The 288,358-nt window shown below is 37.5% G+C and overlaps 1 protein-coding gene and 1 pseudogene across 3 annotated transcripts; one reads left to right on the forward strand and one right to left on the reverse strand.

The window, feature by feature from the left end:
• Window positions 1-10,883: 10,883 nt before the first annotated feature.
• Window positions 10,884-12,385, reverse strand: LOC124964106 (elongation factor 1-alpha 1-like; annotated as a pseudogene).
• Window positions 12,386-85,502: 73,117 nt separating this feature from the next.
• Window positions 85,503-213,474, forward strand: Elavl2 (ELAV like RNA binding protein 2). 3 transcript variants are annotated; one of them, XM_047524739.1, is made up of 8 exons: window positions 85,503-85,971; window positions 143,320-143,410; window positions 146,243-146,486; window positions 175,115-175,218; window positions 199,839-199,992; window positions 202,981-203,206; window positions 210,332-210,370; window positions 210,961-213,474. In XM_047524739.1, exons 2-8 carry the CDS (start codon window positions 143,339-143,341, stop codon window positions 211,289-211,291), a joined length of 1,170 nt encoding a protein of 389 aa, XP_047380695.1. In that variant the 5' UTR covers window positions 85,503-85,971; window positions 143,320-143,338; the 3' UTR covers window positions 211,292-213,474. The 3 variants fall into 3 exon arrangements, with proteins under 3 accessions (XP_047380695.1, XP_047380696.1, XP_047380697.1); XM_047524740.1 differs by having other exon boundaries at window positions 210,964-213,474; XM_047524741.1 differs by lacking the exon at window positions 143,320-143,410.
• The last annotated feature ends 74,884 nt before the right edge of the window (window positions 213,475-288,358 follow it).

Consider the following 288,358-nt stretch of genomic DNA (forward strand, 5'->3'; position numbering starts at 1 on the left):
TTATCATACTTATCAAAGCGTCTCATATATAAGTGAATTGAAGTCCTCTATAATGGCTTCACTAAATAAAGATGATAAAAATGATTATTTTCGTTGTTAGAATCAAATAAGTCTCACAATATACTGTTAATATCAGATTCTCCTAGAAAAGAAAATAGCATAAACGTGATTACAAGAAGTCAAATATTTTATTGGGGCATTTTTTATTTCAAATTCTTTTATATGCAACACTGAGTGCCCATGCTAATCCCCAAATATTTACAAATATATGGGTCAATGGCATCATACATTCAACACCTCTAATTTAAGAATTAATGTTTTTAATATTCATCATTTTGTGAAAGCAACTTTCTTGTATTCTACTGAGATCATTCAAAAATTAAATTTGTAACACTATGTATTTTGATAGCAAATTGAGTAGTTTTAACATTTGATCCCAATATCTTGGAAAAAGACACTCTTAATGAGTAACAGTGGTCCTGTCAAGAATTTTGCCAGTCTAGTCCGATTTCCAAGACTTGCCAAGTTCTAAGTGTAGTAGAATAAACACAGACATAGCTTCATAGAGAAAGAGTGCCAATTTTTAATCATCCCTTTAATCACCTCCAACATCTGCCAGCTTTCCTCATTCTGAAAGTGCTGCCACTTTAAGCATAACCCCCAAGAGGCAGATGCAATATACAAAAAACACAGTGTACTGCTTTCCAATTGATTCCCTCTTGGCTTTCAAGTCAATAATGTCCCATCCTGGTTTGGCCGGGATCAGATAAGCAAGACTCCACCCCCACCATCCAATATGACAACACCACAGGGGTACAAGAGTCCTCACAGGCTTTCTAGCAGTTCCTAAAAAAAAAATAACATAAAGGAGAACCATCTGGAAAGGAGGGTCAAAACTCGGAAGAATAAAACTGGTGGGAGGGAGGTAGACACTATATATATATATGAACAATATATACAAATCACAGAAACTGTACAAAATTCATCAGCATATCAGATGCCCCTCTTTAAAACAGCAATTCTGATTGTAAATGAACTGTGTAGGATGAAGTATTGGAGACAGTTTACAAATCAGATAGATTCAAAGAGTGCTCCTACTGGGGCTTGGCTTAGAATAAATCCTGCCTGAGTACCCTGAAATTCCGAGTTTAAATAATCAATTGTTATTGATTTTTCACTTTTGTTCTGCCAACATTTGGTTATTCCCCAGGTCACGCAGCCTTGCCATTTGAGTCAAAGTCAATAAAGAATTTATTTATTCATTAGAATCTATAGAGGTGGAACGTAATGCTGAAAACTTACATTTAAGATTTTCTACAGTAACTATCAAACATTTCATGTGGGATTTAATGCGTATGACAAATCTGCGTTAAGGACATCAGCAAGATAAACTTATACCTTGTAAGGGACTGTTTTGACTAATTGAATCGCATTACTACAGGAGAAAAGTAACTTAAAAAGAATCCAACAAAAATATATTTTTATATCCTTGTAGCAGAATTGTGAATATTAATTTGCTCACATGTTAAGAATCATAAAGTATCATTATATTTTCTTGGAAGCACAGTACAGCGTTGCTATCTGACCTCTACTGGTCAAGTTCATTGCATGATAAACTGCTGGTAAATAGAGTAGCAATATCAAAGTTAATAGTTCTCAGGTCATCTAATCATTGCAATTAGTGCTTATGAAAACATTTCAATTACATAGAAAAACTTCATTCATTTTTTTCTTAGTATGTTTGCTCTAAGTAGTCTCTTTAATTTTTATGCAAAAACACCAAAATGCCCTACAGTGCTTTTAGGTAACCAGAAATCTCTATCAATTGCTTCCAATAGTAATACAAAATTTTTTTTTAAGCATATAAAAATTGTAAATGTTACTCAGACTATTCTGGTAAATTAATAAGATTTTGTTTAAGCATATCCTTTAACAATTTTTTTTCTAATATGTCAGAAGATTTCTTTTTAGAATCATTTTTAATTTGTCTGGAAATATCTCTGAAGGTAATCACTGGTGTACAATCTTAACCACATTCTTAATTCTTTCCATTATTTAGTGTGTGATTGTCCCAAAGTTATGATCATAGAAACTTCCTGGACCTTATATATTTATTTGTGCTATGAGGTCTTTGTGTAGTGCTTTTATAGGCCCAGAAAATTTCTCATCATTTTCCTATGCTATCTTCATACCATTTATTTCCTATTTTACTCATGAGAAAATGGTTACAAAAAGATAAAGTGAAACCATTAGTATTGGAGAATCAAGATTAAAACCCTGGACTGGGGTGGTAGTCCAGTGGAAAGCACTTGCCAAGCATGCACAAACCTGGGTTTGATCCCCAGTACCAACACCCTCCCAAACCACACACACAATTTGAATTCTGTGCTTTCCCCACTATATTGCAGTTCTGTTCTCCTGCTTGAGTTAATCTTTAAGTATAATTAACCCCATAAGTACAATAGTTTCAACAATATAAGTTCAATGGCATTTTAGTTACATAATTTCATTTTGGGACAATGAAGGAAAGTACCATCAAACTCAAAATTAATTTATATATATGAATTTCTAAAATTAACAAAATACTAGATCATATAAACATGATTTCTTATTCCCAAATAAGCTGATATACTCATGTAATTGAATGTAAATGTAAAAAATTATAATTTTAAAGAACTGTAAGTTGGGAGAGAGTCTTGAGGAAATTAGATAAAATAATTATTTGCCTTAAGTTTCTTTTCATTGGCATTCTTTAGAATTCAACATGTAGGTTTTCAAAAACCCATGTCCCATCATTCCAAAACACATATTTTTAAACAAGTCTTCAGATTCTTATGGATTTTTGTTCTTTTTCATACCAACTAATTCATTTCTATATTAAGACTGACATTTTGAATCATGAGATATTTTTATCAAATAAAAAATTAAATGATTGAATATCTCAACATTTTCACTTTACAAATACAAAATGCAGATTTCAAAGATAGATTCAACAGTGTTTTTTGTGACTCTAAATGGTATTTTCTTTCTGCTTTTTCAAAACAGGCAAAAAAAAATTAAGTGAGGGTTTGTGTGGCATACAAGTGAACACAATTAAGGAAACCCTCATTGTTGTCTTCTGAATAGACTTGTCACATTACTATTCACAGCTTTGTCTAGTGACAGTGAAATATCAAAAAGATACTGAATAATATAGCAAAAATCTATTGTGCCACTGAGATCTAATCTTTGTCTGAATGTAATTGCCTTATTAAAAGATTTGCAAGCTTACTCTTTCTGTGATTCTAAAATAAGCCAAGAAAAACCATGCTGTAAAACTGCAACTGTAGTCCCCATGATATGACAACAGCATGTAAGTCAAACTGAAAATTAAAACCCCATTCCACTGTTCCCCAGCAATGGCATGGATGCTTCTAGTACCGCAATTATCCCTGGTGGTATGAATGGCATTTGGAAGACTTTCTTCCCATGAACTTAGCCTAGAGTGCCTGAGGAACTGCTTATGTAAATATGAATATCTCATTTAGATTGTAATTTATGTTATGTGGCAGTGTCTGCCTCTTAGTATCTGTTCATTATAGCTCAGAGATTCAGGATAAGCTCCTTTGTCTTTTCTTCCCCCATCCCCCTTCACCCTGAGACACCTTGCTCTAAGCCTTCCTAAAGGGAGAACAGTTTCACCATGTAATGGAAGTAAAGAAATAATTGTACATACTGATGCCAGTACCCATTATAAACCGTCAACTTTAGTAAATAGTATAAAATGTATGAGCCTTCTCCTCCTTGTTTTTCTTTAAGTCTCTTCCTTTTTTACATATTTTAATGTTTTATGATTTTGTGAAAGGCATTGCTTCTCAATCCCCTACTCTCTTCTTGCAGACATAACAATAAGACATAATACAAAGCATTAACTAAATTCAGGGGTGGACTTCAAGTTCTCAGTAGAAAAATGAACAATTTCATTGTCATGTAGTATAATTTATAATATAATTATCTTACTTAGGAAATAGTAGCCAATTTAATACAACTCCTCAATGAGAGCACTTTGGGGTAGAAAAAGATAGTAGGGGTCACTAACAGATTCATATATATTTCAGTAATGTTAAGTTAAAGAAATTTTTTGTTATTCATTCAGCCTTGATGGATTTTTGACATGTATCAGATATGTATAAAATATTATGTATAGAAATTAGACAAAGGTTTTCTTCAAGTATTTTCTTTTCACTTTAATAGCATGGGAACATCCTATTCACATAAATATGAATTTATAATGACTGTTAGTCAAATGAAAAACCAAAGTTAAATCTGATCATAAACTATGACTCATAAAAATGACCACCACAAAACTTGAATTTAATGCCAAAAAATTACTTTGGATCTCATCATGAAAAAACAAAAATTTGGAATATCAACTATGTAAAATGGTATGTATTAACTTATTAGCAAAATCCCAATAATGGAAGCTTGTTTATAATACTAAGCTTCACCATATAAAAATCCAGATTTGGATTTGCTGTTATAGAATATTAGGACTACATCATTATCTCTAAAGGGACTATTTTATTCAAAGGATAGATATATGAATTAATATGGCCAAATACATTTGCAAATAATTTTCATCATGTGCCAATTTATCTGTTGCTTCACTTCTAAGTAGTAACTTCATTTATACACAATTATTGCTTTCCAGAAGAAGACTGTTTCTTGACATATTTTTCACTTCTTTCCTCTTCAACTCCTTACCAGATCTTGTAAGTTTACAGTTTATATTTTAAGTTAGAAGATAGAAACAGAAGAATAAAAAGAAACAGAAGACTAAAATACATTAAAAGTCTTACATTAAGCAAATGCCCAATTATTAGTGTCCCTGAGCAAGAATGAGACAAATGCTGCCTTATAATAAGATTAACTAAAGCCTGTCAAATGTGTAATATACAATAGCCCAATGAAAGCAAAATTAATGAGAAAAAACATTGGGTCTCTAACTTTTTGCAATTCTGGTAAGGACATTCATTTTCCCCCTGCCAAAGTTACCTGGATTAGCTAGAAGAAAAAGGGAACGTCCATTCTACCTTGTCCCATTTCTACTCCATCTTACCCCATGAGCACAATTTAATCAAATGAATCATTCAGTGCCTTGGAGTATTCAAACGAAGATGGACCCATTCTGAGAATGAAAGGAGGAACTACTAACAATTATACCAAGACAACAACTGTAAGCAAAAGGATCTTATAAATACTAGGAAGTTCAGGTGCCTTTTCTCGTAATCTCACAGATCTGTTTCTATGGCACCATACACTTTCTTAGGACAGAAAAAGTGGGCAACAGATGTGATGTCTATGATCTAACTCAGATTGGCTGTTCCTGGAGATATCCCTGCATAGTCAAATGAGTGATCTGTAAAACATTGGCATCTTAAAATTTTTATCTGAAGAGTGAAGATGTTGGAATGGATAATATCCAATATATTTTCCTGTTGTAATATTCTAGGATTTCTCCCATACACCTGCAGATCTGAATAAGGAAGGGGAAAATAGCAAATGTTTTACTCTTTGATTTAAAAATGTTAGCCATACATTAAAAATAAGAAAATTCCACTTTGTCTTCTCTTAAATGTGAAATCTTTGAGGATCTTTTAGAGACATTACGTGAGGTTGGGCTTTAACTTCCTAAGGGAAGAAAACATTTCTTTTACTAACATCTTAGTATAAATAAAAATGGAAAAAGTGAATCATGATATATTGTCCTAAAGCTATCAAGTTTTTAATATTTTAGAAAACTATAACTGATAAAATAATTATATATGATTATTTTTTAGTATCTACAAAATGTTAACATCCCTCCTTTTCTGAGTTTATCTTCTTATAACCTCCTGCACCTTCACTAAATACTATTTTCTGTATCCATTTCTGAATCAAATTATCCTTGAGATACTGAATATTCATTTATTTCTTACCAGACGGGAATTTTTCTTTAGTAATATATAGGTTCCTTAAAAGCAAAATCAGTTGTATTAGTTTGATTTGAAGGCAACAACTTGAAGTAGATATGGATGCATTATAAAATAAATCACTGAAAAACATCAGTACAATCTCATGGGCATCCATTCTAAGTTTTTTCCACTTGATGACATTTCTTCACCTTTTGTTCTTAATTCTACCTTATGTAATAAGGGTTAGCCTAAATGTCTTTAAAATTTGTGCAGAAGATAGAAAATGCCTCATAACTCTATGAAGTATTTAGATTATTTTAGAATCTATTTTCTGAATCTGTTGATTTTAATTTTCATGTAAACAGTTATTGTAAACCACATTTTCATCCCTGTGATATGTATAGAGTCATTATCACATATCATACTCTTGTCTGGTTTTTAAATTGCAAGACACCCTTCTTAACATTTTCATTATTGTCAAAGTCAATGAAATGATAGGTAGCCCACTGAAAAACTCTGATTCTCATCTAATATATGAAATGTGTCCATAACAAATGTAGATTTTTTTAAAAATTTGAATTTCTATAAAATGTAAGTTATTAACTAAAATGTCTAGAAAACAGTGTACTCTTTGAAATTCCTGGAATCTGACCTTTTTTAATTCTGTTTTTATACTATACTGTAATTCACACTTAATTTGCCTTTGTTTTACCAGAAGTAAGTCTTTTAAATTCAATGCTATATTGGCTACAATGCATATCAGAGAAAAAGTGCTATTTAAGTTTACTCTAGGCATCATATATTCTCTGACAGATTTTATATTGTATGTTGGTGTTGCCATAAAAGATCTAATAATTTTATGTCTTCAGAAATCAATTTGGATTTAATATGAATACCACCTACACATTTCTTAATTAACCTGCTGATACTTAAAATGATATTTTTAATTTGATGGTGTTTTAAATGAAAGCTATGTACAGGCTTTAACTAAAATCATTTTTACTATAGCTTTTTCTTTTAATTTTTTTCTTCTACCACTTTTATCATAATGTTAACATAATTATTGCCTAAAATTTGTAAAGCAGAAAACAGTGAAGGAACAAAAAATAGCCACTGTCTCAACATCTAAAGACAGTCTTTATTACCCTTTTGGTAATTTTCCTACCAGTCTTTATTCCATAGATCTTTTTTTAAGTTGGTTCAAATTACACTATGTAAAACTGTATATCCTGAAATTTACATTTAATATCATATAATGTTTCTCACAGAAAAATAAACTATTCATGAAAGTCAATTTAAAAGATGCTATAAGAATTATATTAGGCAGACAAAGGACTTAGAAGAGTTCACAAAGCATAGTCACTATGTGTTAGCATATGTCAGCTACTATCTTCATCATTATATTTACTATTATATGTAACCAATCATAAAGTTCTACCATAACAGATATGAATATCTGAATATTAAAAGATACTTAGGTTCCCTACATTTTTAGCTTTCTAAACAAATAATGCTGGATTTGATATATTTTATACGTAAAGCTATTTCAATGCTTATATTATATCCTTAGAAGAGGCTTCCAGAAATGAATGAACCAAATTGAATGGAAAGCACATTATCCAAGACTTACTATGTATTATCAAATGTTTTATAGAGAGTTGTCTCAACTTTTGTTCCCACTCACAGTGGGATTGGCCCTGAGATCCTCACTGACTTTCAATATTCTCCATGTTTTTTTTTTTTTTCCTGGTACATACTTGTATACTCTAATCATGTTCTTAGTATATCTGTCTCTAATACCATATCATCTTTTCTGTTTTGAAGAATGTATAATTTTTCATAATTTAAGAGTAACAGAAAAACCACATGAATAATATAAAGAATTCCCATTACCCTTTACCAGATTACCTGAAGGTTAGTGTTTTATTACATTTGCCTTATCTCTTTCTTTCTCTGTAGACATAGACATATTTTTTTCTGAAATGTTTAAGTTGCAAAGTGACACTATTGTATTTCACACACTGAAATACACCACATGCTGTATTTCGTGGCACTGACAATTTAAAACCCTCTTTATTTTAAATCTCAGCTAATTTGGTACGTGAAATATGATTTCTTGCCTTAATTTACATTTCTCTGTTGACTTAAGATGAACAAGTTTCTATATATTAACTATATTTAATTTAAATAACTTATGTATTTTAATTTTAATTTATATATTTATTCTTTTGTTACTCATCTGTTGATAATGTCTTCCTATTATATATTACTTTTACTTACATACATATTTGCTCACCTCCCACATGAGAACAAGATACAAATCACTCCTCAAGAGCAGGAATGATCAATTTCCTGTTCACAATAAACTTATAACCTACTTTAAGAGTAAAGATGGAAGACAATAACTTTGTTTAAAAAAAAAAAAGCTTAACCATGGAGACTATCTGTAGATGAAAATGTACATTCAAGTACAATGAAAGAAAAAAAAAAGCAGGTTCTCCAGGAGAAGCAATGATGGAAGATTCAGATCCCATTGGCTTCCCTCCCCTTTTCCTCTCAGCTGCCTAGTGTCACAGAACTCCAGCTGATGCCCCACAGGAGTTGTATAAAAGCTATCATCAGAGGTGGGCTTCCAAGATTTTTTACATCATTTTTACAAAATATAAATGTATAATTATATACCAAAAAGTAATTATGTAAGTTTTTTTTTTTTTTTCCTAATGTATATTTTTGACTTGTTTTGTCCAGATCTGCCTGTGAATGAAGTTTATGTTTAATGCAGACTTCTGTGAGAGCACTCAAAAACATGGCTGTCGTGCTCAGGCCAGCATGAGAGCAGGTACTCTACCACTGTGCTGCACTCCCAGGTCAGGAAGGCAAAGATTCTTAAAGAGAACAAAAAAATCACTAACTGTAGATGAAAAGAAGTGATAAATTGGATTTCATCAAAATTACAAGTTTTGCCCATTTCAAGAAAATACGCTGGAGTCATTGACTCCACTGTCAAGAAGTCACTGTCAAGAAGTCGTCATCAGCCAAGGCACGCAGAGCTTCTTCAAACATACCTTTGGTAAATGCTACGTCAGTTTCTTCCCAAATATCTTTAGAAAGTTGCTGATATTTTAGAGCTAGAGTTTTGCTCCTGGATAAACTAAGTTTTTTCGGTGCTTCAGCTAATTCTTCTTTCTGTTTACTAGAGGTGGCATTCATTCCTGTAGTAAAAATAGATATGTCCATAACGTCACTCTGAGGTTCACTTGCAGACTGTTTCAGAGCTTCCCAGTGAAAATGTTTTGCTTCAATTTTGCTTGAAAAATCATACTTAGGGATGGGCTTCTGCTAAGCAAATCAATGACTCCAGCTGTATTGTCTTTTAATGGGCAAAACTTTTAATTTTGATGAAATCCAATTTATCACTTCTTCTTTTCATCTATGCTTAGTGATTTTTTGTTCTCTCTAAGAATCTTTGCCTTCCTGGCCTGGGAACGTACCACAGTGGTAGAGTGCCTGCCTATCATCTAGAAGGCTCTGAGTTCAAACCCTGGTGCCATAAAATGAACAAACAAAATTCACAAAGATATTCTCCTACATTCTTTTCTAGAAATTTTATCTTTTACACTTATGTCTTTCATCCATCTGAAATTAATTTGGGGTACAGGATAAACTTGGGGGTTATCCAGTCACTCTGGCATCATTTGTTGAAAAGGATTTTCTTTCCCCTGACAGCCTCCAGATACACCATCGGTTAATCCACCTTCCAAGTCAGAAAAAAGGAAATGTCCACAGATCAAGTTAACTTAAGATGCTTGAAACACGAGGTCTAAAGAATCAGCATAAAACAGAGAGATGCAAGAGGAAAGAGATGAGTATGTTATCACACCAAGGATATAGATTCAAGAAGAACCAAAGGACCACACTGCCTGAATCTTGGTTTAGCTGTGTGTATACATTCTATATCCCATGTCTCAGTTTCATCAGACTTTTCTGCTGATGGTATGACTTCAATTTAGAAAGAGCACTCAGAACCAAGTGCAGTGGTACACGCCTTATAATCCCAGTGGCTTGGGAGGCTGAGGCAAGAGAATCGAGAGTTCAAAGTCAGCCTCAGCAAAAGCGAGGCACTAAGCAACTCAGTGAGACCCTGTCTCTAAATGAAATACAAAATAGAGTTGAGGATGTGGCTCAGTGGTCAAGTGCCCTGGAGTTCAATGCCCAAGTACCCAAAAACAAAAAAAGTACTCTGGAGATAGAAGGAGGGTGGAGTCAGTCATATACCCAGTTTCACAAGCAGAGAGACTCTGGGGAAAATACAACTTACCACAGTCACAGCTTGCCAGTTGGTACAATGAGCAGCAATAACTTTCTTGTGTTTCTTGGATAAGGCCACTGAAGCTAGAATGAATGTCATCAGTGAATAGCCTACTTAAATCCTCATGACTATTGGGATTTTTTTTTTTGAAACTTAAAAATGGAACATTATTATTCAGTATTAATGGAGCTACACAATTCCAGAAGCAACAGCCTTTAATATTACAGGATTTGGCCCTGTAAATTACAAAGTTATTTCTCTACCCTAACCAAGTGTTGTAATCAATAAGCCCTCCCAGATATCTACTAGGTTCTTGAAACAAGATCCCTCCCAGTTTTCCTTCCAAACTAAAATTCCCAACCAGAAAACTTAATTATACTCATGAAGTTAACAGATTATCAACACCAGAAATAGGTTGAGGAACTTCTTGCTTAACATTTGTATAGAAGTTCAGGTTGACCAAAAGAAGACACAGATTTCTCATTAAACTTTTGTTTTAATGGGTCTCAAAATTCTGTGACAAGTTTTTGGTCAAGTTGTTTCCATTAAAAAGTACTGATTTTAAAAACCAATAACTTAAAACTACCAAACACACGCACAAAAACAAATGGTCCACGAAACATTCTCTCTTTCTGAAGGTTTTACGATGCATGGTTAACATTAACCAGTCTTTTCCTATTAAACTTAAATGGCCAATTGAGACAAACAGTTCTGAGACCTGTTCTTCCACCACTGATTAAGACAGGGGTGGCAGGTGTTAGGGGTAATATTCTTTTAGCCTTCTGAGCTTTCTGGGCAGACTTGGTGACCTTGCCAGCTCCAGCAGCCTTCTTGACCACTGCTTTGATGACATCCACAGCAACTGTCTGCCTCATATCACAAACAGCAAAACTACCCAGAGGAAGATAGTCAGAGAAGCTCTCAGCACACATGGGCTTTCCTGGAACCATGTCAACAATGGCAGCATCACCAGACTTCAAGAACTTAGGACCGTCTTCCAGCTTCTTACCAGAACGGCGACCAATCTTTTCTTTCAGCTCAGCAAACTTGCAAGTAATGTGAGCTGTGTGATAATCCAGTACAGGGGCATAGCCAGCACTGATTTGGCCTGGATGGTTCCAGATAATCACCTGAGCAATGAAACCAGCTGCTTCCATTGGTGTCACCAGCAACATTGCCACGACGAACATATTTGACAGACACGTTCTTGACATTGAAGCCCACATTACCTCCAGGAAGAGCTTCACTCAGAGCTTCATGGTGCATTTCAACAGACTTTACTTCAGTTGTGATGTTGACTGGAGCAAAAGTGACCACCATGCCAGGCTTGAGAACTCCAGTCTCCACTCGGCCCACAGGGACAGTACCAATACCACTAATTTCGTAGACATCCTGGAGGGGCAGACGCAAAGGCTTGTCAGTTGGACGAGTTGGTGGCAGGATGCAATCTAAAACTTCAAGCAGTGTGGTTCCACTCGCACTGACATATTTACGGGTGACTTTCCATCCCTTGAACCAAGGCATATTAGCACTTGGTTCCAACATGTTGTCACCATTCCAACCAGAAATTGGCACAAATGCTACTGTGTCAGGGTTGTAGTCAATTTTCTTAATGTAGGTACCAATTTCCTTAATGATTTTCTCGTATCTTCTGACTATGGGGTGGTTCAGTGGAATCCATTTTGTTAACAACAGCAATTAGTTGTTTCACACCCACTGTGTAAGCCAGAAGGGCATGCTCACAGGTCTGCCCATTCTTGGAGATACCAGCTTCAAATTCACCAACACCAGCAGTGACAATCAGGACAGCACAGTCAGCCTGAGATGTGCCTGTGATCATGTTTTTGATAAAGTCTCTGTGTCCTGGGGCATCAATGATAGTCACATGATACTTGCTGGTCTCAAATTTCCACAGGAAGATGTCAATGGTGATACCACGCTCACGCTCAACTTTCAGTTTATCCAAGACCCAGGCATACTTGAATGAGCCCTTTCGCATCTCAGCAGCTTCCTTCTCAAATTTTTCAATGGTTCTTTTGTCGATCCCACCACATTTGTAGATCAGATGACCAGTAGTGGTAGACTTGCCCAAATCTACATGTCCGATGACAATGATGTTGATATGAGTCTTTTCCTTTCCCATTTTGGCTTTGATTTAGCGGTGGTTTTCATGGACACCTGCATTCTGGTGGCAAACCCACTGTGAAAAAAGCCTATTGGGATATTTATGTGGATTGTGTAGAAGTCGTGTTATAACTTTTTAGGCTTTTTGAGCTTTCATCAGTAAGTTACACAATCACTGGTTCCATTTTTTTCCCCCAGTATGACACACACATGTTCCAGTTCACTTACTTGGTGTTAACATGTCTCACAAGACACTTGCTTCTATATTTAGTTTCAGCCATTCACTATATTTTTCTTATGTTCAACAGCAGGGACCAGCAAACTGTGACCTGTAAGCCCACTCTTTTTGTAAACAATGTTTTATTATAATCCAGTCACAATCATTCATTCATACATTATCTACAACTGCATTCATGCTATGGAAACTGAGTTGAAAGTTTTCAACAGACAGTATACCCTGCAAGCCTGAAATATTTTCCACATGGCACTTGAAGAAAGCTTCCTAGGCCCTGTTCTTTACACAATTGAATAATGAGTAAACACACCTCACCATGTTTTTGTTGAAAATCAACAGTTATGTATATGAATCTATTTTTGGACTTCCTATTTTATTCTGTTAATCTACATATCTGTTATTATGCTAATACTGTATTGGCTTGGTTACTACCTTTTTGAAGTAAATTGTTAAGTCAAATGCTGTGAATCTCCACCTTTGTTTTCTTTTACAAAATTGTTTTGGTCATCCCAGATCATTTGCATTTTAATATAAATATTAGAATCAACTTGTCAACTTCTCAAAAAAGTTCTTGGAATTTTGGTTGGGATGGCATTAAACCTATGGATAATTGTGTAGAAATGTCATTTTAAACAATAGTAAGCCTTTCATCTATTAATTTAGGTCTTTTTCTCAGCAATGTTTCTTAAGTCGTCAGCTTAAAAGTTTTAAACATATTTTACTAAATTTGATCCTAAATAGTCTGTTTTCTACTGCTTTTATAAAAGAATAGATCTTATTTATCTTTTCTAAATAGTTTATGCTAAATGCAGAGATACAATTGATTGCTTTATGTTGAACTCACACACCATGACTGCTTATTCACTTGTATTAGTTACTGTGCACAGGGTGTCTATGGGTTTGCTCAAGTTCTAGCACTGCAGACTAGGAAAAGTCCTCAGAAGAAACACCATAAAGATGTGACTCTCACACAATTCAGTTCCCTCCTTTCAAGAATCAGTTTTTTCAGGTTTCATTGTTGTTATTTCTGTCTCTGATTAAGTTCTATGCCTTTTTTTTTTCAAATTCTAAATTTTTATTTCATCTTAACATACTCATTGTTGCAAGTCATTCTAGAAGATATCTGTGTTCAGATAATATTGAAAAATATATGTGAAATTTGTCAACATCTATAAATAATATAATAACTATTTCAGCAAACTTTGGAAAGCCCACACATGTTCAGTGAAATCTGAAATATAAAACTTCAACAAAGTGCATGAGTATTTTGAATCTGTCAATGTATAAATTCTGCAATTGTATGTCATAGATGGCATTATTTCAAGTTTTAAAATAATACTGATAATGATGTAAAAACATTAAAGAAGGGGACAGTGAAATAAGAAACATAAATTTATATTTACCTGTGAAATCTCATTTCTAACATCTTTTTACTAAATCTAACTGAAATAGAAAAGGCAACAGCCCATGAGGCACATTTTCAATCATCTTGAAATGCCCTTTACCCTAGTAATTTGCTTTCCAGCTCTACATGCATTTTATTTATTTATTTTTTATTTTTAATATTTTTTTGTTTTTTTATTTTATTTTTGATTCATTGTACACAAATGGAGTACAAATTTTCATTTCTCTGGTTGTACATGAAGTAGAGTCACACTGTTTGTGTAATCATGCATGTACATAGGGTAATGATGTTTGTCTCATTCCATTATCTTTCCTTCCCCCCACACACCCCATTTCCCTCTACACAATCCATTGTCCCTCCAGTCTAGTTTTATGCCTTTAAATGTGTGTGTGATTTTAAATTAATCTACAATTTATAATTGTTATATGCAGAATAATCATTCCAATACAAGATCCTTGGCAATTACTAGAGTCGGAATTCAGTGATTTTGCAGATTTCCATCAATCTCTAACACATTTTGATTGATTGGGATATCATTAAATCTATGGATAATTTGTACAGAAATGTCATTTTAACAATATAACATCTTTCATCTATTAATTTAGGTCTTTTTTACTTTTATTTTTATTCAGCAATGTTTCCTAAGTTGTCAACATAGAAGTCTTAAACATATTTTATTAGATTTGTTCCTAACACATTTCCAAAAATCTATTCTGTTGAACACAAGTTGTTCCTTAAAATGAACAATTAAGAGGATTTGTTATGTGGTTCAATATTTAGGAAGTCTACTTAATCTTTCATCCATGATTCCTCCTAGATACTTACAACTCTTGGCATACTGAAGGACAGTTCAAGACTTATGGTAAATAAAACTATTAAACTGTAACAGTATTGATTTAATAAACATTTATTAACATTTTAGCATTTTTTCCAGAAATATTTCATGTGGAACTCATTTTTTAGCACTTTTTATATTTCACAGTCTAGTGTTCTATGCAATATTTAAAGAAATACTGCATTAAAAATATGCCCTTTTGGGGCTTGTGGCTCAGTGGTGGAGCACTTGCCTAGCATGTGTGGGGCACTGGGTTCTATCCTCAGCACCAAAAATAAATAAACAAATAGAATAAAAAGTATTGTGTCCATCTACAACTAATTTTTTTTAAATATGATCTTTATCTAGGATTTTAATTTCCTCCCTCAGAACTTCATTTAAAAAATTTTCTGCTCCAGAAAACTGGCATAGCACCCCTCTGAAAATATAGGAAATAATAAACTCAGTTTCTTCTACTATATTCTTACAACACATAACATTTCTGTGTCCCCAGATGTATAGGAGTTTTTCTCTACAAAATACCAGTTCTACAGATTATTCTCCAGTGGAATAGCTGAGTGTCCTCTAATTCAATTCAATTCTATCTGCCTGGATTGCATGATTTCACAGGTTGCAGACTCAGTTCCAGAAGACCACCTCCCCGACTTCCAATGACAACCATAAGCCCAAGTAGTTGTACTTATGCCTCTGACCAACTATATATGAGTCAGAGTTCCTGGGACACCCTTCTTAAAGTCAACTAATTTGCTAGAGTGCCTCACAGAATTCAGGGAAGCAAATTTGTTAGCTTATTATAAAGGATATTACAAAGGATACAGATGAACAGACAGACAGCAGAAGGGGCAAGGAGATCCCATGCCTTTTCCAGGTGTACCACCCTCTGAGAACCTCCATATCCTAGATATCCTCAGATATCTAGAAGTCCTCCAAACTCTGTCCTTTTAGGTTTTATGGAGATGTTGCATAGGCATGATTGATTATCTCACTGGTCACTGATGATTAACTTCACTTTCGACCTCTCTGCTACTTGGAGGCTAGGGGTGGAACAGAAAGTTTCAAGCCTCTAATCACAGAGTTCGATCCCCTGGCAACCAACTCCCATCCTGAAACTATCTAGGGGGCCACCAAGAATTACCTCATTACAAAAAAAGATGCTCCTAGCACCCCTATCATTCAGGAAATTACAAGGGTTTTATGAGCTCTGTGCCAGTGACTGATGGCAGAGATCAATATGTATATTTCTTATTATTTCACAACCCATAAACATATCTTATTTGTTTTCTACCTCCATTATTTTACTTAGGGCAATTATATTAATCAATATATTTATTCCCTAACTAGTTAATTTATATTTCCCAATTATTTTACCGTAGAGGCCAATCCTATTTTATTGCTAATACTCAAACTAGAATCCCACTAAATATCTAGGACAGTCCATAAAAATGTTTCCCATAGGTATAGCACATTATCAGAGAGCACACAGAATAACAATGAGGGCAGAATGATAGCACATAAAGCAAGATGTCATTTGTTTGATTATCTATTACTGTGAAACAAACTATCTTAAAACTTAGTGCCTAAATCAATAATGCCACATCTCACAACTTAGTGGATCAGAAATTCAGGCAAGCTTTGGCTGACTATCTCTTCTCTTCCACATGGCATCAATAGGACTTACTCGGGAATACTCAGAGAATTTGGGACTGGTGGAAAGTTAAGTTAGCTTCACTTATTTCCCTTGTACCTTAAAGGTATGGCTGGAAGACTGGGCTCTACAGGATCCCTCTTCATCTCCTACAACCTCAGAACTTCTCCATGTGATGTCTTCTGCCAAGGAGTCAGATTTTTCTCCATGGTGTCTCAGGGTTCCAAGAGATAAAGGTAGAAGTTGTCATTCCTCTTGAAACAATGTCCAGAAAAAAATGTCAGGTGCCCCTTCTGCCCTACACTCTTTATCAATACAGTCAATGCCCACTCCAGATTCAAGACAAGGGAAACCAGACCCCACACTCTATAGGAGAAATATCAAATAATTTGTGTTCATCCTTAATACACTACAGCATTCTCAGGGTAAAAGGCAGTGGATATTTTGCTGAAAGTGGCATGAAAGGGGACTTACATAGATAGGGGCAATAAGTTAGTAGAAATTGACAGTGTCAAGGACAAAATGATTAGAGATGATGCAGGGACCAAAAATATGAGTATATTATAAACAACTTCATGCCAAAATATTTGAAAATTTGGATGAAAATGAAAAAAATCTAGCAAAGTACAATTTATTCTAAAAATTTAAGGCAAAAATAGAACTACCTAGGTAGTCCTACACTATTGCAGAAACTTAATCAGAAATAAAAAATCTTGCCACATGGAAAACTCTATGCCCAAATGACATAGTGAATGAAGATTTCCAAACATTCAAAGAATAAACTATTCCCATAATACCCAAGTCTTCCAGAGAGCAGGAATAGAGGGTAGGAAGCTAGCAAAATCTCATGTGAGACATGCTTGTTGGAAAGGTAGGTCTATAATTGCCCTTCTTGTGATATCTCTGCACATTAATGACCCCATTTTATTGGTATCCTGCTTAAAATATGGCCTTTAGTATGTATTCAATGTTAATATAATATCAAACACTAATTGAACATTACCCCATGTTAATGCATGATGATCAGACCCTTAAGAAACTTAAATAAACAGATAATTAGGTTCTAGGTGATCTTTTTGCTTTTAAGACTTTCTGGGTATGACAAAGAAAAAAGATTTTTAATGTGAGAGCATACCGTTTTTTCCTTTTCTCTCTATCTCCACTAAAGATAATTTTGTCATTGCCCATTTAGATTCTCTCCCTTCCTTTTTTTTTTTTTTTTTTTTCTTTTTGGCAGCAGGCATTGAACTGAGCAGAGCTCAATCCCTGAGCCACATCCCTAGCCCATTTTTCTCTATTTTTTATTTTTTTTATTTTGAGACAGGGTCTCGCTAAATTGCTGAGACTGACTTTGAACTCATGATCCTCCCGCCTCACCCTTCTGAGCCACTAGAATTACAGGCATGTGCCACCTTGCTGGCTTCTGTTCCTGTTTTCTGAAGAGAAGTCCTTCTTTGCTGGAGCCATTCCTTAATGATGCAAAAGTATAAAAAGGAGAGAGTGGAGAAAGGGATGATGGAGTCTTTAGTCATGTCTATTTACATAAAAAAGACCTGGGAGAGGGGACAAAAGGATTGAAATATCTGGGTGTCAGGAGAGTTTGGAGAGGTTTCTCAGTAAAATACCTCAGAGAGATTATGAAGCTATCTTAGAAAGTATAGTTTGGAAACATAAATTTGATTCTTATTTTTTATCTGTAAATTCAAATAAAGATTAAAATTACTTTCTAGATGACTTATAGTAGTGGTAACTAATAGCATCAGCCTTTGCTAATGTATGACACCTTCAAAAAATGAGCAACATGAATGACTACAACAAGCATATTTATTCTTATAATAAAATGAAAAAAATTACTTATTTAACTAGGTTATAAGCTGGAGTTTCCTGCCTTGTGAACTACACAAACTTTAGTTGATCTAATTTCCAAAATATGAAACTTTCCCAAATATTACAACAAAACCCAAAGGAATTCATGTTCTCTAGAACCTCTTTTGCCACCTTGGTTCTTGCTGCCATGTATGTGCAGTGTCTATGATATGTAACCTGAACCTAGATATGAAACTCAACCCTCTCTCCAATGTACACAGATACATACACAACATTATACATTTATGAGTCTGGTGGACTTTGCTGGCATTAGAGAGGGACAGGGGAAACAGGCTAATATATCCAAACAACTACTAATGGAATATTGAATCAATGCCTTTCTGCTACTATAGTATAGTCCCAGGTTTTTCCCAACTCTCTAGAAGCCCCTGCCCTCTTTCTCTTTCTTTGTCTTAGTGCAGAACATCTTTCCATCTTCTGATGGTGAAAATAATAATAGCTAATCTTTTTTAGCATTTCATGTTTCAGATCCTATGCTTAATGATTTACATGTATTATGACAATTACTCCTCACAAAAATCCTATAATAACTACTAACATTATTTTCCTTTTTACAGATGAAGAAAGTGAAGAATCTAATAATTTTTCCATGTTAACATAGCTAATGGCATGACTAATAACTGAACCAACACAGTCTGATTCTAGAGTGTCCTTTGAACCACTATACCATACTGCCTCCAACTGTGATATATGACTTTGGCAACTGCCACAACCTTTGTCACTGTAGGGGAGTCTAAAGAGGTTGCAAAGAACAGAGATGACTTCTACTCAGAACCTTCAGTTCTTCACCATGTCACAGAAAAGAATTTAAGGACACATCAGTTATGAGTAGCAGAGCAAGAGATTTACTGTAGAGGGACAGTACACACTCAAGAATGGGAGTATGGGAGAGCTGAGAGAAAAGTAAGTCACCCCTTCCTGGTTAGTGGTTTAACTTTTATCTCAGAGGAACAGTCGCTAGGGCGCTGGATGAGAGGTGGAGTCAGGGCAGGGTTATGCAGTTTTACACCAGTTGTTTTTCTTCCATTTGAAAATTTCCCTCAAATGCTCTAATTTTGATACTTCCTTCATTGCATGTTACATTAGCATCTTAAAGCTCCACCCAAGTGTATGCATCTTACTATTTCAATGAGGCAAGGGTCATTTCTCAGTCACTGAAGTCTTGAAAGTATATGCTCCCTAAAGGATAGTTCCTCCAGATGCCTTGTAGTTTTGTTGCTTTTACAGACAATTTTCAAGTTGTGGGCAAGGACAAGGACACAAGAACACAGGCTGGGTTGCTCAGGAGTTGTTTGTTTTGCATTTGTATAGTTTAGATATGAGGTATCCCCCAAAGACGTCTATTGATGCAGAGATATTCAGAGGTGAAATGATTAGATCTGTGATAGGCAGAATCTAATCAGTTTGAATGAACTGACTTATAACTGAATACAAGTGGGTCATGGCTGGAGGAGGTGGGTCATTGGGGTGTACCTTGAAAAAGTGCATATTCCATGTGGCCCCATCCCTCCTCTCTCTCTGCTTCCTGACCCAGCCATGAGCTAAGCAGCTCCCTCCACTGGGCCCTTCCCCCCACCCAATGATACACTGCATCATCTTAGAGTCAGAGTCATGGAGTCAACCATCTGTGGACTGAGACCTCTGAAAATATGAGCCCCAAATAAACTTTTTCTCCTCTAAGTTATTTTTGTCAGGTATTTTGGTCATAGTGATTAAAAAGCTAATTAAAATAGCATTCTAACAGTTTGGGGGCTGGGTTCTTTTTGAGATTCAGTGCTTTCTTTGTATCCCTAAATTCCTATCTCATTTTGACACAAAGTAACATTTATCCCAAATGAGCTTTCTACTCAAAAATGCTTCTTACCATAAAAGCACTTCTGAGTTCAATCCTTAACGTGGCAACAACTTTTTTCACCTCATCATGCATATTTTTTTAAAGCTTGAGACAAAAATTTGATATAAAACAAAGGAACAAAAATATTACTTGAGGACTGGGCTTGTAGCTCAGTGGTAGAATGCAGGACTAGAATGTGTGAGGCACGGGGTTCAATCCTCAGCACCACATATAAATAATAAATAAATAAATAAAGTCCATCAACAACCTAAAAAATATTATTTGATCACATATTTGTAATGAAAACTCAAGTTATGGGACTTAAAGCATGTGATCTGCTTGGGAAAGCAGGAAAAGACAAGAGGAAAGAGGAGTGGTCAGGAAGGATCTGAAATGACATGCCTACCTTAAAACAAGGTAGGTCCTCAGGAAACTGCCTTGGTTGCAAAGGTTGAGGCATGTAAATAATGTTGCATCCTACCTGTGCAGCTCTGATATTTGCAGCCTCTTCAGTGGAGATCAGAAATGGGAAACAGAAGCAAACAGTAAATAGGAATAAAAGGAGCTGGTAGCAGGAAGGTAGAAGTCACTGTACAATATAAGACTTTCTACTGGAGGCCCATTGAGGGCAGGCAGCCAGTAATGAAGATTCAAGGCAGAAGTCTGCCTCATGACTATATAAACCTGTTATGGGGGAGATGCATAAAAGGTCCTGAGAACATGAATCCCTAAAAATGGAAGTTGTAGAGGCATCTGAAGGTATTTATACCTGTCAGAGTTCTCCAGAAAAACATAATGAACAGAATATGAAAAGAGGGAGGAAGAGAGGGAGGGAGAAAGAGAGGAAAAAAGCATATATAAGCAGAGAGAAAAAGAGAAGGTGCGGGGGTGGAGTTTAAGGAATGTCCTTACCCCATATAAGGGTCTGGAGCTTTTGAAATTTGAAACCTGTAGGACAAGTTGACAGACTGGAAACTCAAGTGTGATTTTTACATCGTAGTCTTGAGGCAGAATTCCTTCTTCTCTGAGAAGCCTTAGTTTTTGCTCTTAAATTACTTGACTAAAGGAGGTCCTCTCACATAATCCAGAGCAATGCCGTTATGTAAAGTCAAGAGATGGTAATGTTGATCACTTGTACAAAATATCTTCACAGCAGTATCTAATATTCCACCAAACAACCAGACACCATAGTCTAGCCACATTGAGGTGTAAATTTTAACAAAGTATTCTTTTGAAATATTACATTCTAAATCCAATTATCAGGGGGAAATGGTCATCAAGCAACAAAGGGGGTTTGCCAACAGAAAAGAAAGATTTGGGATGAAACCAGGAGCCAGGCTAGTGTAAGAATAGTGGATATTTCTTTGAGAAGCTAGTGAAATTCTTTGAGATGATACAGAATTAGAGGATTGTGTTAGTAAGTGTTGAATAAAATAAGAATCACCTGGGAAATGTGTTTAAAATGCAGATCACTGAATTTTTGATTCTGTAAGTTTAGGGAGGAATCTTCATTTTAACCCAAATGATGTTGATGCTGATGCAGGTCACACTAAGATGACAACTGAGAAAAAACTGAAGTTAATGGCCAACATTCCTCCCAGGGCTAAAGAGAAAGTAAATTTCTCAACATAATACAATCTCAATGAGGATGAGCTTCCCACTTAAATGACGGAATGACCAGCTAGGCCTGAATCATGGTATCCCACAGAAGGAAAATAAGCATCATAAAACACAAGGAAATGATAGCCTAGATATGCCAAGTAAATTTAATTTCAGAATAGTCATTTTGAATGTACAAATGGAATCAGAACTAATCACAATTGAAAGCCAATTCAGGATGTGACCCGTACCCCACTTCCTATTCCTATGCCTTTCATTTGTTTGCAGTAATGAAATTAGAGCACATGGCAGAGAAACAGAACAAAGTAACTGCAATGCTAAGTGAACGGTTTGTTCTCTGTACCCAGTTTTCCAAACTGCTGTTTATGGGGGGAAAAAAAAAAGTCTGCATTCTTTGTGCCAAATGAGATGCTTGCAGTTTGCATGACTTATATAGGGTATAGTATTGGAATGCAAGCATACCAAGGACAAAACTGCTGAGAGAAGATGGCTGGGAGCAAAGTTTAACTGAATTACTGTTGATAACAAAGAATGGAGAGTGAATCAAACTTTCATCTTATAAGACAAAGCATTATAACTACCATGTGTTTGAAATAGCTCACAGAGTCATGCAAGCAGATCACATACTTTTGAACGTGATCTAATTCATGATTACATCCAAGGACCTCTACCAGTTTCCTTTCACTTAGAATCATGGGCTTCTAGAATGTTCCATTTATAAGTGCCCCTGATATTAAATCCAAATATCAAAATTCCCTGTACAAAAGACTGGCCAAATGTACAAACAGAGAAACAACATGTATCCCATTTGCTTACAATAAAAAAAAAAAAAAAAATAGACTGGCCAAAGTTCTTCCAGCCTCTATTTTAAAGCTCTTGACAGGGAGAGTGTTACCTGAGAAGCAGCCTTGGACACATGGAAACACTAATTTAAAAATTACTCCTTTTGATATATTCCGTTTTCCTCTCCCAACATTTCCAGTATAACACTCACCTGCACTTGATCCTACCCCTTATCTTCCCACAAGCAGAAATACACACACACACACACACACACACACACACACACACACACAAACACACACACCCTTTTCATCAAGCACCACACACACTCCAACCCCCTAGGGACCTTTACAAACACTGACTGTGACTAGGAAGCAGACAAGCAGATCTAAAAAACATTTGATTCCCCTGAGGAATAATATGGATTCCCCACGGTAATCATTTATTAAGTCTATAATAGTAATATGTTATTTAACACACAGGAAGTCGCTGACTTTCAATTTACTAGCCATCTCAATCTTTCATCAGAAAAGAAACTAGAACTGTAACTATATAAGTATTTCCAAGCATTAAAAATTGTTCCTTCCAAAATGTTTGCTTCATTCTTCACATTGAAGGCATCTAAGAAGGTGGGAAGAATGAAATATACTTTGGTATCAGGTAGATAAGTAGATAAGGTAGAAGATAAGTAGCAGTGCAATTCCAAAACAGCCAAAATTTCATGACCCCTCATTACAGCACAAAACATTTTACAACAAAATCTTTAATGGTTTCTTTCTTTAAAAATGAATGTTCTGACCCTCTACATTGTTAACGCCATATAAAATGTGATCTAGCAGTGAGTTAAGGTTCTTAGTATCTTCTGTGTGTCTCACACCCCAACACACCACAATAGATAAGTAAATTCAGATAAAATTTAATTCATTATTTTTAAATTTTGGTACCTATATTTTAAAGACATTAATTTATAAAGATAGTTTCCTAAAACTATTTAAAATTTTTTTAATTTAATATAAAAATTTTCAAAATTCCTTAAGTCTCTTTTTACAAATACTAATGGAAAGGATATTAAATATTCACAAAATCACACCTCATGAAGTCGGTAATACAGCATTATTTACTGACATTTCTTTAAAAATTTACTAGAAGTTAACATAACTATATCATTAAGTTCATAACTGTACTTGTACATAATCTATAGCAAATGTAAAACGAGTTCACTTTGTATGAAAACTTGAAGAAAAATAAACCTTACCTCCACTACTCCCCAGCTGTGTGATAATCAAAAAAATATTTTATCTCTCTTATCTCTCTTTGTTCATTTGTAATGTAGGCATAAATTATCATTCATTTTTATTTGTATTAAACTTCTTACAGCAGTGATATTTACACATATTTTAGGTGAAATACCGAACACAGTACTTGGTATATAGTAAGGCTCACTAAATCATAACAGTAGCCATTGTTTAGTTGCTTTGAGTGACCAAATGTCAAAAAAATTCAAAACAAACTAGAACCTGGGTGCAGTTGCATGTGTCTGTAGTCCCAGCTTCTTGGGAAGCTCAGACAGAAGAATCATTTGGGTCTACAGGTTGGAAACCAGAGTATGACCCTGTCTCATAAGAAAAGGAAAAAATAAACAGAAATTCTTCTAGTCTGGGAGTGTAGCTCAGTGATGGAGTACTGGCCCACTGTGCTCCAGAGCATGGGTTTCAGTCATAGCATCACAAAAAGACTTTTGGCGGGTAGGGGGCAGTTACTGGGGCTTGAACCCAGGGGCACTTGACCACTGAGACACATTCCCAGTCCTTTATTATTTTTTATTTTGAGTCAGGGTCACACTGAGTTGCTTAGGCCCTTGCTAAGTTGCTGAGGCTGGCTTTGAACTTGTGATCTTCCTACCTAAGCCTCCTGAACTACTGGAATTACAGGTATGTGCCACCATGCCCAGCATAAAATGATTTTTTAAAAGAGGTTTTTCTAATTTCTATGGTGTTTATATAATTCTTTTGATTTTACAACTTACAACTATTGAAGTATCATTGATACAAAAATTCTAGTACTTATTCTTGTACTTCTTTTTTCTATGGAAAAAAAGTGTTCATAACATACTATATTAAAATAAACACACAGAAAAGAACAGTACTTGTCACCACAGGCTTTAGAAAAGGAAATTGGTTTTCAGAGAAGTTGCCATTGCTCAGAATCACACAATTAGTGCATAGGAAAAATCAGAACCTGAGGCAAGGTCTGAGACAACTTTTAGCACTTAGAGTGATAAAATTATTAGGAAAATCAGAGCAAAAAATATTAATTTTCCATTAAATTGGATTGGTACAATATCAGAACACTGAACCAAGAGTTTATAAGCACAGGTATTCAAATTACTGGATTCATCCATAACCCAAGTAAAAAAAAAAAATCATCTCTGCCAATTGATTCTTTGTTCATTAAATAACAAAATCAAATGTAGGATCTGTTAAGACATCACCTTGAATTTTTCCATTATTATGTATTTAAAATTAATATGCAATTATTATTACTGTGAAATAATAATATATTTATATGTTTAATATGACAAGCATAGAAAAGTAGGTTGAAGTAAGGGTGAGAAAGCAATGTCTGGACTTGCCTTAAGATACACTAGCAAATGTATATACAACAGAAATGCATAAACATGGTTATCAAAAGACATGCACAAGAATGCTAATGGCAGCACTGTTTCTAATTCTAAAGAGTGAAAATAGCCCAAATGTTCAACAGATTTAAAATGAATACATAGTAGCCTATTCATACTGCTGAATACTGTACATCAACAAATGAACAAACTACAACAAAGTGCTGCAAGGTGGATGGATCAAACCTGAGCAAGGACAGACAAATACAAAAGTTCATGTTATAGTATTTCTTTTTTTTTTAATTTATTTTTATTGTAAACAAATGGGATACATTTTGTTTCTGTTTGTACATGGAGTAACAGCACACCAATTGTGTAATCATACATTTACATAGGGTAACGGTGTTTGATTCATTCTGTTATATTTTCCTCCCCCCCACCCCTCCCACCCCTCTTTTCCCTCTGTACAGTTCCTCCTTCCTCCATTCTTGCCCCCCTCGCACCCCCCATTATGTGTCATCATCCGCTTATCAGCGAGATAATTCATCCTTTGGTTTTTTGAGATTGGCTTATCTCACTTAGCATGATATTCTCCAATTTCATCCATTTGCCTGCAAATGCCATAATTTTATCATTCTTTATGGCTCAGTAATATTCCATTGTATATATATACCACAGTTTCTTTATCCAGTCATCAATTGAAGGACATCTAGGTTGGCTCCACAATCTGGATATTGTGAATTGAGCAGGTGTGAACATTGTTGTGGTTGTATCTCTGTAGTATGCTGATTTTAAGTCCTTTGGGTATAGGCCAAGGAGTGGGATAGCTGGGTCAAATAGTGGGTCCCTTCCAAGTTTTCTAAGGAATCTCCACACTGCTTTCCAGAGTGGCTGCACTAATTTGCAGCCCCACCAGCAATGTATGAGTGTATCTTTTTCCCCACATCCTGTCCAACACCTATTGTTTCTTGTATTCTTGATAATCGCCATTCTAATCGAGGTGAGATGGAATCCTATGGTGGTTTTGATTTTCATTTCTCTTATTACTAGAGATGTTGAACATTTTTTCATATGTCTGTTGATTTTTTGTAGATCTTCTGTGAAGTGTCTGTTCATTTCCTTAGCCCATTTGTTGATTGGGTTATTTGTATTCTTGGTGTAGAGTTTTTTGAGTTCTTTATAGATTCTGGAGATTAGTGCTCTATCTGAAGTATGATTGGCAAAGGTTTTCTCACACTCTGTAGGCTCTTTCTTCCCATTGCTCATAGTTTCCTTTGCTGAGAGAAAGCTTTTTAGTTTGAATCTATCCCAGTTATTGATTCTTGCTTTTATTTCTTGTGCTATGGGAGTCCTGTTGAGGAAGTCTGGTCCTAAGCCAACATGTTGAAGATTTGGACCTACTTTTTCTTCTATAAGATGCAGGGTCTCTGGTCTGATTCCGAGGTCCATGGCCATTTTGAGTTGATTTTTGTGCAGGGTGAGAGATAGAGGTTTAGTTTCATTCTGCTGCATATGGATTTCCAGTTTGCCCAGCACCATTTGTTGAAGAGGCTATCTTTTCTCCATTGCATATTTTTGGCACCTTTGTCTAGTATGAGAAAATTGTATTTATTTGGGTTTATGTCCATGTCCTCCATTCTGTACCATTGATCTACCTGTCTATTTTGGTACCAATACCATGCTGTTTTTGTTACTATTGCTTTGTAGTAGAGTTGAAGTTCAGATATTGTGATACCCCCTGCTTCATTCTTTCTGCTAAGGATTGCTTTAGCTATTCTGGGTTTCTTATTCTTCCAGATGAATTTCATGATTGCTTGCTCTATTTCTGTGAGATACATCATTGGGATTTTAATTGGAATTGCATTGAATCTATTTCTCATTTTTGGTAGTATGACCATTTTGACAATATTAATTCTTCCTATCCAAGAACATGGGAGATCTTTCCATCTTCTAAGGTCTTCCTCAATTTCTTTCTTCAATGTTTTGTAGTTTTCATTGTAGAGCTCTTTTACCTGTTTGGTTAGATTGATTCCCTAGTATTTTTCTTTTTTTGAGGCTATTGCAAATGGAGTTGTTTTCCTCATTTCCCTTTCAGCTGTTTTGTCGCTTTCGTATAAAAATGCTTTAGATTTATGCATGTTGATTTTATAGCCTGCTATTTTGCTGAATTCATTGATGAAGTCTAGAAGTTTTCTGGAGCAGGTTTTTGGATCCTCTAAATATAGAATCATGTCATCCGCAAATAGTGACAGCTTAAGTTCCTCTTTTCCTATTTGTATCCCTTTAATTTCTTTAGTCTGCCTAATTGCTCTGGCTAGAGTTTTGAAGACAATGTTGAATAGAAGTGGTGAAAGAGGACATTCCTGTCTTGTTCCCATTTTTAAAGGGAATGGTTTCAGTTTTTCTCCATTAAGAATGATGTTGGCCATGGGCTTAGCATAAATAGCCTTTACAATGTTCAGGTATGTTCCTACTATCCCTATTTTTTCTAGTGTTTTGAGCATGAAGGGGTGTTGTATTTTGTCGAACGCTTTTTCTGCATCAATTGAAATAACCATATGATTCTTATCCTTAAGTCTATTGACATGATGGATTACGTTTATTGATTTATGGATGTTAAACCATCCTTGCATTCCAGTGATGAACCCCACTTGATCGTGGTGCACCGTTTTCTTAATATGTTTTTGGATACGGTTTGCCAATATTTTGTTAAGGATCTTTGCATCTATATTCATCAAGGATATTGGTCTAAAATTTTCTTTCCTTGATGTGTCTTTTCCTGGTTTGGGTATGAGGGTGATATTAGCTTCATAGAATGAGTTTGGTAAGGTACCCTCTTTTTCTATTTCCTGGAATACTTTGAGAAGTATTGGAATGAGATCTTTTTTTGAAGGTCTTGTAGAACTCGGCTGAGAAACATCTGGTCCTGGGCTTTTCTTGGATGGTAGATTTTTAATGGCTTCTTCTATTTCATTGCTTGATATTGATCTGTTTAAATTGTGTATGTGCTCCTGGTTCAGTTTGGAAGGAGCATATGTCTCTAGAAATTTGTCAATGTCTTCGGTAGATTCTATTTTGTTGGAATACAGATTTTCAAAGTAGCTTCTAATTATGTTCTGTATCTCAGTGGTGTCTGTCGTGATATTTCCTTTTTCATCATGAATTTAGTAATTTGAGTTTTCTCTCTCCTTCTCTCTGTTAGTGTGGCTAAGGGTTTGTCTATTTTGTTTACTTTTTCAAAGAACTAACTTTTTGTTTTGTCAATTTTTTGAATTGTTTCTTTTGTTTCAATTTCATTGATTTCAGCTCTGATCTTAATTGTTTCCTGTCTTCTACTACTTTTGCTGTTATTCTGTTCTTCTTTTTCTAGGCTTTAAGCTGTAATGTTAGGTCATTTAGTTGTTGACTTTTCATTCTTTTCTGGAATGCACTCCATGAAATGAATTTTCCTCTTAGTACCGCTTTCATAGTGTCCCAGAGATTTGATATGTTGTATCATCATTCTCATTGACCTCTAAGAATTTTTTTATCTCCTCCCTTATCTTTTCTGTTATCCATGTTTCATTCAATAGCATATTATTTAGTCTCCAGGTGTTGGAGTAATTTCTGTTTTTCATTTTGTCATTGATTTCTACTCTCAGTCCATTATGATCTGATAGAACACAAGGCAGTATCTCTATTTTTTTGCATTTCCTAAGGGCTGCTTTGTGGCATAACATATGGTCTGTTTTCAAGAAGGTTCTAAATGCTGCTGAGAAGAAAGTGTATCCACTCGTTGATGGATGGAATATTCTATATGACTATTAAGTCTAGGTTATTGATTATGTTATTGAGTTCTATGGTTTCTTTGGTTGGTTTTTGTTTGGAAGATCTATCTAGTGGTGACAGCAGTGTGTTAAAGTCACCCAGAATTATTGTGTTGTGGTCTATTTGATTCCTAAAATTGAGAAGGATTTGTTTGATGTATAGGGATACACCATTGTTTGGGGCAAAATATTTACTCTCGTTATGTCTTCCTGATTTATGGTTCCCTTAAGCAGTATGAAATGTCCTTCTTTATCCCTTCTGACTAACTTTGGCTTGAAGTCCACTTTATCTGATATAAGGATGGAAACATCCACTTTTTTACTGAGTCCATGTGCATGGTTTGTTTTTTCCCATCTTTTCACCTTTAGTCTGTTGATGTCTTTTTCTATGAGATGATTCTCTTGCAGGCAGCATATCGTTGGGTCTTTCTATTTAATCCATTCTGCCAGTCTATGTCTTTTGATTGATGAGTTTAGGCCATTAATGTTCAGGGTTATTATTGAGATATGATTTGTATTCCCAGTCATTTGGCTTATTTTTGGTTTTTAAGTTGGCTTGTTTTCTCCTTCAAGTGGTTTTTCTCTAAGGTAGTTCCTCCCTTTGCTGACCTCCATTGTTGTTTTTCATTTCCTCTTCATGGAATATTTTGTTGAGAACATTCTGTAGCGCAGACTTTCTATTTGTAAATTCTTTTAACTTTTGTTTATCATGGAAGAATTTTATTTCATCTTCAAATCTGAAGGTTAGTTTTGCTGGCTATAGGATTCTTGGTTGGCAACCATGTTCTTTCAGAGCTTGAAATATGTTGTTCCAGGCCCTTCTAGCTTTTAGAGTCTGGGTTGAGAAGTCGGCTGCTATCCGTATTGGTCTCCCCTATATGTAATCTGATGCTTTTCTCTCATGGCCTTCAAAATTCTATCTTTATTTTGAATGTTAGGCATTTTCATTATAATGTGCCTTGGTGTGGACCTGTTGTGATTTTGTGCATTTGGTGTTCTATAAGCCTCTTGTATTTATTTTCCATTTCATTCTTCAGGTTTGGGAAATTTTCTGAGAGTATTTCATTGAATAGGTTGTTCATTCCTTTGGTTTGTATCTCTGTGCCTTCCTCAATCCCAATAATTCTTAAATTTGGTGTTTTCATGATGTCCCATAGTTCTTGGAGATTCTGTTCATGATTTCTTACCATCTTCTCTGTTTGGGCAACTTTACTTTCAAGATTAAATATTTTGTCTTCATTGTCTGAGCTTTTGTCTTCCAAGTGGTCTCGTCGTTTGGTGATGCTTTCCATTGAGTTTTTTATTTGGTTTATTTTTTCCTTCATTTCAAGGATTTCCATTTGGTTTTTTTTTTTTTGAGAGTCTCTATCTCTTTGTAGAAATGATCTTTTGCTTCCTTCAGTTGCTCTTTCAACTGTTTATTGGTATTATCATTCATTGCCTGCATTTGCTCTCTTATCTCATCCTTTGCTTAGTAAATCATCTTAATCATGTATAATCTGAAGTCCTTTTCTGACATTTCTTCTAACATATAGAATCTAGATTTGTTTGGATCGTTTTCTTCCCTTGTTTTTTCATGTTGTTCATGTATTTTCCCCTCTAGCAGTGCAGATCTTGCGTATTGCAGATTTCCCCCTATAGGCTTATAGTGGCCCTACAGTTTTCCAAAACCTTTTCTTTATGGGGAGATCAATATTAGCAGTGCCCAATTCAGACACTGTGCAATCCTAAACCAAATAGCCCCTATGAGGAAAATAACAAAATTGTCATAATAAACAGAATGAGTTCAAATATTTTCTTCAGTATAACAAACAGATTTGCAATAAGGTCTGCAGTTTCTAATGGAGGACAAAGAGGAATGTAGAATGTGGCTGTTAATGGGATAAGAAAAGAATATACAGAAGTTCTAGATAATAGAAAGGGTGAGAATGTAATCAAAAGAAGTTGGATGTTAGCATGCAAAAAACAGAGAGAGACTCTGAGGGAAGAGGTAAACAAAAAAAAAAAAAAAAAGAGAGAGAAAGAAAGAGAGAGCCAAAAAAGTAAAGAAATAAAAACTTAAAATTCTTCAATAAGGAGAAGAAAGAAAATCTACACTATAACAGTCATATAGTAATGAAACCTCCCAGTCTTCAGTAGCCTGATGCATGAGAGGTACCTGACAATGAGTTTCAAGTCTCCAGCGGGTGTCTCAGGATGGATTTTGCCCAACCTAAAGATCGGAGCTATGGCTTCCAGGATTATCCAAGATGGCCGCTTTGGCTTCCAAATGTGTTGGCAAATGGGGAGCTGCTGCTCAGGTGTGGACGTGGTTGGCTGGATTTCCTGGAGGTGGGGTGTGGTTGGTCAGGCAGGGGTCCTGGAGGTTGGGTGTGTTTGGTGTGGTTGCGGGATCCCGGAGGCCAGGTGCGATCAGTCGGTCTGGGGTCCCGGTGATAGGATGCAGTCAGTTGGTCTGGGGGTCCTGGTGGCAGGGAGCAGTTGATGTGAGGGCCCTGGAGGCAGGGAGTGATTGGTCAGGCTGAGGGATCCTGGAGACGGGGCTCAGTCAGACTGGCCAGGGGTCCTAGGGGTCCTGGCTGTTGTCTCAAAATGGCGGCAGCCACGTGTAACCAAACCTGCAGGTACCGTGACAGAGAACTTCCAGGCAACAGCAGGCAGCTGGCACTCCACTGGCAGTCTGTGGTCAGTCTGCTGGCAGCTGTCGGATAGTCAGGAGGTGAACCTCAGGTGGTGGGTGATAGGTAAGTGAAAGACAGGCAATGGACAGGAAAGAGGCAGGCAAATGGTGGATGATAGGCACCTGACAGTGAGCAATCTGCACTCAAAAAAGGCGTCCATATGCTGGCAGACTGCAGGTGATCACAGTAGACAAATGGGGTAAACAGCAGGGGATTGATAAGCAGCAAAAACTGCCTCACCAAGAGACAGATATCCTCTGCTTGAAACCGGAGTTACAGAGAAGACAAGGAACGCAGCCTCCCTCTAGTCTGCCATCTTGGATCTCCCCTATAGGATTTCATTTACAAAAAACAGGGAAAATCTATGATTATAGTGGTCATAATACTAGTTATCCTTGAAGAGGAGTGGGGACAGGAAGGGGACAACAGAATAGGGCTTTCTGCTAATGTTGTACTTAATATGTTTGCTACAGGGTTATATTCTTTTAGTTTGTGCACCTTTTCTTTAGTTTGTTATACTTCCAAAAAAAAAAAAAAAGTGATATGGAATAGTTCTACAAAGTAAAGTTATGAAGAAATCTTGGACATATGAGGATTTTTTTTTTGTCTGTTTGAAATTTTCATATAAAAATTATAAAAGTAATCTGAAAATGCTATCTCATTAAGGACCTTAGAATTTAAAATTTAGAAATCCTTGGGGGCTGGGTATGTAGCACAAGAGTAGAGTACTTGTTTAGATGCACAAAACCTGGGTTCCACCCCTAACTTAAAAAAAAGAGAGGGAGAGAGAAGACTTAGAGGCTTCTGAATAGTGGTTGAAGGTCTAAAATTTATGAACTCTTTAGAGATACAGACTCAGAAATAATTTAAGGTGTAAGTTTATATAAATATTTATTATCAAAGGCATTTATCACCTTGAATCTTTTAAAAATAAGATTCTATCCCAAAAGTTCTTCTCCTACATACATACCAGTTTATTGTTAAATTAAATTGAGCTATCCACCTTAGAGAGATTACCAGGCTAACACAAATATAATCACATTAGATTTCAACATTTCCTTATTAAAGAGCTCAAAGAAGTTAAACCAATCACCAACACTGGAGAAAGATGGACATTGTCCCCGACACCTGAACAAAAAAAGGTATGCCTTTGTGGTTCTTATTAGTATTTATCATTTGAACTCTAGAGATGAATTCTAAAAGATATGGTTGAGTATAGGAAGGAAAGAAAAGGAGAAGGTGAATAGCATCAGCAGTCCATCTACAATTTTCAGCAAAGCCAACTGCAGATTTAGATGCAGGCAGAGTTAGTATTGCTTTAAGGAGGTAAAGAAAAATTTTGCCTACAAGGAACAGTACAATATATTTCATTATGTTAACATTAGCCTCAAGAGATTGCTGAGGGGCTGGGGTTGTAGCTCACTGGTAGAGTGCTTGCCCTTCACATGTGAGGCACTGGGTTCGGTCCTCAGCACCATATAAAAATAAATAAAGATATTGTGTTCATTTAGAACTAAAAAATATATTTTTTAAAAAAGAGATTGCTGAGTAGAACCTACTAGGTATATACTCAACACATTATCTTTCAGATGAGGACATTTTTAGACCCACTATAAAGAGTGTTCTTTCTGAGTGTTATTAGTCAAGTTTGCAAACTTAAATAGGTATTCTCATGATATGGAGAAATAATTGATTTCCCCCTCCTCTTTGATTCACTTCTATGAATATACTTTTTACATTATATACAATCAGAAAACTTGATGTCTGAGGTAAGGCTGAAAATTAACAGTTCTAAGTATGTATTAATTTTTTTTTTCATTTTGAAACCATTTCCTAGATTATTCCTACTTCTTTTTGTCTAAATTGAGAAAAAAAATTTACAGCAGCCACTTAAAACAGAAGTCAGTTTCTTTTTAGGCATACTAGTGCTGCTTGTTACTTTTAATGTTAAAGCTCAAAAGGAATTCATACCTAGTCACAGGGTATACGAATTGTAGTTCATAAACCATTACTCTCTGTGAACATTGTGATTCTGGGTTCTACTATTATATATTTCTTAAATTAAAAATTTTAAAAATCTTTCTTCATTCAGTATAAATAAAATAGGCTTAACAGTAAGTAATTGCTGATCATTTTTGCCAGATATTTTTATTAAAATTGCATGGTAACCATTAAAATGGGCTTGCATTTGCTTTGGGAACATTAATTTTCGGATTAAATAAAATACATGGTCTTATTTTAAATCAGGCTCATTTTATACAATAGACCAATTTTTTAAATGAGGTACCCTACACTTAATGTCATTAGTAAACAATGCATTTAGTCACAGAGGAATACTAGGCTCATACATTTAAAACACTTCAGCATCTTGTTATGCCAGCTGAACCCCTACACAGGATGCAACTTAACAATAGCTACTTATAAAATTGAATGGATATAGAAGTACAAATTCTCCAGCACAGATGTTGCCTCTTGTCTAGTCTTTATAAGACAAAGTCAAAATAGCAATCATTATTTTCATATGTTAAGTTTATTTGTCAGTTTTCTGGAAAGAATGAAAAAATATTTTTATCCATATCTTTTTACAGAATTCCATAGACAGTCTACCAAATGGGTTTTTATGTTTTTTTTTTTTTTTTTTTTTTTTTTTTCTGGAAATAGCTCCGAGTTCTTGAGCTTTATTAAGGTATGTCATTTGGCCTATCATGGGGTATATCTGTCTTTTATGGAGGTTAAGATTCTACAATGTTAACTATTATGTCATTAATAGCTAGTGAGTACATTTACAAAGCAATGTACTAAATCTTTCATATGCTTGATCTCATTAATTACAAAAACCTTACAATAGATTCTACTTCATCATTTTTATTTCTCTTTTTTACAGGTAAAGAAACTTAAATTGAAAAAGGGATTTAAAAATAAGCTAACAATTATACAGCCAAAAAACAGTGAACTCAGTATTCAAACTAAGTCTAAATTACACTAAAGAGAAAATCACCAAAGCCAACTTGTTAGCTTTTTACAATGGTGAGTCTTATTAGTGTTTTTTAAATTTTATGTTTTCTATTCTTCTGTAAAACTAAAGTCCCATCTTTTTCTGGTAAATTGAAAGTTTTGACCCTGACTTTAACACAAAACAAATCTATTTAAGTTATTCAAAAAAAGTCAAATTTCTATATTTTAAACAAGCTTCAAATTATACAACCTCCATAAAAGATAAATAAAAATTGGTAGGTACTCAAATATTTAGAAAAGATCAATTTCCTAATTACCATCAATTATCATAAAGACAGTAGAGATTCAAAAAATAATTATAATATAGGCTTATAAATAAAGGAGGGATTTAACAATATTTGAATCACAGGCTGTGGAACAGAAATCATTTGGTCTGCTGGGTAAGGTGGCGCATGCCTGTAATCCCAGCGGCTCGGGAGGCTGAGACTGGAGGATCTCAAGTTCAAAGCCAGCCTCGGCAATGGCAAGGCACTAAGTAACTCAGTGAGATCCTGTCTCTAAATAAAATACAAAATAGGGCTGGGGTCCTGGTTCAGTGGTAGCGTGCCCCTGAGTTCAATCTGCAGTATAAAAAAAGAAAAAGAAAAGAAAGAAATCCTCTGGTCCCCTTCTTCCATACCACACTCAGCTTTAATCCACTGCTTTAATGCACATACATGTATGCCCATTGGATGCTTCAGTACCCTCCAATAGGGTTACCACAAGTGGAGATTCCATCTCTGCTTAATTACTCACTGACTTAGTCTGTTTTATGCTGCCATAACAAAATACCTGAGATGGTGTACTTTCTTTTAGAAAGGGGTTTATTTTGCTCACTCTGGAGGCTAGGTGGTCCAATAGCATGGCACCAGCATCCTGGCAAAGCCTGCCTAGCAGTGTCACAACATGACAGACAAACAGCCAAGGAACCAGATGCCTGCCAAAGGGTCAAGAATATGACCTTGCTTTATAACAGCCTGCTCTCAGGAGACAGCATTAATCCATTAATGAGGCGGAGCCACCATTACTTAATTACTTTCCTCTAGACTCCACCACTTAAAGATTCCACCACCTCAGCATCACCACATGGGGCATCAATATTCCAGCATGTGAACCTTTGGGAGACAAACCACATCCAAGCTATAGCACTCAACAAAGATGGGACACCATCTATCTCATAAAGAAGACTTATTGTATTTTTCAGGAAGTTCCAGTTGCTTATATTCCTGTAAAACTGATGCTTGTCTCCCAGTCTCACTAAGATAAAAGTTCAAAGCAAAAATTGGTCAGAATAACATTTGAAATATTAATGAATAAGTCATCTTTCCTCACATTCTGTTTTTCCTTGTGAATTTAATTCTCTTTAACTCCGTCAATGAATTTAATGTAATCTTAGGACAGAGCACAGATTAATTTATTTTTTTCAATGGGTATATTTAAATGGGAGTTTCTCAAATGTTTTCACCTTGATAGCTTTCTCACGACAGGTCTGTTGTGATTTATGCACTCTCAGGAGTTGTTTGTTTTTGTTGTACTAGGGTTTGAACCCAGGGGTGCTCTACCACTGAGCTACATCCCCAACCTTACTTCTTTATTTATTTACTTACAGACAAGGACTGACTAAGTTCCCAGGCTTGTCTCAAACTTGAGATTCTCCTGCCTCAGCCTCCTGAGTCACTGTGATTATAGGCCTGCATTATTGCTCTCAGCTCAGGAGATTTAACTAGAAATCAAATAGTGTATAAATTTTTTACATTAAATACTTTGCCTTACAGAATACTCAGATAGACATATTTGAATATATGCATTGATTTTCACACACAATTATGACACTTCAGTTTATACAGAGTGAAGAATTATTTTGCTTCAGGAGAATGAGTAAAAGGAAAAACAATCCTTTGTTCATAATTTTTACAAATAACAATTTAAATTGTATAGATATTCAATAGAAAACAATTTGGCTTATAGATTAATATAACAGCTCACTATAAAAGAAATTAGAGATAATTTTACCCATGCTAAAACATCAAAATCAATCCACCAATAGGAGCAACATCTAAACCTAACTCCTAAGAAAGAAGCTTGTTGCTTTCACATTTCAAAATTTAATCTTATAAAAAATGATTGCTTTGTTATTTACTTCTGAGTATTCTGCAGATATGAGGATGGCAAATAATTGTGCTTGTTTTTGAAACACACCTCACACTTTTAAGTGACAGATGAATGCAAATACCATTGCTCTGAAAGTCATTTGATATTCAATAGAGAATTAATTTTCTTATCTTTGTTCATTTGAAATATTAGAGACTCTTCACTGCATAGTGCCTACAGGTTAAACTTGAAAACAAATCCAATTTAATTATTTCAAAACCTGGAGCCAACCACAGCTAGCAATCTTCTGTCCATTCACAGCAGAAAATGATTCCACAAAGTTTTGTCACAGAGACCTCTGATTTTTAAATTTAAAAAATTGCAAAGGTATTAGTACAATAGGTTAAAATACTTGTATATAGTATAAAGTTTATATTTAAATTGAGATTAATGGACGAGGGATGTAAGTCAATGGTAGAGTATATGCCAGGCCTTGGAGTAAGCCCTCATACCTCGAAAAATAAAATAGAATAAAATAAATTTACCCTAGCACACCAAATTATTCCTGTGGCTAAATGACATCAGTACTAAAAATTATCAAAAAACAAGGATATTTGAAGTTAATGCCACTCAAATTTTAACAAAAGTAGTTCAAAATACGTATTTTCAGTTTAAAATTTCAATGAAGAATAATGTAAAACACCCCTCCAAAGGAATAATTCATTATATGAATTATACCTTTAAATATCTAATTATATTCATGTTAACAAAATACATTTGTTTTCTAAATTTCTCTAACATTTCTACATCAAATATATTCTTTTTTTTATTGTAAACAAATGGGATACATGTTGTTTCTCTGTTTGTACATGGAGTCAAGGCATACCATTTGTGTAATCATAAATTTACATAGGGTAATGTTGTTTGATTCATTTTGTTATTTTTTCCCTTCCCTCCCACCCCTCCCACCCCTCTTTTCCCTCTATACAGTCCTTCCTTCCTTCATTCTTGCTCCCCTCCCTAACCCTAACTCTAACCCTAACACTAATCCCTCCCACCCCCCACTATGTGTCATCATCCACTTATTAGCGATATCATTCGTCCTTTGATTTTTTGAGATTGGCTTATCTCACTTAACATGATATTCTCCAATTTCATCCATTTGCCCGCAAATGCCTTAATTTTATCATTCTTTATGGCTGAGTAATACTCCATTGTATATATATACCACAGTTTCTTTATCCATTCATCAGTTGAAGGACATCTAGGTTGGTTCCACCTTTCTATTTGGTACCAATACCATGCCATTTTTGTTACTATTGCTTTGTAGTAGAGTTGAAGATCTGGTATTGTGATACCCCCTGCTTCACTCTTTCTGCCAAGGATTGCTTTAGCTATTCTGGGTTATTTATTCTTCCAGATGAATTTCATAATTGTTTGCTCTATTTCTGTAAGGTACATCATTGGGATTTTAATTGGAATTGCATTGAATCTGTATAGCACTTTTGGTAGTATAGCCATTTTGACAATATTAATTCTTCCTATACAAGAACATGGGAGATCTTTCCATCTTCTAAGATTTTCTTTAATTTCTTTCTTTAGTGTTCTGTAGTTCTCATTTTAGAGGTCTTTCACCTCTTTTGTGAGATTGATTCCCAAGTATTTTATTTTTTTCAATGCTATTGTGAATGGGGTAGTTTTCCTAATTTCTCTTTCTGAAGATTCATCACTTATGTATAAACATGCATTGGATTTATGAGCATTGATCTTGTAACCTGCTACTTTACTGAATTCACTTATGAGTTCTAAAAGTTTTCTGGTGGAATTTCCTGGTTCCTTAAGTATATGATCATATCATCAGCAAATAGGGATAGTTTGAGTTCTTCTTTTCCTATTCATATCCCTTTAATTTCTTTGGTCTGTCTAATTGCTCTGGCTAGAGTTTCAAGGATGATATTGAATAGAAGTGGTGAAAGAGGGCATCCCTGCCTTGTTCCAGTTTTTAGGGGGAATGCTTTCAGTTTTTCACCATTTAGAATGATATTAGCCATGGGCTTAGCATAGATGGCCTTTACAGTGTTAAGGAATGTTCCCACTCTCCCTATTTTTTCTAGTGTTTTGAGCATGAAGGGGTACTGTATTTTATCAAATGCTTTTTCTGCATCTATTGAAATAATCATGTGATTCTTGACTTTAAGTCTATTGATATGGTGAATTACTCAAATATATTCTTAATTTAATAATTCAGTAGACACATTTGGAACTCTGAAGAATGATGCTACAGAGAATTAACTCAAGTCTCTGAAACATAGTCTTAGAAACACTATAAGATGTTTCTGTGAACATTAAAAAGATTAAAGATCTCAAATAAACCACCTAATGCTATTATAAGTAAGGAAATAGAAAAAGAAGAACTAAATTCAAAGTTACCAGAAAGAAATAATAAATATTGAATTAGAAATAATGAAATAGATATTAGAAAAACAGGAGGCAAAAATCAATAAAATGATCAATAAAAAGAGTTGTTTTTTTTTTTAGAAAGAAATACAACCAAAGCATCCTTAGCTAAACTACTAAGAAAAAATAGAAGATATGCAAAATTAACAATAGATATTACAATAGATGGTTCCAAAATAAAAAAAAAATCATAAAAGATTGTTATATGCCAGAAAATTTGGAAAACTTAGAAGAAATGAATAAATTATAGATATATACAATCCTTTATCAAAATTCTAATGGCATTTTCACAAAAATAGAAAAAAATCCTAAAATTCACATGAAAACATAAAATCCTTAAACACCAAGAGCAACCTTTATCAAGAAGAAATTAGCTAGGGGTGTCACACTCCCTGATTCCAAAAATATATTACAAAGCTATAGTAATCAAAACAGTATGGTACTGGCATAAAAACAGACAGCAAATGAGCAGAAAAACAAAAACAAAAGATCAAAGGAAAACCCATACAATTATGATTAACTGAACTTTGACCAGGGTACCAGGAAGTCACAATATAGAAAAGATTTTCTATAATAAGTGATTTTTGGACAGTCACAAAAGAATAAAATTTCACACTGTATACCAAAATCAACTCAAAATGGGCTAAAGAGATAAATGTAAGACCTAGGAGAAAACATAGGGGAAAAATTTCTTAACATTGATTCTAACAAGGATTATTTGGATATGACCATAAAAGCACAGGAAAAAAACGCAAAATTAGACAAGTGTAATTACAATAAATTAAAAAGCTTCTGTTGAGCAAAAATAATCATCCTCATCCTCATCAACAACGACAAAAGTGGAAATGCAGCCACAGACTGGGAGAAAATATTGGAAAGTCAAATATTAAATAAGGCTTTAATATCCAAAGTATTTAAGGAATTCATTAAATTCAATAGCAAAAAAACAAAGAACCAAATTTAAAAATGGGCAAACGACCTGAACAGGGCTGTTTTCCAAGAAGACAAATGGTCTGCAGTTATAAGAAAAAAATACTCAAAATCACTAATCATCAGAGAGATGCAAATCAAAACCACAATGTATATTATTTCACATGTGATCAAATTACAATCATCAAAAAGACAAAAGATAGGGCTGGGGATGTAGCTCAGTTGGTAGAGTGCCTGCCTCGCAAGCCCAAGGCCCTGGGTTCAATCTCCAGCACCGCAAAAAAAAAAAAAAAAAAGACAAAAGATAACAAGTTTTGGTGAAGATGTGAAAAAAGCATCCAATATATATTGTCAGCAAGAAAGTAAACTGGTATTGCCATTATGGGTAAAGAGTATGGATTTTCCTTTAAAAATTTAAAATTGAACATCTGGTATAGTTTGGATCTAAAATGTTGCTAAGAGTACAATGTGTTCAAAGCTACTCTGCATCCTGGCACTACCAAGAAGTGGTAAAAATTTTTTGAGATAGAACCTAACAGGATATCTGGGCTTTGGGGGCATGTCCTTGAAGGAGATTGCATGGCCCTGGTCTCTTCCTCTATTTTTTTCCCAGTCATGAGGAGCACAGGCTGTTCTACCATGTGCTCCCACTATAAACCCAAAAAAATAAAGTCAAAAAATCATGAACCAAAACTGTGAACCAACATGAACCTTTCTTCTTTTTAAATTGATTGCCTCAAGGTTTTTGTTTTTGTTTTGCTATCAGAAGGAAATGAAATCAGTATCTTGAAGAGATATCTGCAATCCTGTATTCACTGCAGCATTATTCACAATATTCAAGATAGAATATTATTTGGCCTTAAAAAGAAAGGAAATCCTGCCATTTGTGGCAACATGAAGGAACATAGAAGACATTGCACTAAGTAAAAGATGCCAGACACAAAAAGGAAGTCTTCTTGATCTCATTTTTATGTAGAATCTAAAATAGACTCAGAAGAAGAGAGTAGAATGGTGGTTTCCAGGGTTTGCAGGGGTGGGGAGAGGATGAGGCAATGTTGGTCAAAGGGTAAACAGTTTTAGTTACGCATGATCTACCAAGTCTAGATATCGAACATACAACATGGTTGTTATAGTTAACAATACCATTTTGGATACTTGAAATTTGGTAGGAGGGCAGATCTTAAGTGTTCTTGCCACATAAATTAATAAAATAATTAATAAATTAATAAATGGAAGTAAAAAATGATAACTATGTGAGGTAATGAATAATGCTAATTAAATTGCTGAGATTTCACAATGTATACATGTATTAAAACATCAAGCTATATCCCTCAAATATGTACAATTCCTATTTGCCAATTATACCTCAATAATGATGAAAAAAATTTAGAAAGCATGAAATTTTGGTCTATGAATATGCATATGTGTACATACATATATACCTACATAATTCATACAATATACTAATGAAACATTAATAGACCTAAATACATGTGGGAATAGAACCAATGATAAAGAAAGCATTTATATAGTAAACAAGAAAAAGATTGCCTTATTCATTAAACAGTGTGGAGATAAGTTGCTAGAAACAATTTTGGATCTGTATTGTATAGTTCATATTGAAGTAAATTCTAGATGGATCAAAAATATACTGTGAAAAATGGAAAGCCATGAAAGTTCTCAGAGTGGGGAAAGTGTGATTTTTCAAAAAGATGCAACTAAATATGTGAATTAACTATGTATACTCAGATATTTTGCAATCAACATTATAAACTAAGTGAATAGTATAAAAATTAAAGAAAAATATTTATTTACCAGTCATCTTACAATTAGTTGACTTCATTAATATATAAAGAAATCTTAATTTTTGAAAAAGTCTCCAAAAATGTGCAAAAAACAGACACTTCGTAGAAAAGTAGAGCCAAATGGTCCTTGAATTATTAAATTATTTTATTATCTTATAATAAGAGAAATGCATATAAAAATGACACTTAGAAAAAACTATTTATTAGATAAGCAAATCAGGAAGATAAATTACATATCATAGTGTACTGTCCTGGGTATCAGAAAATAGGGATTTTCATAATTTTCTGGTGGTAGTATAAATTGATATGTTATCAAAATGTTGAAAGCATAAATCATGTTACTCCACATTTCCACTTCTAGGCATTTTTCCTGCAGATGCTCTTGCAGGAATGAAAAATGACACATGTAAAGGAAGTACACAACTGCTGATAATAGAAAAAACTGGAAAAAATCTTCAATGCTTATCAATAAGGAACCAATTAAACAAATATCACAGATGTTAAAATTGAAGTTTCCACCAAGATGTATATAAAGTTCCAAGGACAGGGGATGTAGAATTTACAAAGTACATTTTTTAAAAAATGACTCTATCAAACTTAAAATGTACTTAAAATTTTTAGTACATCAAAGAACAAAATCAACAGTGAAAAGGCATCCTACAGAATGGGAGAAAAAAACTTGTGAATTATGTATCAGATAAGGTGTTAACATCCAAAATACACATAGAACTCCTACAATACAACAATACAGAACCTGTATAAAAAGAAGCAAAGAACGCAGACATTTCTCCAAAGTTGATGCACAAATGACCCACAAGCTTATGAAATGATGCTCAACACCACTACTCACAAGAAAAATACAAATCAAAACCACACTGAATTATCTTCTCATGTCTGTCAGGATGGCTACCATCAAAAAACATAAACTAAGTGGTGATGGAGAGGTAGACAAGTTGGAACCTTGCACATTGCTGGTGGGATTGTAAAATGGTGCAATGGCTATGGTAAACAGCATGGCAGTTCCTAAAAAATATTTTTTTTAAATAAAACTCCCATATGATCCAGCAATCCCACTCTGGGTATATATCCAAAAGATTTGAAAGGAGGGTCCCAAAGAGATATTTTCACACTGTTCATGTTTCTAGCACCACTATTTACAATAGCCAACAGGTGGAAGCAATTCAAATGCCCAATGACAGATGAATGCATAACAAATTGTGGTATCTACCCACAATAGAATATCTGTGGCCTTAGAAAGGAAGGAAATTCTGCCACATGATAAAATATGGATAAACCTTAAGAAAATTATGCGAAGTGTAATAAGCCAGTCACAGAAGGACAAATGCTACCTGAGCCCATAAAGTCCATTTATATGAGTTATCTAAATTAGTCAGATTCATAGACAGAGAAAATAGAATGTTGGTTATCAAAGAATGGGGAAAAGGGGCTAAGGAACATGACATATTTAACTTTTTGAGTATTTGGCATTACTTATGAGGATTTGATATAAATTGATTCATTTAAATCTTACAACAACTCCTTGAGAATATAATGCTATTATTCAGTTTTGCAAAAGAGAAAACTAAAGTTCAGAGAGTTTAAGCAACTTTACTTGTAACTCAACCAGTAGTTTATTTCTAAAATGTGTGCTTCAAAATGCTAACCTATACTACTTCTTCATTACTGACTTAAAACCAATTTGTGGACGAATGTATATTTCAGGTGAATCAAGGCTATAAAAATAGCTCAGAGTATGGAAAGAGAGAGAGGATCCTGTGAAGTAAGCAAATTCCTAGAAAATAGCATTACATGTACCTTAAGGGAGAAGAATGATGTTCCCTCTTTCAGTCTAGGAAAGAAGCAGGTACAAATGAAAAATTGAAGGGGACCGTCTTTGACTACGATGAACGATGCTGCTATGTAAATTCAAATGGACATTTTGTGTGGGCATATGTTTTAATTTCTTTTGGGTACATCAATAGCAACAGAAAATAGATTAGTGGTTGTCTAGGCCTAGGTACTGGAGTTGGGGAAAGGGGGAATGATTGCTGATATGTTTTGTAGAGGGTAATTAAAATTTTCTGAAATCCTATTGGTTGAAAATTCTCAGAATATTCAGAAAACCCCTCTCAATTGTATACTTTTATTAGATAAATTCAATAATGTGCAGATTATATCTCAGGCATTTGTTTAAAAAATGTTAAGGATGTATCCAAAACACAAGTAAGATAATTGCTTAATGCAAGATTTGTGAAAACCAAAAATAATGCAGAAATAATATAGGTGGAACTAAAGATCAAAAATTTAAATAAAAATGGGTTGTTATTGCTTGCTTGTTTTACAACTTTGACTTATTATGCAATGGAAGAGTCATTTCCATAGAATCCTGATTCCAGGGCAGAACAGCAATGTGTCCTTCCCACTGGGCATGTTAACAGGATTGACAAAGGCATGCCAATAGATTATAAAACAGCGAGGTTTTCATATAGCCATTTGGTGTGGGTGTGTTTGGGTGTAGGGAGAGTTTTTACCTGTTTTTCACCTTTCAAAATATAGAAGCATATTTTGATAAGTGCATGTAGGAATGCACATTTTTTCTTTTGTCTCAGGTACCAATGTGGCTCAGCAAGGTACAAGAAGGAGCTTCCGCTGTGGTCAGTGAGAGAGTTTGAGATGTGTTCTTTGCAGGGGACCCTATAGTCTAGGAGCTGAGAGTTTTAGATGGTGAAAACCAAGGCTACCTAACCACTTGACAGCTGTTTTAGTCAGCTTTTTATTGTTCTGACCACTACCCAACAAGAACAACTTAGAGGAGAAAAAGATTATTTGGGATCAAGATTTCAGAGGTTAAGGCAGAATACTACGGTGGAAGGGCATGGTGGGAGGAAAAGCTGCTTAGCAGAGAGAAGGAGAATAAGGAATCAGGGACTAAATATAATCCCCTAGGACATGCCCCCAGTGACCTACTTTTTGCAGCCTTAACCCACCTGCCTAGAGTTACCACCATTCAAATTCATAATCTATCAAATGGTTTAATCCACCCACTAGGTTACAGTTCTCATAATCTAACCATTTTACCTCTAAATATTCCTGCATTAAGTCACACATGAGCTTTTAGGGACACCTCATATCCAAACCATAACCGTGCTGAAGTCAAAAGAATTCTGTTCTGTTGAGAGTCCCAAAAATGTCAGGAGAAATGACTGACTACAGACAGGAGAAAAAGAACTATGTTGAGACCATGTTGAGGTCATCTGACCTGAATGAGCTGCTGGAAACTAGCAAAGGATGAGAAGACTCATCACTAAGCTACTCTGTAGAGTAGACTGCCAGAGAAATGTTAAGTTGAAGGAAAATAGAAAGGAGACTGATGAAGGATAAGATGAATGATCCATGTAAAAGGGTTATGGTCAGTAGGACCAAGCAAAGGAGCTCCAAGAAGTTCACCAGGGAGAGTCTAAACATATGCCAGGTATAGAAGACATGAATGCATAAATCAAAGGCATGCAACTAAAAAGGGACCAGTTTAAATGTCTTGTCCTTCCCCATTCTCCCTGTTCTGACCCTGAAGGGCTTAGGGACTAGCAAATTTGGAGAGGTGGGAAGAGAAATTGGAATGGTTTCAGAAGGCAGTGGAGTTTGACCTCAGAATGATTCTTTTTCCCTTTTCCCTTGACTGAATTCCTACATGAAGCTTAATTGTAGAGAAGATTGTGTCAAATCAATTTTGAATTGCTAATCTCTAAATTTTTAGTAATACATAGCATGGACATTCTGATTTCTAATTTCAGTCTATTTTTATGACAAAGTGTCTATGGGACTCTTTTTCCTAAGAGGGAATAGAAAAGTCCTAAGAGTATGCCCAAATTTCCACCTAGGGGCAGGAAAGGATTATGTCCACAGAATAAATTTTAAACAAGAAGAGGAGACATCTCATGAGACTGAGTTATGAAATTATATATGGACATAAAATGAAATATATACAATTAAAGAGTACAGTAGTTGAATATGTTTTATATGCAATTACTTTAAAGGCATAAGATTTTTAAAAATATAAAACTATGTGTTGCATGTTATCATTTGTATCAAAAATAAAAAAAGGGTTGGGGCTATAATTCCATGGTTAAGCATTTGTCCAACATGTACAAAGTCCTGGCTTTAATCCACAGTACCACACCAAACAAAACAAACAAAACAAAACCTCTATAAAAAAAAGTGTGTGTGAACACACCACACACACACACACACACATTTCCAGAAATAATTTCTTGAGATTTATATTAGAAATTGGCAACAGTCATTGCCTCTAAAGAGCAAATATATATTGACAGCAGACAGAAATGAGTAGGATACTTACTTTTCACTGTATGTATATTTGTATCTTTTTCATTTTATATTATATATTGCCTATTCAAAAAAATTAAATAATTTTTACAAACTGAACTCAGCTTTACATTTAAAAGTGACCAAATTAAGAGAAAATTACAGAATTGACTACAAAAAATAGTGAAAATCAGTTTTTAAAAATCCCACATTAAAGAAAAAGGTACAGATCAAGACCATTTAAAGGAAAAAAAAGGCAAAGAATTAAGTAGAGACACCTAGAAACAGCCTGATGAATTCCTCTACATCAACCTCCAACCCAATCTACCCCCACCTAAACTGTGCTCTTGGGGTCTCTGAAGGGACCTCTCTGGCCTCCCTATATTCAGAAAGGGAACTAGGAAAAAAAAAAACACTAGGTATGGGTGTGTAGGAGATAAAAACGTTACATTTCTAACTTTTTTTTTCAATTCTGAGAAATATTTTATGAACACAATGTTTCAGAGAAGACATGTATACCTTGAAAGAGAAAGGTTTCCAAATTCTGCAAGATTTAATTTGACTTCAATTGACTATATTCACAGACAAAGGAAAAAATGTGTGCATTCAAAAGTGAGTTGGTCAGCCATTGAAAGACTTTTCTAAAGAAACAGTCACAAAAACACATATTGGTAGAACTTTCCAACTATGCCTATGGGAGGTCAATACCTAGCCAAAGTTTTGGAACTACCTGTTCCTGGTGAAATGGGATATATCAACCTAAATCAATTTGCTGTTTGATTCATCTGATGCCTCTGCTTATTTGAGGCTCACCAAATGCACTTCTGTTAACACATTCAATAGAAATAGATGGACATTAGGTCTGACTTTGATGATGCAAGACCGGGAGGTAGCTAAGGCACGACACCAGGATCATACACAAAGGAGAACCTGGTCTAGACCTGATGTACCTTGCTCTATTCTTGCCTAAGAATTTCGTTAGTACTCTAGACAGAAAGACTATCATAAGATATTCACCAGCTGTAACTGTATATGTGTTAGTTCAATATACCTGAATATGTATATAAATTTAAATATTATTACCTCTTTGTAAAGTGGCATAATTTAATTTACATTCTAAGATGGACTTGATTCATGATAAAAGCAAATAAGTGAATAAATTTAAGATATTTGTAAGTATTGTGCAACAAAGAATGAAGTACTATAAAAGAACAATGGAAAAAGGAGCTTACTTTAGGATCAGGAAAAACCTGGAAGTGCTTGTTAGGCTAAGCTCTATATGATCTCAGAGAAAGACCAGAAAGAAAAGGTGTCAAAGCAGGATAGATGTAAAAAGTTTCAAAAGCAGGGAAAAACTCAACCCATTCAAGGAGCTGAGTGAGACCATGAGGGAACTGAAAGACCACCAGGGCAGGTGGGGTGTTGTCCAAGGGAAACATTTCTAACTTTTAAGGGGCTAAACTGGTGACAGAGTTCAGAGTAAAAGTAAAATGGGCCACCAACTAAACCTAGAACAGAATGATTTACCCACCAGGTCAGAGTCAATATTATCCATCAGAGAAGCAACTGTATCTTCTCCCCCAGCATTAAGAGAGTTAAGGAATGGGTACCATAATAAAATGTTAATAGATTTCCCTTAAGAATGTAATGGTGGAGGTTCTCCAGGGAAACTAGTACAACAAATATACATACAAATCATATATATATTCTATATAATTCCACATATATACATATACACATCCATGTGTATATATACATACATGTGTCAACTATATGATATATATGTATATATATGATATATGTATACCCATAGTTGACTTAAGCAATTATGATCTGCCATCCATAAACTAAATGTCCAGGGAAGCCAGTGGTATAGTTCCATCTGAGTCTAAAGACTTGAAAAACAGAGGGCCAGTGGTCCCACTCCAAGAGCAGAAAACCAATGTTTTAAGCCAAACGGGACAGAAAGTGATTTCATTTCCTCCACATTTTTGTTTTATTTAGACCCATGATAGGTCAGATGATGCCCACTCACATTGGGGAAGGCAATACACTTTACTCATTCTATTGATTCAAAAACTAATCTTACCTATAAACACTCTCACAGAGACACGCAGAAATAATACTCAGCCAGTTAACAGGGAAACCTGGGATCCTGTCACGTTGACACATGAAATTAACCACCATATGTAGGAAAGGTACCATCAGAAGTTGGCAACAACATTACCTTTTTAAATATTTTTCTTCTGACTGGGGAGTACTAGAAGTGGTCACCAATGAGAAGATGGAGCCAAGAAAGTGGAAAATGGTGTGAGTTCTCTCTTTGAGGGATGTAAGATCTACATTCAGAACAAAAACTCCCACTCTAATTTCAAGTATATCCCAAGTGGGAGTGAGCTAAAATACTGTTGTCCAGGTAGGCACATCGAACACTGGTAGAAAACCTTTCACAAAATATGCAAGGTGAGAGCAGAACCCAGGTTTTTACACCATCTTGAACATTCACTCCTCATTCCCCAGTTTGCTCTAATGAGTCAGAGGGAAAAATGATCTAAAATACTAAATTCCCAGTCCTTAAACTTGATAAACAGAAAACAAAACCATCTTAGTTAAGATGGAAAGATTGTCACAATATCCCATTCATTACAAGAAAATAAATGCAGTTCTGGACAGATCCATAAGCATAAGCAAGGTGAAAAGAAATAACATGGCAATTAAGCAAGCAAATTAGGAAGAGAGGAAGAATGTTGGAAAGACCAATTTTGAAATATGTCTAGGAAAAACAATACAACAAAGTACATCAATTTCTCTGAAAATATTGTGCCATTTAAAGTAACTTTAAAAATTAAAAAGGATTCAAAGATGAGTTGAAAAAGAAAAGACAGAAATAAACCTAAGGAAATAGAGTACTGAAAGAATATCATTAAAGAACTAATAATAAACTTCGAATGCAAGAATGACTTGAGATAATCATAGTAAATGCAGATTTTAAAAAAAAGAAGAAGAAATTAAACAATCAGTAAGTAGCTCATAGAACAGGAGAACTGACAAATTATGTGCAACATAGCAACATTTTGGTAGAAAGCCCCGAGGAACACAGCAAAGTATATACAAAGGCATATGTTTTTTTAAATGAAGAAACTTCCTCTGAAATGAAGCAAGAATTTAGTCTGCAGATTGAAAAGGAACATGAGCTCCAAGGTAATTTTATTACACTCATCCCTGAGATAATTATGTCCTCAGTGGGTCTCATGTTATTCCACAGCAACATTCAGTGTCAGAAGTCATTGGAAAACACCTAAGTAATTCTAAAGGAAAAGAAATATGATCCAACATTATAAACCTACAAAGCATCCAAACGAAGTGTACAAACCTTGTATACAACATATACAACTCCAATGGAACCTGTAGACGTCTTCAAGCTCAAAGAAGCCTGAAGAAAACAACACTCATGCATCCTTCTTCACTAAAGCCAAACCAGACCAAAATAAGAACCAGACAGGTACACATTATGTACTGAGTAATGAATTCCAGATACTCAAGAAATGAATGAAAAGGAAAGAAACAGATGCATAAAAAGTGTTAGGTTAATACTGAATCAATGTTAAATACATATAATAATTATGAAACAATACAAATGTATAAAACTTGGTAATACATAAATAATACAATGAATAAAAAGATCAAGAGGTAGAAGGGAAAAGGAGGAAAGTGATATCTTCATTGTTCACTTGATGCCATCTACAATTGAAATATGTAGATCATAAAGTTATGATCTCAACTTCTTAATGTTTTTAATAATCTTCTTTTAATAGTTAAAGGGTATCTTAGGAAATAAAATATCCTGTTCTGAATACAACATTTGTTTGAAGTTTAGCAATCCATTCCAATTCATTTCAGCTTCATTTGGCTTCTTTCTACTTTAATACTTATTTATAAAAATAGCATTGTATTATACATTAATAATGGTAAAAAGGATTTGGGGTGATTGTTTTTTAAAACTTGCTTTTTACTTTTCTGCATGACTTGAACTCATTATAATGAGCAAGTGTTATATTTACAAAAATCAATAAAGTAATTTTTCTTTTAAAAGTGAACAGGAAAGATAAAAACAAGGAGACATTTAATTTTTTTCAACAAAATGATTTTGAGCTCAATAAACACCATGTTGTAATTTAATTATTTCTCGGACTTAAATTTTTCTCCGTACTTGGATAGATCTCATCTCCAAATTCCAGATAAGCACTTCCTTTTTAAAAATCCTTTGATTCTGTAAACAGAATTTAGCATGCAGAATAAGTTCTATCATTTAAATTACTGACTTGGCTGCTAAATAAACAGCATAGAAAGGATTCAAGGTTGGAGCCAGAGGAAATGATGAAGACTTAAGACTGAAAATTATTGCATTATTGTAAGAATGCAAAAAAAAAAAAAAAACACCTTGTTTTTACTTTTATAAAGCCATCTTTTGTTCTGGTTCTTCTGACTACACCTATAGCCATTTCATTTTGGTTGAGCCCCATTTTTTAAGGGTATTGGGTGCTGGTTTTGAATAAATGCTTTCCTTGTATACATACGTTCCACTATGTGGAACTATAGTGCCACATATGCTTCTAAAAAGATACATTCACACAGGCCATTGCATAGCAATTCCCTTCTGGATTTCCTCAGAATTTTCTGAATATTACATGAATCCCCTAAGAGCAAAGAGTCTGGCACATTTTTATTTACATTTTGTCTTCAGAATCTTAAGGAATGGATGTTATTACAGATATTCACTTACCATGAGAAATTATTTCCTTGCTATGCAGATGTAGTAGACAGAATAATGCCCCGCCCAGAAATGTCTATTTCCTAATCCCCAGAGTGTGTACATATATTGTATGACAAAGATAAATTAATGTTGTAGATGGAATTAAGGTTGCTAATCAGATGATCTGGCGATGAGGAGATTATTCTGCATTATCAGGGTGGACTCAGTGTAACCATAAGTGTCCTTGGAAGTGGGAGAGAAGGGCAGGAGTCAGTGTCCAGAGCTGCAGTATGCAAAAGCTTCAACCCCTATTTCTGGCTTTGAAGATGTGGGAAATGGGCCATGAGCCAAGGACTGTCACTGCCCTCTAAGAGCTGGAATAGGCAAGGAAACAGAGTCTTCTTTAGAGCCGCCAGCAGGATTTTAGCTCAAAAAGCCTCAATTTCTGAACTTCAAATGTTTGTGCTATTGTGTTAAGTCAGTAAGTTTGTGGCAGTTTGTTACAGCAGTAATAGATAATTAATCCAGTAAATTTAAAAAGTGAAAATGTGGTATAGCTCTCTTCCCTGGACCATGCTTCTGAACATCCAATAATACAGGATTGACCTTAGGCAAAACTTAAAGTAGCCATCTTGGGCAGCTTGCTCCCTTTCAGCACCTTATTGCTCCTTCTGGGTGGATTGCCTTCATGGAAAACACAGATTCTCAAAAATGAAAGACACCCCCCTTAGGATACCTGTACTACACTATCCTCCCAGAACCAGATAGGTAACACACACCTCAGTCATTTTCCTCCCTCAGAGGCCTGAGTGATGGGTGAGATAACTGCAATGAGAAAGGTTGTAATGTGCAAGAAGGATTGGCTAGCTGAACATAGAAACCAGGCAAGCAGTTAATATTGAAAGGGCATTCCGGGAAAGCATTCATCTTTTTTCATTAAAGGTGGGGAGGACATAAGAGTGCTCAGGGAGACGAGTAGATAAGATGCAAACACAGTCAGCAAGTAAATCCTATAGCAAAAAATCAGCAGTTATTCAGGCAAGGTAGATGACTGTTTAATATCATGAAAGTGGAAAGAGAGGTATCAAGCACTCAGACAGGGTGATGAGTAAGATCTGTACATGGGCATACCAATCAGTTAATTGTACAAGGATCTAATACTCATTTGCAAAGAAAAAGGAGAGCAAGGCAAGAGTACTAGAAAATGATAGTAAGAGTAGATAAACTTTTAGCCTGAATCAATGCTAAGCTAAAAATTTCTAACGTGGAGATTTGTATATTACCTTTACTCAGAGGTGTCATCTATGTGTATGTTGAAGTTAAATGCCCCCATCAGGGAATGACATAAAACTATATGAGTAGGATCCAAGCTCACCATTAGGTGCTTACTGGTGTTCAAACACAGTACTCTGAGTCCTTTTCTCACTCAAACCTTTATTTATTAGATTTTACCAGGTGAGAGTAAATTTAACCACATAAATTAATTGAGGCTGCATAACACAGTACAGTTGGACTTCCCCACCTTCACTGCTTCTGCTGCTATTTTGTTTTTGTTGTTTTTAACCCCTGAACTACTCGGGGTTGGAAAAGATACCATAAATCCATCAGTAACAGTAGTTAACTAGGGCAAGTGTTCTCATTTGGAATCTCTCTGGAAAGGATTTGTCAGGTCATCAATGATGGAATATTACTCAGCCATAAAGAAGAATAAAATTATGACATTTGCTGGTAAATGGATGGAGTTGGAGAATATCATGCTAAGTGAAATAAGTCAAGCCAAAAAAATCAAAGGCTGAATGTTTTCTCTGATAAGTGGATGATGATACATAAAGAGGGGGGCTGGCAAGGGGGCAAGAGAAAAATGGAGAAACTTTGGATTGTGTGGAGGGAAATGAGGTGGGAGAGGGTGGGGGAAGGAAAGATAGTATACTGAGACAGATATTATTACCCTATGTACATGTATGATTACATGAAAGGTGTGAATCTACATCATGTACAACCATAGAAATGAAAAGTTGTACCCTATTTGTGTACAATGAATCAAAATGCAATCTGTAAAAATAAAAATTTTAAAAAGGGGGAAAAATAAACTAAAATAAATATGAAAAAAAGAAATGGTTTAGAAAAGCCTCTTGGGTTGATTCTGTTATATGTTACCTCCTGTCCAAACTGTGTCACAAGAATCCATCACACCACTCTGGAAAAATCACTAGTAGTTCCAACTCATAATCAGAAGGCTAGGATTTGAGTTGGCTCCATGACTAATTTGACTTAGACATTCCAGACTAATTCATAACCCACATGCAGCAGAATCACCTTTTAAGTTCATTTAAAAATGAAGATTCCACTACCCAGGTCAAAACACTCTGAGGTTGTTTCTCAAAGTCTCTTTTTGCAATCAGAGGGGAGTATTTGGCATTATAAAGATTGGAAATTTTAATGATAAATGGCTTTAACCAAGTTGTTTCATGGCTTTGGTTTTTTTACATAACAAAAAAGAGGTTTGCACTGGAAGGTATTTGTAGACCTTCTGGAACCTACTGTGTGGCACAGTGAAAAGAAAAGGATTTTGGAACCAAAAGGTATGGGTCCCAATATCAACTCCACCACTTGCTGTCTGACATTGAGTGAATAATTCAAACTCTACTACTCTCAAATTTTTCATCTGGAAAGTGAGACTAATAATAATATCCACTCTGTAAGACTGCTGTTAAGAATTAACAATGGTGTACATAGATTGTTTAGCAATCCTTTAAGATGATCTTTATAAAATATTCCATGGTAGCAAATCTTATCATCCACATATAACATGATGACTTAGCCTCCTTAAAAAGTTGTTTGGCTTTTATAAGTATAAATATTATAAAGGAGCTTGAAGAATGAAATTCCTGTTCTTCATGTGGGATAGTGTCTTAATCACATATTGCCAAATAATACATCGCACTAGAACTTACAGGCCTAAAACAATAAGCATTTACAATTGCTCCTGGATCTCTGAGTCAGCAGGGCAGTTCTTCTACTCTTGGTTAGTCTTTTTCATGCATCCATTGTAGGTCCTGTGTACAGGTCTCCTGACCTTGGCTGGATTCTCTTATGCATTTAAGAATGGGCTGGCTGTCCGCTGATCTGAATGTCCTCAGCTGGAATCAGTGGGCTCTCCTCCATGTGACCTCTTAGGCTTTACTAGGCTACTCTAGGACTGTTTACATGGTGGTGCCAGGCAACCAAGACAAAGGAAAAGTGAAGGCTAAGGTTCAGAACTGGCATGCTGTCTCTACAAAGCACTTCACAAAATCAGCCCAGACTCCAAGGAGAAACAGCAAACTCATACTACAAAGGACATAACCCCTTGCTTAAGTCTAGAGCAGTAGTTCTCCAAATTTAGCCTATATCAAAATCTCCTAGAAGGCTTAAATAGAGGTCCTGGGGTTCATCTGAGTTTCTGATACAGTAAGTGTGGAATGAGGCCCAATAATTTATATTCCTAACAGTTTCACAGGTGATGCTGCGCTGACTTTGGATCACTCTTTGGATCACTCACTCCTCTATGGAAAAAAATACTTAAAATTATATATATATATATATGTAATTTTACTTCCAAGTAAATGTTATTTCCTGAACAGCATAATGTGTATTACTCATGATATATTTCTCTCTTAGCAAAGTATGATATCTTAAAAATATAAATATTTTAGAGGGTTTTGATTTACTCACCTTCCTGAAAATAAATGTCTTTTTTGAGATCCCACTCTTAGTAATTCATACTAAACTCTAATCAATCAAAAACCATTGAAAGATTTTACTCCATCTCTCTCTTTGTCTACCCCTTCTACATTCTATTCCCTGCCATGCCAAATACGGTTAGGTCAATGAGGTGATGGTCTTGTTGAGTCAGATGAGAAAAACTTTCTTTTTATATTTTGTAAAAATTAACTAGAAACAATTCATACTCCATTTACTCATTGTGTCAGGGAAGTGATAGACTGGAGGAGTTGAGTAACTTGCTTCCAAACTCCACTTTTTAAAATCACCTCTGCTTGATACATTATAAACACATGATTTAGATCCACAGTCATCTATGTTCTGCATTCATCTTAGTTCTCCAAGTAATAAAATACCATGGAACATCTTTTATAAACTCCAATTTAATTGTAATTTCCTGGTTCTTAGACAATGCAAAATGTAAAGAGTTTTCAACTCTTTATTAACAGGGAGGACAAGAGTAATTACCATGTTCTTTCCTTTTTTTTTTTTTTTTTTTTAGAATATTTCCCTGGGAAGACAAGCATTAGTCACTTTCACTATGGAAAATCAAACTTAGGCTAAGAGATTTGCCTACAAATACATACTGGAACCAGAACTGGTTTATTTAGAATTAAACTGCTTTTTTCTACATCAAACAAAATATTAAATATCCAGATCAGTTCATGTTAACTAACCAGAACTAACTCATAATTAGTTAAATTATTTTTAGAGTTGCAGTTCTTGGTAGCAACACCTATAAACAGTCTAATATTCTTTACACTTTAAATATTTCAAAGACTTCACTATTTGCCTATCATGGTACTATTATAAGTAATATATGACATGCAAAGCATTATACAGAAACCCCCTATTTAATATCCTACTTAATATTCATGACAATTCTCTAAGATAGGTACTATTTTTAATCTTCATTTTTTACAGATATAAAAACAGGCTTAAATGATTAAATAACCACTCAAATCACACAGCTAATAAGTAGTAAGGTTGGAACTCAAATGAAATTCTGTTTGATTCAAAATCTTACTATCTTATCCATGGCACTATTCTGTCTTGTTGCTTGTACTTTTTAAAAATCCACTATTGTAAAGTGATAGTACTAAAAAATGGCTTTGAATCAATTGAACACAGCATGCTTCAGAATAAGAAATTTATGGCAGAATGGAAGGGGAAAGGTGAAAAGGAAACATCTGGTTTGTTCAAAGAAATTGTAACTGAAAGTAGCTATGAGACTGACATGTTTAGCTAACACATGTGACCAAGTGTGTGGGCCTCTAAAGCAGTCACCTTGGGAAGACATATGCTTATTTGAACAATGCCCTCATTGCTGCGACACATTTTCAGATCTGCTGTTAAGTTTCATTACTCTGTGTACATATATAATTGGGGTTTTGTTTTGTTTTTAGCAAATCAAGAAAAACAACAAAAATACCCCAAAATACCCCACTCTATATTATCTAACTTTTAAGTGATTACACACTTAACTTACTAAAATTGACTCTGAACAACTTTTTGGATACTTTCCTAAATCAAATCCAATCTTCACAGAACATATTTGTTAACACTGCTCTATTGCTGCCATTTTCTACAATTGTGATTCAGATTCTGAACATAATTCCTAAAGGGGACATTTAAAAGTATTTGGAGCTATGACAGAACAAAAGTCATCAATGAAATAAATATTTATAATCCTCCAAGGTGAATATTTCGATATGAATACATTTAAAAAGTGAATACATTCTAATATTTTTATTTGAAAACAAAGGCAGTCCAAGCTTGGTGGTGCAAGCCTGTAATCCCAGGTACTTGTAGACTAAGGTAGGGGGATAGTAAATTCATTTGAGGCCAGTCTAGGCAACTTAGTGAGACCCTGTCTCAAAATAAAAAATTAAAAGGGCTGGGTATAGCTCAATGATAGTGCACCCCTTTCAATCCCCAGTATCTATCACTCTTTCATTCTCTCTCTCCCTCTCATATGCACCACACACACACTCACACAAATGATCCTTACAAACTTGGTTCAATAATTTGAGCAGATTATCCAACCCAATACTAGAGACGTGGTTATGAGTGGAATCTCAGAGAAATCTTTTATCTGGAATTCTTCAACATAGGCTGACATTCAGGGTCACATAAAAAAAAAAAATCAAGACAGATTTCATTTACAAGTGGAAAAACCACAACTGAACCCATGTGTCATTTAAGAAAGCTTCAAGTTATAGAATAATAAGCTAAATATAGCTTCAATAAAGAGCAGTTAATTTCTTCATACATGACAAGAAGTCTAAAGGTAGGCAGTCCTAGATTAACTGAGTGGCTTAAGTATGCCATCAGGAGCCCAGATCCTCCCCATCTTTCAGAGACTGGCCTTCAGCTCATTCAAATTGCTTCATAAATGCATGATGGCTGCTCCACCTTTAGATGTCAGATGATATTCCAGGTAGGAAGAAGGGAGTAGAGCAAAGGAGCAAGAGGAGGGTGCAGCTGTCTCTATTCCTTTTTCATGAGGAAAGCAAGTATTTCTAAAAGATCCCTCAGCAAATATGTATTTAATTTGCCAGAACTGTGTCAAACAGCCATTACTAGCTGCGAAGAAAACTGGGAAATTAAATATTCAATTTTCCAGTCTCTAAATCCAAGTAAGACAAGGAAGGAGGAGGTTGAGAAGTCATGTTGAGTGAGCCAAATTACAATGTCTGTCTCAAAGGGCTGGCATTTTATTACACAGTGTGTTTTCACACTTTATATCATTAAATCATCACAACTGTGGGAGTTGGTTTTTGTTCTTTTAATTTTACTAAAGAGGGAAGTATAATCTAGAGTGGTTAAGAAAATTGTCCAAGTTGCCCTGTTTATAAGCATTGAAACCAATTTCTGTATGACTCCAGAAACCCTGCCCTGTAACATGGGTAAAGAACCCTTGAGAACATGTAAACAAATGCTTTTCCAGAGCTTGAGTATTGAACTTGCTCTTAAAATGTAGCCTATAGAAGAATCATTAAAAATCCTTATTGGATACCAGCACAATGCTCTTTTTCTTACGTGTAACAGAACTTGTTGAGAAATCTCTAAAAGGAGAGAGCCAAGGTCACTCGGGATTAACCACTATATTCCATTAGTCACTGAAGCCTGCACATGACTCCCAACATTTACCCATTGGTGGGAGATTTATAGATGGTGAATTACTTATTTAATACCTATCTTATATATTTTCCAGACTTGGTTTTGCTTTTATTGATTATAATGTAGTCCTTGATGGATGCCAAAGAAAGCATTTTGCCCTCTATTTTTCCCTGCCATAGATAGAGCAGGGCCTGAAATAAGTCAAGCCTATAATCACATTAATAAAAATAGAAAATAAAACATTCCTTTGTTCAGGTATTAAATATCCTCTTTTCAAAGTTGTACTAACACTCTCATAGAGGTTATTATGGAATAGACAAGAAACTTTTGGTAGGATAAACATTTTTGCAGGATAGGATTTTTAAAATTTACTTATAAGTTTTTCTTTGGACTTGATATAGCTTTACCGCCTAGAAAAATTTCAATTTACACTTAGGTGTATAATTCTTGCAAAATCAGTGCATTTTTATTCCACACTACCTAGGCTCAAGTTCTCCTCATTAATGCTGAGTGAGTTGATATATCTTAATAATCTCCAACTGTGTTAACTTCTCCCAGGTGCAACCTTATGTTACATAAAAGTAATACATTTAATATATATACTAACTGGGGTTGTTTTTATCACATCTTAAAATTCTCATTTGTTAAAAGATCCAATCTCTAAATTCATTGTTCATTTCTTTAGTCTGCTTTGCAAAGTGTCAAGGAAAATTTCTTCCATTAGTTAGGATTCCCCTTTCTTCCATTTTTTCCTGTCCTAATAACCAAAGTTCTAGGTTAAAGAAGCAGAAGGGAGATCAGATAAATGTGAGCTTAGTAAAGTGGATATTTTTCAGGATGTCTTCAAAATTGTTGAAAGTCAATTGCAAAATGAACAAACAAAATACTTGGCCCAGTCAGCTAATGAGCTTTTTTCCAAAAATGTCCTTATAGTTTTCAATCAGGAAAATGTGTTGAGAGAAAACTATTTAGTATTTTGCCCAAATACGTCTTGAGCAAATGGAGACATTTAATAGCAAATCTTTATCATATGTTTATGATTAATAACATACTGCAAATCCATTCCCTATCTCTACTCCCAACTACTTTATAAAATTATGCAAATTATCAGTAAAGCATTGTGAAAGGAAATGTCCAAAAAGTTTTTAGATGCCCTTATAGAGAGCAATTTTATATAAGCAATTATTTGTAAATTATAGAATTTACAAGAATTATATATAATTCTTATGCTTAATCTTTAGGGTGTATCTCTAATAATTTCTTCTAAACATTCTTTATTAAGTTAGTGTGTTAATTAATTAGATGATTAATTTATATTTTATAATTTATATTTATATTATAATTTATAATTTATATTTCTCAGTATTTCCCCTCCCTCCACATTATATTTAATTCTAGGAAATATGTGAACAGAAGTCTGGCACTGACCTTCAAAACACAGAATTGGAAAATTGTTTGAAATGTAACAGGTCTAAAAAAGGGGATAAGACCTGTAAGCTTGAAGGTTAGGAACTGAAAGAACCAAAAAAGGTCAACACTACACCCTTCCTTCCCTTTGCTGAAAGTCTGCCGCCAAGTTCTGCCTTTCCCATCTATTAAAGGGTTTCTTATTAGAAGCAATTAAGAGCTGCTGGCTCCTTTACCTTCCTGAGGATCAGAGGTTCTTTGAGGAGTGGCATAGAATCTTCTTCAGTGCTTTCCCAGGGCCTAGAACAGACTGCAAAACCTATACGGAAAAATTTTAAGTGATTAATAAATAGCTGACATAAAAGGGAGAGATGCTTCATTAGACATAAATGCCCTGTTTTCTGTTTCTTGCTCTCTCTTAGCTGCTATAAGACATCAATGATAAAAACATAGAAGTCAATTATATAGTGTCAGAGGAGTGGTGCTCCATAAACTCTAATAAACATGAATAAATATCATCTATGCGGTTCTGGAAAAATGGCTCAGAGTGTTTGGAATGTGCTTTGTGGCCACATCAAGAGGGTGCAGCCTCATAGTAAGTTGGAAATGTAAAGTTGAGTGTAGAAGAACCGTACATTTATCAACGTAGGGAAATAAAGTATCCTGTAAGTTTTCCTGTAAATGACAAGCCTGTGCCCTCTGGACTGAGTACTTTGGATCATTAAGAAAATTAAAAGGAAAAAAAAAAAAAGTAGCCAGAGATGTTTTCAACGGGGTGGGGGCAAAGGGGAGGCAACAAATCAAAGGTCCAAGACTCCCCACAAAGGGAACGAGGGGAGAGACGTTTTTGTTTTCTGCTTCATGGGGCAGGCCGGTCAGCCTGGGATAGACCACAGAGGTAGATTCCGCGAGTCCGCGTCAGGTCTGGAGGAGTTGGGGGAGCGCAAGCATGGGTGGAGTACTGCACGTGGTGACTTCGCTGTGTACCTGAAGGGATGGCGCGGTGAAGAGGAGTGGGGAGGGGGTTAGTCTAAGAGAACCCGACCGCCAACCCGACCGCCATCTCCTGATCCGACCTCCTCAGACCCCAGGATTCACTCCAGCACTCTGGCCGCACTCCTGTGGCCCCACCGGAGGGCCGGGCTTTAAATCCCAGCGCAGTGCTCCTCCCGCGCGGGAAGAGCGCGGTCTAGGTGCGTGGCACCCTCCTGCAGTTTCCGCCCGGACGGGGGCCTCGGATGGTGGTTTTATTTGCCTCTGGTCAACCTGCTGCCCTCCCTTCAGGTGGCCCCCAGGCCCTGGGAGGAACGCGGTGCGCGGGGCAGCGCTGTTCAGCGCCTCCCCGAGGCGCGCTGAGTTCCTGGTGCGTGTTGAAGGACAGTTGCAAACTATTGGCCAGTTAACGTCCCGCTCACTCCTCACCCAGCACCACCCCGCTCTCCTCGCCCCTTCCGCCTTCATTTTTCGATTTTAGGATCTTCTCCTTAAGTTTGGGTAAATTCGCTGTTCCTAATCTGTTTCGTTGGAAATGACCCGATGGCTTTCCTACTTATTTGAACGCTAATGCATAAAATGCCACAGTGAGGTGTGAGGTGGAGAAAGAGGGAGGAGTATGTATGTGTGTGTGTGTGTGTGATGCGGGGGGAGGGAGAGAAAGAACAAGAGCGAGTGCGAGAGACCAACCTAGGGGGAGGGCTGGGGGCTTCCCTCTCTTGGAGGACAGACAGAATGATACATACTGTCATTAACAGTTTTGACCCACCCAGACCCCACCCTTCGGTTGCATCCATCACACAGTCATTACAAAGGGGCAGCGCTGTCACACTGCTTGCCCTGCTCCTGGGGCTCGCGGGCTGGTTTAATGAAGTGCACCCAGCCGGGGCTATTGTGCAGCGCGAAGGAGGCAGGAACCAGACAACAACGATCTTAGCAGCTGCTCGCAGCAGTCCCGGCTGCTGCAGCCCTGCAGCAGCAGCTAAGCCCAGACCTCAAGTGGATGGATGCCTCTGGAAGTGTTTTCCTGAAGGAACCCATCAGGCAGTGGAAGACTGTGGCAGGGCTAGTGAACTTAGATGGGGCTTTCCTTTCCTGCAGTTGAGCTGGCTGGAGGCAAGTGCAGTCACTCGGGTAATCGTGGGGGTGCTGGGGGCGGGGGTGGTAGTGGTGGCGGTGGTTTTAAGCCGGTCCTTGGTCAAAAGGCGCCTTGTAACAATTTCCCCTCCAACCACGCAACTCTCCCTTTTACCTTTTGTTTTGTTAGCTTGGCTTTTTCCACAACCTCCCCCTCCCTGTTATGGTCTGAACCCTGCGTCTTGCTCTGGGCTTTGATTGTGCATTTAAATGTAATTCTGATTGGTGAATGTTCTCTTCTTTTTGTTGTGATTACTAGAGATACTTTAGTCCTGCCTTCCCAGTTCTGCGCCTTGCACAAGCAGTTTTGAAAAATTAAGTGCAAAAAGCATGACAAAGCAATATGAGGTTGCCCTGGTAAGTGAACTTTTAAACCAAAAATTACCATTTCTTCTCGTATGCTCGATTTGTGGGTGGCTTGTAGGGGGAGTCCTCACACACAAAGGGTTGGGGGCTGGGATGAAGGGTGATATAAGAAACAAACAAAAAACAGTACTTCTAATTTTGTTTTTCTCCTGTGGTCATTAAACAAGTTCTGTGTTTATTTGATATTATTGGGATGGTAATGGACTTGATGCATTTAAAGTGGGGGAGAGTTGCCAGTCAGCAGGGGAGAGGTGCAGGGGAGGGAGAGGAAGGGAACTAGGTTATTGTCTGGTTTCAAAAGAACCGTGGAGCTCTGACTCTCTGAACTTGGCACAGTAGCCAGGTCATTCCTGCTGGAAATCCTAGAGGAGAAAAGGAACAATGGGGTCACCCTCCATTAGTACAACTATCTCTGTGTCCTCACCTGCACTGGAAGACCTTCCCTTTTCTTCTTCATACTTCCTCAGGTAGCAACATTAGAAGCCATCCTTCTTAGAAAAATTTTTAAATGCTGAATAATGACCAAATAATACGTTTGGAAATTCACTGTGGTCTTAAAAGGTTTGAGACAGGAATTGCTTATTACCCTCCTTACCACTGCTTATTTCTCTTCCTATCCCCTTTAAAACTAAAGTGTGCAGGTTACTTTAAGCATGCTTCTTCAGCATCCTCTCTGAATCCTTTTTGTTTTAAAAAAGGAGGTATATTCCTTTATAATCCTTTAAAGGATTTCTGAGTTCTGCTCCTTTATCTCATTCATTTTCTGAGGATAGCTATTTGATGCAATATTTGTGGCAAAGTTAACAATTCCAAGTCTGATGAAAGGCCCAACTTTTGCTTTGGAGAATTCTAAATTGTTTGGATAGATCTGCACTTTTAAAGAAGAATTAATAGTGCTCAATGTCCTAAAACTTTTTCTTTCTGTGGATCTGGTTGACTTTCAACTTATCTGGGACTGTTGCCATGGAGATACCTAGGATGCTCTATATTGGAATGAACCTGCACAAGTCTCTGATGAGGCAAGGCCATCCAAGTTTTCAAATTTGAAGGATAGGATGGAAAGAAAAATGCCCCCTAAAAGGAATTTATTTTGTCAAGTCCATTCTTAACATTAATTTTTATGTGTGTAGATATGATTGCGTATGCCTGTGGTTCTCAATACCTATTCTGAAATATTTTTAATAATCATGAACTTCTATGGTCATAGGAAACAAAAAATAACATTTAGACTGTATCACAATAAAAATTAATGTATTTCAACTTATTTTGACAACTTAATTCTCGTCTATTCTACTAGAAGTTACTGTCACTAGTAAATAGCACAGAAAAATGATGCCTTATAAAGTCAGTTTTCAGAAGTTATCAAAATTGCTTTTAGTCTTGCTATTTTCAATTACCATCCTTAACAGTGTTTTCAGTTTGGAGTTTCACAACCAAATGCCCAGCTAATCTATTGGTACAAGAGGAATCAATTCAGTGAAACTTGTGGGGGAAAAAAAAGTCTCAAAAGTGTTTGAATTAGAATATTTGGATTTTATATATTTGTAGTAGCAATGATTTTAGACCACAGATAGTAAACTACTTAAACCATACTACTTAACTATCATAGCTATTTAATTTTGTAATTAATCTTGAACTATTTTAGCACTATTTGGGGATTTTTAAATAAACCTCTTGAACTGTATTTATGTATACAATATTAAAAATAAGAATTCATTATTATTGCCTTATCAGTAAATATATGCCAGGTACATGTGTAAAATTAGATTATTTGAACACTTTGAGAAAGTATCTTTAGTCAGTTATTCAATCATACTCAATCTCAAATAAGCACTCAACTTTAGGTTTTTACCTACATACTGAAAATATTGTTCCAATTGAAGATGCTCATTAAAGATAATTATTTAAAATAAGTTTGATAACAAAGTTATCTTCTAAGTTATACTTAACAGTTCATGTAGTTTATTCCTTTAAAGAACTTAAACTATTGAATGTCATACATTCCTGATTCTTTCCCTCACTAATATGATTCTATGCCAATTTTAGGGTTGCTAAATATTCTCAATATGAGAAGTTCTTCGTATCAGTTTATAATATCATAATCTATATTTTAGATCTATTTTTCTAGAAAATATAAATATCCTAATATGACTTTTATACAGAATAAATGTTTTATTTAGATTTTTGGCACATTAAAAATATAGTGAACATGTCCTGATATTTTCCCTAAAATGCAGTCCATTACAGTAAACTTTACAAATAGCAGAAAACTTATAGTGTTCATGATAACAGAAATCTAAGTGTTTTGAACTAAGTAGTAATCTCCTAGAAATATTCATTGTTTCCTATAGCACTGACTTCTTTTGAATAAATGGGTGTTCATATCCAAAGGAGAAAAGTAGTGAGATGTGGGTAGGGCAGCCAGGTTATATAATGTTATAGTACAGGTTTGACCCCTTGAACCATATATAGGCCTTGAGATGTACCTGTGAGCAGAGGCAAAAAAGAAATGACTGAAGTAAAATTATCATTTAAAAAATGCAAATGTAACATGCATTTATTTCTTCTAATTAGTAAATTTAATGTATATTTTATATATAAAATACATAATCTAAAATAGCAGAGAAGTTAACTTTAATAGTTAACATTTGTCAGGATGTTACCTGTCAGAATTCAGTCATATAGGTAACTACTTAACATATATATAATCTCAGTTAATCTTCAAAACACTACAACATGTTTACTTCACTTAGAAACTGATTAGTTAAGATCAGACAGCTTATAAAGCATGAAGAAAGGATTTGAATCAAATCTGACTCCAAACTTGGGTCCAAAGTCAAACAAATTGAGAATCACAAAAGAGAAAAACATAATATTGTTTGCTAGATTAAAAAAAAAAAAAAGCAACCCTCACTGAAAACCCACATAATTTCCACAAATTCTGATTTTCTATTAATCTTGATACTTTGTATGATAAAATATTTTTTGAAGAAAAAATAATTCACAGAAATATTCCTAACTATATCCCAAAATTGGGTTTGGATACATTAGCCTGGGTTGACTGGTTATTTCTCTTTTGGAACATTAATTGTGGAGAATTCATTACATTCTCCATCCCACCCCAAAAACAAAAGAAGAGGAATATTAACTCAATTATAATGACAAAAGTATTTTAAAATAAATACCAACAATGCTCATTTAATGAAAGAAAAATCTAACTGCAAATTCAGTTTTCCTTAAAAAGGAACTTAAAATCAATTAAGCAGAGTGATTGTTAAAAATTCTACCAATTTAAATGAGATGTAATTTTTATCTTAAAGACTCAAATTTTTGAATATGCAAACATCTGCAAAGGTAGTAAAATGCTACATGATTTTATAGGTAGCAAATCATTTGATGAGTTTTTGCCATAATACTTTCTAAGTTAGAATTTTCCTTGTTGAACTTATAATCAATTACTCTCTGCCCTAACAACTCAGTATTAAGGACTCTCCATTTTTTAAACTCCTCATTTGATTAATTAAAAGAAATATAAATATGGAAGGTGATACAGAAAGTTAAAAGGTTCACATGAAGCCCCACTATATCATTCCTCTTTAAACACTGATGATGACAGATTCCAATAAATACTGGAGAAACAGCCTTTCCTGTTAAAATGCTTTATTTATTTACTTATTTGCTCATTCATTCATTCATTTACAAAATCTTTGGACCTGGAAGATTGGGACACAGATATTCCATCTGCTCTGGTTTGTTTATTTATTAGCTTAGATCTGCAAAAGTAGAGATGTTAGGATTTAATTAAAATAAGTCCTTCTAAGTACCAATAAAAAAATGTTTAAGGACAGCATTTACATTCAATAGAAAACTACTCAGTATTTCACTTTCACCTGAGGAGAAATGAAAGCACTCAGAATAACTGTCTGTGTTTTATGCAATAAATGGGCTCCTGACTTGTTTTGTGTAAATCTTTTTTTTCCCTTGATTGGATTACTTTTTTTAGACTTACTGAGAGTTTATGCATTTAAAAAAGTATTGCATTAATGATATTGTTAAGTGAAGAACTTTTTAAAAATTGATTATTCCATTTTTAAGAGTTAGATTTTCTGAAGTAAAATCATTCAGATCCACATATTTACCACATTACTACGAAAGTACCAATAGATGTGTTTTTTCTTAAGTCAGATAATTTTGAACTTTTAAATACCATGGTATAGAAATGTGAAGCTGAGTGTTAAGTCCCACAATGTTCTAGTGGTAGATTATATATAACAAATCTATTTCACTTTGACCTTGGAAAGAACACCTGAATTTTACCCCCAATAAACTAATTTTAGTTGCTGGTTCATTAAAAATGAAATTCAAGTTCAGTTTTAAGTCACAGTTTATAAAATGTTTATATAATTTTCTATTTTATTCTTGATTTGGAATTTTATATTATGTTATATACTAAAATCAAATGACTGTATCTAGCCAGTTTTCCTGCCCATTCAGATTTGTCCAAAGTACATAAATCTGTCTTTATAAATAATAAACACATATAAATATACATATAAAAAGTTAAGGTTATATCAGTATGAAACAAAAGAGAAAGTTATTAAAGCAGTTTTTTAGTTTTAAACATGGAATAATTAATGCCACAAAACTGAATTTTAACTGATAAAAATATTAACTATATTTATTATTAGCTAAAAAATACAGGAATACTTTAAGATAGATCTGTAGAGCCTATTTTCTTCTACCTCTCCATTGTTTCTTTCTCATAACTTCATACAAAATTATAACTGAATAGGAAAAATGTGAACCATGTTTAAGTTAGGGGGGGAAACCCCCCAAAGGACTTCAAGAGGTCCTATATAGGTCCTGGAATCCAATTCAAGCTATTCACTTCATTATCCCTGTAAATTCTTTTGAACATGAAATCATTGTATTTTGTGTTCAAAGTAAAGTGTTGTGGACTTTCATAGCTTCTCAGAGCATGAAGGGTTACAGGAAAGGGTAGCCTAATACCAACTAGAAACCACTATACTTGACATTGACAATGATTGAGAAGGGATTATGAAGTTAGTAAAATCTGAGGTCATTACCATTAAGTACTAAAACTTCAGCTTTTTGAGTATTTATGTAAAAATAGTAACAAAAATGTGTAGAATGATTAACATTATACATTTTTAATAAAATCTAAAAAATTACCACTCTCCCTTGTTAAGGATAATAAGAACTAAGATTGTTATAGAAATAAGTTGCAGAGAGTGGTACTTAATATACAAGTTTGATTCTTACCATGAGTACAATAACATTTTGGTGTTTCTTGGAATACCGATGAAGAATTTACTTCATTCAACAAATGTCATATGATTATATTTTTAGGTTAGGAAGGATGCTAGAGCCTGGAAATGCCCTGCTCAAAAATGGTTGTGTTGCCAAGTAATGTGCAGGTTGTATATGAGATAGACATGTCAACAAAGGTTATATGCAGTGAGATAGTCAGTATCAGAAGTATTATGTTTTTGGAAAACAGAGGAAGTTGTCATCAATTTGCCTGTAATTGGTGTTCATGTAGAATTCAGGTAGGCTTCTTAGTGGAGGTGAATTTTTCCATACTGGCATTGTTTTTATCATTTTTTTAAAAATGTAGTAGTAGATCTTCAGATAATATCCAGAAAGATGAAGTCTGCATTTTTTTCTCATTTTTACATATTGATATATACTTATGATGAGGAAGGACAGGTTTTCCATGTAGGATGCTGGGTTTTAAAGATTCATTAGTGTAATTTCTCAGATGCACTGTGTTTGACAAATGTGCACAGCCGGGAAAGCCTTTAATATATTGATTATGTTAGTGTTTTGTTGCTAGTAGCAAAATGGATAAAGCCAAGGCTCCATTTTTATTCTTCTACGCACTACCAAAGGGGGGAAAAAAAAAACAAAAAAAAAACACCACACACACCTACCTATCCTGTATACTGTAAAGTATACAAAAGCAAAAGTAATTAAACCCTGTAAATGCTGAGGGAGATTGCCCGTGAACTGGGCTAAAATGAGAAAGGGGTGTGATAAAGAGGTTATTTGAGAGGAAATGATGTGAAAATGTTTTAGAATAGGAAAGAGAGTTCTGCTTCATAACAACAGGATATCATCTAAAATGATTTCACCTTTGTATTACTTTCACATTTGCAATGTGTATAACTTTCACATTTACATCTGAAGTGTTCCTTATTTATGATCAATTTCATAATTATTTCCTTACACCCCCAAATGTATGTAGTTTTACTGTGAAAGCTCTTCACTTCGGAGTGATTAGAACTTAGTGTGAATATCATTATGTATTTTGTTCTCTGATAACTGTGGCAATACAGTTTAACCCATTCTTGCTGGGATTCTCTCTTGGCAACAATTTTTTTATTTCCCTGTGTTCATTTTTAGGAAAATCCTCTCAACATTGTTATATGTATTATTTTATAGGAAGGAAGTATGTAAAATACTCTTGAACTCGTTTTACTTGTGAATTTGAATAGCATTCAGATTAGAATGATTTCCCAGAATTTTGTAGGCTTGCCCAATCCAGCTGTATATTTTATATGCTAATGTAAATTCTATTTTTGTTCCCCTTGGGGGTTTAAGTGATTATAATTGTTGCTCTTCAAAAGCCAAACAGATGATGATTGCTGCTTCAGGAGTATACCAAAAGAAACTGGCTTTCATTAAACCTGCTCATCCACTTCATAATTATCTCCATTTTATCTAGCTAAGAAGCAGGAAAAAATGGCAAGTACAGTTCATTGAAGCCAGCTCAGTTATTTAAACATCGCTTTATTGAACTAGCAGGAGGTGTTAAAGTAGGGGGAATGTTTTCATTCTAATACTGATATGTAGCTACTGGCCCAACTCAAGAGTTAGTTGAGCATCAAATGCCAGAGGCCACAGAAAATGAAAGGGGAGATATTTTGAGCTATTCTGAGAAGAGTCCTCTAGTGGATACAATAAATAGTACTGCAGTGACAGCTATTCTAAAATATTCTTTTTGCTTGTTCTTCTTCCCGTAAGTTCAAAATGGAGTTATCAATTTAGTATCCACTAAGAAGGACTCAGAAATACACGCTAAATCAAAGTGAGATTTCCTATAGAATGTGGGAAAAAAAGGGATATTGATAAATTCTACAAGAAGGTAAAATCCTGAGACTAAGATCAAGAGTCCTTCAAGGAGTCCTTGTGAGCACGTGAGTCTTGTGATCCAACCACGGGTCAGAAAGCAAATTCTCATGGAGGTTGGTTTTCCTCAATATCTCCCCTAAGTGGGTGACACAGTGGCTCTGAGTTATCTGTTCCCTAGCCTTGGGGTGGCTTTGGAGTTGGGTTGTACTAAAATGTGTTTTTGACCACATATTCTGCTGGCTGTCCTCCAGATAGGACAGACAAGGTCCTTGAACTCTCTCCCAGGGGAACAGAAAAGTGTCAGAACCAACAGCTGTTCAAACTCCCAGCTGTGAGAATGTAACTCTGCTGGTTGAATAAAACTCTGAAAGGGCTCTCTCCTCTCTAAAATTTCGAAAGAGTCATATTTTAGAAACCAACTCTCTTAGCTAAAACATTATATTCATAAACAACAAAAAGCAAAGAAAATGGAAGGTTTCATTTTGGCTATAGATTTTCATTTTTATGTTCTGTGATCATTTTGCAAGTTTCAGACAATTTCACTTGCATTTTAACGTAGGGTTGTAATCTTACAACTTGATTTAAAAACTTTTGGAAACTCACATCAAAAAGAAAAACTTTTCTTCATAATAAATAATCTTTTAACAAAGGAAATACTTTCCCGACAACATTTTGGGTAATTTATTAGAGAGTTGTAGACACTAAAAAATTTTTTTTCTCTCTCTCTCAATTCTCTCAACAATAAAATTTTTTCAGGATTTATATATGTATTTTTATTTTGGCTTCACAATAGTCCCAGGAAGTAAGAAAAGCAAATGCTGTCATTCTTTATATATCTAAAATAATAGAAATTCGATTTTAAAACCAGAATCTGGGAATATCAACCCCTTTCATCAGCATCTTAATCAACATCTCCTTGACTCTATCCATGGTTTGCCAATACATGATTTTGAATTATATCTAGACTGCAAAGTCTTTTCTAAATCCTGAAGGTAGATTGTTCCCAAGGAATATTTATTTTCCCTGTGAGCTCATAGGTAATCTGTGAAATTTGCATTTTTCCATCCAGGGCAACAGAATACCAATCACTTGTTCTCTAGAAATTCTACACTAAGAGCTACCTGGTGGTGTGGTAGCTTTGGAATTCCTATGTAGAGATTTGCTGGTGTATATATCACTCTAATTTCCTACCAACAAGTCCTACAAAAGCCTTAAGTCTGAGACTGTACCTGCTGAACCTAGACCTATCCTAAGCAAAAACAGTGAAAATTAACTGATTTTTCTTGCTCACCATCACTTTTTTATCATACATCTAGGACCTAACTCTCCTTTGTTCCCCTAAGCTTGTGTTGCCCCTGTTACTGACATTGCTAAAATCGAGGTCTGCTAGGACAGTATCTCTTTCCCTTCCAAGGTGACAGGTTGTTAATCTAATACATTAATTTCCACTAATGGAAAAATATTAAGGAGAGTCCTGGTTGTGGTTAATTAAAAGTTGTTCCCAGGGAAAATGCCATCATTTTTGTAAGAAAATCCTGGAGAGTAACTTGTGGTGTGGTCATGTCAGGCCAACATATTTATTTTTCTGGTAGTTTCTTAACTGTGTGGCATGTCTTGAGTTCTATTACTGAAGGGACTGCTTACTTCTCTTGAAGTAGGATAATTAAAAACAAACCAATAAGAAAATATAACTCAGAAAAATTTGATTTGGTAGTATTGAATAATCTTTCCATTGATTAAGTAGAAGTAAAAGCTATAAGTAGAACACACCAAAATCTATCTTCCTCAGTGGAATGACTCTGTAATTTCCCAGGATTATCTCACATATCTTTTGTTTCATTTTACTAACTGGAAATTGTGGAAAAATCACAGCAGTGACCTCACAGCAGTGTAAATGTAAATAAAATCTTAAGGTATTCCAGTTAAATTTCTTTCAGAATTACACAAAGTACAAATTTGGAAACTATTTGAATTATTCTGCTCAACAGAGAAAGCTGACTTGAAATAGTTTCAGCCACAGTTTACTTTAACTCCATGTTAACTGAGCAATCTGTCCTGAAAAATCAGTAGTTTTTTGTTTACCTTATATTATTTTTGCATCAGAATCATCTTTGGAGTTTTTATAAGCACATGTACTTAGATCTTTCACCTCAGAATTACTGACTGGAATATCCCAGGGTAGACACCAGGCATTCATACTTGAAAGGAGAAAGACCTCCATGGGCAGATAGAGGCATGGATGCACAGCTATGTGTGAAAACCCTAAGCTTCCTTCTCACCGGTTCTATCATTCACTGAAGAGTCGCTCTGTGGCGGGCACTCTCCTGAGCACTTGACAAATACTTTTCCACTTAATGCTCACAGGATCCCAAAAGGTAACTGTTATTTGTAATGCCCATTTCATCAAATGGAAAGCTGAGACTTAGAAAAAGACTGGACAAAATGCCTAAAGTTGTATGTATATCAAGGACATGGGAGAGGCAGAACCAGAATTCAGGTCTGCTTGAATACTTTTAACTGCAACAACCCTGATCTTGAAAGCCTTTTTAATATACAGATAGAAAATGTATGGCTGTATTTTATAGCTGTAATTTCCCACCTAGAAGCTTCAATTCTGCTGCTTTGATTACCATAAGAATATCCGGAGCGTACAGGGATTGTTTCATTTTATAGCCTTAAAAGAGAGCCACTATTTTCATGTGAAAAGAGACATGGTCTAATAGGTAAATGATACTTTAAAATTATAAGTAAAATGTTTGCTTTCTTTGTATAAAGGTCACTTTCTACCTCAGTTCTTAATTCACAACTCAAGGAATTGCCATAATTTCATTGCAAAAATTATTCAGATATGTGACAAGGTTGGAAGGACATGATTTTCCTTCCAGGTTAGTTTCTTACAAAAATATTAACACGTCTAAAATCGTTGCTGATAAATGCAGTTTCCAGAGTAGACTATGCAATTTTAAGATTTGTTCTTTCTGATTTAGGACTGACACCAATATTTAGAATAGTGATGACTCATGTCTAGGGCTGAAATTTGTTTTTCATGGGTTTATACATTTTTCCCCTTGAATTGCACCAAAAATGGTTTTTTAATTGGCTTTAACTCATGCCCAATAAATTGGATGAAAATTGATTGCCACAGTCATGTTCAGTTTAAAATTATTCAAGACTGCACCATGAGTCAAATGAGTGCATGAGTGGAGGCAGCAGCACTTTATGTCCTCTGTTTATGACAAATAGGGTTTTTTCAAAATGGTCACAATTCATATATAAAAATTAATGTCTTCAGTTCTTAAAGCTTAAAATATAGTAACAGAGCACATTAAACACATCTTATTTTAAAGGTTTCTCTTCTTCACTATTGTTTCTTAGTACTTTCTTTACCAGTTCTACCAACACCACAAGTTTAATTATAATATACCTTTAAGATAGATAATACCTGCATGTAGCTCTTATTAAACTCCTGACCATAATATTAGAGTATTTGTAAATAGTTAAATAAAATAAATGAAAATGTTTAGTGACTGCACCATACTATAGAGTTGAGACAGTGTGCCAGTTTCCCATTCTCTGTAAAGTGATTTTAAAGACAAGAATTAAGTGATATGAAAATTGAATTAACTCAGGTGACTGTTTAGGGCACTGAAATAACAATTCACTAAATGCTGCCTGTCAGGAAGCCAGTTTCTGTTCTAACTCATTATAATTATTTACTGCACTATGGTTTTCATTTACTTATATGCCATAGAAATATAAGCAAATCACTTTAAGGACTTCTCTGGTTGGTAAGGGAGGTTCGTTTTATGGAATTTTTGAGTGAGGGAAAGGATGTAATAGGGAAAAATAATCAATTAATTTAAAAAATAATATTCCATTACCATAATATGTACTGTCAGTAAATGAAGGAAATAGTTGATGCTCTTATATTCAATTAATATTAGGTGTTTCTAATTAGATAGGGTAATTATTTCTGATATTGGTAGATCAATTTCTGAGATTTTTGTCATATTGCTCTGTCATGTTTAGTTTTCATGTGTATTAAATCTCAAGGATTGTTTTTGTAAGTGAATATTATTTTGTTTGTAAAACCTAAAGCTCCATGGCTATGAATCTGACCCCAGTCTGAATCTAAGTCATCTTTTAGGAGGTCATTGGCCCTAGCCACCCAGCATCTAGCTATTGCTCCCACCTGGTGGCTGTAAGGGCCCGAAGCTTCAGCTATAAAGATTTTTTTCCTGTCAAACACAAACCTACATGTTTTGCTGATTTGTAAGGAAAAATGTACGCTCAAAATTTTCACAAATGTGATCATTTATAAAATATAAAAGAAAAAGTAACTATGAATTTCATAACACCAATTACTTCAAAATAGCCACTGTTTAATGTTCTAGCAAACACCCCCTAACTGAGGTTAAATAAGCTCAATAATATTTCATGAAAGTCTTCACATGTCATTAAATAATAAGTATACTATCCTTTTAAATGTCTTTATAAATGTTTACTGTATGGTAACGGAGATGACCTCTTAAAATACTTAAAAACTAAATAATTAAATCTCTTTAAACCCAAACCAATATTACCTGATGGTTGAACATCCTAGGACATCTCATATTTCTCAAAATCCTAGTGTGTTTGATCTGAATCATTTTTAAAAAGCAGCTATCAATTTTATATCTTTTCCATTTGTCAAGATAAGTGGCATGGCAAGACATAAGTATGATTATTTTTGATATAAAAGGAATTTTGTCTCTTTATGTTAACTGTCAAATCTATTTTCTTTATGGTTTTGTTCTCTTTTACTTGTTATATCATCTGCTGTGTATCTTTAAAGTTACTGAATTTTACATCTGAAAGGTACCTTAGTGGTAATCTAATAACTAGTGGTTAAGGACTTGGGCTCTGGAGACAAACTGCTTCAAATCAAATCCCAACTTTTTCCATTTCTAGTTGTGTGATCATGAGCAAATTACAGTGTCCTCAGTTTCTTCATCTGTGAAATGACAGGAATATTGTGAGGGTTAACTGACTTGGTACATGTAGAGAGTTCAGGTGCTGCCTAGCACATAGCTCACATCACCCTTTATCATTGTGATTATTAATCTAAGCTTCTGAAAATCATGATATTCAGTCAGAGTGCTTGCTGAAGAGAATCAGCTAGTTAGTTAGTGGTAGAAATAATGCTAGGATTCACCTCTCCTTTATCCAAACCTAGGGATCTTTGCTTAATTACACTATGTCTTTTCACAGCAGTGTTTAAGACCTCCTTAGGCACAAAGGTATGTTGGAGGCACACCACAGCTAAGCAGGAACCCTGTCCAATAGTCTCTGGTTCCCTGTTCCTCTCCCTCACAGCGCTGGACTTGTTGACACGAAACTATTATTTGATTAGAACCTTGTCACTTCTGTAGTGTCTGATATTTGTATTTTGACCATCAGAACACTTGCATTATTATTGAAGTCATGTACCCCTCTTCCATAGCTGCCAATCTCTCCTCCATCACTATTATTCTATGATCTTGCCCTCTCATTCCAAGAGGACTTGAGTTTCAGACAAAAGCTCCTCAACTCCGTTCATGTCTTGGATCTGACTCCTATACCTTTGAGTCTCTTCCTGCTTGGCACTTCAAAAATTCACAGTTGTCAATGGGTGTAACCTGTGTCTGGTACCTTTGCATCTGAACTTCCCTCTGCTGACTTTCAAAGCCAGCACATGACTCCATTACCAACCTGATACCTTCTGCTGTCTATTCTCCATTTTCTCCACTGTTGCCAGCCTAGTCTCCTGTATCAAAACCCTTCAGTTTTCACCTCTGAACGTCCTTTCATTTGCTCTAAACTCACTCTCCTAATCCAGCAGAGATACTTATGTGAAGACCCTTTAAAACCAAGCACTGAACACTGTAATGTGTATATATGTATATATACACATACATATGTATGTATATATTAATATTTTTCTCTTGTATACAGACCTTATAAAGAGGTTCAAACTTTCATTTATCCTTTTGTTATGACTAATATGGAGCCAGACCTCTTTTAGTATTCCTTTTACATCTAGAAAATATTAATATTCTGAAAAAAATCAGTGCTCTATGAGTTAAATAATGAGTACCGACATTAAAGAAAGGTTTTTCTTTTTATTGTCTGTACAAGGAATCTAGAAATATCAGCAAGAGAAAAAAAGAAATTTCACAGTAAATTGTGTCAAAATAATTCAAGGAAATGTCTATTTGTTACTCAAACAGCTTAAACAGTCTGTAACACCATTCATTTATGTTACAACTTTCAACTTGTGTTTACAGAAGCTGACATTTCAAACAACCATATTCTCTAATTTCTTATGCTAGAATGACAGTGACCAAAGGAATAGAATATTATTTCTACTACAACAGTATCCTCAGCCTCAAAATGCACATATATATGCTCCATCAGAGAGATAGATTTTCCACTTAATCATATCAACAAGAAGAGGTAAGAGGAATTGGTGTGAAATGGCAATCAACAAGAGCATTGGCTATTTTGTGTGTTTGCATAAGTGGCTATTCCTGGGGCTAATTTTACTTCCTCATAGAAATCTGGCAGTCACATGACTTAGTGTGACCTTGGTGGTTCAATCTTATCACATTAAGACAGTCTTAGAATGTACACAGATGCCTGTTGAAATTTTAAAATATTAAGTCTGGCTGGGCATGGTGGCATACACCTGTAATCCCAGTAGCTCGAGAGGCTGAGGCGGGAAGATCCTAAGTTCAAAGCCAGACTCAGCAATTTAGTGAGGCCCTAAGCAATTTAGGGAGACCCTGTCTCTAAATAAAAAGTGGCTCAATGGTTGAGTGCCCCTGAGTTAAATTCCCAATACCTAAACAAACAAACAAACAAACCACTAAGTCTGTTTTCCATTGTGATTTTCAATGAAGTAAGACCTCCAAAGTTAATGATTTATTCTTTAATCAGGCTGCAAATATTTGTCTTCTTCCATTTCACTTATTCACTGAAAGTCTGCATCTATAACTGCATCTGTGCCAGTCCATAGCAAAGCAAGCCCAAGAGGAAACTGCAAAACTCTAAACCATAAGCAAGTTTTAGTATTTTTCTGATAGTCTGTGTTTCACAATATCAAGATAATGTTATTAGTTCTACATTGTTTTGTTCAAAACAAACAAAAACTATTATAAAAAGCCATTTAAATAGGTTGCCTTTATATTCCTTTGGATATTTATTTTAATAGATTTCTCAAGTACAACCTATGAAATAGAAAACTAAAGCAGAAAATACTAGTAGCCTATGTAATAAGTAGCCAAATATATATGCAAATGTGTGTATACATACATATATATTTTATAAATATATATTTTATATATATATGTATGTATATGAGTAATGTGACAAGGACATTAAAAGTGATTTAATGCTATAAATGATCAGTAATTTAAAATATTGCTTTAGAATTAACACAGAATGATAAATTGGAATACATAGTGTATGCATATTATAATTGAATAATATGTATCTTGATATAAAATAAAAAATTATTTGTTTAGACTGTGATGGTATATTTTTGACTCAACTTGATTTCACAAGTAATTAACAGAATTATAAACTACAAGCCAAACACTAACATCTGAGACTGAAGTAACAATAGCCATAATTAATACCAAAGAGAATAAAAGATTACAAGAAGACTGACATTCAGAAACTTGCTCTCTACTTCTATTAACCTTCGAAATGTTACCTAAATTCCTAATGCATATGCTGTGCCCCTGAAAAAATAATTTATGTCCTTCCCTTACCTCCTGAGGTTACAATGATAAATATGTAAAAGTGCATTGAGTGATAAAAGGTACTATAAAAATCTAAGGTGTTTTTATTATTATATCAGTCAAATGGGATCTCAGACTCAGTTCCTTTTTGAAGATCCACAACTTTTTATGGATGAATCATGAAATTGTATTGGGAAATATATTGAAGTCACATAACAGGGCAGACAGAGGATTTTATGTTTTCTGGGGCCTTTGAAACTTGGTTACAATTAGAAATGTGAGAAGATATTTATCACAAAGTATTCCGTTTAGGACATTAATGAGAACAAATGAAAATATTTAAGAGACATTATGCAAAGACAGGAATTCCTAATCTGGTTTCATCAAACAAATGTGCTAAGTTACCATTTTGTTACAATAATTGTAGTTATCATGTATTGGTACTTCCTCCACGCTAGGAAGTTTGATTATTTTGTAATTACATTTAAGCTTGTGAACCTAAATTTATAATTATTGTCATCATTTTATAGATCAGGAAACCAAGGATTAAAAATGATAAAGTAACTTGTCCAAGGCCCTACAGTGGTGGAGTCATGTTCAAATCCATGTACGTCTGAAGTCAAAGCCCAGGCTCTTAACAGTTTGCAAAACTGTAGCTCCTAGAAGGGTAACTTTACAGTGTCTATTTAAAAGAGTTATTTTTTTGATAAGCTGTACTATTAAAAATTTATAGCTAGTGTACAAAAAAATTAGAATAAGTAATAGCAAAAACCCAAACACATTGTGGATATGTTTTTCACATTCGCCGGGCTACTTAAACCTCCTAAATTTTCCTTTTACTAGGTCTTCCTAAAAAGTAATCTGATTTGTGTTAAGCATTTATTGTCTCTTGTCTAATTCTATTATTTTGGGATATGATAGGCACTCAAAAGTTGCCTGAATCAAATTGATATGAGTCTTTTGTCAAAGACTAGGAACAAATATTTAGAAATAGGAACTGATTATTGCTCATTTGACCCCTGCTGATAAGTGTTGCATCTGGAAGGATACAATTAGTTATGTCTGATATTTTGATAATCAAATTGTGACCAGTTGTACACAAAATATTACTACTGTTGGATTTTTCCCAAGCTTCCAGTATTGTTGCTTTTGTATACCACAGAAAGACTCTTTGCCTTAAGTATATACTATTTTATTTCCTATAGAGAGGAATTAATAATATAAAATCTTTTTTAAAATAAATTTCATAGTTTTGGATTTTTTGTCATTTTCATCATTTACAGTAAATTGCTATGCCTTTAGAAACTGGATATATTATTCATTTGTGATAAAAATAAGACGGGAATTGTTTTTATATTAATTTATGCTAAAACATTTTATTTACAATCATGAAAATATTTAAAGTTGTCTTTTAGTTTTGAAATGCTATAATAAGTTAAATTCATGAAAATTTTTTCATATTCCAAACTTAGTGAGAGTGTATTTTTTAGTTTTTAGGCAAAATCCTATCTTTAAAAAGTAATTTTTTACTGCATGTATGAACAAGAATAGTTTAAGCTGTCCATTATGTGTATATTTTCAATTTGATTAAGAAAAACAAAAATAAAAACCATAGCCTAAGGGCTCATTAAAGCTGATAATTCAAGCTTATTTGAAATATGAAAATTCAAACTTGTCAGAAAGATATCTTGATTATATTATAGTGCATAAAATGCTGAAATTCATTAAAAACATTTCTTAAAATGATTTTTAGAAGTCATTATTTAAATCAATATCATATTATGGAAAATGACAGTATGGAAAGGAAAAGTTTGCTTACATAACCACACATTTCTTTCTCATTAAAGGATGCACACAATATTCATTCACACATATACTTGAATTAAAAATAAAAAAAGAAAATCCCCAAAACCTGTTCTTTGTTACATGCTATAAATGATTTTCACATAAAACTATTCAACAAAAATATCTTTGAGATTCCATGACTTAATGACATGTTTGCTTCCCATCCTATGAATGATCAGATAATTTCAGAATTTAGAAGGATTATTTTTAATATATCACAATAGTTTAATAATTACTGAAAATGAAATAGAATCTTAAATTGTTCTCATCACTTTTTCCAACAAATTTATCTTTAATTTTTTTTCCATACCTGAAAGTGATCTAAGTAGCCTTTATATCATCAGTTATGTGTACTCTAACATTGATTTAAATTTGGGGATTATACAAAATTGGTTGATTTTAAAAAATTGTGTTAACTGTGTTGCCAGCTGAAGTTACCTTTTTATAAATGTTCCTAAGACAAAATCGGAATGCTATGGAAAATGTAATACATCCTCTCATACACTTCACAAACAGGCACAAATGATCTTGCAATCAACCCACGTAAGAAACAAAGAACAAGGTATAGTATTGGGTCATTGGTAAATGAAGATGACAACATCATTGGCTATCTGGTGGTCATTATATGTATTAAAATTGGGGGCTAACATTTTCAAATATTGCATAATATACTTCAAACCTCATGTCTATAAAAGCAGGTAAAAGAGTGTGGATATAAAATACCATATATGAACCAGGTGGTGTCAGAATACATACTTGGATTTGGGGGGGTTCCCTATTTGCCCTGTTATATGCCCTGGGTAAAGGAGAGAAAGAGTTGAAATATAACTGTTTTTACTGTAAGTAGCTAAGCAAACTCTTCTGAAGTTGCTTATGCTATTCTAAAAAAATCACCCTGAACCCCTCCTGAGACTCAGTCACTTCAACAAAAAGGCCAGGTTAACTTCAGTTTTGACAACTCCTATATCCTATTGATTAGCTTTTCTTAAAATGGAAGGAAAACTTTGGTGTTCATTTGGGATCCACCTGGACTGCCCCCTGATCTGATAAAGATAGTATTTTCTTTTATGCCAGATTGGTTTAAATTGTTTCTTCACCTCTAACACACCAAACTTAAAACATTTTCAAACTTACACTTTGAAATTGTTTATTCATAGTAGCTATAATTAGGAATCTTGGCCATATGCTGTGTCCTTTTCTAGTCCTTCTCATAGCTTTCCTTCCCCAAATCATTTTTAACTCAGAGGGCCCTTTCCTCTCACTGTTTTTACTCCCATATAAACAAACAAACAAACAAACAAACAAACAATATCCCCTTCCAGGCGCCCCCTCTCTGCCTGCCGAAAACGTTTTAATGACAGTTTACTTTAGCGGTCTATCAGCAGACTGCTGCCTCTGCCACCTGAATTTCAATTTCTTAATTTACAGCCCAGATAAAACAGAATGGAGCAGAATCTGGGCTGCTCTCTACATTGGGTTGGCCTTATCAAGCGTGAAGTTTGGCGCATTGCAAACCTATTCAAGTGATTATCTGTTGAGGACCTCTCGAGCCATCTCCATCTCTGCAGCAGGCTGATAAGACAGCTGTTTCTCTAGCCGCTGTGTCTCCCCGGGCCTCAGTCTTCTTCTGATACAAACTCCGCCTTTGTCACAGTGTCCCGGTGCCGTCACTTGCTCTGTGGGGCAAGGGTTTGATCTGAACACACGTGGGGGGCTAAGTGTGAGTGTGTGTGAGAGCAGAGAAGGGAGGAAAGAGGATGGAGAGGGCAGGAACAGCGAGGGGGTGGGGAGAGGAAGAGTTAGAGACCTGAGGGAGGTGGGGGGCAGGGCGGTGTGCCGAGCAGCAGTTGATAGCTCTGATTGACTGGTTGCTCAGCCCGGCTTTATTATTTCAAATTAGACGTGCATCGCACACAAGTGGAAACATAAATCTTCAATATAAGAAAGAGCCTCGGAGCATCCGAAGCAGAAAAACCGTTTCTTTCCAGGTCCCGGTAAAGGGACCCGCGAAAAGACTGATTGCTAACAGCTGAGACAGATGGTTTCCTTTAACTTTGGAAACTGCTATTTTTAATTACTTGTATTAATTTTGCATGAGATGTATCGGCTGCAGGAGGAAGCTTAGAGAAGGCTCTTAACACTCTCGAAAGAACCGGACACAAGGCTTTGATTTGCCCTTTGCCATCTTCAGTTTTTCTTACTTTACCCTCGCCGGGTTGCCTAGGTGCCCCTTTGCATGGTAGCAGAGACGTGTTATCCTCTTAAAAGTTGAGTAAAGGCGGTGAGAAAAATCCGAGGACATTCATAGGAGCGTTTACGTAAATGGTCGTCTATCCGAGGCTGCAAATATATTTTCGGAGACATCTGGGGCACGTGCAACAGATCTTAGTCTGAATATCGGCAGGCAAGGCATCTAAAGGAGAACGAGCCCCATGTAAATTCTGCCAATAAAAAAAAGTGTCTGTGTGTGTGTGTGCGCGCAGGGGGAGGAGTGACAAATTAGACTGGTCTGCAAGATTTTGTGCCACACTAGTTACATTTATTTGTTGTTGTTGTTTTAAACATAGAGATAATTCATACGTCTTTAAGTATAAAAGGCAACGTCAGAATTTAGGAGGAATTCTCGTTGGGTGTGCGTCTTTAGTCTTTTCCCTGAAACAGGAGTTTAAAGACATAATGTAAAGAGAAAGTAAAGAATGTTTTGATCTTGCTTCCTGCCGCCCTGGCACTGTCCCTTATGGAAATGTTTGCAATATAGTTATTTACAAAATAGTTTTAGAGGCTACTCACCTTTGGATGAAAAGTCTGCCTCTTTGCCAGGGGGTTAAGAGGAACCCAGAGAAGAATTGGGGGAAGGGGGCAAGTGTGAGCCGGCAGGTGGTCTTGTTTCCTTTCCCACTGGGAATTCCGAGGATAGAAAACTCTGGAGTGGTTTATCAGACTTTTCAAAGACTACCTGGATTGCATTTATTTTGTGTGAGCACTTTGATGAAAGCCATGCTCATCCAGGCAAGCAAAGTGTATGTAAAGGAGAATGACAGTAGAAGGTGGATTCGGGGCTCCAACTCTCCTGGTGGTGGTTGGTCATGATGGTTGAGTCCTAACAGAAGCCTAATTCAAAATAAACGTGTTTCTACGGAGTAGGACGGTCTCTTCCTCAAAGTCCATAGAATGCAGTGGACCCAGGGAATGCTGTTTCTCTGTCTTACAAGGAGGGACAGAAAACACTGTACCAGGCTTAGTAAACCTTTATGCAGGCAGGGTCTGCTGGTCTCTGTCCATGGTGCTAATTCCTGCCTTATTCTCTTGCCGGGTCGCCACCGTCTAAATTCACATTGGTGTCAATTTTCTCTACACATTTTCCTGTGTTTTAAACTGTAGGAGGAAACATACTACTTTCAGAAGAATAAATAAAAGGGTAGTCATCAGGTTACTTAATATATATATTTCTTATGCAGGCATTAAACCATTACATTTCCAACATTATCAAAACAAAACAATCTGCCAAGCAAACTAACACAAAATATTTTCTTTCATCTAAGAATATGTGCTGCTTAAAATTTTCACTCTAAGCCTAACATTGTAAGCTCATTTACTTAACTGCTTTTTTACTTAAAAAAAAAAAAAACCCTCACATGTAGTTTATAGAGCCCTTTTTTTATAAAATGCTAAAATCTCTCCCTCACCTTCAGGAGAACTAGTGTAAGTGGGTTATTTATCTTAAACATTATTGTTCATAACAGCTTTAAATATTCCTGTGAGGGACTGTTAGTTCATAAAAAAACTTCAGTAAAATAATCAATTGAATTCATTACTTTTCAGCTTTGAGAGTCATTCTTTTTGCAACTTTATGCACATTAAACTTTCCCCTCATGCTATCAGTGCCTGCCTCAATCTTTCTTCTTTCTGCTGCAATTCAAAATAATACCTAGGACTTTGAAGATATGTCAGAGCTAACATGACTTAATCAAAACAGATATCTTTTAAATGCTTTTCTAATGCAAGTTCAGATGCTGTGGATAATTCTTTAAAGGAAGGGTTGATTGCATTTTTGCTTAATCTAGAATGAAATGTTTGCACATAGCATTCATTAGTTGCAAGAAGTACAGTACATGTTAATATTTCAGAGATGACACATGAATTTCAAAGTGAAATCTATATTCAGATATAATTTTTTATAAAGCAGTTGTATTCAGTTTTTATTTTTAAAAGTTGGAAAAGTACATGTTGCTTATGGTATACCTGTCTACTTAAAGATTTTCAAATTTTAAAACATCTGTTTTATTTAGGAAATAAACTAATATTTTAGGATATTTTCAGTTTCTTAAATAATCGAAATTAATTTTACCTGTAAAGAAAAGACAACATGTGGAAGGTGACAATATTTTGAAAAATACTGCTCCTCTGCCTAAATCAAAAAGTATATATATATATATATACATATGCATATGTATATATACTGAATCTGTAGAATTTAGTATTTTGTATTTGAATGAACAACTTTACAATTTTCCTTGTAGTACCTTTGCATAACACAAATGCTAGATTTTCATTAGTGCACACCACTCCCAGCTTTCTGTCTCCCTATTCTTTTGGAAAATGCAGCATTGTAATCTATCAGTCTTTTTTGTGGCCTATTTATATATATATATATATATATATATATGTATATATATGTATATGTATATATGTATACATACATACATACATACACATATACACACACATTCATACAGCATATACATACATCAAAAAGTAAAAGTAAAGCATTAATTTCCACCTAGTTAGAAGGCATTTATATAATTATAATGGTAAATATTTTCTTCAAAGTGCTAAGATTACATGAACACGTGCAACTAACGTGGTAACAACTTAAAAGCATGGTTACAAGGAAAAAAAGACAATTAACTTCATAGATGTCTGATGAAATAAAATAGTATTATATTTTACCCAAATTGTATTTATTTAAGAATTACTTCTTCACAGTGAGCGGGGGTGAAGGGAGAGGTTGAAGGAATATGACAACAAGCCCAGTCTTCTGTTATTCATACAACTATTATACATAGGTATGGTATGTTGTTTTTCCAGACTCTTGACTCTATTTCTTCAAACTGCATTTCCCCCCCTCCTTCTTCTTGTCCTAAGTTTTACCCGGTTTAGAGAATTGTTTTAAATTGAAATTAAGACCCCAGGGGGTGTCGTTATATAAAAAGTGGGTGTGGGGGTTGGGGAATGATAATTATAAATGCTAATTACAAATAACTTATAGATTCAGGCCTTCTTTCCCAACCCCCAGTGATTATTATGCAAAGTAATAGAACTCAGACATTGTTGTACGGGCTATACGGGAGATAAACAGATTCTTTGTTCTTTGCCATTAATCATTTATCAACACTCAAGGACACTCATAAGGAACACTGATTTACTTCTCACTTCCAAGTCAATTTGCTGTCTTACCATCTTTCTTTCCCCCCTCCATAACACTCCGCCTCCCTGCAATCTTTAATTCTTACCTGTACCTTCTCTCTCCGGCATTCTCAAAGCAGCGAGTAGTAGTAAATACACAGGTAAAGGAATTTGTACGGAAGGCATGTGCCTCTAGAGAAGATATATCACATTGTTTGTGTAAGAGATGTAAGTACTGTCTAGGAAGTTGGCACTACCTTTCAAGACTGAAAAGAAGAAATTCTGGCTGGAAAAGAACATAGATCAAGTGAATATTGTTTCTACTTATACATCAGGACAATCCCAAGAATCTCACTTGCACTTAGAGGAAGAATAAATATCATGAACAAAACTACAGTTAAGTCTCCTGAATGTTAATAAAATATGGGTTTGTAATAAAGCAGTCTTCACCTACAAAGCAGAAATGTTGACAGCACTTGGTCTTCTGGTTAAACTTTCTAAATTCTCAGAGAAAGAGCCCTGGTAAAGGTTAAACTATCTTTACTGTCAGCAATACACGTGTGGTCCAATAACTGTACTGCCAGCAAATGCAGAAGAGTGGCTTGTTCTAATTTTATATACAACTGTTCTTTTTGAGATCATCATACAACTTCAAGTCAAGGATCTTATTTCTACTCAGTGTCTGTTTTCCTGGACAGGATGCTTATTCTACCCTTTTCTATTCTGACATGAAGTGAAAGCTAATTCAAATTGTGCAGCTTTATTTGAAAGCACTGTTGACTTCTTTCTTATCCTAAAAGGATATTTTTTAAAAAGAGATATCTCCAATATGCATATATTAAAATAGAGAAATACATACAATTGCCTAATATCTAATACAGAATACTGGAACAAAAATCGAAAAAGGCATGCGGGCAAGTAATGGATGTACATTCATCCTTTTCACTCAGATCAAAGAGAGTGAGCTCTCAATGACTCATACATACCGGACAGAGTTTAATGTTATAAAGAAATATGCCAAAGATGCAGCAGTGATGGCAAAGGAAATGAATCTTTCGGAAGCAGAAAGATTTAAGAGGAAAGGAGATCGTGCCATATCGCAAACTCTGATAGTACAGTTCCAACCCTCCCACGTTGCTCTCTCCCCATCTCTTTTTGCTTCTTGCATTTCCTTTCGCCGCCAGTGTTAAGTGTGTACCTCCCCGCACAACTTACCTTGAAACGGGACTCCATTGAGCTCTTGAGAGTGACACAAGCGCCTAGCCAATCGTATCACGCTGCCTCGCCTGGGCGGCCTCAATGCGGCCGTCTGGACCAATCAGAAGCCTGAAGCAATAAGCAAGTTGCGTTGTGGCACGACTCGGCGTATACTTCCGCGCGTGCTGCCCGGGATAGGAGCCTGGCAGAGCAGCTGCACACACGGCAGTGCGGAGGCAGAGAAGGGGTTGGTGATACGGTGCTATAAATCTGTGGTCCAGTCCACCTCCCTTTTAAGACGTCCTCCCCCCTTATTTCTGTTCTCACTTAGAGATGCAGCAGCTTACTCCTGTAGCGACCTACTAAAAAGCAACAAGGAGAAAGACATCGTCTTTTTGAAAAAAAAAAAAAAAAAAAAACCTTCTTTCGTCTCTTTTCTTTGTTCCTTGGTTTGTTTTTCTTGCCCCTTTTTGTTTAGTTGAACGGCAATAGGAGGGTAGTCTCTCCGTCTTTTTAAACTCTTTTTTAAGTTCCCCCTCCCCTTCATATTTTTTTTTTTTTCACCATTTCTTTTAGCATTGGACTTTGGGGTCGAAAGCATTTCTTTTTATTTGCTTCTTTTAAGCCGAGCACAGTTTAGGTTTCGTGCTGTCTTAAGAGAACTATCCAGCAGCTTCTTGCTCATCCTTATTGGGAGAACTGCACCGTTACTTTAAAAACACACATACACAAAAACCTTAAGAGAGAAAGGTAAGTTTCGGTTTGGTTTCTTTAATCATTAGTTGCAGCGATGTGCTGGCAAACCCAGAAAACCTGTAAGTGAGCGGAATACAGAATATGAAGTTAATTGCACATGTTTGCCTCATTTCAAAGCGATTGCTCTGCTTTTTAATTCTAGAGAGCTAGACTAAAAGACAGTGGACGCATGCTTAACATACTGAATATTCCAAAATGTCAGTGACAGAAACTTAAGTGGTAAATGTGCTAGGGTAGAGCGGGGGTACAATGGGAGGCTGGATGTTGAGTGAGCTTCGGGATGGAGGTTGGAAGTTCGTTTCGTGGGAAGAGAGGGATAACTTAGGTGTTTGGGGGATGCATGCCACTACTTTCGCTAAGGAACCGGAGGACCAGAGAAGCTTTAGTATCATTAAAGGGAATGAGAAGCTCTGACTTAAAGATTAGACTGGGGGCGGAGTGGGGGGGACCTGGCTTAATTGCATTAACCAGATAGCATGTGCTGGGGAGATGGGATTGCCAGATGGAATTTAGATGCTGCACAGGCAGCGAGTTGTAGTTGACTGAAAAAAGTACATGCCGCCTGAGGGCTGGGGCTGGGCTGGGGCTGGGGTGGTTAGAAGCTGTCAAAACTCATCATTGCTAGGTATGCGGGCTCTAATTCACAGACGCCAGTTACCGTAAATCAAATTTAAAAGAAGATAGTCAATTTGGGGCGGAATCTTTAAGCCTGTACCGGATATGAGATTCCCTTTGTTCAGAAAAGCGTAAATAAGATCCTTGGAGCTGTGTCTGTGAAGTGGCGGCTGCTTGGGAACCTCGCTTTGCTGGTCGCTGGGAAGTGGTTTCCAAGCCCTGTCCTTGGTCCTACGCGGCTGAGTTCGCCTTCGGGGAAAGGGGGAACCCCTTCGCAGCCGCTAGTCTTCGCAGCCACCCTAGGAGCCAACTCGGCTACGTAGCCCTCACCCCCCTCCTTACCGCTCCCCTTCTTCGAATAGCTATTGTTAAACTGACGACGGAAGAAAGATGGTTGGGAATGAGAAGCTGGGAAGACAGGCATACGGTTCATTTTAACTTTTGTGATTTCTCAGGGTTTAGGAGAAACCAGCTCGCTTTCTATTGCGAAAGAGCGAATTCAGGGCAGACGTAGGAAAGGCGGAGGATGTTTGCGGGGCGGGGAGGGCGGGCAGGGGTGGTGGTGGTGGAACGAGGTGCTGGCTTTGCTTAAGAGAAGTTTAAATTATTGGCACGAAGGGGTGTGGGTGAGTGTGTGCGTGAGAGTGCCTGTGAGGCAAAGGATGGGAAAATGTACAAAGCTGGCTGAGGTTAGTTTCTTCTGCTCTCCACCCCACCCACCCTCTGGGTTCCAAAAGCCAACCCACTGCCAACCTCCCCCAGACTGGACTCTGCCAAAGGGTGGCGGGGGCGAGGCATGGCAAGGTGGCAGTGCCCACCATGGGCGCTCCAAGGCAGACAGGACCTCGTGTGGCCATTGTTGCTTAATTTATGCCCAGCACGTTGCTACGTACCCACCTATTTCACGTCTGTAAAGAATTAATAGGAAAGCTATACAACTGCAAATCGGGGGTTGGATAAGTTCCCCGTTTTCCATTTTCAAGTACCCATTAGCAAAACTGATGTCGAGACTGGATATTTTCTCTCGTAATTACCAGCTGCAGGTCTATCTTTACTGTGGCGAGGGTGAGAGAAATAGTCACCCATTTAGTATTTACTCTTAACACTGCTGGACGGGGATGGATGTCTCTACTTCCTCCCCGAAATGACGGCTTCTCTCCCTGCCCCCACCCATACATGAACATTCAGGTTGGTTAAGATTCTACACCTTCAGCTCTTCTTCACACCCCTATTTATTATACCTATCCCCAGAAAGGTGGAGATGGGAGATGAATGTTTTATTTCGTAGGCCTACAGTATTGACTGCAGCCTATAAAACGTAGGCGTAAATGAAATGGGGAGGGGGGGGAGTAGTACAGAGTAGAAAGTAGTAACGGAAGAAATTATTTTCCTAATTGAAAATCAATTCTTAAAGGTCAGAAAAAGGGTGTTTGTATTTTGGGAAACGGAAGTGTAGGAAATCTGTTTGGACCCAAAATAATTTTTTGTAAAATGGCTTCTTTAATGGGACATTTGAGAGATTTGTCAGAATTTGAGCAAAAAATTCCGCAAAAAAGGTCAAGTGTTTTAAAGTCGTCTTTTATGGGATTCATTTTAAAAGAAAAACTATTGCTCTTGGTTGTTTCTGTTGTTCCTTGAGTCTGTCTTAACAGCAGGCTCTTAATGGCTTCCCCTTCCCTTTTCTAACCTAGTGCTTGGGCACCCCGCTTTATAAAGCTAACCTGTTCTAGAGTTCGCCACGAAAATCAAGACTAGACATAAGTGGTTTGGTAGACTTGGGAAACTGTTGAGAGAGATGTTTCCCCTAACTTTAAGAAGACAGCTTCGGGAAGTAGGGTGTAGAACATTCTAAGAGTTTTAGGTTTGGATTGGCAAATTAGGTAGGCCCATTTTCTCCTAACGTTTGGAAACTGGCATCTTGTCAATCCAGCCTGCCCAGGAGGGGAATATTATAATTAACTGTTTAGAGGGAGGTCAAAGAGGCGCAGGCGCTCTAAGTAGTTTTCCCAGGAACCTACACAAAGTCAATTAAGGTCATTTAATTGTAATCTGTTTTGGGGTGACATAGAAATGCTGATATAGAACCGATTAGCTATTTCCGGTGTTCCTAGTCTGGCTTCCTAAAATTGAGGGACGGCCTGTCTCTGTTTCGACCGTGATTGAGTCCCTATTTTACTATGCTTGATTTGACTTCGCTCAAGAGGGTAAATTTGCCTTCCCCACTGCCGCCCTGGGTTAGAGAAGTCCTCCTCCCTCCCTCCCCGCCCCCGCCCCGCCCGTCGCGTGGGGGCGGGGAGCGCTGGGCGCCCTTAGCGGACCTTGCTGCATCAAACCCGCATCATGCCCTTGAAGCTGTAACCTCGGTCACGTTCTTGCGGCTACTCAGTCGCCCACTGCTCAGTTCCCTTCTCTTACCTCCTGCAATTTCAGGTAGGTATGACAGGTTATACGTTAAATGTAGTTTTTTTTTTTTTTAACTTAGGGGGAAGGGTTAAAACGGAAGCCTTTGTGATGAAAAAAATCCCGATATGACAGGTGCTCTAATAATTAAGCGGCCAAGCAGGTGTAAAAACGTGCTCTCGCCGCGTGGCTCGGGGGTCGGTTTTGACCCTGTTACAGGTTTGGGTCGACAGGCACAGGTTTTTCTGGCGAAGAGCGATTGAGCTGGGCGAGGGGGCGGGTCGAGGCAGGGCAACGTTGGGACGCCCCCTCGGAGAAGAGTTGGCCCTTTCGGGGCTTATGTGGGGGGCACTGGAGGGATGTGGCTAATGACAGGAGCTTGCACAGTCGAGTGTAGGATTTCCTACTTGGCATTTGAAGCAGAGTATAGCACCCCTCACAGGTACTCGGGGCCTTATTTAAATGTCAGATTCCATTTAGAGAGGTAGGGAGGGGCAGCAGAGAGTAGGCCTTTAGTTTCCCGTCGAGGGACAAGATCTTTTGGTTGTGAAGTGGGGAGAAGAAGGAGCCTTTTAACTCTTACTTGCAAAATGTGTGTGTATATATGGATATGGTACACAATTCACATATATACCAAAGTAACCCTTGCGCGAGCTGCTTTGACTCTGCGTTAGCGCGCAGAGCCTCGGGGTTTGCAAACTTGCACCTGGAATTGGCCGCCTCTGGGCTCGTGACTCTTTCTGCACGGTCTAGTGAAACCTTGTCTAGGAGCCTGGTGGGAATCGGAAGCCCGGAGGGACCCAGCTGAGCGGCTCAGTCCGGCGTCTTCCCGCAGGAACCGACCAGCGGGGTGGCCCGGCAGGGCACGCGCCGGCAGTGGCCGCAGCGCGGCGAACTCGCCGCCGGCCCCGCCTCCTGGCGCTCTTCCAGGCAAGCCCCTCCTCCCGGCTCCGCTACAAACGGCGGGACCGCGGCGCCGGGGCGTCACTGAGGCAGCAGCCGGCCGGGCGAGGAAGGTGGTCGGTGGCGCGGCGCGGGTGGGGCGGGGTTCCGCCAGGTTCCAGTCCGCCTTCCCGCCGCTGCCACTGCCTCTTCGCGGAACCCGCCCGGAGCGACTCCTCCGCGGCTTGTGCTGTCGCCCGACTGCACAAGCCCTAGTAGCTGCAGCGCTGAGTCGAAGCAGGCAAGTGCAGGGGGCGAGGGGGGTGTGGGGGCAGGGACGGCGGCTGGGCTTTGCCTAGGTTCTTTTTGGATGCCTAGGTTAAAGGCTGTGCGCGCCACCGCGGCGCCTTGCAGGTGACGGCCTCGGCTCGGAAACGCTGGTGGGTGCGGCGGAGGTTGTGTCCGCGAAGTTCCTAGAGCTCGGCCTCTTGAAGAGGGAGTGGAAGGAATTGAGCACCTCGGGAGGTGGCACCGCCCCTACTGTGGGCACCGACTGGTTGGGGGCGGGGGGAGCGAAACAGGGGTAGTGGCGCTGAGAAACGTGCAGGGCGTGGACGTGCCGGGGGTACGGCCGCGTGTAGTGCGAGAAGGAAACTGCGCCGAGACGCAGGTGAGTGTATTGGAGGGAAAGTGGGGGAGGGGGTTTTTCTAGAAAAAGGGAAGGATTCCTGTAGAGGACTGGCGACCCCGCCTCGTGGGAGGATATGTGCACTGCGTGCTTCTGCCGAACACACCGAGGTGTAGTGTCTGGTGTTGCCCACTTAGTACGGCGCCTCCTCGCGCGCGGACCTTGGAGCTCCGGAGACATCTGGAGACTTGCAGCGGCCACGCGGTGTGCGGAAGGTGGCGTGAGGCCGTGGGCGCTTGGGGCAGGAGCATGACTTCCCCTAGTGCGCCTTAGAGGGAGGTCGGGAGCAGCCGCGGGAGGTCGCAGCTCAGGTCTGCGCGGTCAGTGCGCTGCGCTGCGCGGGAAGCACGGACTCTGCCCGGCCAGCATTCTCCGGGATTTTGCTTACTAGATAGAAGTGGTTGCATTAGTTGTTCTCCCAGTTCAGCCAAGGGGACTCGACCAGTTGTGGCTCCAGTGCACTGCTTGTGTTTCTGTGATGGTGATATAGGAGGAGGAGGGAAGACCAAAAAAATCTTCGGTTTACCCGCAGGTGCTTCTCCAGCTGCTGTGACAATGACCAGCAAACACTTTCTACTGAAAAGCCTCCTTGTTATCCTTGAGGATAACACCATGCCTCTAGGTGTGAGCTCCCCACCTGGAGTTGTAGCCTTCCAGATGGCAACTTAAATTTGTGTACATATTTAAAGACCATCTTATGGTAAAATATTCCATATTCTATCTTCTCTGTACGTTTTCTGAAAATGTGGGAAAAGGAGGAATTGCTTACAGTTATCTCTTCTCCTTTTTACCTCCCCAACGAGGGTGCTTAGCAATGCCAAGGACAAAACAGCTTTTAAACACCTAATTTTTTTTGCGATTCTTTCTTAATAATTTTGTCTTCATAAAAATGTAGCTCAGCCTTAACACTTGTGGTAAATAAAGTCAACTGAAAATAACTTGAATGCTACTTGTGGGTAATTTTCCCATCCCCTTAAGTAAAATCTGTTTGCAATACTGTTGAGTTGCCCTTGAAGACAGTTTTCTCAAGAATTGTTTTCCAGAGTCCTTTGAGTTTGGCTCTTGTGCAAGGTCGTACTTCCAGTGGAAGCTGACCTGGAGTTTCCATTTTGGTGAACTGGTGGAAAAGCTCTTCTGGATCTACTTTCTCTTCTGACCTTCTGGGTATACAAATGGTGACTATTTTGCTGGATGGACCTAAATATTACTGCATTAATTTTGGGTTGTTCTTTATAGGACAGTTATAGGAATGTTAATTTAATACTTCTCAGGTTGAGTGGAGGGTATGTTTAGGGCAGTTCTCTTGGAAATGGGGGTGGAGGAAGGAAAAGCGGGAAAGAAGAAAACACAGACTGGGGAGGGGTAGAAAAATTAGATTATGAAGAAACAATTACTTCCAATTTTCTGTGATTCCTCTCTTCTTGTTTGTGATTAAACAGGCCTCTTGTTGTCTAGTTGGGTAACTTTGTGCTGCCACCTTTTGGGGAGTGAACATTTTTTTTTCCTCTTCAAAGACAGAACCTTAGGCATTTAAGACCCTCTTTCCCCCCGATTTTTAGGATTTTCCTCCACTGTGTAGTGTGTGATGTCAGGAATCCTTAAGTCAGCTGTTAGAGCTGTGCATACTCTTGCCCCAAGGTTCAGAGAATTTGTTTCAGGATATGCTGCTTCTGTGGAACAAGTACCCTCTGTTGATCATTGTCTGCCAGTCCACCTGTTAGTCACTACAGAACCATAGTTTCCCTTTCTAGGCCCAAGACTACTTTGTTGTTGGAGTTGCCTTTTGGTTTTGGTATGTTGGTTGGTTTATCAGTCATGGTTAACACTGCTTTCACAGAAAGAAGATCCTGTTCCTTTTTCTGTGATTTTAGTTAAGACCCAGCTCCTAATAGGTTTAGGAAGAATAAAGCTGTTAAGTGGTCTGTCTACTATCCCATTCCTTGAAGGAAAAAAATCAAACTTTTTTTTTTTTCTTTTGTACACAAACAGATGTTTCTGGCTGAATCCTTGTAACCACTGTCAGTTATTCTAGCCTTTGGAATTTTACTTGTTAACTTGAATGTGATTTGTAAAGAAAGCTTTCTCTTGTTAGATGCAAGTTCCAAGCTCTCTTTAACGACGTGACAGAATCATCCAGAAAATAGATTTCTAAGCTGGGATCAACCTTTTTTCTTATCTGAAAAACAAAATTTTTTAAACCTGTGATACTTTTCAGGCATTAGCATGGCACAAGAGCACTGCGGTGGCAAATTATTCTTAATGCTCTTTTTCCCTAAAGAACTGGATACTCCAAAGTGTACCAGTCATCTCTTTGATCTCTTGTCTGCATGTTAAGGTCATTGCTCTTGCTCTCATTTGGAATACAATTAAATCTGCCACATCATCACATTCTTATTACACCTTTTCCATAATATTTGTGAGGAAGTGAGAGGGTAGGAATCTAACCTAGTTAGCCTGGTCAGGTTATTTATTTTTTTCCACAGCATTTTAGGGAGTTGTGTAGGTGGGATGACACTGGGCCTGGATGGTGTGCCACCCTGTGGAAAACCTGCCCATAGCAGTCCATCCCAGCTCTTTCTGTTTCACATACTCAGCTGGAGAGGCTAGATACCATGGTAAGCGACATTTCAGTCTTTTAAAAAATTTTATTTAGCATGGGTACTTGGTTAGAGACGGGGCTACTTTATGGGCTTGTGACCTATGTAGTTGTACTTTCCCCCCATCTTGAAATTCTTGAGAATTTTTGAATAAGGGACCCTGCATTCTTTTTATTTTCTTTTTTCCCCTTCAGTAATGGGGATTGCACCCAGGGGCACTTTCCTACTGAGCTGCATCTCCAACTTTTATTAATTTTGAGACAGAGTCTCACTAAGTTGTCCTGGCTGGCCTTGTATTTTCAATCCTCATGCCTCAACCTCTCAAGTACCTGGCATTACGGGAATGTACTACTGCCCCTGTCCTGGGACCCTGCATTTTTATTTTGCACTGGGATCCATAGATTATGTAGTTTATCCTAGTTAGATGCTTTCCCAGTTGTATTGCTGTTTTGGTGATATGTTGTAGAACTGTTAGCAGGCTTTGTGCAATAGAGATGCCACACCCAGCTCTATGGAGGACATAAACTGTGTGGAATGCTTTGGCGGGTTTCATTTTACTCATGTGAAAGTCTTCACTGGTTCTGGTTGCTCCCAGAACCCACATATCATAATTTATTGCCAAATCTGCCATTTCATGCATTTCTAATTTGGGAAGAACATTTATTGTGGATTTATTTGGTTAGAGATCTTAGCTGGTTTACAGCACTAGTTGCTTATTCTTTTTGGATTTCAAGTAATATAAATTTGCTAAGCAGAAGCAGAGGGCACATAGATTTGAAAGACAATATTTGTTTTAAGGCTTTTTTAAAATTAAAAGTACATGTTTTATTATGGCTTAAAACATTACTTTTGGATTCTGAACTAGAAGTAGAAACTGATGTAGTAAAATATTAGGTGTTATGAAGTACTCAGGAGATTTTTCACAAAATATTAATGAATTTGATGGGTAATATAATTTTTATTTTAGTAAGAAATCTAGGAGAATCTTATTTCAAGGGAAATAAATTATCTCAAGTCTTGTATTGCATCATGCAAAAACAAAAGGCGACTCTTGCATGAACAACACTGTGTTAGATGCTTTCACATACGAATCTTCCCCTCAATACCAGTGCTAAGTTTCTGGAGATAGGTAGTTATAAATATATCTGTTTTTGGAAAGGGTGTTATATCCTCAGAACTATGGATTAGACTTTGCATCAGATTCATTGATGCTCTAAACTGCATGTTTCTCCTTTGAATGTTGCTGAATAGTTTTATGTTATGACACATATAGGTTTTCATTGTGAAATAGCCTCATGCAGAGAATAGGATCTTTGGGGAAAGAGAATAGGTAAAACAACAAAGTGGCATGGGATTAAAACCAAACCATTTTGTAGGTTGCTTTATTAACAGCAAGTCAACCATGGTCTTGTCTTCTTTTGTTTTTTTAGACTTTCCTATTATCCAGCTATGTTACTGATTTCTATTGTCAGTTTCTGACTGGAAATAACATAAGATTTGCAAACAAAACTCTTGCACGTTTTTAAAGATTCCTTATTTCACTAAAAGACTTTTTTTGTAGATAGACTTGTTTATGATAAAGTAGGATAAAAAAATTTAAAAAACAGTGAAGGGTTCGCTTTTAGCACCAGGTGCATTTTCCATTTCTAGGTTGTGGTACATATGTATTTTTCCCTCATTGAGTCTGATAGTGATAGATTAATACTTCAAGGCTTTTTTCTTGGACTTAGAGTTTGTTTCATAAAAAGGAAATTCGTATTCTAAATGACTAGTTTCTTTTTCTCCAGGTTTTTTTTTTTTTCTTTTCTTTTTGTGGGCTGTTCATAATTTCAGCAACTTTAAAGAGGACATTAGTGAAATATCACAGAAGTCTCTATTTTCACAAACATCAAACAGGTAAACTATTTATGCAGGGTGGGATTTGATTTCATTTGCTTATTGTTAGTATCATCAAACTCACTTAAAGCTTGAGTAGACACCTGACTAATTTTACCTCCTTAAGAGAATGGCAGGTATTTGGAATTTTTAGCTTTCCTGGATCTCCTTACTGTAGCGTCATTATGAAATTGAAACTTAATATTGAGGGATCTGAGTGTCTTAAGTATGCAAAGCCAGATGTAGGCCTTCTTTCCCTGGAGAAATGCACATACCCAGAAATTTCCATATAGTCTAGTCTTGTCCTCTGAAGATGGTTAAAACAGGGTTCTGTTTGGAAAATAGGAATTTAGAAATCGGAGTTGTCTTTCACTGATGAATAGGACGAAGCCATTAGGTTCTCATTCGCCCTTGAGTTAGCGATGTGGGCCTTTAGCTTTCTCGAAGGAATGACTCCCAGGCTTGCCTGGCTCCTCATAGTTTGTTTTAGAATTCATCCTGGTTTTGTAAACAAATATCATATGTGTAAGGTCATCTTGTGCGTACAGTGCTGCCAGTTTATCTGCTGAGTTGTCTTGCCTCAGTAGGTTTTGTCACATAGGTTGAAATTCTTAATTTAGCAGAGCCAGGTAAAAAAATATTAGACTGGAAGTCTGAAATACTCTGCATCTGGTTTCGGCTCAGTTACCTATGTTCTTGTTTTCTTAACCTGTGTGTGTGTGTGTGTGTGTGTGTGTGTGTGTGTGTGTAAATGCCTCCCCCCATCTCAAGGACCCAGTAAAGGTGAGCATATTGAAGCCCAATATTTTCGGACAATGTTTACTGACTGAAATGGTGGTAATACGTGGTCCCTATAGGTTAGTTTCTGGCTTTCAGTGGACTGTGATCATTGTGAACTACTTTTAGTGATTCTTTGTGTTCTGGGGATGGAACCTCTAGCCTCATGCATATGAAACTCATCCTCTACCAAGGACCTAAACCCCCAGCCCAATAATAAACCATCATGTGTTTATTTCTGCCATGGAGGAAGAGAAAAATACCAAAGTGCAGGAAGTTTTGAGAGTCATGATTTTGAAATTTCAGGATGGAAATAGATACATTTCTGATGGAACTTGGAAGGAGAATTTAAAATGCATTTTCCTTGAAAATATAAATAATGCTAAAAGATGGCATGTGAGATTATGAGAACTTAATCAGCTAACATTCCAGTAATATAAATTTCTTATTATAGGTTTTCCGTATTTTTCAGTGAGTAATCAAAATTTTAAATTTAAGTATTTGTATTAAAATGATCAGTCCATATTTTCCTGATTTGAATTTTTTGAATTTTATTTAATCCCTTTTCAAGGATCTATTCCTACACATCACAGAATGGAATTTACACAGAAATAATGTTTTCCCCAGCTTGTTTCAGTGCCCTTTCACCACCCCAAGTGAAAAGTCATTGATGGATGCCCTGCCAAGTAAGTTATTGGAAATTGCTCACTTGTTTAGTTTTTAAAGGATGTTTAACACTTTTTTTATTCTTTAGGCATCATTTATGTATATCAGAAGTACAAGAGATAATTCTCAAAGCAAATAAATCACAGAATATTTGAAAATAAATGCAGTGAATTGAATGTAGTGGGGGAAATATTCCTGGAACTGATCATACTTGTTCTTTTTTCCTCTGAACTTCTTTTCAAAATAGAAAAAGGTGACATTTTTCTGTTTTACTGATGTGTCTTTACTGGAGGTGCCTTTGGTAACATAGGTGGGAGTCACTCATCTTTATTGCAGCATTGTCCAGAACAGGTAAAGTGTACATTTGTTATAGAGTGAACAAGTTTCTAATAACCTATTCTCAGGTAAGGCCTGTTTCTCAGTTTATTCAACACATCTCTCCTTTCCCTGGGTGCTACTTGCTGATTGCTGGCTTATTTTGTTTAAACCCTTGGAGTCTTTTCTGGCCTTTGGCTATGAATGACTCACGGACTTTTCCCAAATACCAGGTCATCATTGCTTTTGACTTTGATCCTTCCCCACCATTGTCTCTGCAAGAAATTATCCAGAGCTTGCCTTTCTGCTGTGTGAGCCCTCTGTACTACCTACCCTCTGTCCCTCGCTTATGCTTCTGAGCCCTGTCCTAGTTTTACTTCTAGTCTTGGTAATTTTGGGTCAGGTGCAAACTTACTCATTTGTCCCTTTAATTTCTTCTCCTGCTTGCACTTTTACATGGTCTCTGATTTGTATTTTGTTAGATTTTACACACTGAAAATATCTTCTGGGTCTAGGTGAATCTCTGCTGTTAGAGAAATGGTTATCAATGGACAAATTGTGCTGCAAGTCCCAAACGGTGGTCCATGGGCAGCATATGGCCTATTGCTATTTAATTTGGGTTGAACTGTATTTTCAGAAATTGTGAGTTTTTGATTTAGGGTTGTGAAATATAAAGATCCAGGGACATATATCATTCCTCTTGAAAAGTTGTAGGGACTAAGCAACACTGAATCCACATTCATCAACTACCCCCTTACGATGAAGCATGATTTGTTTCACTTCAGAATAAGTCACTAGATGTTTGTTGCTACAGTTCCTCAAGTCTTGGGAATTAACACTATACACACATACAAAGAAAAAGCAGGTAGTTTGAAGATTTTATGTCTTTTGCTTTCCTTTGGGTTTGCAGATGATGTTTGAGTTATGTTAGATTGTTCATTATAATTTTAGATTTTTGCAGCCTCCTTTACTTCAGTTAGGGAAGTCTTGTCTTGGACCTCTTCTTCAACCTCTGATTGTCAGTCAGTTTCTCCTCCTTATACAACATGCATTTCCGTCTGCCTCTCTTACCTTTTCTCTCCTTTCTCCTAGGATTTTAGACCTGTCCCCATTGGGAATGGTGGTTTCTCCCTGCCAGTTGCCTGCTTCTTTTTGTTCAAATACTTTGGGCCAGCAGCAGATTATTGTTGTGAAAGCCCATAGGATGTTTTGAACTGTTTGTAAGAGGCTTGTGGCCCACCTGCTAACCTCATTGTTGATGGTAGTGGCTTAGAAAGGACATTCTCCCTTCAGATATCTGTAAAAATGAGCTGATAGGCTACCAGGTGTGAGGTTTATGTGTGTTTTGTTTCTTTCTTTGCCCCTTCTTTTCCTCTGGAGCCTTTTCTCTGGTCTCTAGAAACAGCTGGGCAGCTTTAGCAAAGCTGTCTCCCATGTGTGCAGTTGAGCTAGCTGATGCGCTAGCAGAAGAAGGAGGAGGCTCCACATGTCATGTTTGGACCAATGCTGTAATTTTATTTTACAGTAAGGAAGGTGGATATTATTAATCTATTCCTCAGTGTAATAGCATGATTTGAATAGTAGAGAGCAACTTTGGTGTGTGTGTCTAGTGAGATAAATACAGATGAATGCTAAGTAGGTGGAAAATGTCAGTGTAGAGCCTTCCTTTTGGTAACTTTAAGCACTTACATTTCTACTTAACTTTCTGTTCAGGCTAGCAAATAGATACGAAGATCTGTTTTTATCAACCCAGCATTAATGTGGCTTCTCAGGATGAAAGATGCCCATAAAGCCCTGCTCTCCTGGCAGCCACTTGAGCTAGGCCAGCTATAATGATGAATTAGATTGTGTCCCTGTATTGAGCATCTTAGCAAAACCCTTCAGAATAATAGACGCTTAATACTGGCAGTTTTAAAAATTGGTGCAGTCTATAGCCCAGCTAATTAACAAAACAAATACTTGGAGTGTGAGTTAAAGTATATACTTACTTTAAAAAACTAGTTTTGAATTAACTATTTAAAAAAATTAGATACATTCTGAACTTTTTTTGGAAGGCATTTAAAAATTCTTGGTATGGAGCACATTCCATGATTACATGATTCTTTTAGATCAATGTGTTCTTATTTTTAATGCTTTCTTATAGCATATGGTTTAGGGGGTCACCAAGGTTTCTTAGTTATTGGATGGTAATTGAAAATTAGTGAAACAAAAACTTCCAAGCGTGTTTTATCTCCTTGAAGATTGGAAAACAATCTAATGGGGCTTTTACTAGACATGAACTCAGAATGACTGATAGGTGTAGGTTGGCAGTTAACTTGGAGTCTAGACCTTTTCTAAATTCATGTGTGTGTAAGTTTTAGTTTTGTTAAAGAATGTTAAATCTTCATGTTTTTGTATTGGCATTATGTTTGAGTCAGGAAGTTTGTGTCATGCTTACTGTTTATTCATGTGTTACTAGTACAAGGTAGAGAGCTTTAGAGAAGTTTATAGGGCATCCTGGTCCTTACACAGTATTTCCTTAGTCAGTCTGCTTAAGGAGAGGAGGCAGAAAATACTGGTTTAAAAATATTCCCTCCCATATCTCCAGGAATTCAATAGTAGAAGGTGAGTGCTTAAAGAATTGAGAGAAGGGACATGTCTTTTATTCTGGGCATGAGGAAACCGGTCAGGTTGTTGCATACACCTTTGGGGACTTGTTTTGCGTTCCTGTCCCTTTTCCTCCCCTTCTTCCATGTCAGTTTTGTTCTTTTGATTCTCTTGTGGTATGAGTAACTATTTTCTAGTTTGCCAGAAGCCCAGTTATAGGTGAAAATATTTATGTAAATCCTGCCAAGTTTTAAGTTGTAGCTGGAGATGCTGCTTTGACTGTCTTCATTCTGCTATTGTCCTAGAAGAACTGATCCTTGACACAAGTGTGTGAACAACATGAAACCCACCTTACCCTCAGTTTGTGTCTCAGCAACATTATGTGCCAGCAGTATCCTCTGAGTTTAAGATTTATTTTAGAAAACACCTAGGCGACAGACAATAATTGTTTCTTTACCTCCTTTCCTCTTAGGCGTGTATTTCCAGGAGCGAGAAGCAAGTAACAGGTCAGACTAGAATGCGTTTCAGTAGATGAATCTGTACTTTCTCCTTGAGTCTTCCTCAAGCATTAGGCCATGTCCTCTAGGAACAAGTATTCTCAAGGCTGTCAGACTGTAGCTTTTTTTATGTCAGTTTTTGGTGTCCTCTGGTCTTTCTGGTGCCTTTTATGCAGAAATAGCATTTACAGGTATACAGTTACTTCTGAAGGTGATTGAACAACTTGACTTGCTGGAGTGGCTCATTCCCTCCATTGCGTCTGGCTGGTTGGGGAATAATAGGTATTCTTGTTTCTTGGTCTGTCCCCATGTATGTTCCCCTGAGTTTGGCTGATCTTTAAACATTGTCTTGTGGACAGTAGGGGGGGTGTTTGATTTCATAATGAATAACAGTTTGTGGTCTAGACAGGAAGAGGGAAGAGATCTGTTCTAGTTTTCTTTTATACAACTTCTGTAGAACTTATAAATTTCTGCCTCTTAAGAATGCAGAGTAAGAAGTAGTAGTATGTTGGTCAGTCAAGTTGGCTTTGTTGGATAGGGTGGCAGCTGCCTGTTTTTAGATACTGACCACTTGACTTAGGAAGAGAGAAAAATGGATGGAATTGGCAAATCAAGGTGGTGAGCTTCCCATTGTGATGGAATCGGGAGATGGAGCCTTTCCTCTAGTGCAGTGACATGAGCCTTACTGCAGCTCCAGGGATAAGCAATTTTAGAGGTGAGAATGAGCCTCAGAGGTCAGGGATTTGAGTAGGGAAGTAGAACCCAGTTTCATACCTTTCTTCTTGGATGTTCTCTCTGGCAGTTCTGCCAGCTCTGGTTTTAAGATGATACAAGTCTAGGAAGCAGCTCAGATTTAATGTTTAGAGAATGTCTCCTGTTGTGGCTGCTTTGTGATAAAATGGGTGAGCCAAGAAGCATCTGTGTCTTGTCCTTAGGCCTAATTGTCTGGTTCCTCAGAGTTGGGGTTGTTGTATCAGGTTTTCATTTTATTGTTGTTTATTAATGCTTCATTCTGGTCCCAGTAGCATTTCAGGAGAATGCCCATGACTTGTTTCCTCAAGACCAGATTCCTACTCTTGGATTATTTTAGGTCTGTGACTAGGTGACTTCTGAAAGCTATTCCATAGCAGGCTTGTATCTTCCTGATGCCAGCTGGCAGGAATGCTTTTTGGAACCATATGAAGTACGGATTGGTTATTTTCTATAAGTGAGGGAGTGAAGACACTGTCTACAGACTTATTTTAAGATGCTGTTAAAATCAAGAAAAAAAGATTGAAATACTGTTTATTCTATTTCTGGTGAAAGTGACATTCAGATAACCCTGGTTCATTGTGGTAGAGAATCTGTAAGGGCTATTCTTTTACACTTATTAGGTTTGGAATGTGTTCCAAGTCTGGTGGGCTTTTAGGAATACCACTTTTTTTTTTTTTTTTTTTTTTTTTTTGTTCTGAGGTGGGGGGAAAAAGTTAGGCGTTCAATAGGATATGTGATGTCCAAACTTGTACCAACAAACTATCTGCCTGGTAGAAACTGTTCTTGAATCATATTTTCTCTCATAAATTTCCAGATTTAACTTTCTGACAGTAAAGTTTCTGCAACCCTTGTAATCCCAGCATTTTGGGAAGTTGAGACAGGAGGATTGAAAGTTCAAGGCCAGCCTCAGTAACTTAGCCCTAAAAAAAACTAGAGGGACCCTGTCTCAAAAAATAAAAGGGGTTGGATGTGGCTCAGTGGTAAAGAGCCTTAGGTTCCCAGTACCAGGATATATGTCGAGAGTGGTGGGGGGAGTGGTTGGCGGAAAATGGGAAAGTATACAGATTCAAGATAATCTTTCTTCTAACCTAGAAAGGCATATCTGCCTTGTTCATTACCTCTTACAAACGTACTATACTATGTTTGTAGTAGAAATTCAGGCAATATTTAATTCACATGAACTTACTAAAGTTTGGAAAACGGATAATATGTATAGAAAAAAAAATTGTACTTGAGAGATATTTGCCTGTAGGTAAACTATGAATAAAAGGTGATCTTAGAATTTTAATCATTACAAGGAAATTTTTAGCAAAAGAAATGCTGCTTTAGCTAATACTTTATTTCCTCATGTCTTAGATGTGTAATTTTTACATTATTTTTCCTCTCATAAGTATGTCTACTGTGATTTCTTGTCCCCCAAAGCTGTGAGGCTAGTGGCACACCTTTCAATTTGTGATGTCTTAGAATCGAGAAATTGAAGTAGCTGCATATTGTCATGTTCTTTATTTTTTCCATGTATATTTTGCTCCTTCTAGAATCTTGATAGTGTTCTTGTGTTATGTAAAGCTGGTGTAAACCTAAGAAAAACAAGACCTTTTAATTTGTCCTTACATGTTTCAAGTAGGTGCCTCTGGTATACAATTGACCCAATAGGCTATGCAGAGAGGCAGAGTAGGGCATTGTAGTCAAGGGGGATCCTGCCAGGAATGCTCCACACTGTTCAGCTATAATTTAGGACATTACTAGATGAAGCAGAAGTAGAAATTGTTGTCCGGAATTTAAAGGTAAGCAGTGTTTTACATCATTTCATTTTGTAGAACAATATTAAACTTTGACCTAATGATTATGTATACCACTTTTCTTTAATCTTTCAGTGTGTGTGTGTGTGTGTGTGTGTGTGTGTGTGTGTGTTTGTGTGTGTTTAAATTTACACGAGGCTAGCTAAAGATTTTATTGATCAAAAGGTTCCTACGTAGATGTTTTGCAATTCCCTAACAAATTCAGAAACATGGGGACTGGGGTTGTAGCTTAGTGATAGAGCACTTGCCTAACACATATGAGGCACTGGGTTAGATCCTCAGCACCACATAAAAACAAATAAAGGAGGTATTGTGTCCATCTACAACTTAAAAAATATGAAAAATTCAGAAATATGAAGAAATTCAAGGACTTCTTGGTAAGTCTTACGTATCCTATTTTACTTCACTTTCCTTAAGGAGTTTACCATAAGGAAGTTTTCGTTATATTTGGTGTATTGGTCAGCTCTCTGTCACCATGACAAAATACCAATTAACATATAAAGAGAATTTTATTTTGGAGATTTTGGAGGTTCTAGTCTATGATCCTGTAGCCCCACGTCTTTGCACCATGTGAAGCAGCATATTATGGTGGAAATGCTTTTTAGAGCAAACTACTCGCCCACATGACCAGAAAACAGACGAAGAGACCGGGGTCCCATAATTCCCCTTCAAGGTCACACCCTTATAACTAAGGTCCTCCTACCAGGCCCCAGTGCCTGTATGTTCTAACATTCACTTTTAGTGTCAACCTGGAAATAAGCCTTTAACACACAGACCTTCACAAAGGGAACTCTCCTCAAAACCATAGCAGTTAGCAGTTCTTTCTCTTCCCCATTCCTCGTGCTTATTTCCTGTATATTATTGTTTCAAAGAAATGAGGTAAATTTGGTGACAGTTTATTAAATAGCTTTTGAATATTTGAAAATGTTCAAATTATTTTTGGTAAAATTTAGAATATTTGTTGCCTCTCTAAGTTTTAATCTTTTTTCTAGATGTCTGTCTTCTGGGGTTAAAATTTTATGATTTTATTGTTCCCAGCTTCCTAATCTTAATTATATTTTGCTTTTCTTTTTTTTTTTGTTATCCATTCACTGTTTTGGTTATTGACCCAATTGTTTTTGCCCTGCAGTAGTTTGAGACAATTATTTTGCCAGTTTATATGTGAAAATTCTTTGATTTCCTGGGTAAAATGTACTTTGTTTAGTAAATATCTGTGTTCATACTACATGCCACAGGTGGTCTTCTTGAGGGGAGTAGTAGTTCCTGCTGACATGGAATTAGAATTCACTGGGAGACATACATGTTAAGTTCTGCAAGTGAGGAGTCTGTGGGGCTATAACCTAGGAGGTGGTTAGGGAGGTGGTTGTTGATGTTATGTACCTTCCAGACACCCTCTTCCTACCTTACCCCAAAATAGGCATTTAGTTTTTAATTTTATAGGTATTAGAATATTACCATACATAGAATTCTTTAAAATTAAATTGTCCTTGAAAAATTGTGGTGAACTCTGAGTCCTGGAGCTGATTCTTGTCACCTAGTTGTGTCTGCTGTAGAAGTGGTGTTTTTTTTTTTTTTTTTTTAACAGTTGAGAAATTTTAGTGTTCTTTTAAGGACAGCACACTTAGGTAGTTTTATTCTAAAAACTGTACAGGCAAAGTCAGGTTCCAGCAGAGTGTTCTGTGTTGCCTGCATCTTATATTCTGTTTATTCAGGGTTTTGAAAATGTGCTATTTCTGATTTTAAATAAAAATTTTCAGTATTTTTTATACTACTTTTCCAGTATCTTGTTTGAGGTGGTAAGAGATTTTTTTTCTTGGCTTAAAGAATTTCACCCATGTACCCAAAGTTGTATTTTGCCATTAGTTGGATTATTTGGTTAGTGTATGAATAATGTTCTATATGACTCCTCTTTTTGCCAGGTTATTGCAACCCACTTCATTTCTTTACTGTGTTCCTTCCAGTTTTCATCTGAATTTAAACCTAGAAGGACATACCATGTTAATTAGGAATTTTTTAAAGACATTTGTTGGTGTGGAAGAGCTTAGGCAGTTTTCTTTGTAGAAATCTTGGAAGACATTGAGTGTTAAAAAGTACTTTTTTCTGTTTTTCTTTTTTTCAGTGCTGAGGATTGAACCCAGGGCCTCGCTCATGCTAAGCACACACTAAGCACATATTCTACCATAAGCCCTACTTTTTTCTTAAATCTTAAAATGACTCGAATGGCTTTTGTGCACTCCTTAGGGTTACATACGTTTGTAAGAGGTTGGTAGAGTCTGGGAATTTAAGCAGTCAGAAGTGACAAGGAAGGAGAAAAGAGGTTAAGGAAATGAGAAGGAAATAAATTCTTCATCTGGCTAGTTTCTTCATCCACACAGATCATCAGAATTAAAGCGCACATTGAAGGTATGATATGCTATTTTAAATTGGTATCTTTCTAACCTGCTTATTAGATCATTATGCTTACTTGAATATATCGTAGTTTCCTTGGAGTGGAAACTGCTTTGGTCTCCAAAACAGTTTTCTTTTGTTTTTAATTTTATATGGTCTTTTGGGAGGTAAACTAGAGTTTGAATTCTAGAGTTTGCGTTTATGCTGTCTCTAATTATTTAACACGGGTATAACATTTTTTTCTACTTTACAACTTTGAGATCCTAGGCCCTTTCTCTTAGGTGTATAGAGAGAATGCACTGAAAATACACACAGTAATCTCCACTCTCGATGGGCCTTGGAGAAAAGGAAAACATGATTTATTCCAGGATCATTCCAGAGAATTCTGATGTTACTTCTGGCATGCGTAGAAGAGATGAAGTTAGGGAGCTGGTGAGAGAAGAAGGTGCTGGGGGTCAAGCTTCCCAGTTGCCTTGTGTGTCGACTTTAATATTGGTTTGTTTTTTTAGGGCACTCCTCAGTGTATTGTTTTCACTTATACTGGAATTTCCTTGATGTCAGTGATTCTCTCTAATAACCTTGTTTCTCAAACACAGCAGGTTATTTCTTGAATATAGGATGTCCTATTTCTTTAAGGTTAAAATTATAAAATTATGTACATTGAGGGTTAATAGTGCACGTAACTTTTCTTTTAAGCTGGCAGTTAGCTTTGACATTCTGGTTATTTTGAAGTTGGTGTTAAAACATACATATATGAACAACTGAAGTTAATAAAAATTCTTAATATTTAAACTATAATTAGCATTTCTATATTTTTATGGGTGTATGCTAGTAATTAAGTCCTGCACACTAGATAAGTTAATATTTTAAGATGACTTGTCTTACTTCTGTTATTTCTCTCCATCCATCCCTGGAAATAATTAAGACTTTACTCTCTCCGTTTATAGTCTTCCAGCTGGTGAATTTTGGCAATTCACTTGTTCCACACATGAAAATATGTGGTATGATGCTTCTGTGACCAGTTTGACTAGGCTGAAATGATGCCTTTTGCATGTATTTATGACTGTTTATTTAGCTTCGAAGCATTCTGTATTAAAATCAACTGCTTCAGGATTGGACTGAAGTGACTGTTCACTAGGAATAAGGTAGCAAACTCTGGGGATGACTGCTGGGCCGATCACTTAATAGCCATGTGAAACTTCCTCGGGCTGTGAGAAGAATGGCTGCTTTCTGCTCAACACTGAGTCTGTCTGGAAGCAGATAGGGCAGTTGGGGTCTCAGGCACATACTTTAATCATTTAGAATGGCTCACCTTATAAAACATTTTAATAAAAAAAAAAAAAAAAGAAAAGAAGGATTCCTGGACCGGATGGTCTTGGGGTGTACACCTTGGCACATGAATGTGTGTGCACACACACATATGTAATCCAGGGTTCAGCAGCAGTTCCATCTGGTATGTTGTCGTCCTGCCTTGACACAGAACTGTTTGTTCTGAAGCAACTCATTTTAAAGCAGCAATATGTTAAATGGGCAGCTCATTATTGAGTGCCTCTGGTATGTTGGCAGTTTATCAGCAACAGGGTTGTGATCCTGTCACTTCTCGTTAATGAAGGCTTTTATTTAGCTTAGCAAATCATATTTCCTGTTAACATCCACCCTCTCAAATGGTAAACTGGAAAGGGATGTTTGTGACTTTTTATTAATTAGTAGCCATCAGGGTACTTTGGCCCTTGCTTCTTGGAGCCATTTAGCTATATTTCTTCTACCCAGATATGGTTTCTCTCAAAGTAGGAAAATTCCCAAGTGACTACGTCCTTTATTTGTTCATTAATTTTGAAATGATTTTTTGTTTGTTCATTTTGTGTTTTGGGTTTGGTGTTTTTGTGCGTTGTTTTTTTTTTTTTTTTGACACCAGGGACTGAACTTGGGGGCACTCGAGTCATATCTCCAGCCCTATTTTGTATATTTTTAGAGACATAACCCCAGCCCTATTTTGTATTAATTTTTTAGAGACAGAGTCTCACTGAATTGCTTATTGCCTCTCTCTTGCTGAGGCTGCCTTTGAACTCTTGATCCTCCTGCCTTAACCTCCCAAGCCACTGGGATTATAGGTGTGTTCCTCCATGCCTGGCTGAAACTTTTTTTTTTTTTTTTTTTTTTAATCTTTCCTATATTAAATGGTCATTTCCTCCAGTCTCATTTTCACTTCCATTTTCAAATTGCTAGCACAGGTTTTATCAGAGCATTTACATTCCCCGTGCGTCAATATGACTTCCCAGCACTTGCTTTTTGGTTCCTGGGTAGCCCAAAGCTTATAAGCATTCCATATTCATATTTAAAGTGTACTTCCTTTTGTTTTCTTTGCTTCTTTCTTTCTTATGGGGTCTTGCTTTGTTGCCCAGGCTGACCTTAAACTTGATCCTCCTGCTTTAGCCTCTGAAATACCTAGGATTACAGCCATGTGCCACTGTGCCCAACTGTGTTTGTTTTATGTGGCAAATTCAAGGACATTAGAGAATGTTAGAACTGAAAGGGCCCTTACCCATAGTGTTGACCAACACTTTAATTTTACACATTCAGAATTGGTTCTAAATGTGTCGTTATTGCCTAATGTTTTTGGACTAGTGATAGCATTTGACCACTCTAGACCCATGACTGCTTTCTGAATTGTCCTTCCTTCTCCCACTGTCTTTCCTTTATGCTACTGCTTTCTTTCTTTTTTAAAAATGCAGGTGATGCTTTGGTGGCATTGTAAATTGATAAGTTAAAAAGTCTTTTTTTTTTTTTTTTCCCCAGCAACTAACATAATTAAGAACACCAGAATTGACTATGAAACAACACGTTCTATCTTTACATCTTAGTTTTTGCTCTCGTGTGTAAGATTTATTGTAAGCATTGTCTACAATAACCAAATCCTGAATGTTCATCAGTAGAAGATTGGTCGAATTGATTAGGGTACATCTCTATTATATAGTCATCTACAAAGTAAGAGCTCTCTGGGCTGATATCCAAGAGGCAGAGATTTGAGAAAGATCTCTCAATGTTGAAGTGTTTGCTTTTCCTCACCTGTGCTTGTATTTGCATTGACCTGTTAAAACTGTTCATGAAAGTTGAGTGTGGTGGCACACATCTGTATTCCCAGTGACTCCGGAAGTTGAGTCAGGAGGATCACAAGTTCCAAGGCAGCCACAGCAACTTAGTGAGGCTCTAGAAACTTAGCAAGACCCTGTCTCAAAGTTAAAAGGGCTGGGGATGTGGTTCAGTGGTTAAATGCCCTGGGGTTCAATCCCTGATTTAAAAAATAAAGTTCATTAAACTGTTAACCTCTCAAGTATAGTTTGGAGGAATTAAAGGTTTCTATCTTTTATACGGTCTGCAGTTATGATATTTTTGCATCAATCATGTATTTTTTTAACTTGAAAAATAATCATTAACAGAATTACTGATTACTTCAAAGAATCCTTTTTGTATTTTTAGAGCATTTTAGTATATTTTTTCTCTCTCCTACCTCTGAACTGTTATTGTTCCATTCCTATATTGAGCCAAGATTGTTTCAGATCTTTGGGAATTTGGAAGTAATAAATGTGGGTGCTACTTTTCCATTGTTTAAAAGTCTGTTGGACATCCTGTGGGCAGGACTCAGGAGGAGGTAGGAGAACTGCACTTGCAGCAGTGAAGAAAAGCTGAAATAAAGGACAAGTGCTAATGCAGTGAAAGGGTCCCTGAGAAAGAAGGAGCAGGGCTCTTGGGATGAAAATGGAAGATGCTCTAGTGCCTGATAGTGAGGTCCACCAAATGAAAATGAAAAACTTACTTGGTAACCTTTGTACTTTTTTGTACCTGGGAATTGAACCATACCCCCAGCCCTTTAAAAAAAAAAAAAAATATATATATATATATATATTTTCTTTATTTTGAGACAGGGTCTTTCTGAGTTGTTTAGGGCCTTGCTAAGTTGCGGAGGCTGACCTTGAACTTGGAGTCTTCCTGCCTCAGCCTCCTAAGTCACTGGGAGGCATGCCCCTACTATACCCAGTAGCCTTTGCGTTTTTAAGTAGAGACCCCTAAGATACCCAGGCATTTTCTAAACCAAAGTAAATGTATGGCATGAAACAATTTTTGTGATGCCTTTATAAAGTGTCTTTTTTGAGAGTCAGAATGTAAAGTTATATCTACCATGGTTTTAGAAGAATTTTAGATCAAAGGAATTTGAAGTCATTAACATTTTTTTTCCTTGTAAATCAGGGTAATATTGGGCAAAGAAGTAGTTTACATAGTTCCAGGACTGGAGGAACATCCCTTTGAAGGTAAGGAGAGCAGTAGGAAGCTGTTCTAAGGTTTATCTCTATGTGCTAAAGGAATTCACTGCAAAGGAGAGCTTATTTAGCAGTGAGTTCAACCAGCAAATTTACAAACCTTTTGGTCATAGGATCCCTTTATACATTTAAAGGGTTTATGGGGGCCTCAATAATTTATGTAGGTTATGTTTGTTAATACTTACCATGTTAGAAATTAAGATAACAAAGTTTATAAACATTTAGCCAAAAAATAATAAACCCATTACATATAACAAAAATATTTTTAAAATGAGGAATTTTTTTTTTCCTAAAATGTGATGAGTGGCACAGTATTGGATTTTTCGTCTTTTTAATGTCTGGCTTAATAGAAGTCAGCTGAATTCTCAAATTATAACAGACTGAATGCAGGAGTAGAGATCAAGTAACCTTTAGGAAGCTCTGATTTATGAGAGAAAAAGGCATTGTTTTGATTGCCCAGATCTATGAAGAAGGTTTCTGGGACCCTTGGGCTTTTAGACCACACTTTGAAAGCCCCTGGAAAACAGTGGCTTCTTGGAAGAAATAAGCCTTAGTCCATCTGAGCCTTGAAGCAGGCTGCATTGTGGGGAAAACTGAGCAAGCAGCTTATCAGAGAAAGTGTAAAGTTGAGAATTAATACATGAAATTGGAATGGTTGAAGTGGAGCTTGTCCTTGGATTTGAGAATCCAAATGCTGTGACGGACACTGTCATGAGCAACTTTTGCCTTGGTCCAAGTCTTGGTCTTACTTTCCTTACCTAAAAGAGAGTCTGTGGGCTAGCTTTTGGAAGGTCTTATACCACTAATATTCTACAATTTATTCATGTGTATTTTTTTAATAGTACTTTATACTTTCTATAAATATACACATGCCCACACATCTGAATACACATACTTGGAGTGCTTTGGAAGGTCACATGAACTAAAAATGTACCTTGGAGTAGTTCACCTAAGCATTTTCTTTTTCCTATATTGGTTTCATTGTCCTAGTTTGTTTCTTAAATAGAAATTGACTAAATGGTACTGTGGGTGTATATAGAATCTTAACCTCTTTTGTCAGTTGTTGAACACTCCACTTTTTTTTTTTTTTTTAAACCTTCCACTGCATTTATTTTCCCTCCTAATTAGTCATGGGATTAGGTGGGTAAGGAAGAGGAGGTAAGGTGTCATCTAAACCACGATTGTCAGGGCTCCATTTCTCCATTCCTGGTTGTTGGGAGAAGAAAATGCCACTGTATTTCCTTTCCCCTTTAAAGTGCAGAATGGGAGGGTGGTGTTGAGGGGTGCCTGTTAGTTGTCTTTCTGTTTATAATTCCACATTTAGTATTCTGTTAGAATTAATATCTGATGTCAAATTTGCTGATTAAGATAATTTTAAGCAATTCCAGTGAGGTAGCAAGTTCCCAAACATTGTTGCTAAACTAGATCAAGAAATGTCAGTAACAGTGGCATCTAGCACTCTTAATAATGTTGATTTCCGCTTTAAACTAGAGTCCCTTAAGGAGGGCTCCTCTGGAGGGCAGGCCAGCTGGTGGAGGTAAAGATTATTGATATTCTGGAATGTCTGATTATAAGGAACTTAAAGGTCTGAGAACTGTGTAGCCCTTGAAAGCAAAGACACTCTTATGTTCTGGTAGTTTCTTTTAAATAGAGCTTAATATTTATTGAACAAATGGCAGTAAAACTTTTCCTTTCAAATATAAAATTCAAAATAGGGAACATTAATTACTTTTATTTTGGAAATCTCTTGTGGCTATAAAAATGAAATCTTCAATCTGATAACATTTCCACCTTGTTTAAAAAAGTACGGCAGCAGTGAGCTTTTAATTTTTTAACTATTTAATTTGAGACTATTTCCAGTATTGCTGTTTTTGTATTCTGGGTTTTTGAATTTCATACTTCAGGTGTTCAAAAGCAAAGAACTGTTTTGAGAAATAAAATCTGGAGGTCTGCTGTATCTTCTAGGCAGCTCCAAATTGAGCAGCAAAGATGGAAGGACCCAGGGAGGGTTGTGCTGTGCACTTGACAGTGTTTAGGCTGCATTTGAATTCTCTACTGGATTCATCTGTGTTGGGTTCTTGTCATAAAATGTGTTCTTGATCTGAAAAGCCCAAGGGAGAGTACTTACTTGTTAAGAGCAGGAAGAGAATGCTAACACCAGTTTTCCCATGGCTTGTGCTTAATAAATGAGAATGGATTCCTATGAGGAGATTTTAAAAAATATTCATGCTCCTTGAAGGTACCCAAGTTGAATGAAGATAGATTTAAATTAGTATTCAGAAAAATATTTCCAACATTGTATGCTTCCCTAAATTAAATTTAAATTTAGTTTTAAACTTTTGCTGTAACTTATCTGCAGTAGTTGAGTTTTCTCATTTTGTAGAATTTATTTGCAGAAAGGTATTCTATGTTCTGTGTTCACTGAGAAACTGAGTAATCTGAAAGTAGTTTTCCAGTCTCACGATGCTTAAGTCAGAATGAGTTAGCATTAGTAAAAGGTGGCCATAATGACCCGTGTCCTTGGAATGGTTTTTTAAACTTTCACTTTATTTTTTTAAGACAGTGAATGGGGCTGTAGTCCACTTTTAAGATATCTTTGAATGAGAGGGAAGGGGGCTGGGAAAGGATCAAGTACCAAGGGTCTCAGTCTTTTTGGGTATTGATGCATGGAGTCAACTTGCTTATGCCAGTTGAATAGAATTGCCCTGAGATGTGAAGGGGTGCACTTAGGCCCCCACGTGCCTACAGCCTGCTTACAGTACCTGCCAGTGTTAGAGAAGCTGGGAGGAAGGTACAGGCACTCTCTTGATGGTTGGACATCTGGGCTTAAGAATTCTGCCCTGGCTTAGCCTCTCAAAGCTAAAGGGTATGACCTACCAGCTGGGAATCTGGCTAGCTACCATGAAAGGTTGATGGGAACAATTTATAGGGGAGCTCTCAAAAGCAGTAGCTACTGTTCCTTATTCCTGAATTGGAACTCTTCAAAGAGTAAAGGTAAATTGTATAAATGAGATCTTTGAAAGAGAAACTATTGGATGTTAAAAGCTTTGTTTCTGTAAATTTTGGAATCCTTCAAACTTTGCATAATCAAAGATCAGGTCTGTCCTCTGCATCCATGGAGCCCTTGGACAACTACGTTTTCAAAGCACAAATTTGGTTAGCTTTGCTGGGAAACCTCTCATACTGTTGGGGGAGGGAAAAAAGAATGCAGAAACTAAAGGACTTAGATTTCTCTTTTCAATGATATGTAGAATCCTTTCAGAATTTTCTACTTAATAGGTTTCTTTGCCCAACTGTGTCTCAGTCTTTTGCTGTATTAGGTTTGTAAAGAATCTTAGTCTAGCCGGAAGGGACTTGGGTGTGGTAAGGCAATTAGAGACTCTCAATAGAAGATGCACTAATTAGTGATCTGCATCTCTTTCAAACGGAGGGTGTTGGCTGCTGGGAGTAGCAGAAGTTACTATTAAGGATCAGTGACTAAGAATTAATCTTATTTAGCTGCAAATGGGGATAGATATTGTAATTAGATGTAAGAGACACAGTGCTCAGACTTGAAAATGTAGGCCATCAAAATCACTTTGCTTTTCCCACCCATGTGGGGGGTGGGGTTTGCACAAGGAATCTTGTTTTGTGTACAAGGACACTTGGATTCTACTCCTGTTGGACCCTGAGTGTCTTAGGAGAGCACTTTACTTCTCAGGGTCTCTCTATTCTCTTTCAAATATGGAATGGGAAACAAAACACACAGGGTTGCTTTTCTCCTTTAAAGATCTAACTTGCTGATGTTAGAGCCAGGGCAAGAGTTGGTGCTGCTGCTGCTGACTTTATTTTTTTTGTTTAGAAGTCATGAATGATTCCCACTTTTTGTCATTGTGGTGGGTAGTTGGTTGGAGACAGAGGTGGAAAAATTTCTACAAAGCCACTGTGAGTTGGCATTAGGCTTTGTTAGTCTCTCCACTCTCAAGATTACATCTGTCATACTTGGGTAATAATTAGCACTTTAGGAAGGCCATTATGACAAGGGATTTAATAGTTCTTCCGTTCTTTACATGACCTCCACCTGGGAGAAAATTTTGTGTACCTATCAAGAGGAAGATGATCAAGTTTGGGATTTAAGAATTGAATTGTTAAACCTTGATTAAATGATACCTATTAGGTTGTAATTATCTATCTATAAAAATGGATGATAACAGATTTGATTGCTGGGTTTCCTAAAGCAGTCTTTTAAGATAATGAATTTTAATTATATGTGTGTCTGGGAACCATTTTAAGCCATGGAGTGGGGAAAAAGGACAGGGTACATGGAAAAAAGGTGTTCCTCTAGCTATTTAGCTTTCAGCCATGGTTTTGTTAGGGTAGCAACAGAAAAACAGGCTCCTTCCTTATCTCCCTTCTCACTCATATGCCCCTACAAAGGCTCCTGAATCAGTGTTGCTTTATTTTATATGAAGTATCACAGTAACAGTTTTTAGATGTCAAAGCATGTGGTTCGTATATAGAAGTGGGAATGTTGGCATCATTGGAAGACTTTCTTGTGCCAAACACGGTCCTGAGTGGTCTGTTTGAATTTATTCACCTGCATTCTCATAGAACTCTTGAGGTGTGGGTAGTATATATTTTCCCGTTTATAGGTGAGTAAACTGTAGCACAGAGTGATTTAAGTTATTGGCTCAAAGACATGGTAAATGACAGAGCTAGAATTAGAACTCACCAGTCTGGCTGACTCCAGAGTGCGTGATCTTGATGACTACTCTAGAATTCTCTGTGCCCATGTATTAGACCTAAATCGTGGATTAATTTGAGTACAATTTTGCTTTTGCAGCCTTTTTAGCATTGACTTCCTGAACTATCTCAGATATTAACCTTGCAGGTTTTGGTTCTGTTCATGTTAGAACCTTATAAGAAGTGTGGACAGCCATATCTCTGACACCCCTGCCTGAAATACTGAATTGCTGATAGGATAGTTTTCAAGCATTGTAGCCATTCAGAATTCTCCATTCTTTTCCAGATGCAGTTTTTACTTATAAACAACTGCAGTCATTTATTTTTTCCTTTTAACATGGCCAATGAATTTTTACTCCATACCTTTTTATTCACTCAGTTACTTCCTTATAACAACTCCAAATCCTAGTGACACTGATTTTCATCTCATGTCAACCCCTAGTTCTTATTCTGTCATTTTTAACTCCCACTCCAGGACCCTAACTTTCAGATGTTAATTCCTAATACCTATTATTCAGGGATCATTGTAGTATTTTACATGTGACTTACCTTATTACACAAAAGATTATTGGCACAATTCCTCATTTAATTTGTTTATATTTACATTGCTGCTGTAATCTGTTAGGGACTTGCAACTCGGGTGAGTGTTTATTTCAGGGTTGCTTATGTTTTAAGATTCAAGTTAAGGAGTTTTAGAAAACAGTTCTTTTTCTGTAGTGCTTTTTCTGTTGCAGTTTTTGGAAAATGCTTGTGGTTTGTTTCTTTCATGGAGAATGGAGGTTTACTTTCGGGCTTAAGTAAAAAAGTAGGCTTTATTCTGGAATTTGGTTGATTTCCCCCCCCCCCCCAGCTTAAATTCTTTAAATTCTATTGTTAGTACCTCAGGACTGAGCTGGGCACATGGTAGCTGTTGTATACATCAGGACACTGAAGCATAAAAGTCTGGTTAATTTATCCTGTGTTTACTTAGCTAAGTTGACGAACATGTCATGCTTTTGAATTGGACTCTGCATCAACCAGCTTTGTAGTCCATCATCCCTTGGCTCTTCTTTACAGTTAACTATCTCAGATGCATCAATAATATTTGGCCTCAGAAAAATGGGTTTAAAGTGAGTAGAAAAACAAGCCCAAATTGATTCCCCTTCTAAAATTGCATGATGATATTGAACCACTACAGTAACCTTTACCAAGGGCCAAGGTAAGTGCAGTTGTTCTCAGAATACCTTTTGCTTATTTGGAATATTACTTTTTGTTTTGAGTCTTAGTTACAGAGCTATTAAATATTTTCTTGTGCAGGGAACCAAAGTGGTAAGTATACATTTGACAGTGATAGTGTCAGGGCTTCATATAAAGATGTTAAACCCCAGATATCTTGCAGAAAGTCTTTGCCCATTGAGGCAAATCACACATCTTTAGGTCATAATGACTAAGCAACAGAATTATAATCTGGCAACTTTGTGGGTTTACTGTTAGAGTGTAAAGCTGCTTTTGCCTTTTGGCAGTATTTTGTTTTCATCAAGATGATCTCAGCTTTCATTAAGTTTTCATCTAATTGAAAAGATTGATTTTTGAGTAGGTGAGAGTCCTTTTATGTAATGTCTCAAAGGACAGAGTATGGGTCAGATCACTTTTCAAATGGATTGTAATTGTGAGGAAGAAGCTTTTAAAATGGAGATAGCAGGTTACCCAGAGCTTATTGGAGCTAAGAGCTTTCATGTGTAAGAAGCCTCCATGTTTGTAAATAACTAGAGCCGTAATCACCCAGTGAAAGCCCAAAGACCTGGACTTGACCAGAGTTTGCTGTAACATCGATCACTACCCTGAGAGTAGCGTCTTAGAGTAGGACCTAGATGGTTCCTTACCTGACTTTTGGCTTTTGTTTAACCCTTCCTTGGATTGATGAAACATTTAACTCTTTGAATTTTTGTGTCTTGTAAAATCAAGAGTTAGAAAATCCAAGAACTGAAATTGTACACTTAATTTGTATGATATTCCAAAATATGGTAATGGAAAATATTGAGATTCAGAAAATCATTCAAGCATTTCCCACATCTCTCCAGTTTGTAAGGAGGTGGTGGTGCCACAAGGCAGACCGTGAAGAGGAATCAGAAATAAAAAATGATGGCTTAGCTCTTGGAAATATTTTCTCAGAAACGCTGGATAGCAGTATATCAGCTTTTGGGGAGAAAACAAGTTGCCATTAAATGTCTTGTTTTGTCTAAGCTTTGTAATGAAGAAAAGAATATTCATTCTTAAATATGTGGAATCTTGAGATTTTAAATTCCATTTTAATGCAGGTAACTTAAAAGTTTCTTCTGTGTCCTAAGATGTTCTGTATATTTACATTAAGGACATCTGATTTTCCAGTACTTAAAATCAGTTTTGGTAGGACTTGGACTCTAAGAGAATCTATTTATAAAATCTGAGCAAATAAATTGCCCATTTTATCATGGTGAGCCTCTGACTTTTATGGTTTATGAAGTAGGGGCTTAATTTGTTTTTCAAAAGTTGTTGGCTTTGAAAATATTGCTTATAAATGTTTTCTTTTGACATATAAACAATTTTATTTTGCTCCTCCAGTTTATTTTTAGTAATTGTTGATTTGTAAAGTGCACAGGTGTTTTCTTTTGTGTCTCTAAGACAAAATTAATATGAAATTTCAGTTAAAGACATGTTGGTCCTTTTAACTTTGGTCAGATTTTGTTTTTCTATCGAGCTGCATACACTTAACATATAAAACCCTGACTCTCTGCATATCATTGACTTGGTAGAGGGCATATTTTCTCATATTCCATAGGTCAGTAAAATTTCTCAGACTTTAGGGGAGCAAGTGGTAGGTGGTCTGACTCTGAAAAAATTAGGTTGCATTTAACCACATGAATTTTCTTAGTTTTATTTTTAATAATTTTTAGTTGTAGATGGACACAATACCTTTTTTTTTTTTATGTGGCGCTGAGGATCAAACTCAGGGCCCCATGTGTGCTAGGTGAGCGTGCACTCTACCACTGAGCCACAACCCAAGTCCGTAAACCACATGAATTTTCATATGATTTCCTTAAACACTAGGGATTGATTATACAAACTCTGTGTAATTTTAATTATTCTCTTTTGTCTAATGTAGTTAATTGATGTGAAAATGGTTGGTAGTTTGGAGTTCTCATTCTAGCAGTTTTTAAAAAGGAAAGGTATCTGATTCAACCTTGAATTTAAGATAGGGGTTATTTGTCCAGTGTGTATTAGAGTATATCTTTCTTACCCCTTAAAAAAAAAAATTGTTGTCCTCAGATGCTTTTGAGAGCTCTGGCAGGACAGCTTGCTTATTCTCCTGCAAGAGGCCTGCTGTGCATGTGTTTAACAGTCAATCTGTCATAGAAGTGGGTGGTTCTTTTCTCCTCTTGATGGGAAGCTGATGGCCTATCCCTCTTGGGCACTTGGTGTTCTAGGAAACAGCCACTGAAGTCCCTTAGTGTTGCACTCTTAGCTTGTGCCTGGTTCCTGGCCCTGATTGTAGATCTGTCTAGTATCATCTCTACCTAGCATGCCTGTGGTAGAAGGGGAAGATAATCTCATAGAGCAGTATGGGTGCCCTTGGTCTAGTCAGTGACCTAGGAGCGTCTCTGGGTGCTGCTGACTGCAGTGCACTTTGATTTGGATCAGAGCAATGGAAGAGTCAAGGCTCTCTTAGTCTCTATCTGGGTTGGGTGTCTATGGAAGAACTACCACATACAGGTGAAGCCATTGGGGGTGGAGGTCGTATAAGTGTCTCTGATATAGTGTATGCTAAGTTACCAGGAAAGAGCCCTTGGAGCACTGTTTGTAAAGGACTAAGCAAAATTTTCTTGTAGTGGTTATTAGTGTGAATTGGAGCTAGTGGGGAGAAAATGCCAAAGGGAGAAAATAGCAATTGTGAAAGTATGGAAGTGGAAAGTCCAGTTTGTGGGACAGAGGCTATTTTGAGGGCATATAAGATCAAGAGCGTTTGTATTCAGTTTGTTGGAAATCTTAGTATATTACTGTGTTTTGCCACCCATGTGATGAAAATCAATAAGGATCCAGGATAGATTATGAAGCTCAGTTATGTTTTCATAAAAAGATTGTTGAAAAGGCTTTTTATGCTGTTCTGCAGAGGGTTGTTTGGGGAAGGAATTGTTGGAAATTGGGAAATCTGAGACTACATTAGTTGGAAGTTTTGTTGGTAGGATTTAGGTGATGGTTTTGGAAAGGAAGGGGACAGTTTGGTTGAACTTGGAGATCAAATCTGTGGATACCTCTCAGGGCCTCTTAGACCGTATGAGGTAATTAGGATGAGATACAGGGGATGGTGAGAAACTGAAAACTCAATTCCATGTGTGTCACTTTGCCCTCGTTTCCTACTTATATGGAACTGAAATTGATGTGCTGTGAAAGTTAAACATCCCTGGCTCCAAGATATCAAAGGTGATCTCTATTTTCAAGCATATTTTCAAAGGCCAGCCAAAGCCTCATGGGTTTTCTCTTTACTCTCAATCACAATGAGACTTGTGACAGAGTTATGGACATGTTATGGAATTTGTGATTTTCTAAGTCTTAGAATAGTGCTTGTATAATCTCCCTTTTGTTCAATGGTACCATCTTTCAGATCTTGTATAAGCAAGCACCCTGGCAAGATAATTTGGTGGGGCCAAAAGTCTATTTGAATGAAAACAGTTGTCAGAGCAACATTTTGGGAAGATTTCCCCCTCAGTTCCTTTGTGATTGGAGAATGCTCTCAGTAAGTTTGTTCTTCCAGCCACCATTTAGACAGAAAAACTAAGCAGAGTGGACTTTCTAAACCATTGCAACATTACGAATACAAGCAAGGGAATAAGAAAATGCAAGTGATATTCACAAGAAGATTATGGATCATTTTGACGTATGCTTGGTTTTTTTTTTTTTTTTATGAAAAGGTGGACAAAAGCATTAGGGCAGATAAATTAGAAAACTGAAAAGATCCTTCAATGCAGGCCTTATGTGTACCATTGGTAGTGTTTAAGCGGTGATAACATAAGATGTTCTGGGGAAGTTGAAGCTAGCAAGTACGTGAAGACCAGGTGGTGGAACAGAAACACTGGAAGCAGTGTGTGTGATAAAGGCCTGCCTTGGTGTCATGTGTAGGATGAGGAGTGGATGTTGGTAGTAGTGAAGGACAAATGAACAGTTGTGGATAGGTGACAACGTGGATTCAAAAGTGAAGGGGTATGGTTGAGTGGGACTATCCCAGGAGTCTTCACAGATTGGGTGGCAGCAGTAGGAAGAAAAAGGTGACTGAGAAAGAATTGTCTTGGGGGTTGTATAAGCTTGGGGTGCCATAATACTGTACCACAGCCTGGGTGGCCTAGACAATCAAAATTTACTTTCTCACAGTTCCAAAGATTGGAAGTCCAAGATCAAGGTGCTGGCAAGGTTGGCTTCTGGCGAGACCTTTCTTCCTGACTTGCCAAATGGCTACCTTCTCACCGAATCCTCATGTGACCTTTCCTCTGTGTGAAGAAGAGAAATCTATAGGGTCTCATATATGGACACTAGTCCTATTGGATGAGGGCCCCTTGTTGATGATGTCATTTAATTTTAATTACCTCCTAAAAGTCCATCTTCAAATAGTCATAGTGAGGATTAGGGTTTCAACATATGAATTTTGGGAGATATAATTCAGACCTTAACAAAGGTATTTAATTTCTCTAGAGATGAATAGAAATGAGTCTCTATTCCCTGAATTTCTGGTCAAGAGTTTTCCTTTTTCAGTGTAGAAGGACAGTGCTTTCTGATCTTAACTTTTATTCAAGGCTTCTAGACTCCCACCCAAGCAATGAGGTGTTTTTGCTTACAGTTTTGCTTCCTTTCCTGCCTACAATTTTCTGACCAACTTGGCCATTTGGAATGGAGTTTTAACAGTTGAGTTCTTCTCTAACCTCTTCAGTTTTTTAGTCTGACCTCTCGTTACAAACTGCTTTTAAACACCCTGTGCTTATGCTTATAAAGGCCACTTAAACCAAACGTATATTTAAAAGACACGATGCTTTTGCCACATGTCAAGAGGGTCTTGGGAATGTTTCCATGGGATATCTCCTGTTGTCTGCAGCTCTGAGACCCTGGTCCCCCTTTTCCCATGAGCATGAGGAGGTTAAAGGTTTAGCGTGGAACCTTTGATAATTTGTGTTGGAAATGCTGAGAGAGATGAGGTTTTGGTTGGTTGCTGTCTTGCTTTGTGTACTTTCCCAGAGCACATATCTGCAAATCACGGCTTCTTAATGGGGTTCTGCTTTTCAAACTAAAGGGAAAATTAGCAGAGGAGCTGTTATACATAAAACATAAAGCCAGCGCTCTGGGAGGAATGGCCAACATTCAGTTGTATTAGCTAGTCAGTTTATAGTTACTGGCCTTGACCTAGTTAGTATTACTTTCCTGTCTCTTCAGGATAACCATCAGAGACCCAAACCTTGAACCTTCTGCTTGTGAGGGACTGCAATGGGACTTTTTACTTTCTTTGGGTTGAGGTTTATAGGTGTTTGTGAGATGAGATGAAGGGTGTTATTCTAGTTTTTTTACTCTGGTTTTTAGTGTGACCTCATTTTGTTTGAAAGTGAATTCCCATAGCAGTTGATATGCCTGTAATTAATCCTAAGTAGAAAATCCATTTCAAAGCCAAAAATATATTTTGCTTTACCTGTGCAGGCACCAAATGGGAATAGGGGCGTGTGGGTCTCTGAGAATGTGGATTCAGATGGTGTGGTAGAAATATCCGCTGTCCTTTCATCCAGGCAGGTGTTTCAGTACATTTTTGTGCCCTCTCTCTCTTTTACCCTTTCAGTCACAAAAGTTTATTTCAAGAATCCCTCTCTGATCTCTCACTGGTATTCATTATACCTGTTAGATCTATTTTGTCTCCAGTACAAGTGAGCAGCAGTAGGACCTATCATTTCTTTTAGAGTGGTTCTCTAACCGAAGAATGATTTAGGAGAAAATTTCTCGTTTGCTGAAAGGTTTTTAAAAATTCTTCCCAGCAGCTGCCATTTTGTGTGTATCTTAATGGATTATCCAAGCGTTATATCTGTTCCCCTTTGAAAACTTTGGTTTCAGACATTAGAAATTAATGTGATTACTTCTCTGTAGGAACATAGTTCGCTGGACCTGTGAGCATTCTAGAGAGTCTATAGACTAAAGAGAGGGCTAAAAGAAAATAGAGGATTCTTTTACAAACAACTTTAAACATGCAAATATTTTTTTCTAACTTGTGATATTTAGTAAAGGCTTGAAAGATATAAGAAGTTTATACTTTTTACAGCTATACTCTAGTTTCCTCTTTACCCCCTTTAAGAATGTTTATGTCCTTTTTTGGGGCGAGGGAGGACACATTAGTTACCCACTCATGTTACCAGCATAATGACTAGATGTAATAGCTTGGAGAATATAGCAAATTATTTATGAAGCAATTTCTTGCCATTTAGATTGTGGATCTCAGGATCACTTAGCTAAAGGATTATCTACCGCACGTGTGGAAGTTATCTAAAGACAAAATAAGGCACATGAAAATACAAATTAAATAGGAAATTTTGCAAGTGACCAAACTATCATTTGGCAGGTATCTAGATTTTAAGTTGTTTAGATTATTTTGAGTAATAATTGAAAATTTAGCCAAATTCCAATGCTAAATTTAAGTGTTTCCTATACAATTCTTGGTCCCAAGATTTCAATTGAAGACATATAATCATTTAATGTATAATATTGTCTATTAATTATGTACATGTAACATGTCACTTGATATATAAACTACCTGGTTATATGTGAAATGATGATGATTTTGGTTGTGGTAGGTACATTGTGCCTGCTATTTAAAAGACAGTTCCATTGCTCATGGCTGTATCTAGCACCTGGGCACTGGCTAGACTGATGAAGAGGTCAACTGACTCTAGAAACTGGACCAGCAGGCCAAGCTTTTTTCTTCATTTGTTGAGTCTTTAACCCCATCAAGGCCATCTAAAGATATAATTGTAAGAAGAAAAAGTTGGGGAACTGTCTTCATATCCTCTTAGAGTACAGAATCTCTTGGTCTAGTTTCTTTTACTTGGAATATCTCATTTATTCCTTCCAGTAACTGAGCAAGATGACATGATTTTCTCTATTTTCTAAACAAGAAGCTTAGAATGAGCTCATGGGTATGCTTACTGCTATATCTAAGTGTGCAGCAAGCCCTGCTCGATTCTGCCCCGTCCTTTATTTTGTATTTCCACTGGTATTAGATTAGACAACTGTTATTTTTTCCTTATCTTCCTGAAATTCATATCCTGTTGATATGTAACAACTGATGTTGTTACATCAGTTAAAAAAAAAATTGTTTCATGCTCTTACCTATGGTCTTAAGTACGGATTTCATAGCCTGTACTTTGTGCTCTCAGCAAATGAGTCTAGCTCACTTTTTCTACCTTTTAAATTATTGCTTTGAGTAAAGCCTCTGGTCAGATTTTCCTTGAACTTCTTGGTCTCACTCTGCTGTGCCTGGGCACTTCACTGATGTATTTTGAAGTCCCGTTTCTCCTAAAAACTGAATGCCTTCCTGAGACTTATTATTTTACTCTTGTTTGTTCATCATGACCCAGTGGATAGTACACTTGTCTTTTACAGTGGCTCTCTGCTTTGGCTGCACGTTATAATCAAGTCAAGTACCAGTGACTGGGCCCTTAGGAGAGATTCTTATTTAATTGTTCCAGGGTGAAGCAATGCATTGGTTATTTTAACTTCTTTACTGATGAGCAAAGAACTGTGATCTGGAATCTCATAGACCTGAATTGACAAGTTTGTGGTTCTGGAAAAAATTAATTTTTTATAAGTGCATTTCTTTATTTGAAAACAACCCATTTTAGGTTGTTGGGATCATGTGTAGTTAGGATACCTTAAAGGGGCTTAGTGCACTACCTGGTACACCCTAAATTAACCTAATGGTCTTAACCTCAAGGAACAATGTCTGTTCCAAATGCCCATATGCCTTCTGACAATTGCTATTTATTATCCCATGTATGAATTTGTTTTTCCTGTTAAATTTCTTTACAGCTTCAAGGTCCTAAGTGATGTACTTAAGTATAAGCATACCTTTTAAAATCTATTACACATGAAAAGAAACTTCCAAAGAGAACTAGAAAAACGGCATCAAACTTCTTGGAATAGAAAAGTAAACTGGGTCATGTGGGTGCCAATTTGAGATTTCAGTGGCTTAGATTTTTTAAAGAGCTCTCTCTCTCCTTTCTCCCCCTTCTCTCATAGTAACGTCTCTGTTGGTGAAACCTCTGCATGTTTCCTGCTTATCCGCTTTTTGAACACTCAAGTCTTCTGTTTCTGTCTTAATAGGCGTCTAGTCCTATCTTTACCTTGCGTTTCAGTTTTTTCCTCCACACTTCTTATAGCTTTAGGGTGACTTTCTGAGTGATAAATTTTACCTCCAGTGGTGAAGGGTGGATCAACACCACTTGAAAAGAATAACTTTCTATTTTTAAAAGGTGGAGTTTTATTGAACTGAATTTTTTAGAGTTAAGAAAAAAACTGTCTTGAAACTCCCATTCCTAGCCTTCTGATATGTCAGTGATCACCTTTCGTTGTGGCCATCTCTGTACCTCAGGGTCCATGTATATTTCCAAATCATTCATGTCTTACACATATTAATATGAAGTACTTGTTAGCTGAGTGTCTTGCCTGAAATAATCTTTCTTTCAATATCAATTAGGCCTTTACTGCTTACATCATTTTGAATAAATGAGGTATCAAGATTCAACTTTCTTTGCGTTCCTTGATTTTCTTGTTATATAGTATAACTTTGTTCTTAAAGGCATTTTCCTTTTTTCTATGTTACTTTTTTAAGAATAGTGCACATGATGTGGACTTTCACGGTAATTCTTCTGAAAGGTGACTTTTCTTCAGTAACAGAGATAAATGCTCCGGTACAGACTCAAATGTCTCTGATGCCCTTGGAAAGATTTAAAAATCTCTCAAGTTCAGCTACCTTGAGACAGTCAGTGTCCAAAACAATGAAGACCAGCCAGGCTGTTTTCCACTAGATCAATCAGTATTCTGGGAGACCTCATGTCTTCAAGGGTGACCTCTTTTGGTACTGTCAAGGACACAAAAGTCTGAAATTCTTAACTTAGGTCACATTCTCTTCATCAAAGAACATAAATGAAGTGAAGCAGGTAAGATGAACTTCCTTGGGGTGGGACCCAGTATCTCTCTGCCTCTAAGATGAATTTCATAAACTGCTGGATTATTCCCCTCCACCCCATTGCCCTTTCCAGTTTTGACCTGGTTTTCTGCTTAGGCCAGGGCTGGTCACACATTTCAGAAACACCTATACTCGTGGACCAAGACCTTGAGCATCTGCTAATTGGCAGAATAGGTCTAGTTTTCTGCCTTGCCGCTGATTAGTGGAACGGGTGTTTGGGTTAATGGAGCACAAGGCAGTGAGGGTTGAGTTGTAATGGCTCCATTCTGAAGCCACCCCCCTCCATCCTTAAGAAATACAATGTGAGTCTTGGAAAATAACTGATGAAAAATTAATGTTTCATTTTGACAATGTTTAATTTTTAAGGGGAACTATAATAATTGGAAGACCATAAGTCCCTCTCCCTCTATTTGGTGCCCTAAGACAGAATTAATGGACATTTTCAGTTTATAATACACTTTGGTCTATTTGTGGACCCTCTTGCTTTGTGATTGAGTTCTGTGAGTATCTGTGTCTTCCTTCCTGTTTATTTTTCTTGATACGCACTGTTTTTGTTTTCCTGCTCTGGTGGGTAGTGCCGCTGTAAACTCCCCAGCTTGCCCCAACACTCTGTAACAGTTGTTTATTTCCCGAGCAGTACCATAAGTAAAAGTGTGTGGCCAGCAGTGGTGTGGGGGGCTGCTGGGTTGGCCAACTGTTTTGCCAGGGAAGGGCAGTTAAAATAGATACTCTCTGTTATCACTATCATTTCCTATATGCTTCCTAGACGTCCACAAGTAGGATATAGATAATTTCTGAAGACAAATTCATTTTACTTTATGAAAAACTCACATTTTTCATTTTGCTGTGAACTAGAGGTCCTCCCCCCCCCCAAACTTGGTACTTGATCTGCTTATTTTACCTGCAGATATTAACTGTTCCTTGTATACTGCCAATTTACTGATCTCTGACTTTCCAAACTAATTCTCTGATTGACAAGCTAATTGGCAGTGTGATGTAATGGGAGTTACAGGGTAGGCTCAACCCACCTCTGCCCCCACTTAGTTGCGTGATACTTAGCCAGTCTTGGGCTTTATATCATTCATATGAGAAAAGGAGTGGTTGATCATGAATGGTTTTCAAGGTCTCTCTGGCATCTTGAGTCTCTGTACTTGTAACTTTCTATGTGGTTTCCCTGTATCATGTGTAGCTACATTCCTAGAAATAGATTCCTCTGGGCATAGGTTTTATCTTCTCCTTGTGTAGCACCATCCTCTACCCTCCAGAGACCAAACACATCTAAATAGGTTTCAGCTTACGTGACACATCTTGAGGGGGATCTTTTCCTGTGATCACTCTTGTTCCCATAGCATCCAGTTCTTCTTTACCGCATGGAGTGCGGTTTTAAACATTACTTTTGTCCTTTGCCTGTGTAATACCTGTCTGTCTTACTAAACTCCCTACATGCCTGTCTTGTTGATGCTGTGGACCCTGCACAGCACAGGTCTGGCACGTAGTAGGCATTTATTAAATGGTTGAATCCACGTATACCTCATCCCCTATTTGAACATGACAGTAGATAGCCTAGTGCACATGTCCTTGTTCTCTTTTGAGCCTTTCTGATTTTCTCCCCACTGTCATCCAGATATAATCCCTCCTTCTCACATTACCAGATTGTGTCCTGTGTTGTGGTTCTGTGTGTGTTCTGTTCTTTGCTAGACAGTAAGTGGGAACTCCTTTTCTGAGTCATCTTGAGTAGCCAGCACCATGCCCTGCATATTACAGAATTTGCATATTAGAATGAATGCAGATGTCTTTGTCCTTCAAATGTGTAGATATTTGAGGCATATCTATTTTTTTTTTTCTGTGTCCTTTTCATTCTGATAAAAGCCTTGTTAGGAAGCTCCATCTCCAAGGATGCTTGATGTCTTTATGCAGTAACAAATCTCCTTGTTTTTAGGTTGGTACATGAGCACTTTGTAGTCGTCTGCAATTCTCTGGTTTTGTCATGCTCTCTGAAGTTATGTGTGTTTCTTCAGTGTAACAAGTTTGGTTTTGCTTACACTTTCTCCATTTAAGTGGTTCCCAAATAGTGTACAGAGATCTTGCTGTCTTTCATTTTTGGCACTTTGAGCTGTTCCTTTTGTTTACAAGTTAGTTTCTCTTTGGCTATTTTTGTTTAGGGGACTGAAGTATTAGATATGAGGTTAGGATAATTCTGGCCAATGAATCGTCTGGAAGTGGAATGACTACCATTTCAGAGTAGACGTTGACTACTTTTCACAACTATTGAAATTCTGAATTTCCTGCCCTTTGAGGACGTGTTTGGTAGGATGCCTAGAAGATGAAGTAGACTTTCCCTCTCTAGCCAGGTATTTATGGGTTAGGATCTTGGGATATCAGGAAACTCAAATGAGTTCTCAAGTGGAAGAGGCATGAGGGCCCAGTGAGCTGCAGAGATGCAAAAGTAGAACAGAAAGGACATGATAGCATATGCACAGGATGGTCAAAGCAGTTGCTCTTCCTTCCTGCTCATCTCCCTAGTCCCCTTCACATTTCCATGCCATGGGATCTCCATCTTCACTTTTGCTTTCATATTTTGCACAAGTCTATTCAATAAACTGTAGTGATAGGGAGGCCTGTAATCAATTTAACCACTTACATTTAGGTAGAATTGCCTCATCAGAAATATACCAGGAAGTATACGACTGTACAAAGTGATTTGCTTGGTGCAAGATGATACATACTAATTAGCTACACGATTAATTGCAGTTCATAGTTTGTTATTTTAAATGGCTTAATCATATGTATTTTTGAAATACCAAACATTTAATATCAGTTACATCTTGCTGTCAACTTGGTGACCATGCTGAGACCCTGTGTTGAGTACTCTGCTACGTCTGAGCAGATGCTCACCTTGGTCTCTGGCTGTGATTTTCATGGGTTATCTATAGTGTATGATTATTAAATTGGCATCTGGACATCACTGTCAGTTGTGTAGTAATACAGTGTTTGAGTTGGCTCTTGGCGTGAACATTTTCATGTTAATGAACTTGTCAAATACTCGGTGCTTTATGCTTTGATGACATAAGTAATTTGGTACTTGGAACACAGTATATGATCACAGAATTCCTGTTACTTGAAAGTCATTTTAAGGTAAAAAAACAAAACAAAAGTCTTTTCAGTAAGTGAAGAAAGTACACCTTGATCTATATGCAGGTGTTTGTGTGTGTGTTTTACTGTTACCTTGATTTTCTCAAGTAATTGAGGTGATTATGGCACCTTAACCTTATCATAAGCTGGAAACGTGTTAAAAGGGAGAATGTGGGAGCAAAGAACAGGTCTCAACAGGTTAATGTCTTTAAGAACAAAACCCTACTTTGTATGGTATCTGACAGTTTTTACAAGTTGTTTTTGTAGTCTGTTGTTTAACTTACTTCAAAATCTGTTTAGTAGGCAGAGTGGAAAAAAGTTATGCTTTATAGATAAGGGAAAGTATTGAGGTTATAATTTTGTTAGAGGTCATTCAGTTATTAAGAAATAGATTAGGACTGGTAACCATTTTCTTTAGACTTCATGTTGAATTTACTTCTCTGATGTGTTTCTGTGTCTTTATTTGTTAGTTTGGGACCTGTGAGGAGATTATTTGCTGCTCTGAGTGCACTCCTAATTCTGACTTTGGTTAATGTGAAAACTTAAATTTTCAACATGCTGTGTAGTATTGAGACTTCTCCTTTATTTACTTGAAATTAACTTTTCTGAAGAACCGAACTAAAGTTTTTATTATCTTTTGTATGTTTGTTTATTTTTGGTACTGGAAATTGAACACAAGGCCTTGCTAAGCACATGTTCTATCACTGAACTGTACCCCACAGTCTGAAGCCTTCCTTTTAAGATTCATGGATACAATTAGTTATGATATTTAAATATGGGAAATAGTGGCTATATTTGAGAGCTGTTGTGTGTACATCTGATAATTTTGATTTTAGACTGATCCAATGCACTTACTTCTGTAAGCTTGTCACTTTATGAAGAATATAGGAACAATGTTGGTGTAGGCCAGCATAGTTTTGGATGTGAGCTAAGAGTTTGTACATTATATCTTCACATAATTCTAGAATTTAATTCTTGTACGGTCATGGTAAATTGACCAAAAACATGAGAAAGTAAGTATACAAAGACCCATAAGGACTTAATACTTATAAACTTTATCAGTTTGAAGGTATTTGGTATGTGGAAAGCCATTTTCTATGTTTATTAGCTTGGAAATTTACCTTAAGGGTTGATGACATTCAGGTGTCAGAGGGGAACTATAAACACTTATTAATGTCTTTAAGTAAAATTTGAGAACCTCCAGTCTTGTTTAATAAGTTCTGTATTGTGGGACTACTGTCTGGTATCTAGATTTCCAAAGAAATGTGAAGTGATTGTTATAATATACTACTATTTAATGCCAGATGTCCTCTTCTCAGCTCATGTTTTAAACTGTGGCCCTGAAAGAAGAGAGTGAATCATTTTAGTTTTGTGAGAGGTTTTGCAGAATGGTTGATGTGCTCTGTACATTAAGGAGCCATACTTTAACTGATAATCAATGTTGAACTGGAAGTTCAAGGTATTTTATTTTTTTCAGGAACATTACCACAGGTTCTAGGGGGAAGTAGTCAATAACATTAAAACAATACTCTGCAACCTTTAAGATTTGCAGTTGATAGAGAATAATTTAATGTGCCCTACAAAAACTTCTATTTTGGAGTTCCTCCAGCTTTTTATTTTTAGCAGTGGCTTTTTAGTTAACGAGAAGAGGTGAAAAGTATAGTTTTTCTCCTGGTCTTTGTGTGAAATTACTGAAACTTTCAATGCTGTGAAAGTTCAAGAATTCTTGGAGACCATCATTATGCATTGCGTGGTGCTGTCCCTTCTTTGTTCAAACCTCAATTTCTAGAAAAGTTGTTATTTCTAAAGAGTAGAAAAGGATGGCAAGTTAATTAATTGTATATGCTCTGATTTTACCAAATGGACATAGAGACAGTCTTGTAGTAGTTGTACTTTGATACAGGAAATAAACAGCTCGGAGCCAAGGAGTAGATTCCACATTTAAGCAAACCAGGAGTCCTCCCTTGAATATTCATATTCCATTAACCTCCTAAATTGTCCACTCACCCTGCTACATAGGAAGCAGCCAGTTTTTAGTCAGGGCTTTACTTTCTGTCTTTTTTGCCACCAGAGATTTGTGTGTGCCCTAGCATCGCCTTCGTTCCACCTTGGGCCTACCTCACTATCTTTAAGCTGGTTCTCACAGGAATCTATTTGGGTAAACTGAAGGCAGCAGAGAAAGTGTGAAGTATGGCTTCTTTGCACTTAGGCTGGGTCCCTGCTCACCCTCTGCCCCACCTACAACATGAAATTTGTGGCATATCATGAAGCAGCTTATGGGTGTTCAACCTGCAATTTTATTTGATGTTAGTTCAAGGGCTTCTGGTGTAATACCAGGTGATTTTCATCTTTTGTGTGCACTGTCTTCCCCATACCCCATGCTGGGGAGAAAACATTTGATGTGTCCCTCCTCCTCTTTATGTAGGTTTGAATAAACTTTGTGCACTGCCCCTGGAAAAGATAGGATATATTTGATTTTTTGTGGACAAGCTGACTTTCTACTCCAAGTCCAGGGAACCATATATGTGCCACATGGATCTTATTTTGGAATGTATGTGGTAGTCATAGTAGGGTGTTCAGTAATATAGACTTGATGCTTTGTTGGATCATTTGTTGTTGGGCTTACCACTGGGACGTTTTTAAGGGAGATGAGATTTAAAGTCCAAGATCCTCAATTAGACCATAGTATGTCAGATAGTAGATTCATTCACTCCTGTCCCTGCCTATTATCAGTTGCATCTCTGTGCATTGCCTTCAGTGAAGTTTCCAACCTTTTTATACCAGGGTTGCTCCTGCCACCTCCAATTCTCTTACCTCTGCACCTCTCTGCCACCACTCTTCAGAATGACTGGACACTAGGCTATGATACTCTTTTTACTTGGGACCCAACCCCAGACCTAGAGGGGACCAGGAATGTCCAGGCATTTTGGGAAAACTGGGGAAAATATGCCCCATTTACAATGGGTAACTGGATGGACAGTAGCTTTGTGGGAATGTAGACTCTTGCCAATTCTTGCACTTCATCCCCTCACCCTTTCCACAAGCTCTTTCTCATTATTTTTAATCAAGCCAGAGTTTTTTGATTATGTGAAATTGGTAAATTTTAAATGTTGAACATGACTAATTAAAACAAAGACAGTGGATAGACCAAATAGCATGTGGGTAGACGACATCCACCCTCCAGGTTCTTGTCCTAACTCTGGCCTTCAGGTCTTGAGGAGCATTGCAGACTGCTTGTTTTAACCGCTTCCATCTCTCCATTGGATTCTTCCCAGGATGCGTGTTCAAGATGGTAGGTGGTTACTGATGACTATTTTGGGGGTACCTTTCCTTTTTTTTTTTTTTTTTTTTCCTCCATTCAAATAAGTTTCTGTAACCTCTTTTCCACTTGTGCATGAATCATTTAAGCAGATTCTATTGTCTTTTATTCATTTTTGGCATTACTGACTAGCCCTCAGCTCTGCCATTGATTTGAATGCATAATATATTAATTTAGACTTTCAACTCTTCCCCCCAGCCCCAGACTCTTCTTCCTGCTGGTCAGGGTCACTGTTGGTTTTTGTTCATCATGCCATTTATTACATGATGCACTTTATACCATGAAGAATGCCCAAAGTGGCCACCTGGCTGTTGTTGGCGATGTTTATGGCAATTTATTTTACGTGCAGCCAGCCTTGATGGGCGGATGCATGTGTTTGTATTTTGGTCAGTTTTTAATGTAGGAGGCCAACTATTTTTAGTCTTAACAAGTCAAGATTTGGACCGTTTCCAGTTAGAGCAAGAAGTTACTTTGGAGAAATGCTGCTACATCTGGCCAGCAGTGCACAGTGATTGCTCTTTCTCGATCTAGTGGAAGTTACATTCTGAGTGTTCAGTACAGTGGAAGTTCTCTCCTCTCATAGTTTACTACTCTTGCTTATACTTCACCAGTTTTCTCCCTCCTATCTTTAACTTTTCTCAAAATGGAGAATGAGAAATTGTGTCCTCATTCCTCAGTCAAGTTCCAAGGCCTGCAGTCCCCACATCTTTGGTGTGAATCTTGGGTGTGAGCTTGACAAAAGATGGCTTTAAAAAAGCATGTGTGGGTGGGGCAGAGGGTATATTAAAATGACATTTCTAAGCCATTCTCCTTCCCTTATAGTGATGCTCAGCCCGAGCTTGGCAATCAAAATCAAGTCAATTTTTTTTTTTTTGGTATCCAGGGGCTTACTACCACTAAGCTACTTTCCCAACACTTTTTCCTTTTTATGTTGAGACAGGATCTTGCTAAGTGGTTGAGGCTAGTCTCAAACTTGTGATCCTTTTTGTCTTAGTCTCCCAAGATGTTGGGATTACAGGCATGTGATGTACCACTATACTTGAATCGTCAAGGACCTCTTTAAAATATATCTAAGACAGAATGTACTTGAGCAGATCTCCACTCCCTTTACAGAAAAAAGAGGGAAAATTTTGGGTTGAGGGTCATAGGTCCCTCCAGAAAAGTTTTTAAAAAAAATTTTTTTTAAAAATAACCCTTTTGTCCAAATCTTATGAGATTAAAGTAGTGAGGATAGTGAAATTTTTTTCTTTTTAAGCTGCTCTGAAAGCGACTGCAGTATAATTGCTCTAGACCAGCAGACTGCCTGGTGTGTAGTAGGTACTTTCCTAAAGTCTTGCCAATGATGAAGGATTTGCTGCCAAGCAGTTTACATGTGAAATCTCCTGTACTGAGAATCCTTTTACAGAAACTTGCTCTTTATATAGGATAAAATTGTAGCAGGAAATGATTACTCAGAAACTCTAAACCAGAAAAACTTGAGCCAGTGCATCTTTGTAATTTCAAACTTTCATAGTGAAGCTGAAGTCTAGGTCGATGTGAAATACATTGTGAATGCTATGCACAATCTCTTGTTATTCTCTCTCATTTTATTTTTTTCCCCTGGCATTTTGAACATTGGGAAGCAAAATGTTTCATTTCGTTTTGCTCACATACATGTCCAAATTCAGATGCTTAAATTAGAGGTGGTAGTTTCCATAGCAGCAGTGACTTTGGCCTTTTTATCTTTTTCTTAGATAGTGAAATATTTAGCATAGGTCAGTCAGAGAGATTATTATTCCTGGCTGTGAGTTCTGAAAGGCTTCCTTGTATATCTCTGACTTCTTGGGGTTTGGGTCTGTTCAGGAGAAGCCCTGTTAAGGGTGGAGTGTGTGTTCATTTTTTTTTTTTTTCCGGTCAGTGTGTAGAATAGTGCCTGGCACTTTAATTCAGGAAGGTTACTTTCTGGTCTTGGTGCCTTCTTCTGTACTCCTCTTCCTGATGATAAATTTTACACACCAGACCTTGACTGGGCCAGAGAGAAGGGTTAACTTCAGATGTGATCTTGGTTTCATATATCCTTAATGAGATTTGCTTATTTTAAACTGTGTTGTGGTGACAGTGGAACACACCTGTCTTCTCTTTCTCCCTTGTTTCTAAGACTTGCATTGTTGTAACAAAGGCTTGCTGCTAGGATGTTGTTGATGCTGATTCAACTTAAAGCTTGAGCTTACACTATAAACTTTATTACTATATTTGGAAATGGGTATGTGTGTGTTAGTAGTGGAGCATGACAGCCTGCTTTAAACTAGCCTTCTGCCTTACAAATAACCTGAGATGATTTTGATTCCTCAGGTTCATAAGACTGCAGTGGAAAGTGTCTCCACTTGGCAAGGAATGCAAAAACCTCATGGATGAATAAGTGTGAAGTTTTTTACTTGCCACCTTGAGTTAGACTTCACAGCCATTCATCCTCTTTCTCTTTATAACTTGCTCTTTGCATTTATTGAGACAGAGGTTGTAGGCTGACATGTGGTAGATAAGGGCTCAGGAGCATAGAGGAATCATCTGGTCCAGCTCAGCAGTTCACAGCAGGCACTGTGTTCCCTCTTCCTATGCTGAAGTTGTTTCTGTTAGTCGGGAGAAGAAAGGTGTTGAGGCTATTGTAGATGGAGGAAGGAGGTTAAGCAACAGTGGGAAGCAGCCTGAGGATGGGAGGAACTACTGGGAGTCTGTTCCATCTTATTGTGTGCCCAGGAGCAGTGGGCATGTGGATGGAGAGGTTGGTGGGAACCAGGTCAAGTTGGATGTCTCACTAGGGAGCTGAGATGTTGCTTTTAGAGCCAGCCTTACAATGAGAGATGGTTGTGGAACGCTGACCATTTTTTGGGTAGGTACCATGGAATGAAAGATAGATTGGGGATGGGGCAAGCCTGTAACCAGGGGAGGGAGGGCAGTTAGTAGGCTTTTGATAGTGTCAGCCCTGGTTTCAAATCTGTTTCTTTGCTTAATACCTGTGTATTGAAATCCTCATTTGTAAATTGAAGATAGTGTATAGCTCATAGTGTACAAGAGTATTAAATGAGATTTTATTTGTAAAATATCTAGCTTGAGGCCTGGCACAGAACAAGGAATCAATAAATGTTAGTTTCTTTTCCTTCTCCACTTTTTCCTGTTCTCTTTCAGTTGTAGGATTCATTGAATTCTGTTATAAAAGGCAGTCACATCACCTGACCTCTTTTCTCTAGCAAAAGATACCCAAGTCCCGTGGACAGTTCAGGAGTATGTATGTCTTATTTTTCTTTTCTTTTTAAATTAAACATCTTTAAACCACAGAGCAAACATAAACAAGTAATGTTGAAATTCAGGTTGCTTAAATAATCATTATAGGAGAAAGATGGCAGGGGACTGTATGGTCTTATATTTGAATCATTTCCCTGAGTTGTGAATTGTATACACTTTGGTACCATGTGATAGATCTTGTAATGTGCACATTATCAGTCTAGAGTCTGCAGTACAGTCATGGATGAGACTTCTATAGTGCCTTTTTCTTTGCATTGTAAATAACTCAATATAAGTCAGAGATGATTGGATCATACTTGGAGTCTTACTGGCAAAAGAGCAGGGAGGACAGTGATTTGTATTTTTAAATATTAAAATTCCAAGAGGTTGAGCATGAGAAATTGTGGGGAATGGAAGGTGTGTGCACTTTTTTTGGCAAGGGACATGTACTTTTAAAGATGTGACTCAATGGTTAAGCACCCCTGGGCTCAATCTCTGGTACCAAATAAGTAAATAAATAAATAAATACATGAATAAATAAAAAAAATAAATAAAAACTCAAGGTGAAAGTAAGGTAAACTAAAATAGACAAGGCTATAATTCAAATGTGAAACACTTAGACTATTGGCACCTGATACATTTAAATATGGTCTTTGGAGGTTTGGGATTAAAAATTGCAGCAATTTAAGTAAAAATTCCTCTCTTTCTTAGTCACCATTTGTGACTGTGTGCTAAATGTAGTTTAACATAGCATCTGCTTCAGAGGCCCAGGACAGGATATGACAGTCACAATACAGAAAGCCTGTATGCTGTACTTCTGTCCACGGTGTTCCCTTTTCATGTTGAGACTCTCCCAGCAGAACTCTGCAGCCTGGTTACCCATTTTGGGAGACCAAGCCTTAACTTGAAAGACAGATGAGGAAATTTTCTGTGGTAGCGTTTGAAAGTGGCATCTTCCTTGATCCATCCATAATGATAATAGCCCCTAATATTTACTTAGCTCTTCAGAGTTTGTAAAGTGCTTTGACATCACATCTGTTTAAATATGTGTCTATAATAAAAGCTTTTAAAGAGAACACACCCTTTTACCTGCATCCCTCTTCGCAGAGTGGGGATAATTCAAAGGCTAAGTGCCTTTGTAGTTTGTGTCTTACTTTTTCCTCTGTTAAAATGTGGCCTGTGATTTCATCTGTATCTTTCCCCTTCAGCCTGTGGGAAATAGGTACCACTTCTCAACAACTCTTGGAATTATGTATGTACACACACTCATGAAGGATATGTTACACATATATACTCAAAGACTTGCCTTGTTATTCATCACCAGCATTGGGAAACTTGGTCCTACAAACTTGGAGAGATCCTTAAACATTAGTTTTAGATGTGCTTTACTTTAATAATACTAAGATGACATGTGAAGTTGAAAGTCTGATGAAAGTAGGAGTTGGAGGCACTTTTCTCAGTGCAATGGTCAGGGGCCATCTGGAGCCCCAGTATCTCATCTTGTTCCCTATTAGGTATCAAACTAGGATTGGCAGGGTCAGTGTGTATGGATAGCACCTGAGGCTAAGAAGGGACTTACCTTTTCTGTAGTGTATAGCATTAGCTTTTTTTTTTTTTTAAAGCGTTAAATCTTATGTTCATTCTTAGGCAACAGATTAACTAGAAATTTCCTTGTGATACTGTCAGCCACCTTTTTGGAATCACTAGGATTAAAAATGACACTGTAGTTGAATGCAATTCTTGCCTCTTTTTTTCTTGAAATGTAGTAAATAACCAGGAGCTCAATTACCATAAAAAGTCAGGATGTACCTAGAAATTTTTTCCTAGCTGGTTCCTAGGTTTTAAGGAAAGTTGCCTTTTGAAGAAGAGTTGGACCAAAGGAAATAAAGTAACATTCTTGGTAAGAATCTTGTGTTTTAAGATGCCCCAAATTTCCTTACCAAGTAATTCATAGTCATGTCTAAATCAAAAGTGTACATATCTGGGAATCTCATGACTAATACATCAGCTGAAAAGAGGAATGTGTTTTTTAGGCAAATACCAATAAGCAAGGTGATTCACATTTCAGAGAGGGAGAAAGCTGGTGGTGAGTACTGATCAAGAATTCTAATGGACAGGGGGAAGAGTACATTTCTCTGCTTTCTACAGTGCCTTAATGATTAGAAGGTCTTATATGCCCTGGGATAGCATATCTTAATTTTCAGTTTCCCCAAAGTCCTACAGAAATAATTTGTAGCCTTTCAGCATTACTAAGGAAATATGTGTACCTTGTTTTGTTGATATTTGAGATGCCTTTATTTTGGTATAAGTTTCTTGGAGTTGAACACTTTAACTGCAGCATTTGGTTTCCTTTGTAAGTCTTGCTAAATGACAGCAAAGAGTAAAATGTTAGCGTCAGTGGCCAGATGGAGGATTGTGGCCCTTTATAACCTCCGTGAGTTAAAAAATGTTGTGTCCATAGCCTTCCTTGTCTTTCATATTTTCTTTAAGAGTAGGCATTCTTCCTTTGCTGGAGCTTAAATATGACAGTATTTTAGTATCTCTATCATACAGAAGAGCTGTGTTTTAATCTCCCTAATGAAAATTCTCAACTACTGGGATTAATTTGAGGATTTCCAATCAGCCTTTCACAACTGGTACTACCCTGAGGCTGTTCCCCATAGCTGTGACTTTCGTAGAAGAATGTGAAGTTAATCCAATTTCTATGTTGATTACTATGTTAACTGTCTTAACTTAGCAGTTCAAATCTATCTGCCTGTTCTAAACAAAAACTCTGCTACAAAAGCTGTGTGAGTAGTTGATTTTATTCTTATTGTACTCATATCCTTTTTAGGTTCTATAGCCAAATAATGGCATGGAAATTAATTAGGCCCACTGAGGTTGGAATGAAAGAATGAGGTTGGATTGATTCTTCACCAGAAGGTAACCGTTTAGCATGTTCCAGCCTATAACCAAGATTGAGTTTACCCATGACTTAACCATTATAAATGACCTGACTGAAAAATACAGATTTAAAAGTTTACTTCCATTTCAAAAATTGTAATTTATTACCTTTTGTATACTTTGTTTTTAAACTTTAGTAGGGGGGGAGGGATTTTTAATTCTGAATGCTTAAAGGGGGTCTCTTGAATATCGGACAGTTGTTTAGTGGTCACATTGTTTACTGATTTTTGATTTTATATTTGGTAGTAAATGAATTGCTGAATTCTTGTGAATAATTATACATACAGTGAATAACTCAGTATTTATAAACTCAGATTTTTGTATGTTGCGTTTCTTAAAGATTGCTGTCCCCTGCCTTTTTAGACACAGGTCTCTATAGAAGTTCTTTGCTTATTCTTGTGTTCTTCGTCCCTAACCCACAATAAAACGTATGGTGGTTTGTATGAATGTATGAGTAGCTGGAGCCTAAACTACTTTCTTGATAATGGATTTAAAGAGTTTACTGATATAAGCATATCCAGAATCTGACAACTTCTCTTCCGACATCACCCTGGCCAGAATCTCTCTTCCTACCCCTGGATTACTTCAGTTGGTCCTCAGCTAGTCTGCTTCCAAACTTGCTGAGTGCTCCCTGCACACCCACACACAGTTTATTTTCACAGAAGCCACATGCTACTCTTTTGCTCAAAACCTTCCTATGGTTTCCTTTCTTATGGTGGCCTTCCAGACCCTATGTGGTCTGGCCTCATTACCTCTTTGGTTCATCTCCCCCTACTTTCCCTTGCTATTCTTCTACACAGGACAGCTTTGCCATTGCTGGTGTCTACCTAGAATGATCCTCTTCTGATAGTCCCATGGGAACTGTTTTTGTTTCCTATTATACCTATAACAAAGTACTATAAACTTACCAGTACACAGATTTTTTATTTTTTAATCCTGAAAGGCATAAATCCATCCAAAGTGGGTCTTTGTGGGCTAAGATGAATGTGCTGGCAGGGCTGAGTTTTTCTTGAGGTTTGGAGGACAGTGCTTTCTTGCCTTTTCCAGCTGGTAGAGGTTGCCCATTTTCCTTGACTGGTGGCCCCTTTCACAACCAAGGAAGACCTGTTCAATTCTTCCCATATTGCATCACCCTGATGAGACTTTCCTGCCTTCTCCTTTCACTTACAAGGACCCTTGCAGTCACATCAGACCTGCCTGAATAATCCAGGATAATCTCCCTTTTCAAGATCAGCTGATTTAGCAGCCTAATTCCATCTGCAACCTTAATTCCCCCTGCCATGTATCATAGCATATTCACAGATTTTGGGGAATAGGATGTGGACATGGGAGGCAGGAAGGGGGACAGTATTCTGCCTACCACAGCAACCAACTCACATTTCTTTCAAACCTTGGCTTCAACCTTTTCTTCTCAAAGAGACCTACTGTTTAGAACCTGAAACTACCAATGCCCTGTCTACACATTCTCAGGCCCCCTTACTCTGTATTTTCATAGCAGATATACACACCAGGGTGCTTCTTCATTGCTATAAGTTAAGCACCTCACACTGAACTTAGCCCATGGGAGTTGCATGTGTGTATTTGTCAAATGGATAAGCAGGGTGTGAAGCTTAAGCTGATCTTTACTTCCCATTGACCAACATGGGTGCCTGTTAGCAGATCTTGAGTGTAGGGAAGTACTTGGGACCCTAAGCTCAAGCTTTAGAAAGACTGGTGTTGGAGAGACTCTACTTTGTTTATGGGAACAATAAAGGGCCAAGAGTTAGTGTTGGCTGCCAAAGAACGCTCTCCTTGTGACTCTTGCAGCTGTTGCTTATGCTGTTTCTGGTAGCTCTTGAAGCCATGTTAGTCTTAGGGCCAAAAATCTGAGTTTGAGGTTGTGGAATCCATGGAGCTGGTGAGATAGTTAAAATGGTGTGAGTGGAGCAGATGCGGTGGCACACACCTGTAATCTCAGAGACTCGCCAGGCTGAGGCAGAAGGATCACAAGTTCAGAGTCAGCCTACTTAGCGAGACCCTAAGTAACTTAGTGAGACCTTCTCTCAAAATAAAAAAATAAAAAATAAAAAGGGCTGTGGATGTAACCATGGCTTATTGGTTAAGTGCTCCTGGATTCAATCGTTGGTACTTTAAAAAAAAAAAAAAAAAAAAGGTGTGGATGGGGTAGAGAGTTAACTAGGATTCTAGGATTGAGGAAATGCCTTGAAGCTTAAAGTCACAAATTATTTTAGGAACCATAAAGTGAAAAGGTTTAAAGAAAACAAACTAATGACTATGTCTTGTAACTAACATATTAACCCTGTGATTTCAGTGCTTGGCTAACTGTTCTATTTCTTAATTCGGTAAAGCCAGCAATGTATCTTAAACATGCTGTTTTAGTGACTTGTATGGGAAATATAGTGTTAAGAATGGTGTCCCCTAGACTGAGGACCCCAGGGGCTGTTTATCCAACCCCTGGGCTCACCTTTGAGCTTCTGTCATGATTTCTCTGGTTATTTCGTGTGCATTACTTTTCTGCCTCATGTTCCCTCAAGAAAGATGCTTCTTAGCCAAGGCTTTGGGTTTTCTTGCTTTGACTTTTTGCTAGCCTTAGTTCTCTTCTCTTCTCTTCTCTTTTCTCTTCTCTTCTCATTAGTTATACGTGACAGTAGAATGTATTTTGACACATAGTACACAAATGGAGTATAACTTCTCATTTCTTTGGTTGTACAAGATGTAGAATCACACTGGTTGTGTAATCATGTGCATGTAGGGTAATAATGTTCAATTCATTCTACTATCATTCCTAACACTATGCCCTTAGTTCTTAAATTTGAGAGACAAATGTCTTCAGTTCACCTTGTAACTTGGCCTTTAGAGAGAGACTTGATGTGATCAGAGGGAAGGCACTGGACTGCCCTACCTGGTGCTGTGATACCTGAGGTATGGAGAACCTTCTGGCTACAAATAAGTGTGGAGACCAAGATCACTAGCCACACAGTATCTTTTCTACTCTGGGAGATGCTTGTTCTTGCCTCTAGCCATGATTCTTTTCAGAGATTGTTTTCTTTTCATTTATGTTTACCTAAACTTTTCTTGTCAACATAAGATTAAAACTATGTGAGAATTATGACTTTAACATATTGGGTTTCTAAATGCCTGTGTCAACCCCTTTTTTTTTTTTCTCCCTTCTGAATTTACCTTTTCTTTTGTCATTTTCCTAAAATCATGTCCAAATCTCATATGACACATGTCTACCTTGCCAGGCAGAGGCTTGGAACATTTTTATGTCATGTTTTTGGATTTGTCCTGGCTTCCATGTTTTTGAGTTGGCAAGTTGGTGTAATAGGTTCTTGAAATAAAACCATACAACTGATTACTTGAAAGATCAATGGTTTCCTTTGTTGTACCGTGTAATAGAAATTTGGATTTTAATGACTAAGGGTGGCTAGTGAGATGTGCCAAAAATTGAAAGTATGCTTTTATTATTACCCCTGGTATGAAATACTTGAAGTAGGTTAGAAAACCAAGCTACCAGATTTGCATGAATTTAAGATAGGGTTTCTCCTTTTGTTCTTAAGTTTTTTTGAAGAAACTGTTCTTATCCTTAGCTTGCTCAAACCCCTGACATGGAGATGGGGTGGATTTGGATGTGGATCTTGCAGGCAAGCGGAACAGCATGAGCAAAGCAGAGAGTGAAGCACTGGACTATTGGAGGGACAAGGAAGAGCTCATGATTTTTAGGTGTCTGAATAAGCAGGCTGGTAAATTAGTTGAAGAGGCTTGCCAGTGTTTATACCACTTCAAATGAGTAGATTACAGGTAACTGATAGGCAGTAGGGAACCGTTGATAGTTCAGGGAAATCCTTTTATGAATAGGGTGAGTTTGCATTGGGATGAGGAGGGACCTTTCTGGAGGCTGTAATTTGGTGGTCTAGAGAAGGGTGAGAACTCCATCAGGAAGGTAACCATAGCAATGGAGTGGGGACCAACTGGGTAGCTTTAGCAGGTGCTGTGTAGTGGCCATCTCTGCAACCCTGATGAGGCTTTAATCACAGAGCTCTGGTTATCATATGAGGTGTTGTTGAAACTTGTTCTTTCTCAGACACTATACCAAGTGAAGTTAATGAGAATTCTGAGACTATATTTAAGATGTTTTTGGGTAGCAGTCTGTCCTACTTGGTGGTTGTCTGCAGAAGGTTTGAAAATAGTGAAGAAGCTGGTTGTCTTAGTTTTCAGATTTTTTTTTTTTAAACTAGTAATGATTGGAAAATAGAGAATTCTCAAGAACATCTTTTATGTGATCAGGAACTCTTTGACCACTTTAACTTCTCAAATTGCCAGATATGAGAACTAAAGTAATAGCATTAGTCCCACAATTCCACTACAGAAACTAGATACTGAAGTACATAGTGGGTCATTTAAATAAAAAAAAAAAAAAAAAGAAAGAAAGAAAGAAAGAAAAAGAAATCAATCTAAAAAGCCCTTATGGTCTTTTGGAAGTAAACTTTGTGACTGTGAAGAAATAGAAACTGCCCTTCTCTCTTCCCTGCAAGTTAAAATTCACTCTCCCACCAAACTAATATTTCATCATTATCTCTTGGAGCCCATTGAAGGAATAAAATATTCTAGATTGATCTGTGCTAAAGTACCTTTTCATAAATTACTATATGGAGAATGACAGGAGAGAAACCAGTCTGAATTGGCACAAATGATGTCTAAATTAAGAGGCAAATATATATTGAAACATTATTTTTTAAGCCTTAAAACTAATGGCTCTGTTTCACTGGAATATGGCCTTTTTTCCTTCCAAAGAGTTTAAGAGCCAATGGAATCTATAAATAGTGCACAGCCCAGTTGTCTGTGGTAGATTGAGTAGAGCAGAATCGCCTGTCCTTAAGTGAAGGGGAAGTAGCTTTACATTTTTAGTAACTGAATTGTTGGCCAGCATAAAGGTAAGGGCCATGTGAGCAACTTATTTATAACTTCCCATAAAGGTATGTGTCTGCCTCAAGCGGAGAGACTGTCTGGGGTGTTTGAAATGTAAAAGTGCAGTAGAATCATTTTCCATACACAGCTTTCCTAGCTAGTTGGTTCAGTAAAGCGATTGTTCACATCCCTGGGGCTTTCAGAAAGAGGGGTGTCAATAGATGAGCTCATTATCGTCCACCTCCTATGGAACAGAAGGGACTGAGGCCATTAAATTTGAATCTGGTTTTATGTAGTGAAGGATGTTTAGATATTTATTCCCAAGGGTATTCTAGACATAAATTTAGACTTGGTTTAACCTGTTGGGTGTGGTTCTTCTGTCCTCCTCCTGTGGTCTAACCACACTTGGGTTCTTGTAGGAGTATTTCATGGATATAAAGCACTTTATTTTTTACAGGTTCAGTTTGACTATAATTAGTTTTTGTGAAAAATAAAGAACACAGAGTCAGGCTGAATTTTCTGGCAGCAGTGGGAGAAGGGAAGAAGAGTAAAACATTTTCATGGCATCCTATAAAAAGTATGTTAAACACTTTTGGTAGATGCCAGAAAATGGAATTCATTGTTGCCTGTTATTACGGTCTTCCCTAGCATCATGAATCAATCATTTAACAGCCATCTTTGATTCTAATGAAAATTTTAAGCTATAAAAACATAAGGTACATTTTTGGTCCTCCTTTGTTCGTTGTCTATTTTCAAAGACTTAAATTTTTTGATTATGTTGACCATCTAAAGCATTTGCGTGTATGGCTAAAAAGTAAACTTTGGTTTTTGTGCCAATATCATGGCTCTGTTTAGTATTTGGGCAAGTTGTAATAAGTGGTAAATGGCCCATTAACTATATGGGAGGCCTCATAGCAGCACTAATTTCAAATCGTGCTGGGTTTACAATTTACATATTAAAAAATGTTCATTTGATTTTGTTCAGGGACAGCGCTGACATCCTATACAAACATTATTCCAAACAATCCTATTTATTGGTCCAATTATTTCAATTGAATGATGCTGGTTTACTGCCTCTTAGTATATGTGAACAACTCTCAGTGAAACTGTTAGAGAGTAGTTTGACTATAATGGCAGAATAATCTCACAGGGTTTCCATTCACTTTTAATTTTAAGTCCCAGGATTAAGGATCATTTGTAGTATAATGTAACAGTGTGGGCAAATATAGCTTCTCTTAATGCCCTTTTGATATTTTGGGGAAAGCATACTTTCATGTAAAGCAATCACTTATGAATTGCATGATCACTTTTTCTCACTATAAAATTTCATTCACATTTCCTCCCTTCTCCCACATCCTTAAGAGAAAGAACAGCATGCAGTTTTTTGCTTTATTTTTTTAGTTTTTGAGGGACGGTTTAAGAGTTCTTAGGATAGATGCCAAGATAACTAGTTAATATTGTTTTAAAATCAGACTTTTAATTTAAAATGCTTACATTTGTGCAAGAAAACTACATGTTAGAATGTATTTAGAAAGATTAGATTGGAATTGCCTCAAATTCAATTAAACCACACTGCATGGACGTGCTGGGAATATCAATACAATCACTGTAAATTTTGTACGAACTGATTTGTTGCATTATCTTGCTCATCTAACATACGGTACTTTTTGTGTCCATATTGCAGACGGCAACTCCAAACTAACATGGCAGTCAGACTGTGTGATGTGGCTTCTCTGCTTAGAAGTGGTTCGTGGGCAGCAGAGCCTTGGACTGGGGTCTGTGGGATTTTTCTTAAATTCTGTAGGCTACTTTTTTTTAGCATGTTGCAGGAGTGCTGAGGCCATACCAAACACTTGAACCTTTCATTTGGCATACTAATTGTTATATTTAACCTATGTGGTATGGCCATCATTAGGACTTAAAGCACATTGCATTTTTAACTAGTGGTATATGTAGATCAGAACCATACTCTTGTACTTAACTTTTTATAATCTAAATTAGGATTTAGCACAGACTCAAAAGAGTGACAACACGTTTAAAAAAACAACAACAAAAAAAAGTTTTGGTATGGTCTGAATACTAAGTTACCGTAATTCTTTACATTCTGTTTACTATGTATTTTTTTGGTTACTACATTTCTAAGTTACTTAAAATTCCTGATGCTCCCAAAAAAAAAAAAAAATTGAAATTGTAAATCTGGCTGGAAATTATTTGCCCAGTAACTGTTGAAAGACTTTGCATTCTATGAACAGTTGTGTTGAGCCTATCAATGGAATATGCATTATTTGTAAAATATAGCACATTAGTATCATTTTATTCTGAGCAGATGGTCCTATAGCTGAGAGATGCTGTAATTTTCAGTGCACACAGCCTACTGCAGCTGTTCACTTGAATGTTGGCTTAGGAGCTCATTCTTGCCACCTGAACATGGAAATAAATGTGCAATTAAGTGAGGAGTGTTTGTTGTCCTTGCTAAATCCTGCTAATTTCAGTCAGTGAACACTTTATTTCAAATGCCATCCCAATGAGTCCGAATCTCACATTTGGAACTTTTGAATAGTGGTTTGTTTTAATTGGCCATGGCCACTTTCATCTTGGAGCTCATTATTATCATAACTGCTCAGCACAGGTAACCCTGTCAAGAATTTTGCTATGTAAAGAGCAGTCCACACCTAACATTCAACAAACTCAGTTATACTTTGTTAGGAAGTCTGAAACCTTCCTGCTCACTTTCAGATAGACTTGTTAATTACAATAAAACCCAAATCTTGAATTATTTGATTTTTTTTCTTATGGATTTCCAAAGGTTTCTCTATTTTCCTTGACCTCCTTAAGTTATTCTCTGAGAATATTCACCTTAGGTAGTTTACAACTTGGAGAACAAATACCCATTTCTTTGAAAAGGAAATTAAATCATGGAAAGGTTACAAGTTGTCTGATATTGCCTAGCCATTTTGGATTTGTTCTTTTTTTTTTTTTTTTTTTTCTTTCTTTCTTTCTTTTTTTTTTTTTTTTTTTTTTAAACCTGACAGCACTGATTCTTGTCCATTCTGACCAGTCTCAATCTGGTCAGTTGACCAGTCTTGATCTGTCCTTGCTGCCTTCTTTTATAAGCACCTCTTGACAGTAGAGATTTCTTAGCTGCATTAAAATATGCCCTTTTATTTTTCTTAGTCAATTTACTTTTTAAAAGACAGTTTTTTCTTTGTTCATAATGTAGCCCTCTTTCCCTCTCCTTTGCTTTTTTTTTTTTTTTTCTTTACCTTAGATTCTTTGCCTTTTCTATATTAAAACTTCCCTTCAACTAGCATCCCAGCAGTTTAGAGTTGTCAGGTTGAGCAGTAGTTCTTTGTGGAACTGAACGGTGCATTGAATGAAATGTGAAGTATAATCCTTTCAGTGATGCTTTGATTTTTGGGTCCCCCTCCCCTCCAGTCTTGGCTGTCCAAAGTTAGATAACTGTTGGAAAATGCTTTTGGAAAACTTGGGGCTATGGTTTGTGATACTTGTTCAAAGAATAATAGGATTGGTTTTTAGGGAACTAAATCTACAACTGCTTAACAAGTAATCTTTATAGAGTAGCTTTAACAGTTTGAGGCCATTTTCCCCAATTCTGCTACTTACCTGATATTTGGAGTTTATAGATACCTTATTGCTTGCATTTTCAACAGGCTTATGTGCTCAAATGAAAATTCCTTGGGCTGGTCTGTTTGCAGAAGTTGATTTATTTACAGTGTTGTTTTGGTGGACTGGATATGATTGTTTTGGTTTTTTTTTCCCCTCAGAATCAGTCAAGGTAAAATATCATACTGAATTGTTTGGGGATTTTTATTTTGATGCTATAGTTCAGTTCCCTTGTTGGTGATCTTTAACTGCCAAGATTGACAAGAATGGCCTATTACATTCTACAAAGTAGACAAAATACAGCTTCACTTTCCAGTTACCCTATAAATCCTTTTCACTCCCTAACATATAACATTTTTCTTATTTCCTACCAATGGTGAGGTATAAGATATTGTCAATCAAATATGAAAAACATTTTCAATATGTAACCAAAACAGTACATGTTGACAAATTTATATTTTTTACAGTACTCTTGCTTCTTGATTTTAAGTTAATGGATGTCTGTCAGTTTTAGAATATTGAACCTCTTAGACTAACTGAAAATCCTCTTCAGAGTTAGGGGGTCAGTTTTTGGTTTGTTTTGGTAGCATGTTAAGCACTTTTATTTTCTAGTATTTTTTTTTTTTTTTTTTTTAAGCCAGGGCTCAATTCTATGCCCTTTGGTACTTAATTTTCTCCTCTGGACACTTGCAGGTGAGTGAGGGTATGTGAGTAAGCCAGGATGTGATTCTAGAAAATTCAACAAGACTTAAATTGTGCTTATGTGCATGTATGGAATATGTATGTGAAAATCTAATTGCAATATTAAATTGAATAACTTAATACAAAGTAAAAATTAGCATAGGTATTGCACTTTTTGTTGAAGCTTTGTTGTAATTTCAGCTGAATGACTTGTGTTTAGTGACAAGTGTTTAAACTCTTGGATGGAATCTGATAGGTTGTGAAATATGAATTCTGACATTTCTTGTTTTCTCTGTTTTTAGCAGGTAATTGCTGCCATGGAAACACAACTGTCTAATGGGCCAACTTGCAATAACACAGCCAATGGTCCAACTACCATAAACAACAACTGCTCATCACCAGTTGACTCTGGGAACACAGAGGACAGCAAGACCAACCTAATAGTCAACTACCTTCCTCAGAACATGACACAGGAGGAGCTAAAGAGTCTTTTTGGGAGCATTGGTGAAATAGAGTCCTGTAAGCTTGTAAGAGACAAAATAACAGGTATGCAGTTTTATATAGACAATTCACATTGAAAGGGTTGTGTTTCAAGATATGAGAACATAACAAGTGTGCTGCTTGTAAATCATTCAGCACTGCTGTTTTACACATCTGGACTGTCTGTTACTGATTGTATCAGCAACACAGTGAAACTTAAGAGTTTTAAATTTCCTTTCAAAGCATGAAATTTGGAGGGCAGTGTACACACACATAGATACTTCTAGGTGCTTTCCAATAGGAAACTATGAAGCATACCCAGACCTCCTGGATAGTTCATGTTAGTTGTTAAATTTGATTTCTAATGTATATCCAATTGCTTTGCATACCTTATAAGCCAAAAATATCAGAATAAATATTTGAAAAATGAGTGAAGGATACTAAGTGTAGTGTTAAGAATGGGACCAGGAGTTTGAAGTTTGAACTAGTCCTGGGACCTTAGACAAGTTGACTCTTAGCCTCACAGTTCCCTTGGTAAAGTGAGGTAGAAGGCAGAAGAGGGATCCTACTAGGTCATTTCTCAATTCAGTTTGGACTTCTCCTGAGATACTTTCACTGTTCTGTCATCAAGGCCTCAGAGCTCATTCTCTTCATGTTGAGTTTCTAGAGTCAGCCCCAGGACATTGTTGGCCTCACTCTCCTGTGTCCTTGAGCCAATGATTAAAGTTCACAGAGGGAATTTATTCATTGAAGTAAAAAAACAAAACAAAACAAAAACAACTAATTGCTATCATTTCCATAACAAATAATTATATTTTAACTAATAATATTGCTTTAGTGTTCACTTTGATATTATCAGGAAGGTTCTTAGGTTGTTGACTACTGATAATCAGATGAATGAGATTTTTCAATTTCTCTTTCAAAATGAGACTGAGCAGCATATGTGAAATTTATAAAGATACAGGTTTTGAAAAGGTGGAGAACGAAAGGCTGTTCTTTATATGTCTCTATTCCAATACTGGATTTTCCTTTTAATTTTAATTTTTTTTAGTAAAACAATTATTTTCATGTATATTTGCTAACTTGGACATAAATGACAAAATGTGTTAAATGGTATAAAGACGATGTGGTTTATGGTTTGATTGTTTAATAACCATTTCTACCATTTAAAAAAAGTGCTTAAATAATGCATAAAATCACATTTCTTTGTTATGAGACTGGGAATGGTAAATGAAAATACTGTCTTACGTCTTTTATATTAAGCAATTTCTATGGGAAACATCTCACAGATTTTCAAATCTTATCTCTGATCAGACTTGAATTATTCTTCCATAAACATTTTACTAGTGCTGTTATGTGACATAATAAATAATTTTTACTTCTGCATGTTCACACCCTTGCCTCTTTGGGCAAGATTACCATTGTGAACAGTGTTAATAGAAATACATGAAGGCCATCTCTGGTGGTGTTCTCCTGTCATCCCAGTGACTTGGGAGGCTGAGACAGGAGAATCTCAAGTTCAAGTCTAACCTCAGCAACTTGGCAAAACTGTCTCAACAAAAAAAAAATTAAAAAAAAAAATAAATAAAAGGGCCAGAGATGTCGCTCACATTAAGTACTCCTTGGTTCAATACCAAGTACCACCACCCCCCCCCAAAAAAAAGTCATCTGAGATCACAGATGTTGAAGGACCCTTATTAATATTTGTTGTCCATTTGCTGTATCCCTTATCCTCATTGTCTTTTCAGTGAGACATGAAGGCATTGGAGATTTCCACTGTTCCCCACCACATCTGATAAGCAAGTAGAGTATCCAAGAAATTCCACAGCGAGTATCATAGTTGCAGGATGTTTTTTAAGCTTCATGAGATAATCATAATTATTCCTCAAACTAAGTATCCCATTGACAGACAAATCTGAGAAATTGGGTAGTTCTCTATTCATGCTGCAGATAATTGGCATATTAAGAACTATAAAGACACTATAAAGTGCAGTAAAGAAAATCCATTCAGTTTAGTTGCCCAGCTTTATTTTATCACAGAATTTATTTGGGGGGGGATATCCTCTTGATACTAGATTTCCACTGAACATGTTGCTATAAAGGCTTTGAAGCTGTTTAAGTTGTTATCAGTTTAATCTGAAATTTTTCCCTAAGCTGGTCACATCAATAAAATACTAGCATATTCATAAAATGAATGAAATGATAATGAAGTGTAAGTTTGAAAACTGAGAGGCTAAATCTGAGTACTGTACACCTCTACTTTAACCCTGGTTTGATTTAGCTCCCTGATGTCTTTTTTTGTAGTATAGGTGAAATGACTTTCAGAAAGGTCTGACTCATTTAGCTTCAAGCAAAAATTGCCTTAGAATTGTTTTTTTTTTTTTTTTTTTTTTTTTTTTTTTTAAATTCTGAGCTTTTAAATAAATGTTTGTATTGAACAAAATAGTCTGTTAGATGGTAGATATCAAAAACTGAATTCTGAATGGTTGTATGTTGGGAAGTTTGGCATATTTCTAAGAAGTACTATTAACAAACTTAACAAGATTTTGAAGGAAATTTGTGGGAATGTGGACCCTCCCCTGTTGAGTTTAGCATTGGCCATATTGTATAGTTTCTCAGTACACAGGTCAGAATTCTTGGGTCCCTCTCTAATAATTCAACTCCTAGGGAGCAGTTGGATCAGACTTTTGTATTCTGATTTTTGTAGTAACTTGAGCAGTAATTACCTGGGTTATATGAAAACTTGAATCACTCTTTAGGAAGAAGATTTGAAATCCCTCCTTTCACTTTTCTTAAACCTTATTTAATAATGATTTAGAAAACTATATGCCAGGTACAAAAATATCTTGTTAGGAATGTGTGTGCCTCTTCCTAAATTTAATCAGAGAGCAATTTTTAGACAGTGTCCGTGTTAGCAAATTAATGTCACTATTTTGATAGAATGAGGATTGGGGTGATACATTAAGAAATGTCTTCAGAAACAAAAAAAAAAATTTTTCTCTTTAGCCTATATTCTGTTTATTGTACTGTTTGTCTGGCCCTCTTTTTGGGCTGGTGCCCAGCTTTATGCCTCAGCCTGTTTCCTGTCTATAGGCATTCATCATGAGAAGCCACTGTTTCTTGCACAACTTAGCTGATGTTGGTTCATCCTTTTGAGTTTTAAGTCACTTTGAAGTCGTTGACACCTGCTGGTGCTGTATTTTAGGGGAGCAAAATGAACTTTCTGTTGCAAGGAATGAGTAGTAGAGGGTAGAGCCAAAAAGCCCTGTAGGTAACCTTAGCCAACGCCTTCCCCTCCTTCTAGCAAACAACTGATGAGAGATCCAGGTTCGTGAAATGACTGGTCCAAGGCTACACAGCTATTACATAGCATAGCGTGGTGTTCAGAATTCTGTATTATGACTCTATCCTCTCTTCCTTCTATTGTTGGAGGCAAGAACTCATTTTAAAGTTAAGCATGGGACAAAACCATGAATTTTTAGTGACACATAGAACTTTTTTTTATAGGGCTAACAAGGTGAAGGGTTTTGTTTGTTTTTTGGTTCTTTTTTGAAAGGAGGATGGAAACTTTGTGAGAACAAGGACTAAAGGATATCCAGAGTGAGCAAGAACAATCCTGCTTCTCTAAAAACCTTACCTGTGGTTGTGAACTTAGATGTTTTAGCCTACTGGTTCCCAGATCCATCAGCACATCCTTACCTAAGGGAGTTAAAGAAAGAAAAATACAGATTCAGGATGCCTTTGGACTTCGATGTCAGAGAGTACCCAGGTGATTTGAAGTCCTGCCATTTTGGGAATCAGAGGTGTCTCTGGAAGTGTGGTCAAGAGGGTACCTGTATTGGAATCACTAGTGACGATCTCCAGAAATGCAGGTTCTGGGTCCTTTCCAGACCTACTGAATGAGTCTTTGAGTCTCAGAATGTTCCAGGTAATGTCTTTTCTCAAACATTTTACAGGGACACAGAACCAGGGATTTCCGGGTTTACCTCTTCTGACCTTGGGGCAAGCAGGAAAGGTTCGGTTGCTGCCAGGCCTGATTCTGTGGCAAGCTTTCGAGTGCTGCCGTTCCCTCCTCAGCTTTGGTACTCATTCCTGGGGTCCAGGACTAGAGATATTGAGTTTAGAATTCCCGAGGCTGTGTCCTTACTGACCACCCGCCTGTCCCTGAGCGTGTATATCTGTGTAGTTAGTATTTCGGTACTCCAGGATAGATTATTCTATAATGGTTACTTTTCCTTTCTTCTGAAAGAAGACCTAGACAATTAGAGAGGCTTTAGATAATGAGCGTTGCTTATTTTATCCTGGTTTGATGCTTCACTCATACGACATGAATTGTTTGAGGTGTGCTAACCCCATTAGCTTCCACCCAGAAGCTTTCTCAGAGAAGGAAAACAAAATCCAAAGCAGACAAACAAATGTAAACAATAGGGACCTAAGGAGACTGCAGATGCCAACCACCTCTGAGCAGGTGGTGCCTTGTATGTTAACCAGGGCCTCTCTTTCTACCGTTATTGTTGGTGTAGTGATATCTTTAAGGGTTATTAGTTTCCTGAGAACTTTAAAACTAGTTTTGATCCTTGTTTACTCTATGGAATACTGATTTTGAAATATTTTAATGGCATAGGATTCTCCCCTCTTATTTTAAATAGTCTTAATGCCTCAGGATTTAAATAGATAAATGGTATTTTTATTTGCCTAATAGATATCTTCAAATTTAATAGCATTAATTTGCTGTGATGAGTCAGTCATAGTGAACATACAGGCTGTTTGAATGATCATTAATTTGAATATATTGTCTGTGTGTCAGTTACATTCTTAAGTGAATCTGGTGGGGTTCAGAGTAAGAAGAGATCAAGATTTCTGAGTCTCACAGACAAGTTGTTGAAAACAGGTTGGTTAGGTGAGTGGGTGGGCGGTAACTTAATAAACACCTCACTCTGCAGTGTGTGCTATTTAATCAGAAAGATGGCAGAAAAAGACTTGTGTGTTCTTGGATTTGTAGGAAACAGATAACTTGGCTGGCCAGGGGTAAATGTTTTGGAGGTTCCTGGTGTGTTTACTGGAATACAGTCCATTTGAATTTATTTTTAGATTTCATTGGCTAAATTAATATAAAATGAAATTTGTATTGAGTTCGTGGAACCCATGATGGAAGTTTGAAACATCTCTAGCAGATAAAAGGTACTAGAAAGACTTTATCAATATATCTTTAGGTTTAATTATTCTCCCGTTGTACCTTTTTCTTTTCCAAAGGTCATGGACAGTCATTTAAAAATTCAGTGATACCAGTATAGGAGTTGTTAATGAAGTTTTGGAAAAAGACTTCTGAATTTATTCTTTGAGGCTGTTTTTCAGTTGTACTTGGTATTTTTATGGAACAATATTCAATGTTATTATTGATTATTTTGATATAGGATAGTGAAACTAGAATTTATAAAATTTAAGAAATCAAATACAGTTCTTTACCAGTATCATGGGAAAAACTTCCTCTTCTGTTGGATTAATTTGCCTGTCCTCAGATACTAAACCTAGCAAAAGACGGATTAATTAGAGAAAAGACATGTGATCTTCATTAATATTTCACAGGCTCCAGAGTTCACAGAAAGAAGTGAAATGTAAAATAGTGAGACTTGGGGGCTTCTATAGCTTTTTAACAAAGGAAAGGTTTGGATTTTAAAGGATAATAAATTGTGGGTGAGTGACTAGAAAATATGTGGGGACAACTACCAAAGGAAGAGTTACTTTGTCAAGGATTGTTTATGCAGGCTTATCTAGGTTCACTCCATCTTAATGATGTCATTTCCCCTCTTACTGGTCTGAATGGTGGGGGGGACACCTTCACGTGAGTATTTGTACTTTAGGGCAGAAAGCGGAAGGGCAGAGAATTCTACTTGCATCTGTTGATTCTCATTTGCCTTCAGCTTAAAATAATATTTAAGCCAAAGTGGAATATCTTAAAGATGACATATTCTGAATTTCACCATGAAATAAGTTAACTCCCAGGTAGCAGACTTAAACAGAAAAGTTACTTCCTTGGGTATCCAATGGTGGTGAAACTTTTAATGACTAGTTTCTGGGAGGAGAAAATGTTTATTGTGGCGATACAGAAAAATTTAAAATAGTATTATTCTCATTAATGAGCAAATCATCTGAAGTTTTGTGTTCATCTTTGTGTTTGTATAGTTAATTTCCTATGAAAGAAAATGTAACATTTTAGTATTTACAACTGTCAGGAACCAGCTATGCAGTTTTCCAATTGCCTTTAAAGAGTATTTACTGGGAATATGAGGTTGAACCTATGAGGTAAATGAAGTTTAGAATTTGTGATTTTGTGCGTTCTTGATACTTATCGCTGGGACTTATAGAAAGACTATCTTTGTCTTATTGGGAGTTTAGGCACATAATCTTTTTATTTTAGTTTCACTTTATTCCTTTGGAAGTTTGTTATAAAACACAAATTTTGTTAATGTATTCCAATTTATATAAAATGAAAATACAGTTCTTGTGCAAGAATTTGCACTCTTGTAATTTAGCACGGTGTGAGTGCGCATGTTTGCTTATTCCAGATCTTTGTTTTTTGGGTAGTGTTGTTTAACTTCTATATTAGAAGATTGGTGCAGAACAGAAAGCATTCTTGATTTATGAAGTACCTGTAATAATAATGGTTGTAAATGTGGAAGAGAAAGAAATGAACAGAAATGAGAGAAGATAAAAAAACAAATTCTGATACAGCACATCTGAATTCTTTGTAATCTAGAGAATGCTAAATTTTTTCCCTCAGTATGAAGTTGCCCTCCACTCCCCCCACTCCTGTTTTTATAATGTAGTACAAAATCAATTGCATTTTTCTTTCGATGGTTTTAGTTACTTTTATACTATCCTGTCTTCCATTTAACTTAGCACTAGCCTTTGTTCTTTTAAACTTTCTAAATCCTGAACAGAGTGGAACATTTGTATTTAGTACATATTGGAAAATTTCCTTTGAATATTCCTGAACAGAATAGTTGATCATTGAAGCTAAAGCTGTGCTTCAGAATTTGCCAACTTCTTCGGAGCTTGTTTTAGGTTAATTGACTTTCAGCTGAGTACACTGCTGCTACTGAATTTTGAGAGCTGTGGAAATCTTCAGCATACCTTTCCAACTAAAAAGGTCAATTTTAACAAATATTTTCTGACATTTTACTTGTGTCATTTGATTTTTCAGGTCTATACAGTGGCTTAATTAGCATGTTTTACTCCTGATCACCCCCCCCCCTTCTTTTTGGCACCATTGGAGGCCCCTTTTATTGGAGACAGCCTCTGTAATCAAATATTTTTGCAAGACTGTAAGCAGCAAACTAGCATTGTTAACTCTTCCAAGTATTGTAAAGAAACAGTTCTTTAGTTAAAACTACCTTTTTGGAATCTTAACTCCTGAGTAATCTCTTAGGTCATACATCATCTTCATCTTTAGCTAATTGAAGGGTGATCATTTTCCATTGTTCTAAATTAGAATAAATGTTCCTACTTCATACTCTATGCCTCCTTCAGTGAAAGAAAAATGCAAGATGGTGGTATTTTATTTAAGCATATTTGAGTTCCTTACTTTCATGTGAGATGGGCGTGATGCAGTTGGTAATAAGGTTTACCTGAACCCTGTGTGTGCTAGGGTTGCTGTTAAGTTTGGGGTTAACATTGAAAAGGAATGTTCATTGCCTCCTCTACTGCTGGAGAGCTGGTCTCAGGAGCACTAATTTTAGAGACTTTAGCCTGAAAAGAACATTGTTGTGCTTGTGTTTAAATCCAGCCTGGCCCTTAGTTGTGTTGTGGGCTTGTGAGCCGTTGGACTCTTAAGCTTTAGTTTCTTCCACAGAGTAAGGAGCACACAGGATACTTGGTCCTGTTCTGTTCTTACCATTTAATTTTTATAAAGTCACATGACAGTTCCAGATGTTTCTTTTCTCTGGGTAAATCAGTTTTTGGAAAAACAGCTTCAGTTAGATCTATCATCCTAGCATTCGTAGTTTCTTATGATGGGGGAGAATGCAGAGCTTATTTTTTGTCCTCGGCTGTCTAGGTGACTTAGCCTGTATAATTGGTTTTCTAGGGTGGGATAAAACAGGAATAGGCAGTAAAAGACAAGACTTGGGAGCCCAGAAAAATGACTAATGATACACCACTGTCCTCTCAGAACTAGAGCACTGGAGTGTGGAGCTGCTGTTCTGTGTGGTATTATGTGCATGTTACTCAGAATGAATTTGCTCGACTTAAAACATGAAGGTACTTTCAGCTAAGCTTCCCCAATGGACTGGTAACTGACCTGGAAGTTGAGCAGTTTGTTAAATTTAGCCATAAAGTATTTGTTAGACAAAAACAAACTGTGGCTTAGTTGTATCTTTATTGACATTTTCTTCCTTAAGATGAATATCCCTTCAAAATAAATTGCAAGTGCTATTAGTAAATATTCTTATATCATCAAAAGATGTTCCAATAGGACTGTTTTCTTGGGTATCCAGTTCAGAAGCCCAGTATTCCTGCTGTGTTAGCAGATCAGAGGACTTTGGGAAAAAAAATTGCTATTGCTTTCTCTTTGTTTTCTTTTCCATTGAACTGTTCATTGAAAACATTTAAAGCATTGCTTCATTCAGTCATCACAGATTTTACAGATTTCATCTTGTGTGGGGTGGAGGGGCAATTTCCATGAGGGCATGGTTAACTTAGCAGATGCAATTTTACATCTTGTTTTCCTTTTTTTGTTAAATTCTTATGCATATTGTGAATTAGAGTTTATTTTTAGCTTTAATGAGTTCTTTTCTCATCATTGTATTTTTTGTTGGAACTGTTTTCTACATAATGCTTTGATTTTAAAGGGAAAAGTGTATATGGCTTACAAGTCCTATATCTACCCCCTTCCTCCAGCTCATCTGAAATTTGCATTTCTTGGTGTGGGATGATGGACTTGATTGTTTATTACCTTGATTGTTTATTACCTTGTAGAGGAGATGAGGTGATGCCCTCAATCCTTCATAATCTGTTTGACCTTGGACTTGATCTTGAGAAAGTCAGATTCACCTTAAAGTTTAAGGAAGGAACAGATGGATGTGAATAGGTAAGCTCCAATTGTTGCATTTGTTTGAAGGTCACATGAGTAACCGATGTATTTCCTCACATTTTGGTACTTTCCATGTAGTCTTGAGTCACTGTTCATTAAGACAGTAGCTTTCATGGTAATATCTTCTGACTCCTTCCTGGTCCTTGAATAAGTCTGTGAGAACTTTTTTCACACTGTCAAAATGAATTGTAGTTTGCTCTTAGTCTACTTTAAAATGTAGACTAAAAGACTGATTATGATGTGTGAAGCCAGTTGACTTCTCTTGTGTGTAAAATAAAGTAACTCTCCTAAATAATATCTCAAGTCTTACTCTGAAGTTCTGTGGCTCTTCTTCTGTGAACCTGAGTATCAGGTTAGCTCTCCTCAAACACAGTGCCAAGTGATTTTGCCATGTAGGGTGGAACCAGCAATTATCTTCTCAAGCAAAATGATTTGGGATCTAACAGCTTAAAATCTTAAGACACTAAACTAGGTGTGTTCATTTTCTTATTATTTCTAGGCCCTTATTTCAGGGGCAAGTCCATTCATGTTACAATAAGATTAAAATACAGAATTGGCAATATCGATTTATTAGTACATCTTATATCAACAGATTTTTAAGTGCTGAAAATCGGGCACCTTGGCAAAACATGAAAATGCTCAATGTATTATACCCCCAGTTCCACATTGTAGACCATTCTAAATTGAACCTATTGTACTTTTTAAAATGAGATGTGAAATTTTTCTGGGCTTAGCTTTTCTGTAATTGAGACTCTAGTTCACCGAGTTTTATGGAAAATAGCATGTTTGTACACAGCCATCAGTATGAGGAGGGTATCCACAAATCTAGAGCATTAGTCTCTCCCCTCTTGTTGAAGTCTGAGATAATGTATTGAACCTAAGTTAACTCAAGGTGTACAAAGAGAAAGGAGCTGGCTTAGCTGTTCTTTAGGCTATGATGAAAGCAGGTCTCAAGCCAAGTTCCTTCATGCATACCAACATTATGAAGGCAGCCTCAAAGTGATCCATCAGCTGTGAGCTTGATAAAGTCCCAGTTGGCTCTCTTCCTTTTTTTTTTTTTTTTTTTTTTTATGAGAACCTTAAAATTTCACTTGAGATTGACAGTATCCCAAAGGTGAAATTCTGTACTCTCTGTTGACATTGTGCAAAAAAGATATCTCTTTTAACAAAGTCTGGAACCTGGTTCCATTTAATACTTCGAGATTCAATCCATAAGGATGGGACCATCTTGGATTAAGCCACCTTAAGACCTCAGTTCTAATACCAATTGGGCTAATCAACAAAGAACTGAATTACAGAACAAAACTCATTTTGACAATCATATTGCAAATTAGCAGAGGATTGGTTGTTGATTTAGATGTGGATAGTAGATAGGTTTATACTTTTGGATTTTAGTACTTGTTTTATGATAGTTAATTACTCCTTGACTGAGTTATTAATAGAATTTTAGATGGATACCCCTAGGATTAAGGCTAACACTACTTGTGCACACATAACATCACGCTGATCTATAACAAATTTTAAAATTTTTATTGCAATAAGACATTACATAAATGTGTTATTTTAAGCATTTTAAACATAATTCTGTGGAACAAAGTGCATTTATAGTGTCATGCATCCATCACCGTTGTCTGTTCCCAGAAACTTTTTATCATTCCAAACAGAAACCTCCGTGCCTGCTAAACAATAACATCCCACCTCCTCAACTTCCTCCCCCAGTAACCTTTTTGCTTTCTATTTCTATAAATTTGCCTATTCTAGGTACTTCAGATAAGTGAATTCTTACACTATTGGTCATACCAGAGTATTTAAAGGTAAATTATAGTGATAGTTTTAGGAGATGTTAATTTTTTGCCTAGGGCTGTAGGATCTTCAGTGTATTTTATTTCCCTTTCTCTCCATTTGGCTTAAGGAACCACCTCCCATCCCTGAAATAAATAGCTTCTTTGTCTTCAAACTTATATCTTGCCACTTTTTCAACAGAAGAAACACCCAATTAAAATTCTGAATTTGTACAGTGTTTCAGATTGCTGACTACTTGCAGGGACTCCATCTTTCCCCTTTGCAGTCTTCAGTTGGGTGTAGACTTGTCGTAATCATGTGGAATTTGCCTTCAATCTCTGTCACTCAACATCTGTGGCAGGCCACCTGGAGGAAGAGTCAGTGGCATGCACATTGGAATTCAGAAAGAAGAACCTAAGTGGTTTTGCTCCCCAGCAGCCTCTTTACACTTTTTCTGCTTCATTCTTCCCCATAAAGTTAGAGCATCCAGGAATGAACCTTGTGTGGGATCTGGGAACATGGGACTCAGTAGCCACATCCCCATACTCCCTTCTCTTTACTCACATGATTCTTTCTTCTGCTGAGAACCTGATGAAAATCTTGGCAGAAAGCTATTCCTCAGTTGGTGGAGAGAAGGAAAAATAGGCATTCCCTTCTGTGGTTTAGTTCTTCCATTTTTCTCTCCCTTCCCTCATACTCCTTCCTCATCAAGGAAAAAGCCAAAAAAAAAATGTCCCACCAAAATATTAACCAACCAAACCCTCAGGTTGAGTATTCCTTTTTTCAGACCTCAAGAGCAATTAGTAATTAAAGAATTAAGTACCTTCTGAAGCAAGTTTGAGAGGCAGTGTTGATATATGTTTAATTTAGAGGCAGGTGGTCTTTGGCCTGTTTCTGCCTTTGCATCATTTCCATTTGTGTTACTGAGCAGAGCGATCTTCCTTTTCAATCTTATGTCTTTTGTCCTGGCCTCTTGCCCTCTCTGTTGGCATCAGCCAAATGCCTGTTGGCTGCAGGAGCATCATTCCACTCTCAGTGACTATATTTATTTTCAAATGTTGGCGATTGACTACTGAAAAGCAGTTGCATGCATTGGGACTTAACAGAAAGACTTCCCTGTTTGTAGGAATTTAATAACAAAGGATAATGCTCCTCATGGTTAAGTTAAGGTCTTTTAATTTTTTTTTCTTTTTCTTTCTTTTTGTGCTGAGTTTGAGCCCAGGAACTTACTTGTGGTGCACATATTGTACCACTAAGCTATATCCCTAGCCCCATGGTTAAGACCTTAATTCAATTTCATGTAAACGTTTCTTCCATGGCCTGCTTAGTACCTGTATTCAGGGTGAGTTCCTAGAGGCTTCTTACTGGGGTCTACTACCTCTGAAACTGTAAGCTCTTATTGGGAAGATTGGGGTAGATGACTCCAGCATGACTATTGTTTGGCAGTCTGGGTCTAAGGTTTTTTGGGTGTCCTGGAGAACATCAGCCAGTGTGTGTTCCTGATTCAAATGGTAGCTATTGAAGAGAGTCTGAGTCATGAAATGCTCTGGTAAAGTCACTTCTGTGGTGGTACCTGCTGACTAGTGTGGAGAGAACTGGATATTTTGTGGAGTGGGTGTGAAGAACGTTCTCTGGTATTTGCCTTGTGTTGGAACTAGGATATAGAAGCAGTATAGACTGGCTAATGCTTTGATCATTAATATTCATTGTAATCCTTTAAATGAGAGATGGTTTTCTTTGCAGATTGTATGGAAAGACTTGAAGGTCTTTCATGGATTCCACAGAATATTGTGTCATCCTTTGATTTTATTAGGCCCTTTGCATATGTGAATTCTCTCTCCTATTATACAATAGCTGGTGAGAAGATAATGCCAGAAGCCAATGGGCAGTTCCTTCTGTCCCTTCTGTAGTACAGTCTAGGAGCCAGCAGGGGACTCAAAGTCAGTTAGGCATTTTCTGCCAGGACCTGGGCTCTTAAGGGTGAGGGGTGATGGAGACCTCATCTGTCCTTGGAAGTAGTGGTTTTACTTCCTGCTTAACTCTAAGGAGCCTGACTTGCACCCTCTCCTCCTCCTGAAAATCTTGTGTGTCTCTTACAACGAATTCCTTTTTGCTAGTTAGCTAATTTGTATTACTTACAATTTAGAATCCAGTGAAAAAAATTCTTGTGTGATTTGTATTTCTTTGTCAGCTTACTAAACACACCTAAAAGGAAAGCTTATTATTATTTTTTGTTGTCGATCCCACTTTTCACCTGTAAGAAAGTAACTTTTGTAGTTGCTTAGAAGCCCCTGTTTTGCACTCACCATAGCTATGGTTAAGGATTTTGTCTCAAGAGTTATATATACATGTGTGTTTTATAAAGTCGCTTGTCATTGTCTTTCATATAGTTGACTAAAATTTACTTCACATTATTAGGAATCCAAAATTCTGATATAATTATGCAACAATAGAAGAAAGAGTGCAATGATGATACTGATATTCCCTCTAAAGAAACCCCTACAACCTCTCTTCCATTTTCTTGTTCCTTAAGTGTCGCAAGAAAAACCTGAGGAGGGTTGAGAGGACCGGCAGCAGTGGCTTCCTCAGACACAGCAGTCTTTCTGGGTGTTTCACTTCCAGCTTTTAATCTTCAGAGGTCATTAATGTTTGGTGGAGTCCATTGCTTACTGCAGCTGATGCAAGCCACGTGTCTGGTGTAAAAACAGACCTGCCTGTGAATGACCTTCATTATTTATTCTTTCTGCCGACTTAGTCATCATTTAATTAAAGCCCTTTGGTGCTCAACCACGTGGGGATGTGTATACTTCGAGACATTACATTTTTCAGTGTCCCTTGGGTTTAGGGATCCACATCATTATCCTGTTTTCAACAGTCCTCAGTTCTCATTCAAGAGATTTTAAGTCTAGATTTACCTTTATTTTTGTTTGTTTATTTCTAACAAGTAATTGATGCAGAATCATAAATGTACGTGTTTAAAAATCGGTCAGTTTTCTGTTCTTACCTTGTAGCTTGTAAAGATATTTGTATATGCTTCAAGGAGTAGAATGGGATGTCTATTGAGGTGGCTGTAAGTGAAAACCTGGTGGAGTTTGGGAGTCAGGGCAGACCTGGCCAGAGTGTCACCAGGCATGAGAAAATGATACAGAAAGTCTTTGCAGGAAAATCTTCATTAGGCAATAGATGGTGCAGTCAAACAAATTTCCCTTGAGAATTGTAAAAATGTACCCAAGCTCCTGGTCATTTAAGTTGTAGTTTTTGATAAACTTGCTTTACTTTATTTTACTCTTTTTTTTCCTTCTAGATAAAAGTGACATAGAATGCAAACCAAGGAACAGGTTTGCTTTGTTAGAGAATAATAGATCAAGGGTATTGGGATAGCATTCAAGAATGGATAGTGACTATGTTTTAGTGGTAAGAGTTAAAATCTGACTAAAGAAAGTCATTTGATAAAATTTGATAGCTGAGCAAGTTACACTGTAATTAATCTATAGTTTTTTGTTCCTGGATATTCTCAAGAATAGCTAAGAAAGAGAAATTTTGAGTTAATTTCTATCTTGTCAGAGTGGAAGGAGTAACATTAAGATAGTTAAGTATCATGGAATAATTCATTGAATCCAATACATGTTTAAAATGTTCAGTATTCTAGAAACTTAATAAAAGGTGTCCCTCTCCCTTCTTCAAAAGAATGCTATTAAGAGGCAGGCAGTCTATCTGATTCTGAACAAATTTAAGGGGTGTCTGAAGTTTTTTATACAGGTGTGCATCACAACTGTAGATGTAAAAGACAGACTTTTAAACATGGTAAAAGTTCTACTTCCCTAAGTGTTAGTACTGGGTGTAATTTGTGGGGAGTGGGGAGGTAGGATAAAGAATCCTAATAAAGTACATGGGGCATCTGTTTTAAGATTCATTTCAGAGTATATATATTTTCTTGCTAAACAAAATTTTGCTTGAGAAAAATAAGTTCAGTAATGGAATACCTTAAATTTAGGGTCAGGGGAATCTAGAAGAGCTTCATAGGTTGTATTGTATTTGGGACTATAGCTTGACTCGTTAAGTGATCAGGCAGCATACATAAGATATTTCAAGTTTTTCCTCAAATAAAGGAGATTAATTTATAATATGATCAGGCAGCATACATATAATTCAAGTTTTTCCTCAAATAAAGGAGATTAATTTACAATATGTAATAGCTCTTGGTTCCCATTCCTTTATAAATAGTAGGTAAGAAGTTGTCAGCAACAAAATGGGAAAACTCCTTGACACTGAAGACTATTGAGAATAGGAATGAACTGAAAGATCAGTCTTTACTGAAAACTTCATTTCTTTGAGTGGTATACTTGTAATTGAATAGCTAACATTCCGTAAAGCATTCTACAGTGTAGGGAGCTTTTCAACAAAACTAACACATCAGTCTGAATTTATTCATGAAGCTTATTTGACAAGGGTAGGACAGATGATATCACCTTTACCCTAGCTTTTTCCACAAATGAGATGCCATTTAACAGATGTAGGTCTGGAGGCCAGAAGGCTGGTTAGCAGGAAGCTTAAATACCTAGCTCCCTTTTCTTTAAGGGATACTTTGTGATGACAAGATAGGTTCTTCTGATCCTCTTGTCTTTGTCCTGATCCTGAAATATGTTTGTAGAGTTGCCATTGTAACATAACCCATTAAATGCTGAAAAACTACATATAGAAGTTATGTCCAACATTACATAGTCTTTAATATTGTTTAATCTGGTGCCATAAAACACAGCACTTCCTCAAGAGAATAATTAAATTGAGTATGTTCAGTAGCAGTAGATGAAAGAAAGCATCATATTTCACGTTTTCAGATGAATCATATTGAGGTGTTCATAAGCAAGATTCTTTTTTACCTTTGTCCTTTATTTTCTCTCCCACTTTGTAGATTTGTGGGTGTCCTTGAGAGGATAAAATGGTAGTAAACTAAAAAGTTACTCTGTTTTGTGGAAAAGATGTGTCCTGAATTAGTAGCAGTGGTTCAGTAGACCAAGTTTCTGGGTATGAGGTTTAAACATTTCATTTTTAATTATGCTCTGTAATCATGATAAAAACAAGCTTTTGTGCCTCTGGGGTTCGGTGTGATGGTGTATTTACTATGATGCTGATGTAGCTGGTTTTGCATTATTTCTGTGTCCTAATGGCTCATTGTCTAGGCAAAACCTTTTTTGAACATTTGTTTCTTCGTCAGAGTGCCAATGTGAATTTAAATTTGGAGGATTACAATTGGTAATCTTTCCAACTTTTAAACGAGGTGATTTGAGAAGTGCCTAAGTGTGATATGAATATGGCAATCATAGGAGCTGCGCCATTTTGTATTTCTCTTTAGAAGCCATCTGTTAATTGGTGGGCAAATTGCCCTGTGGTCTCATAGTGGTTTGCTGTAACATAAGCTGTCCCTTAGCAAAAGCAAAATGGATATTTTTTTCCCTCAAAGTACCTCATTGACTTAATTTGTGGCTGTGGTTCCTGTCTGATCCACAGCCTTGACAACTTCTGCCATGTACTGTACTCCTCCTTCCTCTGTCCATCATGTTCCATTGGGGTTCTTTCCCACCTCTACTGCTTGAGGGCAAGCTTTCTTGAGGTCCTTGGAGCTATGTGTGCAGTATCTAAATAGGATTCCTTTATGCTCAGCAGTTACATCCCAACCTGCCCAAACACAATTGGGCCGTTTGGGAATTTCTCCTACGCATAAAAATCAGTGCTTTTGTGAGACTATTTTAAATTTTTAGGGAGGGAAAAAATGTTCCTCCTGCCCTCTTGAAAATGTAACTGCCTTTCTTCATTAAATATAAACTAAGCAAAATGTTCTATACAAAGAGGAAGAAAATCACATGTTATTTATACCTAAATCTTTGTGTCGAATGGGGACAGTGCATGTCCTTTGGAAATTTACTTCCTTTATCTTTCTAAAAATATCACTAATTTAATTCTGCTCTTTCTTTTTGACATGAAAGGAACTAAAGTGGACACTTGTCCCCAGGTGGAAGCCTTGTATATATCACTTTGTAGCAGTCACTTTAAGGTGAAATGTTTTCACTTTATTGAAACATTCCTGATATTGTGATGCTCTCCACTGTTCCCTTCCTAGTGACCTAGCCACCTTCCCTGTCTTATTCTTTAACTTGATGTCACCAAATAGTACATGATGGGTTCAGGTATGTAAGGGCTGCATTTAGCAGTCATGTATAATATGACTCCTGCACAAAACGTCAAATGAGTTTTATTGCTTATAGTAGTTTTGGCCAATTTATGGTGTTATTAGCACTTTTTGTCCACTTATAACAGCAGTTTAACTGGGGGAAGAAAGCATTCAGGTCCACATCTTTTTGCAAATATATAAAGGAGGCCTCAGAAAGACATAAATCTAACCTGGGGCAGTTACTTGGGCTTTGATTTTTGGGGGTTGGAGTTATTCATACCTGTTAAACATGTAATGGATGAATACATGTTAGGCTGCAGGGTTGGTGCAGTATGTTAATCTCTGGGTATTAACCTGTAGTTTGAAAGGGTCCTTGCTCTCTTGTTACTCTTAAAAAGGTGAAAAGCTATCATGCCAAGGAAACGCAGATCCTCCTGGGTCGGCCTGCCTTAGCACTCCTTTCTGGCTCTTGTGGTGGAAGGTCTGCTGAAGGTAAAACATACCTGGTCCAGAGGTTCAGTCTGGGGGAACGTGAACTTGTATCATTTGAGCCACTTGTGTTCCTTATGAGCCAACTGTACATTTAACAGAGACTCTGGAAGGGTGGCATGAGGTGTGCCTGGGAGTGGGAAGATCTGGCTAGGTTAACCAGATAGAGGTTAGCCATTTAGGTTTGTGGGGACTTGTGAAAGAGTCTGTAGGCTTTTTATCCTCTGACTTTTGTTGTTTTAGTTGCTGTTGGTCCTAGATTAGCACTCAGGATTTTCCTAGTCTGTCCCTAGTTCTGTCTGGGGCCTGTCTCTGCTCAGTGTGCCTCACTGCTTGGTGGTACAGCCTGTAGTCTGGCCACTGTACCCTCTGACATGGTGCAACCCTGCTCTCAGGGTGGAGTCAGCTCACGTAAGTCTACACAGACCACGAGCTGCAGGGTGCCTTGGGCCCAAATGTCTCCACGCTTCTCTACAAATGCCGCCTTCTTCATATACCTTTTTCCATAATTTCTCTGTCCAAAAAAAAAAAAAAAGCCTGATTTCCATCTTTGTTTTGACACATTGCAGACTTGACTTTTTCAAGTTCATCCTTGGTTAAGCCTGAAACGCCGGTGGTTAACCTGACTTGTTCCATGTTCATTAGATGCCTGCATGCCCCTGTTTACATTCTGAGCATCTTAGAGGGCAGGGACCATGTGGTATTGATCCCACCTTGTTTCCTACAGCTAGGAAACCATACTATGCGTATGAAAGCATTTTACTGCAATCTGCTGAGGAGAGAAGTGTCTTGTGTGGGAGATGGTTTTGGCAGTAGTGGAACTTGTTTGGCTTTAGCCATAAGAATTGCTTTCTGAGTTTCTGGAAAAGGAGTATGTAAATCAAGACCCATTTTAAATGAATCTTGTTATAATGTAGTTATCTCCCATCTATCTGTTTTGTAATGATGAATATGTTTTGAGAGCTTAAATGGTTTACACTCCTGCAGGAAGCTATTCTTTCAGGTATTTTTCATTTATATGTGGTCTCTTGATGGATTAAGAAAGAACTGTGAAGTTTCAATTGATTATATGACAATGAACAAGAAATCAAATGCAGGTATATTTGAAAATTGTAATTATTCTGATTGAAAAATTGTGATCTTTGGATGCACAGGACTCTGCCTCACAGTAATTCCCAAGCTTAGTCTAAGGCAATGCAGTGTACACTGGGAAGACCAAGTTTTGAAAATTCATATCTGGCTTTGAAACCTTGCTGCCATTTACTAGCGAGCCATGTGTCTTTGAGCAAGTTAATTAGCATCTCTGACCTAGCTAGATTTATAGCTGCAAAATAGGAACAAATGTACTTACTCAGCTTTGTTAGAATTAAATATATATATATGAATATATGTACTATAAGTATTCTCATTTGCTTGGTAGCAGTGTTGAGTAGGAGCAGTTTACTTCTAGGAAGCCAGAGAAGCACATGAGACGTTGAGAATGCACTTTTTCTCACAAACTTATGGACCTTTTCACACTAAAAATTTGGACTGGTGAACCTTTAACTTTTGGGTGAGAAATATTTGGGGAAATACCCCCATGTGTTCAAGAGGAAAATTGGCCTCTAACAAAAATTCTTTATCATGTGAACTTGGTGGGGTTTGTGTAATCTAATGTTTCCCATTCTTCTGGATAAGATAGGGACCTCTCTATAGTGATTTGCAAGACTCTGGTATAACTTCAAAAAGGGCACTGAGCTAATTATAGAGTTTAGGATTTTTAATTTTTTTCCCTTGAAATATAGGTATTAAAAAATGATGTCTTGGGGCTGGGGTTCTGGCTCGGTGGTAGAGTGCTTGCCTAGCACGTATGAGGCACTGGGCTCAATTCTCAGCACCACATAAAAATAAATAAATAAAGGTATTGTGTCCATCTACCACTAAAAATAAAAATGATGTCTTAACGGAGAGAAAGAAACATATGAAGGTGGCTGTGCTGCTGCTTGATGGACTGCTCACTGGTCCCTTTGCGTGTGTGCATGTGCCATGTGACGATTGACACCAGCTGGTAGTGCAAGCAACAGCAGATGCCCTTTTTACTACCACATTTGTTAACTGGTTTTCCTCTTTACGCAGTACTATTTTGAGGAATACAGATCCTTTGCCCTCATCCCAAATGATATTTACTTGAGCAACTCCATTGCCTTTTAAGTAAGCACAAGATGAAGCAGATAACATAAGCCGGTGGTGGGGTCTGCCTAGAGTTCATTATAATCAACAAACAAGTGAGAACATTGTAGTAGGCCCAGACCTTCACCTGAAAGTGGATTGTGCATCAGCCTGGAGTTGTTCATGTCCTCATTTTCTTTGAACTGTAGGGTTTTTCTGGCCACCTGCCAGCTTTTGCTCACATCATGGTGGCAGCCCCACTGTTTGAAGGTAGAACTGCTGATCTTTCTTTTTGAGCAGCCACCTAAATCAATAAGTAATGAGAACTGGCTTTTGTTTTGGTTTTGGTGCTGAGGTGCTCTGCCACCTCACACCCTTTCAAGCTAGAGATCCTGCTCCAAGTCGAGTCTGATCCTAAGATGTGTGTACCAAGAGGAGTTGGTTTATTTTTGCACTCCCTGTAAAGATGATGTTTCTTAATTTTCCTGCTCTTGGATATAAGGCATTTTAGGACCCAGTGCAGTACTTGATGAGAATTTAGAGGATTTAATATGCTGTTTCTGTTCTCAATAGCCTAAGACTGAATTGTGTGGGAGTTCTTAATGTTGTCTGGAAACGTGATATATTAAGAACCCACAGTTTCGCCAACTTAAGCAAGGTCACACTGCATTGCCAGCAAATTCATAATTACTGGGAGGAACTATAGGAAATAGAGCTTTACCAGTTGCATAATCAGGGGACAGATATGGCCATTAAAATGAACTTGAAGGGAAAGTGCCCTGGTGCTGAGGACATGACTACTGCCTCTAGAACTAGGCTGTTGAGGTAATTTACCAAATGATCACTATTTACAACTCTCATCTCAGCAGAAAAGTTGCAATTTAAACTGTTCCATATATCTGACATTGTGAAAACCATTTAAAAATATTAGGTCCTTCAGTCTGAGGCCAGCTTTGTTAGCATAGGGGTAGAAGATGAGTCTTTGAGTGAACCATCTGTTTTTTGTGTTATGTGAGTGTCTAGGTTGAATTCTGTATTCCTGTGATAATCCCCACTAATGTCCTTTGGGAAGCTGGTAAAAATGCTCCCAGCGTTCAGAGAAGCTGGTGTGGACTCTAGTAATAGGAGCTTGCCAATCTTCTGCCTCACATGTGATCTTACTCATTAAAGGGCAGCAAGGAGGAAGTGTTTAATGTGACCTGAGTTGGTGGAACGTTTAGATGGAAGGACCCAGGGCACCTGGCATGCTGCATTTGAGGAGACTCCTGCTAAGCCAGGAATTAAAATTTGGAGAGAAAAGTGACTGCAGAGGATTACATCCCTCTGTTCTTCTAAGATTCTCTCAAACCTTTCCCCTCTTGTGCAGTACCCACATGGTTTTGCTGTATATCAGATCTGAGCTATTAAGAAAACTCTTTGGTAAAGTCTGGAGCACACTGCTCTGGTGCCAGAGTTACAGTGCACAGCCTGTCTGAACAGACACACTTAATGAGTGCCCAGGAACAGAAAGTCCATCTGAAGAATTGACAGCATATTTGCAACTTCATTGTGTGTTTGGGAGGGAAGGAAAGAAGGATGTTACAATGAGATAACTGGATCTTTATTAAAAACATAAAGATTTTCCCTTTGTATATCAAAATTTCTCCAAATCAAGTTATTTGCTCCCTTTTTTTTTTTTTTTTTTTTGGTTAAGGTGTGCAGTGCAGTTTTATACAGTGGCTTTGTTTGGAGATAGCAGATCTTTGCAGATCTTTTCATTTTTTTTTTCCCACAAGTGTTACGTTATTGGACCACAGGTTGCAAGAGTCTTGCTTGACAAAGAGGACATAGGTGACCTGTTTCTGCTAACTGTGGAATTTAAAAAAAGATTCATGCTGCTTTTATTCTTTTATTTCATAAAACATTACTACTGCTCTAAATGAAATAATAGATACACATCAATCAGAGTAGTCACCTTTTATTGTTGATTCAACTACCAGGTTTTTACAGAATTCATTCTGCATTTTATTTGACTTGTACATGAATAGTCTCGGCAGACTTAATTATATTAGTGAAAAAGCACTTTCAACAAAATTATATGCTGACATCCCATAATTCATACTTACAGATTTGTGAAACAGATTTATGTAAATCTATCAAATTACTCTAGATGACATTATTTTTTAAAATTGAGATTTCGTTTTAACAGTATTTAAAGAAAAATTTTATATGAAAAATTTTACATGAACTATTTAAAAAATATATCGCTCTTTTAAGACAGAATACTGTAACATTAGCATCTTGTCTCCACCTTTCTTGAATCCATCTAACCCATCTTTGTAGGGACATAAGGAGCATGTTTATAGGGGTGACTCTTCTAAACCATAAGCTCCTGGAAGGCAGGTGCTGCCGTTCCTTCATTTGTTCATCCCTCTTTCCTTCATTCAGTCACTGAACATTGGCTTAATAAAGTATGTGGTAGGGCTGCCTTGGTCAGCAACTGTCCTCAGCTTGCCTTTGCTCAAGTCCAGTGGGATGGGGGGACATCCAGATTATATCACTACACTTATATAGTAAGGTAAAGGTGCAGTCAGAGTGGCTGTGGGAAGACTAGGGAGGAGGGTTGAACAGTGTGCATTGGAAGTAGGGCAGGTTGTTGCAGGACAGGGTCGCAGAGAGTTGGCCAGTACTGGACATCTGTTCCAGGCACTGGGAACTGAATATGCACTTTAGGGAGTAGGTGTAGTGGAAACTGAGCTAAGAGCGGAAATAAACAAGAAACCTGGGATGACTGGAGGTGAGAGCAAGGTCATAGTTGTGTTTTAGGAAGGTCACCCAGAATAGCATTTAGTGGAGGGTGCCTGGTTTTAGAGTTTCTGGAGCTTAGGGAAGGGTGTTTGATTGCTTGGGATAGTGAACAGTAATCCAGTCAGAAGGGATGAGAAGGGATGCTAATAGCAGAGGAGGAGAGGTGGACTTAGCTGGTTCAGCTAGCAGGTTGTTGATACCTGTGTGGTAGAACTTGAGCGGAAATATGTCTGCTTGCACACTGGTGGTTAGTCGGTGGACTGCTTCCTTCAAGTCTCGGATCATGGTGTTTTTAAGGAGCCCTGCTCCTGCCTCTACTCCCCACTTGCATCTCCTGTTTCTTGTTTCTCCTTGATCTTTAACGTTTACTCTTACTCTGTAGAATTTGTTCATTTGTCTCCCTCTTTCACAACGCAAACTTTTTAAAGAGGAGCTTTTTGACTCTTGAGTCCTCAGGGCCTAGCAAAAAGTAGGCCTCCCATAATCCTTGAATGGGTAGATGCTTAGTGTAGGTGAGAAATCTGTAGGGTGACTTTTTCCCACGATTTCATGTTTAGAAGCACCTCATTTAATATTGGTTGAATAAGATTAAATTAATGTGCCAGGTTTATAATCAAGAATTATGGCAGTCTATTGCCTTTAACTTTAGACCAGAGGGGGTAATTTGATATTCTGAACATTGATAGTGATTTTAAATAGAAAAGACTAAATAAAGTGACCTTTGAATGAAACAGGTCCAGAAGATTGTGTGTTTTTAATTAAAATATGCAATTAAATTTTTAATTAAAGTGTGCTATTGAAAGCAATGTAGGTGGCAAGGGGATGGCCGATGCTTTGAATTACACACATTTTGGGATAAATTGGCATTTACTGTGTTTCCCATGTCACTAAATAGTTTCTCTTCTTGTTTTGCTTTCCTGCTCTGATCCCATGTAGTTCATGATGGTCCTCAGTCCCTTTCAGAGGCTTGTGGGGTATTTCAGGGCTGTGTTCACTTGACTGTGGTTCTGAGCAACTTGTTCATTATAACAGTTCTCCTTGCCAGGGGCATTTTATAAACTCCGCCCCACCATCTTTTGTGAAGAAGGGATCCTTTTCCTCTGGCTTGCATTTGAATGCCTGACGAAAGTCAGAGGTCTTAGTACTCTTCAAGTAGCTTCCTCTATGGCAAAGTTCTAGAAGTGCTGCCGTGGCTATAAAGGTCCAGGCCTTGGGTTAGTGGCCGCAGAATCCTTGAGCATGTGAGCACAAGTGGTTTGTGAGGCTAGCCCTGGACAAGGGGTGTTGACTTTGTTCTTGATGTTCAGTTGCTAGGGAGAATTTTTGGCTTCTAAAGACAAGATTTATTTATCTTAAAACCTTTTTTGGACGAGCCATAGCTTTGTCATTTTAATCTGAATTTTCTTTTAAGTCATATTGGTTTCCATGATGGTTATATTTGGAATTTAAATGTAGAGTTTTATAAAAAAAATTTAAAGAAGTGTTTCTTGGTTTTAGGATTATCAATATGCACATTCTAAATTCAGAGTGACTTGAAAAATAGATTTGGATGATATAGATCAATGGCACTTGGTTTCCAAGCTTTCCCTGGTGGCTCATGATGGTAGTTAACTGATGAACAGGAGAGTGGGAAAGAGGTTTCTGGCTAGGCGTTTTTTTTTTTGGTCCACCCCCCCTCCCGTGTTTGATTTGATACTACTATTACTTTTTTTTAAAGATCCGCTTTCATTTATATCCAGAAGTATGTTTTACAAGTAAGATGTAATTTATTGCTGGACACGATAGTGCACACCTATAATCCCAGAGGCTTGGGAGGTTGAGGAAGAAGGATCTCACGTTCAAAACCAGCCTCAGCAACTTAGTGAGGCCCTAAGCAGCTCAGTGAGAACTGTGTCTCCTAAATAAAATACAGAAAAGGGCCGGGGATGTGGCTCAGTGGTTAAGTGCCCCTGAATTTAATCCCTGGGATCCCCCACTCTCCAGAAATTTTGTCAAAGACTGAAAAGTGGACTTGGAAATCCATATATAGTGAAACTGATGTTTGCCCAAAAATATACAGAAAGAAACTCGAGATTCTGGGCAACCTGGAAAAATAATTTTTTTTTTGGTCAGAAAATTCTTGGTGGCACTACAGGCATGTCAAAAGTACTTTAGGTTCAGGTGTAAACTAGTTGCAGGTTGAGCAGAGAAGAACACAGCATTTTAGAGTCCTGGGTTTCGAGGCCTGACATCATAACTTTATACTTTCCTTTTTTAATCACAGAAACAAATAGATCTTGCCAAGCTTCAGGTACCATTTTTACCTTTAGGTGAAGATTCTGAATATCAAACATGATTAATGTGAGACCGCAACTAACCAGTAAATTACATGTAGTTAAAAGGTGAGAATGGGTAGAATACTGTCTGTGATGATTTTGTGTATTTTAGGCATCTAATAAATACTTGCTGACTTGGCTAACTTAAAATGAAAATCTGTAAAGTTCCAAACTCCCTTGCATTAAACTGCTGACATTTTAAGTTAGTATACCAGCAGTGAACTTAAGAGTGTAGCCTTTAACAGTAGATAGCCTCATTCATGTTATTTTGCTTAGGATAATAGTAAAATTTGGCTTTCTTCGAATACATTCTAACTGATGGATGACAGTCTTCCTAATAATGCCATTGGTCAAATTAGAAAATTCTTATGAGAAGGAGAGGTTATTTGGGGATAAATATTTGGTATAATAAGATTATGAGTAGTAGAAATTTGATTCCTAGCCTTAATTGTGTGAGTCAGGTCAAAGGCACGTTCATGGATGGACCCTAGATTGGTGGTTTTTAAAACTAGTATCTTCATTCAAATAAATAGTGCCATTAAGCTTCTCATTGAGTCATTTAACAAATCTTTGATACCTATAGCATGCTAGAAGGAAGGACTCAGGCCAGCCTTGAAGAGTGCTAAGTGGGGAAAAAAAAACAGAACAGGTTTTTCACTTTATTCAGCGATCCAACCCCACCGGGCACTGCTGCACCCCAGACTGACCTCAGGAGGCCAGTGAATGGTTCCTTGAAGTAAGGTATAACATGAAAAGTTTAGAGAAAAGCATCCGTATCGCTCTAAAAATGCCGTTGGTAGCTGGGTGCAGAGTTGCATACCTGTAATCCCAGCAGCTCCAGTGACTGAGGCAGGAGAAGCACAAGGTCGAAGCCCTAAGCAACTTATCAAGAGCCTGTCTCAAAAAAAAGGACTGGGCTTGTAGCTCAGTGGTAAATGCCTCTAGGATCAACCCTCGCCCCCCAGCCCCCCAAAAAAGGCAGCTGGTAAAAGGTGTCCTTCCCTGTAGTCACTTCTTATGCCCAGGCCATCCCCAGTGTTGGGCCCCTCAGAATTTCCAGAAGCCCCGCTCCAGCTCCCAGTTCTCTCTCATCATTAAAGCAGTGATTTCTCAACATAGTTGTATGGTAGAATCAGCAAGATGTTAATTTAAAAAGTTGGTTCCCATACTTCATAATAGACCACTAAAATCAGAATCTGAGCGTGGGATCAGGCATCAGTTTTGGTTTTCAAAGCGTTCTGGATGATTCCCACGTGCAGCTGAGGTTGAGAATGCCCTGTGATTAGAAGGAGCTAAAATGTGGGTGGAAGGGTAGTGCCAGTAGGTAGAAGAATTGGACTCTTTCTGCTGGTACAATGGATAATTTGGTTTATTTTGTCGTAGAATAGCAGTGTGACAGAACTACATAATGTGATGTTTGTCTTGCTGTATCCTTTTCTCATTTCGTTTGTTGCATCTTCCTTATTAAACTTTGTTAGTACACTCAAAACCCTTTAACATGTAGGAGATAAGTTACTTTTCTTCATGCGAATTTTTTGACTAGGGTAATCCTTTTTCATCAATACTAAGTGTCCTCACCACCTTAGCAACTTGTTGGGTAGGAATTATTATCATCATTTTAGAGATTAGGAAACTGGTTCAGAGAGGTTAAGTAGCTTCTTCAAAGTCACAGAGTTGGTAAATGGCTGAGTCGGGATTAGAACTCAACATGCATCTGTCTTCAAAGCCCACATTCTTTCCATCGTTTGCTGATTCCTTAAGATTATGTATGTTCTGCCAGTTGTAATCCTGTTCACTTAACAGTGGAACTGCAGCACCTTTCATAAGAAGGCACCCTGCTTGTAGTAGACACATGAATGTCAAATTGGCAAAAGCTGAATGTTTGAAAATACAATAGTTTTACTTGTGACTTTTTTAAGAACTATGAATAAAATAGGACCTCTGAATTTTATTGTAAGGGAAACAAAATGAGCTCAATTAGTTCTTAGCTTAGCTCAGCCCTCCTCACTTTTTTTTTTTTTTTTTTTTTTTTTTTTTTTTTTTGTGGTGGTGGGAATCAAATCCCCTAGGGTGGCTTTGGGCATGCTAGGCAAGCACTATACCACTGAGCTACACTCCCAGCCCTCCTCACTCTTTTTGAAAAACAAGAAAAAAATAAATTTTAACAGGAAGGCTATCCCAATATCCATATTCGTAGCTTCTTGGACCACAAGTGCCCTAACAAGAATAAAACCTTTGCTTTCCTATTAAACTGATGCCAAAATAGTATTTAATAAAATGTTTGCACTTTCTAACAATTGTTAATTGTCTAACCTTTCCTTACGTTCATTTTTGTCACCTATATACTGCTTCACACCTTTTCAAACTGAGAAACTTTGCCTTAGGTGAAATATTGAGACTTTGGGAGTGACTTGGTATACGCATGTGTGACGTTCTGCAGAGCCAGAGGTGAGAGACCCAGATGATGTGGGGGACAACAATGACTTGCTTTGAAGCAGCTCTTACTCCAAATGTCTTGTTTTTTTTTCTGGGCTTTTTTTTTTTTTTTTCCGTTCCCACACATTCTTGTTGGTTAGCATGTCCTCAGTACAAGCCCCTCTGTGTCCATGTTTTCTTGTATTCCTTACTAAATCATAAAAACCCCTGTAGAAAATTTGAGTTTAATTGAATAAACCTTCCTCTAAAATAAATGTACATACATGTATATATAGTCTTGTGTTGCTTAATGATGGGGATACATTTTTGGAGATATATTGTAAAGCAGTTTTGTCATCATTTGCACCTCATAGTGTATACGTACACAAACCTAGAAGGTATAGGTCAATCAAGGCCTCTTGATAACATGATATAATGTGGCATACTGTTGTATAGGAAAGTTTTTTTTTTTTTTTTTTAATAAATGGCAGTATGCTCTAAAATAATGATAAATCGTATAGGAAATGCTGAAATCAGTAGCATAGTTTATTGTTGTCAAGTATTATGTACTGTACATTATTGTACTATATGTGACTGGCATCACAGTAAGTTTGTTTATACCAGTATCACTACAAACATAAGTAATGCACTGTACCATGGCTATGATGTCACTAGATGATAGGGATTTCAACTCTCTCAGGATCTTATTTTGCTCTTCTTTTTTTTTTTTTTTTTGGTACAGAGTATCAAACCCAGGGGTACTTAACCACTGAGCCACATTTCCAGCCCCTTTTTAATATATTATTTAGAGACAGGGTCTCACTGAGTTGTTTAGGGCCTCCCTAAGTTGCTGATGCTGATTTTGAATTCACAATCCTCCTACTTCAGCCTCCCAAACCACTGGGATTACAGGAGTGTGCCACCACACCCAGCCTCTGTTAGAATCTTATGGGACCACTATCACATATGTTAGTCCATCCTTGACTGAAATGTGGCATGTAACAACACATACATGCACAGCCTTTACTGTTCTAGACTGTGAAATAATTGTACTTGTTAAATGTGTCCAGGTGCAGTTTACAGAATGCTGGCAGATTCTTGGTTAATGTTTACCCATTTTATGGGGAAGGAAACTGAAGCTGAAGAGGTCTTGCCTGTTTTAGTACCTGTGTAGCAATTTGCACCTGGTTTCCAAAGCTGAATGTTGCCTTGCTGCTAGGGCATTCAGGTCTAGGCAGGACCTGTGTATGGATGGAACACCTTTGGGATGTGTGTTTTTTTAAATGGCACTACTTGAAGAGTTCTAACTGAAATTTAAACTGCAAACACAGTAGACAGGAGATGAAGAAAGACTACATGTATATTTCTGTAAGAATGATGGAGAGTTCTTTTGAGAAAACATTGCTGGTGTTAAATAACAAGACCCTGTGGCCGAGTGAAAGTCCTGTGTCAGTGGTATAGAACTAATGTGTGCCTTTTTCCCCTTCCCTTCCATTAGGGCAGAGCTTGGGATATGGCTTTGTGAACTACATTGACCCCAAGGATGCAGAGAAAGCTATCAACACCCTGAATGGATTGAGACTTCAAACCAAAACAATAAAAGTATGTTTAAAGTTCTTTTAAATCTGCTTGTAGAACAGAAGTTTAAAAAATTAAAGTTTACTCAGAGTTCTTTATTATTTTGGGCCCAGACAGACACTTCTCTGGGAGACAATAGAATATTTTTCTTCGTTGCACAATGGGGAAACTTTATTCATGATTACTATATGTACTTGTAGTCACATGTTAGCAAAGGCCCAGGAGTAGCAGCGTTCTTAAATAAGTGCTATATGAAGCCTACTGAATTAAATCTCCTTCCCTTAAAGAGAATTACTTGCTGGATAACTTGACGGATCCTTAGACTTGCCCTGAGCACAGACATTGGTAGTTGCACGCATGCCAGTGTAGTTTGTCAAAACTTCTTATCTCTGCCCTAGAATCACAAAAGTAACCATAGCCACTACATTAATGAATGGATGTGACTATATCTAGTAAAACTTTATGGACACAAAAACTTGAATTCCATATAGTTGGATTTCATAAAATACTTTTTCCCTGAGTTTAAAAAAAATGTAAAACACGTTCTTAGCTCATTCAAAAACAGGTGGCATTCTGGATTTGGTGGTTGGTCTGTAATCTAACTGTTCTAGCAGATTCGGCTTAGTTTGAGGAGTGTGATTAGAAAGCTTCCTTGACGCAGGGGCCATTTTTTCCTCTTATATTTTTCTTTTTAAGACATAAATAATTTTGTGGATACTTTTCTGCTTTAGTGCATTTTTGAAAATCTTATGCAGATTCTCTCTGGATTAGAAGTTGATCCAGTTTATGGTATAGGTTTCATTTCCTTAGAAAATAAAAGGGATGTTGCTTCTAGCCAATTGTTAGAACCCATACCATCAATTTACTCTCCTGCCTGGTGTAGACATTACCAATCAATCATGGTACTCTTTCTCATTGAGTCTAGATGTGGCTCCCAAATATTTTTCAAAATAGTGTTCCAGACAACCTCTATCAATTGACTCAAGTTGGAACCTATTTTCCAGCAGTGATTTAAGAAATCAGCTCAGACTATAGCCTGAAGTGGTGAGGGGAAGTTAGTCAAGGCTGACTGTGGCATTCATCTTGCTTAGAGACTTGTCTAGAAGATTTCTGCTCATTTTTTTTTTTTTCAGGTATCTGGAAATGCAGTGTCATCTTTGTACTTAAAAGTTACTTCTTTTAGAGTTGTCAGTTAAGGTAATTTGTTAACCCTGGATAGTTTTGACATCTCATACTTTATATTTATTGGCCCATAAAAAAAAGTCCTGTCATCTGTGTTTCATCTAAAGAAAACTGCATGGTGGCTCCCAAATACACTCAAATATAAGGTGTCTAAGAATTCCGGATGTTTCTTCATCAAGAAAATGCCCAAAGAAAAGATTTTACCCTTCAGGCAGAAAATGAACTAGTTACTGTGTTGTCAAAATTTGAGGGAAAATTAGTTTTCTAATACAAAGATAGTAAAGACTTAAGTTTCCTTTGACTTTTGTTAAGATCTGAATTGCTTTTTATGATTTATTCACACCTTTTTATATTTTTGTGTCAAGATTAATCTTTTAATAGTACTAGTAAGTAATAATCAAATGTTATTTTTAAAAAGGCATCAGTATTTAGTTGTCTTCAGATTTTTGTCTGCTCTCTGTCATGCAGATTTGTGCAGGCATCCTCTCCCAGCTTAAATTAGCCGGAGTCTGGGAAACCAGTGTGTGTTAGTCTGGGGTCCTGAGATGTGGTTTAGAGAAGCCTGGGATATATGGTTGAGGTGGCCGTGCCCAGGAAATACCCTTTTCGACACTCCAGACAAGTCACCCTCATTTCATTCTTAGTTCTTTTGCATCTATCCTAACTGCAGTAAGACCCAGAAAAAGGTAGAAATGCAGGGGAAACTGATCCCCATAAGAGAAATGTCCATGATTTTCAAGAGACCATTGATGACAGCTGCTTCCTTGCTGTCCATGATCCAGACTTGTTTCTTCAGAGCCCAGCTGCTTGGGCTGAAAATGTGGAAGAAAGGACAGTAATGCCTTGTGGCTTTTATACTGTGACATCTGCTACTTCTCTTCTGATTTTCTGAAATGCGGGTGGGGTGATGGGTGAGCAGCAGGCTACTACTTTCCCCACCCCCATTTGGTTCCTGTAAAAATATCAGATAACAGCTGGTATCCTCAATTTGGCCCAGATTTCACTGAGAGGCAAAGCAGACCACTTTCCAAAAGTATATAGCTCCAATTTTGCCTGTTCCTTTTTTACCCCCCTTAGTTTCAATTAGACAGGTTTTGTGTGTTATTGCAAAGGTCTTGAGACAGATTTTTCTGGTGTTCACAGTTATAAGTACCTTTTGCAAGCTATATTTCTTTTCAGTCCTGGGGATGCTACTCCATAAGTTATTCTCTTTTTCCCTTCTCTAAGTCCATCCTGATGATGACTGTCAAGCTAATCTTACAAAATACCACTTTCCTATAGTTACTCCTCACAAGGAATTCTGTCATGTTTTTGTTTCACCACATCATTTGGCTCCGTTTTGGGGGCTTGTCGCCAGTGCCGTTGCTGTTCTCCACTGTAGTAACGCTGACTGTTCCCTTGCAAGTGGCTCTCTTCCCAGCCTCTCTGTGTATGCTCTTGGGACTCCCACTTCCTGGTGCACCCTTTCCCATTCATTTTTGGTTGACTTACAGCTGTCCATCTTTTGGAGCCCATCAGAAGTCCCACCTGCAGCTGCTGCCTTGCTGAGTTGTTCCAAATCATGCTGGGTCCTCTTTCTTTGAATTTTGTATTTTTTTTTCCATGAGGAGCCACAGAAGTTTTGGAATCATGTTGTGATTTAGGCATAAGCACTATTTTTTTGCCCCTAATAGGAGTGAATACCATGGTAGTCTTAAAACACCAGGCACAAATCTGACTCAAGTCTTTGTCTTATACCTACACCAAAACCATGACACCATGCAATATTTCAGAAAGCAGCAGATTATTTAGTATATACTTTATGCATAAGTATACAAGTGTTTGTGTACTGCTTGAGCTTAGATTTCTCTTATCTTGCCAGCTACTTAACAGTTAGTATGACTTTGGTAAAATTCCTGGTTACTGGAATATTGAAACAGTGAATCAAGTGCTGTGAAAGGTGGTTTATTTAGCAGTTTCTCCTGGGACTCCCTAATAGCATCAGCACAGTAGGGCTTCGAGTAATAGATGAGATGTTGAATAAATGACACATACTTGCTATTTCTGCAGTGAGTTGAGCAGAGTCCCTCAGGTACTGTCTGATCCTAAAGCAGTTCCCACACTTGGTTTCATCATAATCACAGGGGGAGTGAGAGAAATACAGGTTATATGACCCCCTTCAGCTCTATTAGATCATCTCCAGGTGAGATTCGGGAAAGGTTTGATTGGTTTGTTTGTACTGGGGGTTAAAAACCCCCAAAGGGGGCTCTACCATTGAACTACATCCCCAGCTCCTTCTGTTTTGATAGTCTTTCTAAGTCATCTGACCTGGCTTTCACTTGCCATCTTCCCAGCTCAGCTTCCTGAGTTGCCAGGATTATAGGTGTGTGCCACAGCACATGACAGATAATTGGTGACAGCATATCTAAAACCTATGACTTAGGAACCACCAAAATGTATCTTTTTATTGGTGGATTTTCAGTTTGGTATTTTACGTGCAAACTTCCATTTGTTTTCTGGTTTTTACCTTGCTAATTCTTTTGTGGTCAATTCTATTAACCAGACGACTACTTCTACTTTTTTTGAGTATGCTCGATGCTAGTTTAGTATGGTTCAAATAATCTTTGCTTTTAAAAAGTGTGACTTAGAAATTAGAAAACTTAATATGTTCTTGTTAGGATTATTTTAAGAGTGTCATTAATAGGTTGAAGGTAGTTATTTATTCTCTTCCTGTGGAACACGTTTTTCCTAAATGGGGAGAAGTCCCAGCATCTTATCTTGCTAGTGATATCAGAGCATCCTTTGGCTACGTGGGACATAGCTCTTGTGGTTTGAACCTTGCCCACATTGTCCCCATTATTGACATGGTAAATAAAGTGGGATTGTTACAGTATGTTAGCTTCTAATATAGGAAAGTTAGTAATACATGTACAGTTCAAGCACTCAGGAGGGGCAAAAAAATTACTTGGCAGGAGCTTCTTCATCAGCTCTCTGGTCCCCATGGAATCCTTTCCCCTTGTGGTTTGTTCAGGGGTCCAGTGGTTGAGATTCTCAGTCTTCATGCTCTTTTTCTGCTCATTTTGTTCTTAGGATACCTTAAGTGTTGATAAAATCTAAATATAATAGGAAATACTTATGGCCTAAAGCAGTGCAGACTTAAATTCATGATTAGAAGTAAAATCATTACTTATGCAAAATAAAATCATTTCCAAATGTGTATGTACAATTGTCCCTATCATGTGCTCTGGATAGATGATTATGTGTACAGTGAAGTCGCTGCCTGACTGCTGGCTGCTCTCCCAGCTATTGGCTTTTCTATGAGTAGCCTAGGAAGCACTAGTTTTCCAGAATTCTTGAAGTGGTTTGATTTGGAAAATAGGAGCTATTGTCTCAAGGAATAGAACTTTTCTTTTTTCTTTTTCTTTCTTTCTTTTTTTTTTTTTCCCCCTCATGGTACTAGGGATTGAACCCAGGGCCTCCCATATGCCGGGCAAGCATTCTACCACTGAGCTAGATCCCATGCCTATTTTATTTTTTCCACATTTTTTAATTGGTGTATTATAGTTGTATACAGTGGTGGGATTTGTTGTTTTATATTCATACATGCACACAGTACACAATATAATTTGGCCAATATCACTTCCTAGCATTTCCTTCTCCCTTTCTTCCTTCCACACCCTGAACCCTTTCCTCTGCTTATCTCCCTTTGATTTTTGTGGGATCCCTGCCCTACCCTTTCTTTTCCTTTTTCTTCTTTAGCTTCCACATGTAAGAGAAGACACACAACCCTTAACCTTCTGAGTTTGGCCTATTTCACTTAACATAATGGTCTCTAGTTCTATCCCCTTTTTATTTTATTTTGAGGCAGGATCTCACTTTGTTGCCCAGGCTGGTCTCAAACTTGCCACCTCCTTCCTCAGTCTCCTGAGGAACTAGATTATGAGCATCCACCGCTCTGCCCACCTGGAAATTTTCATTTTTTATAGGCACTGTCCCTAGAAAACTGTCTCTTCTCTACCTACAAAAGAAAACCCTGTCTGGAAATAGTACTAGCCTAGAAAAACTGCCTAACTTTGGTATTGATTAAATAAATCTCTTTCTTAATCATTCAGGCATAGAAGAGGCTACAGTTACCTTTGCCTAAAGATTATTAGTCACCAGATTTCCCATAATTAAACCACTAGGCCCATATGGGAAATTTCTGTTATAAATAATTGAAATATTAAATGTTAATAGTAATACCCATCAAAGTTTGACAGCAATTAAGCAAAGCTAATAAATCTTAATTCTAAACTATTGTGTTGCTTTCAATTTTTATTAAATTTATACCTACTTCTAACTAGCCTATCCTTTTCTCAGTTAGTAAATGTCATATTTGCACTTAAAAAATCTGGGGAGCTCTTGTACATTATTGATGGTAATGTAAAATAAAGCAATCCACTTTGGAAAAGCAAAAAAAGAGAAAGAAATTTTTGTTGTTGTTGTTGTTGAGCATGAACTGGACCCCAAATATAGGAAGAATGTAGAACAGTATTTCTGAAATCTTATTTTCCCTAAGTCACCTTGCTAGTGTAATTTAACTGGCTGTGCCATCTTGGACAGTGTTTTAACCATTTAAGTTTCTAATTATATCTGTAAAGTGAGTTATGGGTAAAATCGGAAAATCTGAAACTCAAATCTGGAAATTTTGAATGTCATCATGACACCACAAGTGGAAAATTCCACATTTCCACATCATGAAACTTTGTTTCATGCACAAAATTATTAGAACTATTATATAAAATTACCTTCAGGCTATGTGTATAAGGTGTACATGAAACATAAATGAATTTTGTTTAGACTTGGTTTCTATCCCCAAGGTACCTCATTATGTATATGCAAATATTCCAAAGTCTGAAAACATCTGACATCTAAAACACTCTGGTTCCAAACATTTTGGGTAAGGTATACTCAAACAGTAATTGACTTAGAATAATTTATACTAATAATTTATATTCATAATATTTATTATCTACATCTTTGGGGGGAAGAAAATTTTCATGATCTCTGACACATTACATGTTAAGATGTGTATTTTTTTTTTTTTTTTTTAGTGAACTAATATTTATCCTGTGGAATGATATGGTTAGTGATAGGCAGCATCCTATTCTGTTGACAGTTTTAACCTCTTTCCCTTACCATTGTTGAAAGTTTAGCAACAATAGTAAAATTTGTGTTGGGCAATACTGTTCTTGCTCTACCTTCGTATGCTACAGGATTTTTGGGATGAGGCTGTTTTTTTCACTTTTCATTTTAAGTTCTTCTGTAAAATTCACTTCTGATTATGAAGAAATATTATATAGGTGCTGTGCAAAATAGACCCTTGTGTAGGGCAGGAAAGGGCATGGAAGATTGAATGTAAACTTGCCAAGAACTTGCTCACCTGGAAGGTGCTCTGATAAAATACCTGAAACACACATCTCAGAGGTTTGAGACAAATGCCATGGTGTTGAGAGTTCACACGGTGCAGGGCCTGGAAGTTGGAAAGTAGGTATTAGAGGAAGCTCATAGAACTTGTTAAGGCAAGATGGGAGGCCCATGTGGAGATTAGCCTGAGAGTGAGGAGGGGTAGTAAAAGGTGAGTGTACCACACAAAGGATACTCGGACGAGAAGATCTGCCAGAGTTTGGGGCAGAACAGTGATATGGTTGGGCTTGTCTGTTCATTAAGAGAGGTAAGTTGGCTTCGTACTTCAGCTCCCCATCTCTCAGCACTGCGACTCGTGCTTCTGTGGGCTTATTTAAATTTTTTTGTATTTATTTTTTTCTTCTGTGGGTTTATTTTCTGGGATGGTATAAAGTATAGAAATTTGTAAATTGTCTCTTGTAATGTACTCCTCATTTTCAAACTTGTCTGTAGACCATTATTTACCTTTACCTGGAACAGATTTGGAAAATTAGTAAGTAATAGTTTGAAGGATAGGCCTCCAATCTACTGACAACTTATAAGATGCTAGTCTAATAAAGGCCTGGGCAGATCTGTTTGTGGGGTACTAAAAAGTTAGCAGAACAATATATGCCAAAAGTGGGGCAAGAATGGAAACATTGAGTAAGTGATTTTTGTCTTTTTAAAAATACAGACCTGGTGCATAATTCCCTTTTATTTTGTGTGGTGCTTTAGAGAGAAACTGGGGCCTTGCATATGTTAGGTGAGCATTCTACCACTGAGCTACATCCCCAGCCTCAACTTTGTTTTTAACTTGTGGTTTAGAAAAATATTCTAGAGTCATGTGTCAAATTTAACGGTATGTTGCTACTTGTGTTTATCAAAAGCTCTTCAATATATTTAAATAAAATTCTTAACACCTATAGAGTACAGTTTACATGGTCATTATTTAGGCAAGAAATAAAGATGAATTTTTTGATTAATGTGGTATTTATGTAATGCCCTTTGTGTGTTTCTTAGAGTGCTCCATTATGAGCTTGGGTCTTTTCACACACAAACCCCAGAAGTTTCTTTCTTACCTGGTGCGTTCTTAATGTGGGTTGGTGGCCCAGAGGTTCCATTCTTGTTTGTCCTCCCTTCAAGCCTATTGTTTTCCTCCTCCTCTTCCCAGCTACCTCCATAGTGGGAATTGGATGACATTGGGGAATTCCAAGAAGGCCATAGCTTGTCATTCTTTGACCAGATTTTCTTTAGAGAATAGATTTCCCCAGTTACTTGCAGCAGAGACGGCCTGCAAAGAGGGAAGGGTGCCTGGTTGGCTTTCTGCCCTTGTGGACCACAGAGGGTGATGGTAGTGGTGAGTCTCAGTAATTGAACCCATCTTGTTTAGGAAGAAGTTGATGGATCATTTTGTTACCCAAGCATGCTGCTCCACAGGAGGTGTCACGGCCTTGTCAGGTCTATACCACAAAATCCTGGCTGTTTCTTTTCTGTGACCAGCATGGAGGATTTTAGGTTTTATAAATTCCTTCTGAGGGAGAAGCTGCCTCTTTGTGAGCCTGTGCTTGTGTTGAAAGGTGGGGGAAAAGGCACAGAAGTCATTCTTATGTGGCTTTAGGAAATTGCTGCTGTCTTTTTGGTGGGGGGAGAGGGTATTTTTAAAACTTAGAGTTTATGGAAACTTTGAGAGTTACTTGTAGGCCTAGAATGATAAGTATAAAATTGGTTTTTCTAATAATAATGAGGCCAAGGAAGGGACTCAAGCCTACCATGTTCATCATGGTGGAAGACACCAAACAAAGTAGAGCCATCTGTTCAAATTCTTTTGGGTTCTGTGCTAGCAAGGAGACAGGCTGAATTGATACTGATCTGAATAACCAGGAACTCTTATACCTGAACAGCACTCTGCTCCTTGACTCTTCCTGTATGAATGTGTATCTCCAGAAGCATTTCAATGAGGCACTTTTAGCACTTTACTTTTATTTCTTTTTTGTTCTAATTATACACGACAGTAGAATGCATTTGACACATCATACATAAATGGAGTACTTCACTCTTCTAGTTGAACACAATGTAGAATCACACTGGTCGTATAATATTATATGTACATAAGGTAATAATGTCTGATTCATTCTGTTATCCTTCCTACCCCTCTCCTCCCTTCACTCCCCTCTGTCTAACCCATAGTACCTCTATTTTTCCCTAGCCCCCACCCTCTTATTGTGAATTAACATCCACATATCAGAGATAACATTTGTTCTTTAATTTTGGGAGATTAGCTTATTTCACTGAGCATGTCAGTCTCCAGCTCCATCCATTTACCTGCAAATGCCATAGTTTCATTCTTAAGGCTGAGTAATATTCCATTGTGTAAATGTACCACATTTTCTGTTGAAGGGCATCTAGGTTGGTTCCATAGTTTGACTATTGTGAATTTAGCTGCTATAAACATTGATGTGGCTGTGTCACCATAGTATGCTGATTTTAAGTCCTTTGGGTATAGGCCAAGGAATGGGATATCTGGGTCAAAGGTTGGTTCCATTCCAAGTTTACTGTAGCACTTTGCTTTTTAACTGCTGTTTAAAGGAAAGGTGGGGTAGGGCTTCACTTTCATTTACAGCCCAGGAAAGGTGGTGCTAGGCCAGTTTGGCTACAGTCTGTTCTATCCTAGATAGCTTGAGAGTTCAGGTAAATGTGCTGCTGACTTAAGAAGGAGCCCTTCATTCTTGCCATATGCTTTTCACATTAATGTCAGAGGACTTGCCTTTTTATTTGTTTGGATTCATGCAGAAAAACAGTGTTCTCTGATAGGCATACACTTAATCCCTTTGAAATGAAGCTTAGTGTAAGGGACTTATTCCTAACAAGTGCTAACAGTGCTACTGGCTCCATTATGGCTGATGGGATAGCTTTTGCTTTTTCCTACCTCATGATGTTTGATAGATAGTAAGACAATTTACTTAGAGCAGGTTGTAGGTACCACTGTAAATAAGCCCGATACTCTTGGGGGCCTTTCAGTGTCTTGAGACTCTCTGAACAGGAATTGTTAGGGGTGAGGTGGTGAAGCTGTCTATGCTAGGGGGTGGAAGAGCTATACTGTCTTCAAGGTTGAGTACTTGAGACAGCCCAGAACTTTAGTCTGGGATGAAAACTGTCTGGAGGTCATATCTAGCAGATAGGTGAGTGAACATTGGTTAATTTTTTTTTCAATTGTAATTGGACAACAAAAGAATTACCATAATAACTTCCTGAATTCATTTTATAGGAGACTATACCTTCTTCAAGAATGCTTTTCTGGTAGAGTTTGAGAATCTTTGTTGTTAGTTTAGAAATGATAAAAAAGTACATTAATGTTGATCTCTTTAAATTTGCGTAAACTCTTTAGAAAAGCATGGATGGTCTATTTTGTTTACCCACCTTTGCCAGAATTTCCTAACTTGCCTTTAGCATCACATTTTAGCCACAAGTACTACATCAGACTTACTTGTGCAGATTTTGTTTCCAGAAGTGTTTGGCATGTTGCTTATGGGCAAGCAGAGAGGACTAAATTTTGAAAATAAAAAATACATAGTCTGATCCTTTCCTGCCCTTTTGCCCCCACTTCTTTGTAGGGCTCCTTGGAAATTGGCAAGATTTGGAGTTCTGGATTTGTGTTCTGTTCTTACTTTCTTGGTCTAGTTTTGTTCGTAAAATGTTGGAGATGGTACCAGTGTATTAGGGTCGCTATGAATACCACTTGACTTATCAAGGCAGAATATACTTGCATTGACTTGTTACTTACAGAAGGCAATGATTGTTGTTTCTCAGTCTACTGTTTCTATGTCAAAGTTATAGGAATCTAGCTGGGGAGGAATTATAAGAAAGCTATCTTTACTTTGAAGAAAATAATTGCAGTGCTTAGTTCTTTAATTTTTTATAGCTATTTTAGCATTCATTAAAATTTATGTTATTGAAAAATGGTTTTAAGAAGAAAAAGCAATAAATAGTCCTGCTGGTGTACTCTGTTTTCCTTCCTCCTTTCTTTCTTTTTTTGGTCATTAGTGCAAAGTTCCTTCCTTCCACAGGAATGAGAAATTTAATCCTTCCTGCTCAGGTTCTGGGGTTACTAATGAGTCCAGAAATGGCCATCAGGTGAGCCACAGGAAGGGCAAGGAAAAAGCACCCACATGTCCTGAAAACTGATAGTTCAGGAAAGCATTGGTTTATGTTAGTTTTTTCAAATGTCTTTGTTAACATTTTTACTGTCCCTCCCTGTTTTAACTAAATGACTCTATTCCCTTTCCTGGAAAGAGTTTAGAATCACTGGGAGTGGTTTCCACCTCATAGAACCAGGCACAGTGGCCTTTTCACAGAGGATGGGCCAGACTGATGGGCTCCTTAGCCCAGCGGAGTCACATCCAAGCAGTCTGAGTTCTTGGAATTGTCTTTGGGTAGGTTTTATGGGCTTTGTTTTGCTTCTACATTTTTGCATTTTTTGTTGATTTATATTTCTATAAATGCTTCCAAGTGGCATGGAAATTTGTCTCATTCAGAAACTAACATCAGTGGATGGTGAGGAGGAAAGTTTGGGGTCTCATTTTATGAGTTCTCCAGGAAACCGTAACAAGCCCCAGAGTTTGACATTACCTATTATACATCCCTATATGCAAGGGACTGCCCACACTTTCATGTCCATCAGTATTGCTGGGGTGGTGGAATGGTTGATAAAATTGTTTTCTGAGCTCCAGCTGACTCTGATCATCTACCAAATAAGGAGGCCAAGGAAATTGTGTTTTATGGGCCACCACAGGTGATCCTTTTTTTTTTTTTTTTTTTTTCTTTTTATTGTAAACAAATGGGATACATGTTGTTTCTCTATTTGTACATGGCGTAAAGGCATACCATTTGTGTAATCATAAATTTACATAGGGTAATGTTGTTTGATTCATTCTGCCATTTTTTCCCTTCCCCCCCTCCCCTCCCACCCTTTCCCTCCATCTATACAGTCCTTCCTTCCTCCATTCCTGCCCCCCTCCCTAAACCCAACTCCAACCCCAACACTAACCCTTCCCACCCCCATTATGTGTCATCATCCACTTATTAGCGATATCATTCTTCCTTTGGTTTTTTGAGATTGGCTTATCTCACAGGTGATTCTTAAACAGGTGCTGGCCTGCCCTGAGAGCCATTGTTTAGTGGACCTTAACAGTTTCCATTTGAGTACACTGATGCTTGCTTCAAAACAAATCTACGTGTAAGAAGATTTTCACTTGTGGTTTCAAACTACCTTGAATGATTGAGATTAATTAATGTGCTTTTAATAAAATGCTGGGTTTACCTAAGAAATAGTACATGTCCTTTTTTTTTCTCTCTCACACAAGTTTTCTCATTTTCAGAGCATAGGTAGGTCATTAAATGCTTTACGAGTACATTAACATAATGCATTGCATATTTGATTGAGAGTATTTGGGGAATTTGCCATATGGTTGTTTAGGTCCCATCCACTTAAAGTGGGTGTTTCCTAGTCTAGAGTTCAGAGATAACTTATATGATCCAAGATGACTGATTCTGTAGATTATGAAAATTGCTTTTACAGTTTAATAAAAATTTATCATATTTATAGCCACCTCCACCCCACACCCCTCTCCTACCCTTCTTAATATCTAGCTATTTGCACATTCTAGCCAGGGCCTGAATAAATAGGAATTTGCTCTCTTATCATAAGAACTCCCATCCATGGAATGCTATGAATTTTTTAAGATAACACTTACCATATACAACCTTAATTTAGAAACCTTTTGACCTGTAAACTAAATTTTGTCTCACAACTAATAAAAGGAGGGCATACTCTTGCCAAAGGTTTAGAATGTTTCATCCTGCTCAGATTTGCCTGCCCCCACTCCCCCCTCAAAAAAAAAAAAAAAGGATTAATAAGAACTTATCACTACCAAGGATTTCCTGTGGGATTTTTTGTTAAGCAGTGTCTTGGGGGAATTGTGAAATAGGCATTATCTGCACACTACCTTGGTTCACAGCGTCAGATGGACTGTGAAGGAAGGCTAGAAGCACCCCACACCTTTGTACTTTGTTCCTTGGTATTAAAGGGCATTGATCTACCATGTAGCAAAGGGGATGCTATTTGGAGGTTTAATTACAGGCAGCAACTGTTATTGATGCTATCAATCAGTGAGACCCAGGGAAAGGGCCCAGTGCCAGATCATTAAGGGTAATTAAATACCTGGGGACAAGATTCTCAAGGTAAAGTGAGGTGCTCATAGATCTGAAGCAGGAGAAGAGCACTTTGCCTTGGAGCAAAGATAAAGGTGGTTGTCCCCTCCTCTCTGCCCCCTTTTTATATTTCTGAGGGAGTTCTGTAAATGGCAATGATACAGCCTCTTTATTGTGTACTGTGTAGGTTGTCATGTTTTCCTTACAAACCCTCTTGTAAGATCTTCACCACTGACACTCAAAGGACTTTAGGAATACAGTAATTATTTTTTATTAAAGCTGTTTAGGGAAATACAGCTCAGGTGTCTAATAGATATTTGGAGAATGAAGGATCGTCTTTGAATGAGACTATTAGTCTTGCAAATCAGTTCATTTAACAAAAAAAAAAAAAAAAAAAAAACTTTCCCTGTGGTTATTCTCTAATGTCTAATCATATTAAGGAGAGAAATATCTTGGTAGATTTAAAGTCATAAAACACTCAGTAATGTTTTAGAGGTTATTCCCTTATGTATTAAGTAAATTCTTCATAGTTGTATAACTTGCATCAAGTCTGCAAAATACATGTAGGTAAAACTTCTTAGGCTCTGCAAGGAGGGCCTATGATATATGTCACCCTTTTTTCTCCCTTTATATGTGCAGGTATGTGTGTGTCTCCCACTAATGTCCGTTTTGCCCCACTGAGCTCAAGGCATAGATAGTCCAAAATGTTTTGTCCAAAATAGTCTGTACTGATTGAGGCTTACCAATGACAGGCTATGTTTGAAAGAAAAGGAGTTGGTTTCCTAACATTCCAAGAGTGAATGTGTTTGTACATGTACACATGTATTAGATCCCTGGCTACTGAGTCAGGTCAGGCCTAAAATAGCCTTGGATATTATTCAGTTTACTTGTAATATAGTCACGGACTGCAGAGTTTAAATTTAAAACAGGTATTTGAAGGCGGAAGGGATTGTTGGGAAAAAAAATCTTGATCTTTGTTTAAAAGAGGAGGAAGATTATTAGGAATTTTTCTTTGGATATTTGAGGGTTAACTTTTTTAAAGGTGAATTAAAGGTTGAGTAAATATGATTATTTTGTGTTTAAGAGTTCTTTCCCCTTAGGGCCCTATTATATGGAACCAAAACAAGACTAATATTCTGAGTTTTTAGGGAAGGTTGTGAACCCTGAAAGTTATTCATGTGCAGTGTAACGTGCTTTTCCCCATCCTTTCTACTCCACAAAGGGCAAGCACAAACAAATGTAAAACTTTTTGGTTTTCTTGATTGAACTACATCCCCAGTCCTTTTTATTTTTTGTTTTGAGATGGTGTCTCACTAACTTGTTCAGCCTGATCTCGATCTTGGGATCCTCCTGCCTGTCTTCCCAATCACTGGGATTATAGCTATGTGCCATCTCACCTGACTCAGATGTAAAATTGTTTTTGAAAGGTATTGAATTTCAAGGTTTTTTATTTTTATTTTTTGGTTTTTAGTACATAACCATGGCTGTGTAGTCTTGGATAGGTAATATCTGTAGGCAGTTAAAAAAAAATTCTTAATTCTGCAAGCATTTTGCAAATATATATATATATTTATCAGAATATATATATAACATATTTATCAGAATATATATAGAATATATATTTTATATATATATATATATGTATATATATATATATATCAGAAAAGACTTGGGTATCTGGGCTAACATAAAGCAGTTTTTTCCCCCCTGGTTACGGGGAAACTTACTGGGGGAACTTATGGGGAAACTTATTTAATGAGCTTTTTGTCTGCCACACTGATTTCAACTGTTCTCACCTAGGTTATGATGGGAAAACTGTCATGTTTTCTAATTTTATATGTTTGTGTCAGGTTATTCCTCCCATATTTCAACTGTCTCTCCTCTACCCATAGACATTTCACCATGACTGATGTTTCCGGGCTCTAGAATCCACCTCTAACTCACCATTGCAGAATCGTCAGAGTCCACAGAAATCTTTTTTTTTTTTTTTTTTTTTTTTGTTACTGGTGTGCTTTACCGTGGAGTCACATCCTGAGTCTTATTTATTTATTTATTTATTTATTTATTTATTTAAGAATGAGTCTTACTAAGTTACTTAGGGCTTTGCTAAATTGCTGAGGCTGGCTTTGAACTTGGGATCCTCTCACCTCAATTTCCCAAGCTGCTGGAATTATAGGCATGTGCCACTGTACCCATCTCACAGAAAACTTGATTCTGGTTCATCTGGGGTTTTCATCCTCAATATGGGAGTCTTAATTCCTTTCTCTATGTCTTCCATTATTTCCTGATTGCCATCTGCCCTGCATCCTGTTGTTTATTAAGTTTTCTTGGACTATAAAACCACTTACTTTTTCACTGCACTTTACCTTTATTCCTGTTCAGTGGTCTGCTTTCCCAGGGAAGAGGGATCCCTGTTTTCAGAGTGCCTTTTGGAATTCTTGAATTTTTATTTATAATTTCTTCATGAGGAAGTTTCTAAATATTGTTCAGAAAAAGCAGTGGAGACCTGCTTAATGTGCTCAAAGGTGGAAAATGTCACAATTTAAGTACAGTAAAAGAAACATTCTGGAGGTTTTTTTTTTTTTTTTTTTAATCATCTTTAACTTTCGTGGCTCAAAACTGTCACTTCCTGGTAAGCATCAGTATGCACTAAAGATATGGTTAGACAAAGAATGTATAAAGGACTTGCTGCTTGTCTACAAAAGATGTGGATTTACTTGAGGCTATTGCTTTATGAGGATTTACTTTTTGAGTAATGTCCACCAGCCTATACTTTTGTCTGTCATCAGTGTCTTTTTCCTGTACTTTTCTTCCTCTTGGGCCTTAAATAACCAGCCTGTGAAAGCCTTCAGGTGTTTGATCCACCAGAATTGATTTGAGGAGAACGTTTCTCTTTCTCCACACCTGACCAACTAGTTGACTTTTATTCTTAAACATCTCCAGTTTATGCATGTCATCCAGCTCAGTCTTTCTTTGACTTTCTAATAGCATTTTAATCTGTTGATAATGCCTTAGGCATACTTGATATTCAAATATATACAAATTATGTTTTCAATATATTTTTTGAGATAAAGTTCTAACAATTATCTTGATAACAACATAGCTTCTGTTGGAGATGTCCTCTGATCAGGTTTTATAATCTTTAAAGTACCCTTAAGAAGCCGTTACGGAAAATGGCTCTTTAAGAATTAGATGAGTACATGTATTTTTCAGTAAGCCATTTTAGCCTATATTGTTTCCAGGAAAGCATAAAAAACCAAGTTGTTTGGGTAAATATCACAACTTATAATCATCTTGACTGAGGAACATTTTAATAGCTCCTGCCCAAGCCAGGCAGTATACCCACTTGCCAGCTATTGGAGTACCACCTCGGTTGGTGGGACTCTACAGTAGCCATACATTTAAGAAATTCAATCTGTAGGAGCTTAAAACCTAAGACGGTAAAAACCTTAAGTTGCAGTGCTCTTGCCCTGGAAGGAAGCTTTGAGACAGTCTGGCATTTTGGCAGAATTGAAGAACCCTTACCTCTGAGTATGGACTACTAAAGTACTGAGATTTCTCTCAAACATTTTTTTTCTTTTCTTTCTTTTTTCTTTTTTTTTTTTGGTATTGGGGATTGAACCCAGGGAAACTTTGCCGCTGAGCAATATCCTTTTTATTTTTTATTTTGAGACAAAATCTGACTAAGTTATCCAGACTGGCCTTGAACTTATAATCCTTCTGCTTCAGCCTCCTGAGTTGCTGGGATTACTGGCATGTAACACTGCACCCACCTACTAGTATACTTAATGAAAGTGTCTGAAGTGAAAATTGTATGTTACTACTTGCTAGAGTAGCCACCCAGTGTTTATTTTTTCTCCCGGGAAATCCCATTGACTTATTAGGTAGCATTAGGCAAGTAACTTGTCTCCTACAGGCAGAAACATACATATAACCCTGATCTTGGAACTGGGTGTTATTCTGTGAAGTCCATTGTTACTTCTTCTGTAATCTCCCAAAACTTCTTTTGTTATCCTCAAAAGGATCTTCTGCTTCTCATTTTGCATTTTACTTTCCTGGGGTTAAACTCTAACAGATGTTGGAGAATGGGGGAGTTGGGAGGATTTAGTATATACTCAATATATATTTAATATTATGTGTATTTAATAAGTATGTTTGGATAAATAAAATTAAGTGGGAATTTTCAGTCAGCCCATTTAGAGATGATGATGAATGGTGACTCTACTGACATAACACAGCCTCCTCAGGCCTCAGCCAAGGTGCAGGCTGCCCTGAACACTCATTGCCATCCTCTTACAAAATGCCTGTACTGTTCAAGAATTGATTTCAATAATAGTTGTAGATTTGGAAGATGTCTCATTTATGTGTTCTTCGAACAACATTTCTGTTAAAAAGTCATGACCGTTCCTGTGCCAAAGCTTCCTCTCTGTCTTATCTGACCTGAAAGATGTATTTTTTCTTCCATAAATTGGTAGTAATGATGATTATACCCTGTTTCATTTTACATACTTTTTTTTTAAACATGCGGAGATACTTAGGAATTTGGAAGACATTGTGTTGTAAGCTGCAGTTCAAGAATATATTTACCAAGTACCCCCTGTTTGCCTTTACCAACACTTGGCTCCCTTGTTGAGCCAACTACCTGCTATATCCAAGGACAAACAAAGTACAAAATTATCTATCAGCTGTCACACTTCAATAAAAAATGAAGACGTCTTTCAGGACAGCCTACTTAGGGTCCTCAATTAATTGATAGACATGGATGAAACAGTTTGGATAGCACTTTAATAACCATGCTCAAGGTAGATTTTTATAGGCTGAGTATAAGACTTGCAGAAGAAATTGAATTTGTCAAGTCTGCTGTTTATGATTAGTTGCCTAATACAAATGTTACAACCTATAAACTTTTGTTTTTCTGTGGCTCTTCAGTGGTTTTAGCATTATCTTTAACAGTGTCATATGATCAGTTCTTTTTAAAACACCACTTAATCTTAGTTCCATCTTTAAATTGAAGCTAAGATCAATCACCTTGATGCTTACTAAATGATATTGCACTAAAACTTGAAAAGAATGGGAGACTGATAATTCTTCCTAGTATAAACAACCAGTTGGTACCTTTCTTTTGAATGGTATGTAATTTTTTTTTTTTTAAGACAGCAACTCTTAATAGCAAAAAGATTCCATCTATTTTAGGTACATTTTAGTTGGTGTAAAGCACTAGTCTCTGATTTGTAGTTTTTCTCTCTTTGCACACCTCCAAATATTAGATTTTTCTCATACATCTTCTAAGTAAATCTCAGGCATTTTTAGTAGAAATATTAGTAACCACTAAGTGAATCACTCATGTTGATGTGTTTCATGTTTCTATATGTATATAAGAAAATGTGTTATTTAACAAAGCCAAGGTTTTCTTGCAATCTCTTTTTGGGTGTCCCCTTGGACATATTTGCTCATCATCCAAGTAACTGTCCTTTTGCTAGTGACTTGTGATTTCAAATGCTGTGTTTCAGTGAATGGTGTAATGGAAAATGCACCAATTGAGAGTCAAGACCCCTGAATCCTACACCCAACCCTTTTCCTTGTCTCTGGATAAGTCACTTTGCTTTTCTGTGCCTTGGTCTTCCTCTTTTCTGAGTAGGAAGAATTTGAAATAAATGATCTGTGCATTTTCTTTTTGTTCCCAAATAAATAAACCCCCCAGCAAAATAAAAAACAAATAAACATTTTATTCTGTTGAAGATTGTTTCCTATAGGGATTTGAATCTCCAATTTGAGAAATGAGATTCCATTTTAAAAATGTTTGATAGTTTTTAGTTTGTTCTCTGTTCAAACTACCATTACCTATGATAGCAGATTGTGACTTCTCTTAGCTTGTATTAAACAGGGTTTCAAAAATTGAATTAATGCATGATATCCATTTAGCTTATACATTATTTTTATTACAATACATGTGTGATGGGTTTAAGGTTTACTAGGTAGGATGATGGCAAGGTTTTTTATTTCAAGGAGTTAAGCAAATCATAGGCAGGTAGCTAGTGTTTAAGAGAACAATGCATATTATACAGGGTGGTACAGGTAAGAAGTACCTCAGACTCCAGTGGGTAGATGAGCATTGATTTCAGGACCAGGTGATGAACTTCAGACAAAGAAGGAGCAACTTCTGATAACACAGGGAAGTGAGAAAGTAGGAGGTCTTGGGAAAACTATTGGAGGTTGTGTGCTTTTTATGAAATTGTAGGGCAATACCCTGAGATTTGACTAAGAAATTTAAAATTAATCTTAAAAGCATTAGGGAGTCCTTGAAGGATTTTGAGCAGAGAAAAATACCATTACACGTTATTCCATGGTATCTCTGAACTTCTCACTTTAAAGTCTTAAAATATTATTTAGTCTTAAAACTTGAGGTTCAATATGTATTTTCCACTGATGTAGTTTTCCAAATCCTGTATCTTGGAATATCAAAGGTCACTGCCCTAATCTAAAATATCCTTCCTAAGCCTTCCTGTTAGGTGTGATTATCTCTTTTGGTTCCAATACCTTTGTTGAAGCTAATCTAATTTCTTACTGCCTGGGCTTACGTTTGTGACCCATTGTGAATCCTGCCCTTCCTTATTGAAAACTCATTCTTGAATTGTGATACGCATAGGCCTTGATGTGTGTTTGAAACCTGTTCCTGGTAGGGTTTTGCGTTTGGAAGCAGATCAAAGCACACATATTCCTTTTGGGTGAATTGTAAGATCTGTGGCCTGAATTGTGAGCAGAGATCACCCCTTCTATGTAAGTTACTTTTGGGCTCTTCAGGAGGGGCCAGTGTAGTCAGCTGTCTGTGTAGCCATGATGCTATGGCAAGACCTTTGCTGCTACCTTTCAGAGCTAACTTTTATTTAGTGATAGTGTCATTTTTTAGATAGTTCCATCAAGACTCCATTTTTTGATATGAATAGCAATTAACCTGCAGTTTAAATAGGCATAACTATGACCTTGTCTCTTTCTTTTAGCTGGCAAGATGAATGGAGCTTTTCAAAAAAGTCTAAAGTGGCAAGAATCTAATTTTTGGGTTTAATGCTTGTAGTCCTGGGTCAGTAATCAACAAGTGATAAAAGTTTTTCAGTGGTGATCTTGTCAGTGGGTGGTTTTTCAAATCTTCTTAGTTTGAAAAAGAAGGAATTGCTTTCATCATTTTTGGACCTCATCACTTTAATCTGTTAGCATTAATGTCCACTGTCACTGTTCTTTCTACTGATAAATCAGAAATGGAAACAGTTGTGTTTTTGATCAAAGGTATCTAAAATGGACTGCTGTTGAAAGTATTGTACAGGATTACTAAACTTTAATAAAGTACCCATTCTTGTTCATAAAATGTTTTTTTCCTTTTATGTCTGTGTATTTTGATGAACTTTTGTTTTGATAGCCCACTCTTTGTGTATTATTCATCTTTGCATGTTTAATGTATAATTAGTTTTAGCTGCTGATGAAGAAATGAGTTCTTAATTACAATATAGTATATTTCAAACTATTTTCATTTTTGAGACCTAATTACCTTGATAAATCTATTTTTAGCTCTATTTTGTCCATTTTAATCTCATTTGTGAAGTTCAATTTAAGAAGCCATGGGTGAGAGTATTAATTTGCCTGTTATTTCTAATTGCCTCCAATCCTCTCCCCTCAAGTCATCTCAGTATTGCTTGTCTTAGTTTATTATATCACTTGTAGGGTTGTGAGAACTTCCAGAATAAATCTGAGTTTTAAATTGCTATCTTTGGAGTAGATTGGTGTTCAGTTTTGTTCTCCCTGTATTATCTTTAAATATTTAAATTGTAGACTCTCTGGCTGCCTCTTAAATTAGATCCTTCACTTAGTAGTTTTGACATTTCATAACCTTGCTCCTCAGGCATTAAATATTCACCTGTTTAAATGGCAGTGAAAGTTTAAAATCCAAACCCCTATATTAATCCAGTGAATGTAGATTGGAGAACAATTTGCACTTGGTGAAAGAAGCTGTTTAGACCTCAGTAGGATATAGTTTGGAAGTTCATTGTACTGAAGTATTTCTAGTGCAGAATTTGCCACTTAAAGCAAACCCTCTCATGGGTCTTCTCCAAGGGAATTGAGTCTTGAAGACCCACAGGCATGCTTCACACTTTGAAGTTGAAGGTAACACCTGTGGTTCTCTGGGTGAGCAATTTCACACAAGGCAGCTACACAAGCTCCAAATCCACAGAAAAGCCATGTGGAGAACGTTGCTGGTAATTACTAGATAGAAAATTTGGTCTAGTAACTGATTTAAACCCCCCAAAGTAGGAATCCTTTTCCCACTGCAAGTGGCCTTCTCACTTTGGTCTAAGTACATTTTCTATTTAAAATCCTTTGAGACAAAAGAAATGTTTTGCTTTTCCGGAAAGGGAGGATGTTGATGACAGGCATATCCTTGACAGAACAGAGGTAGAGTCAGCAGAGGTGTTGGGATGGGACTGGTATCTTAGTCTGGGAGGATGAAAAGGTAGTGCCCTTTCTCCTACTTCTGGAAATGCTCAGGAGTGGCTTTGCTTATTTCTAAGAATTAAAACATAATACAACTAATTTTAGTTAGGTGCGGTTTTTCCAGTTAAACTCAACTAATGGCTACTCTTAGGTAAAGCTACTTTAAGAAAAATTAATGAAAAATGAAATAAAATAACTTTAGACTAATGATAAGAAGTTTTTTTTTTTTTTTTTAAACTTTTCCAAACTCTTAAACAAGAGAACTAATAAGGTCGTTTCCGTAGTGTGGTACTGTGGAGAGAGAACTGGGTGAGCAGGGAAGGATCAGGAGCCAAGAAGATCAGAGTGTGAATCAAGAATTGAGTACCAGCTGTGTAGAATCTTAGGCATACCTTATAACCTTTTCTCTGTCTGTTTCCCTAGCCAGAAATTACTTCATGTGTAACCTACCTAACCTACTGGTTTGTTGCCAGGAACATTCAGAATGCTTTATTTGATAATGCTTTCTAAATGACAAAGCCTTATAAGCCCAACTGTGAGTTCATTATTACATGATGCAGTATAATCATCTCGGTCCTGCCTATGGTAATGCAAACAGTTCTTACACAGTTACTGAAAAATGCCTTTTTGAGAAGGTTTGTCTTACAGCCCTTTTAAATGTGCTTAGGAATCAAGCAATGGGTACTGAAGACTGGATATTGAAGGGAGAAGAAAATATAAATTAAAAGGAAAACATAACTGACCCGAGTATGTTTTCAAAGCTTTTATATAAGCACTAAATATAAATTCTTTTTTTCTAAATATATTTTAGGACACATTTAAAACACTCCACCTACACTCATCTGAAATGAAATGCACAAAGCAGTGAATGTCCCTGCATGAGTAAATTATTCTGGAACACTGTAATGGACTGAGGTTACTCTAAACTTTAATGGTCTGGGTCTTTTCCTAAATATCACATGCACATAGTGGTAAATAATACTTGTAACACAGTCGCTTAGGTTTTTATACCCTATGCTAAGCATTTCATGTGGATTAGAAATTATTTTACTTAATTATCCCTAACAACCATATATAGAAGGTAAAATTATTTGGTAGAAATTATTTAATTATTCCTAACAACCAAACAAAGAAGGTATAATTATTTGGTATAATAGGCTTAAAGAATTTGTCCTGGGTTAACAGAGCCCACAATGAAGCAAACCTAGTTTTGAGCCCAGGCACACCGATTAGTACCGTCATCTTTAACCATGGTTACCCTGCCTCACGCTGTGCTCACGCTCATGTGAAGGCTGCCTGCTTGCCTCTGCTGCCTGCTTCACCAGGCCTCAGGACTCGGCCTCCTTTGGTAATGTATAATGCTCTCCCTGGAGCCCACAGGAAGTGGACCTTCACAAGGGAAACACTTGAGTCACACTTTCCATCTGGAGCAGCAGTGTCTGACTAGCACAGAGCTCCCTGCTACAGAAATAAAGCCATGGAGTCCTATATATGGATGTGGGCCCCAAGTGGTGGGGTTTTTAGCTTCCTTCCTTTGAAAGTTGGGAATTGTAGTCTAGAAAAAAAATGTGGGTATTCATTTAGTCACATCATTGAATATGTATATAATTAAGTGGCTGATGGTTCAACAGTTATAGCAATCCCAAGACTAGATTCCATTTAAATGATTTTGATCACATGAAATTGTCCTCTTTCTTATTTTGCACTTATATTTAAGCTCCCAGCCTTTGTTATTCTAGGCATAGAGAAAAAAGTTTTATATGAATGTTTTTATGTTCTCTCCACCACTCTTCCAAATTTCTTCTTTTTGTAGGATAGGGTAGGAGTATTAAATGTAAACACTCTTGGGGAAGGGGTGAAAGATAGCGAGAACTTACAAATAAAACAAAAATCTGGCCTGTTTCTTGTTTCTGGAGAAAAAAAAGTAACAGCCGCTGGCATAATTTAAACCAAGGAGAAAATATTTAGTGTTTCATGCTAAAAGTTGTTTAAATATTAGTATTGATTGGAAGAAGTGTTTATTTCTCTTTATAAGGGTAACAAACTAGGTTAAAGATGAGTGCAAATGTAATCATGTAATGATACTCTGGCAAATCAATCTCAGAGTTAGATGCACTAGTCATTTTTATGAATGATGTGGGAAATGGGTTATATTGTGGAAATTTTTTTGCCCTTGGCTAGTGCAGAAGAGCTTACAAACCAAATTGAATGTGGTCAGGAATAGCTTATGAAACTCACAGCTGTCTAAATACTGGTGAACAGAGATTATGGGCAAAGGAATCATTGATTGCAATTTGGGCAAGATATCTAGATGACTTGATGAACTGTCCCTTAAATACTCTGGTCCAGGACACAGTTGTGGACCTTCAGGATCAAGGGGGTATTAGATAGACTTTACTGATCAAATGTTTTAGCCTCTATCACATGTTGGGCATTGACTAGACATTGAGGATACAGTGATGAGACATGAACAGTGCTGATTGTAAACAAACTATTGTATCTTCCATCCTTGTGGGATTTTGGAACTATAATTCAAAGATGGGAAGTAGCCAGGTGCAGTGGCACATGCCTGTAATCCCAGTGGCTTGGGAGCCTGAGATAGGAGGATCGCGGGTTCAAAGCCAGCCTCAGCAAAAGCTAGGCACTAAGCAATTCAGTGTGATCCTGTCTAAATAAAATATAAGATAGGGCTGGGGATGTGGCTCAGTGGTTGAGTGCCCGAGTTCAATCCCTGGTACCAAATAAAAAGTAGGAAGCATCTTGAGAATACGTAACAAGTCAAATTAATACAAGGAAAATCCAGGTTATAAAGACTTGCAGACAAAAAGATAACAGAGAAAGGAGAATGGAGGATGTAACTCATTTATGTATTGAAATTTGTGAAACAAAGTCAATTTGCCCTAAATCAAATGGGTACACTTACTGGCAAGGGATCGATATTTAGAAATGTGGCACCACTATGCCATCTATATCATATTTCTGTAGGATAACCTGGAAGACAGAATATAAAAATGTATCCTATGAATTAAGAATCCTTAAGCCTGGAATGAGTGCCCCAAATCCCTGTTCTTGGGACTTGGCCCCACTGAAGACAACTGTTACCATGAGTGGTACTGACTGTGTGCACCCCTGGTCTGTTTTGAGAACTTAAGAACCTTCTCGGGACAAATGCTCTTTCTACCCAGAGGAACGACACTTCCCATTTGTCTAGATCTCCTCAGAAGTGAGCAAAGCAAGTTAACACTGTTTGTTTGTATTAGCATTAAGGTTTGTTATATGCTGTTTATGGGAAAGTTACTAAGGCAGTTTTTGAGTTTCTGAAAGGAGGTGATCGAGTTGCATATACACTCAATTTTATTCCCCTTTTTCAGGTTTCTTATGCTCGCCCAAGTTCAGCTTCTATCAGAGATGCTAACTTATACGTCAGTGGGCTTCCGAAAACAATGACCCAGAAGGAGTTGGAACAGCTGTTTTCACAATATGGACGCATTATTACTTCTCGTATTCTTGTCGACCAAGTCACTGGTGAGTAGGCAGTGGTTCTGGACAGTCTTTTGCTCTCTCTAGCTGGCAGATTGTGAAATATTCTGTCTTCCCATGCTGCAGTCTTGCCTCTAGAACACATCAAAGGTATATGTGGGCCAGAAAATGCAATTTTCTGCTGGAATTGTTCATAAATATGCATGGACAAAAATAGATTGTGGAGTGTAGTGCGTGAGCTTGAGTCATTTCCACCCTGAAGGTGCAGGTTTGAAGCCTGTTTCATGGCTTGTAATAAATTTTTAGATGCCATAATCTTCATTTCCAAGCCACTGCGTGTAAAAAGCCCCTGTCCTCCTTTCAAAATACTAATAAACAATCTTATTTTTGTAAAGAGCAAAGTTTAATGCAGCAGTATGCAGCTAGTCCTCCCAGGGAGGATCACACTACATCCATGTGGTGACTGCTGCTAAGGCTGTTCTCCAGGTCCACACTGTACTATACAGGCATATGCAGTAAGAGCACAGAATTTTGAATGTTAAAAATTTGTTATGCCTAATGCAGCTTTTAACTGAACTGAAATGAGAAGAATGTTTATTAAAGAAACTTTCGTATGTAAGGTAACACTTCTGTCAGAGCTTGTTAGTTAAAGGAAAACTGACAATAGGGATTTGATTATGGATTTTAGAAAACAAAATATAGGCACATTTTTATATTATAAAAGTCATACTCATTTTTTATGACTGTTTTAAAGACAGAGAATCATGATAACATGGGGGGAAACAATCACCCGTAGTACTATAATCCCAAGCAGCCACATTAAAATCTTCCATATTACAATGTATGAATTTTTTTTTAAAGAAAGCAGCAGATTAGCCTCAGAATAAAAATGAGGCCATGTTTGTAATCTTCAAATGCAGATCAATGTGGTTGATTTGAATTTGATCAAAGCAGCCTGTTCTACCCTTCTGTGCTGATAATTGGCTTCATAGGAAGCACCACTCTTAGAGTTGTGGTTAGAGAGATTTTTGCCAGTGTACATATGCCTGGAAGAATGACCTGTAGATTTTGCTTTCATGAGAAAATGTAGTCAAGTAAGAGCATGTACAATAAGGTTTTAGCTGCATTAGTTACTTCATAATCCTTCTTAAACATTTTATCATACTGTAATATCACACAGACTACTGGGGGGGGGGCAAATAGAAATCCACACACAGTAATCCCAATAAAATTTGTTCAAGTCATCAAAAATGCCCTTTTGATTTTGTTCATATCATTCATGCTTTTTACTTATTTCATTTTCAAGAGAACTTGATAGATCAAGAGTATTCATCTATGATACAGAAAGCCCATCTCACCTCTTAACTAGTTGACAGTCCATTCTGAGCATGCGGGATCACAGATGGACCTAGCTCACCACTTTTGTGTTTTAGTCAGTGATTTTCAAGTATGCGTTGGTCTGATATCTGCATCATTAGCATCCTTCTAGGACTTTACTAGTATTGTAAATTCTTGGACCCCAACCAAAACCTACTCATGAGGATGGGCCTTTTGCTCTTAGATTATTCTGATACACACTCAAGTTTTAGAACCAGTTTAGGTGACTCATCTTGTGTAGAGGCCATTTCATTGCTAATCTAATGCTTTCCTAATGGAACTGCTAAATCCTAGTGGTTATTAATTCTTAATAGGAGGTAGTAGAAAAATGAAGGTATATATTTGCTATAATTTCATCTTCATACTTACAGCTTTCAAAGAAAACTTACTCACTTTACCTGAAATGAAAACCTGCAATTTTGTTATTTAGCCATCAGGTGGTAATAATGTGCAATGGATATATAGCTTACATACAAAAAGTAAAATGATAAGGGCTTTCTGAGACTAAGTGCATCCAGAAAAAAATGCCTTATCTACTTTAGAAAATTCTGAGCTGTTGACCTTACACAGAATTGACTGTAAGGCAAGTAGCAGACCTTCATTTTATTTTAAATTTCCTCTAAATAATGATGGTCTAGTGCATTTTCTTAGTAACTCCCCTTTTCTTCATCAACACACTCCGAATCATCTGTACTTTACCTGCTGGTCCCAGACTGGTACTGTTGGTACCTGTTTGCTTGTCAGGAAAGCATTTCCCTGCTGCTGCTCAACTCATGGTGACCAGTCATGGCCACCCCACTAGCCTGTTTACAATAATTAATGTGGAGTAAGCTGGATTTCCTCTGCCTTCTCTCCTAAACTGAAAATATTCTTGGCCATCCCTTGCTTTATCATTCTTGTGGGAAGAATATGAACAGGAATGGCCTTCCTTAGTTAAAAGTAATGCAGTGGAGGCCAGAATACTTTGAATCTCTACTTATTTACTTATTTTAAAGAGCTAGGTCCTCCTTTCCCTCTTTTTCTCCATGTAATATTGCATTTCTAATATAAAGTTAGCTAGTTAGAAGCACAGGGGAGCTTCAGAGAACCAGAAGAGCATCTTTGTACAATTTTTTCCCCAGGACCTACATCCTACATAATATTATTAAGCTGAATATATTATTTAAAGTTTTAGTTGAAGTATGTCTTTCTTTCACAGTGCATGTATTTTTTAGCAAATGCCTTGTTCTGCTCTTATTACAAGCTAGTGTGTTCCTTACTTCTGAACTGTTTGTCCCACAGCACATTTGAAAAATGGAATTGATGTTTGCTGTTGACATTATTAAGGAGAGTACACGGGAGGGAGAGAGAAAGGGAGTGGGTGAGGGAAAAGATGGACATACATACCTGCTTTCTTGTCTTCTTGGCTTATTGGAAGGTATATGATAATGAGTACTCAGATTGTTTAGGTGACTTCATGCATTTTAAAAAATGCAAAATTGTGATTCTGCATTGAATTGCTAAGGAAAAAACATTCCTTCTGATGTGATTTTGTGGCAAATGCTTTATGTGAGTAAAAGATGTTCTTGAGAAGGAAAAATTAATTTATCCTTTCTTCTCTTCTTCCCCTCTCCTTCCACTCCCTCTTCCCCATATCTTTACTCACATCTACCATAGGCATATCAAGGGGTGTAGGGTTTATTCGATTTGACAAGCGGATTGAGGCAGAAGAAGCTATCAAAGGCCTAAATGGCCAGAAACCTCCTGGTGCCACAGAGCCAATCACTGTAAAGTTTGCTAATAATCCAAGCCAAAAAACCAATCAGGCCATCCTTTCCCAGCTGTACCAGTCTCCAAACAGAAGGTATCCAGGACCGCTAGCTCAGCAGGCACAGCGTTTTAGGTAAGTCTGGTCTAGTTGTCATGCCCAGCTACTGAGCTGAAAGAGAATGCTCAGGTTTATTGTCCAGTGCTTTTATTAACAGGATATCTGATTTGTTTGTGTCATTATTGTTGTTTTTTCTTTCCTTTTTTCCTTTTTTTAAATGGAAAAATATCTACTTGGGGAATAGTTTCCTTTTACTATTTTGAAGTGGAGACAAAAGGACAATTACTACAACAGTGGGCATTGATTCTCCACTAGGGGCGATTTTGCCTCCAGGGGACATTTGGCAATGCCTAGAGACATTTGTTTTGACATAATTTGGGAGCTGTATGTTTTTGACCTAGCATCTAGTGGGTAGAGGCCAGGGAAGCTGCTGAACAGCTTACATTGTACAAATTGCCAACAATTCATCTGGCCTAAAATATCAATTGAGAAATCCTAACCTATAGATTGGTATGGTCTATAATGAACTGCCTCCAGATCTGCTGATTTTTTTCCCCTTTGTAAAAGTTATTCTTTTGATAAAGTTAAAACACAAAGAATCTTTAAGTCAAGTTCTTTGAGTTACTTTGTTTTATAGCATATACATCATCAAAGATATGTAACCTTTCTGAATACACTTAAGTTCCTGTAAATGCATTCTCTCCCTCCTCTCTTGTTTCTTGTAGGTTAGAGGTTAGCACACTTTGCCCTGTAAAGGACCAGATAGTAAATACTTGAGGCTTTATGGGTTACAGTTTTTGCATCTGTGTCTTTTTTCTTTTTTAAGTAAGCAAGTCTTAAAAATGTAAAAGCCATTCTTAGCTCTTGGGCCATATAGCACTTGACAACAGTGTGGATTTGACCTATGGGTGGTAATTTTCTGACATCTTCGTAGTCCATAGAATGACCATGACATAAACCCAAGGAAGACACTGTCTCATTGACAGGTATAAATAGTCCAGCTTTCCAAGTTTTAGTTTAATCCTGGAATAACAACCAACCTATGAAATCATTTAAAATCATCCCTAATCTGCATGCGAAAATAGAGACTTTAAACAGTTCAACAGAGTACAGTTTCTAGTTTCATAAACAAGTTACTCAGTTTTTATTTTCCAGAATTTTTTTAATGTCCTTTTTGGTCATATGGTGTACTATAGCCATAATGCCATCTAACCCCCACACAGTTTTTTTTTAAATACAAGTACCTATTAATTTTATTTCTTTTCTGAGACAGAATCATGAACAAAAATATAGTCACACTTGACCTAATGAGGTGGAAGAATTGTTTTCTGACTTAAATTACATGGTTTTTTTAATTGGGATTTTAGAGTACTCGAGAGTGAGATAAATCATTCATAATATCTTCTTTTGAAAAAAATTCTCAAGTATGTTACCTGAAATAGGAGAAAGAAATTTGCCATAAACACCACATTGAATTTCTATTTAAATTGGCTCTTGCCCTGGGAGAAGAGATGGTACTGTCAAAGGCTACATTTGAACTGGGTGTCTGGGTCCCTAGGTGACTGAGCTTTGCTGCTATAACTTTCTGAGGAAAAAGCAGTGTGTGTCACCCTTGACTTTGGTGGATGGTAGTGCCAATTGGACTAGGAAAGGGATTCATCAAGCTACTTGATACTTGCCCTGAAGGAGAAAGAATTCTCACAATACCCATTTTGAGCTTTTCTTACCTTCCTATAGATTTCCTCTGTGGCATCTTCCTACGTGAGTTTCTGTGTGGTGTAGTGTTTATGTATGTGTACATTTTGAGAACTTAAGACCGATAAGCCCACAGGAATTTTATAGGCGATTCCTTGGCAGCCTGTTGGTTAACATCAGCATGCTGTTAATAGAAAGCTTTATTATTCTTAATTGTTAATTTGTTTTTCTGATTTAAGCTACTTTTTTGTTCTGTGGTAATCATTAAGTATAACAGTGTTAAAATCAAAACTGAGTTCTAAGCAAGACTGGGTAAGAGGACTGACGAGATGACATTCAGGAGAGTGCTTGTTACTGAAATGGCAAAGCCTGTAGGTTTCTCAGGTGCTGGAGTATAGGTGACTGCAGTATCATCTCTCCATCCGCTTGGCCTCTCTACCCAGACGCACTGTACTTTTTATTTTTGGTGGGAAAATGCTTTTAATTGATGTCCTGATGATTAAATTTTATCTTTTTTTAAACTTCTGCTCCTACCGTGTTTTTATCTCTAGTGTGATAGGTTACTGTTACCTTGGAAATTCTTTCCTTGACTCCTAGAGAAAGAAATTTGGGGAGAAGAGAATAAGGAGTGTCCATTTTAAGGGAAACCTGGCTTTAGAAAATGGACATCAGTCCTTGAGACTCCTAACTCTTGTCCTCTTCCTCACCTCCCATTCCTCCAGTCTCTGTCCAGATATAGTCAAATGTGAACTTCGCCAGCATGCTCAATGAAGGTGTTTGGTCTAGGGTGGGTGTTGGAGAATCTGTCTATAGAGTTCAGGTGAAACCTGGTGTGATTTGTGCTTTTCTTCATTCTCTTTAACTTAGCAGTCATTACCCTTGATTTTTTTTTTTTCTCCTGCCTCATTCTGTTGACTAAGGCTTGACCCTTCTTTCAATTTACAAAGTCCCTTGAATAAGGTCTTGAGTGTTTTGTTGATGTTTTGCATAGTTCAGGTCTAATGCCCTGTACAAAGGTTTTGTCTGAAATATTTGTGTTTTACTGCTCTTAGCGTTTGAGTTTGTCGCCTAGCAGACATTTTAGAAAATGTCTCATTTATGTTGTAGTGCTTTGGAAGTTGAGGGGGATTAAAGAATACAGGTGGTAAGTGTTATAATAATCAAGGACATTTTAATATCGACAAAGTGTACTATATGTTATAAGATAAAAAAATTGAAATCCATGTAAACGAGATCAAGTTTAAAAGTGGCCTTGTGAGGTTTATGGCTCAGTCAACCTCTATTAATAGTTAAGTTTTTAATATGAGCATTTTTGATCTAATACACTCAACCAACTATTGTTTTCAAAATAAGACAAGCCTTATTTATTGGGGAGGACAGTGCAATTTCAGCCCCTTAGGTGTATTCTTGGGACATGATATCTGAAATTAATGTTAAGCCAAGCCTTTTCATGTTCTTTTCTTGTGGAGCAGCTCGGACTTCATCAAGTGTGATCTAGACTAATGGTCTGCATGCCAGCTTCCGTGAGCCTCTATATACCGTTGAAAGAGCCTTTCATTCGGCACTTGAACTGCATTTAGGGCATGTTGCTGGTTGCATTGTCACAATTTCTTTTGGAAGAATCGGGTATCGAGCCTCTTGAATAACTTTCCTCTTTTGTAGGAGACAGCTGATCCCATCTAATTGGGTAAGGGGGTAAGTTGTTGATATTGTTTTGGTCAGTCCTTTGGAGAAGTTTTGATAAACAGTTACTTTTAGAGTTTTGTTTTTTTAAATTCATCAGTAGTCTTTCTTCATACTTTTATTTCTGATTTTAATTGATTTCTCGCTTCTTCTTCACTTGAATATGGGCTCTCCCATAGTCTGTCAGCTAAGTTTCTTGAAAATCAGGCAGGTACCTTATTTTTATTCTCTATTTATAAACACCTAGCTTTGACATGGGAAAGCCCTTACCTAATATGTGGTTGTATTCAAATTATTTCCAGTAATAATCAGAGGTGAACTCCTATTAATAAACATGTTTGCATACTTTTTCATAAGTTACACGTGCATGTGAACTTGTGCAATGATATGCATTAAATTATAAACTCTGACCATAGAGGATTAATATAGAATAAAAGTGAAGCATACAGTACATCAAATATATTGTTGACTTTCTTGTTCACTGATTTTCTATTTCATCCACCTAATTATTAGTAAATAATATACCTTTAAAGCAAGATCCATAAAATGTTAATATTGATAGTTTTTGGTTTCCTGATTTCCTGTGAGACATATTGGATTATCTTATGTCTAACCTCAGGATGTGGGTGTGGCTTATACTAGGAGTAGGAGAGATAATTAGCTTTCCCTTTTCTTAGACTTTTCCTTACTGTTATCATTGTCAACTAGATTTCCCCTCCCCCTGCCACACCCTGAGAATTCTCTTTAAGCTACCTTTAAGTGAAGATAATTTTAATTAAAGCTAGGTTATCCAATCTAATCCTCCAAATCCACTTAACATTATTTGTAAAGTAGCTATGTCCAGGCTAAAGACAGGTGACAGTGCCGTTGGTCACCTCTGCCCTCTGAGGACTGCTTAGTCTTCTGTAGGGAAGCATTCATGATGTGTGGGGACTGAATGCAGTTCTTGGATGCAGTGCATCTGTTAAATATAAGTAAAGAATTTTATTTTAAGTAATAAAAATATGTATTTGATGGAATATTAATATTTATTTCCCAAAGTGTAGTACCTCAGCATGCAAACCCGAGTCATTCTGGTGGCTTGGTCTCCACTTAAAAATTGACGGTCATTTTTAAATGACTCTTATGGAAGGAAGTGCTTGAGCTATGGACAGACTCAGCATGTATATAATTGTAGGGAGTAATAGCGGTTCTCGGGTCCAAGGAATCAACTATTTTCTCTTTTTATTTTTATATATATGTATATATGTGTGTGTGTGTGTGTGTGTGTATATATATATATATTATATATATATAAATGTACTTTGTTTTAGTTGTAGGTGGACACAATACCTTTCTTTTCATGTGGTGCTAAGGATCAAACCCAGGTCCTCATGCATGCTGGACGAGCACACTACCACTGAACCACAACTCCAGCCCCTGTTTTCTCTTAAAACAGCCTAGAGTATAGTTTCCTAAATGCAACTAGGCTTGGGCTGTGAGATGCCATATGATGCACCCTTTGTTTGCTCTGAGCCACATGGGAAACATGGATGCATAACACTGAGATAACAAGGAAAACTGAACCTTGTATAAACAGAGGGTTTCAGCAGGGTCTGGGCCCAGTTTCCTAAATCCATGTTCCCCCCCCTATGCTTCTTGAGAGTTGGGGAGGAGAGGGAGACAGAGAAGGGTAGATAACTTCTGAGGGACTGAGTTTTTCTAAAATGGGAGCTAAGTAAAGAATTCAGTGAGGATCATGGTGTCATATAGGACTTCACATGTAGTGCATATGTGCGGCCCATTGGGGGGGCGGTCCTCAGAGATCCTTGTATAAATGTCCTAGAAATCCTGCCTGAAGATTTCAGGGATGGGGGGATTGAAATGTCTTTCTCTCAGTTCTGGGACAAATTTGTTTTCCATCCTATCTTTACTTTAAAGTACTGAAAACTTTTAGCAAATTCTGTCTTTGGACTTGTTGTTGCTATCCTAAGTGGGTGGTGAGAAATGATGACAGTCCCAACCCGAGGACACGATTTGTAGATAGAGAGGGCAAATCTCTATTTGGAGTGAAGTAACAAGATGCCTCTGAATTCTCGCCTTTCAGCACTTTGGACAGAGACCTCACTATGCTGTTCTTCAGGTTATCATATCCAATGCATTCTTTATTCATTTCTGTAGCTTGATGGAATTTTCTGTATCCAATAACTTTCAGATTGGTGAAACCAATTTGCACTCAACTTTGTTATAGGGTTTGTGACCTTTCTTGGGTATAGAGGTCTGGTGTCTTTGACTATAGTCATCATCTCTGTAGAACACCATACATATAGATTCTCTTCATACATGTGCTCTACCACTTGCATGTGCAAATAAGTCCTTCTGGTAGTTTTTATTCTAGATTAAGTAGTTGATCATAGTTTTGGTAACCTTATTGCTTGTATTTAGTCACCAGATATTTATAATTAACTAGCAGTGACCCAGACCTGTCCACTCTGCTTAGTGGTACATTGAGAGGATAGTGGGGCAAGACACACACCCAGAGGAGGATCCTTTGTCATGGTGATTTGTTCCATATCCTTACAGTTTGTGTAATGTTGACCCAGTCCTTTCTTCTCATTTTTGCAAAACATGAATTCCCAGTGGAGATTGAGGGCAGGGATGGGCACAGACAACATTGGTCCATTTCTAAAAGACCAGAAGAGATGTTTTAGCTTTTATAGGACTAAAAGTAATTGCTTATTCATATGTGTTCTAACCTGTACCTCCAGATAGACAGAAAGGTTGATACATTTTTCAGACTTAATATTTCAGAGGTGTTAAGAGAAAGAAAATATTTGTGTCCTCTGACCTGGGTTCTCCTTTGGAGAGTGTTAAGTGTTGCAGCAACTGACAGTGGTTATGTGGCTGTACATTAGTCTTTTTGAAAATAATAAAGCAAGGGAGAATGAGGCACTCTGAGATTAATTTATGCAATTGGGAACGTGTGGAATTATCCCAATCACTTTCTTTTAAAACTTTTAAGTGCTGGGTAGTGTGTAGTTCAATGGCATGTACCCAGGCCCTGGGTTCAATTTCTAGCATTGAAAAAAAAGTTATTTTTAAGAGAAGTTCAAGTTGGCTTGTTTCTTGCCTGACCTCTCAAAACTAAGTAATGCTACACCTTTTGTGGCACAGTTTTAAATACTGCACCGGGTTCAGAGTCTGAGCTCCTGACTTTTTGCTCATTAAAACTAAGATCCTTCTCTGGACCTTCACAGAACATATTTGAGAAATGGGAGAATTAACCAAGATGGTCTGCAAGATTTTTCTACCTGTAATTTTATCTGTTTGAGTCTAAAAGATGAAAAGTCCTTCAAAACTGGGAGATAAAGGGAAATTTAAAGAATTCAATAAACTGCAGTGTTTGAAATTAATGCCTCCATTTACTAGCCCTACGGTCTTAGACAATCCACCCAATCTCTTTGTGTATTGATATCTGCAAGACTTAGTAGAGCAATTTTATAATAGTATAAAGTACCTGTGGGTATAGGTGGAGCACCCAGAGTTTGCCTGGTGAGGGCACAAATGTTAACTCTTCCAGAGCTTCCATATTCCTCCTGAGTAGTTTCCTCGTGACCACCACTGTTTCCCCTACACTGACCCCTGTAGAAACCAACTTTATTCATTGGACAAGCTGGCAGTGGTACTTCTCCTCTCAGGAATGTGAAAAGACCCAGTATTTTGAGGCTTCACATAGAAGTAATGTACAGATATCCCCTTGGAAGGTGGCAGTAATGAGCCCAGTTTTCTTCAGCATCAAGGGGAAACATTAAAACTGAAGTTTGCTAAATGTATGTTTTGCAGGTTGGACAATCTGCTCAATATGGCTTATGGAGTAAAGAGGTAATGATAGAGGTTCATGATATTCATAATTCCTTCCCACAGTTAGTTTCTTTGATTTGGGGAGTGATATTTCTACCCTCATAAGTTTGTGTTGGATTTTATTTTGCATGTACAACCTAATGAAAAGCTGTTTTTTGAAGCATGGTTGACTCATGGAATATTTTTGTACCTCTGGATGCTCCCTGGTCTTAGAAAAACCCATTATTTTTTTACTGTTGCATTGTAACATCATAGCATGTTTCTGTATGTGTTGATTTTTCTCCCCCAATCCTGCTTAATTCACGAAGCCAATTTTAAGTATATTTCTTTGCCATTGGAGATAATATTATTCAGTGCAGCAAATAATGGCCATTTTATAGCTTATTAATACCTCAGTAGTGCAGCATGTCACTGCAAGCTACATTTAGATCTTGGTCAAAACATCAAATAGCTATCTATGTATGTATCTGTTGGGGAGGAGAATTGCTAAAATTCTTGGGAATAAGAAAGGGGGGGAGGAGTCCATTGCTGTAACCAATCTGTTTTTTTCTTTTCTTTTCTTTGATTGTGTGTGTGTGTGCGCATGTGCGTATGTCTCCTGTTTTGTTTAGTAGGTTTTCTCCAATGACCATTGATGGAATGACCAGTTTGGCTGGAATTAATATCCCTGGGCACCCTGGAACAGGGTGGTGTATATTTGTGTACAACCTGGCTCCTGATGCAGATGAGAGTATCCTGTGGCAAATGTTTGGGCCTTTTGGAGCTGTCACCAACGTGAAGGTCATCCGTGACTTTAACACCAATAAATGCAAAGGTTTTGGATTTGTGACTATGACAAACTATGATGAGGCCGCCATGGCGATAGCTAGCCTCAATGGATACCGTCTGGGAGACAGAGTACTGCAGGTCTCCTTTAAGACAAACAAAACGCACAAAGCCTAATGAGCTCTTGTCCTCAGTCCATTTATATATGAAAACTATACAACAAAGGCAAGTTAAGAGAAACTTTATACATTAGTAAATGTCTTTGTAAGTCAGTGTTGAGATGGGGATAAAACGACTACTTAGCATCCTAAGAAATATGTGAGATTTTTTATTGCTAGTATTTGAATTAAAACTTCTTAAATATCTTTTATGTTTGAATATGGACAAGAGGTACAGGGTTTTTACCTGTCACATTGCATTCTATTGCCTTCTTTGAAGAAGGTGGACCTTTTAAAGTGTTTCAGCTAAGGGAAGACATTTCTTTTCTTTTTACATAACTGCCTTGAACCTGTGAGTAAATATTGAGGCTTTGTGTTGTAATTCTTCAGTTGGTTGTGTCTTATTTTTCCCCCCTTTTTTTCCTTTTTCTGATTAGCTTTGTGTTTGGTTTACATTTAAAGCATTGCTGTTATGTCTAAGAAAAGTATTTTGAAGTTTACATTTTTATTTATGAAGTTAAAAACAGTATTTATTTTGTAATTATGATTTGGGTTGGGGAAGGGGGGGGCTACATTATAAACGCTTATTGTAAGAATACTGGAGAACTTTTCGTAAAGCAGTACCTTGCCAAAGAGATAAGAGCCTCTTTGATGTGGGTTTAAAAAAAGCATCTATTTTTATAAAAAAGAAAATTTGGAGAAACTTTTTACTGGTCCTGGAACAAATATTTTGACTTGAATACTTTGAGAAATCTCTTCATATGACACCTAGTGAGCTTTTAAAATTTACCAGGAAATTTGCAGTGGTTGGAAAATTTAGAAAGATTTATGATGTAGAAAATACTTTTGAGATCTTTGTATGAAAGGAATAGAATCAATGAGGGAAACACTGCTGGTTTCATTTTTGTAATCACCAGTGGAGCGTCTGATCATCCTGGTTATTATGTGATAGGTGGCTCACATTGATTTGTGATTTTGAAACAAATAAAAAAATTTACAAAAGAATATATAAGAGCAGGCAAGAAATTTAAATTACCAAGAGACGGGGGAAAAATCTGTTCTTCCTAAAGAAATCCCTTCAGATAGAGCTCATGGTGTTTAGTGATGTACTTGCAGTATTGTTTGAAGAATTGTTTTGTCTTAAGGAAAAAAGATGTTGCACATGATTTGTACTGCAGCAAATCGGCAAAAGTGATCTGAGTTGGATATATTTGAAGGTATTTTGAAAGTTACGTTTAAGGCTAACACCTGAGCTTTGTGTAATGTAAATAAGACCTTGTGTTTATGAACCTTTCAGCTAATTTGATTTTTTTTTTCCCTTACATGCCAAGTGATGTTCAGGTTTTGAATGTTTTTGTATCAGTTTTTTCCTTTGTAAATGGCATTAACATTGTTACTTGAGGTCTTGCTTAATCACTTTTGTTGTCCTGAGGACTTGAATTTACAGTGCATCAGATTCGTTGCTAATTTTGTCTGTAGATAGTCTAGCTTCAGCTGTTTATGGTGATGCTACATTTTCGTTTATAAATATGTTTGTGGTAAAAAAAGAAAAATGAGTATAACCATAGGTTTTGAACAAATTTCCTTACATTTTTCATACAAAAATCATAAATATCTGTATGCTATTGAAATTTAACTTTGTATGATGCTTAAACCACTATTTGGGGAAATAATAAAATAAGTCTTTACCATGTATGAAAGAAATTTTAAAAAATACAAAATATTTTCTGATTAGCATCTAGCTTATAATAAATTTTCAAAAAAGCTGAAGGCAGAAGTTGCCTTCATCAGGATGCACTGAGAACTATATAGTTACGTCCTGCTTTTTGTATAAACTGAGATGCTCACATGCTTCCCCTAGAACAGGCAATGTGCTATGCATAACATAGTTGTACATTATCTTTGCAGTTGCTTTGAGTTTTATTTTTTATTATTTAAAATTGTAGTTATAAAATTTTTCAGTATAGTACAGTACATATACTGTGAGGCGCGTGCTAAAGTGAATAAGCGAGTTTTCATGCTGACCCACTCAATGCTGTTCAGAGATCAATTGGCTTAGCACTTTCTCATATCCTTAGGTGCATTTAGATTGTCAGAGTTAACCTTCTGCGTTTAAAAAAAAAATAAATAAAATACATGTATATACTTAAAAAAAAAAATAAGGTTTCCCTCTGGGGAAAACAGCAGCTACATGCTTCTTTCCTATACTACTGTAGCAAACCGAGGCATTGATGAGAGGGCATGCAAATTGTGCTTCACTTTACAGTGTTTATCAGAGCACTTAATAAAATGTAAGGCTGGTATTTATTTGAAGTTGTACAGTATGACTTACTTCACATCTGTTGGAATAGAAAATATATTCTGTTGAGTATTTAAGAGGCTGTACATGTTTTCTTTTGTGTTTGGATTCTTTGTACTTTTTCATGTTCAGTACATCAATAAACAAAGTTGAAGGGAAAGAACAGTGTGGTGAGTAGGTCTTTATACACATTTTGGGGGGCTCCTGTGCTCAGTCTAATAAACTTTACTGTCTTGAGTTAAAAGAGGTTCCCTCAGAGCTTCAGTTGAAAGCAGTGTTATCTAAAATATTCTAAAAGGCAAGTTAATTGAAGTAAAACATGAAAAAAATAAATCTCACTTGAATGATACCTTCTGATTGGTTAGCTTTCTAATATAACAGTAATTTTATAGAAGCATGTACTTCTATTAGTTGTAAAGTTTGGAAAATCAGATGCTGATATTATTTTTTAGCTCTGATTTAACCTTCAGTCTTTTGCACAAATGGTAATTTCTTTCACTCATTGAGCTAAAAAAAAAAAAAATGGTAACTTAGGCTGCTTCCAAGATTTAATTTACCCATGGGGAATAAGTATTGGTATGTGATATTTATTTCAGTGGCACAATTGGTATATTATTAAGAGACTCTTCTCAAATCAGTTAGTTTAGGGTGGGTGTGTGTAACACACATGTTCATGTGCTTAACAAATCACGAACTGTCAACCTCGTGTTTCACACATATGTTCAATTCTTGAAACACTCTCAAACAGATCTATGAATGGAAAAAAGATTCCTTGGTGTTCTTCTGTGAAAGAATTATACTTCTGTAGAACTTAAAAAAATTGAATATAATAATGAAGTACTTTAAAAAAAATTCGGTACCAAATGGCTTCTTTTAATTTGTTGAGTTTTTTGGTAAAAGCCATTCTGAAATAATTGTCCTGAATTTGCAACCTAGTAGTCAGAAACTCAGCTGAGTGACAAGATGCTTCCTCTTCTTTCAACATGCAATTAATCTCCAGTCTCCATACTCCCTTTTTTTATTATATGAATTTAATACTCTAATTTGATGATGTTGGAACATCCTCCCCTCACCTCTCTCCTCTGGTGTGCTTTATCAGTATTTTGACTGATTTTCATGTCAGTATTTCTTTTATATTTGCGCAGATAGTGGAAAAATTCTTAGTAAAGGAGGTTTGTGAAACTGCTGGTATTTTGAAGAGAAATTACTTTAGAATCCTTTCTCACGTGTGCTTGCAAATCATCTGAATGGTATTGCAGCTCACTGTAAGAGTGGCTGACATAAATTCTTAACATCATTTTACATTAGTTTAATCTGATCTGAGGAAAAGTGTGAGCAATTTAATCATTTCTTAAAAATAGATTGCAAGATTTATGACACTTATAAGAGGATCAAAAATAAATTATAGTGGAAGCTTGAAAGTACTTGCTCCCGGGGTTCCCAAGAAAAAAGAAAACACATATTTTAACAATAGGTATGTTAAAATTTCAACATTTGGGTTTCTTAATGTACTTCCAGAGCAATATGCTTGTGGCTTTTATTTGATAGAAGAATAGAGGCAGTGGTTTTACTCCTTTGTGCTTTTGTTACCAGATTGGAACCTCAAGCAGCAGAAGAAAATGGAAATATTGATGAAATCATAATTTATTTGCATGATGAGCATATATAGACTTTTCAGTGCAATGAATAATCCATTATTATTCTACTTATAGTGTGCTTTACATTCTTCCTCAAAAAATTTCCAGATAGGTTTATTTCCCTTCAAGTTGAAGGATTAAACATGTACACCATGAATATAAGCAGCCTGTCGGTATTGATGTAGGACCTTACTGAAGTTAACCTTTCCAGAATTCTGGAAGCAGAATTCTGGTCCTTAGAGTAGGCAGGATTTTTTTAGTGGGTCCATGTGGAACTTTGGTTATCTTCCTACTGTTCTGTGCCCTGTTCTGTAAACATGAACAGATGCCATTCTGACCTTCCTGGAGAGCACCTAGATAAGAGGACAGCCAGCCACCAGTGTATGGCTGGAAGATGGTCAGTTCCCTAAGAGCCCAGCAACAGTTGAGATGATTTGCTGTAGCTTTTATAAACCCATTTTAAAACTCAAATGTGAACCAGCCTGCTTGACTCTTCTTACAGAGTCATCTTTTCCTTTCTTTGATTAATTATTAACTCACTTGTATAATTTTCAGTACCCTGCTATTAGTTAAGCAAGTCTTCAGATGCACTCATACTGGTTAAGTTGTCCAAATCCTTTCTGAAGCAAAATTAAAAGTGAACAATACACAGTAAGACACTACATACCTGAGTAGTTGGATCAGCTGAGGAATTTGGTTGAATCTTCTTACTTTCTCTAAATGTCTCATGTAGAGCACCAATTTGGTAAGCACTAATACAGCAAAATACCTGAATATTAGAATATGCTTGACTACTTCCACTCAACTTTAAGACACACTACAACCTTAGGGTCTCAAACTCAGTATTAATATTACTTTTAGTTTAAAGAACTAAAGATGTAGGTCAGGACTAAATTGATGCTAACCTCCAGGAACACGGATGTTACTTGTTCAAATAAACATCTTCTAGCAACCTGTTAGACGTAAATTCAAGAAAACTTGTGCACACGAGTGGAAAACAAGCTTTCGCCCTCACAGACCCTGTCCGTGGGACTGATTACTCCACATCTACAAATAACTATGTGGGGAAAGGAAAGAGTGCTGTGTCCACAGGACATTGTGTTTTAAAAGGGAGAACAACTTTGGCTCTTCAAGTGTGTGCTGGGGATTAAGAGAGAATGCTAAGCCATACAGCAGTAGTAGTAATTGAGCTAGTCATGAAGAGTGGATGGAATGGAAAAGATCCTGGGAGAGGGAATTCAAGAAGAGAACCTTGTGATCAAAGGTAGGCTAAGCCTCTGTCCACTTGTAATATTTTGGGGGCAGTGAATATATTAAGTCATATTCAATGTAGACTGAGTTCCCTAAACATTTTTGTGAACATGACTAGTATAATCTCAGATTAGTCAGAAATTTGAGTTCATGATGAAATAGAGTACCTAATCATTGAAACACTTTCTTTTTCTCTTGCCCATTCCTACTGCAACTCTGAAAATATTTGGCAAGATGGATTATATATGATTTGGGAAGTTGCATAGGACTTCTTGGCAAAGATGTTGCCCTCTTTTAGAAGAGGCATTTATTTGGAGCACTGTGTGCAGTGTGACAAGTCCAAAGACCAAACAAAACTAAAATCTGCCTGAATAGAATACTGGACTGATTATTTTTCAGAGAATATGCCTTTCAAAGTGAGTGACTTAATAAAGTGATCCTCTCAGCATTTCTACTCTGCAGGGCCATAGTACCTGGTTCATTTGATCGGACACCTATTTTACATTTGTATTACCCATATCACTCAAGTGTCACCTTCATCAAAGGTGAGAAGAGAATTGTAAAACCCAAACATTCCTCAGGTATTTCCAAGAGAGGTTTTTGTTTGACAAATTTTTACCTTTTTGTTGTTTAGAAGCTTAATAGCAATTCCTTCCCCTTCGATAAAGAACCCCATGAAACAAATATCATTTGATAAGTCAGTGAAAGGAGCTGGTGGGTTTGTTCATTTTGTAGGCAAGGCCCTTGGATGTACAGGTTGTTGGTACCATGGACTATCTCTAACAATTTTTTTCATGGCCTGCTGCTTTGACAGTCTTTCCCGTGTAGCTGAATGTGTGTTTCAGGATCATCCAACCGACTTGCGGACTTAACAGACATGCTGAGACCAGCAACTGTCTTCAGGTGATCCAGCCTTTGGAGTGAAGCACAGGCAGCAAGGTAGCTTTGTTACCTGAATTGCAGGCTTTTCATTGCACAGGGTTAAAGGCATAGAAGCTGTCTTGGAGAACGGGGGAAGAAGGTCATTGACCATAAATACGGGTGCTCAGCCATCCAGCAGATGCAAAACTTTCACCTTCTTGGCCCTGAATTAATACTGGCATATCAAAAAATACTATGGAGCACTGTGTGGGAAGTTAACCCCCACACATTTATACATATGTTATAGATCTTCATCTTTCCCCAAAAATAGGTTTTTCAAAGTTGCAAAAGTAAGTAATAATTACAAGAAATAACTCAGATGTTCATACCAAAAATTCCCATTTACCATCAGAAAAGCTGAGTAACTATTGTCTTGAATTCAAAACAAATTGCAGTTGTTATTGTAGTAAATGTTCTTTAGCAAGATTTTCTCTCTCAAGAATGATTACTGTGGTGTGTTCTCTGTATGTACCCAACTATATATAAAATTATTCAGTTTTTTTAGAAGTTATTCTTAGAGAACTGCCTATTTTACATCCATACATTGCATAAGGAAAACCTCTTTGTTTCTATGAGTAAATTGCAATTCACATTTTTTGGATTAAGATTAGATGGCCTGAGTACCAAATGATAAGGACTGTTTCCTGAGGGAACTTTTGTCTTGACAGTCCTATAACCATGTCCAAGCCCAGCAGCACACCATGGTACAGAGGGTAGAAATATCTGTTTTAAATACATATCTTTTTATTTTTAATTCCCATTAATTATTTCGCTAAATGTATATCACTTTGTACCAGTCCCTGTGCTGATTCTAGGCCGAAGGCATAATTTTTTGTTTTTCAGTCTTGTTTTGAGCTAGAGGACACTTCAAGGGTCTTGTTCAGCACTTCATTTTGCAGATATGTGAGTTGAACCCAGGGAAATTCAAGCTCTCCAGAGTTCTTTTGCTAGCATGAGACCTGGCACTTTAACCCAGCTCTCCAGCTCTCCTAACTCTTGGAACGGTGCCCTTCATTATCATTAAAGTACTAAAACATAAACTTAATTGACTTTCATAAACTGTGCTTTTGTGGAGTCAGATTTCTGAAATGCTACAGGAGATGTGTGTGGCATTTATAAGTTGAACATAGGCAAAATGCATGTGTTGTACATTATTTTGATTCCCTTACTGTCTTTTATATCCTTGTAAATGATTTCAATCAATGAAATAGTCACTGCAGAAAATATAAAAAGTACATTAAATACAAGTCATTATTTACTCCATCTTCTACCGAAGAAGGGATTTTTAATCCCTTTTCTATCATTTATTTAGTTATGATTATATATCTCATCTTTTCCATATGCTTTAAACATTCAAATTTGACTTTTTTTTCCTTCAATAAGATGGTTTTTCCTTTTTTTTGGATTTTCATTCTTTATGGAAGAAATTTTAACAGACATAAAATTATGCATTCTGATTTGGGTTTTAACACATATCAAATGAAAGCGGTTGTCTGGTTTTTATTGTATTGATCATTGTTGACATTATGTCAGGAAGAAATGAGAATCTGGAATTTTATAAGGTTTCCCATTACAAATGCATTCCTCTAGGCCATATAAAGGCTTAAGGTGAACTGAAGTCCAGAAACTGAGGCAATCTCTGCAAACCTCAGTTTTGGAATGGAAATGCCTAAAATGACTGCTTGCCACCACCGTAGGTGGGCAATTTGAACGAAGCTTGCTCTGCAGCAGGGTCCTGGTTGGGGAAAAAGAAGTATGCAGATACTTTTTCTCCTTTTGGATAAAGGTAAGTGGATGTCCTAGAGGACCAATAAGTCAACTACTTCTTTCTTTTCATAGCAAGAGAAAATGCTTCCTTCCCTACTGGGGACAAGTAGGAGAGGATGAGGATGCTGAACCCAATTGTGGGTGAGTAATTTTTCCTCCTTCTTCCTTGGGTCTCTGATTGCAGTGATCTTCTCTCTTGCAAGAGTCTGGGTAAATACTGGCTTCTTATTGCATGTGCTCAGAGAAGTAGCTGATGGCACTTTTAAAAGGATTGATAAGACTGAAAGACGCTCGTTAGAGTGCACCTGGATCCTGCCATGACATCACAAGCGGACCATAAGCGGCTCTCCAGAAAGCACGGCAGCCTTTTTTCACCCCTTTCTTAACAATGAGACGTAGATTGGGCTTGTTCTCTATTCAAGCATCCTTATGAGTAAATGTCTATTTTATGATAGAGCCGCACTTTAAAAATAGTTCCAATCAGTGCGACTCTTTTCCCCCATATGTTAAAAGTTATACATGAGTTAAAATATCTCAGATTGCTTAAATTCTTCCAGACGCAAGGCACATTCCTTTTTTCCTTTTTGGGGGGCTGCAAGTGGGTGGAGGGGTGGATCAAATACAAAATAAGGACTTAACTTCTGGGCCTCCTCAACCCTGTGCTTGTTCTTTAAGACTTTTACCACTAGCAAGACTTTTCAACCAAGATTTGAAATTTCTAACTGTTAAAAAATTCATTAATATTTGGCGGGTACAGTCTTCTTCCTGGAGCGATTGTTTATTTTTGTTGCTGAGAGCAATTAGCTAGAACAGTCACAGTTGCAGCTGTTAGATACTATAAGCTCCAGCGGAGATCACAAAAGGCCTTATGCACATTTAGAGTCTGTATTTGGATTGTTTATAATGGGTGATTCTTCTGGAGTCTACTGTGTTAGCAAATTCGATTGGGCGATCCTGAGCCAAATCAACTGTACAGTGGGCTCATCAGCCTGCTGTGTTGATCAGAGTCACTTAAACACCTTGCTACTGTGTGGAGACCAGGATGGCTGTGGCTGCTGCATGCAGAGAGAAAGTGTGTTGTTCCTTTCTCTGAATCCTCCCTATGCAAACCTGAACGTGACTCATCCAGAGACATTATGCTGTCTTCTAGGGAAGTTTTTCTCTTGTGTTTACTTCTTGTTTGCTGCTCTTGACTTGTTGGACTTTTGTGGGATAATCTACATGTGCTAGTATGAGAAGGAGATTCACAGATACAATCTGGTGCCCACTGATTTATTTCTTTTTCTAGAGTAGCTTCTTAGAGAATCTTGGCTCCAGTTTACTGCCTGACACTTTAGAAACAGCAATGCAAATGAAGGGATTGTTTCCCTATTTTTACAGTGCCTGTACTTTTGCCTTTGAATATCGTTTTGAGAGGGCAGTGTATATGTCTGTGCCTGCTTAATAATTGTGCTGCTTTGGGACTCACGGTGTGCTTTTACACACTTTCTCATCTGACTCTCAGGGTGACCTGTGAAGCAGAGAATTCCAAATAGTCCCCATTTCACAGCAGAGTAGCGGGGCTCAGAGTTGGTGAGTAGCCAGCCACCTGCTTACCTTTCTGTATTGGAGCCATTCACTCTGTGCAAATAGAAAACACTTATTTTGTATATTTTACTGGTAACTGGAGTAGGTTAATAGTCTTGACTATTTTAAAAGCCAGTTGAGATTGTACTCATGCACAAGACTGGTTTACAATGACTTGTTGGTAGAGTAGAATAGAATCGGGGTATGTTGCCTTGTCTGTTTAGGGAGGAATAATTGGGGAATCTTGGGAGGGTTTTGATAAATTACATTTTAAGAGGACATCTAAAGTGTACACTGAAAGTTTGGTTCCTGGTAGCTAACTAGCTTAAATTAATGAGAAGTCATTACATTTTGATGAGATTTTAGACACTCATACAAAGATATTTTTAGAGCAGTCTTTCAAATGGCAGTTGATTGACCAGATGGCAATCTGTTTGATCAGCCAGCTTGGAACTATTACTAAGTCAAGTGGAGTGGCCCTTCTTTAATCACACCCCCCTCCAATAATAATTTTCATATAATTGGGGAGGTATGGATAACTGCTGAATGAATACCTCATCTAATAATTTTAATGAACTTTTTCTGTGAATATTTTCTCTCCCCTTAGATGACCGTTTTTTAAATGATACTACAGTCTCCTGCAGTATTCATGTTTTGAATTGGCCACACAAAATTTCAGCAAAATACAATACATTTTTCCTTCATCCCTTCTGAAGAAGATTAACTGTGGTAATAGAAATTGTTGATGGATTTGTTTCTTCAAACTCCTTGAGACAATTTCTTATGTTATACTTGTTAGGAAACCTAACTGAAAACATGAGACTTGAAGTATGTCTATGAGACAGTTTTTTGTTTGGTTGGGGTTTTTTGGTGCTAGGAATCCACCTCAGGGATACTAAGGAATCCACCTCAGGCATACTAAGCACATGCTCTACCACTGAGCCACATCCTCAACCCTTTGGATAAATATTTTCAATACTCAGACTTGATTTTGAATGTATTGGAAAACAGTGTGATGACATCATCATCTTGGATAAATTATTTAAGACCCAACAGAGGTGTGGATAAGTAAGATGAGAAGGACGAGGAACCATGAAGGTTAGATGGGCAGGCCAGACGTCCCAGTGAGAGCCAAGACATCCCTCTGTCATGCTCCCCTTTCCACCACAGCAGGAGACTTGAGGCAAGGGCTGCTACTGACTCAGGGGGAATTCCAGTAGAAAGACTTCTGAATGGAATTGTGGTCAGGCCCTTTCTTGACACCCCTTTATATGTGGATACATTATAAGATTCTGAAATCACAGATAACACCAAACTTTGTGTATACAGGTGTATGATGAGATTATGTCCTGGTAAATCCATTGTGAGTTGAATATGGTGTAAGTTGAAAATGTGTTGAATACACCTCACCTACCTAGCTTCCTATCTTAGCAATACCATGTACCAGAGAGGACTGGTTGTTTCCCATTGATTTTGTGGCTGAGTGAGAGTTGCAGGTAACTACTACTGCCAGCATCTTGAGTACTCTACTGCATGTCATAGCCTGGGAAAAAGATAAAACTTTGAATTCCTACTGAACCTGTATCGTTTCACCCCATCATAAAGTCATAAACTAATAAACCAGAGACTGCTATTTTTCAGAGGGGTTACATACTTCACTACAATATTATTTATAAATTAGGCACAGTAAAAGATTAGCAGTAATAATAAAATTGAAACCACATACTGTAGTAGAAGTTATATGTATGTAGTCTCTTTCTGAAAATATCTCATACTGTACTGACCTATCTTGTTGATGGGGAATTCTTGGAATCACAAAAGGCAAAACTTCATATCAAGGGAAGCACAGCATTTGGTTCAAAGTAAAGCATCTGATCTTGGCTGAGTCATGTCTCAAACAAATGTCTAAATATTTACAGACATTTTGTCTTCCTCAGTGGGTCTCAAACTTAGGTATGTGTGGACCCACTTTGGAGCTTATTCACAGAGATGCTCCACCTATGCTTTCTGATTGGGTGATTCTACCGTGAGTCCCAGAAAAGCTCCATAACAGGAACGTTTTTTTAGCCAAGGCAGACCATTGGTTTAGTGGCCAGAGCTAACTGAAGAGGACAGAGGAAATCTGAGGTGTTCTTCCTCTGCCTGTTCCTCCTCCTCCTGGGTTGTGTTCTCTTTACATTGCAGGAAGCCCACATCCTTGCCTAGTCCTGCTCTAGTCTTCACCCAGAAATCTCAGGTATGACAGCATTGTATGCGATATCTCATTTAACACATGAAAGAGGCATTCTACTAATCCCTGCTTTACAGAGGAAAAAAAGAGACTGGAGGATATCAAAACCTTGTCCAAGGACTACAGTTAGTCATTGTTGAGCTGGAGCTGCCCCTCATTGTCAGAGTCTGCGGTCTTAACACTGTGTATGATGGTGACTAATAGAGACCATCATAGAAATACTTGACTTTTGCCCTTAAATGAGGTGACTTGGTTTTACTGCTGAAAATTAATCTCTTGGGAAAGAGCCCACCAGCCAAGATTTTTTCCCCCCTTTTCAGTGGGTTAGTCTATGACATAGATATCTTTATTCATGTTTTAGCTTTCTAGGTTGGAAAACTTTCTGCGGTTCAGCTTGGTGTTTCTCTTTGTGTCTACCACAGTGCCTTGGGTGTTGGGAATGTTCAAAATAGTTGTGTATTTGTTTTAAGGAAAGGTGAAGTCTATGTAACTGCTACTTATTCAAAGTTAGTGTGAGATCTGGCTTACCCTAAAATTTATTTTCTCTTTGAAGAAGTTAGTGTTGATCTTCTGCCTGTGTATCAGTCAATTTTTATTGCTAGGAACACAGTACTACAAACTGGGTAAGACATAAAGAACAGAGGTTTATTTGGGATCAGAGTTCTTGTCCAAGGTAAAAGGGTTCATATCTGGTGATAGTTTTTTTACTGGTGTGTGTTCAAATGATTTTCATCATTCAAACCTGTCTTGTTATATTGGCTTTCTTTTGTTGAATTTTAACTATGACCAAATTACTAGACTGGGTGTTTCACACTGCTTATTGCTGATTTTCCTGGTAATTCTGAAAGGTGCATAGTATCCCTATTTTACAGATAGGAAAACATTAATCATGAGGAAACAAAGCAATTTCTAATGAAATATGAATGTTTTAGCTTCTTTCATCATTGCCAAATAAGATGGAAAGAAGAGTTCTCTGTTCCCAGGGAGATAGATGACAAATGGTATACTTGGTAATTAATGAAGTGCTTAAATTTTGGGACCAAAACCGATAGTTCTCTGTATCTTGTGGTAAATGCACCTGCAAGAGATCCCAAGACTAGCAAGCTTCAGTGAAATAGAATTCAGATTAAAATCTTTATTTGACTGCCTTCAGAGACAAGAGAGCATTTATTCAGTTATCTTACCCTTTTTGTGCGTGGAAAGTCCTTATCTCAGTAGTAGTTGTGGCTATTTCTGTTTTTACTGTTTGCTGTTGGTCATGTGTGTTATTGTAGCTGCAGGAGTACAGAAACCTGAAGATTTATTTGTATAAATGCCTTCATTTGGCAGGTGAGGAACTCAGGTAGAGAAGCAATTGACTTGACTAACGTTGAGCCGTCATTGTGTGATTAGAACTGCAGACCTGCAGGTACCAGGCTGTGAAATGATACTTGAAAATATTCAAATACATTATATAGTAGCACTCACTATCTAAATTAGAGAGCATAGGTTTTTCTAAAATAAAATGCACAGTATTTCAGGCAATGGTCTGATTTCTTACTACCATCACCACTGTGGAGACTTCAGTATCACATAATCTTGGTTTCCAAATTGGTTGCTAATAAATCCTTGAAATACACAGAATAATAGCCCTGGACTCTGTTCTGTAACATGCTTTTATTCTAATTGTGGCCCGTGGATTAGCAGCGTTTTCATTTAGGTACTGGTTAGAAATGCAGAAGCACGGTATCTCCATCACCAAACGACTGAAGTGTAATCTGCATTTTAGCAGAGTTCCCAAGTGATGGTGTGCGTATTAAAGTTTGAGAAGTGCTTTAAGGCAATGTTTCTCGAACTTGAATGTGCTTAAGATTGACCCAAGACCCTTGCAAAAACAAACATCTGGGCCCAGAGATTAATTCAGTAGACCCGGGGTGTGTGCACTGAGAGTTGTGCTTTCCTAGAATATCTTGCAGCTTTGATTGGATGGCCTGTGGAACTGGGACATTTCAAATATCATTTGAGAGGTTGAGCGCAATAAGGTTAAGATCCTTTGCAACCAATTTTGGGTATTTTTACCAAGGACTGAAGGTGGATTCACTGTATTTCCACATTTATTTATTGAAAAGTGATGCTGCAAAGGACTAAGGCCGATGGAAAACTGTTCTGTAGTCACTGGAAGAAATGAAGATCTATATAAAGATAAAGAAAACAGGGGAATAATGTCCAAACAATTTCCTGTAAAGCATTTAATGGGTTGGCCAGAAGGTTTGCCCTCTTTATCCATCAAAAAGAAAAAAAATGTCCATCTCAGCTTTTCTAAGATTCCACTTCCTTCTAAGAACTCTGATAACTTCTCGTTGCTCCTCTTGCCAAAAACTGTACAACAAATACAGACCAGACCTCTGCAACCAACCTAGCCAGCCGGTTTTTCCTTTTTAAGTTGATTTAGAGCAGTTCTTGGGCAGCTTCAGCTTGACTGCCTACTGCTTTGCCTTCAGGCATTTTTATGCGTTTATCCTTTGAGAGCGTAGGTACCTTTGAGGCTCACAAGCAGTCTGTTGATCAGCGTGGTCAGGAAGTGGAGACTCCTACCCATGCCAGACTGCTAAATCTGCTACGATGTGGATACTGGATAGGTTTTATTTAATAGGTGCGTTTGTGCCCCTGTCAAAATGAAACGGAGTTGAAGTATATTTTTGTATCAGGGAATATTTAAACAGTAGTGGCGTTGGAAAATGCACACACTCTCCAATAGTAATTTTTTTCTAGAGGATTTTCCCCCTGTAATGTTTAAACCATTATTGTGTGTTGGCATTATATACTTGATTGTGTAAATGAAAGGAAAAACAGTTGCTTCACTACTTGTAGTGGGTGCAGTACTTAGTAAGCTGCTTCTTTGATTGCAGGTTAAGTTTGGGGATGTAAAGTTTAACTCATTTGCCCTTAATTTTAAACTGAATCTTTTTAATAATGAAAAGTAACCTACTCATAAATACACAAAGTAATTGCTAAGAGAAATTTCTATATGACAGGTGTCAGGATTTTAAAAGCCTACTCCTTACAAAATTTATTGTTTCAGGTTATGCAGGTGTGCTTTTTAGGGTTAGTGTAAGAGTTTAAAAAGTTCGCAGAGATAGTTTCTGAAAAATGTGTGCTAGGAATATTTGGTTTGTGTTCATTTTAGACATTATATGTGCATGTACACACTACATAAGATATTATGATGCCCAAAAACCATCAGATAATTCTGGAGGTTTTAGTTGGAAGGGACCACAGGATTAGAAGGAACCCAGTGTTTCACTGAATATTCACTGTAACCCTAGCCCTCTCAGCTCTACAAATGAGTTGTGTTCTACTCTCTGATAGCTAAGGACACAGGTGTTTAAGTTTCTAAGATTTATGTGCAGAGCTGAGATTTAAATTTGGAATTTGAGCTTGGGCACTAGATCCTCTTCTCGCTCAGCATACTCCCTGTTTCATTGAAAGCTGGGTAAAGTAAATTTGAGTCTGTGCGGCCATTAAAAATGAGAATGCTAAGTAAGACAGACAGTGGAATGATTCTGACCTAACTTTCCTATGTACATCTATGAATACACCACAGTGAATCTCCACATCATGTACAACCACAGGTCTTTAATTCTAATTAGAATAAGATGTACTCCATGTTTGTATAAATAAGTCAAATTATGTCTACTGTCATGTGTAACTAAAAAGAACAAAAATTAAAAATAATAAAATTTTGAGAATTAAAAAAAAAGAGAATGCCTCCCTCAGGGTCCTGAAGTTTGAATCCTGTGAACTAGATAGGGAAGGTACTAATCCACTCATTTACAGGTGAGATTGCATTTAATAGGCAAGAACCTGAAGCTCCAGTTGAGGGCTTGCTGGATGTAACAGGCTGGTGAATGGCAGTGCCTGGGGTCACACTTGGTTCCTGTGACGTGCTTTCTCATACCTAATCTATGTGTTAAAAGTGCATTTAAAAGAGGCTGGAGATGTTGTGAAGCAGAAGATCTCAGGACTGTAATATTTCATACAAAGCCCCCCCTGCTCCCTTCATGCTTTAGAAACTGACCATGGGGAACTGTGTGGTACTGAGGGCCACCAGGATGAAATTTGTTAATAGGTGGGTTCTGACTCAGAGAAATCCAATACCCATGACTTGAGAGCTTGATTTTCTTGGGGTAGGGGGCTCTAAATGCCTTGCCCTTTTTTAAAGTTCAACATTCTTTCCATACTTCATGCTTACTCTGAAAGTTTTTTGATCTTTCAGCTGATGCATACAACATTCTTAACTTTGGTTGGTGTGAGCAGGAGGTTTGGCTTACCTAAGCAAGTCCTTTTCTAGCCCTTTTGCTCTAGAGACCTCTGGTGTGCAGGTAGCATCCATGGCTCTGATAGTGATTTTTGTAAGGTGGGCCCTTTTCTTTCTGGAAGGCAGCATTGCTTTTGCTATGACCCATTGTACCTGCATGTCAGGCTGCATCTAGTCATGTGTGGGTCTGGTCTTTCTGTCTGGTCACCCAGACATGAGAAGTGACTTGTCAACCCTGTCCTGAGAGCCTGCTTCAGAGGTTTGGCAAACTCTCCTGGTCCTGCTGTGAATCCCTGAGGCTTGTGAAGGATGACAGATGGTTGGGCTAAACTCAGAGCCACCCCTCTACATAATGATGAAAAATGACCAGCCTCCTGGTAAGTGAAATCAAGACCTGAGCACCTTTTAGTTCTTGTCAACAGGACTTTAAAAACAAAACACAGAGCAAAGGAGTAGAAAGAAAGCGTTTCCTAAGTTACTATCTGTCCTCATTGGTTTTTTTTTTTTTTTTTTTTTTTTTTACTTATTAGGAGAAAAGGTCTTGATGTCTATTCATATGTGTGGTTACTACTCACAGACTGCTGAGACTGAGAAATAATCCTCTCTACCCTTTGGGTATAATTGCTATAAAGGGCAGAAATGTGAGGCAGGACACCATTAGGATGCAGAACCGCTTCTGTGTTACCATGAGCAGCACAGGGCCCACTGCTCAAAGCCCCCTCCATGCTGGTCTCCCTCTCTCTCAACCCCTGCTGAGATTGGGACTCTTCCCCAGCCCTTGTTGGCCAGGCTCTTTTACCTGACCAGAGCTAATTGGACCAGTGGTACCTAGCTCAAGGACAAGCAGTCTGTAGGTTTGCCAGTGGGTGACTGGCAAACCTGTTATAGAGAATGGGAGCAAGTTAATAGGCAAAGCAGCTAGAGGATCTGAGTTTATCTCAGTAACAGTGGCTTACAATAGCGAAGCTCCACAAATCTCTGTTGTTTGGAGCCTCTCTAGTGTGGCTCCTTAAAGAGTGTAGTTAGGATCTTGTAAGATTCCTATCTTCCTTATGGTCCCTTCTCTCCTCATGATGATGCTCCCACATGTATGAAGGCCTCTGTGAGTCTCGACTACACGTGGACTCAAGTTACTGAGGAATCACCATAGCAGGATAAAAATCATAAAAATGGATGCCTTTCCTCAGTACATGCTCACTTTGAATGTCTGCCAATTAATTATAAACAAAGAGTTGAATGACATCCCTATGTAGTTTCCCAGATGACTATTGGTCACTGAGATACACAAGCATGCCACAAACCTTTCACTATGTTTTTTTCTCCTTTGATGACTCTGAGTTCTCTCCTGCTGGCACCAGGACCCAGAGAAGGTAAGCAGAGATAGTCTTTTATCTCTGGACTCTTCACCTTGGCTCAGTACCCTACTGCTTGTGTATAGGAAAGAGAAGAAAGAAGTAATTATTAAAGAGAACTTCCCCACTGCCTGTGCTGTGGTCTCCTTCTCTGACAGCCAACTTTTAAAACAAGCATCTTAATATTTCAGCAGATGGTGCTAAGGTTTGTTAGAGCAGCCTACAGAATTCCCAGTTTGTTCCCACATTTCTGGATTCTTTGTAATTAGCTCGCAACATGGTTGAACGTAAGCTCAGATGTAGCCTAAACCCATGGAGCTTGGAATAAGAGAAGCATCTGGCGAGAGGTGGGTGGGTAGTCTTGCTTGCTTTGCTTTCAGGGAGTGACCCCAGAGGTGAGCTTTCTGATTTTCACAGCAGCTAGAACCAGAAGTCACTGCCTGTTCTGTAGCCTGTCCTGGCTCTGCCCCTTTTGCTTCCAGATACAATTCAAGCCTTAGTTTTTTTTCTGTAAAGTCCTTTTGCCATTTTTGTCCCCAGCCTGGTTGTCATGAACAATCCATTTCCCCCCTTTTTTCCCTTTTTCCATATATGAAAATCAACTCTTCCTCCTTGTTTTATGATTTGTTCATTATCCCTGTTCCTGCATTTTGTATATGTGTCTAGGAATCTCACATAGAGTGTGTTATTAATTTTAGAAAAACAAGGAGTTGGATTTTGTAAGCAAATAGTATATTCTTAAAAAGTAGTAAGACTGAGTACTTAACCCAAATGCTTTATTCTGCATTTGGCTTAGTGATGTTATATTCCTGATATTACAGCTACATTTTAAGATCTCCTCTTCTTTGAAGTGGTCTCTTCTTTCCCTTTGGTGTTAAAACCAGATGAGGCAGTTCTAAATGGCTTTGTTAGGCTCAAAAGTGACTCCACACAAGGGCCTGGGACCAAAAGCAATTTAAAATGAGAATCATGCTGGGCATAGTGGTGCACGCCTATAATCCCAGCAGCTCAGGAGTCTGAGGCAGGAGATTTCTAAGTTCAAAGCCAGCCTCAGCAACTTAGTGACACCCTGTCTCAAAATAAGAAAAAGAAAAGGTCTGGGGTTGTGACTTGGTGATTAAGTGCCTGGGTTCTATCCCTGGTATCAAAAAAAAAAAAATCATATTTTTGATAAGAAGAGTAAATATAGAATGTATTAACATCTTTACTAATAAGAATTTCCTTTTGCTTCCAAATACAAGACTCTGAAGAAAGGTAACTTTCCTAGTGACTTCTTCCCTGATCCACCTTCATGACTACCTCTAACAGCAGCTATTCTCTTAGCAGGAACTTTACTCAGCAATAATTAAGTACATATTAAGGGTTTACTGTAAATCAGTTAAATGAATAATACGCATTTTCCACTTACTCCCCACACTGATGTCACCAGTACTATGTAGTTATTTTATAGATAAGGACCCTGTGATTACCAAGGTAGTAAGTAGTAGAACTAGAATTTAAGTCAGAACCCGTCAGACTTCAAAAGACTGATGGCTGAGATTATGTGAAAAGAATCTTGTCAGCAGTTTTTTTTTTTTTCCAATATTTTTCATTGTAGATGGACACAATACCTTTATTTTTTTATTTTTATGTGGTGCTGAGAATTGAACTGAGTGTCTCATGTGTGCTAGGCAAGTGCTCTACCACTGAGCTACAACTCCAGCCCCAGTTTCTTAATACCTCTGCCTTTAGTTGCCTGACTTCCCCCATATCTGATTTTAATTCTCTCTCGTTGCTATTTATGGACCAACACTCCATGCTGTGGAGAATTAGGAATGGCACAGAGAAAATTGTCAGGTCTGAGTTCTAATTAACCACAAATTTATGATTTGTTGCTGAGGGAGAAATACCCTTTAGAGTAACAAGGTTAGGATATCAAAGATGAGTTCAAGTGGTTCCTGAGAAGCACCGCTGAGCCTAACAGAGGAGAGCTAGCTGTTGCCAGAGCAGAAGGTCGACTATGCTGCTGCTCCTACTTTATGTATGTGGAAGAATATCAAGGTGTTACTTCCCTCACCTCAGAATATTTACTGTCAGGAAAGCAAACAGTCTCTGAAATGGGTTCCCCAAATGAGACCCTGTCCTTGTCTCCGTCCTTAGAATCTTCTGTTCTTAATGATTATTTGAGACTTACTGTCTCAAGGGCAGAGTTGGAATGCTTTGTGGAGATTTTTAACAGAGTAAATACCTGAGGTTCTAGCTTTGGAACACAGGATTCCCTTTCTGAATGTTAAGCAAACTCGAATAGCAAAGGTACTCCTAAGGAATCCTCCTTGGCCAGATGGATCAGGGATATATTTCCAAAATTAGTGCTGCACAGAGAATTCTCTCTCATGGACTAATTCTTTTCCCCCTCCCTGAGGACCATCTGTCTCATGGGCAGAAGAAAAATAGGCATCTGTTCAGGTTTTCAGGGTTGCCACCTGGACCTGTTCCTATAGTGTTTCCAAGCAGAGAATTGGGATATCTTTGGGCCAACCCCAAATCTTAACTACTGGAGTCTTCAATGAGGAATTAAAGAATCAAACAAAATAATTTTTATCCGGATTCTAGTTTTATAAAGCAATAACAAATGGTCCACCATTGTAGACCAGGGCCGATAAACTATTGCAGATACTATTTTAGGCTTTCTGGCCACATGAATTCTACTACAACTATTCTGTGTGGTGCAAAAGCAGCTGTATATAATGTGCAAACAGACATTCTGGCTATGTTCCAACAAAACTTTATTTGCAAAAAGGTGACCAGCAGGATTTGGCCCACTAGCCATATCTTGCACAGTGTTGTCCTAGACCACAGGGATTTAGTTTATTGGGAGATTTTCCCAGCTAAGGATTTATATTTATGCAGTGTAGTTGGTGGCAAGGCTGATGTTGTGAACTCCATACCCTTTGGTTTTGTAAATTTGGCTTCAGGTAGTCTCCCTTCCTCCTTCTCAGTGTTCACTATTTATTCACAGAGTTGCCTATTTGGAAGTAATTTTATCAACACAACATGACATTAAAATTACATGCTGATATTGGGTTCCCAGTGTAACATCAGGTGCCTGTGAATGTCAGTCAGGACACGTCCATTTAGATACGCTGCTTTCAAATTGGGTGTGACTGACTCAGTCCTGGGATATCGTTAGGTACACTGAATAAAGTTAGTTATGTTGAATAGGCTGTTCTTTTACTTCTAGGCTTTGCTTGTATGTGGGTTGGAGTTCTTCAGCATGAAACTAATGACTTCCTTCTTGTGATGCTGTGGGAGGTTCAGCATATCACAATCACAGATGGATTTAGGCCCAGTACCTTTGTTCTCTTCCCCATTTTGGTTCTGAAAGGAAACATTGAAAGGAAAAAGCTGCAGATGTGAGCCACCAAAATAAACACACTTCTGACAGAGCTGATACTTCCTGTTTCTTGGTTGGGCTTAATTCTTTACATCCAGACTGATGGTTAACTGTCTAGGCAAGTGAATGAGAAATTGTGTACAAGCTAGAATTCGAATAGTCAAATGTTCCTGCATTATTTTGCATCATTTCCTCTCTCTTCATTCTCCATTGGGGGGGTGTAATTGTGCCCATCTGAAAGTTATGCTTTTGCAGAGCAGTGCCTTCTTATATCTGTCCAGTGTTTGCCTTTTTATTTGTAATCAGGAATATGGGGAAGGGAGAGGTACTAATACTTTTTGCTAGGTCATTGAAGGACAGTATTAATATTTCTGCATCTGTTTTGAGACTTAATTTTCTTTGAAGGATGAGTCAAATAATTGGAGACCTTCTTATGCCCCACTAAAACATCTCAATGTCAGAGGTAACATGGAAACCAAACTCAAAATGCCAGCAGTGCCTTGTGCACTTCAGAACTTGGCTCTGCTAGGAGAATTCACTGTCTTACAGCAGAGAAGAATGAATGAAATAGAGAAGGTAAAGGACTGTTGTGAGACAGAGGTAAATACTGACTTATTTTCCATCTTTTTCCTAGTGCAATGAACAGTTAGCCTGTAGGCCCCAGTTGATTCATGAAGTTGATGTAACAGTCTCATGAAAAATGGTAGGTGGAATTAATGTCTTTATTGTTCTCATTTGTGATTATGTTAACTCACTATGCTTTCATATTGACAGGTGGTTGTGAAGTCCTCCAGAGGACCAGTAGTCAACTTGCTAACTAACAGCAGAGGAAAAATAGGAAAGAGTAGAGAAAAATTATGTGACTATATAGTTTATTTTTTAGTATTGCTTCTCAGAATTGGAAGAACCATTTTACTATAGTTTTTTTTTTTCAAAATTGCAGAAAGTTATGAAAAACAAGCAAATAATACACAAATATGGGTAGATACATTGGCTCATACAGGAAATAGGTTTTATTTGTGTGTGTGTGTGTGTGTGTGAGATTGCAAGGATTTATTGATGAGATTCTCAACAGCTTAAGAGAATGAGTGAGAAAGACAAGAAGAAAGGAATTTACAGCATGGAATGGCAAGGCAGGTCTTTCAGGGTGCTGTAGAAGAGCACAAGGGGAGCACTTCACTTAGAGGTAAGGAGGCATACCTGCCTTCCTGCAGAAGTATCATGGAAGCCAACTCTCAGAAAGGTGAGGGGAAGAAAAGCAGGGCTGGTGCAAAGATCAGGAGGTGAAAGAGAGTAAAGTGTGTTTAAGAATGTCCTTGTATTTCCTTTTAGGTAGAGTATAAGGCAAGGGAGGGAATAGTAAGGTATAAGGCTCATGGGTATGAACAGGAGTCAGACCTTGATAGGCCTTGCTCACCAACATTAGTTTTTAGTTTAGTTTTGTTTTGTTTTTAATTTTTGTTTTGTTGTTGGTTTTGTTTTGTTTTTAACCCCAGGGCCAGTGGGATACTTTGAAGAGTTTTAAGTAAGGGGGGTGATACAATCCAATTTGGGTGAAAATTTTGGATGATGGATTATGAGAAAGTTAAGATTGAAATCCAGATAATCTGTTAAAAGGTGGCTTTAAAACAAATAAGGAATGACGGCATCCCATTCTAAAATCTGTCCAATTAGGACTAATAGCTGTAGTAGTTTTTTAAAAGTTATATTTGGGCCCAGAGTTAAGGAGGATAGAAGTTTGGGATGATGGTAAGAATCTTAATTTGGTTTTGATGTATATTCAGTTGTCCATTTGTTGCTTTGTGAACACCGGGAGAGAGACAGGGTTGGGGGCAGGAAATGAATTGATGGTATATTATCAAAACTATCTTAACTGTTTTAGGAAGAGGACCAAACTGAATTTATTAGCTAAGATGTTATGTACTTAAAAAGGTAGAGCAAGAAATGAGGCTTGGGACCAAGTTATCGAAACCCAGAGACCCAGACAGGGTCTTTGTGAGACCAGGTTTGCAGATGAGGGATGGTGACACACTTTGAGGGACATTTAAGGGAGAACTTAAGAGAAATGGAAGAGAATTAGGAGACTAAGTGACTTGCAGTAGCCAGAGGAGAGGAAAGGCGATTGCCTGTGATAATGAAAGGAAGGGTTTACGAGGAGCCACAAGGGTAGATGTTGCTGGAATCTGGTTGTCATATAGAACATTGTTGTACAAGTCCAAAGCATTTCCCACTTGCACGACTATCCCAGGCCTGCCTTTTCACTCTACCTTTCACATCCCTTTCATATACTTGTACCTTAGCCAACTTGGACAGTTTGCAGTCTTCATTGCCTCTCATTTTTTGTATTTGCATCTTACATTTTCCCTTTATCTTCAGTGCCCTTTTCCACTTACCAAAGTCTGATGAGCCTGGGAGGGAGAATAGAATTTCTTCTTTCTAAGGCTCACTTCATAATGCCACCTCCTGCCTCCTCTGCTGTAAGTCTAAAATCCATTGGGGTCTTAAGGGTTAGTGGTTCTCACATTTGGCTCTGTTAAGCTTTAAACTCATTGACAGTGTATGTGTTGGTGTATTGATTTATTCACATCTGTTTCCCTCCTCTCTTCCTAGTAGTTTCTTAGTAAGAACATGCACATACTTACTGGAATCCACAGATTGGGTTTGAATCTGTGCCATATTACTTGCCTCTGTTACCTGGAGTGATTTAGTTCATGTCAATTAGGCTCAACTTCCTCATTGTAAAATGAGCATAACACTTACCTTTCAGATTTGTTGTGAGGGACAAGTTAGATAATGCAGTGCATATCTAGCACTTAGCGTGCTGTGGTGCATATTATCTGCCATAATGGAGAGCTCCTGATAGCAGTGCAAATTCTGGATTGCAAGGAGTCCTTCATATAATGATCTCTTATAAATCAGAAAGAACATCTATAGTAATGGGTGTCCCAGAGTACATGATTGAGAGGATGTTCAAATTATGAATTCTAGTAAGTTTTTCCTACTTCTGAGAGCTAGCAGATACCTGAAGCTTAGCAACAGTAGCCTATGGAAAGAGAACTACACATAAACCAAATGATGTTTGACTTGTTGTTAAGGCATATCAAAAACCTTTTATCTCCCTTCTTAATCTACTATATTATGGAATGAATCCCATTGCCAGATCTTGGAAAATCATCTGGTTCCATATCACAAAGCACCTCAATTCCTCCCTTTCCATCTTGGAATTTGGAGATCACTCAGGGAGCTTCTTATGGATGCCCTAGGTAAATAATATGCCTTGAAAAGTAGTAAATCTGGTGATATTGAATGAATTTATATTTGTTTCTTAAAGATGTTTTAACCCTACTTATTTTCATAGTTACACATAGATGATGATTCTTAAGCTTTCTTAAAGTTCTGTTTACTATTTTTATCTTAAGATCAGTTGCATGCGTTCTGTATACTCCCCCCGACCCCCGGTTTCCCCTATGCATTTCACTAGGAAAGGCAGACTTTGCCCTACTTGAGCAACTAATAGACTAAACATGTAGGATCAGGTTATATAACCCCCTTTTCTACCCAGCCATTAGATAGAGCCAATCTATGGATGACCTGAGCCAATAGTCCTTATTTTCCTCTTTCCAATGGATTTTTTTTAAAAATGTGACTCATAGTCTATAGATGCTTGCTATACCCTGAAAGTTTAGCATCTAACACAATTATCTTGAAGTGAAATCTGTTTGTGTTTTTAATCCACACAGGCAGTTTCTCATTACACTAAAGCTTTCACAGTTGAGTACCACTGATCTCTTGTGTTCTTGAAAATGATTGGTGATTAAAATCACCCCTTTTGCAAGCAGCTACCCACTGCTGCTCTCCACAGAGAATAATAAACTACCATACAGAAATATTAAGACACCACTTAGAGTATTAGAATTTTAACCACTTCATGTGGCTGAGGCATGGGGGCCCTTTCAGCTCCAGTGCTAGTTATCTCAAAATTGGTAATGCCGCCCAGCTTCACTCCACTCTCCTGGGGCCCAGGCTGCCTCCTGCAGTGCAGTGTGAAACTTAACTGTAATTTGTTGTGACTGATCCCTAATGCAAGTGTTAACAGTGGCTACTTGCCACGAGTAGGAGAGTGAGAGTAAGTGTTGTTTATCCAGACAAGAAGTGATACCAAAATGAGACTGGAGGTGTGATTCTAATTTGCACCTCTGTTTCATTTGCCCGGAGGAACTACATTTCTTTGTCATTATTTCTGAATATATATAGTGACAGGGGAAGGCTTACCAAAGGCGCTGCTAACAGATGTGGCAGTCACACTTCTCTGCAGCCCTTCGTTTTGTTCATTCATGCTTTCATCAGATCACCTTGTGCTTTGGAGGAAAGGCTTGTATCAGAATTGCCCGAGATGCCAGTCAAGTAGGAAATATGAGTAAAGAAGAGCATTTTGAAATGTGTTCATTGTCCTATGTCTTCTCTGTGTTATAATGCTCTATTTTACATTGCACTGTATAAAAATGTCTTTATGATGGGAAGGTGTGTATGAGAAAGACAGAGAAGATAGTGAACTATTTCTGATGGTTTTAAGGGGTCTATTCCAGGAATTCCAAAAGTTTATTCTGTGGAACACTGCCCTACACAGTGTTGCACTTTATGAAAAAATTAAATAGGGAAAAGCTGTAAAAGATTTACAATATATATCAAAATATTTAAGGATTAGAGGAATTCTGCAGAAAAACAACTCATTTTTTTTTTTTTATTTAACTCTGTATTTCCTATACTCATTTGCTCCTAGAAAACTTTCCTCCTCCACTTAATGTGTTTTACTTTTAGAAATGCCAGCCTGTATTGATTCCTGGGATAGACATTGCATTCTTCAGCCTTGGTGGTCCTGAATTCTTGGATAGACTGACCATCTATTCAGCTGTGTTGGCAAGGTACAGTAGTTTTCAGTAAGAATATTCGTGACATTGTCATTACTTTTTTGCTGTTTCAATTGGCTTTAAAAAAAAAAAAACTAAAGAAAACAAAAGTATAAGTTCAGAGAAGAAAGTATAGATGGAGTCAAGCTGAGACGATTGTATTTTTCATGCATGCAATTGAGGAGAGAAGGGGAAGTCCTGCTAGAAACCTAATCTTAGCAGCTGTGGGAGTCTTCACTAGTCTAATGCTAAGGAATGCTTTTACCCTGCAGCCTTACTTATTAGAAAGCCATGTTGGAGGTGTGCAGGCAAATTGAGACATTTCTTCATTTCTAGCACTTACCATGCATTGTGGAAATAAAGCTTTAGGAGATGCATGATCAATGACTGCCCTCCTTCCTTTTGTGACTTTTAGCAGTGTCTCACAAATGTGTACTTTGAGTCAAATAAAAGAGTATTGTATAAAAAAGAACTGCAATACCTACTGAACTGCATTACTTTGTAAAAATGCAAGAGCAGTGAATGTATTTGTGATGAATTGGAAGCAGCACCGGTTTTGGTAGCCAGACTTGATCATTTTAGAGTGTGACCCATGTAACCGGTTTTCTTATTTCAATAAGACAGACATATCACCCAACATTATGTTAGATGGCTGAAAAATAAACAGCCTGGTTAGTGTTATCTGGAGCTAGGAAAGAAGAATACCTGCAGTTTCACTCCCATTGCTGTTTACACCTCAAGGAACTGCTTTGTGAAAAGCATTATATTCAAAGGGAAAGTGCCCAGATATAAGTCAGCGTTAAATCAAGGATCTTTTTCAAGAGATCGTGGGGAATCATCAACATGGATCTTCCTGTTTGTCTGTTATCAGAAAGTTGGGCAGGTATAAAAATAAATGCCTTGTTTTTCCAAACTTAGGCTCTTCAGCATGAAATTTACACTGGAGAAGTCACAGGATTAATCCTTTCTCAGTGGAGTAGGTGCAAGGGGTCTTCTGACTTGGTTAGAAAAACTGTTGTACAGGAAATAAACACATTTTACACTCCAATCACATTTTACACATTTAAGAACTAGTGAGCAGAATACTACCTCAGGCGTATGTAGCCTGGAGATCTTTTAAGGCCTGTGATTTTCCCCAGGATAGAACTGTTCTGGCCAAGGCAACTTTCCCAGAACCCAGTTCCCTGACTTGCTGTCAGGTTTCAGGTAATTGTGCCTGGCTTTGTTTGGGGACTTTGAGGTACAGGGAGACAAACTCACATAACTAGTGCTGACAGGTTATTTTATCTTCAATTAAGTTTCAGCATGCACCAAGATCAGATTGTTCTACCTAAATTAAAGGTATTCTTTTGTTGCAGTTTGTGGAGGAGAGGCTTAGAGGATGAATTGAACTACCAATACCAAGTAGCTCATCTGTTTCACCACTAACTGACCAGAGACAAGTCAGTGACTCTTGTCCAGCTTTGACTTTGCTTCCTGTGCTGTGGAAGTAGGATCTCTCAGGTCAGTGTAAGGAACACAATGCCTGTGTGCACTCTGCCAAGGCAAACATAAGTAATAGAGAAAAACTAATTTTTACATGGGAAAGGGCCATTAAATTGGTAACCTCTCACATCCTACTTTTCTAAGCAAAGGTTCTTCTTGCTAAATTTTATACCTATTAATTTTTATCCCTGCTACTGATACTTCATTTTTACCTCAGGTCTTTCTGACTTAGGACAAGCCCCTGAATTAATGAAGAAGTGATACAGATAAGTAAATTCATTGAGCGAATCCTTAAGCACCTGCCATGTGCCTGGGAACTGGATGTACCCAGAACTCTGAGCCTTGTACCAGCTGGTAGTGGGAGAGACAGTTCCTACTATGATTACTTAATGGGGACTAAACTGTTGAACTGAAGCACCAGTGTGTTAAGTAGGAAGATAAAGCCCCTTGTTGAATCAGGCCCCATTTCAGTGATGGGTATGGAGAGCAAGAACAGCATAAAGAGGGCAAAGGACTTGATGATGGAATAGGAGAATAGGCCTCACCTTTGGGGAGTGGGGGGGTTACCATCCCTGGATCATCTGGTTCATGTAAAGATCATTTTATAATAAAGAAGATGGTTTACCCAAGAAAGAGGACGGGGTGGGGGTGTAAACTCTGGGCTATTCATTTATTTCACCATATTGAATTAGAGTAGGTACTGAGACAGGCTCTGTCTTGGGGCTCAGAAGCACAGTAAATACCCCATGTGTAATGAAGACTGCAATGATGCTTTTCCTTCCATTGAGGGAGGAACACAGAAGTGAATAGTCAAATCATTACAGATTTAATAAATGTTTTGAAGGGAACAAAATATAAAAGGCAGATCGAGAATCTTCATGGAGGATGAAAGGAAACCATTTTTCAATGAATATTAAAGGTGGAGAAACTTAAGCAGACACTGACTGAAATGGTAAAAAGAATAGGGGTGTTCATCAAAGACGAAACATGCAGAACCCTGAAAGAGCGTCCTGTGTGCAGGTGAGAGGCAAGCAGGGTGACACTTCATGGTTGTTTAATTCAGGGTTCTCCAGAGAAACAGAAGCAGTGGGGCGTGTGTGTAAGAGAGAGCTGTTGTAAGGAATTCGCTAACACAGATATGGAGGTGGGAAAGTCCCAATATCTGCAAGGTGAGTCAGCAAGCTGGAGTCAAAGGAGAGCTGATGGTATAACAACAGACTGAGCCCAAAGGTGTGAGAACCCTGAGAGCCACTGGGTAGTTCCTGCCCAGAGGCCTCAGGCTTAAGATGTTTCATTTAAAGCATAAGTTTTTAAACTTAAAAACTGATGTTTCATTTTTCAGTCCAAAGTCAGGAAAAAGTTGATGTCCTAGTTCAGAGGCAGTCATGCAGGAGGAATTTCCTCCTACTCACTGAGGGTAGACCTTTATGTTCTCTTCAGGGCTTTAGCTGATCAAATGAGGACCATGCCTGTTAGGGAGGGTGTAATGATCAATTTTATGTGCCAACTTGACTGAGCCAATGAATACCCAGGTAAATATGATTAAATAACATCATTAGATATGAGATTAACCTTTTAATTGGTGAATTGAGAAAGCAGATTGTCCACCACACTGGATGGATAGCATCTGACCTATTAATGGCCTGAGTAAAACAAAATGGCAGAAGAGTACCATCCCTTTCCCTCTGACTGACTGCTTGAACGGCAATAGTCTTCTCCTGCCTTTGAAGTGGGACCTACATTATTACCACTCTTGATTCTCAGGCCTTTGGATGTGGATTATAATTTGCACCTCTAGGTGCCCTGGGTCTACCAGCTTGCAGGTGGCACTTCTTGGGACTTCTCAGCCTCTGTGATCATCTGAGCCAATAATAGTCTCATTGTGGATAGAGGTGTATTTTCATCATATTCATTCTGTTTCTCTGGGGAATCCTGACTGATACAGAGGACAATCTCCTTTACGTAGTCCACTGATTCAAATGTTAATCTCATCCAGAAACACCCTCGCAGATGTATTCAAAATAACATTTGGCCAGGTATCTAGACATTCCTTAGTCCAGTCAAGTTGACACAAAATGAGCCTTCCTGCAGGTCTAAAACAAAAAGAAGAATACGAATGAAATTAGAAAGAGAGGTAGAACCTTGCAGGTCATGGTAAGAGATTTCGGATTTATTTCAATATATTTTGAGGAGTATCATCAGAGGAGCTTAAGCAAGGAGTGACTTGACCACACTTCTTTGAAAGCTCATCACTCTGCTTGGTGGAGACTGATTTGAAGATGAAAGAGAATTGTACAGTAGAGGTGGAGGCTGTGGAGAAGATGATGGCAGGAGAAGTAAGGCAGGGGGAGATAAGTGAACCTATTGAAGGAATATTTGGGAGGATGAGGTTTGAAGAGGGAACAAAGTATGACCAAGCTTATGAGAAAAGGTTCTGCTTTCTGCATTTTCCTTGGTAGGTCGTGGAATATGACAGTTGTCTCATTCTCTTCAGTGTATACTCAAACATCCTACTTGGGTTTGTATGGCTTGTGATCTAAGAATCACCATTATGTTTTTAAACAGTTGAGAAACAAATTTTAAAAAGAATACCTTGTGACCTGCAGGATTTACATGAAATTCAAATTTCAGTGTTCATAAATAGTTGTATGGGAACACAGCCACTCTCATTCATTTGTATTTTCTGTAACTGCTTTTGCCCTGAAACAACAGAGTGGAGTAACTGCAATAGAGACCTTATGGCCCATAAAACCTAAAATGCTTTTATTTGGCCCTTTACAGAAAAGGTTTGCTGACCCCTGTGCTTGTGTATTCGGTAGTCTTTGGAAAATATGTTGCTGTTTGTATATCCAGTTCATCTAACCCTTATTGGGGGAAATTACACCTGTTGGTAAGGGTACTGACACAGGCATGGATTTCTCTGTAGACTGAAGAAAACCAACGTAAAGGAGCATTTTTTTTCACCAGCATTAGAGCTATGACCTGTTCCAACAGCCAATGAAGGAAGGCACTTTCTGAAATTAAAGAGATCTTGGAGGTGGTTAGTAATGCTCATGGACCTTTGCTGGGGTTTGACATGTTTTCTCTGTCCTGGAAGGGAACAGCTGGGCAGCACTGGCTCATCACAACTCAAAATAGACCGGAGAGAATGGAGAAAAGGTGTGCTGTCAGTAGCTCAGATCTAACCCTTACCTTTTCTGAATTTATTTATTTATTTATTTTATTGTAAACAAATGGGGTACAACTTGTTTCTCTGTACATGAAGTAGAGGCATTACCATTTGTGTAAAATCATACATTTACATAGGGTAATGGTGTGGTAATGGTGTTTGATTCATTCTATTATTTTTTCCTCCCCCATACCCCTCCCACTGTTCTTTTCCCTCTATACATCCCTCCTTCCTCCATTCTTGCCACCCTCCCACACCCCATTATGTATCATCATCCGCTTATTAGCGAGATCATTCGTTCTTTGGTTTTTGAGATTGGCTTATCTCACTTAGCATGATATTCTCCAATTCCTGAATTTAAATTCTCCAACGTTGTGTCCTTGATTCAGCTCATCTGACCTTGAGAGGTGAAGTTCTGGCCAGGCATCAAACTTCTGGTTGACATGCTGGTCAGGAGGTCACTCTCTTGATCACCTTCCATATAGCCAGATTGTTCTACAAACAGAAGTCCGCCAACAGGGAGAGGAGCAGAACTTGTCCGGCCTGGTTTTCATATGTAAACATTCCTAAATCCTTTGAGTCATTGTCCTTGTGTGGCAAATATTCTCTAATAAGTATAAATTTAACATTTAATTTTTTTTTTTATTGGGGAAATACACCTCAACACTTATGGTTGTTATAATTTCCTAAAACTGATATTATTTGCAATGCACTTTACTAGAGTATATTTTTATAGACATGAACTAGACCTCATGATTCAAATCTCAAAAGGAGAGAATGGCTTTTGAGCCTAGGAATTTATTCTCTGGGTTTTACTAAGGACTCCAGGAGTCTGAGGAACTGTCCAGTGTGGTACCTTGATCAGTGAGGAAGCAGAGACCAGGGCACAAGTTTCCTTTCAGGGGCTGGAGACCACAGACTGCTATCAAGAGCTTCACTGTCCCTGGCTGTATGTGCAGTCCTCTGAGGGGCACATTCCTGGTTCCTTGCACCTGCAATCTCTGCTAACTCACCTTGAGTGACACCAGAGTGAGAATCCTGTACTGTCAGAACAATGGTATGGATTTGGGTGACAGAGATAGTGTAAGTAGGACTCAGATTTAACATATGAAGCCAGAAATGGGAGATTTCCCAGGGGTAGTTCTCTACATTGGCACATGCAAAGATTTTTTCTTGGGCTTGGTGAAATTTCTAGAGCTGCAGCACATCTTCAGTAAAGAGTATTTATGTTCCTTTCTCATCTTTGTTTACTTCCTGTTTCCATCTTCATAACCTAATGTTCCATTTCGCCTTTGCTTATACCTTGTGGAGAAATCTGAAAAGAATACTGAGCAGCAAACAGTCTTTAAAAATGAAGGGAAAAAATTCTGCTGTTCCGCATTATTTTTTCATACTATGCTAATCATTTTTGAATGCATCGTACAGATGGTAGGTTGTATTTTTGCAGAGGGTTTTTTTCAAGCCAAGTTCATAGACATGATCTTGAATTTGTAATGCTGTATTCCTAAGTGTCTTTTTGGCTGTCAAAATAGTGCCGTCTTTAAAAAGTACAATGTAGACACTCTGGGTGAGGCTGATTATTTCTGCTTTCTTTATAAAAAAATATGTATTTTCCCTTATTACAGAAGTAACATATTCACTATAGAAAACTGAAAAGGGAGAACAGCTTTTAGAATACTTTTTAGTGGTAAAGTACCACCTTCAAAAACAACCTCTTTTTCTTTTCTCAACTCCTCTCCATTTTTGGCATACAATAAGCAACATGTTATAAATTCACCCAGTTCCATCTTTAACTATCTATATGTCAGATACACAGGGGACAAAGTTTCTGGCTGAGAACACAGTAGAGGGCTTATTTTGTGGAGTATAAAGATCTTGGGCTTTGGGGCATGGAGTTCTGGGTTTTAATTCTAGAATTAAAGGCATATGTTCTTGGACAGTTACTTGCCTGTGGTCTAACTATAAATTAGGGTAGTGGTTACTTGAGGGGTTACAGAAAGAGCTGCAGGTAGTGCCTGGCTGGGTGTCAAGTTCCCTGTGAGGTCAGATGTCAATGATGGCTCTTGTTTCCTGAAGCCTCTGCATACAGACCTGGTTCTTGGACAACCCTGTATTGTAAAAGGCTACATAGTACATATTTTAGGCTTTTTGGACTAAGCAGTAAAATCAAGGATAAGATAGATAAGATAGATATTGGCATAACCACCAAAATGTAACCATTTAGAAATATGAAGAAACATTTCAAGTCGCAGGCTGCCATGCAAAATAGTGGGCTAGATCTGATGCCTGCCACAAGAAGTCTTCACATGTTATTTGTAATCCTCACAGCTTTCTGAGGTAGTTGCTCTTCTAATAAATAGTAGACCCTAGGTCCACACAGAGGCAATCAGAGCCTGGAAACACTCGCTCTAGTCTGCAGGACTCCTCTCCCCTGTCTAGAGCTTAGTTTTAGGATGAACATAACCATCAGAATGGTTTCCCCTCTCCCTGTGACCCCATCCTTGCTTGGGATTCCACCCCCTTGTAGTTTCTTTCCCCTCAACCCTGTCCTTGTGCCAGACCCCAACCAAACTCTCCTGCTGCTCACGACTTTTTCATTGCTGATCTTTCCCCTCAGCTGCTCGACTGACTGCTTATCAGTCTAAATTTTGCCTCATTTGGAGACTCCTTCCTGAAATACTTGTCTTTGTGCCCTAAGTGTTCCCTCACATCTTTTCTTTATTTCCAGGTTCTTCTTCCCTTCTTTCCTCTGCTTTGAGCATCACATCCTGTAATGGTTTGTGTTGCCTCTTTGTTTCTGTCTAGTAGAAGATAAGTTCCTCTAGGGCAAGATCAGGACTTTGTCCTTTACATTAGCGCATTGTCAAGTCCAGAACTGTGTATGGAATTGAATAGTGCTTATTAAATATTTAGCAGATGTCTTAATTTATCTTGCTGACTGTTCTTATTTTTAGAAATCAGCTTGAATTCTCATTGTGAGCCTTCCTGATCTAGGTAGGTTTTCTACAGTACTACCATTATTTCCTCTCCTGTTATTTGGGAAGCTTAGCACCTGACAAAGAGAGTCAGGGTCTCTCCTGGGGTGGGAGGTATGAGTTATGAACCTCTGGAACCCACTGCTGCTGGTATTCCTGTATGGGACAGAATCTTGTCTGCATCAAGAGAAGGGATGCCATACAAGGAGAGATGTGCCTGACAAAGTCAGTACCTGACTCTGGTTGTCATAGGAGCTGAGAGAGAGTTGTGCTACTCAAACTTTATGAGCTTAAGGGACAGCTGAGATCTTGTGCAGTTTCATTTAAATAATCTGAGGACAGGACCAAGATTCCAAGTGCTTTACCTACTTTCGGGTGCTGCTGAGAACTGCTGGTCAACAGACCACATTTGAGTAACAAAGGCCCAGGTCAGGGTTTCTCAGCATTGGCAATGTTGACATTTTCTAGCACTTTTGTAGATGTGACAACCATAACCGTGTTTAGATATTGCCAATCACATCCACTTGAGAACCACTGGCCTAGATGCTTCTTTGCCCTTAGTTTGCTTTTAGCTCTTTGGAATCTGAGAGTCAGTGAATTTCCTTTTTGCCTGTGCTAGTTTGGTGGGATATTTATGATTAGGTTCTAGAGTGCACATACATGTAAGTAGTTATTTGTGTGCTTTTGTGTATGTTGCCTGTGTGCTCCAACAAGCTCTGTAAATGCACCTTATGAGTGTCGTGGTTTTAATGCTATTTCAGTACTCAGCATGGAGTCCTATTCCCTAGGAGGCAGCTGATAAATGCTGAATGAATGAAATTCTGTAGGGAATGCAGCATACATGCTGTCCCCCTCTCTTTTGAGCTCTGTGGCCTTTTTAAAAAGAGGGGCATTCCCATGTTATGGGCCCCCAGATCAGTAACAATGTGACCAGCATCCCAGGAGCTTCCCTTGTGCCCCCTTCTACTCACTCTGTAATCTCCTAAAACTTTCCTTCTTTTTCAATAACAAAAATGAATCCACATTGATTATTGAAAAATTTAAAAAATAGAGAAAAGGAGAAAAACATAATTTTTATTGCTTACATTTGTTAACATTTTGACATACATCCTATTTTTTCAGTGCCTATATATGTACATTAATATATATTTTTAAAACTGAAACAGTTTTATGAGATTCTTATCATTTTTGTGTCTGGCTTTTCTCTCAACACCATACTGTTAATATATTTCCCTATGAATTTAGATACACCTAATTCATTATTCTAATGACACTTGTCATGCATTGGTGTATATGCCAATTTACATGAGCCATTCCATTCATTTCTTGGTCTTTTTTTTGGAAAATGTGATTTCTGTTTTTCACTTTATAAACACTCTTTTAACACTTAATTATTTTTAAAATTTTTTTAAAAATGTTGTTTTGTAGATGTTGATTGACCTTTATTTTATTCATTATTTATATGTGGTGCTGAGAATCCAACCCAGTGCCTCACACAGGCTAGGCAAGTGCTCTACCACTGAGCCACAACCCCAGTCCAGTACTTAATTGATTTTTATATTAGTTCTTTACTATCATGACTGAGATAAATAAAAACGAACCTTAATAAAATTTCCAGGCAACATATATTTTGTTGCTAAAACCATCTTTTATTAGTTAAATAAAGTGTATGTACATGCATACATACATAGAAATTGAGTTTATGTCAAGAAATGCATTCTTGATATAGTAGTTAGCATGAACACATAGAGTGAAAAGTAGCGATTTCTTTTCCAAAACTTTCAGGACTTCTCAGAATAGGTGTTATGAACATTTCCAGGAATATAAAAATATTGTTATTACTTGACAAATAGGGCCTTTAAATAAAGCTAGTGAGAGCATTCTTTGAAATTTGAGTTTCTTCAAAATAGCAAAATTACTTGTTTGTGTGATTAAATCTGTGCTCTAGATCAGGGGTAAGCAAATTTCTTCTCTGTAGTAAAGTGTGAGATGTTAAATACTTCAGGCTTTTACAAGTCATGTGGTCTCTGTTTAACTACTCAACTCTATTGTTGTATTGCTAAAACCTGACACGGATATACATAAACACACAGGTGTGGCTGTGTTCCAAGACAACTTATTTACCATAGCGCTGGATTTTGTACTGCACACCCTAGTTTGCCAGGACTTCTCTGTTATTAATTAAAATGTGTCCTGCTTTAAAATGTGAATATGTATAATAATTATTATCTCAAAAACTGGGATATAAACATTTAACTCTTCTTCACCAAGATATGGTGGGGACCATGTCTTGTGGCTGGGGCAATCTTTGTGTCCCTTGGGGTTCCATTGATAATCCTTTGTGTTCTGCCCTGTTCTTGTTCTCCCTGCAGGTCTGCTCTGGAATCAGTTACTTTGATTGCACAGGTTTCTCACTAATAAAATTGATAAAGTACAGTCTTTTCAGTTGCTTACTAGTGGTTTTAGCATAGTTTCTTCCACAAAATACACACAACTAATCATTGTCAGGGAACCGATCCCTGGGTTATGGTGGCAGCTCTACCTAAGCTGCCTGCTTTAGTGTCCCATCCATGCTACAGCCTGTCACAGGGATGGGAGGAGGGAATGCTCTGTGGTCAGATTCCTGTCTAATTCAAGTTTAGACTACAAGCTGTTTCTTTACTGGGTGTTAATATCCTGAAATATCTGAATAATTGTTATCTGAGAACCAAATCTTCATCTGTCAAAGCTGAAGGTTTTTACTTCTTATTTCTTGAAGGTGCCATGTCTAATGCTTTGTGGCTACACGTAGAGGACCATTCTTTTTTTTTTTTTTTTGTTGGTACTGGGAATTGAACTCAGGGGTACTTGACCACTGAGCCACATCCTCAGCCCTATTTTTACTTTATTTAGAGACAGGATCTCACTGAGTTTGCTTACCTCCTCTTTGCTGAGGCTGGCTTCACAGTCCTCCTGCCTCAGCCTCCCAAACCACGGGAATTATAGGCGTGTGCCACCACACCCAGCTAGAGGAGCAGTCTCTTGGTGCTTATTTGTCCTTCATTGAGGTTGTGGAAAGTATTCCCAGACCAGGGTTTTGTGACTGGAATAGGCTGGACTGTGCAGCAGTACCAAAAAACCTCATTGGTTTAACATGATAAAAACTTTCTCACTCATTCAACACCAGGTCATCTTCATGCTGGATATCTGCTGACTGAATGGTCTTGGCTGCTTCCAGGTGCTTCTGTTCTCTCCAAGTTAGATAGGGGGTAAACCTCACCCATGAACCTTCCTATGGTGTGACGTTTTCTTTTCTTCTTTTAATTAACAGTTCAAAAACATCACTACCTGACTTATCAAGGTGCCATAATCAGGAACAATGTGGTATTGGTGGAAGAATGAGTGATTAGATCAATGGGACAGATAGAGCACCCAGAAGTAGACTCACAAATATTTTCAGCTGACCTTGACAATGGGGCAAGGCGGGTCATGGAAAGCCATCTTAATAAATTGTGCTGGAACAACGGACAATATGGTATATGTAGAAAAAGTGAATCTAGACACAGATATTAAACCTTTCACAAAAATTAGTTCAAATTAGATCATGGTTTTAAATGCAAAATGTAAACTAAAACTGTTAGAATGTAGCCGAGGGAAAATGTAGGTGATCTTGGGTTTGGTGATGACTTTTTAGGATATAATACCAAAAGAATGATGTGTGAAAGATAAATATTGATAAGCTGTCCTCAACAATATGACAGCAAACAATGAAAAATGGCAAAAAGCTACATAGACACTTTACCAAAGAATATGTACAGATGGAAAATAAATATATGAAAAGATGCCAACATCAAATGTCATTATGGAATTGAAATTAAAAAACAATGAAACACTGATGATACACACCTAGTAAGAATGGCTAAAATCCAAAAACTGATAATACCAAATGCTGATGAGAATATAAAAGAGATAGAAACTCATTCAGTGTTTTTGGGAATGCAAAATGGTATAGCCACTTTGGAAGACATTGGCAGTTTTTTACAAAGCTAAATATGCATATCATACAATCCAACAATAAGGTTTCTAGTTATTCGCCCAAATGAGGTGAAAACACATAGATACACAACACATGGATTTTATAGTTTCTTCATAATTAGGCAAATATCAGGATGTTCTTCAGTAATACTATTATACGTATATACATACAGTAGAATATTACCCAGTGTCAAGAAATGAGCTATCTAAGGCATCAAAAGACATGGAGGAACCTTAAATGCACATTATGAAGTGAAAGATGCCTTCCGAAGGGCAACAGAGTGTCTGATATCATCTATAATGACATTCTGGAAAAGGCAAAACTCTATAGAGAGCCATAAAAAGATCAGTTGTTGTCATATGTTCCAGAGGGTGAACTAGTGGGTTATAAGGGATGTTTAGGCACGTGAAACCATTTGTATAATACTGTAAAGGTGGTTACATGACATCATACATTTGTCCAGATTCATAGCATGCACAACTCAGATTGAACCCTAATGCCAACTAGTGACTGAAGTTATCAGTAATGTATCAATAGTGGTTCATTGTCCTAGGAAATATACCATGTTAATGTAAGATGTTAATAAGGGAAATGTTACATATTCAGAGTGGGGGACGAAAATGGGGACATGGGAGCTTTTTTACTTTCTGCACAATTTTTCTGTAACCCTAAAAGATAGTCTTAAAAGTCAGATGCTTACCTTTCTATATGATTTACTTTCATATAATTTAAACTATCAAAATAAGGTTTTGAGAGACTTTCCTATGGGAAAAGTGTCGAGTCTTGAGGCAGTAGTCTGCATAACATGTCTCTTTGACTCTCAGAGACCTTTCACTTTTTAGATGGGTCTCATGGGTATGATTGCTTGACAGCCAGGCTCTGGATGAATGTAATGTTGCTTTATATTGACTGTTCCTTGTGTGTGTGTTTCCTTTAATCTAAACTTAGAGATATGAAGGAAATTCTCTCATAAGTATATAAATAGCAATATCAAAAAGTAATGTGCATGAACAAATATGTCAAAATGAAACTATTTTAACTGTATAATTAATATGGACCAATAATTTTTTAAATTTTTAGTTGTTTATGGACCTTGATTTTATGTGTTTGTTTATATGTGGTACTGAGATTTGAACCCAGTGCCTCATGCCTGCTAGGCAAACACTCTATCGCTGAGCCACAACCCCAGCCCTGGACCAGTAATTTTTAATTAGAAGTAAAGTTTTTAGATTTAATACAGTAGTAATTTGCCTAAATGAACTTGCATCTTTTGGAAAATATTACCTCAGGTACATTTTTAGAAGGTGGATAAAGTCACGAACAGAACTTTTGATGTGTAGTGTAAGAATTGCACCAACTGTAAACCTGACCTACCTGTTACTGGGTCCTTGCCTTTTTTTTTTTTTTTAACTACTCCAACTCTAAAAGAAAAACTCTGGTCTCTTCTAATGTATGGCTGTGTTCCTTAAATCACGGTTGTAATTCTGCCCATACCTGCCACAGAAGCCTTGAGGGTCTTGCATTGCCTGCAGGACAAAATCCATTCTCCTCAGTGATCATGTCAGCTTCACCAGGCAGTGGTACGAATGTGTGAAGGGCACTGGTGTCACCCTCCTGTCTGTCTGTGTAGGTTCATCCCTTGCTATTGCCCTGTTCCATCTGCATGGGGCCCACAATCTGTGACACCTCACAACTCTTGCACATGGTTTTCCCTGTGTTTGGAAGTGTCTGCCAGGCCCGTGTTCCAGGAAATGAACTTAGGTATCATGTTCCTTGGGAACTCTCTGAATCACCATCTCCACAAAAACTTCCAGAACCTGTACACGTTTCATTCCTAAGACATAGGAACAAGCATGGTTGGTCTTCATCTATTTGTGTTGTTTCCTTGACTTGGTGAGTTTTCCAGGTTTTCATTTGTTTCCTTTTCATTTGTTTCCTTATCTTTTGGCATGTGTTGAATACCCAGTGTATTTTTTTTTTTTTTTTTTGTAACTAAATCAACTTGTAAATAAAGAAATTGAGTGAAACCACTGTGTTGGTAAAGCTCATGTTAGTTACTGCAAGAAATAAATGCCAATAGTTTATTCTTACTCCTCTAGTCTCCTGTTTTGTAGCTGTGCCAGCCTTCTTTAACATGGCTCCCAAGGCTGCAGGGGGGAAAAAAGAGTTCAAGAGTCTTTGGGGGATTATGGGCCAGACCTGGAAATGTTGCACATCACAGTACCTGCACTTAATTGCCACGTCTCAGTCTTTCACCTATGGGTGAAGCTGGGAAATCTAGTCTGTCTATATGCCCATGCAGATGATAAAATGGTGTGTGCAGTAACTAGCAGGACTTCATAACCTTTATGTAGAATTAGTCTACATTGTATTTGAATTTGCATTACTATTTATTGCTATCATAAGCCAATTTTCTGTAGAATGTGGGATGAAGTGAGGTAGCAGGGAAGGGGATTTGGTTCCTCCTGAAGAAAAGCGAGTTGTTAGATTATTACCTCTGTGCTCTAGTAGTTATATAAATTATATAATTATATAAATTATATATAAGACACATTAGGCTATTGGTACTTTCTCATTTTGCAAAGCCAGATTTTTGCCTGAAGACTACCTGGGAGGTGGGGGAAATATTGTGCTTCACTTCACAGTTCTCCTGGTACACAGGACCTCACTTTTATCACAATGCGACCACTAACACTGCTTGCTCAACTAAATCATGTAGAGATCACATTATTTTTTGGAGAATTAAGGCGTTCCTCTAGATGTGGTATATGTCTCAATAGTACTAATGTTTGAAGGAAATGGTTTTCTGGAATTCAGCATAGTAAGAGAATTAGAATTCAATCAGTGTGATAAATCACTGAACTTGCTGTTGAAGGGCCTAAATTAAATTAAACCTTTAAAAGCAATAACCTCTTTTCAATTTTGGTACTACCAGGAGATAATGGAGCTCTTAAGCGGAATGAATTTGATTTACAAGTACAGCAATTCTTCCTTCAATTGCCGATGTTTTCCACAGTATATGTTTTATCGTTCAAAGTTTAATCAATAATGAAGGTAAGTGAACTGTCTCTTTCTCACCTGCTTCTTAACCAAAATATTCTCTCTTTGGTTTCTGGATTTGTAGAGCTTTTCATTTGCCATCAGACAGTTGGGTATATAGTTGTATCAGGTGCATGCTTAAATAATTTCCAGGCCAAACAGATGATTTAAAACATAAAAGAATCTCAGGAAATACATGTTTAATGATAAATCGACATTATGCTGGGTAAGTTTCACATAACTGGGCTCACATCTCCTAGTTAGAGTTAACATCCTTTCACAGTGCGTGACTCAAAGGCACTGCACACAGAGATGTAAGTCAGACCCCTGCTCTTTCTGTAGCAGGATCAAGAGATGGGCGCCAGAGGTGAGGATTGCCCTCAGGAATCCATCCTCCAGAAGGTCACTCTCCTGTGGCCTGGTATATATGGAGATCTCTTTCCTACTATAGACTAGCACTGTTACAACAGGTTTTTTGTGGTGTTTGTTTTGGCTGCTTCCACAAATTACCACAAACTTGGTGGCTTAAAAACAATTAAAATTTATAGTCTTAGTTCTGGAGGCCAGAATTCTGAAATCAGTTCCACTGGGCTAAAATCAGAGTCCTGCTCCCCTCCAAGGACTCTAAGGGAGGATTCATTCCCTGCCTTTTTTCCTTCTGGTGGCTCTGGGTGTTTCTTAGCTTGTGACCACAACTCTCCAGTCCTCTGCCTCCGTGGCCACAGGCCTTCTCCCCTCCTACCTGTGTCACATTTCCCTCATCCTCCCTCTGTGGGATTGCACTCAGAATCACCCAGATGATCCAAGGTAATTCCCCACCATTTCAAGATCCTCACATTAGTCACATCTGTAGAATCTCTTTTTTACTGTATCAAGTAACTTTTAGACTCCAGAAGATCAGGATGTGGGTATCTTGTGTAGGTGTATCTGGGGAGATTATCAAGCCTATCCAGGCATTAGAAGACATTCCAGAAGTGGACTATTTTTGAAGTGAATTAGTGACTGTAGTGCTGCTTTTTCCCCCTAATTTGAGTTCCAATTAGGCAAAAATACAGCTTTCTGGTGGTTCATTGCACATGGCTTGTAAAATTGTCCTTTCTTAACGAAGGGCAGCTCATACCATGACAGAAACAAAGACAAGTTTAGCACTTTTTGGTCGGTTTTCATGTATTGTTTTAATTTCTGATATTGGTTTTCTATATTCTTCTCTTGGCTATGGAAAATAATGACACTCTAAGTTGTTATATTATAGAAGATCCTGAGAAGACAGTACCTTAGGCCTTTAAAATGAAGTTTGTCTTTATTTCCTGATCAGAAAAATAGTTCTTTTTAAGAAACTTTTAAAACCCAGAGTAGCATGAAGAAGGAAAAAAATTCACAAGCTTGACAGTCTAGAAATGACTGGTATTGATACTTTGGTTTTTTAATTAACATATTACATTAGTTTTCTTATTTTTTGAAAATTTTTTTTTAGTTATAGATGGATACAATACCTTTATTTATTTATTTTCATGTAGGGCTGAGAATTGAACCCAGGGCCTCACATGTGCTAGATGAGTGCTCCATCATTGAGCCACAACCCCAGCCCTACTTCTAGTTTTGTCCTAGAATGTTGGTCCACACTGATTTGAAACACGTCATCATTACTGTAGGGGAAAAAATGTTTTTGTTTTTGTTTTTTGCAGTACAGAGGATTGAACCCAGGGCTATGTGTGCCAGGCAAGCTCTGCCACTGAGACACGCCCGTAACCCAAGGGGAATAGAATTTTAGAATGTTGGAAAACTGACAAAGCAGAGCTGTTGTGAAGGATTAGACTCTCCTTTCTTCCTCGGTTATAGACTTGGTTTTACTGACCCAAATTGGATTCAGGTACCAAAAAGCCTAATATTTACAAACATTTCCTAAAATGGAAGTCCTTACCATCTTCTAGCACATTGTAGTAGAATACCAATCCCACGTGATGTTCTGAGGGGAAAAAAAATTGTTCACTAACAGGCAAGTTTGGGAACCAGTGAATGCACTTGTGTGCATATGCACACATTCTAATAGTGCATATTAGCATTTTAAAATACCAGAGACTTTCTTGAATAAGGAGCTTGTTAAACTGTTTCCCTTGGCAGATTTTTTTTTCTTAACATGTATTACAAAGAATTATGTGCATAATTTGTGAAACACAGTAATAATGAATTTAGATAAAGGTATACCTAATATACCTAAATGTTTTTGGTATGATAGGACTTTGACACACACACACACACACACACACACACACACACAAATTTATATATACATAAATATATATATATATATATATATGTGTTGGGTTAAAAAAGACATATGTATGTATATGATTCTATATCTCTTTGTAAGTACCATTGTCACCTTTGCCAAAAAGTTTTTAAAAAGTGATTCATTGGATTCTAGTATCATAAAAACCTTATTAAAGAAGTTTCACATTCTCATACATTAAATGACTTTTCTTTACCCTTGGGGCACTAGGTATTAAAATCTAGGAACAGTATCAAGCAGAGTGAAAGTTCAAGGGAAGAGTAAAAGAGATGTATTTTTTTTTTTTTTTGAAGTGTAGTGTGAAAATCTCCCGACCTCTCCCACCAAGTGTCATTTTGGCTGAAGCTGAATTAGTTCTCATCTGATTAAATCAGAACCAAATTCTGCTATTTCCTAACTGCTGTGAAATGCAGATTTTTAAATGTGTTAAAAAAGCAAGAATGTAATCCTGGTAGGAAACAACTCTCTTAAAAGGGAATAATTAGCATTTCATTTATATCACCATTTTACAACTTTTCAACGTACAAAATTATTCATCCTGTTTATGTAACATGAAATTATTAAATGCCTGGTCAGAATACCAACATTAATTTTGAAATGCAGGTTTCTAAGTAAGGGTCCATGAAGGTTTGAGAAATCTTAGGGGTGAATGGAAAACCATGTTAACTTTGTTTTAGTGTCAGTCTCTGTCAGGATTGTAATTAAATTTGATTTTTATACCTATGGAATGGAGAAGGGGCTCAGGTAACATAGAAAATGGCAAATTCAGAAGTTGATTATTTGAATCTTGGAAGCAACTGCAGATGTACATTTTTACGTATTCTCTTCACACAAATATACTCTCAGGTATTAAGGTGGTAGAAACCTGGTTTCTCTGTTGAGTTAAAGATGAACTCTACTGTCATGTATATCTAAAGAGATCAAATAAAAAGATTTTTAAAGGCATTATTGAGCATATTTAGATCTTGATCTATGATAACTATCAGTCCATTTCTATTAATTATAAAGATCTCAAATTATCATTGGAGTTGCTAAATTTTATGGGAGTTGTCTATAAAAATACATAAACCTATTCCCTACCTTAAAAAAAAAATAAAAGGTCTGTAAAGAAGAGATCGTTGCGATTGAGAACATTTTACTACCGGCTGATTTTACTTTTCTTGCTTATTTGTCTTCAGCACAGTCCTTTAGTCAGTGGCCTATACAAGAACACTAGGACTTCAGCCTCACCCCATGTGATAGTTTATTTTCAGTATTGATATGGCTCGGCTATTGTGCCCATTTATTTGCTCAAACACTAGTCTAGATGTGGCTGTGGTGACATTTTCTAGATGCGATTAACATTTAAATAAGTGGACTTTGAATAAAGCAGCTTATCCCTCCATAATCTCAGTGAGCCTCATTTTATCTGTCAAAAGACCTTGAGAGAAGAGTGGAGGGAAATCTGGTCCTCAGGACTGCAACATTGACTCCTGGTGGAATTTCCAGCCAACTGGACTGCCCTGCACCCTCTAGAGTCACCAGACCCACAACTGTGGGAGTTAGTTTATTAAAATCAAACCCAGCCTCATTCTTCCACTCTCCTTTCTCTCTCCCTTCCCCCCTTTTCCAGCCCCCCATAACAATACACATACCCTCACATACACCTTATTGTTTCTGTTTCTGTGGAAAACCCTGTTATACCTGGACACTTGCTAGAAATGGGAAATTCCTGGGTCCTCCCCAGGACCTCCTGAATTGGAATTATGGTAGCAAGACCCAGCAATCAGCATCCAGCTAATGCTGATGACCCCTGGGCCTGAGGTCACCTCAGGTAATTGGAAGAGGGCCCATTTATAGTTGAGAAAGAATAAGTAATGTGTTCAAAGTCATCTAGCTGGTTAATATCATGGCCAAGATTCATTATTGATACTTTTTTAAAAAGATAAAGTAATATGGATATCTTGGTCATTTGAGTCAGTTTTTCTTAAGGGGGGAAAACACAACTTGTGAAAGAAACCAGCTATATGTACATAATAAACATGACAATGGTGGTTCCAAATCTTTGTAACCACAAGGTATCTTTTTTTATTACTTCATCTAATGAAATTTTTTATTGATTATTTTTAAAGTCAGTTATTTTGCCACGACTACTAACTCCAAACTCCTGACTGTCATGAGATTGTTGGTGCAAATAGGATATGTCTGAGGTGACATATCCTAGCCAAAAGCAGAAACACTTGATGTTTTAATTAGCTTGTTAACTTTCTGTTAGGTACTTCAAATATTGAACATAGCTAAGGACTTTGATTACTGTATTGTCGTTTTCCAAAGCAGCTGGAGACCCTTGTTGGAGATCTTCTCATTAAAGGTTATTTTCAAGTATAGATGCCAAGTGCTGCCTTGTGAGTAACTAAGATGTATTAGAAGGGCATAAAAGAGAAACTCTATGTCCAAATCTCTGAAGTTTAACTTTTTCAGACACCAAAATGGATCTTCTTGTCAGGCAGTAACTCTCCTCCAAGCAGAGCTGTGCAAAGACCTAAGACTTGACCTCGAGGCTCTGCCATCATCCTTGTGTGACCTCCAAGGTCACCAGGGAAGAGGGAGCCAATGGAGGTTTCTAATGGCCAGACTGGATGGTGTGTGTCTATCATTGGGTTGGCTAGAACTCAGTCACATGACTGTACCTAACTGCAAGGGAGGTTGGGGTGTCACTCTTACTTAGGGACAAGAAGAAATGACCTTGGTGATCAGCTAGTAAGTCTCTTCCATCTGGGGCTCAGGTGCTCGATGATACAGGTTTGTGCTTCTGTCCATGATGGATTCATGACTTCTGATAACCAGAGGATGGCACGTGTAAGGGTGGGAACATGTAGTCAGTACTGATGCCATCTGACTCTTGCTGAGTTCTTTACTAGCTTATGGCAATAGATGGGGCCACAGAAATAACAAATTGTGCTGGCTCTTGCCCACACCTTCAGCAGGGATCTTCCACTACCCCTAAGCTGTTGTGTGGTTATATTTTACAGGTCACTGTACTGCTGCTATCTTTTTCCTCTTCTACTTCATGTACACCTCCACCTCTTTTCTCACTGTTTGAATTCACTGCCCATTTAGACTCGTAAGGACACCCTAATGCTGTCACCTTGCCAAGATTACTGTCCCTCAGGCTCTCCTTAAGGGGCTGAATGGTATTCAGGACAGCAGTAAGGAGAATATCTGATGTCTCAGTTATCTGTTGCTGTGGAACAAATTATTCCATAAAACTAAATTTATTTTTCTTCACTAGAATTTGAATTGATTGAACTTATTCCACTCATGTGCTTGCTGTCGGCTGTGGTCACTCAGGTGACTGAGCTGGAAACTTGGCAGAAGCAGATAAGTCCCAAACAGTCACTCATGCTCTCTCCTGTGTCCTGCTCTCCTCCAGTAGACTGTCCTGGACTTGCTCACACTAGGACTAGCCCAGAGAAAGTGGCCACTTGGCAGGTCCCTTCTGGTCTAGGAAGTCTCACAGTAGCACATCTATTGTATGTTTATTGATCAAAGCATCACAAAACCAGCTCAGATTCTAAGAAAAGGAGATGGATATGGTATATGGTATGTTTAGGAATGGAAGGAACCGTTGGTGGCTGTATTTGGAGCTTATCAACATGTCTTGTCATTCTGTCACTTGTGTTTTAAGGATATGCTTTCTATATTGCAGTATGTCAGAGTCACCATGAAATTCTTCCTTCATTCTACCACCAGTATAACTTTCCTTTTGAAGTGTGTTGAAGTATGCAGAGGAAACAATGAGTGAGATAGTTTGACTGGTGCTGAGGGTTTGTGTTAGGAGAGTAGTGAGTTTGAAGAATTAAGCAGTGGACTGAATTATAGGCTAAAGGACCAAGGAACCTTTAACCAGTGGTATTAAATTGCAAAGCAGTGTTTAAGGACAACGGATCTCACAACAGTGTATAAAAAAGATTGGTGACTATGAGGAATAATAAGGCATTGTATATAGTTCAAACTTGCTAAATAATAAACATTTTCACCCACACAGAATATAAACCCATGAGGTGATGGATTTATTAGTTACCTTGATTGAGTCATTTCCATATGTCAATCTATCAAAACATCCCATTGTAGCCCATAAAATACACACATCATACCAGCCATACACGTAATATGCACAGTTTTTGTTAATTAAAAATAAAATTTTAAAAATGTGTCTTAAAAGGAAGATAGAAGAGTTGTCATTGGCCATGGTCCTATAGGCAGATGTGAAATGCACAAACCTGGACTGGAGGGAAAGTGCAGCAGAAAAGAAGAAGGGAAGTCTGGTGTAGTGAATTGTCCTATAACTAACAGCTTGAAAATATGCTAGCAGAGAGATTGAAGTTAAACTTGAAACCCTGGAAATGATTGGGGATAGGTAATTCAAGGGTTTTATACTTGGTACTTATACTTAGTCTTGTTGCAGCTGGGGTATGGTTGCTGTATCAGTCAGCCGGGGTAAGAGTTTATAGAAACAAATAGCCCCTAAATCTCAGTGACCTCCAAAGACCCCAGAGTGATCAGAGATCAGTGCAGAATTGCTTCATATCTTCTTTCTTTTACTATCTAGGCTGAAGAAGCAGCTCCTGTCCAGATTGTACCTGTCTCAAGCTGGAGGAAAAATGAAAATGGGAGGAACATCAGGTTAGCTCTCAAAGTGCTGAGAGTCACACATATCCCTTCTCACGTTTTGCTTTTATTAGTTGAAGCACATCACACGGTTAAGCCTGAGAATTGTGCCCCTCTCATAAGAGGAGATACCAGGGAAGCAGATATTTTTGAATAAATAATACAATCAGCCAAAATTGCTTTTTTTCTCTATTTTTTGTTATGCAAATAATGAAAACCATCATAGAAAATACTGAAAAGCACATGGAAAACAGTTCCAATCACTCCAAAATTTCTCTCATTAGAAGTAACTGCTACTGTTAGTATTTTGATGTAAATATCTTCAGACCTTTTTCTCTGGGAGATTGTTATAATGGAATCAAATAAGGTACTGTCCTGTGATTTGGATCCTGACTCAGTGATACACAGCGAACATACATGCATGTCAATGAATGTGCGTCTGCACTCTAATTTACAATGGCTTCTTTAATTCCAGTGGAAGTACATCAAAATTTAATTGTCAGCCATTTAGATATACTCCATTTGATGCTAATAAAGTGTTCTAAGCATCTTCTATGTATCCATTTTGCACATTTATCAGACTGTTTCTTTTTGATAAATTGCTAGCAGTGAAATAATTAAAAGGAATGTCTTTTTAGAGTCCTTTTGGATTCATCATTGACAAATTTTTATAGCTTATTTTTTTAAGGCCCACTCTTTCTTTTCCCTCTCCTAAAATGGAGTAGCGTTACCATAGCAATAGGAAAAAAAAAAAAATCAGTACTTTCATGGAAATGCCTAATTTGTCTTTGTCTTCATTTTAACTCGGCAAGTTAAGTTTTGTGCCAAGGCTGGCACGTAAAATACCTGTGCAGAGCCTCTTGTCGGTTAGGAGGTCAGCACCCCCTGATAGGCAACCTCCTCCATCCCTGGTTACCCTATTTACCCTGTTTTACAAATTGGCTTCCCTGTGTCTGCTGGGAGATGCTTTGTCAGGTGCAGTTGGTCAGATAAGTCGCACTGTGTAGAAAGAGTCAGTGACTGAGAGGTGTCCAGTAATTTGGAAAGTGATTCTTCATAAATAAGGTAGCTTATATAAAGATCATTAATTTAAAAATTGTGGTAGATTCATTTTGCAATTTATCAATCAGTCATCTGTGGATGGTTAGATGGGATGGTGCAAGCTATAATCTGGCTTTTCTTGAAGAGAAGAAGAAAAAGAATGAAGAAATGGTTTGTTTAGCACTTTTTCCCTTAAGCCCATGTTCCAGGGAAGTTCTGCGTCTTTTGAAACAATCCTGAATCTGATTCTGACACCGGTGGTTAAACTAAATGAGGATCAAAGCTGATAGAACTGTATCATCAGAAATGTCTGTGTGAGGAACTGATGGGTGAAAGGGCACACTGTCCTCAGGGTGTGGGAAGGGTGGAGATGAGCAGCATTAAAGACCCCCACTGTCAGTAGGGAAGGGGAAGAATAAAAGGGTGTTGGGAGGGAGTTTTCCATGGGCCTGGCCTAGAAGTGGTGCACATCCCTGCTCACATTCCCTGGCCAGGACTAACTCATCACACCTTGCTGCAAGTAGTGGGAGTGAGAAATGGAACTTCTGGCTGATCCCCTACCTTTTGAGATAAGGCTGGGGAACCTGAGCTAGAATTCCACAGCTCTGTAGTGGTGTTAACTGAAGTACCAAGTTGCCTGATCTGTGTGGCAGAAATACATTTACCTTCATGTTGCAAACAGCAGAGTTCCACATGGTAACTGGAGCAAGAGCCATTATTATCTTGCTTCCTTTATTCCTTAAAGAAGGCAGGTTGGCAGATAGTTAAGATAGGAGCTTTGCGGAGCATCGGCTTCAGTTGTGTTTGTGCTACTTTCCAGCTCTTTGGCCTGGGCTTTTACCTCTTAGCTCTAAGCTTTCTTAATTCTAAAAGAAGGTACAGTAACCATATCTACTTTATAGAATAATAAGATTAAAATACCTAAAACACATAGCATGATCCCTGTGTAACATATAGGGAGAAATTAATGTACAGTGAAATTATATATATTATATATATATATAATTTCAGAAAGCAGTAGTATACTCTAATACAGTTTGATTTCACAGCCTTCATAATTAACATAATGACTTTAACCTTAAATATTTTTTGCCTTCCTGCTCTTTGTACTGTGAAGAAGCAAACTTAATATTTTAGTGTCCCGATACAATAAAATTTATTTTTTCATTCATCAGTTAAATATGAGTATTGCCAGAGAAAGGATAATACTGTATTTCAGAATTCAAGCTTCTTCGATTATATGACTGTACTTCTCCTAAGACCCCCAGTTGTATTGTTATCAGCAGAAATGGGGGAAAGAATAAAGAGGTATTGTGAAGGGGTTTTCCATAGGCCTCTCTGAGGAGTGGTGTGCATTACTTCTCACATTGCCTGGGCTAGAAATAGTTCATCACACCTTGTTGTACACAGTGGGCATGAGAGATGGAGTTTCTGACTGGGCGTTGCTTCTCAGCAACACATGTACGCTCTAGAAAGAGGGCATGGATTTTGGAGCATAGCTGGCCAGCTCTGTCTTCCGTGTTCAGGTTCCAAAGCATGGTCAGGAAAAGGTTTAGGTGTTTTCATCTGTCACTGATATTTTAAAGGAAGAAGTAATGAGGTTTGGGATAGAGGCGATACATGGGAATGAACAATGATTTCAGGATTTTAACCACTGACTAGGTTGTCAGGCCATTGTAGGAAAATGGGCTATTGGGCAAGACATACATTTTTTTGAAAAAGGCCTTTGTAGAGTGTTGGGGCATAAGGAGTTTGAGCAACTATGAAACATGCCTGGAAATCTTGCCTAGACACTTAGAATAACAGATGTAGAGCTTTAACATGTCCATCTTTCCTGAGGACAGATATTATCTGCCTTTAAATTTTCCTGTGTCCATTTTAGGCATTGAATATCAGAACGCGATTCCCAGGTTTTACTTTTTCTTCCTAAGAAATGCTTAACCCAAATGGAGGCAGGGGAAATAGACTTTCATTGAATGTATTTTTAGCATGTTCGTTTTCAAGAAGAGTACACCTGGAGTACCTTGAGACTGGGTGTACCATGATGTGATTAGTGACTTGGGCCACCTCTTCCCAGGGAGAACAAGCCACCCTGGAATACAAGAGAGCCTTGAAGAATGTAGATCCAGCAAAACTCCAGGCAAGTCAGCTGCTGTGATTCATATAATGAAATCATAGATCTGGCATCTGCATGCTTTTGATATTTTGCTTTAAGTTGTCCTCAAGGGGGAACAGGGTTACTGGCTGCTTTGACTTAAGCAAAATTTGTCAACCCCATTCTTAAGGGGAGGAATTTTCTTCCAGTCCTCAGATTATGTAAAGAAGTATTTAATAGCCACAGCAGTCTTCTTTCATAGCTTTGTTTGAAGATACCTCACTTAATAATTCAGCAGGCGGGAGCATGTCCTGTTCTAATTTTTGCTTCCTTGCTACCATCTACATTTAATCCAATATGCCTTTGGTGTGAAGCATTCATGAATTTCTTGTCCTTTGAAAATCTATCCTGTGAACTCAGATCTAGCTTCATCTTGGCAAAATCTTTTGATACATATACTAGTCACTCACCTCACCTTTACCAATTCAATAGGATTTACTCTTCACAGAAATGTATTCAGTGGAACTCAAGGTCATTTCCAGGTTTCAGGTGGAGAAGAGATAGAGATTGATCTGCCTTATGTATGCTTTACCTGTCATAATAGCATAGTTATTCTTTCATTCTTTCCTTAAACATTCATTGCAATTTAGTTACCAGGCAGTCAGTTGGGACCAGGGATGGAGAGATTTTGTAGATATGGCCCACATCCTCAGGTAGCTTGGGTTTAACGAAAAAAGGAGGGAGAGGAGTCAACCTTCAAACAAGTATGCATGGCCATATGGTAAAAAGTGGTGACAGGAGTTAGCGTAGGGTATAGCAGGACCCCACAACAGCAGTGGTTCACTCTGCCTGAAAGGATGCTAAGGGAATACGAACTTCCTGTTGGAGAAGCTTGTGAGAAAATGATCATTTGGTGTTTAGCCGTGAGACCTACATGGACATTTCAGCTGAGGAATTAGCTGAAATATCAAGTAGCTCTAAAATAACCTGGCATGTATGGGAGGGCAAATAGTCCAACTGTTTGAATCATAGGTGGAGCTTGACTGAACATGCAGTCGGATATGTAAGTAGGACCCCTTCCACCATGTCAAGGCATTTGGGCCTTACCTTTTGGGGAATGGGAAACCATCCATGGATAGTAAGTTAAGGAATGAAATTATTCACATCTGGATTTTAGAAAAAGTACTTTGGCAGAGGACAGAAAAATGAACTTAGAAATTCATGTTATATTTCTAGACCATGAAGGTTTGGAACTTTTGTTTCTGTGTGTTTCAAATATTATCAACCATCTTTTCAGGATCACCGTGATTTTGTGCATTTATGAGAAAGTATAGAATTGACATGAATTTCTTTGCTCAACCATTCTGCATTAAACATTGACCTAAAGAAGATTGAGATCACCAGCCATTTCATCTTTGGGCACTTAAGCCCACCTGGAAAAGGTCATTGGCAAAAGGGCACTGAAAACTGCCCTCAGGTTCTACTTTGACCTCATACTGTCAAGTGATGTTCATAAACCAGAAAATATAGTGCTGGCCCAAGAAAGAGAGTATGTCCTTTTTTTTTTTAATTTTATTTTTTGGAGAAGATTGAGCAAGTTCTTTCTGATCTGAATCTCCCTGAGTCAGTCTCGTTGTAAAGTGGAGGTGATACTACCTGACCTGCCAGATATAGTCAGTTCTGTCATAATGATTGTTTTGGAATCATTCATTTGTTCCAATATGACCAATATGTTTGATCAAAACATGGGTTTTGCACTTATTTATGTGAGATTTTGCCCTCAAGATGCATTAGGTCAAACGCACCATCCTCAGAATCGCCCAGCTACACCAGTTCTCCAGATCACGAGACTTGCCACCCCCATCTAGTATCACAACTCGTCCTCCAATATCAGATGGCCCTCATTCCACCATTTTATCATAAATAACACAAACTGCAGCTTTTCAGGTGCCTGATTCCATGAGCGCAAAACAGGTCTTTTTCAAGGTGTTAGGGTAGGTAGCTTAGGCTGACATGAGCAAGGGAAGTGGGGAGAGAACATTCAGGCCCTGTCCCTGTACTGCATCCAACTGGCCATTACACCATCCAGGGGCCACCTTCTTACAGTCAGACAGCTCCCTGTCATTCTGGCGAAAATTCCCCAAATGGTGAAATTGACACAGACATACAAAGCCACAGTGGAATGTGCAGTAATCTCCCCAAGTGTATAATGCATGAGGAGGGAGGTTTCCAGGCCAAATATAAAACCTTGTCAGCTGAGAGACCCCAGGCCATTCTCTTTCAGAGGTGGTCTGCTTCAAGTCATGACATACTTCATCTCACTAAGTAAGCCCTGTATGCTTCATCTCTATCTCTGTCTCACAACTGAGATTTTTCCTTCATGAAGACGAGAACAGAAAACCTCCATCTGGTAACAAAAGTGAAGTCCCCTACCTATTGCGTGTAGTATTTATGCTTTTTTTTTTTTTTGTCTTTTATTGTGTGTGAAATTGCTGTATCTCTAGCCCAGATTTTCCCATGGGCCCCGCAGCTTTTACTGTGGGATTTTACATGCATGGTGATTGCTAGGAATTCCTATGTTGTGTGATAGTAGGAATGACTGCTCTTTAAAGAGTGAATGTTAGGATGCATGTAATAAAATTCTTGGGACAGGATTCACTCATCATGGGCATCAGCACATGATATCATGAGCTATTTTACTCTCAAAACCATTCAGTGGGGACCAAATCAAATGGGAATGGTCTTCTCAGTTGGTACCATTGTGGGTCACACTTCTTCATCAGGCAAGGGAACAAATGATCAGTGAAGAGCTCCTACTGCCTCTCTGTCTACTCCACATACCAGTGTACCCAGATGGGATGTGTGCTTTTCTCTGACTTCAAACCCCCTCCTTCTCTCCTTGCTTTTGTGTGTGTCCTTGAAGCTGACTCCCCGTAAGATTCTGACCCTGAGCACTAGAAGGAAAATGGAAGACTAGAAAAGGGATGAAAGGTTCATCCTTGCCTGTGTGTTTAGCATTCCTGGTTTTACCCCAGTGGTGGTTTTTGGTTGTTTTGGGCACACCCCAGTACCAGCCAAATAGCACCCACTCCTCAGAAATCTGGTGTCTAGCCCTGCAGAATTTCTTCTCCGGGCTTCTTGATTTTAATTACTACATTTCTTCACTGTGTTCCCTGGGGGTTATTGTTGCTTTTCTTTGGCTTTCATTTTTGCATTGCTTCAGTTTTCCTTGTTCACTTTTTGAGTCCCACAGCATCAATTTAATTTCTTTCATCGAATTCTCCCCGGTAAGGTGTTTGTTATGGTTTCTGCTTTTCTCCCAGGATCGAAGACTGATGTAGGATGGAAGATTTTGTAGCATAAGTAGCAGAAGTGGTATAAGAGCAAAAGATAGGATGACACCCTGAGGACTTGGCTTTGATAGGCCTGACAGAAGCAGAGGCCTAGAGATGCCCAGACTAGTATTCGAGTGGAGTGCCAGTCAGGTGAAAAACTTGAGTTCTGGAGCCCCCCCCCAGCTCTGGCATTGACTAGTTCTTTCTTCTGCAGCTTCTTTAATCTCTTTAAATCTGAATTTCTTCATCTGGCAGAGTGGAATAATGGTGTCAGTGGGTCGTGTTCAGGACTAAATGAGGTGAGGCTTGTAAAGTGCTTAGCAACAACTGGCTCGTGCATGCACCTTCAATTTAGGGTTTTCTTTTTTCATGATGAAGTCCATGCTTGTGTAGTCACCCTGGGTTTGGTCTTTTGACATCCGTGACTGCAGTAACTCAAAGCCTTTTGTTTTGAAATGCATCAAAACAAGCGTCTCATAGCTCATACTTTCAGCTTTGAAGCAGAAGGGATCATTATATCTCTCTTCCTGTAGGAAATTTGCTGACTGTGAAAAAGAATGACTCATCTTTTTTGAAGTTCGTTTTAAGCAGAAAACTTTCTTTGATGACCTGGATTTAGAATGGTTAGTTAGTTGCTTTGCAGGGAAGTTGTAGGTCATTTGTTGATGCTGTGTCCCAGGGCTTTATGACAGGGATTGGATGTTGGAATGTGGAGTGGCCTTGAAGACATAATACAGTGATGCTGAAGATGCCATGATTTCTCACTTCAGTCAATTGAGGACACTTCTGCCTCCTGCACTGAAAGAGCCTCAGTGTGGGTCCTCTGTTTGAATGAGTACAAATTTGTCCCATGACTATTTAGTAGATGAATGTCACACTTTCTTATTCAAAACTCATATCCAAATCTAAGTTCCTACTTGCCAAAGTGGAGAGATGCCCAGCACTGCCTACAGTTTAACAGGCGGTGCTATAAAGGTCCCCAAGACCTTATGCAGTTCTGACACTCTGGACATGTTGTTAGTTCTCATCTACATTGGTTGCCACTGAAAGGTTTATTATTGAAGTAAATGTGGCTCACTTAAAGCAAAATTGGGCACCACCATCATTCATCAAGTTCCTGGAGGAGTTGCTTCACCTTTTCCAGATACCATGTGAAAAATTCACTTGGGCACACTATTTGCCTTCTTATTTGAATGAAGGCTCACCTGTCCTTCTCCCAAGTCAAACTGTTTCCCTTCATTCAGCCCAAATCTGATTCAGAGGAAGAGAGTGGGAACCCCACTTTCTGATATGGGTTCCATCTGACCTGTGACAGGGCTCAGACATCAGAGGATACTTTTTAATATAATGACTTTACTACATGTTTCTTTACAGGAAAATGGGAAAAATAGATAATATGATGACTGATTCAAAATGAGAGAGAAAAGGCATTTGGCTAGCCATCTGAAGAATTGTGGACTTCAGAATTATATTTATACTTGAGAGCGTTCAGCTTAAGTGTTTTTGCATTTTGCCTTCAAAGAGAAAAGGTGAACATAAATATAGATGAAATTGTGACCATAGTCAAACAAATGCTCTGAGGTGAGGGGCCGTCACCTGCAGGAAGCCTATTCCTTGCATTAATGTCGCAGTGGCATGCTTTTGATTTCTGGGCCGGGTTTGTGTGCCTGCAAGTATTTTGGTACATTGGTATTTTAAATTGTTGGCCTACAGCTATTAAATCTGAGCTCACTGGTCATGAGGATGTGAGAGGCATTGCCCTGACCCCTTTTCTCCTGTGCCCACACACCCACACAATAGCTTAATGACCTTTTATTTTTGTTGTCCTTTGTTTTAAGAACACTGAAAGAGGAAGATATGAGCTCATAATTAAAATACATGTTTAAATAGAAGAAAAATTCATCTTAAAAAAAAAAAAAGCAAACCTCAAACCTACCATTGTTTTTGCTTTTACTAGTGAACTGTCTTAATGCTTTAAATTCATTCAGACAATAGGTATTTGCTGAAAGCTTACTGTGTACCAGGCCCTATCCCAAATGTTCCAGATATATCACTGAATACAATAAAGATTTCTGCCCTCATGGATCTTATAGTCTTGGGAAGGGAAACAAACCATAGATATTAGGTATAATATATACAACCACATATCACTTAAGGATGGGGATACATTTTGAGAAATACATTGATAAGTAATTTCATCATTGTGCAAGCATCATAATAGTATACTTGGGCCAACCTAGATAAGCAAAATCTGTAAAGGTAGGTTATTTTCTAAACAGTACTTTTCCATTTTGCTGGCATAGCAATTCAGGAGAGCATCTTGGTTAAAGAGCCGGGTCATCCATGACTTACTGCTCCTGCAGTAAGCTGGCAATGTGAGCTTCTTGATATGTCTGAAGGCTCTGAGGTTCTCACTGTGCCAGGTCACAGAGGGTTCCGATCTGTAGCCTGCATTGTTGCCCTCAAGCAAGATTTATCTTGTCCTTAAATGCCTTGAATCCTGGCATTGACTTGACCTCCTTATGGGTGAAAGTTCTTTCAAGCATCCATTTTCAGGATAGGGAAGCTTTACATATTACAGATTTGCTTTAGTAAATAATTTTCCTCTGCAGTCAGCTTATCTAGAGTTTCTACTGCCTTCATGTCAGTGCTCACAGGCTTCAACACTCACTCCCACATTACATAATCATGATGATTCTTAAATTGTTGAAACCACCCAGAGCTAGCAGTAAGTTCAACATTACTTACTGTTAAGTAAAGGGCGGAGCCTTTTCTTTTGGGTTGCAAACTTCTTGCTTTGGTCATGATCATCGTAGTGTGAGACATGTGCTTCTATGTCTGGTGGTCAGTCCAGATTATTTCAAGTTTCTCCCTATCTGATACAGGACCATCTCAAATTTTTTTGAGTTTTACTGCCTTAATACAGCAGATCCTTTAGCAGATTCTGTTGCTTTGTTCTTCGAGATTGTAACTAGAGAGAAATGAGACATGCCAGAATGTTGAAAAGTTAAGCGTCACTGATTTTCTGCCTTTGTAGTCCTTAATCACTTCAAAAAAAAAAAAAAAATGGTGGTGCTGAGGATTAACCCAGAACCTCAAGAGTGCTAGGAACATGCTTTACCACTAAACTATATCCCCAGCCAACTTAATCACTTTTCATTTTATTTTCCAGTCAACCATTTACCGTGGTCTCTTACTGGCAATATTAGCAGTGGAGTTTGTGTGCTTAGGGGCTGTGGTTAACAAAATGGAAGACTAAGTCAAACACAAAACGGTGAAGCAATCAAGAGGCATGTCAACAGGAGATGTGTGAGGCTGAGGACATGGTGTACTGTTTTACGGCAAACATTTTTTTCTTTTTGGTACCAGGAATTGAACCCAGGGGTGCTTTACCACTGAGCCGCAGCCCCAGTCCTTTTTATTTTTTGAGACAAGGTCTCACTAAGTTGTTGAAGCTGGCTTTGAACTCACCGTGATCAAGCATTATGTAGTATATGCAGTTGCATGTGTAGTCCTCCCACACTCCTGTCTGTTGATCTGTCTTTCTTGTTATACTGGTGATCAAACCTAGGGCCTGACACATGGTAGGCAAGCACTCTGCCACTGAGCTACACCCCCAGACCATATGCTATATACTTTTATATGATTGGCAACATAGTAGATCTGTTTTTACCAGCATCACTACAAACTCCTAAGTAGGGCATTGGGCTACATTGTTACAAAAGCTACAGTGTCACCAGGTGATGAGAATTCTTCAGCCTCCATCATCATCTTGTGGGACTATTGTTTTGTATTTGGTCTTTCATGACTAAAATGTTATGCAGTGTATGACTACATATATACACATACCTACAGAGGTAGTAAACAAGTGCTGTGGATAAAAAAGAATAAGATAACAGCCATTGGAATTGGGAAGAAACTGTTATTAAATACAGTGATCATATGAACTTACATTGAATCTTGCTGAAACTGAGTAGAACTCAACAAATGGCTTCCAAAATGCCTTTAAGGCCCAGCCTGCTTGTTTGGAGGCAAGTCTGACCTGTAATTTCTGTGGTGGATAGTGAAAATATACTTGGCAATGTAGTTTCATTGTTTTAAGTCAAGGACAAGGCGGTGTTGTTTTCCTTCTGTCTGTCACATTACTTGGAAATTAATTAGCATGGTTTCTGCACAAATATGTTAAGTCTAGAAATAAACATTAATTTTTATAATATTTATTCAGCTTCTGATTTAATTCATTTTATTTGAACAAATTGGAATGTTTGCTGATAGGCTGGCTATATGCTGTGTAACATCTACAAATTAATTGCTCTTCATAAGTTAATGGTTATTTCTTTATTATATCTCAAATTTCCTAGAGCAAGTTTTTCAAGAGACTGTCACCCACTTTATTTTGAAGGGTAAGTGGGAAAAACCCATTAAATTTGTATTTGGCCAAATGTAGGTAAGCTGCAATGGGATTAAGTTTGCAAATTTAATTTGAAATCAATTTCTTTACTTTTCCCTCACCTGCATTCCTAAAGGGACCCATTTTCAACAACCTTTGAAAAATCTGGCAGTCAGCATTCAACTAGTATTAGAATTTATTCATCAAATATATGTTTGGAGCATTATGAGACTTACTATTTTTGTATTGGAAATTTTCACTCAACTTTTTGTCAGTCATCAACCAATATAAAACAAAGTAAAGTTTCATTATAGCAATACCATTTCAAAAAAGGAAAAAAGCAAGTTTAACACAAACTATTAATTTTTTAGTTTTTTTTTTGTAAGGAAACAGTACATTTTTTCCACCTTTTTAGTTCTTTTTAGATATACATGATAGTAGAGTGTATTATGATATATTATACATACATAGAGAATAACTTATAATTAGGATACATTTTTGTTTTGATTGCAAAAAATTCTATGAAACAATATAGTTCATCAAATGCTTTAAAAAGTTGGTGTCTATTTCTTGATTCACATATAATTACAATGTATGTTTGAAAAAGGAAGAAAAGAGTTAATTCTCATTCCACTCTTTATTTTGGTTCAAAAAGAAATCTAGCTGTCCTTCGCCATGGCATATCATCAGTATGACACACTTCTACAGAAGGACTCCTGCTGGGGAACACAGGTCTGCATGTCCATGCCACTCCGCAGAGAAAAAGGAGCCAGTGACTGATTGGAGGCTGGCAGTGTCCTGAGTACCAGTAGCGATGTTGATATGGCTGGCTCACTGGCGACACTGCCCTGTACTCTCTCCATAGCACATTTTGTGATTGCCATGTGTAATCCACATTTAATCCTCTGAAGTGGGTAACTGACATTATCCTCACTTCATAGGCAAGCATACTGAGCTATAGGAAGTCAACGTTGCCCTAAAACACATTTTAACCAGTTTAGTCATTTTTTAGGGTGGTATTGTCCCCCACAAAGTTTGAAATGAAATATAAATGCTAGAGTGTGATTGTGTGTCCTTCTCCTTTGCAGAAATGCTCTCTGTGACCTTGGGGACAATTTTTTAAACAACCTTCTATCACATTAACCCATTTATTTTTCTCTCCTTTCTCTTATGTGGCGCTTGGTACTGTGACATTATAATACATGTTTATTTGTGGATTTGTTTAGGTTTTTTAAAAATGGAGACAAACTTTAATTTGCTGCCAACCTTAGCACCTAGTATATTACCTGGCTTCCAGTAAGCATTAAATAAATATTTACTGAAGGAATCTTTGAATCCACTCCACTGCTTCAGTCTGCATATCCTGTGCTCTGCACTGCTGGAGGTTTTTAAGGAGAGGCTGTTAGGACTTGTGACTGTGAAGCCCTGGTAAGGCACTTCTTTGACCACTGAAATTTTCAGCTGGAATGTCCTTGTGTAACAAAATTGTGCTTAGGGTCCCTGAAATGCTGAGGAACCCAGATTAAAGGACTCCATTTTACCTGTAAAATTTACCAGGAGACTCAGATCATTCAGTTCCAATAACTGCAAAAGTAAGAGAGAATCAAAGCAGATTGATTTCAGTAAGAACCAGCAATATATTTTAATAAAGATGACCAAATGAGGCTCCAATGCAAACTATTTGGTAATGCCACATACATATCCCATAAAATGTTTAAAAGAAAACTGGACCCCTTTTTATGTCTCAGCCTTGGAAATCTTGAACCTAATATTGTCTGCTTTGAGAAAAGAGGAGGTAACATAAAATGTATTTATATCCCAGACCAGCAGAGGGATGCCCTATAGGACTCTTCTGGGTTAAAAAGCAGCACAGTTCAGGTCCCTAAGATTTTATAGGAGCCCTGCTTTTTCATACTTCCTGCTGCTGAGATGATCTCTCACTGTTGCCCTCAAATTTTGATCAGATGATAGGCCAGTGATGTCTCAGCTGCATCTGCATCAGGTGGTTTGCTGCCAACCTCTCAAAGTCGGAGGATTTCACATTAAAATTTTTATTCCCACTTCTCTGAAATATCAGATTTGGCCACACTACACCTGCATGTTTGTTAGGGAAAAACACTGGGCTGAGTTGAGTGCAGGCTGCCCTTGGGTGGATGCTCCAAATTGTTCTAGTCCTCTCCATTCTCCAGCAGCGCCCATCTTGCTATCTCAAGCCTTGTCTGGCTCCTAAGAATTGAGGCAATAGCATACACAGAAGGCTTAGAAAAACCATACTCACCACCCCATGCTTTTGCTGTCTCCGTAAAGTACCATGACTTCCTTTGGGTTTCTGTTTTTTATAGAAATGCTCAAGTTTCCCTAAGGTAGCCAAATTGATCTGAAACTCTTGGAAAAGGCTCAAAGAGATGATTTGGGAGATTGGTCTGTTTCTCTACTATTTCTACTGCAATGGGAATATTCGATTCAGTGTCTGTGAGATCAAAGAATATAGACTGTTGCCTTCTCCTCCTTCCTGAGCTTTTCTCCATCAGGAGGAGGCTCAGTGGAAACTCTCAGTAGACATTCAGCATGCTGTGCTGATAACTAGCACCAGCACCAGCTATCAGGTCTGTACAGCAGGGTAAGTACATTGACAGTCCTCTTTCTGCCCTCCCACTCCTTTTGATATTCAACACTCTTCTCCTTTTGCAGTCCATTTTAGTTGGCTTTTATGTGACCCAGTAGATAGAAACCTTAATGTCAGTGCCATTAAATCAGTACCTACAAAAAATCTGGAAATGCTAAGCCCTGGCAGGAAGTATGTTCCATACTGATAAAAGTACAATGAGCTAAGAACAAAAGTGACTTCAGCAATATGGAGAAATGAGGGTACAGCTCTTCTGGCTACTTGGATTTTGCAAGGTGTCTCAAGAATTAATCTTCCTTGTTAAGTGTGTTTGTAACTTTTATAAGGTAGTTTCCCTTTTAAAAATAGTTCAGTGTTTGAAAGGGACATGAACATTCATTTGCAAGGATAGGCCTTTAAGGAATCTGGGATTCTAGTCATTGAGGGTGTGTGGATGCACATGCAGAGGAGAGTGGGGATTTTAACTGCTGTCCCCTAGCTGCATTTGAGATGTCCTAGAGTTCACATGCAGAAAATACTTGCTAACTTTCCATGAGCTTCAGGGAGATAATTGTGTTGGCTATGCTGAGATCAAATCCGACTCCTCAATGAATACAGTAGTCTCAGAAAACTTTTTACATACTGGAAATGTGTTTTATTGTTATGTGTGAAAAAACTACTAATTTGAATATATGATTTCTCCCTTTCACCCAACTATCTCCTACTTATGCTTCAAAACTCTTTATTCAAGAAAGCTCTGGAGCTCCCACCTCCCTGCTTATCTGGGCGAGATGTGCCTTGTCTTTGCCCACGTCAGCTGTGATCCTTTATTACACTGTCCTGATCAACATCCTGTCTCTGCCAGATTTAAGTAGTATCTTCTGGAAGACATGCTCATCTCATCTTTTCATCCTCAGTACGTAGCTCATAATAAGAGTTCTGTATATGATGACTGACCAAACGAAAGAATGAATAACTGAATGAATGAAGAGATGAATAAATGCATTTTTAGTGATTACTGAGTTAGCATCATTTCTGGATTTTATATATTATTGGAGTAAACTCTATCTCCTGTGATTACCTGTCATTTTGTTTTCATTTTATGGATTTGCTTATCCTGACTTGAGGTTCTAGTACATTTAGATTTAGGTATGATTTTGTTTAACAAATATGCAGTATTTTTTTCAAATTGCTAATTGAAGTAGTCTATGAAAAATATGCATTTTTGAAAGAAGGAACATGGTTCTAAAGAAAGTGAGGGGGAAATGAGACATTTACTAAGATATTGACAGGTTTGACTACCACAGCACTGAGGAAGCAGATGAAAGTTGTTTTTCCTGCTGGGCCCCTTTTCTGCAAGAAGAGGCGTGGAGATTTGCCAGCCTCTGCCTGGATCAGGATGTCAACATGGGAGGGCACCGAAGCACCTTCCAGGTAAAACCTTTGAGTTTAATCCCACCTTGTGGACTTCTTTTTTTCTGCATCATTTAAATTGAAATGCGAATGCCTTTGGTGTGCTCTTCCCAGAGCCATACCTGTGTGTTATCTGCCCAGCCCCTGGGGAGATTTACTCCATTCTCGTTGCCCCTCCATGTCATGTATTACTCTTCATGCCCACCTCTGCCACAGGAGCTTACAGATACACCAAAGGTCACAGAAAGCAAGCCTCTCGTCTTTCATTTCACTACAACCCCATCGTTTTTGTAGGCACCTCAGTGATTCCCATCTCTAGGAACAACAACAAAGGCCTTTTTAAAAAACATGATTTAAAATGAGAGCTTTTAAGTGAGAGATTCTCAAAAAGCAAAAAGACCTTTACCATAAGGCAAACATTTATTGAACAGAAACTATAAAGAAAGCATGTTGCTTTTGTTGACAGCCTCGTGTATCAGAACTTTGTTTTCTATGTTATTCTAAGAGCCAGGCAGCTGCAACCTAAGCCTTCAATGTGTTCAGCGCAGGAGCCCTGGCTTTGGGGGCTCTACAGATAAAATGATTTCAAAACCCACCACACCTCCAGAAGGTAAAACCATCTTAGAAGTCTGCCTTAGCTTTTAGCACACAAGAGAATACAAAGAATCTAAGGTAGTGATGATTCTTCCTCTAAACTTGTGCTATCAACAGGGGACCCAAACTCAATAGCATTGACAATACTAGATAAAATCTAGGCTCTAAAAATAAAATACAGAATTGTTTCTATTTAGAAAATATGGCATAGAGTATGTGGACGGAAGAATGATTGAAGCAAGGGGAAAACCACATAAGCTGTTATGAAATATATTGAGTTATGGGTTTGCAAGGAATATTAAGAGGTCTCATTCATGTAGTTCTTCCTCCTGCTGTTTAGTAGTCCTTAATTACCCCAGACAGCAGAGGAACAAATGATTTCCAAAAATCTTAATGGTAAATGGATGGAGTTGGAGAATATCATGCTAAACGAAGTAAGCCAAACCCAAAAAAACCAAAGGCCAAATGCTTTCTCTGATATGAAGATGCTAATTCACCATAAGGCAGGGAACTAGGAAAGAATAGAGTTACTTTATATTAGGTATAGGGGAGTGAAGGGAGGGGAAGGGGTATAGGGATAGGAAGGATAGTCAGGTGAAACACATTATTACCCCATGTACGTATTTGCATGAGCAATGTGATCCTGTAATATGTACAATCAGAAGAGTGAGAAATTATACTCCATTTGTGTATTATCTATCAAAATATATAAGTGCATTCTACTGTCACTTTCCGCTAATTAGAACAATAAAAAAAAACCTAGATAGTTTCTGTATATGGAAAGTATATTTATCTTCAGTAACGATGGAGAACAAGCTTATGTTTCATTGTATAAAAGCCATTTACATCCTTGGAAGATCTATCAAAAAATTTTTCTTCACTGTCACTTCTCGGGGCTAATGTAAATTATTTTCTTAACCTTATAGGTTAATTTTTTACCATATCCTACCTCTGACATTCACATTAAATGAAAATTAGGGTAGACTACGGATTTTTCTTAAAAAAGAAAGAAAATTACTCTATCTTCATTGAACTTTCTTTTGCTTTGATAAGCTCTCCATATTAGTAGTTTTGAAGATAAGTCCACTGAATCAAATTTTTGATATCTGCTCAGTAATATGTCATTTTGATAAATTATGTTTTCACGTCCATGTTTGGGAAAGGACTTTAAAGATTCATCTACCTCAAGGTGTTATTTTGTTTTCTACTGGTGAATGTCAGAGAAACACAAAATTTTGGACATTACACAAACCACAGGGTTTATGTTTTTGTGCAGAAGGTCTATAACTTTTGTCAGATTCTCAAAAGTGTTGGTAAACATTATATCCCTCCTGTCATGTTGAGTGCACGTACCGTTTGCCTGAAATCCACACATTAATAGTATTTCTAGTATCAGTATGGTGTCATACACAGATACCCAAAACTAGTTTCTGCCAAGAACAGATTAGTAGATGGGGCCAGGTGGAATCTTTCATGGTGCTGTCATTTGAACTGTCCTAGACATCATGACCAAATAAACATAGTGCTCCTGAAATATAAAAAATCCACCTGGGTAGCAGTATTTCAATTTCCATAAGAGTGACGGGGCAGAAGCTGGAAATACAGGGAAAGGAGGAATATTCATTCAGTGTCACAGGTCTTTAGATTTAAAAGAACCAAAGAAATACATACATGAATCCAGTCAAGTGCTAAAACCACCTGAGTGCCAGTGATAGACTATTCTGATTCAAAATGTCATAACAATGTGATTCAAAGCTCAGAAACCAGAGACGTGACCATCTACTTTGGTTTGAAGTCCCTCGTGTAGGCCATTAACTGGGCTCAGGATTGTCCATCAGTTTTGGTGCTAACAATCCAGTAAACGTCCCAGTTGTAATGAACAATTGTGTTTATTAACTGGGAAAGCGGTAATCTCTTTTAACAAGGCAAGGCTTTAAATGAAATATAGAAGTATTTAAGAGAATTACAACTAACAAACTGCTTTTGTGTTAAAAAGGAGTTTTTATTTGGCATTTCAAGTTTCTGTAATGCTTAAGAGAATTTGATCTATTAAACAGATTAGTCTCGTAATTCTAATATAAAATGCATAATTGACTAATTGATTTAGACTTGTGGTTTTCGGTTGAAATATTACTAAATTGATCTATAGTGTTGGAATATTTAAATGAATTTGATTCACCATATTTATAAATTTAATTCGTTTGATGTAAGAGATTAATTACTCAGGAAGGTTTTAAGTCAGACAATTGAAGTACTTAAAGGAAATCAAATATATTAAATTTATAAATGAATTTTAAAATGTTTGAAGAGATTTAATTAAGTGTTTATAAATGGAACTAATATTTCTCTAAGTACCCTTGAAAGCAATTGCTAAAATTTACTAGATTATAAACAATTAAATTTGTAAGGTAAAGTGAGAAGCTTAAGGAAAAACTAGGTTTGTAAATTTATAACTTGAAAAAATCAAATTTTAATATATCATACTGATGTATGATCAGACTGATGTTTTCTGAGCCCAAAGGTCACCCCCAAGGATTCCAGAAACTTCATATGTAATATATACTTTTTGTTTTACATATGGGATCTTTCTTCACTTCCAGAGAAGTATGCACACTCCCTTTTTCTAGAATCATGCAATACTCTGGCTGGTACTAGCTTTCCTTTTGCCATTTTTGATACACATTTTTGCTATGAAAAGATCATTATATGAAAGATAAAAGGAGAAAATCCATGCAAGTATGATATTTGGGGAACAATAGAGTGGTGAGGATCTTGGCAACATAAATAATGCATGCTGTTTAGCTGATTGTTACTAGGTGGTTGTTGCAGTGTGTGGAAGTTTCTGATTTTAATCCCCCAAAAGTCAGACTTCAATGTGAAATCTCTCAGACGAAAAATGTTAGTCCCAATTTTTTAAAAAAAAATCTAAGAGTCGTGTGTGTGCCAAATCTATATCTGAGACTGAATTAGCCCTTCAGGTCATTTGTTTTAGAACCTGGGTTTAAGTAAATGTTCTCAGTAGTGATAAAGCCTGGATGTCACCTGTCCCTTTGTCACCCTTGCCTCTGGGAAATGTATAATTCAGTGACTTTCTCAGAGCCCCTAGAATCACCCCATGCCATGTCATCAATGGATAATGTAGTTCTCACGGAAGAGATTAGAAGGAGAGAAATTTTATTATATGTACATATACTTGTCTACTATTATAAGAAAAGCTGTGTTGGAAATGCCCTATTAAATATTTCTCTAGTCTTTTCCACACAGCTGCTTTGCTGGTGTCGAAGCAGGATGGGGAAAGGTGATGGTGGTCTGTTCTCCCCTCCAACCTCCACACCATTCCCGTTCTAGACCCCTGTCTTGCCTCCCTGGTTCTCTGGAACATGCCACATTCCACTCCCCTTTACTGAGCAGCACAGTCCTGCCCAGTTTCACACCCAAGCATTCTGGGCACCGGGTGGTAGTACTGTTGTTGCTTAGGGTATGAAAGTAACTTTAGGGGGGTTAAAACCAGCAACGAATGTCACCATCTAAATGTTGAACAGCCTGTGTTTTCTAGTTCTCTGTAGTCCACTGGAGGTGCTGCCTCTGTGTCCCTTTTGACCTTCCTTCTTGTGGCAGCAGCAGCAGCTTCTGCTGTCCTGCCCGTCTTCCCAGACCTTTGCCATTTGCCCGAATTCCAACACCAGAACCTTCTGCTTCTCCTTATTAAGTGCTTTGGCCACTGGACACCGCCCAGCCTACCCTCAGTCCCCACACAGGCCACAGCAGGTTGGCAATGCTGGGCAGCTAACCCTCTTTGGCCCCCAGTAGCCTACAGCAGTAGTTGGATTGTATCAGCCCCTCCTCTCTTAGCTGGGGCAAGTTTGAGGCATGTTTTCTATGCAGCTTCACAGAATTCCTGGAGATTCAGGCTCCAATTGCCCATCCTGGTGCTTTATTGATAACCAGCCTTTTATTGGCTTTCCCCCCTTTCCCTGTCTCATGTCTTTTTGGAGTTGCCTCCAGATGCCTCCCACCTGCATTCTAACATCCACCTCTAGATCTGTTTCTGGGGGAACCTAAACTATGAAACATTTTTCAAACCAAATTCCATTTTAATGAAATTAATTAGGCATAGAATTTAGTTAGCCCTTAGCAATCTTAAGGGGAAGCAAGCATTTCCTATGTGATTCTACTGAATCAGGACTCAGGGACAATGCTTCCTTTAACTCACTTGAGGAAAAATATGCTTTGACAGTAGGCTGACCTTCATAATGGTTGCCTGGGTGTGACACAAGGGCATCCGTCCTAGAAATTTTGATTCACATTAGAATTTGAAGAAGCCTGGCTGATCCTAGCTGCTTTCTGACAAAGCCAGATCTTAGATATGCCATCCCAACTTAAGGTAAAAAAAGAAAGGTGATTTGGTTGAGGAGAGGGTTTACTTGTTAGGCCATTTCAGGGTTGTCTTTCTGCAGTCCGCGATGTGACTCCACTAATGGTTTCCCCCCAACTCTGTTGGGAGACCAAGTGTACTCTTGGGCCTAATGGATGCATACAAAGCAGTTCATTATTCCTGCACTAAAGGTTTTCTGTCTGCCTCTAAATCACCTTATTGGGTGACTCAACGGCCCCCAGGAAGTTCACTTTGGGAAAGACATTTATGGTTTCTAACCACTGACCAGGAGGGGCTTACTCACCTAAAGCACGCCATCTATTCGTGCTGACATAGGCTGTCTGATGCAAACATCATAAAGTATTCATAAGCCTCCCCTTTGCCTCAAAATAGAACCCATCTCTCCATTTGGGGAAGGTATTAGAGCTTTAAATGCCTCCAAAATGAATCTGCTCACTTCTGGGTTCTAATTGTTTCTCTCTCTTCCTTTGAGGGTGACTCTGGGATGCTCTGCTTTTCTTAGCCATCTGTCCTTTTGCATTTGCTCTCGCCTCATCTCCCTGTCTCACTTTTCCCTTCAGCCTTGTTTACAGTTCTTTTTCTGGAGGGGTGGTTGCGGAGTTGACTTCCCAGGGAAAAAAATTAAATATTCATGAGAAAGATAGTGTGGGCTTGTGGGATCTGGAAGAAGGCAAACTGAATATATAGTAAATGAAAGAATTTAAACATGTTAATTTAATACTTTAACAAGCACTGGCATGTCTGTAGCCTCTCACAAGATGTAGTCTTCTTCAAGCTGGATAGCCTGTGTTATAGTTATTTTAGTCATGCACGATTTTTCCCCTCTGTCATTAAATTAGAATATGATTGCCTCCCACAGACAAAATAGCACCTTTGGGTACTAAGTAATATAATTTATTTCATAAATAGGATCAAACACCTTTATTAGATGCTAGTGACTAGGGGAAAAACAGCATTTTATTAATATTTTAGTATTGACTCTATTTTATTACATTTAATCAGAATGGGATTTTGACAGCAACCCAGAGATGTGCTCTCAACTTTTATCCATGCGTCAGCTACATTGCTTGAAAAATGCTTGTTTTTGTTTTCTTTTAACCTAGAAACCAAAAGGTTTGCCATGGATTCTTTTGAAAGCCACAAGGGCAACACGTTTAGTTGGCCTGAGATTTGGGTTCCTAGTGGTTACTTCCTCTTGATCAGTTCAAAAGAAGAGGCCTATGAAGATCTAGTGTACAGAGTCCAGGGCGAAAATCCCTGAGGATACCAATTTTCTTACTCCTTCCTTCCTCCTCTTCCTCTTCCTCCCTTCCTCTTTCCTCCTCCTTCCTCTTCTTCGTTTCCTATTTTTAACAAATATCTACTTCCTAGAGAAATAGCACTCAATGAAACCAAATCCCTTCCCTTGTGGATCTGGAGACAGACCAAAAAAAAAAAAAAAAACCAGAAATATGTGCTCTGACAGGGGCCGAGTCTCTCAACCAGCACAGGATTTCAGGATGTCTGTTCTGAGCAAGGACTGTGTTATGTACCACCTACAGACTGAGCCCCTGTGGAGCTGGACAGTCACGCTTGGACATTTTGGAATGCTTTTTTTCTGGAGATGATAAAAATAGGGCAGTAACTCGTTTCCAGTTGAGGCATAAAAAAGATTACTGTGAAATGTAGAGGAGACATTAAAGGTCATTTAAAAAGCTGGCTCTGCCACTTACTGACAAGGTGAAGTTGATCAAGTTATGTGTCATCTTCCTCTTAGTGGGCTCTACTATAAATGATGATAACGGCACCTCTCTCCCTCAGGTCACTGTAAGGATTAAATGAGTTAATATTTGTTGTATATCTCAAAGAGTACTCCTGGCATGTCACACAGATGTTATTGCTTGGTCTGTATCCTGCCTCTTCCTGAGTTATTCATCCCTGTCAGATTTGTTGGCTGTTTCCTTCAACAACTGTCCTGATGGGAGAACCCTGCACCTTCCGAAGGGCCCTTTGAGCTTTAACTATTGCTTTCTCCCTGCTTCCCTTCTTCATCCTCTCACGTGACTTCGACTCTGATTTTTCTCCTTGTGGAGCATTTCAGAGCAATTCCGGTTGTTTCCCATGGTGCCCTCCAGACAGTGAAGAGAGCATACACCATTGGAGAGTACTTTCCACTGGACTAAAACATACCAGCTCCTTAGAAGTGGTTCCCAAGTTAGCTCTAGTCTCATCCCAGGTTATTAGAAGGACCACAAACCAGGTTCTCCTTTACATACTATGACTTGGAGTCTCCCAACCATCTCAGGTACCCTCCTCTGATTCATTTTTTCCATTTCTAATATAGGATAAAATGCCCTGGTGGGAATATATAGCCTCCTGGGTGCTAATACAGGAACATACAAGTAGCAAGGCTCTTGCTCTCACGGATTCCAGTGGCGAAGACCAACAATGGTCACGTAGGGGATATGAAGGTCTGATAATACAATCTCAGATTGTGTGGACAGAGAAGGCCTCATTGAGGAAGAGATCCTGAGCTGAGATCTCAAGTTTGTAGGGAAACCAACTGTGTGCAAATCTGGAAATTAATGTTCCAAGCCTAAGGGAAGAGCATGTACACATACACTCACATGGGAACCTGTTGGGTCAGATAGCAGAAGGAAAGCGTGTGTCACTTGTGCAGAGTGGACAGGGAGGAGAGTGATGTAAGATGAGATTATATGGTCCCTGTTCATCATAGGGTAGGTATCCAGCAAATAGCTCTACCCTCTTGTCTCTGGAAAACTAAAGATTTTCAGGGTTGTGAGAGATACATTTTCCAAACTTCCCAGTCTCCTTTCTCAAAACTACCCATGCTCAACCTTTACTCAGACTGTACTTAGGTTATAATACTGTGTCTGGGATTGTAAGACCATCCCAGTTGCCAAATGTAGCAATCGCAAAATTTTTTTCACCTGGCTTTCCCATACTGTGCTTTCTTATTTTGTTTCTCAACACACAGTGTTTTCTCCATCTGGAATTTCTTCTTCCATCTTTTATTTGGCTGGGGGGAGGATACTTGGGATTGAACTCAGGGACACTTGATCACAGAGCCCCACATCCCTAGCCCTATTTTGTTTTTTATTTAGAGACAAGGTCTCACTGAATTGCTTAGCACCTCACTTTTGCTGAGTCTGGCTTTGAACTCATGATCCTCGTGCCTCCTGAGCTGCTGGGATTACAGGTGTGCACCACCACACCTGGCTCCTTCTTCCATATTATGAGTTCCTATGCCTGTTCTATGAAACCCAACTTCAAGGTACCACCAACTTGGAGAGGCCTCCCCTCCCCTTTAATTGTCCCTCAGTACAATCATTAGAGGAGCCCTCTGCTCTACCAGCAGCTGTTCACATTTCTAGATTAGCCATTTATCACTCTCTTGAAACTGTCTACTTTCTTCCTTGTCTGCCCCTATTAACCTTGAGCCTCTTTATCATATGCAACACTTTTGTCCTAAAGGTTAGAAATCTACTTGAAACTTACCACTCAGCAGACACTTGCTATATGATTGAATATTGAACGTTGACTAGAACTTTCTTCCAGGACTTGGCTAATTCACAGTTACTCAATGAGGTTGCTATTGTTTTGGGTGGTAATTTGTTGCATGGGGATATCTCCTGCCTTTCATGGTTTAGCAGTCATCCCTGCCTCCTTACTATACACGTCAGTACATTTCCAGACACCCCTTAGGAGGCAGGTGTGGTCCAAGTGAAGAACAACAGCTAGTCTGTTCACTTATTTATTCATGTGAAAAATGTGAGTTACTATTATGTCCCAAGTCCAATGACTGATTCACATATTTAAGTGTCACTGCTTTCCTAGGGTGCATCCTGGGTCTTCTTTGTAGGATAGTTCTTCCTCATTATATCAAAATACGTCTCTCTGTTCCATGTAAACATTGATTCTGCTGTTATTGTCTAGTGCAATATAGAAAATATCCAGTCTTTTGTGATAGCCTTTCAACTACTTGAAGACACTTTTATTGCCCTCTGTGTACCTACAATTTTTCTTCTAAGTGAAACATGGCTTATTTTTCTGAGTTTTCCCTGTAACATGAACTTGACTGATCTCTGCTCTTTGTTATGGGCTAGGGATACGTAAGTGTGCATTTACCCTCACTATCATGTTATAATATTTTTACTCTGTTCATGTTGGGCATTTTTCCTATTGGTTACAACTGAAGCAAAGGTAAACCTCCAAGGTATGTGTGTGTTTGGAGGGGAGTGTTTTTACATGCATCAGATCACACGATGTAGTCTTAGCAAAATCATATCTATGAAATGATGCCTCTTTCTAGGTTTCTGTCAAGTGATAAAATGTTAATACCTGTTACATATGTAATGCATATGGAAGAACAGAGGGTGAAGAGGAATGTGAAACACCCTGTGGTCAAGGAGCTAATGAACCTATTGGAGCAGTTTATAGAACATGACAAAGGTAAAATCAGTGGTGTGTCAGTAAATGTTCAACAGCTCTAGCACTCTGGGGTGAGGAGGAATCTTGATTTGCAGCATTTGCTGATTTCTGTCGTGTAAGTTCTATAATGACTGATAGCCAGCTGCCAACATGATATTACTGAACATAGGGTTGAAAACAATGCTTAGTATTTCTGTTTTATGGTTTATACTCCAAACACACATAATAGTTATAAATAGCCTCAGGAACACAGATAATAGTAAAGTGTCACACAAATAACCACCCTTGTTTTAAAAAGTAATAAGTAATTTTGTGCAATTTAATTTTTAATAATGGTAGTGTTTAACAACAACCTCTCAAAATTCCTGAAAATTTAATAATTGACTGTGAGGAACTAATAGGAACTTGCTCCAGCCTAGCACAGGAAACTCAATTTACAGTCACATATGATCGGGGTCTCATACAGATGTTCACAGTAAATTGGAATCCAGAAAGAATCACTACATTATATATTAAATAATGGAGGAGGATTTTCCGGCAGGTAGGGGCAGGACTAATACATAGGACTTGTGTTCAGGAAGAGATGGGAGAACCATTATGACTTTATAGTAGAGATACTGATTGATAGCATCTAATTAGTGGCAATAGTACAACAAATATTTCTGGAGGCTTACTCTGTGACAGACATTATACTAAGGACCTTCTCTGTGTGGTTTAATATAAATGTGCTAAAAACACAAGAAATGCATACTATCATTAACCTCCCTTTTAAAATGAGGAAACCAAGATTTTGGTTAAGCAACTTGCCCAAAGTTATATCACTAATGAGTCATTTTGCTTTCTGTGCTCATCTTGTCCAAGACTATCTTCAGATACATTTAGTAAAGGGGACCATACCCATGAGCATTCTCTGACTTATCAAATTGGGTATACTTATATTGAAATTCATAATTATAGAAGTCAATTAGTGGGTTTCAAATACTCTTAGCACTTAAACATTCCCAACTATTTTTCATGAATGGATAAACAACAAAATACATTTCCCCATAGATCTTTTAGGGGAGGAGGAGAAAGGGGAGATAATAAATGAGAAAAAGTCCAGATGTGATTGGCTTAATGAAAAGTGGAATTTATTGGTCACATAACTGAAAATTTAGAGACACATCTATTTTCAGGAATATCTGAACTCAAGGGCTGGCCAATACTGCGCCATTGCTCTTCTGTGTTGTCTGTTTGGGGCAAGATTTCCCTTGGTGGAGACAGATGTCTGCCTATCACTCCATGCTTACATTCTTGTCACTCTGAGTCAGGCTGTTTCTCCAACATCTGCAAAAAGTCCCAGCCCAAACTTCTAGATATAATCTCATTGGCACACATTGAGCTGAACCTCATTTATTTTTTTAAAAAATTTTGTTCTTTTTTAGATATACATGACAGTAGAGTATATTTGACATATTATACAAACATTGAGTTTATCTTATTCTAATTAGGATGCCAGTTTTGTGGTTGTACATGTTGTACAGACTCACTGTGGTGTGTTCACATATGTACGTAGGAAAGTTACATCAGATTCATTCCACTGTCTTTCCTATTCCTGTCCCCTCTCCCTTCTCTTCATTCCCCTTTATCTAATCCATTGAACTTCCGTTCTGCATCCCCACCCCCTGTTTTGTGTTAGCATCCACATATCAGAGAGAACATTTGGCCTTTGTTTTTTTGGGATTGGCTTTAGATTAGATCCATTCATTTATGGGCAAAAGTCATAAAGTCTTTCTTTTTTATGGCTGAGTAATATTCTGTTGTGCATGGACACCACATTTTTTTTTATCCATTTATCTGTTGAAGGGCACCTAGGTTGGTTCCATACTTTAGCTATTGTGAATTGATCTGCTATAAACACCGATGTGGCTGTGTCAGTTAGTATGCTGATTTTAACACCTTTGGATATATACTGAGGAGTGGGATAACTGGGTCAAATGGTGGTTCCATTCCTAGGTTTTTGAGGAATCTCCATGTTGCTTTCTAGAATGGTTTCACCAAATTGCAGTCCCACTAGCAATGTATGACTTATACCCTTTCCCCCTATTCTGACTAGAGATGAATTCTCAGTATAGTTTTAATTTGCATTTCTCTAATTGCTAGAGAACATTTTTCATGTATTTGTTGTTGACCATTTGAATTTCTTCTGTGAAGTTCCTGTTCAGTACCTTTACCCATTTATTGATTGGGTTATTTGGTTTTTGGTGTTAATTTTTTTGAGTTCTTTATATATCCTGTAGATAATTGCTCTGAGGTACAGGGTGGTAAAGATTTTCTTCCATTAGGTAGGCTCTCTCTTTATGCTCTTGATTGTTTCCTTTGCTGTGAAGAAGCTTTTCAGTTCAATACTATCCCATTTATCGATTTTTTTATTTTGCTTCTTACACTTTACACATCTCATTTCTTAACCATCACTCTGGCTAAGACAGTACTTACCCTAGCCATGATTGGTCACATGTCCCTCCTGTCTCCTTCTCCCTTCCCCTCAGCACAGGAGTTGGTATAACAAGAACCATGGAAGCATGTTTCTAGGAGGGAAATGAACATGTTAATAGAAGTCCGCACTGTATGTGTAGGAAGCACAATCAGGGACAGAGAAAGAGCCACTTAAAAAGGAGAAGATGGCAGAGTGAATATAAAAATCAGAGAGAGAAAAAATATCATAAAGACTAATGTAGAACATAAAAGTTTTATCCAAATATGTTTTAATTGCAGAACTCACAGTACATACCTCCCGTGTATGTCCATGTTTCCATGGAATTCACTTATTCAATCATTTATGAGCACTTACTATCCACTAGGCACTATGACAGTTCATATTCACATTTTCATATTTTGTCTTTATACTTAATGTAGAGTTTAAATTTGATAAACTGCATATATTTAAAGAATATAATTCAGATTTAACATATGTATAAACCCTTGAAATCATCCCTATAACTACAAAAAAATTCCATCATCCCTTAAGTTTTCCTAGTGCCCTTTTATAATCCATTCTTCCCTCTACCCCTTCCAAGGCAATCCCTCTGATCTGTTTTCTGGCACTACAGATTAGTGGTTTGCATTTTCTAGAATTTTATATAAATGGAAGCATATGGTATGTATTCTTTTTGACATAACTTCTTTCATGTAATGTAGTGATTTTGAGATTTATCTACTTTGCATGTATCCATAGCTCCTTTTTTTGACTGAGGAGCATTTCATTTAATAGAAATGCTGTAATTCATTTTTCTTTCATTTGACATTGATTTGGGTCATTTATATTTGGCTATTAAAATCATTTTCCTTAGACATTTATATAGATGTCTTTATGTAAACATTATATAGAAACCTTTGGGTAAATATACACATGCGTTCTTCCCTAAATACCTAGTAGAATACTTGAGTCATATGTTAGGTGTATGTTTGTTATACCCTGCAAAAGTGGTTTTACTGTTTTCTGTTCCTTGCAGGAGTACACAATTCCAGTTCATTCACCTCTTGACAATACTTGGTATGGTCAGATTTTTAAAAATGTATCATTCTAATGTATGTAACTCAGGTTTAGTTTGGCCTTCTTGATGATTAATGCCACATTTTTTTAACATTATTTCTAAACTGGAGATGATGGGATATTTGTTTTAGGTAAAAATATCTTGTACACATACATACATACACACGCTAAGCCATTTTGAACTCATAGAAGGTATCTGACTAATGAACAATGACAATTCAGTCATGCAACATCTTTTCTACTGATTATATCAGTGGAACTTTCTCTAAAGATATTATTTTATCCTCTCAAAATTACTTACCACTGAAAACCATTGCTTGAAACCAGTGTAGTTTGAAACAAATGTAATGTTAACAGACCAACAGACCTCAGCTGGCCTGCTTTTTTCTTTATGTGGCTAAAAATTTGCATATATAAATTTATTAAGGTATCTGTTTTTAGAAGTAGTCAAGGCAAAATCTTTCTCAGGTGTCTTCTCTCTGGAAAATGCTGGACTCATAGCCAGAGATAAAGTCATACATACCATAAGGGGGAGAAAATTGCATTACTGTCAAATCATGCAATTATCCTTTCTAGAATTGGTCATACCTCTGCATCAGCAATATTGTTATTATAGAGTTGACTTTTTTTTAGAAGTAACCATTCATTGACTGCGCTTGTCTCAGTTCTGATGCTGAATTTTACGTTTTTTTAAATCTTAATTGAATGCTTCTGTTTAAGCCAGAATGTTCTGGTGCACATGCATGCATAAAAACTTTCATTTAAAGGAGGAAATAGGAGTGTCTTTTTTTTTTTTTTTTTTTCTGGTTCCCACCTTTCTGGCATATGAGTCAAAGACCTGCCCTTCCTAACGGAGGTTCCTGAATCTCCAGGGAAATTATCACCCAGGATTTTACCCTGAAATCTCTCTGCTAACTTTGAAAATCAGTGGTAGTTCTGTTGTAGCTGTCTACATTGTGGAAAAAGAGGCACTTCTAATACGTACTAAACATTTAGTGTGTGGCAAATATAGTGCCAAATTTTTTTACTGGCACCTTCTTATTTAATGAGGATGAACAGTTTCAATAGCCCACGTTTACAGATGTGAGAACTGAGGATCAACAGATTTAATATTCTGAAGTTCATGTATATGTTTGGCAGAGCCTCAGTTTGAATCTGAACCTGTGGATACCAGGAACATGTGATTTTAATCACTACATTATATTGACTTGACTGGGACCAAAGGATTATTGGTTGATCAAAAAAAGATGGAAGAAGAACAATTTATAGTCTTGGGATTTTTTTTTTTTTTTGGCAACTTATGCCTCTAAAAATCTTGCTTTATACTGCATAAAAGACAAGAATTTAACTACCAGAAATGTCTAAGTACTTAATGTCATACCCGCATGTCCAACTAAGGATAAACACAGACTGACTATACTTATATATTCTAGAAAGAAACATGAGTTGATACAAGATTAGGCAAACACGAGCCTTAACAACTGTTTGCCTGTATGCACTCCTGATGAAACACTCCCTAGATCTAAGTTTCAGAAGACCCTTCACAGTTAATTTTTTGTGTCAACTTGGTTAGACCTTAGGGTACCTATGTCGTTGGTCAAATATTATTGTGAATGTTTTAGTCAGCTTTCTATTTCTGTGATAAAATACCTGAGATAATCAGCTTATAAGGTGGAAATGTTTATTTTGGCACTCTGGTTTTATACATTTTTATCTGTGGTCACTTGATCACATTGCCTTTGGGCCAGTGGTGAGGCAGCACATCATGGCCAGGAGCATCTGGACAAGTAAGCTGTTCACCTCATGGAGGCTGAGAAGTGAAAGAAAAAAAAAATTGTAAAGTGCAAGAGACCAACATTGCATCCCACAATGCCCTTTGAAGGCATGCCCCAAAGACCTGTTTGGGTTTAGATATGAAGTACACTCCAAGAGCTCATTTGTTAGACAAGAATTTTCAGAGGTGAAATGATTAGATTATGAAAGCCTGAACTTCACCTATGCATTAATTAATCCACTGATAGGGATTCATTG

This window comes from Sciurus carolinensis, chromosome 14 (genome assembly GCF_902686445.1).
Source record: "Sciurus carolinensis chromosome 14, mSciCar1.2, whole genome shotgun sequence".
NCBI classification, from domain to species: Eukaryota; Metazoa; Chordata; class Mammalia; order Rodentia; family Sciuridae; genus Sciurus; species Sciurus carolinensis.

What these genes read in the sequence shown, in the direction of transcription:
- Elavl2 (XM_047524739.1), top strand. Translation starts at nt 143,339, where the DNA reads ATGGCAGTCAGACTGTGTGATGTGGCTTCTCTGCTTAGAAGTGGTTCG. An exon ending in TGTAAGAGACAAAATAACAG is followed by an intron (nt 146,487 to 175,114) that starts GTATGCAGTTTT and finishes CCCTTCCATTAG; the next exon opens with GGCAGAGCTTGGGATATGGC. An exon ending in TCTTGTCGACCAAGTCACTG is followed by an intron (nt 199,993 to 202,980) that starts GTGAGTAGGCAG and finishes CATCTACCATAG; the next exon opens with GCATATCAAGGGGTGTAGGG.